The following is a 228,346-nucleotide window of genomic DNA, read 5'->3' on the forward strand; positions in this document are numbered from 1 at the left end:
AGGCCATGTTCTGAGCACTAGTGACACAAATGACTCAGATCTCATGCCTATCACCCAGGAGCTCATCTAGTGGGGGAGACTCAGGAACAGCAGACTTGAGCCAGTTGTCTTCCAGGACAGGAAGGTGACCAAAGGGCTGTAGGAGCCCAAAACTATGGTTTCTGCCTATTAGGTCTCAGGATCATAAGGTCTGGGATTGGGCAGTTCAGGCAGAGGAGGAGGTATTCACACCAGCAGAAGAGTACCAGGGAGGAGCTGGGTAACCTTTGGTGAGGCCCAGAGCCATGGGGCAGGAAGGCAGAGATGAGAAATTCCGTGCCCTGGAAGACACTGACTTGCCCAAGGGCTCCCAGGAAGACAACTAGGAGCAGAACCTAGAACAACCTCCAGGAGACCAGGCCAGCCCCTCTGCAGAACCTGAATCGTTTCCAGAAAAGAGGGAATCAGAGGCCTGGCTTCTTAACTGGAACCCAGATTCTCTGATATATTTTTTTAAGTATAATAGTCACAATCCAGCTGTGCCAACTGTGAGACCTCACATTACTTAAGTTCTCTGAGCCTCAACTTTCTTACCTATGAAAGAAATACCTACATCACAAGGTGGTTGGGAGGAACAAATCAGATACTACAGGAAAAGTGCAGAGCACAGGGCCTGACACATGAGACTGGGTAATGGTGGCTCCTGGAAGTGCTGGTCTTTCCAGCCATGAATCCCAGGAGACGGGCCTCAGCAGATACTAGGCAGCTGGTGACTCCTGGTGGCCACCAGGAGCCAGGGCATGAGGGCTGGGCTTTTGTGAATTTTAGATTGGACTCAGTGTCTTCAACTGTTAGACTTGCAGAGTCCTTGAGTAGAGAATTTAGCCACTTAAACATTTCCTGAGGCTTTCTCTGTGTCTGGCCTGATTCCAGGGAATACTTCCCATCCTGGTCTCCTCCAAGAGTTTCCTGCTAAAGGTGGAGGGAGGCAGGCACAGACCGGAGCGCAGGCTGGAGGAGCCCCCTGCCAGCCTGGCAAGTGGGGATTCTGAAGGACAAATGTGAATTGGGGGCTGGGAGGGAAAAGCATTCTAAGTAGAGAGAAATCACACATAGGACACATTCATAGTAGTAGGGAAATGAAGATGCAGCTGAGGCCAGCAGGGTAGATCCAAGGGCTTTGAAATTCATGTGCTTCTCTGCAGGCAGCAGGGGAACTCCAAATGGTTGAACATGTGACAGTGACACCTTAGAAAGTCACAATGGCGAGGGGGCTGGGTGGGGTGGCAGCAGGTATAGAAGGTGGCCTGCAGTGGCAGCAAGAAAGGAGAGACACAGTGGCCCCAGGCCTTGGTGTGCGGATGTGCAGTGTGAGGAGAAGAGGAACTTACATCTGGGAGATGAGGCCCAGAAGGCAGCTGGGTATGTCACCTAGAGCTCAGGGGGCAGTTGGGGGCCAAGAGCAGTGAGTGATCTGGGAATCAGCAGATTTGGGTATTTAACCGACACCCAGCCTTTGACACATGCCAGGAGCTTTACAAATACTAGCACATTGGGGCCTTAAAACAGTAGTTGAGGTGTGTGCTATCATCCCGTTCTAGAGAAGGAAAGGAGGCACAAAGACATTAAGTAACTTGCTCACAGTCATTCCGCTACTAAACAGAAGAGCTGAGATTCACACCCAGACAGTCTGGCTGCAGAGCCAGGCCCTTAGCTCTCTGCTGCCCATTTTGGACATGGCTTCCAAAGCCCTGGGACTGGCAAAGATCCCCAAGGGAGCCTTTGTAAGATGATAAAGGAGGAGGCTGAGTTCAGAGTGGAGCCTTTGACTCGGCTGAGCAGATCCCCACGGGTCAGCCCCTATCACCCCAGACAATGGCCGTCCTACCGAACTCCTCTGCCATGCCCCAGGTTGATGAAGTGGGGTGCCCAGGCTCCACCCTGCTGGGTCTGCCTTGCACTTCAGAGGCTTGTTGTGAAGATTAAATCTGATGCCCATGTAAGCGAATTCCCAGGCCCAAGCTCAGTCTACTGCTGCCCTCCCAGACTCATAGACATGGAAGCTGTTCCTCACCCACTCCAGGCTCTGCCTCTGGAGCAAGAACTTGGCTGGTCTAAAGGCTGGCCCAGTGGAACAAGTCCTTGACATCACTCTCCAATTTGTTAGGACCCTTTCCACCAGAGCCTTTTTGGGCTACCTCCCCTACTCCCTCCTCGGACTCCCACAGCCCCTCCTCAGCCTCAGTCTACCCTGGGTGCTTGAAGGATGGCCCACAGTGCTGGCTTGATCTTAGGACCATGAATTCCCATGGCTCCAAGAACCACTGCCCTTTGCTGCCTCTGGCCCTTCTTGCTGTCTCCTGTTAGACTTGAATAGCACGGAGGCCGGGCCGGCCCTGCCCAGCTCTGTGTGGGAGGACGAAAGGGGGCCAAGCCTGGATTTCCTCGAGCTACCAGCCCAAAGGAAGGCCTCTCTGTTCCCTGAATGCTGCAAAGAGGCAAGGGGACACCAGTTTAGATGCAGTTTTTTCCACTTTTGGCAGAGAAAGTGAGGAGACAGAGATAAACAAAAAGTGCTGTAATTCCCCCAACCCACACTTTGTTTTTAAACTAACAGGCCAGGTCCTGCCAGGCCTTCTTCCTTACTAAATGCCCTGAGCCACCCCACCCACACCTCACTGGGCCCACTGGCCCTGGAGCCCAGTGGAGCAGTGGGAAGACAATGTTCTCTGGCTTCAGGCTTCTGACTAGAGCTCCAGCTCAGGCAGGCGAAGTCACGACACTAGTGCCAGAGCACGACCTTCCTGGCCTGGTCCACGCTCACCATGTGGCTGCCGGAGTAGCACCAGGCCACGGCGTTGACGGCAGCGCTGAGGAAAAGGAGGGCCAGGCTTCAGGGGGCATCAGGAGCTGGGCCTGCTGCTGCCCATTACTGGACCTGGGCAGTTTGAGGCTCTCTCTAAGCCCATTTCCTCACCTATAAAAATGGGCTTACAGGGCTACGGTGAGGAAGGACCCCCAAGTGCACCTTGTGAACTGTGATGAAGGGCTCTGGGAGGTGGAAGATGTGGAAACAAGGGCTGGGGACTCCAGGGTCCAAGCATGTCAGAGCCTGGAATTGGCTCAGCAGGACTGGGGCTGGAGTGGCAGTGCCCCTGAGGCTCTGGTAGGCAGGTGGGTGGTGCCATGCTCACCAGTGGGGTCCCTGTAGGATGCTCTCCAATTTCCCAGTGTCTACATTCCAGATATACAGGGCTCCGTCCCAGGAACCTGCCACTGCATAGCTTCTGTCTGGGCTGCAGTGGCCACAGCAGAGCAAGAGAGAGAAGGTCAGAGGTGAGGACACAGACACTGACATACACTGTCAGATGGGGCACACTTGAACAAAGGCATATGTTCTCATGTACATACCTGAACACGGCCTTGGTCCAGTCAGAGCCACACTTGAAGCCATCAGCGCTGAGAACAGACAGAGTCAGGTCAGAATGGAGGTTGGCACCAGTCCCTGCCCTCAGCCAGGAACTTCCAAAGATTCCTCTCTGTGTCTAGGGGTAGGGCACCTCAGCAGGCCCTGGTCCAAAAGGGCCTCCAGGGAGGGCCCCCCAGTTGGCAGGCCATGGAGAGCCTTGCACAGGGTACAAGAGGCCCAGCTGCCCCAGCCAAAGCCACAGGGTCAGACGCTATGAGGCAGGTACCTGAACACCTGGCGGATATTGCTGACACGCAGGTCGATGACCTTGAGTGTGTTGTCACGGGAACAGCTGAGCAGATGTAGCTGATCGTGGCTGAGGCTAAGGGAGGTGACCCGGCCCTGCACAGGGATGACCTGTGTGCAGTGGGGCCCCCTGAGGAGCAAGGACAGAGATGGGGTGAGGAGCAGCCCATGCTGACAGGGCCACCCCTGGTCCAGAGGCACCCCTGCTCTCAGAGCACTGGGGACCAAGGCTGATGGTGACTAATCTCCCACTGGAGCAGCCCCTGAAACCCTTGGGTCACTAAAATAAGTGCCAGAGGGAAAGCAATGGAAGTCTGTCTTTACACATGTAAAAGAGCAAGGGTGTCAAACAGCAATCACTATAGACCAGTAAGGAGGAGCCAGAGGCAGGCCTGGCACTGGCTCTGGCACTGGCTTTTATTTACCATCCAAGCCCAATGTTGGGCTCTTAGGTTTAAAACACAACTAAACATTTGGTCCTTTTGATCAAAAAGTGGTAACTAAATGGTTACCACTTAGGTGCTGGTTGTCGAGGCCAGGCAGAGTCCAATGATTGGAAGGAGAACCACTGAGGTGGCACAGGTCCACTGGCTAAGCCTTCAAGGGGCCCAGCCCAGCACTGCCTCACTTCCCTGAGGTACCCTCCAGAGCTCCATGCCAGAGAACGGAAAGAGAACAGGGGAGCCCCGTCCCTATGCCTCTGCCATGCATAGCCCACACCTGTCACCTGCTGTCCCAGAACCGGATTTTCTGGTCATTGTGGCCACTAATGATGACATGGTCCCCACACACCACGTCATTACAGTAGGAATATACATTGATGGTCCTCGAGCCTAGGGAACAAGGAGCAGAGAAGGGTCATCAGGAGCCAGCCCACTAGACATGAGAAGCTGAGGCCCAGAAGCCCCAGAGGGGCAGTGTCCTCCCAAAACTAGAACCCTGGTCCCCTGCTTCCCAGCCCAAAGCCTGAGGTTATCAAGAAACTGACAGAAAGCACCAATGGGGGATAGAGAAAGGGGCCTTTGGAGGTTTCACCCCAAATGCCTATGAATCTTGGAATCATTTGCAGAGAGCAGGTCAAGGTCCTTCATAGCCCAGCCTGGGGGGAGGGGAGGGTACAGGCTGCGGGGGAGGGGGGCAGAGCTGGGCCTCACAGTAGGCACGGCCGAGGTCCCACTCCTTCACTGTCCGGTCTCTGCTCCCAGTCACCGCCTGATGCCTCGTTAGCTTGAACTTGGCAGCCGTCACCTTGTCTGTGTGTCCAGACAGTGTCTCCTGCGGCCCCCATCCCAAATATGGATCAAAGGCATGGCCAAGACTCCATAACACCCCTTTCTAGGCCCAAAGCATGACCCCTGACCCCCAGGCTGCCTCCCTAGTCAAAACTCACCTTGGACCATGCCTCTCCCACCTTCCAGAGCTGAGCTGCCTGACTATAAGTAGCTGCCAAGACCTGGGAGCCCTGGAGAGATGAGAGTAGGAGAGGTCTTAGACCTGGGCCTGGCCAGAGGTGGCATCCCACAGGCCAGAGAGCTGGGGCAGAGCTGCCTGGGAGCTTCCCACAGCCCGGGTCCCCCAGGCAGGAAGAGGAGCTTCTGGGTCCAGGGAGGAGGATTTGAGGGCCCAGTTCTAGGATACCCATGTGTTTCCTCAGGTCCCAGAGCCCCCACCTGCCTGGGGTGGAGACTGGGGGAGGGGAGCATCCCATGCTACTGGGGCAAAGTCCCCTCACCGAGGGGTCGAAGTTCACACTGGTGATGCTGCCGCCAGCTCCTTCAAGGGTTTGGTTGGCCTCCAGGCGACCTGGGGGGACCAGAGGAAGGGACAGGTGCAATGAGATCACTAACCTCATGAAAACAAGGAGCTGGGGCTGGGAATGGGAAAATCAGTCTCCCAATTTAGAGGACAGAATTGCTGGGTCTGTTCTGGGGGCCTGAGCTGCACTTTCCCAAACTGCCAGCAGGGGACGCCAGGGGATAGCTGGTCATTTCATAGCACTAAGGAGGACCAGAGAAAAGGAACTGTGCCTAGGTCACAAAGTAAGCCAGGGCCAGGTTAGCTGGAGATTTGACTCCTCTGAGAAGCCTCCAGGAGCTGGCTGACCTCCCATGCCCCACCCCCGGACACACACACACACAGCCCAAGGTAGCTAATATTGGTCTCCTGAGTTCTGAGAGTTCAAGTGAAAACAAAAGAAGTGGCCTAGGGAACCCCTACCTCTCCAAACAGGGGCCATCTGAGCTAAACCCTCCTCATCCTCCTGCAGTCCTGGACCCCAGGAGCTGGAAGGCTCTACCCTTCTTCAGAAAAGTGAGCCCCGTACTCTTGCCGAGGGATTGGCCACTGCCCACAACAGTGTTCCACGTGAGGAAACATAAAGAGGCCCAAGACCTTTGACCATCAAGGAACAAGCTGAGGGTGGGGTCTGGAGACAAAGCATTGGGTTTGCCTGCAGGGGAGGGACCCTCACCTCCCACGACATTCCAGAGGTGGATGAGGCGGTCAGCCCCTCCAGTGGCCAGGAGGCTGCTATTGGGAGCAAAACAAACTGCATTGACCTCAGAAAGGTGGGCATCCTGTGGGGAAAAGGGGAGGTTGGTGCCCCTGATCCTTGCCATACAGGCCTCTTTGTGCACGCTCATAGGCCCTCATGTGCACCTGTGTACACGATGGGGTCTCACCATCTGTGCCTAGGCCCTTGCAACACCCTCCCCCAACAATACCGCATACTCCGCTGAATGGTCTCCTGGTCTCCCAGCCTCCTGTCTCTCCCTCTCCAGTCCATGCCCCCATCAGAAAGGCTGAGGGGCTCCCACAGCAAGTTGTAGCAGAAAAACTTCTGCTCCTGCTGAGGAACCCAGCCCTGCTTCCCTGGACTCCTTGGACCACTCCTTGGGCCCACACTCCCCATATCAGCACCTCATGCATGTGGCCCAGCTCCTCCATACCAGCACATCCTGAGCCCAGGTGGGAAGTCGGGCAGCCACGCACACAGGGATGCTCTGATATTGCTGCTCAGAGACTCCCCCAATTGAGTGTCCTCTCCTTTTCTTGAAACTGTGGGGAGAGGGGGGTCAGGAGGGCATTCAGCAAGTCCTTCTGACATGGGAGCCTCAAGTTCCCCTGAGGCAACAACAAGAAGCAGACAGAAGGCGACAGAAGGTGGCCAGGAGGTGCAGGGAGCACAGTCCCCAATCTGGCCTCTGTGAGGAAATGACAGGGGCACAGAGAAATGCACAGAGACAGGGCAGAGTCAGTGGATGCAGAGAAACCTCAGGACTGGAGTTTCAGCCCTGGCCTTGCCACTGCTTGGCTCTGTGACCCTGAACGAGTCCCTGATGTTTCTGAACCTCAGTTTCCCAACTGAGTGGTAGCTCCTGTCCAGCCTCAGGCTGGAACTCTTGGTCCTCTGTGAGGAAATTGGATGAGGGACAGAGCCTGGAGGATAGCCAAGCAAGGGGTGAAAATGAGCCGATGCACCCAGCTCCTGCCTCCGGGGCTCAGCAGAGACTCACGCAGACTGCTAGGCAACACACAGCTGGACACACCGAGGCACTTACACAGACAAAGTCTGGGCTCTAGAAGCTGTGTACAGAGCTCCAAGATACCCTATCCCTCACGCACATGTCAGTGTGCTCACACACATGTTGGTGGACACACACACTTACTCCAGAAGCCCCTTCACCACATCCACACAGCGGGACAGCATCAGGGAGGTGGCGGAGGCAGACCTGGGGCAGAATTGAGAGAGAAGTGCTAAGGGACTGGCAGGTGGGTGTGCAGACAGCAGCCATTCAACCCTACTCTGCCAGGCACCCTGGGGCTCATAGCCTCTGGAGCCCAGGATGAGAACTTGGCTCCTCCAAGACCAAGAGAATGGCATGACCCAGAGCCTTCCCATGAAGATGGAGGCAGGCAGGGAGTTGGCAATGAAGTCTCCCAAAGTTTTCAGCATGATGGTAAGAACTGCCTCACCACCCAGGTGCCTCCAACCAAGGTTCCTGGTAGGCTGAGCAGGGGCCTATGGAGGAGGGGTGGTGAAGGTGCCCCTAGGTTGGGACAGCATAAGGCTGGGGGCAGGGGGATGTGAGAACCTAGACCTGATGAGACCTCAAAAATGCCCAGGAGAGGGTGTGTCCTGGGATGAGTTGGCCCACCAGGGCTGCCAAGGGCTTTGGGGACCAGCATCTTATGCCCCTCCCCAAGGTTCCTTCACTACCCTGAGGCCCGGACACCAGTGACATGCAAGAAAGAGCTGGAGAGCTTTCAGCTTGGGGAATGGGACAGGGAAAGGCAGCCTCAATGCCAGGCAAATGCTAGTCCCAAGGACTGAAGCCCCAATCAGGTCCCACTGTGTGAGCTCACATCTATCTACACATGCTCAGATGTTCACACGCATTCAAGTATGCTCATCCAGGCTTGCGCACTTGTGTGCTCTCATATCCCTGTGTATGCACACATGCCTACCACAGCTGAGCCCTGGGCCTTGCCCACAGGTTCCCTCCTGGTGACACCCTTTTACCAGCCTGACACCCCACCCCCAGAGTTCTGGTCCTGGAAAGGAAAGAGGTAAGGACAGGGGTTGGGATCCCTGAGGTGGCACTGGAGGTCAGACTTGTCCTAGGAGGTCTGAGCTGTACCCAGTGCCTCTCAAGGCCCCTCCCAACCCAAAAGCAGGCTCAAGATTCTACTGGAAGACTCTGGGGTGGGGCTCAGCTCAGAGCTCTGGGACAGTCCTCACCTGAAGGGCCTCTTCCACTTCTCACCAGCCTCACTCTCTAGAAACACTGGCTCAGCAGGCACGGTCAGAGTCATCTCAGCCTTCTCCCTGATCTCATTGCCTAAGGTTTCTGGGCTCCTGGGAGAGTGAATGGAACTCAGGAAGGCTAAAGGACCAGCCAGGCCCTCCCTGCCCCAGGGCCCCACGTGGTGAAGATGTGCAGACTCCATGATGAGGGGTCTGTGCGGGCACACATGTGACGGCCCACGCTGGCTCCTATGACCACACGTGTCTGCACATACCTTGTGGCCTCAGTCTACGTGCCCCCTCCCCACCATGGTTGTGCACACATGCGGACAGGTGCATGGGTAGCTGCGGGCAGGTGTGGGGCAAGGTAGAAGTGGAGGTAACGGCCCCCAAGAGCAGGGAACTCCAGAGCATGCGGGCCATCGTCACTCTTACTCGCTGATGCTCACTGTCTGCTTGGCAGCCTTCTTCAGCTCTTGGGACACCAGCGTCTGCTTGGCCCTGGGGGTATAAAAACTTCCAGGGACCCAGGCACAGGACACCGAACCTTCCCGAGAGGGCAGGCAAGGGTCCCCTCTCCCGGGGAAGGGGGAGGGGTTCCCATCCGGAGGAAGGGGCGGGACGCTCCCCCACAGCTGGCGCGATCGCCCGCCCACCTGAGGGGCTGGACCCAGCGCGCTCACCTCTCGCGGCGCTCGTTGCGCAGGTTGCGTTCGGCGGCCGCGCGCGCCTTGCGCTGCACCAGCCGCTCCAGCAGGTTGCGCGCCTCCTCCTGGAGGCTGCGCAGTGCGGCCTCCTGGAGCCGGGCCTGCGAGCGCAGCGCCTCGTACGCTGCCTGCTGCGCCACGTTCCGCGCCCGCCGCGCGTCCACCAGCGACACTTGCTGCGCCCGCTTCTCCCGCAGCTGCGCCACCTGAGCTTCCAGAGCCGCCAGCCTGGAGAGGGGCGAGCCAGCATCACAGCGCGGTGGGGACGGGTCTCACAGTTGGGACAGACTTGCCCATGGCCACGAGCCGGCCGAGCCGCTAAGGCAAGTCTCCTCCCACCTAGCCTTGCAGCCTCCGAGTCCTGCGGTTCCGGGCCTTTGGGGACCGGGGAAAAGCTGTCGGGCCCTGCTGGAGACACGCGGGGTCACCCCGTCCCCCTCCCCAGCAGAGGTGGCGCGGAGCCGCCCAGAGGCGGGCGCGGTCCCTCGAGGGCCCACCCGCGCCTTACCTGCGCTGCCGCTCCTCTAGCTCGGACTCCAGGGCGCCCAGGGCCGCGCTCTTTTCCACCACCTGGTAGGCCATCTGGGGGGGGTTAGGGTCGGACAGGTGGGCCTCTTTGTAGGGCTTCAGCCAGGGTCTGCTACTCCACCCACCCACCACCTTACTGAAAAGCTGGGACGCAGGTGGACTTAGGGTCTGGCACGGGATGCACTGCTGTTTTCGTGGGACAGTGGTAGGGCCTTAGGCCCTGCAGTCTAACACCTGAGTTTCAGTCCTGGCATGGCCACTTATTTTCTCTGTGACCCTGAGGTAGTCACTTCAACCTTCCAACCTTCTGTTTCTTCACTTGTAAAACGGGAATGACAGAGTGTACCTAATAGGGTAACACGGGATTATTATGAGGAATCGTTTTTCAAATAATGGCAAATTTTTAATTTGTTAATATAGCACTTATGTGTTCCATGCCTTGTTCTGAGCATTCTACACATATTAACTCTTAGTCCCCATAACATCACTGTGAGGTAGGTAATGCCATTCTCCCCATTTTACAGAGAAGGAACATCGACACAGAGAGGTTAAGTGTCTTGCCCAAAGTCATACAGCTAAGTGGCAGAGCTGATATTGGAACCCAGGCCGCCTAGCATTATGTTCCAAGTAAAGGGCTGGTCTACAGGACGGGTTCAAGGGATGTGGGTTCTGTTCCTCTGGCCTACCCAAGAACAGATCCCGGAGAGCAAGGAGTCCTAGCAGGTGCACATAAGCTAAGAATAGGAATGGACTGCAAGAGCAGGGAGCCCAGACTGAATACTGGAGCTGCCCCATAGCCCAAGAGTGGAGGTGAGAGTCATCTCATTTATATCCCCACCTCACTAAACAGTCCTTCAGCCAAGAGCTGGGGAAGCCACAGAGATAAAAGCTCCCACTTTTTGGAGCTGAGGGATGAGTGGGAGAGACAGACCCCAGGCAAAGCAGTTCCCACCACTGTGGCAAGAGGAACCTGAGGAAATAACCAAGGCTGGGAGCTCGATTGCTAATCTGTTCCTGTGTTCTTTTTCACGTGGGTGGGCCTGGGGAGGGGCCCTGGACACACAAGGCAGGGAGGCCTACTTTCATAGCTGGCCCAGTTTATAACATTTATAATTCTTTTCACCACTAAGGAACCTGACCACCACTTCTGCATCCTCACCTGTCATTTACTTTCATTGATGTTTTGGTATTCAATATTTTTTTATGCTTTTCAAAATTCACATAGTAGAGATAAAAACAGATTAGTGGTTACCAGGAGTTAGGAATGATTGGGGGAAAGAGGGATAAGTTGTGACTAAAATAGGATAGAGAGAGATGTCTGCTGATGAAATAGTGCCATATCTTAATGCTCACACAAATCTATACATGACAAAATCACAAAGAACTATATATAGTTCATACCAATATCAATTCCTTGGTTGTGTGTGCTGTAGTTACAGAAGATGTAACCAATGGGGGAAACTGGGTAAAGGGTATACAAGACCTCTTTGTACTATCTTTGCAGCTTCCTGTGAATCTGTAATTATTTCAAAATAAAAAGTTAAAAAATAATAATACATGCTTGCTGTGATATGTGAAATACTACTAACAGTTAAAAAGCCCCTCCTTGCCCAGCCGGCCGTGGCTCAGCGGTTGAGCGTCGACCTAGGATCCAGATGATCAGGGTTCGATTCCCGGTCAGGGCACATGCCTGGGTTGTGGGCTGCAGCTGATCAATGACTCTGTCATCATTGATGTGTCTATCTTTCTCTCCCTCTCCCTTCCTCTCTCTGAAATCAATAAAGATATATTTTTTAAATAAATAAATAAAAAGCCTCTCCTCATCCTCTGGCATATCCAGTGGGAGCTGACTGGTGTGTATCTGAGGAAGTGAAGGAGAGGACGTACTGAGGGTGAGGAATGTGTAGAAGTGTCCCATACAAAGGGAACCATGAGCTCAGAGACAAGAAAGTGATAGGATATATATACCAAACTGATAATGGGGAGAGGTGGTGAAAAAGGCTTTTACTTTTTCTACTCTATTTTTCTGTTCTCTTGAAATTTTCACAAGCATGTATTGTATATTACTTGTCTTTTATTAATGGAAATTGTTTTTATTATTAAAATAGATCACTCTGAGTGCTGTATGAAGAATGGACAGGGGTACCAAGGGAGAAGTCATCCAAGGTGGAATGAGGGTAATTTGGACCAGGCCAGATATGGCATAGGAAACAGAAGTTGATGGGTTTTGAGGCAGGATCCATGACCTGGTGACTAGCTCAGAACAGAGACCTGGGAGGGGTCCAGGTGCCCCCAGGTTTCCTGCCCAGTGACTGACTACCAATGGAGGGGTGTATGATCTACGTCATTCATCACTTTGTCTACAAATATTCATTAGCATGGAGTGTGGCGACAGGCCCCAGGGACACAATAGAGGCAAACCAAAAGCATTCCAGGCCTTGGGGTGCTCACAGACCAGAAGAGGGCTCAGATGTTTGAGAACCACTTCTCATATTTCAAGTTGTAACTACAACAGGACTCTGAGGGAGAGGCTCTCACTGGGTTCGAATCCCCATTCCCACACTTGTTAGGCAACTGACTTGGCATGTTATAACTGGGTATGAGTTTACTGGCCTGTCTGTCTCCTCCAGTAGACTTGAAGCTTCATAAGGCCAGGACCTGTTTATGCTGCATTCCCTGTGCCTTGCATGTAGCAAGTGTCAATAAATATGTATTGAAAAAATGGAGAGCACAGAAGGTGGATTCATGTGGGACAGAGCTCAAGTCCTGGCTCCACCTCTCTAAGCCTCAGTTTCCTCTGCAACCATAAAGTTATGGAGGATTAGCTGAAATAATAGGCCAGTGCCTGCAGGGAGTCGCGTCAGTGTGGTGTTGGCCATATTACAGGGACAATGGTGAGTCTGACTTTAGATGTGAAGTCCAAAAAGCAGCTGAGCAAGAGTCTTGGTTACAGATGGGTCTGGGAGTCAGCAAGCAGAAAATCTCTGAGGCTGTGGGAGTGAGTGAACCCCCCTGAGCTCTCAGGAACACCCACATGTAAAGGGAGGCAGATAGGGAGGAGGGGAAGGAGCCAGAGAAGGAAGTTCAGAAGCAACAGGGACAGAAATGAAACACCAGGAGAGTGTGTTGAAACAAGCCGAGACACACCACGGAGTGGGGGGAGGGGGGCTTGTGAGGGTGGCAGCACTGTCAGGTGGAGGTGATGCACCCTGCCGGGGAAATGGACCACCTTACTCATTTAGTCTGTAAATGTGTATTGAACATCAACTGGTGGTAGGCCCTGGGGTTGGCAGGGCAAGTGGCGAACAGGGCAGGCTGGACCATCAGGAAGGGTAACAGAAGCCACCTGGCCCGTGTATACCTCACATTCCTACAGAGCTCTCACCTCACTTGTCTAGCTGCTGTTGGAGCTCACTTCATCCTGGGCTGCCAGAGCCAAGCTAGAGAGCACTCTGACCGTCTAGCCTCAAGGATTGGACTTGGGGAATATCCCTTGTGCTGGCTCCCTCGGACTACATCTTCCAGCCCCCAAAGTCCTGGATCCTGGCCCTCCCCATTCTCGCTCAGACCCCTGCCAGCCTACCTCACCACAGACCAGCCGGAGTCCCTCCTTCTCCTCTTGCCATTTCTCTCTCCGAGTGGCTGGTGATGGGACTTGGTCTGAGTTAGACCATGACTCCTCCTCCCTGCCAACCAACCAAGAGAGTGGTGCTCATTGTCCCTGCGTTCACCCAGGCAATGTGCATGAAAAGCCTGAAACCAGAATCGTGAACTTTCTCCTGGGGAAGGCAGATCCAGAAAGCCAGTAGAGGAAAGAGCACACCTCCAGAAACGGAAGCTGTCCATGACTTCTCAGCTCTGGGAGTCCCCCAAGCCTTGGTTTCCATGGCCAGGACCCCCCTTTAGAAGTACCTCCCAACCCGGAGCCCCACCCCATTCCTGCTGCCCATCTTCACTCCCTCCGGAATAGGTAGCAGGACCCTTTCTGTAGGCATCAGGTAAAGAATAGGGAGGCAGGCAGAGACAGAGAAGGGGAAAAGAGTGTGGGGGTGAGGGGAAGGGGATGGGACAAATGCAGAAATGGGTAGAAGAGAAGGACATTCTAAGCAGCTGGCCTTGGGGAAGGCTGAAGAGCTAGCATCCCCCTCTCCCCATTCCGGGTAACAGCCAGGGGCCAATGAGGTGCCAGGGAGAGAATGAACCCAGCATAGGCCGTGGGGGCAGGGCCTAGACACAGGCAGCCCATTGTGACCACAAACACACATACACTCACCAAGGGCCCTGGTGGGTAGAGGGAGTGACATCATTTGGCTCTGGCTGCAGCTTCTCTGAGAACCGGGCCAGCAGCTCAGCCTTCTCTAGGAGACGGTTATCTAGGGGTGCAAGAGGGTGAACCTGGGGCAAAGAGAGACCAGCAGACTCCAGGCATAAAGGTTACCTCTCTGGCTAGGAGGGCTGCAGGAGCCCAGGGGTGCGGAATGCAAGAGCTACTGGCAGACTGGGTTCTACCCAGTGGGTTAAATGGTGTTTGTGCAGCTCTACCAGGACCTTCAGCCTTGGTACAGCCTCCTCACAGCACTAGCCCCCAGGCCCTCCCAGGAGAAGACCTGCTCTCCCAGGGACAAAGAAGGATGACCACTACTGGGGAAGGAGATGGCTGGGCAATGCCCACCATGGGTCCTGAGAAAGGAAGGGGACAGGGATTGATCCCCCAGCCCCAGGGCAGGGCCTGGCCCCAGAGAGTGATGAAACAAACTGAGCTCCGCCGGCCTATGGCCTTACTTCCCCTCCAGGGCCTCTAACTTTCTGGACTAAAAAAACAATTCTGACTTCCCCTGGTTGGTGGAAGGTTCCTCTCTCCCCACTCCCACCATCCCACATAGTTTCTGCTACAGACCCTGAAACACACCTCTTCCATCCCCACCATGGTCACTTCCTCTTTTTTCACCAATTCCAGGTAAGGTGAGGGTGATAAGCCCAAGCCCAGCAACTTTCCCTCACCCAATCCCCTGACTGTCACCTCCACCCAGGTAGCAGGCCTAGTTCTCACACAAAACCCCAGCCCAACCCCCAGGGCACTGCACTGGCCCTTCAACAAGTCTAAAGATGCCATTTTGCCCAGTTTATGGGTGAGAAATCTGAGGCTTAGGAATGACCTGCCCAAGACCACTGAGAAGGCTAGACTTTAAGTGTGTTGGATTTCAGCCCTCTAGAGTCTCTCCAGTCCCACACATTTGCAGCTGGCAGGGAGTATTGGTGGGGGACACTTGGTTAAGCTACAGCCAAGATTAGGCCCAGTGAAGGAGCTAGCGGGATTGTGATTAGACTTTCAACCCCAGACAGGTAACCAGAAGCCCTACACACAGATGCACACCTGTGTATCCCGCTCGATCTATATACCCCCTCCTGACCAGCTACCCAGACACAACTCTGTGAGAATGTCCTCCAGGGCTCAGCTCACTCCCTCCTGCAGCCTGGGGCTCCGTTTCTCCCTCAGGCCAGGGTTGGCTAGGCACAGAGGCACTCCAAAAACCTGAGCCTGGATCACCTACCTGTGGCAAAGCCTGAAATTCTGAGCTTCCTCCCTAGAGATTCAGTTTCACTCCTTTCCTCGATTGGCCAAAAAGTAGTTGCTCTGGACTGTCCCACGTTCTTTTACTGGGCTATGGGGACCAAATGGGCTGACCAGGCTCTACCTTGGGGACCGCCCGGCAGAGAGAAGCACAAGAGACCCTACAAAACCAACCCTGGCTGAGGAACCGGTGCCTAGGAAGCACAGCTCATGGGAGGCAGAGCCCAGCCCTGAGGGGCGAGGAGGGCAGCAGCGCCAGGAGCTCCGACCTGGACGGGGCGCTAAGCAGAGCCTGGACTGGCAAGGACAGGGATGTGGCAAGCCGGAGATGGGGCGCAACAGATAGGGGTGCAGCAGGCCCGAGGCTTCGGAGGCGAGGAGGCGTTGGTGAACTTGCGAAGCCAGACACACTCTCCCGGAGCCCCGTGCCCTCCACAGCCATCCTCTAAGCCTCCGGGGGCGCACTCACAGGCCGGCACCAGCTCCAGGAAGAGTGCCTTTTGCATGCGGTCCCGCCTCCGCAGCTGCCGCACGATGTGGCTCTTCCAGCCGGCGGCAGGGGCTCCGGTGCTGCAAGGCCCCGCCATGGCCGCGCTCTCTCGCCAGCCCCGCGGGCACCCGCGGCCTTAGAAGGCGCGGTGGGCTGGGGCGGGGCCTCCCGGGGACTCCGTGACGTCAGGGGGAGGGCCGCCGCGGGGAATCCCCGGGTTGTACCAAGAGCGTACGTGGGGGGAGGACGAAACGCAACCGTAGGGGGAAGCTCCAGAGTTCATACCACGCGGACCCTTCCCCAAAAATTGTCACCTAAGTTGGAGCTCCTATTGCTTCCAAAGGTAATGAGCGGGGCTCGAGGTGGGAACCCCTGGGGCGGCTTCCCCCGCCCGGTTGGCGCGCTCCGCAGGCGGGGCCTCCGAGGCCAGCGCCCCTTAACCCCGCGGCGCCCGGAGCACACTCCCCGCCCCAGAGGTCTGCACGCGCCCCCTCCGGACGGGGCAGCGCTTCGGGGTCGCACCCGGAGACCTCCTCACACCCAGGCCCCGCCGTCCTCGGGGCACTCAAGATCTGTGAGGAAGGCGACACGGACAGAAGGCAAAAACGATAGGACGGCGAGATAAGAAGGCACAGAGGAGGAAGGAGCTGAAGGGAAGGGGCCCTCTCCTCTTCCCCCGGATGATGGCATTTGAGTTGGGTTGGGAGGGATAAAATAGGAGTTGGCCAGGAGGAAAGAGAAGAGGATTCTAGGCAGCAGGAAGAACAAGCACAAAAAAGTTCGGTGACATAAAAACTCTCAGAGGATTCTGGCCTGGAAGGACAGGGGGCAGGAGTGCCCTTGTGGGGAGCAAAGTTTAAGGGTCCAATTTGTTGCAGAAAATTTAGGTCCCTGAGAGTTAAAAGGATGCAGCTGATTTCATCCAGCAAACCCCTGGCCCAGAGGGGTGGGTGTCTGAGCTGGTCAGCAGCCCAGGTTCCTGACTCAGGGCTCAACTAATGGTTCACTTTATTTGGTTGGCCTCTGGAGGAGCAGCAACATCTCTTCCAGGCACACTTAACAGTAAATCATGGGTTGCAGGGAACTATAATAAAATTATCTCCAGCAAGACTCCTGTCCAGAGCTCTGCAGACACAGGCTGGTGTGAAGAATAGGAGGAGGAATTCACTGGGCCCAGGCTCATCCCAGGGTACACTGTGTAAGGCCCCAGCAGGCCCTGCTCTCTGTGAGTGAATGCAGACCTGTCCATCCTGGGGAAATGAGAGAAACTCCGAGACGCTGGGGAGCCAAACAGGCCCTGGAGGTGACAGGTTTGTTGAGATGCAGATGGTGGGTCAGGGGACTTGGATAGCAGTAAATGCCGGTAATATCCCAGGAGAGTATACCCTGTTCTGCTTTGAAGTCACAATGAACTGAGCTCAGTCCCCCACATGTCATTATCTTTGACTCATTTCCTTTGCACATATTCCTTTGAAACACCTTCCCCTTTAGTTGGCCTGGCTCCTTCCTGTTCATGGGTCATTCCTCCAGTAAAACTTTCCTGCCCCTGCACTGAGTTAAGGTTTCTCTGTCTGTCCTCAGCTTCAGCCCAAGCCTAACCCGTCTGTTGGAGGAGTGGGTGGTGGGTGGTAACTTTCACTAGAAGACATGCCCAGGAGAAGGGCACAGTACCCATGGAGGCCGATAGCCAATTGGCAACAGTAATGAATTCCCTTTAGGACTAGCTGAGTCGAGGTGCCTGGGAACACCAGCAGAGGTGCTGGGGCTGTGGGCATCGAAGGGTATGTTAACAGGGCTCTGCCTGGTTGTGAGGTGCAAAGGTGCTGTTTCTCTCAGGTGAGGAGTCACATTGGGATCAGGCGTTCCTAACCCTTTTTTGACTCACAAAACATTCCTAAGAAATTTTAAATAACTTTGTTAGTTTTGAATAGTATGCAATAAAGATTTTGATTAAAAATATCTTCTATCTGCCCAGCCGGGCGTGGCTCAGCAGTTGAGCATCGACCTGGGATCCAGGAGATCGGGGTTTGATTCCCGGTCAGGGCACATGCCCAGTTGCAGGCTAGGCAGCCGATCAGTGACTCTCTCATCATTGATGTTTCTATCTCTCTCTCTCCCCCCCTCCTTTCCTCTCTCTGAAATTAATAAAGATATGTTTAAAAAAAAATCTATCTTTAGACTATGAAAGATCATATTATGAAGTTCACTTAAAATAAAATTTTAGATAATCATAATACGTGAAGACAAATTTCTATTTTTCACATTTAGCATGATGTTTAATTTATCTTTAATTATGTTAGAAAAAGCATGATTCTATGACTAATAAATATAAAAAGTGATTATATCATGATTTAGCCACCTCATGTACTTTTTTGTTGTTGTTAATCCTCACTGGAGGATATTTTTGAGAGAGTGGAAGGGGAGCAGGAAGGGGAGAGAAAGAGAAACATTGATATAAGAGACACATATCAATTGGTTGCCTCCAGCACACACCCAGTTGAACCTGCAACCCAGGTATATGCCCTTGACCGGGAATCAAACCCATGACCCTTTAGTGTGCAGGCCAGTGCTCTAACCACTGAGCAATACCAGCCAGGGCATGGCCAATTGAGTTTTGACAAGGATTCCCAGTCCATTCAACGGGAATATAATTGTTTCTTCAACAAATAGTGCTGGGACAACTGCTTTTCTACACGCAAAAGAATAAATTTGGACCCTTATCTCACACCACATATAAAAATTAACTCAAAGTGGATCAAAGGCCTAAACTTGATAGCTAAAACTATAAAACAGAATAAGCATTGGGGAAAATCTCCATGACTATGATTTCATGGATAAGATACCAAAAGCACAGGCAACAAAGGAAAACATAGATTCAACTTCATCAAAATTAACTTTTGTGCATCAAAGGAGACTATCAAGAAAGTGAGAAGAAAACCTACAGAATAGGAGAAATATTTGCAAATACATATCTGATAAGGGCCTAGTAACCAGAATATACAAAGAATTCCTAAAACTCAACAACAAAAACAACACAATTTAAAAAATGAGCAAAGAATTTGAATAGATATTTCCCCAGAGAAGATATACAAAAAGCCAGTTAGCACATGGCATGAAAAGGTGCTCAATATCATTATTCATTAGGGAAATGCAAATTAAAACCACAATGGTTACTTGATCTTGAAAACTGACTGAAATTAAAATTTAAACCCAGAGCCTAAAAGAACCAAACACAAAAAACAAAACAAAAAAAGCCACAATGATACCACTTTATACCTACTAGGATGGCTATAATTTTTTAAAAGTGCCTTTTAATGGAAAATAATCAGTGTTATTTGGTAGATGTGGAAAAATTGGAATCTTTGTGCAGTTAGTGGGAATGTGAGATGGTGCGGCTGCTGTGTAGAACAGTTTGATGGTTTCTCAAAAAGCTAAATGTAGGACTACCATAAGACCCAGCATCTCCACCCCTAGGTATATACCTGCAAGAGATGAAAGAAGGGCCCGGCCAGAGTAGCTCAGTTGGTTGAGTGTCACCCTGTGTACCAAAAGGTTGCCGGTTCAGTATCTGCTCAGGTCACGTACCTGGGTCGCTGGGTCCCCCAGTTAACATTATTCACAACAGTCAAAAGGTGGAAACAACTCAAATGTCCATCAGCAGATGAATGGATAAACAAAATGTGGCATAGACACACAATGGGATGTTATTCAGCTACAAAAAGGAATGAAATTTTGATACATGCTACGTGAAATAAGTGAGACAATAAGACAAATGTTGCATGGTTCCATTTTGTGAAATATATAGAATAGGCAAATTCATGGAAGCAGAAAGTAGATTGAGGTTACCAGGAGCTGGGAAGAGAGAGAAATGAGAAGTAATTGCTTAATGTTTACAGAATTTCTGTTTGGGCTGGTGAAAGAGTTTTGGAAATAGTGGCAATGGTTACATAACATTGTGAATGTAATTAACACCACTGAATTGTACACTTAAAAATGGTTAAAATGGCAATTTTTATGCTATATATATCTTATCACCACCACAACAAAAACTCACTCAAAAAAAGAAAAACACACCACATACAAAGTAAAAGAAGAGGCAATAGATCAGGAGAAAATACTTGCAACATACACAGTAGTCCCCCCATCCACAGTTTTCTTTCCTGTGGCTTCAGTTACCAGAAAATATTAAATGGAAAGTTCCAGAAATAAACAATTCATAAGTTTTAAATTACACACCCTCTGGGTAGCAAGAGTAAATCCCCACCTTCTTGCTCTTTCCTGCCAGGACGTGAATCACCCTTGGTCAGGGTGTCCATGCTGTACATGCTCCCTGCCCATTGGTCATTAAGTAGCTGCCTTTGGTTATCAGGTCAGCTGTCAAGCTATCACAGTGATTGTGTTCAAAAAACCTTTATTTTACTTAATAGTGCCCCAAAGTACAAGAGTATAATGGTGGCAACTTGGATATGCCAAAGAGAAGCCATAAACTTTATCAAAGGTGTGTATGTATAGAAAAAACATAGTGTATTTTGAATTTGGTACTATCCACAGTTTCAGGCAGTCACTGGGGCGCTTAGGTTGTATCCCCTCAGATAAGGGGGGACTACTGTATAGCCAGTTAGTAAAATCCAGAAGAAAAAAAGAACTTCTACAAGTCAACTAAAGAACATAAAACCCAGTATAAAATTGGGAAATGACTTTTATCACAAGGAGAAAAACAAATGATACACACACACACACACACAAAAAACCCACATCTATGCACTACTAGTGAAGTGTAAATTAAAGTACAAATGAAAGGTCATTTTTTCACTCATCTTACTGGCAAAAATTAAGAAATTGAATAATATTCTCAGTTGGTTAGGGTGTGGGGAAATGAAGTCCATCATTCCTGCTGAGGGGAGTATATAGGCCTAACTTTTTGGGAGGGCACTTTGGTTCTCTTTCTCTCTATCTCTCCCTCTCCCCACCCCTCTCCTCCCCTAGCCTCCCCCCCCCCATCCTTGGACCCAAAAGTGGCACTCCAGTGTGTGGCGGGACAAATGGTTACTTATATCATGGTATCTCCACAAGATGGAATTCAATGAAACACAAAGGAGTTAGATCTGTGTGTCCTAACACTGGAAATATATGTCTGAAATACTTTCTAATACTTCTCAAAATCCAAGAAGTTTATTTTTTGTTTCTAATTTATGATCTAAAAGGTTCAGACTGCTGTTTGCAAACAGTTTTCCCAAATGACACCTATGGGAGTGGGCTAGGTTTTGTTTTAAATCCTCACCTGAGGATATTTTTTCCATTGCTTTTCAAAGGCAGTGGAAGAGAGAGATGGAGAGAGAGAAACATCACTGTGACACAGACATACCAATTGGTTGCCTCCTGCACACACTCAGACCAGGGCCGGGGATCGAGCCTGCACCCGAGGTCCGTGCCTTGGCTGGAATCAAACCCGGGACCCTTTAGTCCAAAGGCTGATGCTCTAACCACTGAGTAGAACTGGCCAGGGCTACCGGTTTATTATGCTTTGTTTAATTAGTTGTTTGTGTCTATAACCGATGGTCCACCAAAGATTATAAGTTAAATGATACAGAACTAAAAATTAGATGGCTTAAAAGTGTAAAATGATCAAAACGCTTAGGGTTTGAGGGAAGTGAGTTCATCTGTCATTAGGGGGTCTGGGCCCCCTGATCTTCCGTACATGCCGCACACTTACTATTGACTGTTGCTTTAAAGGGAGAAAGAGCTTTGGGACGGGCTGAACTGAAACTACAGCCCCCGAGGGGAGGAACCTGTGTTTTGGGCATCATTCAACACGGGCTAATGTGAAAAACGCTTTGCCACGGCAGAGAGCTGACCCCTTCTGGAGTCAGGCCAAAGCTGTGTGATTAAGAGGAATGCAAACTTCTTTGGTGGATGAGACGCAGCAGAGTGGAGTGGGATGAAGCTGCAAGAGGTCTCTTCACAAGGAAATTAAATCCTCAGGATGCAGGAGTGTGTTTGGTTTCAGGGAGAAAACCAGGTAGAGCCCAAGAGGAAGCACCCACAACACTCACCTTCCCTCCCAACAGCACTGGGCCACACATCCCCACCCCGCAGCCAGCAGAGCTCTGCGCGGCTGGCCCAGGGGAAAGCCACCAGGATCTGTGAATGCAGGGGGCTGTAAAAGTCCTAAGGCACGGGAGGGGCCTGGGGACTGCATGGGAAGAGGGTACCAACTGGAAGGGCTTCAAGGGAGGAGACCATGAGAGATAAGAAGGAGAAGACAGGTGGAATCTCCTCTGCAGCCTCCTCCTTGAGGCTCTACCTTTTGGTTGAAGGACCAAGGACAAGGGGCAGGAAAATTCAGGCCCAGTTGCTACCTGCCATTGCCCCCCCCCCCAACTCTTCTCAACTTTCTAAGGTTGTAGGACACTGACCTATGTGTAAAAGTTGATTCAGTATGATCCAGCTGATCCAGCTTGAGGACAGTGGGTGAAGAGGTACCTGGCCAGGTGAGGAGTGTCCCCACCCATCTCATCCATGGTCAGGGGTGGTCAGTGCCTAGTTCTTACTTGGAGCACAACAGTGCAGAGTGTTTACCCCACTCTCACCCCCTAAAAAAACTTCAGTTTTATTTTTAATCCTCACACGAGGATATTTTTTTCATTGATTTTTGGAGAGAATGAAAGAGAAAGAAAGAAACATCAATGTGAGAGAGATTGGTTTCCTCCCACACGTGGGAATCGAGCCTACAACTGAGGCACACGCCCTTGACCACAATCGAACCCAAGATCCTTCAGTTGTCGGGCCGATGCTCTAACCACTGAACCAAACTGGCTAGGGCAAAAGTTCAGCTTTGAACACACCGAGTTTTAAGGAACCTGTGAGTCAACCAAAAGGTGTCCCAGAGGTGACAGAAAGACTGAGCTGCAAGTTGGGGAGTCATCAGCATATGGATGAAAGTGAATTAAGTCATCCAAAGAGAGTAAATGGAGCGAAGAGAGGGCCTGTGACTGAACCTGGAGGGCACCAGTATTCCAGGGTGCCCTAGCCCAATCAGTGAAAGATCACAAGGACAAATCAATAGTCCAACAAAGTCAGGTGTATTGACCCACTGCAATGAGGGAAGCAACACACCAGGGGAACCATGTGATGTCCCACTGAACACAAAGGAAAAGAGAGTTACCATAGGATTTAAAAGAGAGGTGGAGATTAGGTGACTTATTTATTTATTTATTTGTTTAATTTTTATCCTCAAGATTTTATTGTAACATAATAAAACAAAATCTGAAGCTTAGAACCGGATCACTTGGCCCTTTCTCTTCTTATCTCCTCCCAGTTCAAAATGCTTGCATCTCTTAATAGCCAGCATTCTCTCAGATCTGCACTTGGACTCACGGCATTCAAGCTTCAGCACAATCTTTGTAGTTTCAGCCTTTTCGTGGAAAATTGGCTTAGTCTGCCCACCATAGCCACTCTGCTTCCTGTCATAACACCGCTTTCCCTGGGCATACAGAGAATCCTTGCCCAACTGTGTTGTTTTGTGGGGTTGATCCTTGCCACACTTCTTACAGAAAGTCCGGAGGGTTTTAGGAATGTTTACCCTAACATGTTCGTGAGAGCGCTATTGGCACAGAAAAGCTAGGTGACATTTAAATAAAGCAACACTTTGATGGCTCAAAGCAAACAGTTGTGTGTAAGGAAGCCAACATCAGGTCTGGACTGCTAAGTGAATCCAGAGTCCTATTTGCTTGGAAAGAATAAAGTTAAGGTAAATGTGGAATATTATGTTCAGAAATCTTATCTGAATCTCTGCTCCTGGGTTCTAAGTCCTGTCCACTTAGTGACGGAGATCCTCCAGGTAGGAGTTTCAGTCTTACATAATTTCAAACAGCAAAGTTTCTCATAGCCTATGATTTTAGAAAACAAAGTTGCTCAGTGAGTAAAAGTGTAGTAGTCCCTGACCAGCCGGTGTGGCTCAGCGGTTGAGCATCCACCGATGATCCAGGCTATAGAGGTCTGATCCTGTCAGGTCACATGCTGTGGACTCGATCCCCAGTAGGGGGCCTGCAGGAGGCAGCTGATCAATGACTCATCATTTATGTTTCTCTCTCTCTCTCTCTCTCTCTCTCCCTCCTCCCCCCTTCCTTCCTCTCTCGTTAATCAATAAAGACATATATATTTTTTAAAAGAAAAAAATCAATTAAATAAAACTTTTTTATTCCTCCATGGCACTTGGCCACATGTCAAGTGTTCGGTAGCCACAGACTAGTCGCTACTGTGTTAGTGCAGACAGATAACATTTTGCTCACTCCCCAAAAGTTATATTCAACAGCAGTAAGAGAACTGAGATGTTGATGCCTGTTGAGTCTCCAAGGAGTTACGGGGATGAAAGCCCCGTGGGAGGTGCATACAGGTAGTGAGTAGTATTCTTTCTAAACGCAGCCCTAACAACGCCACTCTCCTCCTATGACAGCTACTGGGTAACTCGTGCGTACCTCGAACACACAAGCCCAAGACCAGAGCACGTTGTTCAACTGCTTTAACTGGTTTCCCTGCCAGCATCAACCCACTACGGCCTCCAAACTCCATCTCCCACCATGCCCCGGGCCCTTCTTCTGCCTCTCTTGTCTCTTGGGCTTCTGGGAAATGTAGTTTTTACAGCGTTCCAACTCCAGAAAGGTTCTACCCCCGAACTAAGGCTCCCATGAGGCAGTGCGCGGGCCATTCTGGTCTGATTCGCAGCGGCCGCCCTGTCGGCCGTGAGGGGGCGCCAGAATCGGCCCCCGAGGTTCAGGGAAGCGGCGGCGGAGATACTGGAGTCCCGGGAGAGGAGGCGAATAGAGACGCCGCTGTGCCTCTTCCTGCCGCTCCTCAGGTCGCCGCCGCTCCGGGCCAGTGAAGACGCCTCAACCAAAGCGGAGCTGGCAGGGGCCCCGGGAGCTCACTAACATACTCGGGACAGCGTCCCACGGCGCAGGCTGGGGACCGTTGGGCAGCCCCGGGCTGGAAGCGCAGGCGCAAATGCGGGACCTCGCGGCCTCTGTAAACACCAAAGAGCGCCTGCGCCGGCTGAGCGACCCGCGACGGACACCTGGGGGCGCCTTGGCCAAGATAACAGGATTAGTAGCGTAACGGTCGGTTTTTTTCTTTTGTCGTTTATTCAAGGTTTGCAAAGCACAGCCCCCTTCATTGCCTTTCTTAATTCGATCCTCACAGCAGCCCTGTTACAAATTGGGCAACGGGTCAGAGACGGTCACACAGCTGGAGCCCTAGTGTAACAGAGTGTGAGGGACCAGAGATGGTTCAGGATTCACAGACTAGCCCCGGCTCGGCCTCTGACTTACTGTGTGACCTTGGTTAATGCTGGTCCCTGGGGACCTAAGCCTTCTCATTTGTAAATGGAAATAGGTTGCTGAGAGGATCAAATCAGATGCAGGAGAGAGACTAAATTCCCAAGCAGTCTATAAGGGCAAAATATTACAGTCAGGTGACTGCAGATCGAGGGACCCATTTCCTCATTCTACAAATTGCAAAACTGAGGGCCCCAAAAGGGGCAGGAGCTTGCCCCACAAGTCCCAGCAGTCTGTGAGCAAGGGCTCCTGCCTTTGGTCCTGGAGGCTTTCCCTGCACCCCAAGGGTCAGTGTCTTTGTTGGATACAGTCTTAGAAACGCAGACTACTCCGAGGGCCTGGAGGAGGCCCTAGCCCCAGTCCTACCCATCCTGGGCCTAATGGAGGAGGGCCCTGCTCTGCTGAGATGGCTACAAGAGGCAGGAAGCTAAGAAAGATCTGGAGAATCCTGGAGAAAGAGAACAGTGTAGCTGGAGCTGTACAGACCTTGCCTCTCAGGACCTGGACCCAGGTAAGGGAAGGAGCCCAGTTGGGACAGATGTGAGGATAATTCTAAGGGGACAGATCTGAGTAGACAGGAATAGGGGGTGCACTGGGCTCTGTTTCTGAATGTGGGAGGAATTGGGCACTCAGGTGACTCCAGTTGGGGCCAGCAGTGTTAAGGAGAGGAAGTAATACACATTGGACTGAGGCTGCAGGAGCCACTCTCCCAGTCAAGTGGAATAGTCACGTGGCACCACGGGCACACCATACCACCCCCAAGATCAGGCAGCTGCCCACCAGGGAAGTGAACTTTTCTCTGTCCCTGAAGTGGTGGAGCTGGGCTGTACCCAGGTGTTTGTCTCTGGAATGTACTTAGAGATTCTGGGGATAGGTGGGGGAGGGGCTGGGAGACCCTGAGGTCTGGTTGCAGATGGGGCCTTCTCATGAAAGGCAGGTGCTTGTAAATATGGAAATCCAAGATCCTCCCACATCCAAGTATCTAATTCTCTGGGTCTTCATTTATCATCTCTGTTTCCAGTGGAGGGAACTGAGGCTAAAGAAGAAATGGACTCTCTTAAGGACACACAGCAGTTGGGGTAGAACTGAACTAGGATAAGGATCTTTCCATTACATGGCAGTGATCAAACATCTTCATCAAACATTTATTGAGTCTCTAATGTATACTCGGGGAAGAGCTACCTTGGGGTAGCAAGCAAAAGAGGATTGTAGTCAAACCTGGCTTTTAACCAGCCTTCCCAGTGATGTAATGCTGTGACCTTGTGTCAGTCACTACCCTTCTCTGAGCATTGAACTGTCTGTAAAGTGTGTGTGTTGGGGGGGAGGTGGGTAGGGAACCTTCTCCCGGGCTGTCTCGAGGTATAACTATGAATTAAAGATGTTAAGACTTGTTAAGTGCATAGAACAGCACCAGGCACATGGTACAAGCTCAGTAAACATTATCCACCATTGTTACTGGTGAGTACAGGGTTGAGGCTAACTGCAGACAGAGTTCTTCTAGAGCCAAGCAGGGGCAGAGATGCTGCAGCCCCAGGTCTGCTCATCTCTCAGATACCTACACTCTGTGCCCTTAGAGCCTATGTTTCTGGAAGTCAAGGGAGAAACCCACACCCCCATTTCTTCCTCTGGCACTGGGAACCTGTCAGGGAACAGGAACCTCAAGTGTTTACACTGTTTACACCTCCTCATGCAACATGATTCCCTTCCCTACAACCTGAGGTCTAGAGTTAAGCTGCACATTACAGCCCTGGACAGTCAGACCGGGACCAGACTCTATATTCTTTCCAGCCCCTTCATGGTGTGGAGTCATGCACAACACTTCATCCTGGCAGAAGTAAAAAAAGGCTGCCTGCAGTGGCTTGGCCTGTGTCCCCTGAATAGAGCAAAAGGGGGGGGGGGGGTGTCTAGGGAGGAGCCTGGGGGGGGGGGACAGAACCTAACCTCAGATATCATGCTCCACCCTGTTTGAAGGTAGAGATCTCACTCAGTGCTAATTTCAACTATGGTTCAAGCCTCCGTAATGGAGGTCTGATGCAAACCCCTTATTTATAGAAGCACAGAAAGGCCAAGAACTCACCAAGAGCTCCTCAGTAAGGTGGGAGTGAGGCTGTACCTGGCAACTGATTTGGAGGGGGCAAAGCTTGGCTCCATCTCTCCTTCCCCACTGCCACCACAGTCCTGCTTGGAACCAGCCCCCAATATGGTCATCTGAGTGGGTTCTGGTTGGGGGGTGGCAGGGTGGAGGTGAGTGTTTGGAAAGGTAAGGGGAGGCAAACAGACCTAATCAAAGAGAAGCCCAAAGCTGATGGGGGTGGGATGGGGTGTGGACTGGTGTGGTGGCTGCTGCAGGATTCTAGGGCCTTATTAATCAGTCTGAGACAGCAGAGGATGAAAATACCGTAGGAGCTCAGTCCTGGAGGAGGGGAGCAAAGCAGTTTCAAGAATGAGTCACAGAGCCCAAGCCCTAATTTTAGAAGGTGCTGAAGGAGACAGCCTCCCCCGGGGAGCCCTGTGGAGATGCTGCTGACCCAGAGCCTCAGGGCAGGGGGCAGTGGTTGGCAGGCGTTGCTTGCACATCAGTGCCTTGCGATGAGAAAACAGTCGTTTTGTGTTGCTGCTTAGGCATTTACAGTATGTCAACCCTGCTCACACCCAGAGTCTGGACATTTAACTAAGGGCCTGAGCTTAGGATCCTGCCATAAGTTCCTGCTTTGCTTTTCCTGGGCACATGTTTAAATGACCAGAGTTGAGCCTGTGAAAAAATTAGTGCCTCTGCTCCAACCACCTTATAAGTAATGGGTGCTTCTTGCTATCAGACTATCTCCTGCTCCCTCGGGACCTGGGACAGAGAACTGCCCTTCCTCCCACCCCCTCATTGTGCGCCCTCACTTCCGGGATCTGTAAGTAATAAATCTTGTGACTACTTCCTTTGTGTTAATGTATTGAAACTGTGCCTTCAATCAAAAGGGCCCCAGAGTTTTCACTTCTCCAAAGTGGGAGCTCTAATGTTGAGGGAGCTATCTGCCAACCCAGTGTGGGTGGCTTGTGTTCCCTCATTCAACAGGTCATAATCTGCATATTATTAATACACTAGCTCTGAGTTTTCCAACATATGTCCCATGGAAGTGGAGCCTGTCCTAGGCCCATTGCAGGTGTGGATTTTGCCACAGAATGAACCCTGACCCAGGGCAGAGCTTTCAGCCCAGTTCTCAGAGCCCCTATCAAGCCTTCCCCACACCAGCTGTTTGCATGGTCCTGGGAACCATCTCCCTGGAGTATGGACATCTCAGTGCTATCTTGCCCACTGCCTGGGCATGGCCAAGCCCCCTTTGTCCTACTCCTTTCCTAGCATCTAGTTGTCAGACACTGAGGAGGGAGCTCTGGGGATGCAAGGAGCCACTGAGTGAAGACTTCTCAAAGGGGACCCATCCAGGCCTTTGATAGCTGTTTGGAATTGGGGGTAAGCGATGGGGACAAGATGTCATAGTGCCGTTTTCTGCTTTATGCTCAACCTCCAGGCTCCAGGTGAACCCAGGCTGTTTTTGTTTTAAGATTTTTAGTTGATTTTGAGAGATGAAGGGGGAGGGAGAGAAACATGTGAGAGTGAAACATCAATCTGCTGCCTCCTGCACTCCTTCTACCAGGGATCAAGCCCAAAACCTGGGCATGTGCCCTTACCAATCAAACAGACAACCTTTTGGTGCGGGAGACTACACCCAACAACTGAGCCACACTGGCCAGGGCGAACCCAGGCTGTTTTGGTTCCTCCCGTTCAGGAGAAGAGGGAGGTACTGCCTTTGGGTCAAGGATCAAAGTCATAGGAAAGGGGCCATGCCTTGGGTACAGATGTTGTCACCAACCCCTGTGGGTCAGGGACTTGAAATCATGGTCATTCTGCCCATTGTTGCTCGTGTCAATAGAACAAAACCATGTTCAGTAAAGCAGATCAGAAAATTTATTATTTGGCCAAAGAGTGGAGAAGGATGATCTTGTGCTCTAAAGATCCCTTCTTCCTGATCCTGGGGAGTTAGGAAATTCTTACAGGGTTTGGGAGGGAGGTAGAAGGTCTCAGGGACAGACATTTCTGAGAAAATGGAGAGTTCTCAGATTTCCAAGGAAGTATGCACTGTCCCCAAACATGCTTAGAACATGTCTAGCCATACAATGCATGTCTCATATTTTAATGTTTAATCTCCACCCCTGGGTGTGACTTTTAGTATGCTAATGAAGGAAAGTTCCTCAAAAGGTGGCTTGGGAAGGGGTTTCAGAGTCCGTCTTGGATCTTTCCAGAGTAACGGTTTCTTAGTTATGGTCCTTGGGTTTCTTATTTGGTTCCTGGCCGCAGGCTTGGCTAGCCTCCTTGAAATTTCTCTTCTGAGTTTGACCTGCTTATGTCCGAGGATATGTTGGGGAGAATGCAAGAAAATGAATGAAAGTTTAAAGATTACTAACATGGCACGGGCCAGTTTGGCTCAATGGTTAGAGCGTTGGCCCAAAGATTGAAGGGTCTTGGGTTCAATTCCAGTCAAGGGCACATACCCCGGTTGCAGGCTCGATCGCTGGCCCGGTCTGTGTGAATGCTGGAGGCAACTAATTGATGTGTCTCTCTCACATCAATGTTTCTCTCTCTCTGTCTCTCCCCCTCCCTTCCATTCTCTCTAAAAAAACAATCAGTGGAAAAAAATATCCCTGGGTGAGGATTAACAACAACAACAAAGAAATAAAATTAAAAAAAACTTGTGTCTCCATTCATTTGTTAAACAAACAAACAAACAAACAAAAGTTTACTAATATGGTGGCACAACCCAGTGACAATGCCAGACAGGGGTAAGGGGGTTCAGGAGATAAGCTGAGAGCAGGCCCTAGCTGGGTAGCTCAGTTGGTTAGAGCCTTGTTCCGATATGCAAAGGTTGTGGGTTTGATAGCTGGGTAAGGGTACATACAGGAATCAACCAATTAATGCATAAATAAGTGGAACAACAAATCAGTGTTTCTCTTCTCTGCCCCTCTCTAAAATCAATAGTTTTTTTTAAAAGAAAACACACTTTTCAAAAAAGCTGATAGCAGCTGTGGCATTTACTGAGCACTCACTGGTGTACCAGTCACAGTGCTGAGCACTCTGTGTGTATGAACTCACTTCATCCCCATTGCAATGATGTCAAACCACACTAGTCTACCTATTTTAGACATGGGAAAACCGAGACACAGAGATTCAGTAAATTGTCCTAGATCACACAGTAAGAGGTTCCCACCCATTCAGCTTGTCTCCCTGGCCAAGCTCTTAGCCATTATGCTAGGCTGCGGAGAAGGGATTTCACCATATCTGTCCCATCCTTCCCCCACCCCCGTCCCCCAGTCCCTGCACGCTAGAGCCCTGGGATCTGCCTTCTGGGCCTGCAGGCCCTACTGCTCAGGTCAACCTGGGCTTGAGGGGAGGGAGGAATCTAATACCACCACCACCACCATGCAGGACTTGACAATTTACGGAGACCTCCCACCTGCCTCAGGCCAGTGGGGAGGCATCTTGAGCATCACCATATGACAGAAAAACAGGCTTACCTTGGGCAAGGCCCAGAACAGAACCATGGAGACTCCCCCTTTGAGAGGGCCTCAGGCCCAGATGGACACCCACACCGCTTTCCTTGAGGCTGGGTTTCCTGCTCATGATTTCTATTGGGCACTGCTGCCTGCAGGAACCCAGTTTGATCACTGGGTCACTGCAGCCTTCCGAAAGCCATGGAGTATCCTGTCAGGTGTTCCTGATCCATTTGCCTGACTCCAGGCCCTCCTCTCAGAAGGACGAGGTTGTCTGGCCCTTCTACCAGGGCAAGGACTCCAGCCCTGGGACAGACAAGGCACCTTTTTTGGCAGCCCATATTTTTTAGTCTCAAGGCTGGGCCCTCAGCACCCTGACTCAGAACAGTTTCCACCCTTTGGCTCTAGAGGAGTCTTGGGGAACATTTAGAATCACCCTTTGGATGGTAGGAGGTGTGGCAGGGTGCACCTCCAAAGCACCGAGGCTGGGGGGAGAAACTCCTCTGAGAGCCCTGCTTAAGGAGCTCAGACCTTCCCAGGTGTCAATGTAAGAAATGTCCAGCCCTGGCTGGTTTGCTCAATGGTTAGAGCGTTGGCCTGTGGGCCAAAGGATCTCGGGTTCAATTCCCAGTCAAGGGCACGTATCTGTCTCTGCCACGTGGATATTTCTCTCTCTTTCTCTCCTTCCCTTTCCCCTCACCCTTCCACTCTCTCTGGAAAGCAATGAAAAAAATTTCTCAGGTGAGGATTAAAAAACGAAAGAAAGGAAACGTCCAAACCTGTGGAGAATTTTCATAAGAGTTTATTTGAGCCAAAACTGATGACAATTACTGGAAAGCAAGATCTCAGATGCTCTAGAGAATGACAGTTTTGCAGTTTCTTTTGTGCATTTGAAATTAAGGAGGGAAGTAAGGAAGATTACATGAAGGTGGGAGAAAGCTAGGTGGGGATGGGATTATAAGAGAGTTAATTACGTGCTCTCTTGAGGGTTAATACCCCTTTCTGGCATTTCAAGGATGTGTTAGCCTAGATGCACAAGAACAATGGACAGGGCTTGCTTAAAACCTTTCACTAGCTGGCCAGGTGTGGCTCAGCATCGACCTAGGATCTAGGAGATCAGGGTTTGATTCCCAGTCAGGGCACATGCCCAGGTTGTGGGCTCGATCCCCAGTCGGGGGCGTGCAGGAGGCAGCCAATCAATGACTCTCTCATCATTGATGTTTCTATCTTTCTCCCTCTCTCTTCCTCTCTCTGAAATTAATAGAGAAATCGTTTTAAAAACAACAACAAAAAAAACACCTTTCACTAAAGAAGTTATAGGCCTGGGCATGACTTACTACCCACCATGACCTGCCCAGTTGGGAATTTATGATCAGATCACCCTGTGAGGTTACTTTCCATAGCACCCTTTTTTTCCTATCTACAAGAGACTGAGGTCTATGAGGGGACTGGTGAGCAACTGTGCAGCACTTCAAAGCTTTGAGATGTGGGTGTGGTGGTGCCTCAGGCATCAGGTTGCCAGATTTAGCAAATATTTGGGACATACTTATACTAAAAGTAATTCTTTGCTTATCTGAAAATCAGATTTCACTAGGTGTCCAATGCTTTATCTGATGACTCTACTTCAGTACTCTGGGTGACCCAGCATGCTGAAGCATGCCTACCTTTGCCTGAGGGGCCAAGAAAGAGACTGAGATGGTGTGTGGCTGTGCGGGAGTGTGACAGGACATCAGTATGATGGTATGTGGCTGTGAGAGAGTCACCAGGAGGAGTGAGGATGTGGGTAACTGACTGTGCCTCCGTGTGACTCTCAGGCTCTAGCAGCTCCCTCCCAGCAGGGTTTGGGCTATTTACTGAGGGAGGCCCAGCAGGGGCGGTAGGCCCGCCCTGGGCAAATGCTTAGATCCGGTTCCTGGTTCCCCAATGGAACTGAGATGCAGAGCCTGTTGCCATCAGATTGTAAAGGACATGTCCTCCTCAAGGCCAAGCCAGCCCTGTGGGCCTCAGAGTGCTCTGCCCTGGGCCTTTCGGAGGGGCCTCTGGAACCACCTCTCTACTCTGCTACTTCCTGGTGACATCACACAGGTCACTGCCCAATCTTCTAGAACAGTGCCCCCAGAATACTGCCTCATTGCCCTTGACAACCTGGAAACTTTCTCCACCTAAACTGGCAGGCCCAGTTACCCCTGAGAGGAGGGGGTGGGGGTGGGGAGAAGGAGTCCTTCTCCTCATCTCCCAGAGGGGAGATCCAGGCAGCCATTCATGTCTGACTAGATGGTGAGTAGGAAGGGGTACCCAGGAGCATGTCAAGACTTGGGACACTGGGCAGGGTGGGGGCCCTGGGTGGGGACTGAATCTTGAGGCAGGGAGAGGGTGGTGACTGTGCCACGGTCACCCCCAGGGTAGTGAAAGGGGTGTCATGTAATGGGGAACAGGAACTGAGCCTTTGGTTAAGAGCTGGGAGACCGAGATTCTTATCTCTGCTTTGTCCCTGCTGGTTGGGCTGATCCTTCATTTCTCTATATGTGCAGCGAGGGGGCTCGGGCCAAATGACAGTAGTCTGAAGGTTTTAGTTCTGATGGGGGAATTGAAGGGAATGTCAGGGACCAGGTCATGGGTGGCTCCAGGCAGGTGACCTGCCACTGCTCCACTGGCTTTGAGGGAGCAGTGAGTAAAGTCTGGTTTGAATCTTTCCAAATGACCCCTATGACCCATTCACAGACCTGAGGTCCCCATATGGGCTCTGACTTGCTGTGTGATTCAGGATCGCCCCTGTGCCTCTAGGGGCCTCAGTTGCTCTCTCTGTGAGGGGCACATGTAAGACCCAGTGCTTGCTCAGCACTCTGGGTAATGATTCCTCACATTCCCCTGCTACCTCTCAGTTTGCTAAACACCTTTTCCTTCTCGAACACACACGCACTCTCACCTTCCACACCTACTCTGACTCCTGCTCGGTGATGCCCATTCGAGGCTGGGACCCAGACAAGAGCTAGACCTGGGCCCTGCCCTGGGGGACCAGACAAACACCTCCATCTACTTGCTGTGGAGAGGCCCAGATGCTGGGATAGGGGGCTGCAGGGGCAGAGCAGGGTCACACTTTGCCAGTCTTTTCCACAGTTTATTTAATCTTTCATGAGAATCTTAACATCATATCAAGATGTTTTTACCTTAACATTTCCTGTTGAAAACATGCCATTTTGGAATAGTGTGTCCTCCCAATCCCCCCCACCCCCCACCCTGCAGGCCAAGGTATATTTTTGGTTGGTTTTTTAGGGATGAAACCAACACACTACAACTCTTTTCATTGCAATAACTCTCAGAGAAGTAGGAATTATTATTCCAGAAGCTCAGAGAGGACATGACACCTGCCCTTGGTCACATAGCTAGGAAATGATATAGTTGAGATTTGAACCTAGGTCCACAGGCCTTTTGCACTGCCAGACTGTGGGAAGCAGGGGTGGCTGAGCCCTATTTTTTCAGATTCTTCCCTCAGGTATCCCCTTCCAGCCTTTCTGGGCTCATTCTCCTGCCCTTGAGCAGGCAGGGTGTTTTTCTCTGCTGTTTTGGGGTGTTTGAGACAGCATATGAATCTGCTTTGATCCCGGCATATTTGGGAAGCTGTGATGAAACCCTAAGCCAGAGACACCTAAATTCCTCGGGGGGGGGGGGGGGCTTGCAAGGGCAAATTAATGATGAGTAGGATAGGGAGTGATACCCCTCTGCCCACCCACTGGCCAGTTAGCCTGGCCTGAACCCATGACCCAGGGTTGAGCCCAGGGTATGGCCATCTGAGCCCAGGGGCAGCAGGTCACCCACCATTTCTGACCCAAGCCCCAAAGATTCATTCTTGGTTAATCTATGTTAGGATTTGAGTGATGGTTGGGTTTCTGCCATCTGTACCTCCCTGAGTGTCTCCCTGAGACTGGCAGCTCTCTGGGGGTGGGGAAATCCTTCTGTCAGTCTGCCCTCATTGCTACCTCTTGTTGTCACCCCGGCCTTATCTCTTTTACCATAGACTAGGTGATAGTCATGACAGGTTTACTGCCCTGATGCCTGCTGTCAGCTAAATGTGTGTTATTGAGGCCCTAAGAAGGCAGGACCCACCAGGCCAGTGCTCCCCTCTCTTTTCTTCATGGCAGATCCCAGAGGCTACTATATGGTTCACAAAGCAGACTCTGTGTACCTCTCTTTGTGTCTCCCACCAGCCTGGTGTGAGGGGCAGTACTCTGCCTAGAGTTGGGGTGGAGGCAAAGGAGTATACAGTGAGCCTCCTGAGCCCAGAGCCATCCCACCTGCCACCCACTTCCATGTACTTAAAGAATGTGGTTTAGCCCAGTCAGGTGTGGCTCAGTGGTTGAGCATCCACCTAGGACCCAGGAGATTATGGTTTGATTCCCAGTCAGGGCACATGCCTGAGTTGTGGCTCAATCCCCAGTCAGGGGTGTGCAGGAGGCAGCCAATCAATGACAACTCTCTCATCATTGATGTTTCTATCTCTCTTTCCCTCTCCCTTCCTCTCTCTGAGATCAATAAAGATATATTTTTAAAAAGTGGTTTAGGAGAGGAGGGGTGATGATCTGACTCTGCCCTCCACACTGCAGATCTAAGGTCTCAGTAGGGACCTGAAATTCATTTTACAGGACTTACTTTGCAGAATGACCCTTGGAGTCACTTGCCATCATGTCCCTGCTCACTACCACCACTTTTATAATTTTTAAAAAATCCTCACCCGAGGATATGTTTTTATTGATGTTAGAGGAAGGGAAAGAGAGAAAAACATCAATCTGTTACCTCTGGTTTGCACCCTGACTGGGGACTGGGGATCCAACATGCAACCTAGGTGTCTGCCCTGACTGGGAATCGACCCCGCAACCTTTATGGTGTACGGGATGACACGATGCTCCAACCAACTGAGTCCCCCAGCCAGGGCATCACCACCACTTTTAAAATATCTCAAACTCCTAAGCACTTGAGGAAGAAACACATATTTGTGAACCCACCATGACAATTCCTCATCGTTCTCTCTCAACTTTAGGAGAAGCTGTTCCATCCCAGAGCTCTGGTATGGTGAGACTAGAGGGTTATACATTCTGATTCCCTCATCTTACAGAGAGGAAACTAAGGCCCAGAAAGGATAAGACAGCCGGAGCAGAGACAGGAGCCCTGGGATGGGAAGAGGCTGAGACCTGGGTATTGAACAGGATGCTCATGTACTACTCACTGTGTGACACTGGGCAAGTGGTGGGCACTTGTTGGGCTCTGTTAGCTGCCCATCCAGGGGAACTCATCCTCTCTCCCACTCTGTGGTCAAGGGTCAGTCCCTGGGGTCAGTGAATGTTCAGTCCTGGGCCCTCTGCCACACTCATACTGGCCTGGCCTCAGAGAAGTTGAACTATTGGCCTCAGTTCACACAGAGCAGCTGGAGGCAGAGCTGGCACTAGGACCCAGAGGGCAGGTGGCAGCCTCAGGGGCTGGAAGGGGTGGCTGGAGCGCTGGTGGACACATCCCCCTTGGCTATGGAGCATGGCCAGCTCTGCCTAGGAAAGGACAGGGAGCCCCAGTGCTATGGAGCCAGATGCTTTTAAGCCTAGTCTAGTCCATGGGAGGTGTGTGGACACGCACATGGGTGCTTAAGAGGGGTGGTGGAGGACAGGAGTCAGAGTCCAGGGCTGGAGGGGAGCCTTGTTAAAGCTCCCAGCTGGGAGTGGAGATTTTGCCCAAATCCGGCCAGCCTGTGAAACTTGCGGCTAGTGGTCGGTCAGGGATGCACGCTGTGGGCATCTCTGAGTTGCTCTTGATTGTGGTGGGGGGTGTGTGCCCATCTTTGGGTCTCTGGGGTGTCGTTTGGGGGTGACTTTGGGTTCTGGGGTCAGCGTGAGTAAGTAAGTAGTTGCAGAGGTGTGTACCTGTGAGTATGGGAGCGGGGTGGTGAGAAGGGGTTCACTATTAACTTCCAGAATTCCTATTCTAGAACTTCCTCGCCCCTCCTCTCAGAGCCCACTCTACCTTGGCCTCTCCCCGCTCGGTCCCCAAACTCTGCCTGAGGACAAGTCCCTCCCAGGCCAGGTCCCCTCCCGGGCGCGCGGGCGGGGCGGGCGCTAGGACCCTGCGGGGCGGGGCGGGGCGGGGCTCGGAGCTCCGTCCGCCGAACCTCCGCAGCTCGGAAAATCCTGAGCCCAGGCGAGCAGTGCCCCCGAGCCCCGAGCCTAGCCCGGAGGGAGGGAGGGGGCGCGCGGGGCTGGGGGGCGCGGGGCGGGCCAAGCGGCGGGACCCCCTGCCCTTCCCCTCAGAGCCCCCGCTCGGCCCCGGTCGCCAGGGCAGCGGCAGCGCGGCGGCGGCGGCGGCGGCGCCCGCACCCCGGCCCCGGTGGCCCGGGCGGAGCAGTGGGCACAGGTGAGCGGCCGGCCCGGCGGGCATCCACCCCGCCGGCACCCCGCCCCGCGCGCTTCCCGCGCCGGCGCCGCTGCCGGAGTGAGTTGAGCCGGTCCGGCCAGCGCTGCGCGGACACCGCCCGACTGTCCGTCACTTCGGGTCCCGGCCTCCCCCGGGACCCGACGGGATCTCGCAGCCCCCTTCCCCCCACTAGACACGCAGCCCCCACTCCAGCGCCAGGGAGGTCTGGGGTCGTTCCTCGGGTATGCCCCCCGTGACTGCCCTGCGCCGACTGCCCTCCCCAGGGGCCAGCCCCTGCTTATCTCGAACTCTCCACCCGCCCTGGACCCCGGGCAGCCCCACCCGCACCCCCAGCGCACTGACTTTGGTCCCCAAACCGGTCTTGCAGGTCCCAGGAAGGTGGCGTCAGCATCTGCAGCAGCGTCGACGTTGTCGGAGCCTCCGCGGAGGACCCAGGAGAGCCAGACTGGGACCAGGGCCCCGGGCCTCTCCATGGAGAAGTCTGCGGCCTCAACAGAGCCCCAAGGGCCTCGGCCAGTCCTGGGCCGCGATAGCGTCCAGGTGCCCGACGACCAGGACTTCCGCAGCTTCCGGTCAGAGTGTGAGGCCGAGGCAGGCTGGAACCTGACCTACAGCAAGGCCGGCGTGTCTGTGTGGGTGCAGGCTGTGGAGATGGATCGGACCCTGCACAAGATCAAGGTAGGGCTGGGCTGCCGCAGGCGCAGCCTCACAGCCTCGGACCGGGCTGTCTCCTGGTCCTCTGGCAGAGTCACAGACACCTGGTTGTGCATTTCAGAGTTTCTTGCCAGAAACCAGGAGGAGGCACAGTCTGTCCTGCAAGCCCCCATCACACAGATGGGCAAACTGAGGCCTGGAGAGGGGGTGTGACTCTGGCTCACCCAGCCAGAGCCTAGGCTTTTGCATGCCCCTGCCTGCCCCAGGGAGGTGGGTTCCTCCCAGGCTCATCTAGGAGAGTGGTCTTCCTCAGGAACCCCTCAGCCCCCACAAGCCTTCACCTGGTACCTGATTTGAGTCTTTAAAGTGGGAGACTGAGCCCTTCTTTTCCTAATTCCTGGTTCTCTTAGCCAAGTTGGGTCTCTTTCCCCACTCTCTGCACACTTGGCTGCCAGGGACCTGATTCCTTCCTGCCTGGTGCCCTGCTCTTCCTCCTTCCCTCCCTGGCTCTCCCTGAGTCTACTGCAGGGACTCAGGACTGTGACCACCAGATCTTAACAGGGCTTGGATGTCTCCACCTTACTCAGGGCCAGGCTGCGAATGGGCTCGGGGAGGAGGGATCCAAGGGAGGCAAGAAGAGGCAGGGCACATCAGCCCCTTCACAGCCATTAACCCCATTCCTCATAGCCTCGTGATTTTTTCTCTTTTTGCCTCATCAGGGCAGGCTTAGGGTGTGGGACCCCATGAACCCATCTCCCTTGGGGGCCTAGATGGGGCAGAGGCTGGTGTAGAGGCATCAGTAGCTGCCCGTAGCACATCTGGCATTGTGTGAGTGCCACATTTCAAGGGGGGTAGGTCTCCCTTCAGTGGGCTCCTGGCAGTAGGCTGTGCCCTTTTCCTCCCTTCCCTTTCCCTTTCCCTTGCCTTCTCCTTTCTGCTGTCCTTCCAGAATTGGAAGGTGTGTATTCCTATTGCAAGCAGTGTGGGTGAGGGCACTGGACTCTGAGGGCCTCCTGCCCTCTCTCCCCACTCCAGCCCCTCCAGCCTGGGCCCATCTCTCAGACTTAGCTCAGGCATCTTGGCCTCACATCAGGGCTTGAGATGTCTGACCTTCTGTCTCTGACCCTGTGTCTTTCTGCTTCCCTTTGTCTTAGTCATTTACGGCTTTGTCCATCTGTCCCCCTGTGGCCTTCTGACTCGCCCTTTTTGCCTTTCCTTCTCCCCTCAGTGACTCTCTCTCTGCACCCTGCCTATCTGACTGTCTTTTTCTCTCAAGGTTTCCATGTATGTCTCTCCCGCTGGGACTTTCTGTCCAGACCTGAGGATGATGGGCTAGGAGGCGTCCCTGGGGGCCTGACCTGTGTCTGAGCCTGACGTGCACGGAAGGGGAGGGCAACTGTATGGCCCAGCTTGGTGCTTACTGAAGACAGGGGATAGGTCTCATCCCAGTTTGTGTCTCCCGCACCCAACATGGACAGAGCAAGGATGTTTGTTGAATGAAGGAAGGAAGAAAGAAAGGGAGGAACAAAGAAAGGGAGGAACAAATTGAATGAAAGGTGAACAAGGTTGTTGTGAGAACAAGCTTGTTTTCCTGTGACCTGGGAAAGGCTTAAGAATGGCTGCACAGTGGGGTGGGGAAGTGTAGTTTCCCCACTGAGCTGGCTCTCCAGAAGGGAGGAAAGGGGAGATCTGAACTGAGGTTAGTACTCCCACCCTGTGTCAACAGGGTGGAACTGCCTTCTCCATCTGGCTTGGTTAATGAATAAACCAGCCCAGTCCGGGACTGGGGTTGGTGGGTCTGGGGGCCAGACTGCCACAACAGACCTCTTGTGGCCACATCAGACATGTCCAGTAGCGTTCCTTGGAAGTAGAGGAGACTTAGAAAAACTAGGGTGTTGTGGGCTTGTGGTTAGGGCATACACCCTCCCCGCAGCCAGGACCCTGACCCTCTTTCCTTCTCAGACTGAGCAGAGGTTGGAGATGCCAAGGAGCCCTTTGCAATCCCTGTTTCATATTCCCCCTCTCACTGGGGTGCAAGTGAGGATACTGAGGCCCAGAGATGGACAGGGGCCAGCCCAGGGTCACACAGCCAAGTGCCAACAGAGCTGAGCTTGGAACCCACATCTGCAGCTTTCCAGCCTAGCCCTCTCTTATTTTTCTCCCTATTGCTGCCCTCCAGGTCTGCTCCCCGCCTGTGGAGTGAGGGTTAGGAATAGTAAGTGAGCAGAGCTGGGGCCCAGGGAGAAGTCTGGGGCCTTGATTATGGGCATCCTGTACCCCATTCCTGATCCCCTCAGCACAGTTGGATGGAGCTCTGGGAGATGGGCAGAGGCGTCTGAGCTGCCCATCCCCCAAGTTTTAGGAATACCATTTCTAAGAGCCCCTGCCTTGAGCCAAGTATTTTTCTCCATCATCTAATTTACCCTCAGTCTAGTCCTGGGCAGTAGTAGGCTTGTCTCCATGCTGCAAACAGAGAAACTGAGGCTGAGAGTGGTGATATCACTTGCCTAAGGTCACAGGGCAGCTGAGTGGAACCCAGGCAAGCCTGGGTCCAGAGTCTCTGCCCTTCTCTGCTTGGGCACATGTCTTAGTCAATGTTATGGCATTTGACCCCATCAATAACTCTTTGATGCCCTGGACAGGTGGCTCAGTTGGTTGGAGCATCACCCCGTACACCAAAAGATTGCAGGTTCGATCCCTGGTCAGGGTGAGAATGGGAGGCAACTGATCAATGTTTCTCTCTCACGTCTATGTTTCTCTCTCTTCCTCTCTTTATAAATCAATGAAAACATATCCTCAGGTGAGGATTAAAAAAACCCCACTCTTTGAAGGACACCATGTTCTCGTCATCCCATTCTCCTTTGATAAATGAGAAAGCTGAGGTCCAGATGGGGGTGGCTTGCCAAGGTCACACAGCAGGTCTGAAGCCAGAGTACTAGAGATGATTGGGTCACTCCTGGAGGCTGGAACTCAATCACAGGTGTTTGTTGAACTCCTCCCTCCCCCACTCCTACCCCAGACTTTTGGGCCTGCCCCCTGAGTTGGGAAAGCCAGCTGCACCTTGGACATGCCCTGTGCCTGTGATCACGGGGGTGGGGGTGTGGATCCAGATCCTCCTCTCTGTCTACCTGATTGATTTTTTCCGCCTCATCTCTCTTCCCCCAGACTTATCTTCTCCTGCCCTTGTGTCCAGAGGTCCCTGGTAGCCACTGTGGCACTGGGCCTAGCATTTGGCGCCAGAACAAAGGGAAGGGGCTGCTGGAAGCCACCTCCACTCTTTCCCTCCCTCCTGGCCTCCAGCCCAGCCTGGCCTCAGGCCTGCATTATGCTCTGGGCACTGGAGAAGAGGCAGACACCACCTCCTGAGAGGCCAGGCCCTGTCCCAGAGGCAGATGCTGAACATGCATCCTGGTCCAAGGCAGGGGGCAGCTTGGAACCTGAACCCAGGTCTCTCTGTGTCCAGGCTAGGCTTCCCTGTGACTCCTGTAGTGATGTGAGAAGTGGGAACCCAGAAGGTCTGTCAGTTATTCAAGCAGGGCCAGCTGGGCAAGAGGCTGGGGTCTTCCTGGCTATGGTGTCCTCTTCTGTGTGTGTGACAGTGAGCACATCCCTGCTCCTCTCTGAGCTGTTTCTCTATCTGTGTGATGGAGCGTTCTTGGCTCCAAGAACCTCTGAACTCATTGCTTGTTTGTGCTGGGGCCCATGGGAACAGGATGAGGAACAGGGGACAGAAAGCAGAAGATGACATGGCCTGCCCACCCTGCCCTGGATGCTCGTGTGCTTAGGTTCTTCGATGCTGCTGTGTGCCTGGCCTGGTGCTTGGCTAACCATGTGAGAGGCAGAGGAAGAGACCTGGCTTGTGTCGTCAGAGGTTTCCAGACCTAGGTGGAGAAAGGATTGACAATTCCAGGTGACCTCTGTCTACTCATGGGGCAGATGTTCACAGGCAAACCACAGAAGCAGGAGTGGGCCCATGCAAAGTGGCCTTGAGGGGCTTGGTGGCTGGAGTAGGGGTGGGAGACCTCTTGGGGGAGAGTTGCTGAGAACCTGAGCTTCCTGTTACCACAGGAAGCTGGGCAGTGGCCGTGAGGAACTGTCTTCTCTGACTTCCTGTCCTATGGCTTCTCCCCTTCCCCTTTGGGGAAAGCTCCAGTGGCCCCTCACTGCCCTATCTCACTGTCTCCTCCTTCCACACCACAGTCCCCAACCCCCCACCCCGCCCTGGGTTCCAAGCTCTCAAGCCAGTGCTCAGGCCTGTCCCCTCTCAGCACCTCATTCTCTCCCCCTTTAAAACGAGGGATCAAGGAATCATCCCAGGGATCTCCAAGGGCCCTTTTCACTCTTAACAGTCTGAGGGACTCAGAAGGCCATGGGGAAGGTGGGGACAAGGGCAGGGGCAGGTGTTTTGTCTTTCTACCGTGTCTTCACAACTGTCCTGTGGCATGAGTCCTATTAAGCCCATGGAACAGATGTAGAAACTGAGACTCAGAGCAGTGATTTACTTGTTTAAGGCCAAACAGAAAGTGGCTGAAACAGGATCAGAACACAGGTCCTTGGGTTCAAGGCTAAGACCTCTAAGGCTGAGATCTCTCTGCTCCCTTGGGCCCTTCTGTCTCCAGGACCCCATGGCTCATAACTTTCCTCTCTCTGCTGACTTGGGTCTTGCTGTGCTGTTTCACTGTGGAAGGGCACCCTGGAGGGGACCCAGCTGGGCAAAAGCCCAGTCCTTGCTGTGTGACCTCGGGGGTCACTTCACCTTTTTGAGTTGGTTTTCTTATCTGTGCTGGCAGGGGCAGAAATTAATCTGGTTTTAGGGCTTTGGACTGGGTGAGTTCAGGTGCAGGGTGGGCCTTTGTCCCCTCTGGGGCTCAGTTTCCCCATTTCTACAGGAAATTGCTGAGCAGGTGGTTTGTAGAGGCTTTCCTGGTCTTAGGCCATGGTAGAGGGGTCTGGACACAGAGTAAGGGCAGATAGCCCCCTTGCCAATGGGGGAGCTCAGAGAAGCAAAAGGTCAGAAGTGGCTGGAGGTTTTAGGGAATGCTTCCTGGAGGAGGTGCCTGGGTTGGCCTGAGGCTATAGGTGAGAGAGAACAGGATCCAGAGTCCTGGCCACATGGCCATAGGCAGGTTGCTGCTCCTGCCTGGGCTTTAGCTTCCTCATCTGTCAAATGTGGGTGGTAATGCTGCCCTGCCTCTTTCAGGCACTTAATTCATTCGCTTATACATTTAGTGGATGTTCATTGATAGCTTCTCTGCCTGGCCCTGTGCTGGAGGTTGGGGACTGACGGGAATTAAACTTGAGCCCTGTACTCAAGGAACTCCCAGTTTGGGTGCTAAGACAGACACTTGTTACAGGAGCTATGGAGACCCAGAGCGGGGCTCTGAACCTGCCTTGGAGGCCAGGGAAGGCTTCATAGAGGAGGAATGCTCAGGTGATCCCTCTTGAACTGGGTGGAGAATGAGGCGTACAAGTTTGATAGTGTTGGGAGCTGTCCATGCAGAGGAACAGCTGTGGAAAGGCCGGGAGGCAGGAAAGAGGGCAGTGCATTAGGAGAACTGCAGGTGTTCAGTGTGGGGCTTGGGACTCGGGGGCTGAAAGTGTTTAGAGAGCTAGACTAAGGCCCTAGGACTTGGGCCCTGGAGGTCTTGAGGTGCCAGGAGGGTTTTAGATAATGCGGGTGGTAGGAGGAAACTTTTACTATATTGTCTGAACAGAAGTACTGAAGCCTGCAGTAAAGGAGGAGCTGTGAGGAATGGAGCAAGGGATTGTACCCAGAGAGAGAGTTAGGAGGGGTAGTGGATGGGACATGGTGATTATAGGATAACACTTTGCAATATACAAATTATTCAGGTTGAAATATGGATGTGCAGCTCCCTTGGTGCCTGCCCTGAGGACAAGGAACCTGTGAGTGGGAGTGGGGTGGGAGTGGGGTGGGTGCCTCCAGTTAGCGTCCCCCTGGAGCTAGAAGAGCCCCCAGCCCCTAGGCTTGGCTCTGTGCCCTCCACGCCCAGCTCCCCAGGCTTGGCTTTTAAACTTTAACGAGCCCCAGCTCAGTTTCCAGTCAAGAGTCTTTAAAGTTTCAGGAGATGAGAGAAAGGAGGGAGTCCTGGAGACAGATGGGTTTTATTTCTTTCCCTGCGTCCCCACGCCTGGCTGGGCCACCTGGAACCAGGGCCCAGGCGCCAAGACCCCACACACCTGGCATTCTTCAGGGATCTGGGGCCTCCCTAGGCCATGCTAGCCTGTTCCTGAGGGACCAGTGGCCGCAGGCCTTGGTGCCAGGTTGCCACCGAGACAGACAGGGATAGAAACCCTATTCCAGCCATGACCCCGGACCTAGGCAGATGAGCATGCTCCAGCAACAAGTGGGAGGAAAATGCTCAGACCAGGTGTCAGGCCTGAAGTGTGTTCCCTTATCTCTGGCGTGCTTGGGCAGGCCCCTGGGACTTCAGAAACACAGGCAGTGGAAGAAAGTCGTAGGCCTAGAATTTAGTGGTGGGTCCCACGCCAAATGCAGGCTCCTCTTACCTGTCGTTAAAGATGGCCTGGGGCAGGTACCACAGGGCAGCTGGAGAAGTTCCCTGGGGCTCTAGCCTAACTTGCTTCCCTGCCTCTCAGCCTGGGCTCCCTGGAGGCAGGTACTTGCTACCTCCTTTGTTTCTAGAATCTCTATGTCCTGGGGCAGGTGAACAATGCCCGCACATCTACACCCCAACCTCCCCACCCAGGGGAAGTGGGGGAGTGAGTACCCATGCAGTGCCCAGGCCATTTAATCTCATTCTTTCATGGCACGACCTGCATCTTCTCCTGGCTCCCTGAGATTCCCCTCTACCATCTCCCAGAGCCCCTTTCTGTCTTTGGACCCTTTCAGATTGCCTGGGATCTGGTACTGGACCAGGGAGGTGATGACTCCTGAGGCACAGGCCTGACAGCCAGAGGGGATGGTGTTCCCTTGTGTGTCTCCAACATTCAGTCATTCAACACATATTTAGTGAGCACATACGATATGCCAAGTATTGTGTTATATCCAGGAATTTAGTGGCAAACCAGATAGATTAGGCCCTGTTGTCATGGGTTTACATCCTGAGGGGGAGGTAAGCAAAATAGAAGCAAGCAAATAAGTAAATAAGATACCAGATGGTTGTGTGTTATGAGGACAGGATAATGTGATGGGGGTTGTCTGGCCTCCTATGTATGGGCCTTCTGCATGGAGCTGGATTGTGGGTGACTGCGTGTCCTTGTTGAATGCATGCGGGTGCACCTCTAGGGTGGTGTGTGTGTGCCTCTGAGTGTGAAACTGTGTGCGTGTTTGTGTGTTTGGTGTTATTCTGTGTGTGTGAGTCACACCCCCTCACTGCAGCAGAGTTGTCTCTGATCCATTTATGTCGCCTCAGCTGTCTCCTGGTGGTTCCTGCCCCCTGCTCAGCTCAGCTCTGGCTCTGCCATGGTCTTCCCTCCCTGCCTCCATCCAGCCTGCTGGCCTGGCCTCTGGGCTTATCTGTGGAGCTCAGAGTCTTCCCTTAGGGTGTGTTTCCTATTCCTGTCTCTGATGATTACTGCCTCTGCCTTAATGTCGCTACTTGTCTCTTTTCCTCCATTTTTTTTCTGTCCCAGTTGTTTGTTCATTCAACAAACTTCTCGTGCCTCCCACTTACTCTGTCAGCTACTGTGCTGCTGCTGGGAACTGGAGATGGATCAGACCCAGGCCCTGCTCTCAAGTCCTAGTGGGAGACTGATGGAGACAGTGACAGCCCTTTGTGAGAACTCAGGCTGAGGGAGGCCAGCGGCTGACAGCATGGTGGGGAGGGGCAGTGTCTGGGGAGGGAGTTGGGGGGCAAGAAGGAGTCAGGCACCAAGCTGAGAAGGTCCCTCAGGGAGGAAGAGGGATGGGCTGAAGGTGAGGAGGGAGTGGAGGCAGAACCAGAGTGAGGAGGACGTTTGGAGTTAGCATTTGCTGAAGGCAGAGAAAGGCAGCACAGTCTCATCATTAGCTCTGGGTTTCAGAAAGCTCCCTGGCTGCAGGGGACAGATTGTCCTGGAAGCCGGGAGATGAGGATGTGGCTGCAGTACTCCAAGCAAGGATGGTGAGGCCTGCCTAGGATTGGTGAAGAGGAGCTGTTGGGAAGGTCCTGGCTGAGTGGAGTCCCAGGGATGGCAGTGAGCTAGAGTCAGAGCCTTGCCTGGGTTCCAGGCACAGGGGGGGAACAGAGGGAAGTGGGCATTGGGGTAGAAAAACAACAGTGGTGGACATGGTGCGTATGAGAGGCCTGTGGGCTGCCCAGGGAGTGATGCCCAGGAGGCTGTTGAAGATGCAGTCTGGAGTTTATTAGAGAGCTTTGGGGGCATTAGGCCACTGGTGGTCCCTGAAGCCCGGGGGTGGGGTGGGGGGGTGGTTATCCAATTTGTCTTTGTTTTGATGTCTGTGTGTCAGGCCTGGCTCTGTCTGGTCACACTGGTCTCCTGCCACCCCCTCCCTTTTCTTCCAGGCCCACCCACTCTCTGCTTCTGCTTCTCAGCTCTCCCTCTTCTGTCCCCCCCCCCCCCCCCACCCAAGAGCTGGAGCAGAGTGGCAGGAGCTCCAGACCAGGAGGTCAGCTTCTGAGATGTCAGTAGGATGTTTCTCACTGCTGCAGAACTGGCGCGCGGGGGGGGGGGGGGGGGGGGGGGGGGAGTGGTGTGTCCAGGGAGGCTGCTGGAGACTGGGGGGAGGGAGGAAGAAGGAGGTGAGCAGCCATGAGCCATGAGTCATTTAGCCCTGGCTGGAGAGCAGCAGAGGGCCTAGCTTGGTCTGCCTGAGCAGACTCAGGGAGCTCTGTCTAGTGGAGGTGAACAGCACCTCCACTTTCCTCCACAGTCTCAGAGGGGCCCCACTTTTGGGGAAAAGATGGGTTGGGAGTATCTGGTTTTGGATCCCCTTCCCTTCAGAAGAGAGGGCCACAGGACTCCTCTAGTCATTTTGCAGGTGGGAATACTGAGCCTGGAGGTGGGGGAAGGAGACCCTGCATTGGGCGTACCACATCACAGGTGCTCTCTGTGTCCTTCCTGTGCCCCTCACTGCAGGCACAGCCAGCTGCAACAGCCACAGCCCCTGGTGTGGATCCCCCAGGGACAGTCTTCCCCTGGCCAGGTGCTGGCCCACCTGGGATCCCTTGGGTTCTCCACAGAGCAGAGCCTGGTTTTGGGGGAACAGCCTTGGGGAGCTGGACTTTGGGTCACAGTGGGTTCCAGGTTAGTTCCTCCTCTTCACCTTTCTGAGTCACCATTTACAAATGGGCATGATCTTCCCCCTAGGTAAGTGAGAGGATAGGATTAGGTGAATCTGCAAAGCCCCTAGCACAGAACATGGCACAGAGCTGGCAGACCATGCACATTTGCTGGATGGATGAATGGATGAACAGTCTGAGGTACCCAAGGGACAGCTCCATTTCCTCTGCCTCCATCCTTGTTCACTCGGGTTACCTCATGGAACTGCATGAGCCCTCTCCTTTCCCCAGCCCTCCTGGTCCATTTCCAGTCCCCAGGCTCATGCCAGCACCTCTGCCAGGAACCTCTTCCCTCTCCTTACATCTGGGTGCCATCTACTTTCTGTTCATCCCTTAGGATTCCGCTTAGGTGCCCCTCCTTGTACCTTCCTCCTCAGCTTCCCTCTGTCCCTGCCCTGACTGCCCAGGGTTGTCATGCCTATGCCCCAACCTGAGGGTGGAAGGGCCCTGAGTCTGATCTGGCTCCGCTCCCAGCACGGCCATATGACGTGGGGCATTTCCAAGGTAACTCAGCATCAGCATACGCAGCCTCAGGCCCCATCTCAGCTGAGTCCCTGCTTCCATGTCCAGGGAACAAGGACCTTGGGATTCTGGACAACGCTCTTAACTTAGAAAAAATATATGTAGTTTCTATATCTTTTTTTTTTAATCCTCACCCAAGGATATTTTTTCCATTGCTTTTCAGAGAGAGTGGAAGGGCGAGAGAGAGAGAGAGAAACATCGATGTGAGAGAGAGACATCCATTGGTTGCCTCCCGCATGTGCCCTGGGTCGGGGATCAAGCCTGCAACCGAGGTACGTGCCCTTGGTCTGAATTTAACCCAGGACCCTTCAGTCTGCAGGCCGACCCTCTAACCACTGAGCAAACTGGCTAGGGCATAGTTTCTATATCTTGTATAAACTATATCAACAGTAACAAGAATCCAACAATGAAAAATAAGTTACCTACAGCCTCAATTCCTGCAAAAAACTTCTTGGTTCCTTCAAGCTCTCATTCAAGGGTTTAGATAATTTATGCATAGTTTAGACCAGCGATTTTCAACTGCTGTGCCGCAAGAATTTTTAAAACATGCACTACCTGACTATTTAGTCAGGGGCACTGACCTCTTTTCCCTTAGCTTGTCAAATAAAAAAATGACAACAGCCAACACAACAATAGCCCTCTGGGGTGAATGAATCAAAATTATACCTATTTTTTGTCACGTTGGCAAAATACATTTTTTTGGTGTGCCACAGAATTTTTTAGTAGTTAGTTTATGTGGCCATGAGATGAAAAAGGTTGAAAACTGCTGGTTTGGTGTACGGCACAGGTAGAAGTTTATGTCCTTCTCTGTTCACTTAACATTGCCTCTGTGGGAGCATCTCACATTGCTACAGGACTGTTAATCATGAACATTTCCAGCAGCTGCTCCCTGCCAGGCCTGTTCTGGGTTTTGAGTGTTCAGAGCCGGCTCTGCCCCTGCCCCTGCCCCTGCCCCTGCCCCTGCCCCTGCCCCTGCCCCTGCCCCTGCCCCTGCCCCTGCCCCTGCCCTGGGGGAACCCATAGTCCTCTGTAGCTGGCAGTAATTATCAAGGTGATATGTCATTCTTAACCCAACTGGGTCATGCTGTCGGTGGTAGTCCAGGTTGTTCTCCAATATATTTTGCTAATTACAAATGCAATAATATAGTCAGGAATATTGTAACAGAACTTTTTTCTTATTTTGTATTTTTCCCCCTGAGTGTAAATTTCTGGTCCTGAGTCTCAGGAACTAAACTGAAAGATACATTTTTATGATTTTAAAAATATTTGCCAGCCCTGGCCAATGTGGCTCAGTTGGTTAGGGCATTGTCCTGTACACCGAAGGGTCATGGGTTTGATCCCAGGTCAGGGGACATACCCAGGTTGTGGGTTCAGTCCCCAGTCGGGACATGTATAGGAGGCAACAGATCGAGGTTTCTCTCTCACAGATGTCTCTCTCTCTCCCCCCTTCCCTTCCTTCCTCTCTCTCTAGAATAAATGAAAAGCATATCCTCAAGTGAGGATTAAAAACTGGAAAAATATTTGTCAGATTGCTTTTCAGAACAGTGAAACCCATGTTTGCTGCCACTCACCATACCAGTTTTACCATATCCTCACAAGCAGTGGGTATTTTATATATTTTTGCTAATTTACTTAGTATAAACTGTTACCTCAGTACGATTTTAATTTACTTTTCTATAACTATCAGAACTATTAAAGACCTTGCAGTGAAGTCCCAGAATCTCTGCCGTCCCCATCTCTGACATGCTTTACCCCTCCTCTCCATTTTAGGAAGACGATGGCAGAAGTATAATCAGCTTCAAGTGCCATAGAGATTTTTATAGGCATCCAAGAGTCATGATGACTCTTCCTTCTGAATTCCACAGAAGCGCTGAGGGCCACCCAGCCACGGCCCCCAAAATTTAGTCGAGAGAAGCTCCCACAGGCACAGCCTCTTTGTTGGCTCACCTGTCCATGCTGCTGTTCAGGCAACAGGCCTTTACTAAGCTGTGCCAGGCCCAAGGGACGCCAGGGTGAGCAAGGGGCCACGGCATTGCAGACAGATCAGTGCATTGCAGTGCATGCTGTTGGAGGGAGGCACTGGGGGCTTGAGGGGTAGGCCCCAGCCCAACTTGAAGAATTTAGGGACAGGGGTCAGCCAGGCTGAAGTTTGAAGACAAAATAGGAAAGGAGCCAGCCAAGGGAGGTCCTGGGAGGACCAATCAGACCTCTCTCCTCCTGCCCCACCCACTCTGCTTCCCCTGACCCCTTGTGTCAGTGTCCTTGTGCTGCTTTTGAGATTTGGGGGGGCATGGAGGAAGGTCTTAGGAGTCTCACTTCTAGGGGCAAGGGGAGGGGCTCTAGCTTGTCTCAGTGCAGGCCCTGTGGGCTTTGGGAGGGGCAGAGTGGAGGGCCCCGAAGCCAGCAAACCGGGGTAATTGGTGAGTGGGGTCCCAGGAGGAGAGCCCCAAGCAGTCAGGGAGGAGGGATCACATCTCTCAGCGCCTGGTCTGACATGAGGAGGGCAATATCTGGCTGTGGTTTGTGAGAGTGGTGTGTGTGTCTGGGGGCATTTGTGCAGGGTCCTGGTGTAAGAGGGCCACCCGCCCCCTCCCTGTCCATTTACCCTGTGGAGCGATGTAGGGCATTTTTGTTGTTCTAAATGTTGTTCCTTGTCCCTGTATATCTTGCTTGCCCTTTGGGGACTAGCAGGAAGGTGCTCCCCTGGGCAGGGCCTGAGAAGTCAGGGAAAGCTGCTGAGCCTTTATGTACAAGTCTCATTTAATCCTCACAGCTCCACACTGAGGGGAGGGTTATCCTTGTTTGACAGATGAAGATACTGGGACTCAGAGCTGAAGTCCTTTGCCCAAGCCAAAGCCACACAAGTAGGATGTGGCAGGACAGAGGCCTGTCCGACCCAGACAGCCCCTGGAACTGCTGAGTAAACTGTAAGGCTGTGGGGCCTGGCTGGGTCTGGTGGGACAATGCCATGACCCAAAGGTTCTCCCAGGGGACTTCCAGGTACAGAGCCCCAGTGCTGGATTTTGGGAAAGTGTGGCCCTGCCTTTGAGTCCAGTGAGATCTGAGGATTGAGTCAGTGACTTTGTTCAGAGGAAAAAACCTCTGAACTTTGCCTCCCTGGTCAGCAAGTCCTCTGAATACAATGAGTGCTGCATACTAACCATCGATTAACCAAGACAGTTTCCAGTTGCCAGCATGTTTGTTTTAGCTGGGCCAGTTTGCCTCCTTGATAAAAGTAGCGGAGTGTCCTGACACTTTGGGGTCAGGCACACCAGGCTCTGGTTCTCTGCTTCACCACTGTTTAGCCATGTGGCCTTGGTCAATCATTATAACTCTCTAGGCCTCACTTTCTGTATCTATAAATGGGAATGATGATACCAGTCAGGGTGTTGGGAGGGTAAGAGACAATTTCTGCACAGGATGCAGTTGGGTGTCCTTGACTATTGGCAGAGGTGGTTTGACCTAAATTTTAGCCCCTGTGGGGTCCACCGTCCAGGTGCTGCTATCTCCTTTGTGGGATAATAAATTAGTGATTTTAGCACATGGTAATGGTTATGGAGGTTGTGGCTATTGTTTGGGGTTATTATCAGTTTGATACTTAGTGCCTAGGAGTACTTTCTCTGATTTAATATGGTTCTATTGGGAAAGGGCGATTTGCTTAACAGTTACTCCTTTTACAGAACTTCTAAAATGCAACATGGTGAGAAGTCAGCACAGCCTGAGGGATAGAACCCAAATGGGTCCCTTATCCTTCTCTGGGCCTCAGTTTCCCCAGTGGTAACCTGAAGAGTAGTGGTGGAAGAGATCATCTCCTGGGCCCCTGGGACTTTGGGATAATTGGTATGCCCCACATATCCCGTGGGCAAGGATATCGAAGACCTGCTGTGTGAGGTTTTGGGGTGAGGGCCAACTTGGGTTCACCTGTCTGTGTCTCAGTTTGCTTGTTACTGCCCTGGCCTTTGGCCCTCAAGACCATACCACAGCCCCATGGAGGTGACCTGACTTCTTTTCCCCTATCTCAGGTCAGCTATCTTCCTGGGTCCTGGGAGATACTGCTGCTCCTCCCCCTACCACTTCCCTCCCCCCACTACTTCCCTCCCCCCATGGAGATTCCTTCTCTAATGCTGAGCAATGGGAAGCCTCCCAAAGAAGCACAGGCAAGGGATGGGAGAGAGGAAAAAGGGGAGAGTGAGACAGTTTGGACACTCTGTACAAATTTAGTTAAGCCTCCAAGCCTCTTTGAACCCACCAGTTTCTCTGCCTGAAGTGCCTGATCTCTGCTTGTGGCAGTTCAGTTCCTTCTCCTTTTAGGCTCCATCACCTTCTGCTCCCACAGTTTCCTTACCTTCGCTCCCCATCCCCCAACACTGCTTATTCTCTACTGGGCTTTTGTGTCCCTGTCTTTTCTGCCATCCACTTGACGGGGCTCCTTTGTGGCAGGGCCCAGGTCTGGTTCGCTTGTGGGTCCCAGTTGCCCAGTTGCAGGCCTGGAACACAGCAGACTCCAGAAAGTGGTGAATGGATGGACAGAAGGGCAGGGCCAGAGTGAGGTAAGAGAGGTACCTAGGGCACAAAATATAAGGAAGCACTTGCAAATGTTATCTAGTCCTGGCCTGTAAAAGGGTGAATGGTGGCTGGAGGAAGCCTGCTGGAGTAATAACAGCTACTGTTTTTTGAATATTTGCTATATGCCAGGCATATTACATACATTACCTCATTTAATGTAATCATAACATCCCCATGCCATAGGTACTATTAGTATCCCGTTTTTCTTTCTTTTTTCAATTTATTGATTTGAGAGAGAGGGAGAGAGAGAAATATCAATTTGTTGTTCCACTTATTTATGCATTCATTGGTGGATTCTTGTATGTGCTCTGACCAAGAATCAAACCCGCAACCTTAGCATATCAGGATAATGCTCTAAATGAACTACCTTGCCAGGGTAGTATCCCCATTTTTCATATGCGGAAACTGAGACTTAGAAGAGTTAAATCTTGTGCCCAAGGAGAGGATTGGAACCTGGGATTGCCAGATGCAAAGATTGCAGGAGTCTCCCCTGATGGCCTTCCTTGATTGTCCAGTCCTTTCTGACCATGGCTCTGTGGGACTCAGGGTGCTAGGAGGTGGTGCTGGGCCCAGGAGTTTTGGTCAATCCCATTTCTCCCCCTCATGAGATCTGGAGAGAGGGGAGTGCAGGGGTCCCAGTCTGTATTTACCCTGGACCTCAGTTTTCTCAGCTGCGAAATGGCTGCATGTCAGGCTCCCTGCTGTAACCAGGCTTTAAGGGCTTTGCAGTCCAGTATGGCTCCTTCCCTTCAGTTCTGGATTCCATGGGGAGCTCCCAGGTATTCACCCGAAGTGACTGACTTGCCCAGGGCCCAGTGGATGTGAGTTCCAGTTACAGGCCCGTCCACCAGATGCTCTCCAATGACTCACCCCTACCCCCACCTGTGCCTCCCAAAACCTCTTAGAATTACATCTTGCTGATGTGGCCACCGGCCCTGCAGGCAAGAACATAGCTAGATGTAATTTACCAGTCTTGGCGCAGCCACACTGCCTCCTGGGGGCTGTGGAAAGAGCTGGGCCGGAAGCCAGGCCAGTCACTGTTGGCCAGGCAGCCCATGGACGCCCTCTGTTCTCCAGATCACCACCCAGACCTCAGTTTCCTCACCTGGAGGGCCGCCACAGCCAGGGTTCTTACCTTCTCAGTGCTCTCCTCCCAACCAGGCAGTGCTGCTGGCCTTCCTCCCCAAGAGTCTGCCAGGAGCTGGGAAGCCTTTGAAGTTTCCATCTGTATCTTGAAGATAAAATGTTATGCAGAGTTTACACTCAGTAGGTGCCCAGTCTGTGTAGGAGTTCTGCATGCTCTGCCCACTGCCTGCTGCCTGGAGGGAGGCCTTTGCTTCTGAAGCCACAATCACCCTGGTCCAGGAGGCCCTAGGGAGAATGGGCAATGTCTGGGTAGTGTGGGCCCCTCCTCAGTGTGCACCTAGTGGTGGGGGCATCTGGGCCCTGGGACACTGAGGTTGGCCCAAGGGAAGAGGCATTCCCAGGTTGGACTTAACTTACAGAGCATCATCCTGTTATCACAACCCCTCCGTACACCCAACCCAGGCATGTATCCCTACTGGGAATTGAACCAGTAACCTTCTGGTGGACAGGATGACACCCAACCGAGCCACACCGGCCAGGGCATGCCTGTATTATTTTCATTTCATCCAATCAGGCAGCACCCAGTTGTAATTTGTACCATTACTAATTATGTTCACTTTGATCACTTGATTAAGGTGGGACCTGCCAGGGTTCTCTACTATGACGTTACTCATTTTCCCTTTGTAATAAGTATTTGATGGGAAGGTACTTTGAAACTACATAAATACCCTTATTAAACATTCAATTTATTTATTTATTCATACCTATATATACTTTGGTTTCCTATTTTATTCAGTGGAGTATAATTTGTTACTATCATTATTCATTTTAATACACAGGTTTTCCCAGCTTTAGCCAGTGGTAGGTGACCAGCTCTCCTAGTTTTCCCAGGTCTGGGGGGTTTCCTGGGATGTGGACTTTCAGTGCTAAAAGTGGGAAAGCTTCAGGCAAACACTGATGAGTTGGTAAACCATCAGTGGAAGCTCCTGTGTTCTCTGGGCAAGGTCCCTAGCATTCTGTGGGTAGGTCCTTACTTTTTTGCAAGGTAAGATGTTCCAGGCTCATCTTATACTTACTCTGACCCAGTCCCAGAATCACATATTTCTCCAAGGAGACCTTTTGAGTATTAGACTATATCACACCATGGGAACTGTAGCAAATGGAACTCATTCAACTTCCTACAGGCCACACTCTCATCTGCCTCTGTGCCGGTTCCCTGGCTGTTCTTTCTGCCAAGGCCACTTGGCAGACACCTACCTTCCAGACTGAGCTTCTCCATGAAGCCTGACTCCTCACCCACCTCAGAGCTGACCTCCTCTCTGCCCCCACTGGGCAGTTTAGGGTACCTCCTCATTTGCAAGTAGGTCTCCTTTCTCAGTTGGAAGCCTTTCAAGGACAGGCTCTAGATTCATCTCTGACTCTTCTGTGTTCCACACGGGGCTGGAACTGGGGGTTGTTAAGTGACTGGATCTAGTCACCCCCTCATGGAGCAGGAAAGTAAACAGAGGGAGAGTGGCTTGTTCACACAAGTCTTTGCAGGCTGGAGGCTGTCCTTGAACTTCAGTTTTCTTAATTCTAAAATTACCTCAGAGTGTTGCTGTTAGAATAAAATGCTGTAATGTGTATAAAGCCCTTAGGATACTACTCAGTATCTCTGGGGGGAACTTTTTATTTAAAAAATTATTTTATTGCAGAAGCAGTACGATGCATTTTAGAAAATTAGAAGTACAGCCCTGGCCAGTAGGGCTCAGTTGGTTGGGTGTTGTCTTGTGCACCAAAAGGTTGCTGGTTTGATACTTCATCAGGGCAAATGCCCTGGCTGTGGCTCAATCCCCAGTAGGGGGTGTGCAGGAGGCAGCTGATCAATGTTTCTCTGTAACTCTCTCCCTTGCCCTTCCTCTCTCTAAAATAAATAAATAAATAAATAAATAAATAAATAAATAAAAATATTTGGAGGAAAAAAAAGAAATACAAAGAGCAAAAGAAAGCAAGCCATCATATGGAGGTCACCAGTGTTAACACCTTAGTGATTGTGCTTCCTAAGCATTTTCTGTGCATATATTCCCCCCCCCCCACCCCAAATGAGATTATACCATGCATTCTATTTTGTAATCTGCTTTTTTTTTTTTCCAGGCAGCAATCTCCACCATTTTGATTCAGCAAATTTTCGGTACATCTAATACTTAGATCATATTCATATTTTTCCAGTTGACCCAAATATGTGTTTATAGCTGTTGTGTCCAAGCCAGTATGCAATCCAGGACCACAGTTTCCATCTGGTTTTTGTGTCCTATAAGTCTCTCAGTCTAGCCTAATTCCTTATGACATCTGTAGAAGAGACTGGACCAGTAACCCTGCAGAATATCTCATCCTCTGGCTGTGTCTGGTTGTATTCTCATGGTAACACTTAGCTTCTCATGGTAACATTAGCTTGTTCCTCTGTCCTTTCTATTTTCTGTAAAATGAAGTATATCTAGGGCTTGATGAGTTCACTGGTGCTTAAAATACTCAATAGGTAATGATATGCCCTTCCTGTGGCCTCTCATGTGGTTAGTGTCTCAAGGCCTAACCCAAGATTAGGGGGAAGGTAATGTGATGCCACCCTCATATGGTTGCATGTATCCCCTTTTTAATAGAAAGCAATGTGTGCGCTTCCCTTGGCATGTCTGAACCCCAAGTTCTGGGAGATCTTTTTAAACGATGCAAGAAAACATGTTCATTTGCTGAGGGAACTTGATCCTGGGGTTTGGGCTTTTGGGTGAAAAAAATCACAGAACAAGGCTATGGACTGAGTTTCATCTTGCTGAGTGCAAATCTTACAAAAACTGGTTCTGTTTTTACTTGATTTCCAGACGCAATCTGGGTTAAATTCCATATCTCTGCTACTTTCCAGCTGGGTGACCTTGGGCAATTTACTTTACTTAATCTCTCTGAGCCTCAATTTCCTCCTTGGATTTCTTGTCTGGCAGAGTTGTTGTGAGGGTTAAATTTTTTAAAAGGTATCCTTGGGCCTGGGCAGGGTGTGGCAGGGTAGAGGGGATCATCTGTAATACTTTCATCAGTAAAGATAAATTAAAACATTTTTTTAAAAAAAGGTATCCTTAGCTCATTTGTCCCCTAGATGGAAATCTCTTTGAAGACAAGGCTAATAAATAAAAAGAAATCCAAAGGTGTTTGTTGGATTTAAAAAAAAAAAAAAGGAGGGCAAATGATAAAGTACTATGGAGGAAAGAAATCATTCATTTAGGCATTTGTTTGTTCATTCATTCATTTCATTTAACATGTATCCATACCAGACTCTGTGTTGGATCAACTGTGAGCCTCTGACCATGAAGTTCAAGGGTCGGAGAAGGCACAGATATTGAGACTCAGCATATGGGAGTCCAGAATATCTGGCAGGATAATTAAGGAAGACATGCTGGAGGAGGAAACTGGGATGAATGGGGAGATTTGGTGGGAGCTAAGATGGGGCGGATAGTCTCTGGATACAGGGGCTGTTGTCTCCCGGCACAGGTGGCTTCTGGGAGGGCTGGACAGGACTCGTGGCAGGTGGTGAGCCCATGTTGGCTTCAGGGGTCACGGTTCCCTCCTGTCCTCCTCCTCCTCCCTTTGCCAGTCTGCCCTCTGGCCCCTAGTACAAAGGATTTGAGCCCTGTGTGACCCTGACAATCCATTTGTCTGTCTACAGTGCCGGATGGAGTGCCGCGATGTGCCAGCTGAGACACTCTACGATGTCCTACACGACATTGAATACCGAAAGAAATGGGACAGCAACGTCATTGAGACTTTTGACATCGCTCGCTTGACAGTCAATGCTGACGTGGGCTATTATTCTTGTGAGCAGGCCCAAGCACACTACCCCAGCCTCCTACAGGCCTCCACCAGGCCTCCAGCTGAGCCTCGTCCTCCCATCTTCCTTCCCTGTGGTGGCACCTGAGTGCTGAGATATAGGGCCACTCTTCCTGACACCCCTGCCCACTCCCAGACAGTTGGACACACACACACATGTACGCGCAAACATATATGCACTCCCATGTTCATGTATACACATTCCACACAAATACATTTGTACACATGTATACAACTGATGGCCATATGCCACATATTCATGGTCATACGTTTTCATGTACACACATCACTATAATACCGTTGTTTTCCCATATACTCACATATACAAACAGGCCAGGGCAGCAAGGTAAGGGCTGTGTGAGATTGTGTGGAGCAGGGATGGCTGGAGACAGGAGGGGAGAGGGCTGTGGTCTGTCTCTTTCCTAGTTCCAGTTCTAGGACTGTGGTCTGGTGTGGAGGGTACCTGTTTGGTTCAGGGGGAGCTGGCAATTAACTAGGCACCCCTGTGTCTCTGGCCTCTGCCATGCCCTTCCTTGCAGTTGGCAGGCAGGCCAGTGGTCTGGCTGAACTGTCCCTTGCCCTCCTCCACAGGGAGGTGTCCAAAGCCCCTGAAGAATCGTGATGTCATCACCCTTCGCTCCTGGCTCCCCATGGGCACTGATTACATCATTATGAACTACTCAGTCAAACATCCCGTGAGTTGACCTGCCTTCCCTGCTGGGTGGGCAGGGGAAGGTGCGAGGTAGGGCTGGGCCCGCAGGCCGAGCCCAGGGAGAAGACCCTGGCTGCTACCATGACTTCAGGCCAGGCATGGAATCATTTAGTCCTCAGTTTCCTTCTTATATAGTGAGAATAATGGCTCCTGTCTCCCTGCTGGGGCTCTCAGCAGATGAGGAGAGAGCAATGTGGGCCATGACTGTGGGCGAGTGGGTGGGACGGGCTGAACTCTGTTGGTTAGGCTCTGGCATGGTCTGGCTGTGAAAGGGGGAAGCAAGAGGTGAGGGCAGGGTTCCCTGGCCCTCCTTGAGTCTGGGCTGCCTTGATCGCCGTGACAGGCAGGATAGACAGGTACAGCTGGCCTGGGCACGGATGAATGTGTGTGTGTGTAGGTGTGCGTGTGCATGCCCATGTGGGTGTTCATGAGCCCTGATCCTAGACTGAGGTGTTTCCGGAGGGCCACAGGGAAAGCTTAAGAGCTTAAGAAGGGTAAGGATGGCCTAGTCTGACTCCTCCCTTTCTCCTTACCCCAGCAACAGGCCTGGCCTGGAGTGGACACTAGGGGATGTGAACTAACTAACGTGTGTGTGTGTGTGTGTACTCACAAAGACACCTCCTTTGCCCCCACCCTGAGTCTTACCTCGCTGTGCCTTCTATCCTCAGAAATACCCGCCTCGGAAAGACTTGGTTCGAGCTGTGTCCATCCAGACAGGCTACCTCATCCAGAGCACGGGGCCCAAGAGCTGCGTCATCACCTACCTGGCCCAGGTGGACCCCAAAGGTGAGGGCTTGGCCCTGGTAGCCTACCATGGGATCCTCCCCTATATCCCAGGGGATGGGACTTGATCTACTTGGGATCCAGAAGCGCTTCTTTTAGGAGCCCTTTTGCATTTGGGCCATAGTCATCCAAAACGTCATTTGACCGAGGTTTAAGACTTTACAGTGGTTTGAAAAGCAAGGGCCAAGGTGGTAGCCAGTGTCCCAGGACGAAGCTTAGAGCTCTCTTCCTGGGTGCTCATACCCCTGTACTCTGACTTGCTTCCTGGTCACTGGTTGCTCTCTGTCTTGCTGGCTCCCATCCTCTGCTCATTCTGGAGGCCTGGACCTTCCAGGCTTCAGTTCTCTTTCCCTTGGGAAGGCTCAGCTACTCCCAAGGCTTCTGTGGCCAGCTGACCACATGGCTCTCTCTGCTGAGATCCAGATCCCTATGGCCACTGGCCGCCTAGACATGTCCCTCAGGATGTCTTCTAGGACCTGAGACTCACTGTGTCCAATGCTGAATTCACCATCTCCCCTCCTAACTTGTCCCTTCTCCTGAGTCTTCCCTCTAGTCACCTGGGCCAAGAAACTGGAGTCAAGCGAGCTCCCCCTTCTCAGCTCCCAAACCTAGTCACCAATTCTTTATTGATTCTACCTCTTAAATAGCTTCTGAATCTGTCATTTTTCTCCATACTAACCCACCTTGTCTGTCCAAATAACTACCAGAGGGGTTTTTCCAAAACACTTATTTCCTTATGACTCTCTTCTGCTTAAAATCCTTCTGTGACTTTCCATTGCCCTCAGGAATCTAAGCCCCCTGCCCAGGTTTCCTGGTCCCTCCTCGAATTTTTATACATCCCCGCCTCCTTGTCTAGGCAGCCCTGTCCCTCAGCCTAGAAACACCTCTCCTCCCTTACTCATTCCTCCAGGGCTGCTTCAGATGCCACCTCCTCTATCCCTGATACCCAGAGGAATCACTGGCTCCCTGCTCTCTGGGCCCATTGCCCTCTAGCAGAGCACTTGGCACACTGTTGGGTCCCCTCTCTGGGTCCCTAGGGCTGGCCCAGGGTGGGTATCACTGAGTGAATGTTGAGTGAGTGAGTGAATGGATGGATGACTGGAGGATGGCTAAGCCCTGAGCTCCTTTGCCAGGGTATGCCCCGAGCTCCACTGAGGGCTCAGTGCCCAAGGCCCTGGGTTTCCTGGCATCTCATTAAGTGAGTGTGGTGGTTGTCAAAGGAAGATCAGACACTTGGGAATGAGACAGAGTAGAGAGCTGGGCTATGGCTTCCAAATCAGGCCAGGCTGGGGTGCTCAACCAAGAGGCCTATGTAGCAGCTAGGCTTTCTGGGACAGGAGACTTGGAAGTACAGGCAGAGGAGGGGCTAAGCATCAGGACTATTCACCATAGAGGGGTTGGATATGAGAAGGAATGTCAGTGTGAGTGGAGGGGAGGCAGCAGGAATGGGTCAGGAATTCAATCCATGTGTAGCCTGTGGTCACCTAGGACCCTGTGGTTTTCTTCCCTGTAGCCCTCTGGGGCTCAGTGGAAGGGGTTCAGAGATACAGAGCTGAGCATGAGGATCTTGGTCTGAGGTGGGAAGAGGGAGTGAGGATGATGAAGTCTTGTGGGGTTTATCTCATCCTCCACCCCCATGGGGAAGAAGGTGGCCTCCCTGGAAACCTCAAGCTGGAGGCAGGGGGCTGGGTCCCTGAGGCTGCTGCTTCCTTTCTCTCCTTACTACCCTTCCCTTCTCTCATAGGCTCCTTACCCAAGTGGGTGGTGAATAAATCTTCTCAGTTCCTGGCTCCCAAGGTGAGTGGCCTTGGGACTTTGGGGGTATGGAGGCTGGTGGAGAGGGTTCCAGGCTGAAGGGATGGAGTCAGGGATAGGGACTGAGAGTCAGGGGGTAGAATTAGGGTGGAGGGGCAGAGTTATGAAACTGGGACAAGAACTCAGGATGCTAGGAGCTTGGGGCTGAATGGCCAGAGGGCACAAGAGGGAATGTGGCGAGAACCTAGTCCTGCGCCCGTTCACCCCTGACTTTGGGGTGCTGCGGGTCCACAGGCCATGAAGAAGATGTACAAGGCGTGCGTCAAGTACCCTGAGTGGAAGCAGAAGCATCAGCCGCACTTCAAGCCATGGCTACACCCGGAGCAGAGCCCGTTGCCCAGCCTGGCACTGTCGGAGCTGTCGGTGCAGCATGCGGACTCGCTGGAGAACATAGATGAGAGCGCGGTGGCAGAGAGTCGTGAGGAGCGCACGGGTGGGGCCGGCGGCGAGGGCAGCGACGACGATACCTCGCTTACCTGAGTGCGGAACCACAACAGGGACTGAGACAAGACGAGGCGGAGCCTGGGGGTGGCTTTCTCCCCTCCCACACCCCCTGCGCTTCCTGAGGACGTTGGGCTCAGGCCCAGGTTTGCGCTGTGGCCTGGCTGGATACAGCCCTAATAAACCATCCCACAGCCTCAGCTGTCTCTTCGCTGTACCTGCTTCCCACCTGCCTGGGGCACTACTGCTGCTCTGGGTCCCCTTGTTCTACAGTTAATTTTGTCATTGACCGGCTGACCTTTTCTCCTTTAGGCATCCCCTAATCTCCCCATGTGTAGCTAGGGGATGGGTTATCAGCTCCTCCGTTTAAGGTGTGTTCCATTCCCTTTGTGCCTGTTCATTAGTTCACTCTTCATTCATCCGCCTGTCCTCGTTGCGTGTTCATTCTGCCATTCTCTCCAGGCTATTTGACTACCTTTCTCTGCTCTAAGAGGAGGAGTAGGTCTGGCTAGAGGCCCTGGGTCAGGGGTCAGAGGGTGGGGTTTTTCTATGTGACCTTCCACTCCATGGGGAGGGGGGTTTCTACTTTGTGACCTTTAGCCCCGTAGCATCCAACCTATGGATTGGGGGACTGATACTCTCTAGTTATTAGGGAAGGGAGGTGGAGAAGTCCCTAATCTCAGAGCTGAGGTTGGGGCAGCATGTTCTAGAGGAGGGAGGTTGAGGTTGAGGTGAGGGTCATCAGACTCCAGTGCATTAGAGGGACTAGGCCCTATGATTTGAGCCCTCCCTAGGTCATTTTGAAGACCTCCAGCCTGTGTTAACAGAAAGGATGGCGCCCCTAGCCCCTTGCCAGTGGTCAGATGCCAGCCCCTTGTTCCTGTGTTTTACCTCAGTGCTTTGAGGTCTAGAAGAATGCCTGGGCCTCTCTTGTTCTCTGTGGCCCCAACACTGCTATCAGGTTGGGAATAGGGCTCTGTGCTCTGTCCTCTTCAGTATTTTTGCACTGGATACGAATATGGGGCCAGGAAGTTCTCCCCAAGGTCTGGCCCTGTCCTCCCCTCCCAGGAAATGACTTACCTTAGCATTGTCAGGAAGACACAGTAGTAGATTTTCCCAGAGGGGCAGAGTAAAAGTCCAGTGGGAGTAGGCAGGAGATTCTATAACTCACCAAGACTTGGGTTCCAATCCCAGGTTTGCCCAATACTAGCTTTGTAATTTTGGGCAAGTCATGGAAATTTTTGGAGCCTCCTTTCCTAGTCTGTAACCTGCAGTGATGATTTTCACCTTCAAGCAGAGGTATGAGGATTGAAACAAAAGGAGTTGTTCAGTACTGGGCCTGGCATGTAGTAGGTCAGGAACCTTTTTTCTGCCAAGGGCCATTTGGATATTTATAGCATCATTCTCAGGCCATATAAAATTATCAACTTAAAAATTAGCTATGAAAAAAGCTCCTAGATTTATTGAATTTTGAGTCCTGCCTGCGATTGCCTTGGCAGGGCCAGACCAAATGATTTCTCAGGTGTATACAGCCCACAGATGTTCCCGACCCCTGTAATCGTTGCTCAAATTAATAACTCCCAATCTCAGAGTAAACTCCCATGTCCCACCCTGGTGAGAGCTGTTCTTCCAAATGACTCCACAGGGTATTTGGAGAAAAAGAAGCAAAGAGAAGTTAAGGTCTCTGTCTTGGTTGGCCCCAAAGGTGCCCTGGACACAGGAACCAGGAATGCCTGCCAAACCCTGGGCCCTCATCTGTGTGTGTGCTTGCAGGACGGTAGAGAATCTCCTGTTCTTTAGGCCATCCAAGGTGCCTGGGTGCCAGGACCTTAGGCTGTAGCCTTCAAGCCAAGGGATCTTTAGGCACCCTCCCAGGGCAGGACTCTTCCCCACCACCCTGCCTCTGGGGGACGTGGCCCAGGGAGAGAAGCGGGATATCCTCAGAGAATGGGGTGGGGAAGGACTTCCTAGAAGAGGTCGTCAGAGACCTTGGTCGCCCTATCTTTCATACCCTCTTAATAGCCCTCGGGGTCTGGGCTCCTGGGGATGTGTGGCTCATCCCTCTGGGTGCAGTCACCAGAAGAGTAGCAAGAGGCAGGGAGACTCAGGAAGAGATGGAGACTCAGCGGGTGGGGGTGGGAATAGAACCTGAACCTCAGGAGACAGAAGCGGACCCTGGAGCTGGGAGAGCAACGGGAGACACTCAGACCCACCGGGGCAATGCCATCGAGGACCCTGACTGGGCGGGGTCAGACAGGGGGCGTGGCCATGTCCCTGCCCCGCCCGCCCCGCCCGGAGCGTCACGTGGGCGGGCGGAAGCGCCCGGCGGGGTGGGCGCGCCCGGCCTGTGGCCGCGATTTCGCTGCTTCTCCGTGAGTCTATGGCGGCGCCTGAACCCCGGGTCTCCGCGTGGAGTCTTTGCTCGGAACAGGTCAGTGAGGCTGCGGGGGGCTACCGGTTCCGCGCGCCTTCCCCAAATGTGGGCCGGAGTTTTCCCATTCCGCAGAAGGGAACGCCGAGGCTCCGCGCGATTCTGCGCCTGACACCTACTTCCGCGGGTGTTTCTCCTGGGTTGTGGTGTCTGTTCTCTTGTCCCCTGGGGGTCGCCTCTTGAAGGTGCGCTGTCGGGCCAGAGGCCGTAGGGAGGAGGGCGAATCGACGGGACAGGGGGCTTCCAGCGCTTACTTAGCCCTTTGGCATGAAGGCTGTCGGGATCCGGAGCGAGCCCTTCTTCTCCCGACGCCTTGCTTTTCTTATCTGTGAAGTGAAGGCTCCCACCTCGCTGACCGCGGAGACCCTACAGCTTTGCACATTGCTGCGACCCTATGCCCAGGACCTGGGCAGTGACCTTGGGAAGACTGCTTCCGGTCTCTGTGCCCCAATTCCCCACCGGTAAATGGTGGCTTGGCCTCCCAAGAGCCCCTACCTGGCCCAGTTGTTCGAAAAAGGAGTGTTCACGTTGAATGGGGTCAAGCCTGGAGTGGGTTTTTAGGACTGGAGAGAGCCGACTTGGAGGGCAGCCGGGGGAACATGGGGTCGGCGTTTGGTCCCAGATCGCCCCTCGGTGTTTTTGTTGCTGGGGAACTTAGGTCAAAAGCCATGACAATATGGCTTCTGCCGTATGCACACCCCCTCCCCCAAAGCTCCCGTCCTGGGAGCCTTCCCTGATCCCCAGGCTTTGCGGCAGGAGGGCTGCAGGGTCAGACAGATATGTAGAGGTACTCAGGGAAGGGTCTGACTGAGCACCAAGGTCCAGACAGGCACCTAGGATGCCTGTCGGCAGAGCAGAGAGTGCTGGGGCTAGGGGAGACCTCCCAGTGAGCTCATTATAGGGTAGAAGGATACAGCAGAGTCACAAAGACAGGTGTAGACAGGCACTGAGATGGAATGAGGGACTGGAACTCTTGGACGCCCAGGGAGATGACTGGAATCAGGCCTCAGCAGTTTAGTGGCAATTCACAGGGATAACGACCCTCCAGGGGAGGGCATAGCTTGCATGGCATATTTGAGGAATGGCGAGGAGATGGATATGGCACGGAGTAGCAGGGGCAGGGTATAGAGACAACTCGTCCCCCTGTCCCATAGCTGGTTTGGGATTGTCCAGGCCCTGGCCTGGTGACTCTACCTCCCCATTCGCCACTTGCTCACTGGAATAGGGCAAGAGGAGGCTGTTCCAGGCAGAGTCCTGACAATTAGGGAGGTGGGAATTGGCAGAGGCCACCAGGGACCCAGATTGTACCCAAGCTTCATTGGGGCATTCCCCACTTGGCCCCAGCCTCACCCCCACAACCTGTTGGGCTCCATTCATGTTTTTCCATACATCAAGCCTCAGCCCTTTGTGCAGGTTGCTTGTCTCCCCGCACCCCCAAAGTTTTTGCCCCTCCAAATCTACTAGATCCTTTGGAACTTCAAAGGTGGGCTGCTTATTACTGCCTAGCATTTTAGGCCTGTTTAGTGGCTCAGCTTAGCAAGGGCCTCCTAGGAGCCCTGTGGGGAAGCGCCTGCAAAGCTATGGGGACATCTGGGAACTGGGGCAGTCCCTGTGTCGCCACCAAACCCTGTGTTAATAAAGTTACAAATCCCCAGACTTCTTAGTTCCTGGCTTAGTTCCTCAGAGACTCCATTTCCCCATCTGCATGATGGGGTGATAAGCCCTGGTTCCATGTCCCAAAAAGAGCCTGTTCTGGGGCGAGAGCTGGGCCAGAGCCTAAATCCTGCCCCCAGCAATGAGTGTTTGAATGAAGAAAAGGCAGAACCTGGGGGAAGGGGTCTCTTGAGAGTCCTAGGGGCTAGTGGTAGACTAACCCATTGGCTGGAAGAAGGGAGTCCCCTCTCCTCTTCAGGGCCCTCTCCCCTCCCCACCGCATTTTCCCTTTGGCCAAGCTCAAAGCCTGCAGGCTGATGCTCAAACAAGTAGCTTCTGTTCCCAGGGGAGGGGGAGGGGAGGCAGGCCCTGGGCTTCTGGCCTGACCCTGCTTCTCCCCTCCACCCCCCTTCACTTTGGATCTTAACCCTTGGAGGCCTGGGATGAGCCCTGGGCTGCTTGAGGACTGGTACTCCTTGCCCACCAGCTGTCCCTTTATTGTTCCAAGGGTTCTGTTGCAGTAGTAGTGGATGTAGTAAGACGTGAGTTGGAAATGGAGAGGGAAAGAGGGAATGGAGGTGGGAAGAAGGCTGGAGCAGATATGACCATGGATAGTCAGAGACCACTTGACCCAGAAGCTTTTTTCACAGATGGGGAGACTGAGCCCAAGGGCCAGAGATTGGACCAGGATCAAACAGAGAACCCTCGTGGGGGTCAGGACTGACCCAGACTCATGGTCTGGCCCCTCTCCGGGAAAGGAGAGAGAAAGGAGAGAGAAAGAAAGGGCGCTGTCCTTGATTTGAGTACCTACAGTGTGTCTGACACTACCCATTTGCTACTTTTTAATTTTACATCATTCCACAAGACAAGGCTCAACCTCCAATAAAAGGGGAAGAAACTCAGCGAGAGCTGAGTAATGCATCAGCCAGGATTACTGCGTCAGCAAACACGCACACAGCACTGTTGCAGGCACTTTTGTCTATGTTAACCAGTTTCGTCCTCCAGCCAACCTTAGAGGTTATGTTCCAATCTACAGATAAGGAAACTGAGGCACAGAGAGGCGAAGTCACTTGCCCAAGGTTACAGCAAATAAGTGGTAGAGGCAGGATCAGGATCCAGGCTTTTTTTTTTTTTTTTTGGCTCTTTGGCCTGATTTCTCTTCCTCTAGCCTGACCTCGCCCCTTGAGCTCAGTCCAGGGTCCCACTCAATAACGGGCTCTCCTCTGGGTGGTGGCCAAGGCAGCAGAGTGTGACCTCAGCCACAGACCCAGCCCCCCTCCCTCAGGAGCAGAGTCCAGTCCCTTGGGTGGCCACTCTCACCCCTTCCTCTGGTCTCAGGCAGGCTGGGCTCGTCCCTTTCACAGCCCTGCACAGAGGGGTGTTTGATGTTTCAGGAAGGGGTTCTGCGCTAAAGGATGGCTGCTCCAAGGGTCTGAACAAGCAGGAGGATATGGGAACCCTCAGGAGATCCCCTACAAGTGCACTCCCCATAAAGCTCAGGGCTTGCTGCTGACTCCCGAGTGCCCCCGGCCCTGATCTGAGAGGACATCTTGTCCACTTAACCCCAACCCTGTTGGGCCCCCCAGACCTGTGCATTCCAATCAGGGCTCTGGGGAGGACAGTCCTAGCCAAAGAGGCAGATGACCTCAGGTTTCAGGGACAGCCTGGGGGTGGGGGGCAGTCCATGGTTGGTCTTCTGCATGACCTTCCTGTGGAATTTCTCTCTGGCTCATCCTTTGGAACATAGTTCAGAAGGAAGAAGTCTGTTCTATAATCAGGACATCTGTCCTAAACCATTGGGACAATCAGAGTAGCTTGGAGTTAAGTGACCAATTTAATAACCAAATTATTATTTAATAATAGTAACGATAGCTGCTGTTTCTTGAACGCTTACTATGTGCTACCACTGTGCTAAGCATTTTATATAATTATTTCATTTAATCCTCAACAATAGTCTTGTGGGGTAGGCACCATTCTCATTTTACAGATGAAGAAACTGAGGCCCAGAGAGGTTAAATGATTTGCCCAAGATTGTCCATTCCATAGTAGAGCCATGAGTCTGAATTTCTGTTGTTTCCCAGTGATAACCCTGAGCACTGGGAGACACTGCCGCCAGAGAAGATCCAAACCCTGTCCTACCCCAGGAACTCCCAGTCAAGGTGGCAGGCAGGGACTAGAAGGCCACCTGATCAGGTGACATTGCTGGTGACCAACTGTGGGGATGGGATGCCTGCAAGGGCATCCTGCCTGCAGACTGGACTGGCTGCTGTCAAGTGCTGAACCCCCATGGGCCCAGCCCTATGATGAGCACCTCCTGAGGTCTGCTTCCTGCTCGCGTCCTGTCCACTTGGCTTTGCTAAGTGCAACGGTTCTTTCAGACCCCATTTTGCTGATAAGGAAACTGACATCAGTAGAAGTTAATTGACTTGCCTATGGTCTTTCAGCCAAGGAAAGGGAGAGCTGGGACTGGCATCCGGGTAGGGAGCTCTGAGGCCTGCGTTCCACCTCCCTGCCTGAGGTCTGGTCAGGGCCTCTAACACCCTGAGGTTCCTTCACGCACTGCCCACCTGCCTTTTCAGAGGGCCCAAGTCTTTCTCCCTGACCAAACCAGGAACCTGATTCCTCCGAAGGTGACTGAGATCAGGTACAGCTGGGTGTCAGTGACTAATTGAACAAACCTGGAAAAAATGGTTCCGGAGCCAAGAGGGCAAGAAGCATAGACCAGCTGCGATCAAGAGTGTGGTACTCAGGCCCAGCTGGGCGTGGCTCGGCAGCTGAGCATCGACCTGGGATCCAGGGGGTCATGGTTCAATTCCCAGTCAGGGCACATGTCTGGGTTGCAGGCTCAGTCCCCCGGTTGGGGGTGTGCGGGAGGCGGCCGATCGATGACAACTCTCTCATCATTGATGTTTCAACTCTCTCTCTCCCTCTCCCTTCTCTCTGAGGTCCATGAGGATATATTTAAAATAAAAAAAGTGTGGTGCTCAGGGTTAGAGGGGTCCAGAGGAGGATTCAGGGGTCAGAGAGCCTACTCCAGGAGGGAAGGATGTGGCAAGCCTTCCACCTTATCTTCATTGTTGTGAGGGTAAAGATTGTGAACCAAAGCGGGCAAGAGATGGAGGATTGGGACCTTTCACAGCCACCTCCTTGTCAGGTCAAGGAGCCAGAGGACACACCTGGAATCTCAGTTGCCCAAGCCCCTGGGGGAGCCTGGCCTCCTTCTGGCCATGCAATACTGGGGTAGGTCAGCCCCCAGGACAGGGAACAGTAGCAGGGCAGAGCTACCACTGCATATTCCTCCCCAGGTGCCAGGGTCTCCTCTGGCACCTTCCCTGCCATTCCAGAGGTCATTGCTGTGCCCCTGGGAATCCCCTTTCCCCACTCCTTCCTATCATAATGCAGGCCAGGGCTCAGTCAGGCCTGGAGTCAGGAGCCCATGGTATATATCTCTCACCTCCAGCTCAGTGAGGGGCTTTGGGCTGCACATAGCTGCAATGGACGCAGCTTTCCTGGAGCTTCAGGGAGGGAGCAGGAAGCAGCAGCTCCTGGAAACTCCCAGGTCCACCAGCCCCAGGTGTGCACAGCAACCATCCAAATGGCAGTGAGAAGTGAGGCAGGTTGAAGTGGGGTGCTTCTCCATCCCTCTCCACTCCTGCCCTCCCTCTCCCCACATTGAGCAGCTGCAATTTTAGGATTCTGACTCTGAAGTCCTAGGCATTAGGGATTCAAGCAATTCCCAGCTTCCAAATTTCCAAAATTGGGTAGGGTGGACCCTGAGCTGAGAGCTCTGTAGACTCTGTGCCACACCTTGGCCTGCTGGCGCCAGACAGATGAGGATTGGAGAGTTTCTCAGGGCTGCTTGGAGGGTGAGTGGCTCAGTTGGCTGCCAGGCTCTGTGTACTCTCTGTACCTACCACCCTAGCATACCTACCCAACTGCCCCCTTTCAAGAAGTCTGAGAACCAGGCCCTACAAGGGACTAGGAGGTAGCAGAAGAGACAGACATCTTAGTGGGGAATGGGGAGGGGACAGACAGGGGCCAGGCCTACTTTTCATTTGATGGTGTTGGAGCTGGATACCAGGACAGGATTGACAGGAGGCCCCAGGAGGGCTGGTGGTTCGTTGGGTCACAGGACAAGTTCTGGGCCACACTGCTGGGCAAAACAGGTACTCCTGGGACAGAATGTGGTTCAGCAGGTCCGGGGCTAGCCTTGGAGGGTTAGTGTAGCTAACAGACTTGACCCAGGGAGCCTGAGGGGGAGATACTGCCCCTCCTCAGGGGGCTGGGAAGCTGGGCCTTGGCTGAAACCTTTGAGCGTTTCACAATGCTTCCCCTACCTCCTTCTGGTCCCCATCTGGGCCTGTGGGCACAGCAACTGCTCTAAAAGGACCCTGGGCTTAGAGTAGGACCTGCCCCCCAGGGAGGATTCCTGTTATCTCCCCATGAAGGAAATGCACCCCTTCTTGGAAGATTTCCTGGCTGAGTGAGCCCCTTCCTGCTCCACATCCCTTTGGGGACTTTGAGTGTGCTTGTGTGTGCACCTGTGTATGCTTGGATCCAGATGTGTCCTTGAAGGTCCTGTGCTTTTGCCTGTGTGTAGCTGTGATCAGCATTTGATGTCTCACTGAGTTGGGGTAGGAGGTACTTGGCTCTGCACTCCTTGGTATGTGAGCTGGGTGAGTCTTTCACCCACTTGAGTGGTGTCCTTTGTCCAGATGGGCCACTTTGTGGGTCTGCAGCTAAAATGTCACAATTTATTCCCAAAGGTCTCCCTAGCCTGGTGGGGAGAAAGGGGCCTCCCTGAGAGCAGGGTTGGGATCTGAGCTTTGCCAGATAACTACAGGACAGCTCTGGGATGGGGTCCCTCCTGCTTGGTGAAGGGGTTCCAGAGCCTGAGCTAAAGGTCTACCTCTCCCCTCAGACTGGGGCTGTTCCTGTTCCTCCTGTCTTCTTCTCAGCTTTAAAGATGGACCTGCTGAGCCTAGGTAGGCTGGAGATCTAGGGAGTGTTTAGTGGTTCTGTTCCGGAACATGAACCAGGACACTCGTCTGCCTCTACTGCATGTGGCCTGAAAACCCATATTTCTCAGTGCAAGGCCAACCTAGCCAGCTCACTTGGAGGAGGGGAGTTGCTCCAGTATCTCTGAGGTCACCTGAAAGGAACTCCCCCTCCCAGTTCTTTCACGAAACAGGCAAGTGGAAGGGGGGGGGGACTGGGCCCTAGTCTTGACTTGCTGTGTGGCCCTGCTAAGGTTCTTGCCTCTCTCTGGGGCTCACTTTCCCCTTCTGGAAGTGGGAATGGTTGGATGAGGCGGTTCCTAAATGCCTAAGGGAGCAAGTGATTGCTGGTGGTGGTAGGGTTCCAGGTGAGGGAACAGTATAAGCAAAGTCCTGGAGGTAAAGTGTCAGGTAGTGGGGTTGGGGGAAATAAGACTGGAGAGGAAGAGTGAGCTGCAGGAACCAGAAGATGGAGGCCTTTGAACCCCACTGGATAATGGGGAGCCATGGAAAGGGTAGGCAGGCAGGGGAGAGGCACCTGCCTTGAGTGGGGGGTGGGGGTGGTTGGTCTCAGAGACTCCTGGAAGTCTGAGTGGTTCTGACCTTTTCTGGGGAACAGTTGAGGGGTGAGCAACTTGAGGGGTCTGAGAGTCAGCACTTTTCCGTGTAGGTAAGCTCCCCCACTGCAACCCAGCAGTGTTTATCGGCCAGCACAGCAGGAAGTGGCTGGGCGCCTAAGTCACTGGGCAGCCGCAGAGGTGGAAAGAACTGTCAAGCCCAGCCATGGAGGGTGCCAAGGAGCCTCAGAGTTGAATCTTTGACTCCTGGACCCCTGGTCTGAACCTTTACAGCTGCTTCAGCCAACCATTTCTCTCCCTACCCTTGTCACAGGCCCCTGTCCCAAGCTCCTGACCTGGGTGTGTCAGGCCTTTGTAGATTTTCATTCATCCGTCCTCCCAGTGGCCAGACACTTCTAGCTGCTGGGGATAGAGCTGTGAATGAGACAAAGTCCTGGTCCTCCAGTTGAGATTGACAATGAACACTGTCTAATAGTGATTAGTGGGATGCTGAAAAATGACAGATGGTCAGGAGATGGGGACTTATGGGAGCACTTTTTTAGGTAGAATGGTCATAGAAGTAAGGCCTCGTGTTTGAGCAGGTGCTGGGAAAGTATGGGAGTGAGTCCTGTAGGTGTCCGGAAGAACCTTCCAGGCAGACAGAGCTCTAGTACCCAGTCCTGAGGTGAAGCACATGGAGAGGGTTGGAGAAACAGCAGGGAGGTCGGAGGTAGCATGCCTGTGCTATCTTTGGCTTTCTCTCTGAGGGAGGTGGGAAATCACTGGGGAGTGAGAACTGGTCAGACTTGGAATCTGTTTCGAAGGCATACATTTATTCCTCACAAGCCTGTCAGGTGGAGCTGCCATAATCCCCATTGTGCAGATGATAAAACTGAGACTCAGAAAAGTTATGTGAATTTCCAAGTCTCACAGCAGTAGGAACTCCTGCCTGCCTGCCTGCCTGCCTGTCTGTTGCCCTGTGCTTGGTTCCCAGAGCACCCTGCTGCCCTTCATGGCTTCCTGTTTGGACAGTAAGGGTGAGTGTCTTAGCATAACCTTCAAGGCCCTTCTCAGCCTGCACTCATCTTCCCTCTCCTGCATGGCCTCCCTGCTTCCTGCCTGTTTCTAAACTGTTCCCTTTGAGGAGATGGAGTGGAAGGAGGGGCCCAGGCAGCCCTTGGTTCAGATTCTGGCTCCTGTGTCATTTTGGGCAAGTTACTTAACCTCTCTGAGGCTCAATTTCTTCCTCATCTGTAAAGTGGGCTAAAGCCATCCACTTTCTAGATTGTCCAGAGAATTATATGAAATAATCCATGCAACATGTTTAGCACAGTGTCTGGTAGATGGTAAGCACTCCATAACCATGACCTTTAAGCAGGGGTGGCTGGATCAGATAAGTGGGTTAGAATGTTCTCTGTGAGTTAGAGAGGAAAGGCCTAGTCAGGAATCTTTCCTGTCTGTTATCTGATTATATAGTGGAGGAGGCTGAGGCCACACATCAAACTGCAGGCTTGAACCTGTGAGGCTGATCCCCTATCTCCCTTTCCCTTCTGGCCCCTGCTCCGCCCATCTGGTCACCTCCACCCACCAACACAGGCAGCTTCCCCTTTCAGGTGCCAGCAGCACGGGGCCGCTAGTCTTCTGACTTCTCCATTTCAGGGGCCACTAGTGAGAGGGCAGGTTCGGGTCCCTGTACTCCTAGGCTGCTAGTTCTGGGGCACAGAGAAACCCACCAAGCCTCTCCTGGGTGGACACACATCAGGTCAACTCAGAGAGGATGGAGTCCAGCAGACTTCTCTTCCCCTCCTTTGTCAGGTCTCAGGGCCAGGGATAGCCCTCATCTCCTCTGGTGTGTGGTGAGGGTCCCAGCATGTGACTCTGGTTCTGTCCACTCCTGCTGCCTGGGAGTCTGTGTTCAGCCCTGTGCACTCCTACCTTCCTTGTGGTTAGCCTGTTTCTTCCTGTTTCTGCCTCACTTACAGTGTTAAGAGCCCCCCACCCACCTTCCCAAGGCGGCCAGTGGTCACAGAGGAGGATCTTCCTGCAGTTACCTGTAGCACCTAAGGCCTCCCCTTGCCAGCACTTTTGGTAGGTGGAGGTGCTCCCTGCTTTGCCCGGGAAATCCCCAGCCAACTAGAGTATGTCTGTGACTGAGGGGCAGTGGGCCAGTCCAGAGGCCTGTAGGGAGTGCCCCAGGTCTCCACAGGTGCTGTGGGGCTGGCTGGGTCACTCTTTAAGGTGGGAAGGGCCTGAGTGAGGCCTGAAGAGTGAATGGTTGGGGGAGGTGGATGTGGGTCAGGGCTGTGGGTTTAGGGTTCCGGTTAGAAACTCTGCTTTGTGGCAGGTTAGAGGTGTAGGCTAGAGGGTGTCCTGGCCGCAGGTGGGGGAGGGGCATGAGGCAGGGAGGAAAGCCCAGGGGTCCAGGCAGGCTGGGGAGGCCTGGGGTGGATGGGGGCAATGGCGATGGAGAGGAGGGTGATGTGTAACAACATGGTGGTGAGGAGGCAGTTAGGGGGAAGGGGAGGGAGTGGTCCAGAGTAATCCATTTGGAAGTGGAGGTACGTGGTAGAGCCAAGGGGAATTCATATGTCATAGACTTTTTGACAAGGCCTAGAAGTCAAACCATTTGAGTTTCAGCTTCATTTATTTGCAAGTGACGTACTTTAGACATTCACCCTGCATGCTCATACCTTACCCCCATCACACCCTCTCCAGGATGGGGCTTGGGCATGAGGAGCCCCTGAGTGAGTTTTGGGGGAATGTGGAGTGAGGGTCAGGGCTAGGGTGAGGTCAGGTACTATTAGAGGACAAACCACAGGTCCTGGAGTCTCTCCTGTTTACTAATGGATCTCAGTCTATTTCCAATTTGCAAGCCCATGGGCTCCACTCTGCTGCTGCACCCTGCTGGGTTCCTGGTGAGCGGACCTTATTTGATAATAGACCTTTGGGAGGATAAGCTGGTGGCGGGGGAGGGAGGGAGCTTTGGGTCTCAGTTTCTTATTCTCTAGTCCAGATGGCCCAGGAAATGAGCAGTTTTGTTTATAGTGGTTCTCTTAGTAGTCTATCCATGTTATATTTAAAATCGTAACACTACTTTATAATGACAGTTTGAGGAACAAACTGAAACAAACTCAATTCTAATAGACACATACTTTTATTATTTTTTCTTTTAATTATAAAAGTGATACATAACTGTAAAAACTTTAAACAGTACAGACATGAAGGTTGTAGAAAGTAATAGTCTTTCAAGACTGGGGTGGAAGTTAAGGCTAGGCCTGAAATTTAGGTCAGGGATGTCTATGGTCACTTAGTCTTTAATGACCCTTGGTCATTAATAAAACTGGATTTACTACCCCAAGGAGGTTGTTAAAATATCCTGCCTGTCACCAGTTCTTTCATGTGTGGATGGGTGTGTTGTGCACTCCCTAAGGGTAGCTGGTAGGTGGGAGCAAGCGGAGAGCTGGGAGAGGGAGCACTGAAACCCAGCCTGTCCTCTTTGCTGAGCTGCAAGCCTGATGTGGGGCTCCTGAGGGAAGAGGCATTTAAAATTTTATTTATTTATTTATTTATTTTAGAGAGAGAGGAAGGGAGAGGGAGAGAGAAAAACCAGTGTGAGAGTGGAACATTAATCGCTGCCTCCTGCATGCCCCCTATCAGGGAGCCCACAACCTGGGCATGTGCCCTGACCAGGAATTAAACCAGCAACCTTTTGGTGCATGGGATGGTGCCCAGCTAACTGAGCCACACCAGCCAGGGCAGGAAGAGGCATTCTTGTTTTATTTTTTTAAATCCTCACTGAGGATGTTTTTTCCATTGCTTCAGAGAGTGGAAGGGAGGGAGGGAGAGAGAAACATCGATGTGAGAGAGACTCATTGATTGGTTGCGTGCCCTTGGCTGGAATTGAACTTGAGACCCTTCGGTCTACAGGCCGACACTCTAACAACTGAGCCAAACCTGCCAGGGTGGGAGACGCATTCTTGATTTGATCAAAGGCCCCGTGTAGGTTGGAGGCAGCCTTGCTTTATCTGGAGAGGGGAGCTGGTGAATTCAGTGTGGCATGGGGAATGTGTGGTGCCCGGAGTCATCCAGGAAGAGGTCCAGGGGGTAGTGGGGTGTCTAGTGTAGAGCCCTGCAGGGGGACATGGTATCTGGGGTAACTGAGAACTCCAGGGTGCTGAGGGGGTCCAGACTAGAGTCTGGCTACAAGACCAACACCAAAGGCTCCTCTTGTCAGGAGCAGCCAAGGCCTTGGTGCTAGCGACCGAAAGTATATTAGCAATCCAGAAGTGAGTAGATGACCAGCGTAGCCTCTAGTATACACATGGTGACATGTCAGAGTCATCTAAATGACAGTTGTGCTTTGTGGAGGGGGAAACAGGCTCAGAGTGTGACATGACTTGTTCAGGGCTTCAAGCAAGACGTAGTGGACCTGCACTTGCCTTGTGTCCTGCAGGGGAGGTGCTCTAGCCTGTGTCCCCAGCTTCCCACCAGGTGGCTGAAGTGGTTCTTTATGCATTTAGGCCCCTGGACTGAGGGCTGCTCCTTGACAGCCTCCACCACTCCTGGGACACCAGCGTACAGGCCACGCCATAGATGGGATGGGAAAGAAAATGGGTGCTAGGGTGAGTGACAGGGCAGAGATTCAGGGCTGGGGTAGGGCAGGAGACTCTAGTGTGCCTCCTTGGGACCAGTGTGCAGTGGCCACTAGTCTGAGAGACAGAATATAGACTTCTTGGTCCAGGGGTCAGTCAGCAGCGCACCTGCTGCTTTGTCCAGAGCCGGAGGGAGCTGGCTTCTGCAGGGGAGTGGGGGCCACTTCTGCACCCTCTGAGCCAGGAACCCAACCCCCGCCTAGTTCCTCATATGTAAGGGAAGTGTCTCCAAGGCCTCTTGCCTCCATTAGTGGAGTCCTGAGAACGTCCTGCAGACCGAGGGTGGCCCTGCCCATAGGTATCCCCTGGTGACTGGGCTATGGGGTAGGGGTGGGCTGGGAGGGTGAAGGGTATTGGGCATTGGGGGCTCTGAGGCAGTTGTACACAGTTGAGTTATTGGTGGGGAGTGTGGGGACTGAAGGCTGTGTGTGTGGTGGTGCAGATCTGCTGTGTGGCTGTGGGTCCGGTTGGTGGTATGTGTCCCTGGAGGTGGTGGGAGTGTGCATTCGTGGTATGGGTGGGGTGGTTTGTAGACTGGGCCTGGCCAAAGCTAGATGAGTGGGGTCTTTGTTCCTGTGTGGAGAGCTCTGGGGGGTTTCTTGAATTTAGACACTAGGGTCCCTGTCCAGCCTGCCTGGGGTGGGGGGCTGTGCAGGGAAGGAGGAGGAGGGAGGTGGGTAAGCTCAGGCCTCAGGTCTGGACCCCTGGGCCACCCTTTTCCCCCTTCCTCTCCCCACACCTCTGGGTCTTCCCTTGAACCCAGAGCACAGCTCTGTGTAGAGTGGGATCCGAAGATGTAATCGAGGGCCTTGGCTGAGGGGATGCTAGCACTGAGTGCTAAAGGAGCAAGACCTTCAAGGCTGCCCTGCCCCAGGCCTGACTCACTCATGCAAATCAGAATGCAGTGGATGCTCACATGCACATGGTGAGCAGGCTCTGTGGGCACCCAAGGGAGGGTTCCCAAACCTCTCTGGATATCACTACTGTCTTTTCACATTTCCTGTTCCTGCTCCACTGAAATCTCCCATTTCTGCATCTGTCAGGTCCTATCCCATCCCTGGGCCTTGCACATTCAGTTTCCTTTGCTTGGAAGGGCCCAGTTCAGGAGTGCCCTCAGGAAGCCTTGCCAACTCCATCAGACAGAAGTGGTCACATCTTCTGAACGCCCTTTTGGCCCTAACAAGCGGGACCTGGGCCAGTTTCCACCTCACATAGCCTCCATGAAATGAGGTAAAAGCACCAGGCCTTGGGATTGTTATGAAGATGACTGAGATGAAGGTGGAAATCTGGCAGGGGCTGGGCACAAGGTGGGCACTTAGAAAATGAAGAAAACAGGAGTGTACCTGTCCTTGAGGAAGGCTCTGGGCCACCTTCCTGCTAGACTGTCAGAATTGGTGTCCCTAGTCAGTAGTGGGCAGGGATGGCACCAGGGTGATGCTGGGCTGGGTCAGAGAAAGGGAATGAGATTTAAATTCTGCCCTTGGGGGTGGAAATGGTAGTTAGAGGACAGAAGGGTGACAGCTTTTGCTCCAGCAAGAGGGACTCAGGCCAGACCTGAAAAAGGACTGACTAGCAAGGATTAGAGATTCCAGATGACCCTTACTTACCTATGGACTGAGTGCCCTGTGAGCCCAGTCAGGTCCTACTGTGGAGGGCAGGGGGCACAAGAAGGGGTGCAGACTCACAGGGTACTCCAGACCAGGTTGAAGGTTGGGTGGAGATGGACCCCCATGAATGGAACAACCAAAGATAGAGCAGAAGCAGTTCTGAGCTGCATGGCTGTTTCCTAGGCCTAAGAGCCTGAGGGCGGTCAAGGAGATCTTTCTGAAGGATGTAGTCTGGAATCAGTACCCGAAGGTAGGGAAAATTTGGGGACCTCCCAAGTACCAAGCTGGTGCCTGATGCAAAAAAGTGAAATGGAGGGAGTTGTGGGCAAGCCCCGGGGCTTGGGGTATGTCACGGGCAACTTGGGCAAGTCACTTCCTCCCTGTGGGTGTTTGTTTCTTCATCTGTAAACTTCGGCTGCAGCAGGTCGAATGACAGGCTGAGCAGCTGGACTTGAGAGCACTAGGAACCACAGAAGGGCTTTGAGCAAGGGTGGAACCAGGGTTGGCACAGCAGAGATGTTCTAGAGGGAGCAGGGATAAGGTGGAATGGTGAGGTGTTGAAACCTGAGTTGGGTCTTTCGGGTAGGGAAGGAGGGGAACCCCACCAACTTTTGGCCATGCTGTCACAACAGGCTGATGCTCCCCTCTGCCTGGGTTCCTGCTTCCCTAGGGGTGGAAACTCAATGATGTGTCATAGCAGCTTGAAGGGCTTAAACGTGGGGTGGGGTGTGTTTCAGGATTAGAGCGGAGCAAGCGAGGCTCTTGCCTTGGGGGCAAAATAAAGGGGGTGTGCATAAAAAACTCAATAATTAAGATAAATAATAATTTTTAAAAATCAATATTGATGAAAAAAGTCCAAGGTAAACAAAATATCCAAATTTATTTAATTAATTTATTTTTAAATATATTTTTATTAATTTCAGAGAGAGGGAGGGAGAGAGAAGTAGAGAGAGATAGAAACATCAATGATGATCGGCTGCCTCCTGCACACTTCCCACTGGGGATCAAGCCGGGCATGTGCCCTGACCTGGAATCGAACCACAGTCTCCCCGATCATAGGTTGATGCTCAACCTCTGAGCCATGCCGGCCGAGCAAAATATCCAAATTTTAAATAAAGAGGTTTAGTATTACCAATTCTTTCTTTGCCTCTGGCTCTGGCATGGTTCAGCTCCAAACTTTTTTTTTTAAGGAGCTGCTTCTTCCAGGAAGCCTTCCCTGACCCCTGGCCTGGTGAGGGCCATGTAAGCTCTTTTTGCTGGCTGGGTGGTGGGTGACCCCCTCCAGCCTGAGGTCTGACTCATGCTTCCAGTGCCTTGAATGGAGCTGTCCTAGAAGGTTGTGAGTGTGGAGTCCCTGAGCCTGACCTCGATCTGAAGCCTTTAGTGCAAGAATAGGAACTTGAGAGAGGCCCAGGATGGGGCTGGGTCCATTGCAGCGACTATCACTTTTGAGAGGCAGTGAGCAGAGAGGTTGAGAGTCTAGGGCTGTACTGTCCAACAGAAATATAATTTGAGCTATAAGTGCAATTTAAAATTTTCCAGTACACATGAAAAAGAAGCATGAAGTTAATATTTATAATATACTTTATTCATATAGCCAAAATATTATGATTCCATTATGTAATTAGTAGAAAAAGTTATTGAGATATTTATATTCTTGTTTTTTTGTACTAAGTCTTCAAAATCCAATTTGTATTTGATACAGCATACTTCATTATGCAGCCACATCCTGAGTGTTCAGAAGCCATATGTGGCTACTACTGGTTACTGTATTAGACAAAGCAGGTCTCGAATACTATATTCTAGCTGCCCCCTTTCTAGCTGTGTGACTTTGGGCAGTTATTTAATCTCTCTGTGCCTCAGTTTCTTCATCTTAAAGTATGAGGTATGTACTTCATGGGGGTTGCTGTAAGGATTAAATAAGCTAATTAAAAGTGATTAGGGCCTTGGCCGGTGTGGCTCAGTGATTAGAGTGGTGGCCCTAGGACTGAAAGATCTCAGGTTCGATTCCCAGTCAAGAGCATGTACCTGGGTTGCAGGTTCAGTGGGACTGGGGCCCGTGCGGGAGGCAACCAATCGATGTTTCTTTCTTTCCCTGTCCCTTTCTCCCTTCCATTTTCTCTAAAAAAATCAATGGGAAAAATATCCTCAAATGAGTATTAACAACAAAAAAAGTGCTTGGCATACAGTGAGGACTATTTATGTCGTCTATTATTCTTTGTTTGAATCGTCATTTGAGTAGCATTGCCATTTTTTGCCAACTCTTTTTGAAGTACCAATTACTTAAAACTTATTTTTAAAATACTCACTTTTAAAACATATCCCTATTTTAGCTTCGGCCTAAGAAATAATTATGGAGTCTACTTGAGATAAATACCTGACTAGTAAGTTAAAAAGCCATCATGTAGAGCCCAGCAGTGCCATTGACTCTGCCCTAATGGCAGGAAAGGTGGCTTTGCCCAGGACCTGCCCATTCCACCTCCTCCTGAATAGAGCCCCTTCCATCTGAGCTTGCTGGTGGCCTGCCCTCAGGGAAGGCTGGGTCATCTGAGCTTGCTGGTAGCCTGCTCTCAGGGAAGGCTGAGCCATCTGAGCTTGCTGGTGGCCTGCCCTCAGGGATGGCTGGGCCATCTGAGCTTGCTGGTGGCCTGCTCTCAGGGAAGGCTGAGCCATCTGAGCTTGCTGGTGGCCTGCCCTCAGGGATGACTGGGCCATCTGAGCTTGCTGGTGGCATGCCTACAGGGATGGCTTGTTCTTTCTTCTTGGCTGGAAACACCTCTTTTGGCCCCCACACATAGGAACAGGCCTATTGCATCTCATGCCCCCACCTTATTTGCAGCCCCTCTGTTCTCACTGACCCCATGGCTCCCAGGCTTAGTGGAGAGGGTCCTGTCTCCCTGGGTCTCCCCAGGGTCCCCACCTCTCTCTGACAGGCTCTGTGTTGTTGGGGAAAACTGTCTCAGTCATGGAGCTGCATGTATCCCCTCCCTGTGTCTTCCCTGGGGGAGGGCTAGAGAATGAGGCATCTAGACGCTCCTTTACCACCTGTGTGGCCTCGACCTCTGAGCAGGCCTGTCTGTGAAGGCCCCAGCTTCCATTAAGCTCCCTAAACCCTGCCCTCCTCTCCCTTCTCTTCCTGTACCCTATTCTATGTCTTTTCCATTTGTCCAGGTCTTCTTTTGGCTTCTCATTAACACACCAAATTTTCCTCCTACAGATTGTGCACATTTCTCATTAAGTTTATTGGCTTTTTATATTTTGTGATGCTATTGTAAATGGGGTCTTTTATCCTGGGTTTTACCTGGTTGTTGCTTATAAGTATCAATTTCTGTTATAATACTTTTGAACCCACCTCACTTTCTTCCCTCTTTCCTTTCCCCATCCCTCTTCCCCTTCCTCCTTAGCCTTCTTCCTTCCATTCTCCTTTCCCTTCTTCCTCCCTCCTCCTCCTGACATGCCTCTGCTCCAAGTAGCCTTGCCTCATGGGTTTTCTCTTCTATTCCTGTCCTTGCAGCTTCCACCGCAGGCCAGGATGAGCTGCTGTTCAGAGTAGCTGCTGCCTTCGTGAGGACCAGTGTCCTGGGCAGCCCAGCAGGTGAGTCGGGAGATGGGGAGGGGGAGGGGCTGGGTGTGGCAGGCCAAGCACCAACACTGAGGTTGGGGAGGAGGCTTCATGGTCCTGTTTTCTATTTTGAAAACTGAGGTTGAGAGGCAGAGAGAGGGTGAGGCCCAGAGACCTTGAGAAGAGCCTCCCAAGAGGGCTTGGAAGGGTGAGAGGGGCAGGGACCACAGGGTTAGGGGGTGAGGTGTGTGTGTGAGTGTGTGTATGTGTATGTATGTATACCTGTCTATTTGATTCCCTTCTGTGCCTGGTGAGTTACCATCTCTTTCTCATTCCCAGATGATCATGTTATCTTTTAAACTGTATTTATATTTTTGAAAAATGATACAAAATTAAAAAGGTACAGCTGCCAATACTCCTCCACAAAGACAGTTTCTTATAAACCCATCCAGAGGTAATTTGTGTATATGTGTGCTATATGTATGTGGGTTTTTATTTTAAAATTAAATTTATTGAGGTACCATTGATTAACTATATGATTAATTTATAATAATATAAATTTCAGGTGTACAACATTATATTTTGATATCTATATACTCTATTGCATGCTTACCACCCAAAGTCTAGTTTCTTTTTGTTACCATATATTTGGCCCCCTTTACCCAATTCACTCTCACCCCACCCCCTTTTTCCTCTGGTAACCACCACTCTGTTTTCTGTTATTTATGAGATTGATTTTGTTTATTTTATTAGTTCATTTGTTATGTTTTTTATATTTCACATGTGAGTGAAATTGTAGTTTTTGTTCTTTTTTGTCTGACTTTTTGCACTTAGCACAATACTTTCAAGATTCATCCATGTTATCACAAATGGCAATGCTTCCTGTTTTTTATGGCTGAGTCATATTCCATTGTTCATATATGCCATATTCTTATTCACTCATCCATGATAGACATACAGGTTGTTTCCATGTCTTGGCTTTTGTAAATGATGCTGCAGTGAATATTGGGGTACATATGTCTTCACAGATAACTGTTTCCATGTTTTTGGGTAAATACCCAGAAGAGGAATTGCTGGGTCATATGGTAGTCTTATTTTTAATTTTTTGAGGAACCTCCGTCTTTTTTTCATAGTGGCTGCACCAGTTTACATTCTTACCAGCTGTGTATGAGGTTTCCCTTTTCTCCAACACTTGTTATTTCTTGTTTTTTTGTTAATAGCCACTCTAACTGGTGCGAGGTCATTATCTCATTACAGTTTTGATTTGCATTTCCCTGATAAGTAGTGATGTTGAGCATTTTTTCATAAACGTTTTCTTTTTCTTTACCCAGATATTTACATTATAAGACACTTTTCTGCACCTTGCTTTTTCACTTAACAATAAATCTTTAGTATCATTTTATATTAACTGTAGACTCTGCCAGTAGGTAATTTTAGTTGAGAGTGTGCTAGTTATAGCTTAATTAATTCTGGAAGAACTGATGTTTTTATAATGTTGAGAGCTGGATTATCTAAGACATCAAATGTATTTCTGTTTGTGTCTTCCTTTGGGTCCCTCGGTAACCTTTTAAAAAATATTTACATAGTTCAAAATTTAGGTGAGAGGAAAAGATGTGGAGTGGAAAGGCTCCCCACCAGCCAGAGGTGGGTAAAGCTTGATCTTCAGGCTCCTTCCAGGGCCCAGGTATGGGCCCGAGCAGTGTGCACCCATGGTCATGTGTTGTACATTTTTACAAAAGTAAGATATTCTTTTTTTAAAAAATTAAAATAAAATTTTAAGTGGAGATCTAATTGACACACAACATTATATTAGATTCTGGCATATAACAGTGATTCGACATTTATATATATTGTGAAATGCTAAGTAAGATATTTTGCATTCTCTTTCTTAAACAGGACATTCAAATTGTATAAGCTTCAGACCCAGGGAAGTCTGGCTTTGCATCTGCTCCCTCCTGTCCTCTTGGCCCTCATTTTTCTTTCTCCCAGGCTTAATGGAGAGGGTCCAAGAAACCTTGTCTCCTATGTACCTTTTCAGAGATATTTTATGCATTTACTAGTAGATGCATACTGATCTATTCCTTTGTTTGTTTGTTTTCACATAAAAGGCAAAATGTTATGTATACTGTTTTGTACCTTTTTCTTTTTAAAAAAATATATCTTTATTGATTTCAGAGAGAGGAAGGGAAAGGGAAAGAGAGAGAGAAACATCAATGATGAGAGAGTAGTAATTGATCGGCTGCCTCCTGCACGCCTCCGACTGGGGATCGAGCCCGCCACTCGGGCATGTGCCCTGACTGGGAATTGAACCTCGATCTCCTGGATCCTAGGTCGAAGCTCAACCACTGAGCCACGCCTGGCCAGGCTGTACCTTTCTTTAGTCACTTAACAACATATCTTGGAAGTTTCATATCAATATGAAGGAGTTTCCTCATTTTGTACAGTCTCTCAGTATTCTACTGTGTGACTACACCATAATTTAGTTAACCATTCTCTGGTTTATGGATGTTTTGGTTATTTCCAACCTTTTGTTATTTTACACAATGTTTTAGTCATAACCGTTTATGTATGTCATTTTGGATATGCACCAATAAGACTGCAAGATAAGTGTCTAAGGATGGCTGGATCAAGGGCAGAAGCACCTGGGGTTTTCACACCTACTGTGTGGCCTTGCCCTTCCCAGAGGCATTCCAGCCTGCCAGGGAGAGGAATGACTCACCTATCACCACTTAGTAGGGGGAGGTATAGTTCTTTTCATCTATTTAAGAACCACTTTTATTTTCCTTTCTGTGAATTTCTCTGTTCATATCCTTTGCCCATTTTTTTTTAGGTTATTGATCTGTTTCTTATTTTTAGGTGCTTTTCAGTTTTTAGGAAAGTCAGTCCTGTGTTTGGGATATGAATGGCAGATATCCCCTAGTTTGTCATTTATCTTTGCTTATGGTGTTTTTTATCATGTAGGAATGTTTAATTTTTATATATTTGAATATTTCACTTCTTTTTTATCCTTCTAGGTCTGTATCATTTCCAAAAGGGTTTTGCTCTCAGATGATTTTTAAAATCCTTTTATGGTTCTATTTTTTATAATCAAATCTTTGATCCTTCTATGATTGATCCTGTTGTAAGTTGTGAGGTAGGGGTCCAACTTAGTTTGTTTCTGGATTGCTCCACAGGTATCCCAACAACTTAATAATATATGTAGTTTTAATTTCTTTTATTATATACTAAATTCTTATATGTATTTCAGTCTATTTTTCAATTTTCTGTTGTTTAATTGATCTGTCCAGGTGCTGGTAACATGTACAGTCATCCCTAGGTATCTATGAGGAATGGGTCCTTGGATACCAAAATCCACAGGTGCTCAAGTCTCTTATTTAAAATGGTGTAGATCAGTGCATGCAGTCAGCTCACTGCATCAGCAGACTCCCAACTGTGGACTGAAAATATGGAGGGCCGACTGTACTGTTTTAATTACCGTGGCTTTATGTGTTTTAATATGTGGTGAGGCTGATTCTCATTCTTTACCCTTCCTTTCTCTCACCCCCCCCCCACTTCCAGAATTTTCCTGGGTCTTCCTGCTTGTTTATTTTTCCACATTGACTTTCAAGTCAGCTTGTCTAGCTCAAAAAAAGAGAAACATTCTGTGTGTGCTTAGTAGGATTGTGCATGTTTATAAGTGAGAGCGAGTTGGTCTCTATGTTGTCTTCTGTCCTGGAGCATACTGTGGTTTCCCATTTTGTCCAAGTCTTCTTCTCGGTTCTTAGTAACATTCCAAATTTCCCCTCCTACAGATTGTGCCCATTTCTCATGAAATTTATTGGTGTTTTATATTTTGTGGTGCTATTGTAAATGGGGTCTTTCATCCTGGTTTTTACCTGGTTATTGTTTATAAGTATTGATTTCTGCTGTATTAATTTTGAATCCAACTACTTTACTAAATTCTTTTATTGTTTATAAAAGTTTCTCAGTTGAGCTTCTTGGATTTTTCAACTCAAAATTCATATTATTGGTAACTAATAGATTGTTTATCTTTTCCCAAATTTTATTTATTTATTTATTTATTTACATTTTTATTCCTTGATATTAGAGAGAGGAAGGGAGAGAGATGAGAGAGAGAGAGAGAGAGAGAGAGAGAGAGAGAGAGAGAGAGAGAGAGCGCTGATGTGTTGCTCCACCCATTTATGCATTCATTGGTTGCTTCTTGTATGTGCCCTGACCAGAGATCTAACCTGCAACCTTGGTGTATCAGGACAGCACCAAACCAACTGAGCTACCTGGGCAGGGCCTTCTTCCCAATTTGTATACCTTTTATTTATTTTTGGTCTCTAGAACTTTCAGAGCAATGTGAATAACTAATAATAGTAGTAGTGAAATGGATATCATTGTCTCATTCCTGACTTTAATGGAAGTTTTTCTGTTGTTTTTCCATTAAGCAAGATGCTGGTTTTTGACTTAAGGAAGTATCAATATATTTTAATTTTAGTAAGATTTTTATTTAAGTACCCTGTGTATTGAGTTTTATCATAGGCCTCTTTTGTGTCTGTAGAGATGATCAGATGACTTTTCCCTTTTGATCTGTTAATAACCATCTTCTCTTTGCATCATCTATTTCTTGGCTCTTGCCAAGCCAGGAGCTCTTAAGTGCGAGCATGGGACCTGAGTTCCATTGCCCAGTGCAAGGCTATTTTGAATGAACAAATGAATGAATGGCCTTTCTTATATATTACTCCTTTTCCCCCTTGGTAGTGGGAGGGTTTACTCACTCATAGGGCCAGGACCCAACAGACTTTGTGGCGCTGAGTTGACTCACCTCCTGTGGCATTTTATTTCCTCCAGGGGCATGCAGATGGGGTGAGGCTCAACCCCTAGACTGGGCCTGTTGGGGGACCAGCATTGGTAATCATCAGTCTCATCCATACTAAGTTCCTTGGCCTGGCCCTTAGCTGGGAACTGGTGCCTCAGAAGGAATTGGGCCCTTGCCTGGGTCTTGCAGAGGGCAGAAGTGTGTGTGTGTGTGTGTGTGTGTGTGCGCACGTGTGTGTGTGTGTGTGTGTGCGCGCACCAGACACAGCCATTGGCCAGCCTCACAGCAGTGACTGGGGCTCTGGATAGGGGTAAAGGGTGGTACCAACTCAAGCTCCTGGAAGGCGTCCTAGAGGAGACATGAACTGGGTGCTAGGCAGCCACAGGGGTAGGGTGGGGGTGGCTGGTTTCAGGCAGAGAGAAAAGCCTATCTGTTCAGAGACCTGGAAGTACCTGGCCTTGCCTGGCACGTGGGGCATAGGGGAGAAAGCTCAGGGATAGAGCTTGACCCCATGGAATGAGAGAGCCACAGAAGGAGGCTGGTTGGCGAATTACACTTGGGCAACCATGCTGCTGCTTCTGACCTGTGCCCATATATCTATTCCAGGTCTGGACAGAGCCCTGCTGGCAGGAACCATGACAGAGGCCGGGGATGCAGCACTGTTGGTGGCCGAGTGGCTGCAGGCACTGCACCTGGAGCAGTACACCGGGCTCTTTGAGCACCACGGACTGGTGCGGGCCACAGATTGCCAAGGCCTCAGCGATGCCCGCCTGGTGGACATGGGCGTGTTACTCCCTGGCCACCGCCGCCGCATCCTGGCTGGCCTGCTCCGTGCCCATGCGCCCCCAACCCCGGCACCCCGCCTTGCCCCACGGCCCGTGCCCATGAAACGTAATGTTTTCCGTCCACTACCTGCACCCACCACTCCACCTGAGCCACTGCCCATGGCTAGAGAGGATGGAGGACTACCCACTGCCCCACCCATCCCACCGCGGAGGAGCTGCCTTCCTCCTGCCTGCTTCTCTACCCCGTCCACAGCTGTCCCAGACCCTGTGCTGCCCCCACTGCCTGCCAAGCGGCATTTGGCAGAGCTGAGCATTCCACCTGTGCCCCCTCGCACTGGGCACCCCCTTTCATCTGTGAGGTGAGTGGATGCCGCCCAGGTTGGGAAGTACATGGACAGAGGATTCTAGAGGGTTGAGGGGGAGTTTGTGGCTTTTGGCACTGTAGTAAGAAAGACACTTTAGTGAAGGGAACAGCATGTGGAAAGCTCAGAGGTTGGAAGTGTCTTCTGGATTACTCTGGGCAGACTGTGTGGCTGGACTGTTGGGTGAAGGTGGGATATGCTGTGAAGGCCAGATGGGCAGCCAGGAAGGTTTTAAGCAGAATGACCTGATGAAAGCTGAGTGCTGAAAGTATGACTCTGGCTACTGATAAGGTTGATGGGGTAGGAGGCTAGGAGACCACTGAGGCACAGGGCCAAGTGAGGGGTCCCTGCTCAGGCTGTGTGAGAGAAGTAGGCAGATTGGAGTGAGTTGTTTCTAGAATGGACAAGACTTGAGGACAGCCAGAGTGTGGGTGGAGAGGACCTAGGGAGCTATAACAGTATCCAGGTTTCCATCTTGGATGGACAATTGTGCCATCACTGATTTGGGGACCTAGGGACAGAAGTTAGTATGGGAGGAAGCCTAGAGTTCAGGGTGGGGCCTAGTAACTAAGATACTGGGGGAGGGGTGTCAGGCTATGTTCTACAGTCAGGAGGTAGCATGTCCAGGAAGCAGGGAGCCTCAGGTGATGAGCTTGTGGGGGAGTAGGAACTGTCCAGGGTCTGGTGCTTGTGCTCTGTCTCTCCTCTTTACACAGAGAGACCCTTCTCAGGCCTTATCCTACTTCCCCTTCCTCCTCCTCAGGACTGTTTTCTCCCCTCCTGGCTCTTGGTACTCCTTGTTTTCTTGCGTTTCCTCCTATTTCTGTCGCCGTCCCATTTAAATTTCTTCACATGTGCCCTCCCTTCCTGCCTTCACTCGGGTGCCTAGCCAAAAGGGAGCATTCCCAGCTGAGGCTGGATGTGTGTTCAGGGGTGTAATGGAGATTTATTTCAGGACTCAAATCTAGTCAGCCTAATCCAGGAAGGCTTCTTGGAGGAGGAAGTGATATGGTTGGGCTCTGAGCTGTGTGTTTTGCTTATATGATCTCATTTGATCCCTGCAGCAAGCCTGCTGGGGAATTTGTGTCCCATTTTCAAGCACAGAAACTGAGACTCAGAGAAAGGAGGGGAACACTGGCTGGATACATGCCAAGTACATGCTCAAGGAGCCCCTGTGAGGAGGGCCTGGGAGATTTTTCCTACTGAGAGAGAGGCATTGAATAAGGTGCCTTGAAGGCACCCCAGGGCTGTGGTGTTTTGAAGTCTGATTGGTAGAAGCACAAAAATGGGTCGTACCTTTCCTGGGTCCATACAACTGGGGACAGGACTAGGGCTCCCCAGGAGCCTGGCTTGCAGCCTAGATTGGAGTTTCCTGGTGCCATTGTGCCCTCTAGTGGCCATTGTCCTGCATACAGGAGTAATTTCTATTTCCTTTAACTCCATCGTTAGGATGGGAATATGTGTGTGTCTGTCTGTGGTGCAGTGGATAGCATTGGGTAAACAAGGGCAGGAGGTAGGGCCCTGTTCACAGGGAGCTCACAAGGCTGAGGAGGCAAAACCCCTAGTGGGGGAGTGGAGGTCTGGATACCTGCTTAGGAGGTAGGATACCTGGAGCAGGCCCAGCTAGCTTTGTGACTCCCATTAGGAGCTGCTCTCTGAGCTTATTTCCCCTTCAGGTACCCTCCTTGGCCTTTCATGGTCCTTCTGGTGCTAATAGTTGAGTTCAGGAGACTTGCTGGGTAAAGCAAAAGCCTGTGTACTCCCCAGGGTACCGGCCTCCACTCTCAGAGCCTGTTTTAATTTAACTACTTAGCCAACCTCTGGGGGAGGCCAGGCTTCCATGGTTAGGAATCTGGCTCCTTGTAGTGAGAGGACCTGAAATTCATTCCATACTGAGAAATTTTGTAGACAGTTGCTCACAATTCCTTAAGGCAGAGTGTGGTGGGGCTGCCAAGCTTGGCTTCCTGTGTCCTGGGGCCTTTGACATTTGGAATTGCGGACATCTGTAGTCCCAGTGCTCTCAGGGTGTACAAAGTCCTTAAAGCTCATTGATAGAAAAATTCACAGCAGCCAGAGCCTCATGTATGTGTACTGGGCGAAAGTTGGGCAGGGTAGGAGCCAGGATGGAGCCTGATTGGCTACCCCATCCCTTCACAGCTCCTGTGGGAGACTGTTCAACCCGGCCTGGTCTGCACCCTTGCAAGATATGGCCTTCCTGTTCTTGTTTGCACCCTTCAGTGATGGGGATCTCACTCTCTCAATCTTAGGATCTCTTACATCAGATCATGTGGGGGCTGAGTGAACATTTCTGCCTCGCTCCAGCCCATCACAGGCTCCCCAGTGGAATTTGGGATTATCTGCTGGGTGTGTATGTGTGTATTCTTGAGATAGTGACTCCATGTGAGGGCATGCCTGGCCAGTTTGTGTGTGCATGCACTCCCATAGGTGTGTATATTTGTGCGAGTGTCAGGGTAGTAGTATGTCTCTATTTATACATCTACACAGTTTCTAAAGGAGGTGATGTGTGATCCTAAAATGCCGTTTCAGTGGTGACTTGTGAGTTCACCAGGAACCTGTGTACATACATGTGCCCATGTGTGCTGTGGGGTGGGGACTTCAACAGCATGAGTCCATTTTTTGAGTGCTCATTGCTATGGGTGGTGACTTGGTAAATGTAATATTAATGAACTGTTAGGTATGAGCCAGTGTGTACAGGTGATGTCAAGGAGTCTGAATGTCAGCTCCATTAGGGCCGAGAGCCTTATTGGTTTTCTTTGTCGCTGAATCCCTACCATCTGGAACAGTGCGGGTGCCTAATAGGCCCTGAGAAAGTGTCTGTTGTGTGAGTGAATAGACAAAGCTGACATGAGCTTCTGTACTGCTGCCCTTAGTGCCCACTGGACACTGAACAACAGGGTTAAAGGGCCCTGAGCTCACCACCCCAGATCCCTTCCCCCACCCAACCCATGTCACCCAAGATGTCTTAGAAAGGGAGAGCCCTTCAGAGGAGACAGGCAGAAAACCAGCAGCAATGGGGTCCCTTCTGCCTTGCCCTAGCTGGGTCAGGACTCTTAGAACCTGGCTCACCATTCTGGCTGGCCTGGGAGGACCCCACTTTACCCCCAAAAGGTCTGCACTCCCAACCTTATTTAAGACTATAATAGGGAACTTGCTGACAAGCCCAGAGATGCTGAGAAATTTGCTCAGTTATGTAGCCCAGCAGATGGAAGCAGATGTTCAGACTCTGCTCCTGGCCTGGGGCCCAGACTACGCAGCTCCAAGTCTCATAGATGTGAACCCTCTGAGCCTGCTTACCTGAGAGTGGCAGAGGGGTCAGTTCTGATCCAGGGTTCCAGGGTCACTCCACAGAGTCTCTCCTGGACTGACCTGAAGCTGGAGTCACAGTGCAAGGTCCCCTACCTGTGCCCTTGACTGCCCTGTAGCCTGGCCAATCCCTGGTCTTCTTGAAGGCTGATCACTGTTGCCGCGGCAGAACTTGCTCCCTTCAAAGAGCCTCTTTCCCAGCCTCTCTGGGCTTCTTTGTGGGGGTGGGGAGGGGCCAGCGAGGGCCAGGGCGGGCCGGGGCTTCCTGGGTGTCCACTCAGTAAGTCCCTGCTAGATGGCACTGGGGCATTTCGTCTCATTGCAGCTTGGGGTGGGGATGGGGGGGCGCCTGGGGGCGGGGAGGAAGTGCCTGCCCCGGGGGATTCTGGGTGACTTTTCTTTTTCTCAGTCAGTGTTTTCAGGAAGTATGTGTTGGCCAGGGCTGCAGGGGTGGGGGAAGCGGAGAGCAGGAAGCCAGGGGAGACCAGGGCTGGAAGCAGACACACAAACACACACACGCACGCGCACACGCACTCCATAGTTATACACAGAAACACACACTCAGACAAGTGATCAGAGACACTCAGAGATACAAATCACAGGCTCACAGAGCCACACCTGGGCCCAGATTTAGCTTCAGACATATCCAGGGAAGAGGTGCCAAGAAGCCTGCGAGACCAGCCCAGGTTGGACGTGGACTGGCCGGGCAGGCACACAGCACACTTGAGCACACGCTGGTCCCGCGGGGCCAGAGCTGTGGGAGTTCTCAGGCTCAGGACCCGGCAAGCATCTGAGGGTGAGCAAGGGGCAGCCTTGGGCTGGGCTGTCTGCAGAGGGGGAGGGAGGCTCCTGAGGGCCAGGCAAGGGAAGAATCCTACTTTGTCTTCCTGTCTCCTCTGGGCTGTGTTTCTATGGTGTTCTCCCCATTCCTTTTTTTACTCTCAGCATTTTCTCTCTTCTTTCACTTTTCCCATATTTTCTGTTTTTTCGCCTGCCCTTTCCTTTTCTCCTTTTTCCTCTTCCCTCCCTCTGCATTGGGATTTCCAGTTTTCCATCTCCCTGTGGGCCTCTCTCCTGGGTCCACTGGGAGCCCATGGTACCTGTTTACTAGATCACACAGAGTATTCCTCTGTGGGGTCTCTGCCCTTTAGGGACCCAGTGCTGATCTCAGTTCTAGCTCCCCAAACCCCACTGAGGATTCTCTCAAGAGGCTTAGTTGGGCATCTCTCAAGTTCAAGTTCAAGAGTGCTGTGGCTCTGGGCAGCTCCTACCTGAACACCCTTGCTCTCCCCGCTGAGTCCAGGGTAATAGACCTGCCAAGGGCTGGCATTTAATTGGCCTGGTTCTACCCCTTCCCTCCAGGGCTGGTGTGTGGTGGGTGCCTATGTTGTTGGGCCTCCCCTCCCCTCAATTGCTGTGGTTTTCTAATGAACTCAACAACCCTGTGTTTGGATCACTGGTGATGTAGAGATGTTTCTAACCAGGTCCTATCCATGCACCCAGCCCTGCCCTGCATCCTCAGCTCATCTTCCATAGAGCTCAGCAGACATCTGCACCTTCTCCTGCAGGCCAGCCCTGGGTTGGGCAGTTGAGATGGGGGAAGGGGTTCAGTACAGTGTGAGCTCCCTGAGGACTGAACTTCCTCACCCTGCTACCCTCTAGAGCCAGCACAGAGTCAGGCCCAGGAAGCACATAGAGCTGCCATGGGAGACCCAGGCCTCTGTCTCCTCCTGCCCACACAACAGGGCTGGCCTTTGAGGAAGCTCAGTATAGACCTGGTGGTAGATGAACCATGAAGGGCACGATAGACTGTGTGAGCTTAGAGAGGGGAGCAATTGGGTAGACTTCCTGGAGGAGGAGGCGTGTCCTGAGCACAGTGGAGTTGATTATCTGGATCACTGTGGGGATTAAATGAAAAAAGGCCCCCAGCAGAATGCCTGGCACATAGTGGGTACTTAGCAAGTGGTAGCTCTTGTTCCAGGAAGAAGTGTTAAGGGCTGGGTGAAGCTGTAGTTGTGAGGGTAGATGTCAGGTTAATTGGGCACCGCTCTGTGTAGGAGTAGGGGAGCTGCGTACCCTCTCCTATGATCTGAACATGAGGGGGTGGTGATTATTCAGTCATTCAGCGCACTCGCTGAAACCCTCCTCTGTGTTGAGTGATGCCGTAGCATGAAGAGGGAGTGGCCCAAGGGGGTTCACAGCATGTGCCGAAGTTACAGACATCACATCTAAGCATGTAAAACACCAGGAAGGGCTTTCTGTGCCATGACCTGGGCAGAAGTCAACAGAATAAAACCATGCTAGAGGAGGTGACCTTTGGGCTTCATAATGGAGAAGGAAGGGCAAGAGCTATTGTGGAGGAAGCAAGAAGCATAGGACTGAGGCCTGGGCCTTGTGTAGCCAGCGAATGAGGAAGCAGGCAGCTGGGAAGTCCTTATGGGAAGGGGGGGTCAGGGTAGGAGACAGATGTGTTTAGATCGCTGAGCCTGACCCCACCTCTTGGCCCTGGTGGTGAGAGTCCAGGAGCTGGGATTGACCTGGATCCCTCCAAGGCCTGTATAGCCCAGGGGGAAGGTCCTAACTCTAGGACAGGATGTAGGCCTGGGTCCTTGGGTCCTGTCAGTTCAGTGAAGCAAACATTGACAGACAGCTATACTGAATGATCAGAAGTGTGGAGGCTGGAGGAGCCCCAAGGGGGCGCCATCCTAGCTTGGGGCATTAGAAGAGCCCCAGAGTGGAGAAGGGTGTATGATTTGGATTTCTTGAAGGAGGAGTAGGAGGTGGCTGGACAGGAAAGGGTATTCCAGGTGGAAGGAACAGCATATGCAAAGACCTAAAAGTATGCATTTATGGAATGCAGCTCAGTCAAGGACAGCTGGAATGTGAGTGGGGGATAAATTCAAGGCCAGCCTGAGATATTCAGACTGCCCCACTCTGTGCCCCACCTGCCCTTATGGGGAGACTTATTTCTTTTTGTCAGAGATTGATGTAGACAGAAAGATATGAAGGGAGAGCCAAGGGCCACCCTGGAGGAGGAGGTTCCTGGCCCAACCTGTAGGGCCTGAGACTCCTTCAGCCACAGCCAGGGTGAGAAAGTTGTGCTGATGACATATGGGAGTGGCTCTCCTTACTGAATGATCAATAACCTTGGAAGCAGATCAGAGAGGAAACTGAAGCTCAGAGATGAAGTCCCCTGCTTTGTCAGGTCACAAACTGATGGATGGTCAAGATGGGATGCAAGCCCAGGTCTGTCTGGCTCCAAAGCTCTATTAGCTAGAGTGACCACACACACATCTCATTTTACCTGGGACAGGCCCTGTCTACACCTGTTACCCTAACATAATTATTAATAGTGCCTCTTTTAACTCTCAGAAATGTTCTGGTTTATACAATTAATTATATGGTCCCCCTACTCATACCCATTCTGGCTTGAGACCCCTACGTGTAAGTTCGGCTGTGTGTATTTTCCCTAATCCAGTAAGACAAACCTTAGACTGAGGGCCCAGGGTGGGGTGAATCAGCCCCTGCCCATGAGTACCCAGTCTTGCTGCGGTCATAGTGGGGAGATTAGAGGGGTCTACATGTCACTTGGATAGAGGAGAAATGGGGCAAAGGAGCAGGGGAGCCAGGGGTGAGGCAGGGGGAAAGCAGCTCTGCATCTATCTGTATCTCAGAGGCTGCCTAGAGGCCAGGTCCATTGAGCTGTGTTTTAAAGTACAGATGGGCTTTCCATGGACCGAGATGGTAGGTACAGGGCAGTGAGGAAGAGGAAGCCATTTGAGCCTTGGTGGTAGGGCCACTGAGGACATGCTTAGGGTTGGGGCCGATCTTCTGGTCTAATGGGTCAGAGGTCAGTGGGAAACATCCCAGCTGCAGATTGGAGCTGGCGCTGCTCTTAGGGGTGCAGCCACTGAGTGTCCAGGACTCCAGCTGGGGCTGGAGCACTCTGCCCCTTCCCCTGGGGTTTTCCCACATGCTGTGCCTTCCTGACACCACTTCTCCTTTTCTGGACTTGACCCTGACTCAGCACAGCCTGGTTCCTAATGGTAGGCAGGCAGGGGTGAGCCAGGAGGCTTCCTGGAGGTGGCTAGGATGAAGTTTGGAGATTCATGAGGGTCCCCCTTGCTCCCACCTTCTTGGCACATAGTCCTTGTCCTGTGAAGGCTGTGCTGGGAGAAGAACCCTTTGCATTTGTTACTCTCTCCCGTTTTGCCATGTTCACAGCAGTTATCAGAGCTGTAATCACATTCCCTCTTGGACAAAACATCAGCTTTAGAGCTGCCTAGATCCTGAGTCTGGGTGGGATGTGAGCAAGTCGGCCTCAGAGAAGCCCTCACATCCTGGCTGTGGCCTTATTTGCCACTGGTGGTTGAACTTGCAGGCTGTGGTGCTAGACTACCTGGGTGCAAATCCCAGCTGTTGAATGAAGGGCAAATTGCTTTGTGTCTCTGTGCCTCAGTTTCCTCAGCTGTAAAGTAGGGAGAATAGTAAGCCGTATCTTACAGAGCCCTTGTGATGAGTAACTGAATTTAATTCATGTAAAATACTAGAAGACTGACTGCTGGGAATACACACACACACACATACACACACACACAATTAATAAGAATTAATTAATCCAGGTCTTCACTTATTTACTAATCCCTGCTGAGTGCTGGGCCCACCATAGTGAGTAAGGTAATATGGCATTTGCCTCAGGGAGCCCACATGCTGGGGAGGCCTCAGGATGGGCAGATCCCTCCCAAATGATCGGGACAGTGATGAAGGAGGACTGGGGGCCAGAGGTGGGAGGACCGATGCTATTTGGGCTCTGAGGATGCTCTGTTGCCACCACTTTCTCCTCAGTTCTGGGCCTCAGTCCTGGGGGAGGTCGGGGAGCCAGCCCACACAGCCCTGCTTGGCTAGAAGGGGTAGAACCGGTTTCCATCTCCTCTGGGCCAGTCTGACTGGTCCTGGCCTGACAGCTTGGAGTTCTGCGCTCAGGTGATCAGGCCAGGCCCTTAAAGGCCCCTTCTTGGAGGCTGGGAGGCTGTGTGTGATGGTTGCTTTGCCTGTTAAGAGGTCTCCAAGGGCACTGCACCTGACTAGCTGGGTGCCAACACCCCCAGGTGATGCCCTTAGGCCTGCAGGGACTCACTCATTCTCTTGGTCATCATTTGCTTTCCTCCCAGCCCTCATAGACATCCTGTCCATCTACCTATCCGCCCATCCACCTATTCACCCACTCTTGCCGTCCGGCCATTTGTCTGTCCACCCACCCATTCATTCAGCACGCTCTTGTTGCTGACTCAGCCAGGCCCTGCACTGGGCTGTGGGAATAAAGAATCAAGTCCAATGCTGTGCCTGCCCTAACGAGACCTAGGGTCAAGTGCCAGGGACAGCTTGGTGCAGTGCCTACCAGGGGATCTTCTTAGGTCCAGCTAAGCGTTCATGCCCTTGAGACTAATATAAGCCCGCTTGGCATCAGATTCCCTGAGAAGCATATAGAGGGAACAGCTGGCCACCAGGGCAGTGGCAGGTTTCCCTTGGCTGTGGGGCCCTCATAGCTGTCAGTGCCACTGTCCACAGAGCTGTCTAGGAGCCATTCTCTATAGCCTTCTAGGGGAGAGCTCAGGGGTGAGGGACTGAGACTCACAGTGCTCAGGTGTGGGAGCCACCCTGGCTTAGAAATTCTTGCCCCAAGGGGCCGGTATGTCTTCCAAAAACTCCACTGGTACAGTTTTAGGTTTCTGCATGGATGTGCCCGGATACAAGCCACCACATTCAGAGAAGCCCAGAGCTCCTGCTTCGTCACCAGGTGGTGACCCCTTATAGTTTCCCCCAGTCCAGGTACAGGTCCTCACTCAGGCTACTTTGCCAAACACAGTGTTGCCTGGGAACATGGCTGACATGCCACCTTTAGCAGGTTTCTAGGAGAACAGAGTGAGGAAGCTAGCTGAAGATCAGATTCTTACACAGAAAGGCAGTTTCATTCATTCTTTGCTCAGACATGGAGAAGAGACAAAATACAGGATGATACCGAAGGAGACATGTGTCCTAAGAAGTACGAAGACTGTAGATTAAGCGTTCAATTCCTGGCTCAGATACCAGCACAGTTGTCTAAAGCTCATAACAAAAGGGAACATGGGCAGGGATTGGGGGAGCATGCAGGAGGCATCAGGAAAGACTTTCAGTGAAGGGGACCTGAGTTTGGAGTTAAAGGATAAGTAGATGTTCCCTAGTCAGAGACCAGGAAGCAGTGTATTCCTGGAAGAGGCAACAGCAGGAACAAAGGCTGACATCATGGTCACACCCCAGCCCTTGCTTTTGTAGTCAGTTGCGCACTGTCAGTCACTGCCAGGAACATGGGGCAATAGGCCAGGCTGAAAATAACCCATGGGGAAAGTTGCCCACACACTCTGGTGCTCCTCCTTGGCCCCTGCTGGACACTTGCAGAGACAATGGGTGGGGCCAGGGCTGTAAGGCTCGGACACCTTCCAGCTTGTGGTCCCTGTACATCCCGTGTGTTGGCATACAACACTCCTTGTCTTAGTTAATCCTCCAACCCCCCTGCCACGTTGGAGATATAGTCCCCACTCTATAGAAGAGGAAACTGAGATTTATTGAGGCTAGTTGCTCACCCTAGGACACACAGGAACTAAGACTGAGACAAGGTTCTAACCCACATCTCTGATGCCAAAGCCCTTTGGGAGACTTTCAGCCTTCAGGGAGCAGTGTGATCTGTGCTGAGACAGACAGACAGGAGCACTGTGGCTGTGGGAGCCCTGGAGTCCCTGAAGGAGAGTTGGGGAAGGGTTCCTGGGGGAGTGATAGCAGAGGTGGAAAACTGGTGTGCAAGAGGAGTGTGGTGGGATCAGGCGAATTTGAGAGGTCTGAGGGCATCTGGGGAATGGTGAATATCTGTTTCTGGGATAAGAGAGAAGGTGGTCTTGAGCCAGAGACCCATGACTCAGGGCCTTAGAACTTGGTTTCTGGGGCTCTGATCTGCTCCCTTGGCCTCAACACCCATTTCATTTCTGCCCCTGCCATTTGCCAACATACAACTTCTTATCCTTAAAAGTTCAGCACAAGGCTCACCTCTTCCAGCCTTCCCTGACTCCCCAGGCTAGGATGTAAACCACCTACACTCCATTCTGATCTCCATTCCTCTTCTAGAGTGGTGCATATGGCTAAAAGCTAGTTCTGGTGACATGTGACCATGTCACAGTGATGCAGCTGAAGAAGGTGTCTACTTCCTGTAGGCTTTGAGGAGCTTGCAGGGTTTGGGGCAGGGGAGTGAGGTGAGGAGAGCTCCTATCTGAGTTTTTGGAATGAATGAGTTTTGCTGAGGTCAGGTGAGCTGGGGCCCAGTGGGTTTGAGTCCTCGCTCTGCCGCATAGTGATGCTGGTCCAGTGACTCAACAGCGCTGATCTAACCCTTATTGCCCAACTTTTTGTCTGTTTCCAGCCTTCCCTACAAGGAGGAAGAGTTACTGTCATCACCACCGTCATCCTCTCCCCCACCAGAACCTGAGGAGCCCCCAGACACCTTCCCCCAGGGGCCTTACCAGCCCCCATCTCCCAGCCTCCCAGAGGTTCCCCCAAAGCCTCGTCACCTGTTCCCAGAGTTCGGTGAGTGCCATAGCCAGGCCTGAGGCTCTGGGTGAGTGGCCTGGCTCTGGGCCTTGAGGAGTCTATGAGGATGCAAAGTTTGCATCCCCCTTTCTGTTGGGCCCTGCCACCCACCCCCTGTGTGGCCCTGGTTGGGACAGCATCATTCTCTCCATTCTCAAAATAGAAACAGCACCCACTTATCCAACCAACTGACTGTTAGGTGCAGGCACATGGCAGACTTTCTGAGTTGCCCATGGTTTAAAGTTGGGGGTTATTTTCCATGATCATTGTTGATTTGCTGCCCCCTCAAATTGCCCACTTCTCTTGATTCTCGATTCATGTTGCCTTTTTTAGACAGTCCCCCACCCCTGACCCCCAAGCTTGCCACCTCTTCAGACCTCCATGTGGTGGCCAGGCACCCCCTAGTGCTGTCCTGTGAGGCCCTGAGAGTATAAATAGCACTTCCTGTCCCCTGTGCTTTTTTTGAAAGCCAGGTCAGGCTGGGGGTGGGCGTCTTTCTTGGGCTGAGAGTGGCCTTTGTGAAGCCAGGCCCAAGTGCCCAGGAGGGGAGGCCAGGCTTCTTGCTTCTGAGTCTCTCCCCACCCCTTTCTCTCCCCAGATGACTCTGACTATGATGAGACCCCAGAGGAGGGGCCAGGAGCCCCAGTTGCTGTGATGACCAACAAGGTGGGGCAGGTGGTGGTTAGTGTTTGGGCTGTCTGCTGTCAGTGTGGAGGGAAGGCTGCTCAGCTGCCTGCAGGCCCTGGGGACCACCAGATAGAAAATGAGCAACCATTCCAGGAGAGTTCCCTTCCCCCTTCATTGTCTTGCCATGCAAGGGTCGGGTCAGGCATAGTATCCCAAGTCCCAACGCTGGGCCAGAAATCTGGGGGGTCTGGTTTGTGGCTCCAGCTTGTCTACAGCTGCATGTGGATGGCTGTGTGTGGCCTCTTCTCTCCCTCGGTGTTGTGAGCATAGCTGTTGTAGGGTATCTGTTCCTCTGTCTTTGTTTCACTTTCTGTGTTCTCCTGCTCTCATGTCACCTTCTCTGAGTGTCTTAACTCTCCACCTCTGAGTCTTTCTGTTTTAGTTTTTGTTTGTTTGTTTGTTTTGTCTTTGATCTGGGCTGGTGTGGCCCTGTCACCCTGGGCCCCTGTGCAGTCTGCTGGTGGGAAAAGGGGAGCGTGAGGAAATAAGTAAATGTGCTAACTTGTGTGGGTCTGAAATAAAGTGGGCAGAAGGGAGCGTGGCAGCCCCTGAGTGGGTGTTATCTGGGTCTTGAAGGGAAGCATGACACTGAGTGGGTCTGGGGGGCCAGGAGGAGCCTCCAGTGAGCCGAGTCCCACGTGCCGTGCGTGTTGCCAGTCTGCTGAGCGAGGGGGAGGAACTGTCGGGGGACGATCAAGGGGATGAAGAAGAGGATAACCATGCCTACGAGGGCGTCCCCAAGTGAGTGCCCACCTCTCTTGGGTGGCTCTCCCTTCCAGCCCTGCCATCTCCTCAGCCCCTACCCTCTTGAGCTCCCACCTTGACCCCCCTAATTCCCTTCCTTCTTTCTCCAGTGGTGGATGGCACACCAGCAACCTGAGCTCAACCTTGCCCAGCAGCCTCCAGATCCCCCAGCTCCCACCCCACCCCATGGATCTGCTGCCCGGGGGTCCTACCCCCATTGCACAGGTCATCAAGGCTGGCTGGCTGGACAAGAACCCACCGCAGGGGTGAGTGAGGCCGGTTGGGTCCTGCTGGTGCCCTGCATGGGGTGCATATTGCTCTAGTACACTGGTGTCATGGATCTGAAAACCAGAGAGGTTGAGGTTATTTGAGCAGGGCTCCCCCCATGGAGACTATAACCACTGATGATTGCCACAGGACCTATGTTTTATTACCCTTAATATTGGGAAGTCCTACTTTGAGTCCAACTTTAGTCACTCTTGCTGTAGGTAAAGTCCATCTTCTCAGTGACCATTTGGGATCCTTTCTCTCTTGGACCTGGCTGTTCCTAACTTTGTATGTGGCTGCCAGCGGGGGCTGGGGTGATCCTAGAGCTTCTCTCATAATCCCCAATCCTTTGCTCTGTTGTCCCTTTGCCTCTGCCTCTCCAGATCTTATATATATCAGAAGCGATGGGTGAGACTGGATGTAGATTACCTGCGATACTTTGATAGTAACAAGGTAAGGCCTGTGTTGGTCCCTGATATGACCCCCCTGTTCCAGCCTGGCTTGACATTGGACCCAGGCAGAGTCCCTCCCCAGATGAGTTCTCACCAGAGCTCCAATCTGACTCCTTAAACCATGTTTTTCTGGCCCATCGGCCAGTTGTAGGCTGTGGTCAGAGTCAAGGTAGGGGTTATCCCTGACCACCTGTGGGAAATGGGGCTGTAGCCTTCATTTCAACTGAGGTTGAGGAGGGGGGGCGTGCTGGGCCTCTGAGGACCCTCCACAGTACAGCTCCTCTCTCTTCCCCAGGACTCCTACTCTAAGCGCTTTATCTCTGTGGCCTGCATCTCCCGTGTGGCTGCTATTGGGGACCAGAAGTTTGAAGTGATCACGAACAACCGGACCTTTGCCTTCCGGGCAGAGAGTGATGGTGGGGAGCGGGGCAGGAAGAAGACTAGCAGTTTGGCTTGATAAGGGCGGGAAGAGCCAGGGCACAACTGATTCTCCCACATAAAACCCAGGGAGGAGTCAGCCCTCTGTGAGGTGGGGAATGAAAGCAAGTACCCTCTGACTGGGTCTGCGCTTGAGACACCCACTAAGTCCTCAGAACCACATTCCATTTGCAGGGGGCAATGGGCTCAAATAGGCAAACGCGCTTGCCCAGTTTAAGTGTCGCAGCTGGGATTGGAGCCTGAGGTTGTCCAAGTCAGACAACTCAGATAAAGTCAGAGATAGGTGGGCCAGTCTGGGCAGGCTTTCTTGTTCTTAGGTGGCCCCCTGCCAAGCTGAGCTCTGGCTTTCTCGTTTCCCTTACCCACAGTGGAGCGGAAAGAGTGGATGCAGGCCCTGCAGCAGGCAGTGGCCGAGCAGCGTGCCAGGTCCCGGCTGTCTAGCGCTTCTCTGTTGGGTATTCAAAGCTCAGAGCTGCCTGACCGTGCTGGCAGTCTGGAACTACGTGGCTTCAAGAATAAGCTGTATGTGGCTGTGGTTGGGGACAAAGTGCAGCTTTACAAGAATCTAGAGGTATGAAGGGGTGAGCCAGGTTGCTAAACCTCTCCCCCGCCCCATGCCCACCCGGTCCCTCAGCCTCTCCTTTGCCCATGTGGTCTTTTAGGCCTGACCTTTTCCTTTTATTGTTCCCTGTTCAAGCCCAGCCCTTTGCCTGTCTTTCTTTCTGCCCTTAGTCCCGATTCCATCCCTTGCCTAGTCCCTGAGCATTACCCTCCTATCCTATTGCTACATGGCCTCTGAGCCTGGGTCCATTTACCTATGCCCAGATCCCTGAACCCTCCCTTATCTCCTTCCTAGCCACTTTCTAGTCCCTAAGGAACCACCTCCCCCTCCTCTCTACCTCTCCCTGGGCCTTGAGCTCCACCCTCTAGGCTTGCCCTCACTCCTTCCCACCTGCCTGCCAGGAATACCACCTGGGCATCGGCATCACCTTCATCGACATGAACGTGGGCAATGTGAAGGAAGTGGACCGGCGTAGCTTCGATCTCACTACCCCCTACCGCATCTTCAGGTGAGCCTCCATCGCTCACCTGTGTCCTTCCTCCTTCCCACTGTTCTTGCATTTGTGGGAAGATGCCCCTTCTTCTAGGGTGGATTTCTCCTCCCTTCCCAGCCCTGCCTACCCCTGCTGGTCCTTTACCTTCACTTGCTAACCTGCTCTGACCCCTCCCTTTTAAGAAATCTCACTCTTGCCCCGCCCCCCTCTGGCGATCACCGTCCCCCCTTCCCTGCCACAGTGCTCCGAGAGTTGCCAGAGTTACCCATAATGGCTTTCTGCACCACCCACTCACCCTTCTGTACCCTCTAGTCTGCCCCGCTCCCTCCAGAGTGTTCGTCTGTCCTCAATACTTGCTTGAGATCAATGGCTGCTCTTCCCTCCTGTCTCCTGGGACCTCTTCTTGGTACTACCTCCTGAACCTCTAAGACTCTGCCAACATGGTTTCCTCTGACCTCAGCTGTCTCTCTGTGTTCTGTCTTCCTCTGTCCTCTCCCTGTGCAGGCTCGCCTACTCCCAGGCCTTCAGTCGCCACCTCTAAGGCACTGTGTCATATCTGGTTCAGATCCCATGTATTAGCTCTGCTGCCATGACAGAATACCATAGATTGGGAGCTTAAACAGCAGAAGTTTAAGTTCTCAGTCTGGAGGCTGGAAGTCCAAGGTCAAGGTGCTGTCAGTGTTGATCTCTCTTCCTAGTTTGTAGAAGGCTGCCTCCTCACTGTGCGCATGTGGAGACAGAAAGCTGTCTGGCTTCCCTTTCGGTCTTGTTGGATTAGAGTCCCACTCTTATGACATTATTTAACCTTAATTACCTCCCTAAAGGCCCCTTGTCCAGATGCAGTCACATTGGGGTTAGGGCTTCAGCGTATGGCTTTTAGGAGTACACAATTCTGTCTGTAACATCTAGGGTGATTTATACCACTATACCACTGTATGATCTGGGCAGATCACTTAGCCTCTCTGTGCCTCAGTTGTTTCCTCTGTGTGTAGGATCCTGGCAATCTTTGTAAAGCTGTTATCTGACATGATGTGCGGTAACTGCTCAGTCAACACCCCTACCCCTGTCATCATTGCCTTTGCTCTTAGCTCAAATCTCTGTCTGTAGCAGGGCTTTTCTCCTGAGGTCTAGACCTGAATATCTAATAGTTCTATGGACATCTTCCCCCTTTAACTTCCTTTTCAACTCACTGTTCTTCTTGGGTCCCCTCTCTCACCGACGGGGACCCTTGTCTGTCCTACTCACCCCTGTGTGTACCCATCATCAAACCTGTCCTGCCTCTGTTGCCCTCACCTCCTGGTCCCTCCCCTCTGCCCCTTACCATCTTGCCCTAGGCCTGTGAGCCTCCTGGCCCCACACCTGCCTCTTCGTCCTTGGCTGCCAGTCTCTGACCACCAGCGTGGTCTTTTTTCCTTTTTCTTAAGGTTTTTATTTGTCCATTTCTTGCATTTGAGGTAATCTTTGATGACATCCTTGGCCTAATATTCTTTGCCATCATCCTTAAGTACCACACAACTGCAACTAACCACTGTACAGAGTTTTCCTTCTCTGTCAGTTTTACAGGGGCCTGCCCAGTCACCGAGTTTCTGGTTGTCAACCTTAATTAGGTTGATTTGGTGTTCAGCACCAAAGGCTCCCACCAACCTGACGAACGCAGGCTCGCACAGTTGGGTACAAGCACACAAAGATGGGCTTAGCACCTCGCTAAGGCCTTGGCAGCTTCACAGATTCCACTGCTAGGCCTTCGTCGATGAGGGGCCTTCAGCACCTCTCATAAAGCACTGTTAACAATCCGTTACACCTGCAGCAGCAGTGTCTTCTTTGGCCATGGTGGTGGGTTATGGGTGGACCCAAATCTTGAATGCACACATCCAACTCCAGGATGACAGGGACAGAAAGAGCCAGAGGGGAAGACATCTCTGTCCCCCCTCCTCCTTCCCACTGAAACCCTCCACTGCTTCTTCATTGTCCTCTGGGTACATTTTGACTTACTCTCCCTGGCACAGGCTTGTCCTGTACGTCTCCCAGCCTCCTCTCTGCCAGTCTGCCCATCCTGCCCACAGGTCCTAGAATCTCCATGTGCCATCCTGCCCCTTTGCACATGCTGTTCCCCCTGTCTAGAATGTCTTTCCATCTCTTTACCCGGCTAAGCCCTGTCATCTGTCAAGTCTTAGCCCAGGTATCATTTCTTCCCAGCAGCCTTTTCTACTACCTGGGTGGGCCAGAGCCCCTCAGGACTCCCCCAGCCCTCACATATCTCTCAGGTTCATGGTGTCCTTGCCTTTATCACACCCACTTTCCTCACAGACCCAGGATGCCTCCCTTTTCTGACTGAGCTCCCAACACCTTGTGTCCCCCCCCACTTCATGCTGTGCCCCTTTTATGCTGCCCCCAAATCCCTCTGAGCCCTTTTCCACCAGCCTCCCGCCATTCCTGTGTCCCCAGTTTCTCAGCCGAATCAGAACTTGAGAAGGAGCAGTGGCTGGAGGCCATGCAAGGAGCCATTGCTGAGGCCCTGTCTACTTCGGATGTTGCTGAGCGCATCTGGGCCGTGGCCCCCAACAGGTTCTGTGCTGACTGCGGGGCTCCTCAGCCTGACTGGGCCTCCATCAACCTCTGTGTCGTCATCTGCAAGCGCTGTGCAGGTGTGTGAGGGGGTGGAGCACTGGGCTAAGGCAAGACTGGTCTGGTGTGTTGGGTGGCTGATGGTCTGGTTGGCTGGAGGGGCTAGAGTGAAGATAGTAGTCAGAGATTATTTATGAAGTTGCACCTGTGTGCCAAGCCACTCCCACCAGGATTTAAGCTGCATCCTTACATTACAAGGCTGGGATTTAACTTCGCACATCATGGGTTGGGCACAGGCACAGACAGGGAAAATGGCTCGTTCAAGGTCACCTGGCAAGTAAGTGAGTCTGAATTTTGGCCCAGGCCTCTTGGGGCCCAATGCCCCCTGTCCCATCAGAAGAGTGGAAGGGGGCCAGGCTGGAGCTGCTGGCGGGCCAGGTGGGGGAGGAGATGGTTTTTCATCCAGAGGGGGATGGGAGGCACTGGTGGGGGGGATTTGTGCATCAGACTCTGGCAGGTTGGAAGCTGAGTTGCTGGAGACTAGTAAGGAGGTGGCTGCTGGAGCTGAGAGAGGAGGAGGTCTGGTCTGGTGAAGTGACAGAGAACATTCAAGGGATGTTTAGGGTCTATGGTGTAAAATTCCCAGAGACAGATTGGATGAGGAGGATGAGAAAGAAAGAGGGTGGAGCTCAACATTCATTCATCTATTCAATCAGCATTTATTGAGGGTATATGATGTGCCAGACACTGTGTCGGGTGCTGGGGATTTGGCCCTCTTTGGAGCTGACAATGCCCAGGTGGCAGCTTTGGGCTGCTGGAGCTGGGATCCAGGAGGAACAGTTTTGGGAAGTTTCTGAGCTCAGTGAAAAACCCTGAAGCCTGTGGGACGCCTAGGCAGACATCCAGGAGGCCTTGGACTATGAGATCTGGGTGCAGAAAAGCGATGACTGGATCAGAGACCAGCTTAGGAAAGCATCAGCTCATGGAGGGTGAGGGCAGCTGTGATGCAGAAGCAGGTGAGGCTGAAGCCAGAGCCAGGCAGTACCAGGCACTCCTAGTGCCCCCAGCCCCCCTCCTTTCTCCAGGGGCCCTTTGTGGGTCCTGTAGCTGAGCAAGGTTGCATTCTGTTCAGCCCCTACTCCCCATTCCCCTTCCACTTCACAGAGACTTACTAAGTGCTTACTATGTGCCAGGCTTTGTCCTGGGCTCTGAGATTAGACCCTAAAACAGACAATGGAGGTTCCTGCTCTCAGGCAGTTTACATTCTAGAGGGAAGGTGGCCATGTCAGTGGAGATTTGAATGTCAGGAAGGGGCCCTGGGGAGATGGGGGAAGAGAATCCAGGAAGAAAGAACAGTGAGTACAAAGGCCCTGAGGCAGGAATGAGCATGGAAGATTAGAAGAGGAAGGAAAGTGTGATTGAATGGGATAGGGGGAAGGGTGAGATAAAGTTGAGGGAGAAGCAGATAAGGAATTTAGATCTAATTCTCAGGAAGCATTGGAGGGGTGTGAAGGGATTTGAAGCAAGGGAATTTAAATATTAAAGAGATCACTCTGGCTGATCTGTGTAACAAGTGGCCTGCTGGGAGCCAAGACTGGCTATAGGAAGCCAGCTGGGGGGCTGCTGCAGGAGCCTAGATGATGACTGCTGGACTCATTCCTGTGGTGCAGGGAGCAGTGGTGTGTAGCTGGATTCTGGAGATGTGTGTGGGTGGAGCTGCAGGCCTAGCCCCTGGGTCCTGCCTATGGCCTCTCCCTGTATGCCTCTGGGTGAGCACTCGAGGTTGGGATGGGGAGGAGGTGAATGCTCTATGAAGGAAACGGCCCAGAGGACCCAAATCTGGCCCTCTGTCTACAGGGGAGCACCGTGGCATGGGTGCTGGTGTCTCCAAGGTGCGGAGCCTGAAGATGGACAGGAAGGTGTGGACAGAAACACTCATCGAGGTGGGGAGACCCCCTACTTGTCACCTGTATTTGGGGTTCTAGCTGCTACCTGGGTGTCCTAACCCCATCTCCTCCATGTCACAGACCCCAGCACCATAGAGCTAGAAGAGACCTTTGGGATCACCTAATGGGTGTGGATTTTGGAAAAGCTGATTTTTTGGCCAAGTCAGCAAACTGGCCAGTGAGCTAAGAGTGTTTTTACAGTTTTAAAGGGTTGTAAAAAAAAAAAAAAAAAAAAGACTATACAACAGAAACTTTGTGTCCTGCAAAACCTAAAACATTTACTTCATTTCATCTCAATTTACATGTGCCAGTGGGTATGAATATACATGTTTAGGAGCACACACTCATGTACACTTGTGCCTGTGTTCTTGGGGACCCCAGATACTGATATTTGTGGTAGTTACAGGGGAGAACCTACAACAGCCACTTCCTGACAGCCCCAGACCAGCTGCAGACTCTGGAGCAATTTGGGTGTCACATCCCTTGTGAGTTAGGGTTAGAGTCCCCAGTTTATAGATGCAGACATTGAAGCCCAGGGAGAGAAAATGACTTGCCCAAAGTCACAGAGTGAGTCAGCAGTGGCAGGGACTGTTTCCACTTTGTTCTCTGTTGTGACCCGAGTACCCCACACAAGGCCTGACAAAGAGGCAAGGCGGGGGGTGGGGGTGGGGGCAGGAAATGGCAGTGGAACCAATAATCAGCAGAGTGAAATAATGAATAAACTAGTATCCTGAATGCTAGACCCCTGCACTGCAGAATCTGCTCCTGCCCCTTTCCCCATGCTGGAGCCCAGGTGATGATTGGAGGGCTCAGTCCTGTGGTGCCAGGAACAGGGGTGTGTGCCTGGATTCTGGAGTGATGTGTGGGTGGAGCTGCAGACCCAGCCCCTGGGAAATGTCCTAGAGGAATATCAGGGGCAGGATATGGTTCCAAAATCCCTGCCCACCCCATTGGCTGACAGCTTAAACTCCCAGCCCCCAGCTGTGATAGCCTCAGGAATGCAGAGTTCCAGATGTGAGACTGAGTGGGGAAATAGCAAGGCCCCAAACAGGAGCCAGGCCTGGGGTTTTCACCTGTCAGATTGATCGCCTCTTGTCCTGTCACTGAGTTGAGGAGCTGGGCTCAGGCCCAGGGTTGGTGATGGAGCATCCAAGTCCACCAACAGGCAGGCTGCACCTCAGCTTCCCTGATGGGAAACTGATGGGTGGCCTGGCTCTCCAGTCATAAACCTGACAACCTCAATACCAAGATTTTGCAGGGCATGTGCCCCTGGTCATAGGCTGCCTCTAACCTCTTGCCCACACCTGTAGCTCTTCTTGCAGCTGGGCAATGGCGCTGGGAACCGCTTCTGGGCAGCCAGTGTGCCCCCCAGTGAGGCCCTGCAGCCCAACAGCAGCCCCAGTGCTCGGCGGCAACACCTGGAGGCCAAATACCTCGAGGGCAAGTACCGCTGCTACCACCCACTCTTTGGCAACCAGGAGGAGCTGGACAAGGTCAGGTCATTTGGCCTCGGGCCCCTTAAGAGCACCTCCTTTTCCTACTCTGTCAGCGCCCCTTGAGACCACCCCCTTTCTTCCTGTCCCCGCATTCCTCACCATTGCAGCCCATCTTTTCCACCAGCTCCCAGGGATAAGCTGGCCTAAGGGGAAACTGAGGCCCAGAGGGCAGAAGGGCCCTACTTAAGCCACAGGGAGAGTTGAGGCAAAGCAAGGAGGAGCCAGGCCTGACCCTTGGACCAAGACCACGTCCCTCACATCTGTCTGTTTCCCTCCCCAGCCGATTCCTCTGTCTCCCGCACCCTGTCCTGCTCCTTCTGTATCCTGCCAAAAGGAGTGAACTTGATGGGGATGCTATTTCCTGTCAGGCTCATGAAAAACAGCTGGTCGCTCTGACCCACTCCCATCCACACCCCACTCAAGAGAGGCCCTGAAAGGGCCCCAGGCCCTGACAGGCTGGGAGCCAAGCCCCGGGTTCTGGCTGGCTCCGCCTGAGTGGGAGGTAGCCTGCTCCGAGGCAGGGGGATGCCACTTGTGACCTCTGGTCGGCCTTTAGCCCCTCCCCCAAGCATCCCCACCCAGGCAGGCTCAGTCCAGCTAGAAGCCCAGTGAGAGCCAGGCCTCCACCTCCCGGGAACCCAGGCGTCCAGCCCCCGGTCCAGCCCAGTCTGGCTTGCCAGCTAGGAGGGGCAGCAACTCCCATTGGTCAGGAGGGCTGGGCAGGCAGTGAGGAATTCAAATGTGGGAGGAATTAGCTACAAAGCAACCCCCTCTGCCCTTCCACAAGGCAGAGGGAGCTTGAGATCCTTCTGAGAGCAGGCTTGGCAGCTGACAGGGCCCTGGGGGCTGCCAGCAGGGGTGAGACCTGGGCTGCTGGGACCCTGGCCTCTGCTGGGCAGCCCCTGCCCGTCCTCCTTTCTCTTGGCTTTTCTCCTTCTCTTCTCTGTTTTTCTTCCTCTGTCTTCTCTCTCTCAGCGTGAGGATGGGCCCCCCAGACCTGGGTTCCTCTTTCTTCTTCCTGTCTCTCCCCTCCCATACTCTTTTGCCCACTGGCCCCACACTCCTGCTGGGACTGACCCTTCCCTCCCTCCTCTCCCCTCCCAGGCCCTGTGTGCCGCAGTCACTACCACAGACCTGGCTGAGACCCAGGCACTCCTGGGCTGTGGTGCTGGGGTCAACTGCTTCTCAGGGGACCCTGAGGCCCCCACACCCCTGGCTCTTGCCGAGCAGGCGGGGCAGACACTGCAGATGGAATTTCTTCGGAACAACCGGACCACGGGTGAGCAGCTGGTGGGACAGTCCTCCTTGAGGGATGGGGCCTTCCTGCTGCTGGGGTCTGGCCCTTTGGAGGGGATGCCAGTGGGGGCCTGGGGGCTATATATCACCATGTGAGGTTTGATTACATACCACTCAAGCTGTAATTGCAGCTCTTTGAGGATCCTCATGCAACAGTGTGTGTGATTTGAGGTGTGTTTGGGTTTGCATGTCAGTGTTTGTGCATCTGGCATTCCCTTCATATATATGTCCCTTTGTGTCTCTGTATCTGCATCTTTGTGTATTTGTGGGTCCCTCCTTGACCTGTAATGTTGGTCTTCAGTGCTGCATCTGTGTGCTAGTGTCTGTGCGTCTCTGAGTTGCTATGGATCTGTTTCTTTGCACCTGGGGGTGCTGAGGGCTTTGGTGTTTGTGTGTGTGCAGAGTATGTTGCTGTGTGTGTGTGGGGGGGGTATTGCATTTCTCCATGTGCAGCTGACCCACCATAGCAGCCCTGTCCACTGCTCTATCTGGGTGGGGCTCTGTCACAGACTGGGGTTTGGTCCCATTTGGCTCCCACTCTTGGGGTGGGTGGGGAGGGGACAGTGGGAGTGAATACTGCTGGTCATGGCCCAGGGCTAGCCTCTGGGGCCACATCCTAGGACTGAGGGTGGAGCTCCTCCGTCAGGGTTCTGGGCTCAGGGCCACGGGTGGGTGGGGTGAGCTGGGCTGGAGAGAGCCCAGGTGTCCAGGCAGGCACAGGAGACCACCCAGCTGGCTTAGGCTTTGGGACCACTGGGAGCAGGGCTGCAGCCAGGCTGCTTCCTTAGGCTTTGCATCATCTGAGATAGACCTCCCTTTGAGGATTGTTATTGAGTTTACCCAAGGCCCCCCTCATTCTTTTGTGCTGGCCCTCTGTCTCAACAGGCAACAGGGAGGGTGGGTTGGGCTGGGCTGGGAAGTCAGGGAAACTTCCTGGTACTGGAGCTGGGCCTTGGGAGCAGGGTAAAATTTGCACACGTGGGGAAAGGTGGAGAATGGCTGGGGCAGAATCCTTGGTGTGGCAGTGAGAGCCCAAGGGTGCTAGTCAGGAAAACCAGGGCTGGTGACTTAAATGTAAGCTTGCATGCTCAACCCAGGTAGGGGTGAGGGGGGGCCCCCTTGGATGGCAAGCATGACCAGCCATTCTACCCCCCTTCCCAAAAGAGGTACCTCGGCTGGATTTGATGAAGCCCCTAGAAAAGCACTACTCAATTGTCCTGCCAACTGTGAGCCACAGCGGCTTCCTCTACAAGACCGCTTCTGCTGGCAAGCCACTGCAGGACCGCCGCTCCCGGGAAGGTGGGTGCTGGGAAGGTGGCATTCTAGCCAGGTTGGTGGGCCCATGAGGGTGCCACGTGCACTCTGGCAGAGTCACCCTGGAGGGCTTCCCGAATGTGGTCTCTGGTACACAGTAGGTGCTTAATAAATGGAATGATCAGTATATAAGTGGGGCATGGCACTGCAGAGCACATCACTACCCGTTTCCTTTAGACTAAAGAAGTCTTTACTGAGCACCTACTGGTGTGGGCCCTGTGCTGGGCATCTGGCATTTGGAGCCGATGGATATTAGGAAGTTTGAGGACTAAGCTTAAAGCACTGTCCCTCTCTCATCTCAGCCTTCTATTTGCTTGCCAACTCTGAGTAAATCCACAGGCCACAAGGATCTCCATGTCACGCTTCATTACCTCTCTGACCCTGCTCCCCTCACTCACTCTACTCCAGCCTTACTGGCCTCCTTGCTGTGTCTCAAACATGCATATTCACTCCCCCAGGGCCTTAGCACTCACCATGCCCTCTGCCCAAAATGCTTTTCCCTAAATATCTGCATGGTCAGTTCCTCACTTCAATCAGGTCTCGGTTTAAATGTCACTCCTTAGAGACTTCATCCCCGACCGTTTCATCCAAAATAGCACTCCCTGTTTATCCTACTTTCATACCATTTATCTGACATTAATCTGTTTATAGGTCTGTTTATTGAATCTCTGTGCCCCACTGAAACATGAGCTCCTCTTAGTCACCACTGTAGCCCCCAGAGCATAGAACAGCACACAGTGGGCACTTGGCAAATGTCTGCAGGATAAAGAGTGACTGAGGCAAGGCTGGTTGTCCTAGAGGGAGCCCAGCCTGGGGGGCAGGTTCTGGGACACACCAGCCTCAGAGGGCAATGTCACATTCTCGTAGATAGGATAAGACACAGTGTCTGCTGTGGGAACATTGTTGAGACCATTGCTCACTGCATCCCTCAGCATCTCCCGATGAACCCTTCCAACTCCCAGAGAGATTTCTTTAGAACTCTGTGCTGTGCATCACCTCACTGCCCCCGAGACGCTGTCCCACTCTACCTCTCTCTGCCTGATGATGTCATTTACGTAGCTGCCTGAATCATCCTTTTTGTCCTGGGTACCAGGAAGCCCTGAGCCAATGTGAAGCTCAGTGCTATGAACTACAGGAGTCTGAATGGCCTTGACATTCTGTTTTTTCTCCTACCTTTCCTGGCACAGATTCCTATTTCTGTTCCTTTATGGAATCTTGTCAGACTCCTTAGAGCCATTATAAGAGGAGGCAGAGTATAGAGTAATGGGTGCTGCTGGCAAAGGAGGGTGAGGTACAGGAGGGGGAGGGGTGCGTGGAAGGCTTCCTGTGGCATTTGGACTGACCTTGAAGGATGAAGGGTGTGGGGAGAGAACAGAAGAGCAGGGTTGAGTGGTCAGATGGGGCTGGAGAGGTGTAGTATCAGGCTGAGGGACATAGACTTTGTTCTGAGGACAAGGGGAGTGGGTAATGGGAGAGTTTTGAGCCGAGGAAGGACAAAATCTGGTTTTACCAGATCACTTTTGACTCTTGGAATAAGCAAGGCTGGGAGAGCAATGAAGAGGCTGCTGCAGTGGTCCAGGGGAAGGGTGTGTGCTGAACTGCGTCTGCAGGGCTGCAGGGAGGAAGGTGGAATTGGGGGAAGCTTGTGAATTAGAATGAAGACATGGGCCAGGTGGGTGTGAGAGCCCAGGGAGCATGCAGAGGTGGTTTTCAGGTGAGGGTGGGTGGCTCCCTAATGGTTCCCCTGACCAACTTCTCCCCAGAGTTCAGCCGACGCTGGTGTGTCCTTAGTGACGGGGTCCTGAGCTACTATGAGAATGAGCGGGCAGTGACCCCCAACGGAGAGATTCGAGCCAGCGAGATTGTGTGCCTGGCAGTGCCCCCTCCTGACACCCATGGGTGAGCACTCCTGGGCAGAATCGCAGATTGTTATTGCTATAAAGCCCGCCCCATTCCCAGTTGAGAAGACCGGGAAAGAGGCCCAGAGAGGGGCAGGACCTCCCTAGGGTCACACAGAAAACTGGGGCTGTACAGGGGTTAAGCCAGTCTCCTGAGGGCTTTCCCACCAACTCTTAGGGAACCAGGTGAAGGGCAGTCACAAGGACAGTCATGGAGTGGGGCAGAGAATAGCAGTGATGGGAAGGGCAGGGCTGGATCGGGGAGGGCCTGAATCCTGGCCTGTGTATCTACAGCTTTGAGCACACCTTTGAGGTGTACACGGAAGGAGAGCGACTATACCTGTTTGGACTGGACAGTGCGGAGCTGGCTCATGAGTGGGTCAAGTGCATTGCCAAGGTGGGCCTGGGTTAGTAGGAGGGTGTGGAGGGAGTCCTACCGGGCATATGGTGAGACCTCCTGGTGGATCCCATATATCCCAGCTCCCCCAGGATGGAGGGCAGCTGACACTGGACAGGCTCTCATACCAAGGGCCTAATATAATCTGCAACACTCTGAGGGTAGGTCAGGAGACCTGTCTCAACTATATGGGCCTTGTACTCCATCGATGCTCAATACATGTTTAATAATGACAGGCAGAGCCATCTTAGGATGGACAGTGCTGCCTCCAGGGGGAGTGGTCTCCTTGTCCTAGAGAAAGGAGGCAGGGAGCCTACAGAGGAGAACTCTACCCTTGGGACTAGAGCCAGGTGTCCTCTGTGGTCCCCTGTGCTATGAGGGCCTGTAACTCTTTTATCATTCCCTTGTTCATTGACCAGACATCTGTGGCTCCTGATGGTCATTCCTCAGAGTCCTGGGGACTCAGATGAATTAGTCTTGGTCCTGGCTCTTCAATAGCTCTGATGGGGAAGACAGATGGGGTCCAGGTGGCAATGACAGTATAATCAGTGCTACAAAGGAGGGCAAGGATGCTTTGGCACCTTGGAGGCGCAGAGAAGGGACATCCTTTTCTGGTGTCTGGGAAGATTTTCCAGAGAAGGGCACATCTGAGTGGGTATGATGTGGGGCATGATATACCCAAGTTCATTCACTCTGCTGGGTTCTGCCCTGGGGAAGAGAGAGGAGGCAGCTGGGTGGACAGCAGGCACACACCCACAAGCCAAGGACTGAGGTGTCTGGGCAGGTAGTACTGATGGCTGATGTAGTCCCTGGCCTCCCCCACCAGGCGTTCGTGCCTCCCCTGGCTGAGGATCTGCTGGCCCGGGATTTTGAGCGGCTTGGACGCCTACCCTACAAAGCTGGCCTGAGCCTACAGCGGACCCAGGAGGGCTGGTTCTCTCTCACCGGCTCCGAGCTCCATGCCATCTTCCCAGAGGGGCCCTGCGAGGAGCCACTGCAACTGCGGAAACTGCAGGAGCTTTGTGCGTGGACCCAGACCTGGGGCTCCAGCCTCCAGGGCACCATATCCTGGGCTCCCAGGCCCCCAATCCCTCCCTGGAAGTCTGAATGCTACATTGGCTTGGCTAGAAGTAGCCAACCTGCCCTCCCTCGTTCTGTCCTGCCCTTGGGGTGCATCTCAGTGACCCCATGTGTTGGTGGGTGGGTCCCAGGGGGGCGGTGTTCAGAGAGCCTCAGGGGGACCATGTACAAGGCCTGGGCCTCACTTCTACTGGCTTCTCCACAGCCGTCCAAGGGGACAGCGAGAACCAAGTGCTAGTGCTGGTGGAGCGGAGAAGGTGAGCCCTGGCCTCCCTGAGGGGCTCTGAGAAGCCTTTGGCAGTCTGACAAGCCTGGGAGGGGTGGAATAGGTGTAGATCCCAAGTGACTGACTGTCCCCTGGCCCAGGACACTGTATATCCAGGGAGAACGGCGACTGGACTTTGCTGGCTGGCTGGGTTCCATCCAGAAAGCAGCGGCTAGCTCGGGGGATACACTGTCGGAGCAGCAGCTGGGAGACTCGGACATCCCAGTGATTGTGTACCGCTGTGTGGACTACATCACGCAGTGCGGTGAGCCCTGCCCCACTGTACAGGCTGTGGCCGCCCAGAACGACTTTCACCTGCCCTAGAGGCCAAGCCCCCACCTTCCCAGGGTCCCCTTGAAAGTAGTTGCGATGCCTCGCCCCATGACCAATGCCTTAGGCACCTCATTTTTGCCCTGCCCCCAGCTCAGCCCCACCCTTAGCTCAGCCCCACCTCCCTCCAGGCCTGACTTCCGAGGGTATCTACCGCAAGTGTGGACAGACTTCCAAGACACATAGGCTGCTGGAGAGCCTGCGGCAGGATGCTCGCTCCGTGCGCCTCAAGGAGGGAGAGCAACATGTGGATGACGTCTCCTCTGCGCTCAAACGCTTCCTGCGAGACCTGCCTGATGGGCTCTTCACTCGAGCCCAACGCCTGTCCTGGCTGGAGGCCTCAGGTGTGTGCCGCCGACTTGTCCATTCCTGTCTTAGGACTCCAGCCCTTTCCCAGTATGCACTTGGGCTAAACATGCCCCAGCGGACAGGCTCCAGCCCCCCTCCCTCCTATTTCCCATGCCTGTTGTCACTCTATACGTGGCTGGCAGCTCCTGAGTGCCTGGTAGAATCTGAGCTGGACAGGGGCAGGCAGTACTGTTCCCAAGGATGAGAAGCAGGACAGCCAGAGGGTTGGGACAGGGAGGTGGTTACAGATGAGGGGTGGGGTGGAGGGTCCTGACCTGATCTGTCTCCCCTAACCCAGAGATTGAGGATGAGGAGGAGAAGGTCTCCAAGTACCGAGAGCTCCTGGCACGTCTGCCCCCAGTCAACCGGGCCACGGTGAAGGCCCTTATCAGCCACCTGTACTGGTGAGGAGCGATACTATTGCGAGGCTCTGGGGGGATGAGGTAGAGAAGATTCTTCTACTCCCAACCCTGCTGGCTGCCCTCCCCTGGGAACCAGGTAGGCCTGGGGACTGAGTGTTGACTTATGAGGTGCCCTAATCCTGGACACTTTGTCCCCCAATTTACTTCCTGCAGTTGGGAGAGTAGAGGAGCTTTCAGCTAGGGAGCCGAAACCTTGGGGACCCTGGCCAGGGCTCCCAGCTTCCCAGCCCTACTCTTCCCAAGGACCCAAGACATGGCCACAAAGACTGTCCCCACTTCCCCTCAATTAGTGGTCTGCTCTGACCAGGACCTTTCTTGGGCTCACTCCAGTCGTGACCCTGTTAGGAATTGGGAAGATGAGGTGGGGAAGTTCTGTGCCGGACTCCTCACTCAGCCTCCATCCCTCCCTGTCCAGCGTCCAGTGCTTCTCAGACACGAACCAGATGAACACACACAACTTGGCTATTGTGTTTGGGCCAACACTCTTCCAGACAGATGGGCAGGACTACAAGGCTGGCCATGTGGTGGAGGACCTCATCAACCACTATGTGGTGGTGTTCAGTGTGCGTCCCTAGCTAGTGGGTGGTGGAGGGCAGGGCTGAGCCTCCCAGCAGCACTGACCATCTGTCTCTGCCCCTCCCCGCTTCCCAGGTGGACGAGGAGGAGCTGAGGAAGCAGCGGGAGGAGATCACTGCCATTGTAAAGATGCGCGTGGCTGGCACTGCCAGTGGGACCCAGGTAAAGGACAGGACCTGGGGTGGGGGGCTCAGGCCATCCACCTGTACCCACTGGATAGACTTCCAGCCCTGTCTCCTTACAGCATGCTGGTGACTTCATCTGTACAGTGTACCTGGAAGAGAAGAAGGCAGAGACTGAGCAGCATATCAAGGTGGGGCTGGTGACCTAGGACCCAAATGGCCAGAAGAGTCAGGCTGGGTCAGGCACAGGCTCAGATGGCTGGGGGAGCAGGGCTTCCACTCCAAAGGGAGCCCCTGTATCTGGGTAGTGCTTGGCCTGTCTTTTCCCTGCCTCTCCATTCAGCTCATCAGGACCACTCAGAGACACCCCTCTCCATCCCAGGACTCCAGAGGGCCCTGAGAGGGGTGGGCTCAGCCCCTGATCACCCAGCAGGGATGTGGCAGGGCAGGGGATAGGGTAGGTTGATCTCCTCTTCTTGGTCATCACAGATCCCAGCATCCATGACAGCTGAGGAGCTCACCCTGGAAATCCTGGATCGCAGGAATGTGAGCATCAGGGAGAAGGACTATTGGACCTGCTTTGAGGTCAATGAGAGGGAGGAGACAGGTGGGTGACCACCAGGTTCGGTGCAGGATATGGTGCCAACCTGTCTTTGTCTGGGCTGCAGCCCCAGTTTGTCTTCCCCTATCCTGAAGTGTGGGGACAGTGGTGGCGAAGGGGGTTTTGGATGACAGATTTTGCTGTCGCACTGTGATCTCAGTAATGGTGGTAACAGTGTGCTGGTGGAGTTTGAGGTCACAGTTGTAGTGCTGCTGATGGGAGGGACAGTGAAGGGGGTAGATGGTGTCAGCTATGACGATGTTTCCTCAGCTGTCAATGAGAATGGCATTGCTTGCAAGGGTAATGATGCTGAATTTGATCATGGGGTTGCAGGTGACCCTGTTGGTGGTGAAGGGGGCAGTGGGTGATAATGACCATGCAAGAGTAGTGGGTGGGGTGGTGGTGTAGGTAAGGATGGTTGTGATGGTGTGGTGAAGGGGCTATGGTAGTGAAGGGGGGTAATAAAGGCATTTTAGGGTGAAGGACAGTCTTGATGGCAGTGGAGGGTGAGGGTATCTCTGTTCATTTTTTCTGTTATTTGTGGAGTGCCAGGCACTGGGCTGGGGAGAAAGACACACAGTCCTGACCCTCCTGGGGGTTAGTCTCGTATGGAATAGAGACATTAATCCTGTGATCACATCAGTAAATGTACAACTACAGCTGTGTCAACTGCTGTGCAGGAAAGGGCCACCACACCACCAGACTTATAGCAGGGTCTCTGGCTTTGAGGTCCCTGAGCTAGGATGTGAAGGAAGAAAAGGGGTTATTTGGTGAAGGGGGGTGGGAGGAGTGCTTCCAGGTAGTGGGACAGCATGGGCAAAGGCCCTGTCATGGCTAGAGACAGCATCCTTTCAGTGAGCTTGAGATAAGGGCAGTGAAGGGATTGTGGCACCTGGTAGGGCTGTGATACAGGGAGGCAGAGGCAGCCATTAGGGGTCTAGAGCCTGACACAGTGCAAGGCCAGGGAAGGGTTAGTGACTGGGAGTTAGAAAAGATGTCTTCTCGCTGCCGGGTGGAGAGAGCTGGGAGAGAGGGGAGTGAGAGCACACACAGGGGCCCACTTCAAAGGCTGCAGTATTAGTCTGAGTAGAAGATGGTAACACAGCCAGGGAGACAGCAATGGAGATGGGCAAAAGCAGAGAGATTCGACCTGTGAAGGGAGGCTGAGAGGGAGGAGGGGTGGTTTTTGGCTGGGGTGGCCTGGTGGGTGGGGCTGTGTTCCCTCATGAGGACAGCAGGAAAGCTCACCGCTTGAGTTTGAACATGTCGGGTTGGAGCAGCTGTGGTTCAGCAGGCTGTGTCATGCCTGAAGCTTGGGCGTGGGAGGTGGTTATTGTGTGATGTGTGGTGGCGCTAGGCCATGCTGAGAGTGGACGGTGATGAGAGTGGACGGAGCTGGTGGACATATAAGTGGTATGTGTCCATGCGCCAGCCATCAGTTCTGTCAGGCCACGTAGCCCTGGTGACAGTGGGTGTGACCTCTCCCCAGAGCGCCCCCTGCACTTTTCGGAGAAGGTGCTGCCCATCCTGCACGTGCTGGGCATAGACAGCTATCTGGTGGTGAAGAAGCACCAGTCCATGGAGGCCATGCTGCTGTACCTGGGTAGGTGGTGGATCCCTCCATCCAGAGCTGGGGAAGGACCTGGCGGTGCCAGGGAGGAGCAGCTCAGGCAGTGGGTACCAGACAGGCAGGTCTCTTCAGAGGCTGGGGCAGGACGTGACACTTTCCTTCATCTTGGGACCCTACCCAGGGTATCTGGGTTCATGGGGGGGCGGGGGTTCGTGCATTCTATGCCCACTCCACTCATCCCACAGCCAGCCACGTGGGCGACACCAAGCACGGCATGATGAAGTTCCGTGAGGACCGCAGCCTCCTGGGCCTGGGCCTGCCCTCAGGTGGCTTCCACGATCGCTACTTTATCCTCAACAGCAGCTGCCTGCGGCTCTACAAGGAGATCCGGGTAAGTGGCCCTGCTTGGTCCTGCCTTGCGATGGGCACCTGCACCTGAGTATGCACAGACACCCATGCACAAATGCTCCCTTGGGCTTGCCAGTGGCAGCATCCCTATTGAGGAGTCTTGGGCCAACACAGTAGTGGGGAGAGTTGGAAACTCTCAGGGATGCGGCTGCTGTGGCCCTGGGTGGCTACTCTGCTCTGTTCTGTAGTCTCACTAGACCCTGGTACCTGGATGCCATCACATCAGGCATGAGCTTTCTCACCTGTGCCTGTGTCATGTTAGGGCACACACAAGAACATGCTGCATGGTGACAGCCCAAGTTGTGGCCCATGCATGTCTTATTGCTTCATATCTCCTCTTGGCCCACTTTCTCCACATGCTGGGTATCTTCCCAGAGCAGACTCCATCCTGGCAACCTTTCCCCCAACATCTATTGCACATACATGCCCCATGCCACCACACACCACAGCGCACACTATCCTGACTCTGGACCTGGGCCTCCTTCTTCCGTAACCCTGATCCTCTATCAAACAGAACCAGAGGCCATGGAGCGGGGTCCCTGAGACCGTGAGTAGCTGTGGGCCAACTGCCAGCTGCCTTACACCACCTGGGGGCCAAGTGAGCCTGGTGGGAACATAGGGACACAGCCAGAGCTCCTGGCCATCTCCAGGCATGGTTCCCTGCACCCTTGCCTATCAGCACTGGCCCTACCCTGGGGCCTGGCGCCTAGGCTCCTGTCTTTCATCCCCAAGCCTGTCCCAGAGTCCTTTCCCCAAGGTAGGAGTCCCCCATCAATGTGATACTCTAGATTTTCCAAAGGACTCAGTGTGGCAGCCGTGGAACCAGTAACGGATGCCCCTGTCACCTCTGGAGACACCCTCTTTTTAACCCTGGAGGGAGTTCCAGGGCTATCAGAATGTCCTTGCTACTGTCCTGTGGGTCCCAGCTGTGCCCCAGGGGCCACAGAACATAGATGTCCTGCAGAGACAGGCAGCAGAAATGTGTTCCCAAGCCCAGGGGACTGGCCTGAGCTCCCATAGCCACCCCTACCAATGTCTCCAGCCCTTCCTGCCCCTTCATCTCCTGAGAACATCTGGACAGGCCTGGCTGCCATGGAGGAAGCAGAGCCAATAGAGCAGGACCTTCACCTTCCTTTCTTTGTACATTATACCTCTGTTAATGCTGTCTGGGCTCCTACTGACCCTTATGGGGAATGCCTCCTCTTCTTTCTTTTGCCTCCTCCTATGATCACATCCTTACTTCTGGGCCTGTCCACCCCTCCAGTCAGTCCCCCTTGGTTCTGGGATATTATTTTCCTGGCCCCCTCCCTCTAGAGGCACTAGCCCCTTAGAACAGACCAAGCCCATCCATGTAGACAGAGAAGAGGGAGGATGGCTGAGGCACCTGGAAAAGCAACGGCTGATCCCTTGGCATGGAGGGGAGAAAGCAGGAGAGCTAGGGAAAGGAAACAGATATAATGTTTGTTAAGCCAGGCTTGGTGAACCACCCCTCACATATTGGGACATGTAATCTCACTACTGTCCCATTTCACAGGTGAGAAAGCAGGCTTTGAGTGACTTGCCTCAGGCCATCTCTAGGTGCTAGACTGGGATTCAAACCCAGGTTTGTCAGCATCAAAGCCGAGCTTTTTATTCCTTGAAGTATAGGAATCAAGGACTCCACAGCAAGGGACTGATAAGTGCAAGGGTGGGTGGTGTGCTCCCCAGTGGCAGCCAGCACCTCAGGCCTGACAGAAGCCCCAGGAAGGTATGTTTTGGCTACCAAGGTGCTAGCAATTTTGGTATTTGCTGGTTTGTAGAGCAACAGGACAGAATATTTGGGACAATCCCTGGCACTCAGGATATGTGAACCCTTGCCTTGTCCTGGGGGAGTCTCCCATTGTTACAGACACCGAGGCACCTGGGAAAGGCACATTCTAGAAAGATCTTGGTTCCAGCAGAGGTCTTTGAGCATCGAGGGGTAAACTTCCTTCTCTGCTAGTGACCTCAGAACTCAGAGATGCTGGAAACATGAGCTGGTTGATTAGAAATTAACTCCTTGGGAAACCAAAGATTACATTGACAGGCTCCCCTTGCCACCCCCTCCCAGCCCCCCTCAACCTTCCTGTCTCAGCCATGCACATGCCACTCATGTACCATGCACACCAGAGCTTGAGGAAGCAGAGGCCTGAGGGTTGTTTTTCAGATCCTCAAGGAGCCACAGCTTGGGTTGAATTCCTCAACTCCCGTAATTCTCTCCACGCCCTGACTGGAATTGTCATTCCTTTCACCCACGGGCCTGTTCGTTTCCCTCTTGATTGACTTTACTCCTTGCTTCCACTTTACTTCCCCTCGTAGCCACAGCCTGATTTCTGAGCCTGAAGCCTGCTTTCCATTCCCTCAGCCAGATGCCTTCCATGCCTGCAGCCCAGTTTCCCTCATGTCCTTTCTCCTCTCAGCCCAAAGTCTGTGGCTGCAGCCCAGTTTCCTTTACAGCCTGTCTGTTTCTCTATTCTTGCTACCTGCTTTCTTTCAACCTACAGCCTGATGTTTTCCATGCTCTCAGCCTTACTTCCCTGCATGCATGTAGGTTTCTTCCTTGTATTCTTCCCATATCCGCAGCCTAATTTCCCTTTCTACCACCCAGTTTCCTTTCTTCCTGCAGCTCAGGTCATCCTGTGCCTTTTGGGCACATGACCATTGTCAGGTCAGGTACTGTGTGTAGGAGACACAGGGCTTTTCCATCAGGCTTGGGCATTAGGGGAATTGGGCTGAAAGCAGGGTGAAGGGTCCCTAGTGAGCCCCTCTTAAGCCATGACTTATGGCAGCACTGAAGTCTCCACAAATCCCTAGGCAACCCATCCTTTTGTGACCTCACAAGGAGTCCACCAATTCCCCAGATTCTCTACCTCCCCTGCCATCCCCTAGTTTCCTCTTTTTGTTCTTGCTGAGGAGCCATGCCTGGAGGTGCCTAGGAGCAATGGTCGGAAGCATGGTGGGGGTGGCTCAATCTTTGATCCCCCAGTTTTGGTTGTAAGTGAGTCCCCCCACCCCAGCCATTTACCCTGGTGCCACTGCTGGCTCCAGGGTGCCTGGTTGGGGCAGGGCTTCGAGCAAGTAGCTCTCAGAGCAGGAGGAAGGCTCATTAGCTTGACCTCCAACTAACTTCTTCCTTGGGAAGTCATTGCTCCCATCCCCCTGCCTCTGAGCCAGCTTGCTCCTTCTAAGACAGACCCATATGCAGAGGTGGGGGCCAGAGGTGAGCATGTCAATGATCTGGTGCCCCTCCCCAGTACATTGGTCTCTCGCTTCCTGACCTAGGCCATTGGAAAGTTCTTCCTTTGGTCTACCAAACAGCTGTCCTGCTTCAGCTTGAGTCATTAGCCTTCCCCTCGGGGAGCCAAAAAGCTAGTAGCTGCTGGCCCCACAGCCTTCTGTTCATACCGTCAACCCTGGAGCCTCCGTGGGGCAGGGAGGGGTGAGGGATAAATAACCTGAGACAGACGCGAGCAACCAGCCGAAGCTCCCAGATCACACAGGCTTATTTAGTTTGGTACCAGAGGGTGATGTGCAGACCTCTCCCTCTGGGACTGGGGCTCACTGCTCTGGATCCCACTGGAATGGCTGCCTCGGGGACTGAGGGTTGACTGTCTGATGCTGCTGCAGGGAGAGAGGCCTGGGGGGCTTCATTGGGCTGGATCGTGAATGGGGAGGGCTTTGTCAGGAAGGCTTCCTGGTGCTGGGATCCAAAGGGGGCTGGGTGAGGGAGGAGGGAGGTACCTAGTTGGGAGAAGTGCCCCAACGTCCACCCCAACTGACAGAAGTATCCTCTCCCTCCACCCTCCCCCATCCCCAGAGTCACCGACCTGAGAAGGAATGGCCTGTGAAGAGCCTCAAAGTCTACTTGGGAGTGAAGAAGAAACTCCGGCCGCCCACCTGGTGAGCTGGACCTGGGGAGATAGGTGTGCAGCTGGGGCCTACCGGGGCTCAGAACGGATCGGGAGAAAGGCACATCTGGGGGCTTTGAACTTGACTGGTTGGTTCAGTGGTTCTGAAGGTGTGGTTTCCCAGACCAGCAGCATCAGCATCACCTGGAAACACATTAGAAACTCAACTTCTGGGGTACCACCCAGACCTGCTGACTTGTGGGTCTGTGAGGTGGGGCCAGCGGTCTGTGCTGTAACAGCCATTCAGGGAACTCTGATCCTTGCTCATGTTTGAGAAATGAAGCCTGGGTTGAAACTCTGTCACTGACTATCTCTGGGACCTTTCTGTGCCTCACTTCCCACATCTTTAGAATGGTGAAAATAATGGCAGTTGTTTCAAAGGGTGGTTGTATGTTTTCAAAAACTGAAAAGTGACACATAGCCATTATTATTGTTACTAATTTAAGGAGCCACCAGGCTTGGTGTTCTGACTCTCTGCTAGCCGTGCCTGGTTTTATCTGGGGTCGAGTGGGGTTGAGGATGGGGGAGCCAAGGGCCTGGGAGGCTGTGAGGAAGGTAGGGGCTGTGAGAGGAGAGGCAGTAGTTAGTATATGCTACCCTTTTGAGAAGGTCCTGAACTCTGCTCCCAGCTCTGACCCATGCTTCTGGGCTCTGTCCTGGGAACCTGGGCTGTGAGGCTTCTGGGGGCTGTCAAGTGATTCCACTCACTCCTCCTCTGCAGCTGGGGCTTCACTGTGGTGCACGAGACAGAGAAACACGAGAAACAGCAGTGGTGAGCAAAGGCTCTGTCTTGAGACCCCAGGCCAAGAGATGGTAGCCTGTCCCCCTTGAGTGGGTCCCCCCCACTGTCCAGATCTGTGCCCTGCCCTGAGACCCTGGGCTGGGGGGATGGGTAGGGTGTTTCCTGCTGAGCCTGGTTCTTGGCAGCATCCAGACCTGTGTCCCATCCTGCAGGTACCTCTGCTGTGAGACACAGATGGAGCTCCGGGAGTGGTTCGCTACCTTTCTCTTTGTGCAGGTACAAAGTGTAGAGCATGGCGGGCGGGTGTGGAGTAGGGGCCGGAGGAGGCATTCATTGTGGCGAATGGGACTTTGCTTCTTCACTGTTCAGGCCACCAATTCCTTCAAGGAAGTTTTGAGTTGCTTTTAATTCATTTTGTTTGTTCCTTTACTCATTAAACCCTTCCCAGTGCCCACTCTGGTCCATCCCAGAACCGGGTGTACTAGAGACAAAGGGTGCAGACCGCTCTCCTTGGGTGGGTGTATGGGGAAGGCCGCAGGGAGAGGGTATCATGGGAGCTGGATCTTTGGGGATGAGGGAACGTTCAAGCAAAGGCAAGGGGTGGGGTGGCTTCTAGACAAAGGGAGCAGTTTACTCAGAGGCATGGCAAGAGAACTAGATTGCCCAGTGGGGTATAAAGGGAGAAGCCATGAGTGCCAGGCACTGGCACTGGGAAGGGAGTCAGGAGCAAAATCTCAAGACCCTTGAAGGCCATGCCAAGGAAGCTGAACTTGACCCAGTCGGCAGTTTTAAGGGAGAGTGTTAAGCAAGAAAGTGGTGTAGAGGTTTGAGTTTGAGAGGGCGCATTCTGGGTGCCACATACAGGAGAGGATGGACTACAGGGCCGAGCCCCGAGGTGAGGTGGCCAGGGAGGTGGCTGCTGCAGTGGTCCAGGTGGGAACAGGCTGAGGACTTCAAGCAGGACCAGAGGGGCTGGACTTAAACAGAGGTTTTATCTGAGAGCTCAGAATTGTTTAGGGAGAAGGAAGACAAAACTGTACCAGGGCCTGGCTGAGTTCTTTTAGTAGTCAAGGTCCAAAGGGAAATGGTGGATTCTGTAGTTTTCTTGGTTCCTGGTGAGAGGAGGCAAACTGTTTTATTGGTGCTGCATTCCTGGAGCAGTTTGTTTGTGGACTGGGAGATGAGTGTTGTTGGGTAACATAATTGGCTGGGTTTTGCCAGGAATACAGTCATGTTCTCCTAACAGCTGCTTCTCATATCGGCTGGGTTCAAAGCTGAGGGTGTCACCTCGGATCATAGCTGGAGTCATTTCTGGGAAGGATGGGTGGACCTGGAGCTAAGTGTCTGGGCCAAGCTGAGCCGAGATCCTAGCACCCCTCTTCTTTCCTGCTCCCCAGCACGATGGCCTGGTGTGGCCCTCAGAGCCCTCACGCGTGTCCCGGGCAGTGCCTGAGTTCCGGCTGGGCAGCGTATCACTGATCCCCCTGCGTGGCAGTGAGAACGAAATGCGCCGGAGCGTGGCTGCCTTTGCTGCGGACCCTGTTTCTGTGAGTGACTCTCCATCCCTAAGGGCAGGTGCCCAGGGTCTTGGCTGGAGCCTCCCTTCCACCTGACTCATCTCTTTGCTGCTCCTGTCTGAGTGCCCTTGGACCCTGTTCCTCTGTCCTCAGTAGGAGTCCTCACTGTCCCCTTTGGTTCACATGGTTCATGGGAGCCCCCTCTCCACCTGACCCCTCGCCCCTATTAGCCTTCATGAAGTGCTTATGAAATCTGGGCTTCTGTGTCTTCCCACAGCTCCTCAGAAACATGTGAGTGCAGGAGCCAGCAGCCCCTGACTCTGATTCTGTGCCTGGAAGCCTTCCTGTTCAGACACTCTCATGCCCTGCGTGCCTGCTGTGAGCCAGCAGAGGGCGCATGAGGAAGCCGCACCCCCACATTCCACATCCAGACTGCAGCATGGGGCTCCTTGGCGGGGGTTAGGTGCAGCAGGGTCTGCCTGAGGAGGAACCCCTCACCTGCTCTATCCAGGTGCTCAGCCCTCCTGGCCTGGTCTGCTCCCCCCAGGGTCACCCACCCTGAGTTTGAGAGGTTGGAGAGATGGGCATCAATCAGGAACTCCGGAGGAACACCATCTTTGAAGAGGCTCAAGGCTCTGGGGCCCCCGCTGGAAGGGAGCCTGCCCCCTTGCACAAACTCCAGAACAGCAAAAAGCTGATACTCTAAGGAACACTCATCTGGGGTGGGGAGGGAGCTCTTGAGTAAGTTTCTACAGGGCCGAGAGGTGGACTTGAGGGACGTCAGCTCCCCTTCTGGTCTGGGCTGACTGGGAGGGCCCAGGTTGCCTGGTGCCCCTTCCCCACTTTGGAGACCTTTTGATACTATAAATATATCTGTATATTTTATCCTATGGTGCTGAGGCCTGTGATTGGTTGGGGGTTTCTGGTGTTCCAGTATAGGAGGAGATAGGAGATCAGGAGGCCCTGAGGTGAGTGCTGGTGTCCTGAAGCCCAGGGACCTGCAGCCATTCTCCCTTTCCCAGACAGAGCCATGGCCTGGCTCCACGCCATCACCATTCTATTTCTGTGCAGCCAGGGTGGGGAATGCTGGTCCCGATCCTGCCAGGACAGACCCCATCCGAATTGAGCCCCTATTCCAGAGCAGGATCCTGGGTGTGGCATGTGAGTGACTCAGGGCAGCCTCCCACCAGCTCCTCTGAGACACAAGATCACAGGGTCACAGGAGCTTTATTAAATTAGGAAGAAGGGCCTCAGGGTACTCTGGCCCCTGTGCCTACCCCTCCAGAGGTGGTCCCTGCCTTGCACTGGGAAGCTGCCCTCACTGGGCACTGCCTGATCATATCCTCCAAGAAGACAAGGCCCTGGCAAGTGGAGGAGATAATGAGCTGTTCAGAGATGGAGTTGGGACTCCCTAGGAAGATGCCAGACACCACATTCCCTCCTCTGCCTAGTCTCATTACTGGCCTCTCTCCAGGGGCCCAGCGGGCAGACAGGCTGACCTCCCAGCCTCAGTCTCAGCCAGTGGGGCTAGGCAAAGAGATGGAAGGTGGGTCACATGACCTCTGACTCATGTGATTCGGCTCAGTGGGGTGGCCTGTGGGTAGGGATCTTGGGAACCTGGACTCCAGGGTCCTTGTTCCTTGAGAAGGGGAGGTGGATGCTAGGAGACTGGAATGGGTCCCTGGCCAGTTTCACAGGCTGGGGCTAAGTCCCTTGAGTCTTTGACTCTTGTTCTGCTCTAGGTGAGCTTCTCCAGGCCAGGCTGACCATTCCACTTACAACCAAGACAGACAACCAAGGTGCTCAGGTGCTGGAATCTTCCCTGGATCTGACCTTGGACATAGGCTCAGAGAGAGGGTGGATGAGACTGGAGTCCCCCCCTCTGCTAAGTTGCCAATGTCACTGCCCTGGCTGAGGGTCTAGCTGCAGTGACTGCATTGGGCCACCAGGGAGCAGCCACAGCTCAACATTGGACCTCAGGACAGGTTCTGTAGATCTCCAGTGTGGCCATCCTGGCCCAGGCCTTCCTCTTTTGGAGTGTGGGGTGGGACCTGCCTCTGTCTTTGACCCCAAGGCTGGTGATATTCCGGGAGACAGCACAGTACAGGGATGTTCTTTGGACTTGGGATCTGGAAGCCAGGAGAGAGGGAACAGCCACTGTGGGTCAGTGCCTGTGCTCTATGCACTATCTCCTCCTAGCAGAGGAAGAAATTAAGGCCCAGAGAAGGGAGGCAACTTGCCCCAAATCACACAGGTTTCCTGAACCTTGGCTGAGGTCCATTTCCATTGCCCTACTTTGGGGTGATTTCCCTCCTGCACTCCTCTCCTTATTCCAACTCTGCTCTCTTATAAGTGGCCCTTTATTCTCTGGGGAAGGAGATTTGAACTCTCAGGAGTTTAAAGTGCTTTTGCTTGGAATTGGGAGGCGTTAGGTTCTCAAAGGGCAGGGGGCTCTGCTGTTCTTTGTCACGAGGATTCCTAGAAGTGGGACCTCTTGAGAGGTTTGTTCACTTATTTGAGGTTGGGTTGCAGTGGAGATGGCTGAGAAGCCCAAAGCTAGACCTGCTGAGGGGTGGGGAGCAGCTCTTGAGAGGGAAGGGTTTCCTATAAGAGAAGGTGCCCCTGAACTGGCCTTAAAGACTGGTGCAACATAGGGTAGATGGGACTTGGAATGGGGATGGGTTGAAATGTTGGGGGAGGAGGACAGGCTTTCATGGTTCAACCCAAGTCTGGGCCTAATGGCAAGAGACAACAGGGAGCCTTGGGAGAGAAAGCTTGGCAAGTCAGAGGGCATTGTGGATGGAAAGGAGGCTGAGAGGGGAGATGGGGGAAGGACTGGGAGTGAGGGCTGGGTGGTGGGGTGGAATGTCTTTGTCTCTCTTCCATCTCCTTGTTGAACCTACCCACTCTAAAAAAGCATTCAGCAGCTGTCAAGGGTCCCTGGGCTTCCCAGGAAATCAGAGGGGCAGGGGAGGGGAAGATGGGCCCTAACTCTTCCCCTCTTCCCCCTGAGCTGTATTGGAAGGAGGACCTAAAGCTGAGGTCTGTCCTGGCCCCATGCTCTGGCGGCTCCCAAGCCCCCTGTCCACAGCTGGTGGTTTTGGAAAAGCAAGGGTGTGGATGGCAACTGGGTGGATGCTGACACTCCCATCTACAAGCTTTGGCTGAGCTCCCAAGGTTTTTGATCCCCGGTGTTCTCACCTGTACTTTGGAGATATTAATAGTACAGACATACCTCACTTTATTGCACTTCACTTTATTGTGCTTCACAGATATTGTGTTTCTTACAAATTGAAAAACACCAGCAAAAAGATTACAACTCGCTTTATTGCACTGGTCTGTAACCAAATTAACAATATCTCTGAGGTATGCCTGTGCCTGCTAATGGGAGGATAAGTGAGCCAATAAGTGGAAGTATCTAGCACTGTCTCTCAATAACCTTCCCAAATATGTCTGGGGTGACATCTTGGCATCCAGAATCCTCTCCAAGCCCCATATATTTTCATTTTTTGAGCATTTTTTGAACACCTACTGTGTGTAGAGCTTTACTGAACACTGAGTGGGAGCAGATGAGGAAGTGGCGTGGGAGAAGGAGGGAGCCCTTCTCTTGGAGGGTATTGATCAGGAAAGACTCCATGGATGAGGTGAGGCTAGAAAACTAGTGTATTACTGCAGGTGGAGTTGGGAGGGAAAGATGTGTCCAGGAGAGGGAATGGCAGTGAGCAGCCTGTTGCAGTTGGAGCTTAGTGCCCTGGGAGCCCTCCAGGACCTATCCCCCATGCCTCTGTTGTTGGGATTTTTGCCTGTATCACCTGCCTCTTACATAGGGCCAGAACCCAGTCAAATGGGTTCCTTGGAGTCTTCCCCACCAGAAAAATGAATAGTTTCTATTCCTTTAGCCAACTCTGTGACCTAAGTGGCCCAGACCCTGATCTGGGAAATGTCTGTCTGTGTCTCATACATGTAAGCACAGCTCGCATGAACCTCCCAATCTCTCTTCCAATATGACACCTCCTTCAGGGAGCTCTTCTGGATTGCTCTTTATTCCTACTGTACTGAGTGCACTTAGGCTGTGTGTGTGTGTGTGTGTGTGTGTGTGTGTGTGTGTGTGTGTGTGTGTGTGTGTGTGCCCAGCTCACTTGCACCCAGCTAGGAACTGGCCCAGGGAAGAGCTGTCAGGGACAAGGTTTCCTGGTTAGCCCAAGCTGATCCAGCCCTAGTGTGTCCCCTCTCTCATGCCACTTTCAGCCGTGGAAATTTCCACACTTTCTCTGCCTTGGTTACAGCTCCTATTGCTGTATTTATTACCCTGGAGACACAGTGACACAGGCACACACATGCCACACACACTCGCCCTGCACACACGTGCCTGCACACCTCGGCCTGCACTTACACACACACACACACACACATTCTGCACGTGTATGAACTCCCCCACACAAAGCTCTCTAGGAAAATTGCCCCCCTCCCTCCTGCTGCTGCTGCTCCACTCTGTCCTCCCACCACCACCCACCTCAAACACTGAGACCAAAGAGAGGGGCTGGACAGCGCCTCCCACCACCTGTCAGCCTGGGAGGCGCTTCCCCCTCGGTGACTACAGTGTGTTCTTCCCACCTCCCACCTTCCCCCCTCCAGTCTGTCTCCCAGCTCTTTCTACCCTTCCCCTCTCTGCCACTTCTCTGCACTCCTGTATATCTCCCCCTCCACTTCCGTCACTCTGAGTCCTCTCTTTGCCACTCTTGTGACCCTCTGAGGTGGAGACTGTCCTTCCTCCTGAGAGGCTCAGGATGGGAACCTCACAGGGGCTGATGGAGACAGAGGGACAGGCTGAGGGGTCCGGTGGCCTGAGCCTCCTCAGCTCCTGTCACTTTCCATCCTTCTGAGTGAGAGAAGGGCTTTGTGCCTGGCATCATGGAGACCAGTGTCATGGCAACATAGCCCGGGTGGGCACAGCCTGCCTTCTCCTGGGAGGGGCCCCATAGTCCCCTAGGAGGAGCTGCCACGAAGTCCTGAGGAGGTGGGCCTTGTGCTGCTGCCAGGCACTGGCTTCCACGCATGCCTCCAGTTCCTGTAACCCCAGGACACCCCCACTCTGGCCAGCTCTACTTGCACTGCAGCTCCTAATGCCTTAGGTCGCTAATGGGAGAGAGAGGGCGAATCCTCAGGCACCTGAGGGCTCACTTACAGACTGGCGACCAGAGAGAGCAGAGGCTTGTCTAGGGGGAAACACATAGCTCCCAGGTCAGCAGTCACCTGATCAAAGAGGGCAGTCTGACCTGGGGGGTCTCTAGCCAGTCCTTTGTGTTGTAATAATGATACAGTGATAATGCTGATAAGCCATTAGAAAGCACCCACCCGTACCAGGCTAAGGCTTTGCATGTGTCATCTTGTGTCATCCGTATAACCAACCTTATGAGGAAGATACTCCTTTTGTTCCCATTTTATAGGTGAAGGAAACTGAGGCGTGGCCTTGCCAATGTCAGGTGACTAATAAGTGGTGTAGCTGGGACAGGAACACAGATCCTTCCCAGATGCAACAGGTGAGCGAAGGCTTCATGTCTACTGCCCTCCTAGGAGGCATCTTTTTCTATATTAGGGGCAAACTGTTTTCAGTTCTGTCCTTCCAGAGAGAGTTCACAGGGAAGGTCTGGGGCTCAGTCTAGGTCTGGTCTTAGGGTTTCTGGAAGCCAGGAGATTATTTTTCTGAGAAGATGGAGGGAGAACAGAGCCTTCCTAGTGTGGTTAGTCCTAAGGAATACCTCCCCCTTGCAGTCTGGCGATGCAGAAACTAGCTCACAATCTCCAGGACCTTTTGGAGTCATGTCTAAGCCCAGGCTGGAGCCTGGGGATGGAGCAAGGAGACCCTGCCCTCCGGGCGCAGCCTCTCCTTGCCTCCTGACCTTGATGGAGTCACAGATCAGCTGCCTCCCCTCCTGGCTTATGTAATTATTCAAATATAGCAGCTGCCTTTATTTCACTGAGTCACCCCCTCCCCCCCAAATCAGGTGCGCATAGCTAAGGGGGAGGAGGTAATTGGGGATGAGTGGGTGGCTCAGGGTCTCTAGGCAAGGAAGATCCTGGTGTTCTGGATTGGAGGGTGGTGGTAGTGGAGGAGCTGGGGCCTGGCTGAGGGAGAGTAAAGCCTTCCCCGGAACATGCAGCTGCAGGGGCCACTTCTGCTCTAACCTACCCCTTCTGAAGTCCCATATTCCTGGAGATTCCCTCCCCAGATCAGAAGCTGTGCCCACAGCCTTTTCTCCCGGGTCTTTGCCCAGCTGGAGGAGGCGAGGAGGAGGGAAAGGTGGAAGATTACCAAGAGGAGAAGGCAGTCTGGTGGGGCAGTGGCTAAAAGTCCCTGGTCCTAAGCCCAGCCCTGCCCTTTACTCTGCCCTCTCTCACCTCAGTTTCCCCATCTGGAGGATGAGGGGTTGAAGTCTGCTGCATTCTATGCTGCCTGATTCGTACCCCTGGAGAAGACCTTGACCTTATGCAGACAGCATTTCCAAGTGTCTGGTTGACTTCCCTCCCCTCTTCCTGTTCTCTGCCCACCCCAAGTCTGCCTGTCCTCCCTGGGTCAGTTCAGCCTCCCCACCGCACCGACAGGGCAGTGTAGGCAGGAAGGGTCCTGGTTTCTGGGCCGAGCTGAGCTTCAGCTGCCTCTCCCCTCCCTAAACTCGCCATCTGTTCTACCACTTCATCCCCCTGCCCAGTAGGAACAGGGAGCTCACTACCCTAACCTGGGGTCATCCCTTCCCTCATAGGGCAGCTCTGGTCTGGAACCTCAAGCAGGCCCACAATGCCTGGACCCGGGTTCCTGGGTCCCCAAAGCCACCTTCCTGCAATATTGAAGAAGCTGTTCCACCTCAGAGCTGTTCTGGAGGCTGTGGCAGCCTTTTGTTTCTTTTTCAGCAAGGCCTTTGTTACCTATGGTGTGATCGTGTGTGTGCTTAGTGTGGGAATGCAGGGAACTATGCCAGGCTCTTGCCAAGGACATGGTACTCCTCCAGCCATTGTCCTTGGAGCTACAGGTGGCAGCTTCCTAGCTAAGGAGGAAATGGAGAAGCACTGTGAGATGGCTCCCTGAACTACCCAGCCCCCCCCCCACACACACCCTGTTGCCAAGACCCAGATGTGAGCCCATCCTGGCCCCCAGCCAGAGGGAGTCACCCAGGGGTTTTCAGGCCAACCCTCCATGAAATTCATGTTCTGCCAATTACCAGCCTTCCTCTGGAGAGCTGAGAGCTATTTTACACTTTATGGCTTCAGTCTGCCCCAGGTGTGTGTGTGTGTGTGTGTGTGTGTGTGTGTGTGTGTGAATCCCCACAAAGCAGGTCAGTGAGGCCTCCCTCCACAACACCTGTGTCCCCACATCCCCCTGCAGCCGCTTAGGGCCTGCTCTGATGTGACCCTGTATTGAGCTCTGAAGTATGCCATCTCATTTCTGCACTCAACTGTGTCTCCTTCCTACTTCCCTCCGTCGATATTTCTCACTTGTACCTGGTGAGGCTGCTCAAAGGCTGGGGATGGGCTGAGATGAAGAGAACCTTGGCCTGCCCTTGAGGAAAATGTGATCCAGTAGAAGAGATGGACCTAAGCAGGGGGGTGAGGTGGTGGGACAGATGGCAAGTTAGGGAAGGGAGAGGAAGCCAAAGGCTGCTCAGTACAGAATCCATTGACCTCTCCTGCCTACCCTGTCCCCTGTGGGTGGGGACAGGGTGTGTGCTGAACTGGCCAGGAAGAATGGGCTGGCATTTGGGATGGGCAGAGGAGAGGGAAGTCAGCCTGGGAGGGGAAACAGACTGTACCAAGTGAAGGAGGAAAACGCTGGCCTTGCTTAGGGACCGGGGGCTGCTCCATGTGGAGCTGAGGATGGGAGGGTCACTCAGGGTTGATTACGAGAGACCTCAAATGCCAGGCTGAGGAGCTTGGGCTTTATCCTGAGGGACCTGGGTAGCCCTGCCAGGGTTTTGAGGAGGAGTTACATGACCAGCTAGATGCCTTAGAAAGGTGACAATAGGCCGCAGGGTGGAGGTAGAAGAGAGGTTGAACTGGGATAGGGGGCTGGAGAATGACCAGGGGAGGGGAAGAAAGCTGGTGCTCGGGGAACGAAGGGAGTGGGTAGATGTGAGAATTACAGAGGGAGAATTGACAGGCAGGCCTTGGTGACAGATTTGGTACAAGAAGTGGAGAGGGAAGAGGCAAAGCGACTTTGAAGTTTCCAGATGGGATTAGAAGTTTGCTGATGCCTTTAATAGAGAAAAAGCTGCATTGGATGTTGAATATTTAAGTGTGAAGGACCTGTCATATGTCCCCAGAAGAAATGTCCAGGAGGCAGCATATACCAGACATCTGGTGCTGCAGAGAGGGCTGGACCGAAGGGGCGCTCACAATAGGTGGTACGTTGGTGGAAAGCTGGGTGCCCTGTGGGGGGTGAATGAGAGACAGGGCCCGGCGCTTCTGGGAGGAGCACCCATCCATATTGAGCGGGTGAAGATAGGATGAGCAGTGAGCAAGACGGAGTAGGTGCCGTCTGGAAGGTGGGAGGGAAACAGCCTCGGGGGAGGGAGCGGGGGAGGGCGCCGAGAAGCCGCCTTTGGTCAGGAGGAAGTAGCTGGAGCCCGTGGAGCATGGGCGGAGGCTGGATCCTCCCGTCGCTTTGGGCAGCTGCCCGCCTCCAAGAGCATCCTGTGCCTCCCACCTCCCTCCAGTTCCCCAACTAGCAAACAACGGCATCTGCTCACCAGCTGCGGGGCGGCGCCAACCGAGGCCTGTGAACGAGCCCTGCGCGGGTCAGCACCGCGGAGAGCGCCCGGGGGCCGAGCCGGGGCGGGGCTTTGCCGGTTCGCTCGGGCCGTCGGTTCCCGCACCGCCCGACGTGCGGGCCAGCTCCAGGTGGAGGAGGAACCCTGGGCCTGGGTAGTCTCAGGCTCTCTCCCCTTATGCACCTTCCCCCTCCCAGCGCTACCCTACAGGAGCCCCTACCCAACCTCGGGGGGCTGTTACTCCCTCAGCCCCATCAGTTCCACCTCTTCACGGGAGGGGAAGGGAAGAGAGGAACCCGCTACTTAGTGGGAACCTTGTAAACATTCTCCAAACCTCTTTGAGCCAAGAAGTTGTGACCCCATCTTTCAGGTGAGAAAACTAAATTAAAGAGAGGTTAAATGACTTGCCCAGGACACATGGCAGAGCTGGGACTTGAACTTCCACCTGCTGGCTCTACGTTCTGGAGTACCAAGAAGTCCTGGATCTGGCACCTCGTTCCTGCAGACACCTTACTTCTGGAGCAGCTGTGGAGTTTGGTGTGACAGTGGGGTGGGGAGGAGATCCTCCCACCTGAATTGCTTGAGCATATTCCCAGGACATTTCCAAGGACAAGGCCTCCACCATCATTTCCTGAGTGGGGGTAGGGCAGAAAGGGGCCGAGGGCCAGGTGAGGCCTCGAAGCTCCCCCTCACTCATGCTCAGGAGGAGCCCTCCTTTGAACTCCTCTGACTCAGCTTCTTACCGCCGGGCTCCTCAGGGCGTGAAGGGGAGCTGTGAGGGCCAAGACTGGACGTGGTCCAGGGCTCTGGCTTTCTGAGACCGCAGAATGCCTTCCCAGCCAGCAGACATGGAGCAATGAGGTCCCAGGGATGGGTCAGGCTGAGAAAACAGTTTGCCCAGAGCTCTCAGAAATAGAAAAGTCTACTTTCTGGGGCCGCGGTGGGAAGTAAATCTCCCTCACATTTTCTTTCTAGACACTTCATAAGTCAACTGCTCTCCTGCACGAGCTTGGCCATTTCTGCCTGCCCCCCCACCAGAACTGTGCACCCCCATACCCTTCAGCAGGGGTCAGGTTTCCACTGTCTCATGGGCTTCTCTGTCTGGAGCCTGCTGTGTGCAGCAGGGGTTATTCCCCCCACAGCCCAGTGAGGCAGGGTTACTGGTAAGGGTTACATGTAGTTCCCCAAGCCTGGAATACACCCCCTCCTCCTGGGGTTCCCTACTTGCCTTTAAAGTATCCTCTCTTCCAGAAATGCTCACCAACCTCTGACTGGGTCAGGGGCCCCCTCTGAGCACAACAGACCTCATGCTTCCCTCTATCACACTGCAAGTTCCCCCTCCCCTTGCCTGGGGGCTTCTTCAAAGCAAGAAACAGTTTGAGTCATATTAGATGAGGTTGGCCAGTCATAGGTGTTGTGAATGAATGAATGAATGAATGAATGAATGAATGAATGAATGGTGTTAGTGATGGAGCCAGGACTCAAATCCCAACCTCCTGCCTCAAGGTGTGGAGCTTTTCCTCCTATGTCCAACAGGAGCTCTGCTGAGACAACTTTCTACCTGCTCCATTGTCTAAATTGCCCACATTCCATTGGGCTAAGTTATCCTCCTGAGGAGTCCCCTCTGGGGGAAGGGCAGAGGTGTGGCAGGCCTTCCCCCATGGCTGTAGCCTATTGATGGCAAAGGCACGTAGGGGTGCTGTGGTTTGGATTCTCACAGCACTTAGTAGGAGTCCATACTCCAGCATCAGCTCCCAGATGAGCAGAGCTACCAAGAGGTGGACTCTGACAAGGCTCTGAATCCAAAGACCATCAGCAAAATCCCCCTGAGCCTCCTTTGTACCTAACTCCACGCTGGGGATACACATAGGATGTGATGCAGACCCAGTAAGGGAGCCCACAGAAGTTCTGCCTGGAGGCCTGGCCCACCCATACTTGGGGGAGCAGGAGTATTGTCCTGCCCAAGGGCCTCTGTGAGGGGGTAGCAGAGGGTCTGTGTCCCATCCACTTGCCCCTCACCCCCGATCCCATCCTAGCCTCTCTCTGGGTTCCTGTATCAGCCCCCCCTCCCCCTCTCTCTCCATTTTCATTTCTATTCCCCCCCCTTTTCTGTCTTTGTTCTGTGTGTGTGTGTTTTCCTGTGCTTCTCTGATCTCTTTGTACTTCATCTTGATCTCTGCGGGGCTCTGATCCCTCTCTCCAGGCGTTTCTCTCCCCTTCTTCTCTGTTTCCCTCTCAGTCTCTCGCTCTGTGTGTGAGTATTTCTCGCCCTCTTCCAGCCAGAGTCTCTCCCCCTCCCTCTCTCCCTCTCTCCCTCTCTCCCTCTCTCCCTCTCTGTCTGGGCCTCTCTGTGCCTCCTCCCTCTCCCCTCCCCCCCCTGCATTATCAGAACTCCAACCTCCTCCCGAGCCAGCCAGCCTAGCGGCAGAGGCAGTGGCGGCAGGAGCAGGAGCAGGAGAGGCGAGAGCAGCCGGGAGCAGCCAGGGCAGCAGAACTGGATCGGGGTGTTGAGTCCAGGCTGAGTCGGGGGCAGGCTGCTGCTCTTGGTCCCCGTGCCTGCTGGGCCAGGTGCCCTGCCTGGAACTCCGGGCAGGGTGGGCAGGGCGAGGTGCCACCTTAGTCTGGCTGGGGAGGCAGACGATGAGGAGTGATGGGGCAGGCATGCGGCCACTCCATCCTCTGCAGGAGTCAGCAGTACCCGGCGGCACGACCGGCTGAGCCGTGAGTACAGTGGAGGGGTTGGGGTCTGTGTGAGTGGCTACAGGAGGTGCTGTGGACAGAGTCCTGAGTCCCTCCAAGGAGCTGGGTTTGGCATGGAGCTGAGCCACGTGCTCAGGAGGATGGATCCGGCTCCCAGGCACCTGGTCGCTGGATTGGAGAATGGGGGTGGGGGGTGGGGCTCTGTACCGGGTGGGGATGCCTGGTGTCAACCTAGGGGGTGATGTGGCTGGGGTCCCACAGAAGGGGCTGGTGGTTAGGGTGGGTTGGTAATAAACTGGAATCATTCCTTCAGGGGCTTGGGGGAGGTCTGCGGTGGGTGGAGAGTGGGATGGGGGGTTCCAAGGAGCTCTGGGGCTGATAGAGATTAATTCAGAACCTTGGAGAGGGACAATGTCTGGCCTGCTAGTGCTCCTGTGTGTGCACGTGGGGGGGGGGGAGGGGTGACACAAAAATGAATGAGTGGCCCTGGAGCAGGACAGGGTCTGGGACAACTGCACTCCATGGGACTGGGATTGGGATTCAGAGCCGCCAGTTTAGACAAATTTACCTCAAATCGCCTGTCCCAGGCAGAGCTACAGCATTCCTTGGAATGAGGCCCCTGTGCACCAGCCTCGTGTTTGTCCACGTGCAGAGGATGCACGTGCAGGTGAATGGAGGAGGGCTCCTTGGAGGTGCCCCTCCACCGCCTGAGGGCTGTTGAGGTGGCAGGCAAGTGATAAGTCTGTCTTCAGTCAGTGGAGGTGCAGGTCTATGCCAGGCTACCTGAGGGTATGTGTATGTGTGCACGTGGAGGTGCAAGGGGACAAGTGGATGTAAATGGGCCCATAGAGTTCTGGGGTCTTTGGTGGTTGGATGTGCAGCAGGGCGTGTGAGCATCCCACTGTGACGGTGAGAGTTTATCTGCATATGTCTGAATGCAGGCAGTGTGTGTGTGTGTGTGTGTGTGTGTGTTTGAATTTGTAAGTTGGCATGCATGTTAATATGTACTGTGTCTACAAAATAGAGCCGCTCAATACTGAGCATGTTGTTTGATTCCATGTGCATTTGTGTATATGGGCATATTTGTTAGTGTGTGAATATTAGTATTACTGTGTGTGTGTGTGTCTGTGTTAGCATGTGTTCTGATGTGGGTCTGTGATCAGGGTGCTAGTGTGCATGAGTATGTATGTTGGTGTTTGTGTGGCTGCTGTGCATGTGTGTGTCTATATGTGTGTGTTCATCTGAGTGTGCGTGGATGGCTGTTTTCTTTCTTGGGTGGTTGAGGACGTGCTAGGGCACTGTGGGCCACCAAGGCGGGGTGGGAGTGGTTGAATATGTGACCACCTCCATGAGTGCAAGACAGTTCATTCTATACCCTGTGGGGAGATGCAGAAAAGAAATAGACAAGAATGGGTCTCCCCCCGGGGCCTTCTAAGCTCCCTAGATGTAAAATAGCTTGAGAATAGTTAAGCAATGAAGACCAGGATCAAGCTAACAGGTGGGGGTGAAGTGGGCACAGCATAAGCAAAGGCCCTGGGCTGGGATCGGGCACTTGTGGCAAGAGGCTGGAGGGTAGGCAAGAACCACATCCTGCAGAACTTTCAACTCCAGGCCTCTTGGGCTTTATCCTGAGGGACCTGAGGAGTCCAAGAAGGTATTGTGCAGTGGAGGGGCATCATCAAATTTGGGTTTTAGAAAGCTGCCTCAGGGCTGAACTGGGAGAGGGAGATGGGGGCCAGGAGGCCAGTGTGGAGGCCAAGCCAGTGCAGGCATCAGCGAGGTCTGGTCTGAGTGGCTAAGGTGCAGAGGAGACCAGGGGCTTTCTGAAGGGAGAGACTGGGGCTTGGGAAAGGAGCATGAGGTAGCTCAGGCTTGGACTGGGATGAGGGGGTACAGAGGCAGGACCACAGAGGTCAGGGTGTTGGGAAGGGAAAACTCCTGGAAGTCTGGAGCCTCAGGCAGGTAAGGTAGTAGAGACCCCTACAGGGTTTCTAACCAGGGTGCAGAGGGTCAGAGATTACAGAGCCATCTTTTCCAAGACAGGGAAACTGAGGCTGTGGCTTTGTTATCCTTGTCTGGCTGCAAGGCTGGGGCTAAAGCTCTTCATCAGACCTGAGCCTCAGTTTCTTCCTTCAGGCCCCGCACATGACCTTTTGGTGGCCTGAGTTGGGTTGGCTCGGTGAGGGTTAATTGCCATTAGGCTCCCCGCCCCCCAGCTCCCCCTGCCCACCAAGAAACTCCTGCCACTCTTCCTGCTTCCCACTCCAGCCTCCTGTCCCCAGGGGCTACTGATGGCTTGGCTGGGATCTGGCCAAATGGGGGAGGCAGAACTCCTGGCAGTACCCCCTTCAGTCTTAATGGACTGGGAGTCTCATCCTCAGCTGGGCTGCTGTCAGGGCGGCCTGCACGCCTCAGGTTGCTCGCCTCTACCGCCCTCTCAGCAGGCGTCCATTCCTGCCTGCGTCGGTTCATTCAGTCAGTCATTTATCCAACAGTACTCCCCAGTGCCTGTTTGGTGCCGACTGTGCTGGTCACTAGGGACACAGAGAGGACACCAACCCAGACCTCCTCTGAGGGAGTGCCAGTCTGACGAGGGAGGCAGAAGTGGAAACTTGGAATCCTGCTGTGTGAACAGTGCTTGCAGATGGAAGCCCTGGAACTATGGGGGCCACATTAAGTCAGAGTTTCAAAGCAAGAGACATTTGAGCTGGATCTTGAAGGACAGATAGGAAGTGCCCAGCAGGGAAGAGCAGAGGGAACAGCATGTAAATGTGGGTGGATGTGAGAAAGCGCGGCATGTTCAAGAGGCAGAAAGAGTTCGGGTTGGCAGGAACATGAAGGGTGTTGAGGAGAGGGCAGAAGGGTCCAGATTCTGTAGGGTCTCAAGGGCCAGGTTAAGGGGCTTGGACTTTTCCTTGTAGGATTAGGGAGCTGGGGAAAGGGTTTTGAATAGGAAAAGCCTCTCCTAGGAAGCCCTCCTTGGTTCTCTCACCCTCTGACTCAGTGACCTACCCTGAAGTCTCTTTCTCTGATGCTGCATGATCAAAAATGCGGCCTAGATTGAGCCTTCCCCTGTGACATCCCCCGTGTGTGAGCTCCATACACAGCCAGCCAAGGAGTTCCTCAAAGACAGGAGCCGCCTCCTTGTGCTTCTCTGCTCACAGCACAGGTCTGGGCACCCAGGCTCAGTGCAACCTCTGAGTAGGAGAGAACATGAAGAGCCTCTGGGCCACCTTCTAGAAGTTGCTTCACTCCTCTCTGCAACTCGCTCACAGATCTATCCAGCCCAACTTACATACCCTTAGGGGCAGGATACTCATCCCTTCCCTCTTGGGCAGCCCTTCCCTTGCAGTGGTTACATCCACCCTATGCTCACCTACAGGGCCTGGCTGCTCCAGGGTTTTGGCCTGGCTTGGTGTCATTGCTTTATCCTGGTCATTCTCCTTCCTTCCAAGCAGGGCCAGGCCAAAGCATAATGGCTCAGGAGTGGTATGAATACATCCTGGGCCGAGAGATGAACAGACGGTAAAACTGAGATGAGGCAGTCCCTGACCCCTCTCCAAAAATAAGGACAAAGAAGCAGACATGGCCAGAAAAGGGAGTGAGGAGTGAGCATAGACAACAGGAAGAACTTCCTACCAGCACAGAGAGGCTGTGGGATCTCCTGACTTCAGTGGGGGGAGTCTCCCAGGACAGGAGGAGGAGTTAAAGGAGGAGGCATCCTCCATCCCTGCCCCTCCTGCAGGGAGAGGGGGATCGAGGGGTTCAGAGAGGCAGGGGGATGGGGATTCATTCATTCCCTGGTTCATTCAGCAGCTATTCACTGGGTTGCTGCTCAACCAAACATGGCAGCCCCAGGGGAAAATGGACAGAGCCAATGACCAGCCGAGGGGAGCCATGGCCTTTCCCACCTCTGCCTGAGTCAGGGGCAGGCATTTAAGAGGAGGGGCTTTGGAACTGGCCTTGGAAGGAAGAGTCACTTCTCCAGGCAGGACTGAGGGTCAACTCCAGGAAGAAGGGTTGCCATGTGCAAAGGTCAAGGGGAGCACAAGCATGGCTTTGCTTCTGTGTGAACTGTGGGAATTCAAAGTGACCTAAGCATGAAGTACAGGGTGAAGGAAGGACTGGGCAGCAATGAGCAGAAGAGTGAGAGAATGGAGGTTAGACCACAGGAAGCACTTTCTGTCGCCAAGGTATCTCCCAACAGCCTTAAATTTACAACTTCTCCGTCTCTCCTAGTGACCCCAGCAGTTCTGAGGGGCTCCTCCTTACTTGAGAATGGGGTGTTCAGTGAAAAAAAGAGACCCTGGAAATGGGGGAGAGGCAGTGGCTGAAGAATGTGGCCCCCTTCCAGAAAGTGGCATGCAAATGAATGCAAAGTTAAATGCAAATCAGCCGACTAGGGCTTGGCAACTTTGGCTTCACGCCTTTAGTGCCGGCCTCCCACCCCTTCTGCCCCAGATGCCAGGACAGTGGGAGCAGCCTTTGCTGCTCTGAGCACCCCAGCTTGTCTGAGCCACAAGATTGTGGCATACAGGGCTCCCTTTCAGCACCCCCATCCTCTCGGGAAGTTGATATATTTAGTAACAGAGATGTTTTCAACACATTTATCTCCCATTGTTCAGCTGCCCACTCCCTGGTAAAGGCCAGGTCCCCAGTGACGTGACCTAATTTTTGAAGTCCCTGAAGTCACCCTTCTCACTGCCCTCCTGGAAAAACAAGAGGCAACTGGGGCTTGGTGCAGCAGAAGAGATTTAAGTTGGACATCTGGGAGGACTTCCCAACAGTGTTGGTGCTGAGCTATGTGGACCCTGGGGCTTCTGGGCTCTCACTCTTTGGATGGCTACCCTGGGTTCAGAGGAGGCTTTGAAAATAGGAAAGTGGCAGACAGGCAAGGGTTCAAATTTCAGCACCATTACTTTGTAGCTGTGTCGCCCTGGGCAACTTACTGAACTTCTCTAAACCCCATGTGAGCAGTGGAGTGGGAATAACAATACTTTCCTGGCAGGAAGACTGAAGAATCTGGACATGGAGAGCATAGCGCCAGGCATGTAGCAGGTGCCTATAAAGGTTAGCTGCTGCCATTATGAACCACCCACACGCACCTACACTTTTAGAAAGATTCAGTGGGTGGGGCCCAGAGGGGGAGAGGCAAGAGCTGGGAGCCCAGAAGCTGTCACTGTGTGGGAGACAAGGAGGTCTAGAATGGAGCTGTGGTGGGAATGGTGAGAAGCGTGGATGCTCTGTAGGAGGGGCTGAGGGGCCTCGGAGACATGTGACCACCTCTCTTGACTGCCCTGTCCCTTCCATCGAGTCTAATCCCCAGAGAGTGCAATGGAGGACAGGGCTTGGTGAGAAAAGGTTTAGGCCTGTGGCCACGCCCATGAGTCTGTGAGTCATTCTGGGAGTTGTAGTCTGGTTGAATTTGCAGTAAGTATTCCTAGTACTGCCCTTCCTTGGATTCAACTCCGCACCCTGCTGCTGAGGCTGGCTGGGGACAGGCCCTGGTGGGTGCTGGGGGATGTGAGGCCCAAAGGTGAAGCAGCCTCAATCCCTTCTCTTAGGAATCCCTCAGTCTTCTATGTGTTGGGGGTGCTGGTGGGGGCAGGGATAAAAGGATTAAGGCACAATTATGACTCTTCACAACTCACACACAAGTTTACAGCTTCCAGAGCACTGTTTTCATGTCCATGATCTCATTTAATCCTCACCAGAAACACCAGACACAGCTATTTTCTGGATGAAGAAACAGAGGATCTGAGAGGGAAAATGACTTGCCCAGAGGCATTCAGCCAGTGACTGAGGGAGCCAGGCCTGGAGCATAGGTCTGTCTGTCCCCAAAGCTCCTGCTCTTTCCACGGATTGTCATTTCAGGTGGCAAAGGCTGGGCCTTGAAGGACAGGCAAGACATAAATAATTAGACATGTCCACAGAGGAGCAGCTTGGCTAAGACCCAGCTCAAGGGACAAAAGGCGAGGCTGGGCTCCTCGGGATATGAGGCTAAGAGGTGGAGTAGCCAGCTCAGGGGCCTGCTTCTGGGCTCAGAGTTTGGACTTCTCGCTGTGGTCCACTAGGATCTACCCAAGGATTTTGAGCAGGAGCAGGACCTGATTAGAGCTGGGCTTTGGGAGGATTGATCTTGCAGCCTGGGCTGAACGGACTAGAGTGGAGAAACCCAAGACAACCGGAAGCTTCTGAACTCCACCCTCGGTGCTCCCGCCTGTTGCTCCTTCCTCCTCGGTGCTTCTCAGCGGCTTTCTCCCCTCCCTCTTTCCCTCGCCCTAGAGCTGTGCTGTAAGGCCACATGTCTCCAGCAGGAGTCGCTGTCACACACCATCCATTCCAGCCTGGATATTCCTTGCGCGTGAGAGGCCAGAGAGAGGGAGGGAAGAAGCTGGACGCAGAACAGAGATGAAGGGTGGAGAGAGAACAGCCTGTTGTTCTTCACTCCCCTGTGCCAGGGGTGGGAGGGCCCTGCTGAAATGGTACAGGGAGGAAGGAAGGCTGAGGAAAGGCTGGACCCCAACCCGGCAGGCATGGACACACTGGGGGGTTAAGCCTCACAGGCTTAGATTTGGACATGGATTTAGAATGACATTGCAGCTGGGGTCTGAGTTTCCATTAGATTGTGAATTGCTTGATACTGAGATAGGGGTGAGATTAGTTGGTTTCTTTGTGTTTCTTTGTATCTGAGTGTGTGTGTGTGTGTGCTTGAATGTGAGCTTCCAGTTGTTCCAGTAGGTCTAAGAGGGTGAGAGCATGTGGATCAGTGTTTGTATAAAAGTGTGGATATATTCATATGTGTGAACATGTGAGTGTCTATTTTTATGCCTGGTTTATTGGTAAATGGTTATGTACATGGAATGTGGCTTGTGTGTATACCTGTCTGTAGAGCGTTATGTACATTTGTTCTAGTAACTGTGGGTGGGTGGGGAGCTCTGTGTATGGGCATCCATGTTTGAGTGTGGGGGTGTGGGTGAGTGAACGTGTGTGAGGGCACATGCACCTGCTCTGCTGACCCAGCAAGGCCAGGCTCAAGGTCTGGCGACTCAACACTTTCTCTCCTGGCTCTTACCTGCCTGAAGGTAGAGATAAGATGTGTGGGCACTTGTCCCGCTGGCATGGCTCAGTGGTTGAGCATCGACCTATATGATCCAGGAGATCGCGGTTCAATTCCTGGTCAGGGCACATGCCCGGGTTGCAAGGTTGATCCCCAGTAGGGGATGTGCAGGAGGCAGCTGATCAATGGCTCTCTCATCATTGGTGTTTCTATCTCTCTCTCTCCCTCTCCCTTCCTCTCTCCGAAAGCAATATATATATATATATATATATATATATATATATATATATATATATATATATATATATATAAAAGATATGTGTGGACTTGAGCTGAAGGGTTATCATGTGTAGGGCTAGCATTTCCTCAGGGAACTCTGGGAACCCTCCTGGTCAGTGAGGACCCAGGAGGATCAGGTGGTCTTTGTGTTCAGGCTCAGATTGAGTTGGCTGGGATCTGGAGCTATTAGGTTGAGATGCTAGGCATGGCTGTGAGGTCTAGGTTCCATTCTCCTGGGAACTCTTAATGGTCACACTTGCACCTCACTAGAGAGTTTCAAGGACTCCCGGCCTAGTCGTTTTGTTATATAGGTGCAAATATTGAAACCCAGAGAGTGGTAGTGATTAACCTAACATCACACAGCAGGATCCAGGGCCAGATGGCATGGCTTGGAGCAGAGAGAGGGGTGTGTCTGGCCTTCCCCTCTCCCTCCCTTTCCCTCCCTCCCTCTCTCCCTCCAGGCTCTAGAGCAAGTGGGGAGCTCAAAGTAGAGATCCAAGTCTTTGGCATGAAGCCACCTCCTGTACCTGGGCATTTCCACTCCTCCCAGGCCTCAGATGCTGCCTTTGAAGTTCAGACCAGAGCTTCTGCCTGCTGTGAGACTCCTCCTGGGAACTTGTGAAGTCTGTCATTCTGTGGAGCATGGAGACTCCATGGAGAGGAACTAGTGGTAGGGTGCAACCAGGCGAGGGGTCTCCTCTAGAAGCCTCAATTTCCTCATCTTTGAATCAGATGCTTTTTTAGGTCTCTACTGTCCTGACATTTGAGGCTTTCCCTATAATCTCTCCTTGGGCTCTTAGTACTGAGACAGCGCAGGGTGGTGAGAGAGGCCTGGAGGCCTAGCTTGGCTCAGTGCAAAGGTGGCAGGGCAGTCCCATAGGGAAGGGGTTGCCTTGAGAAGGAGGGATGAACTTCTGGTCTATGGGGTGGGAGGTGTGAGTGGGAGCTGAGCAGCCTGGTGAGGGAAGCTGCAGCTGAGACTCCCGCCCTAGCAGGAAAGCTGGTTGCAAGCTCTCTGAGATCCATTCAAGCTGTAGCTGCCACAGAGGGGCCAGAGAAGGGGATGCCTCAGCCCACTCAGCATGGCGAGGTTTGAGCCCAGAATGCTCCCCTGGAAGGGGAGTGGGAATGTGTGGTATTAGACTGTGCAGCTGGAGGTAAGGAGACCCCTTCCATGGGAAACTGGAGAGAAATGAGTCTTCCTCAAGGCTTGGAACTGGAGGCAGGGGCTGGTTGTGAGGACATTGGTGGAGACTGGGGGTGGTGATGGACTGGGCAACTAACTCTGCAGCCGCCTTGCTGGTGCAGCAGGGACAGACAGACAGCTTCCTTTTGCAGAATTGTGGGGGCTTAGGGTGGGAGGCCCATGGCTGGGGGTGCAGACATTGGCTCTGGGTGGAGCAGGGGTGGAAGCTTCCTGGTGCTGGCACTGGGCAGGAGTTGGGTGGGAGAAGAGAGAAGCAGGTGGCTTGGTAGTGCATCCTTCCCACGCCAGAGAATTCAGTTATCTTACAGCTTCATGCAGGGTGGTATCTGGGGGCTGGATGGAGAGAACCAAGGCTTACAGAGTGTCCTTTATATTTTAAAACCACCTTGTTTAATCAGCTCAACTATCCTTCAAGGAGCTAGCCCTACTTTGTAGAGGGGAAACGGATGACACATCACATGGTTTAATTGAAGGAAGTTTGATGACACAATTACTACGGAGGTGGGGAAAGAGAAAGGAACCAACTGAGCATGTTGAGGTACTTAGGACTAGCATCTGAGAGGCCAGAGAGTCAAGAAGAGTGCGCCAGATCAGAGGGGGGCTGTCAGAGGAGGTAGGAGGGGTGAGGGTGTGAATACCCCAGGTGTGAGTGCTCTCTGCTCTCCTGCCCCCATTGGCAGAACCCGGCTGGAGGCCAGAGGGCAAGTGGGGATGGAGGGAATATGAAGCATCACTGGAAGTCAGCCTCCGCAGCACAGAGCACAGCGACAAGGGTGCATACCTGGACAATCTGGAGGGACAAATGGTTGATGGGAAACTGAAGCCCAGAGAGGGTGCCAAGTTGCCCAAGGTCACACAGCTGGGTGGGTCTCAGAGCAGAAGCCAGAAGCCAGGCCCTGCCTCTAAACACCCACTTTGGCACCTTCACTGGGTCCTGGTGGTGCCCGGGCACCAGGGCTTCCTGAGGGTACCACATACCCTTAGTTGTCTGCTGCTGCCCTGGGCTCCTTCCTGCCATCCTGCCCTGCTCCCTGTCTGGACAACACTGGGGCTGCTGGAGAATGTCATTTGAGCCATGGTGATCTTGGGTTTAGGAAACTGCAAGTGAAGGGTTAGTGGAGCCAGTGGGAAGGCTGGTGGACATGCGGGTTGTACAGACAGGTGAGAGACACAGTGACAGGCCCCACCCCCAACTCACTCACCTGAGCTGTGGCCCTCATTCCCCAGTGTCCACCCACCAGTGCAGGGATGTGTGGCAGCTCGCTCCCCTCCTCCAGGAGCATCCCTCCCTGCCTCACTGGGCCTGTGGCATCCGTACTCCAGGGGATCATTCATGGTACCAGAAGTCACCTCCTCAGACGATGGCCTCCAAGACCAGAGCTGTGTCACTCTCGCCTCATCTCTTGATAACACTTATGACCTGTCCACTGCCAAGTCTAATAAAAGTCCTCCTTTTAAAGATCTTCATCCTGGAGTCTGAGCTCAATCTTTCCTGCTATCTAAAGCCTGGGCCTTGGGCCTCCCTGGGAGACAGTCTGTGAGAAGGTCCCCTCCTCGTGCTGGGTGGTTAGAGGCCTCTGCCCAGCCAGGTCATCAAGTGCTGTGTGTCAGTGGGGATCCACTTTCAGCCTCTGCCAGGCCCCAGGCCGCTGACTCAGTATCAGTGTTAATTAGCATCTCCAGTGCAGCCTTCCCCCCACTAAGTACTGACAGTCATTAGATGCTATTGTGTGCAACTGGATCCCAGCTCTAGCACCCTCCTGCCCCCAGGCTTCTCCTCTCCACACCCTCACCTGAACTCAGGGATCAAGTGTCCTGGCCACAAACACTGCTCCAGGCATGGGGAAACAAACACGCATAAACAGAAAACCTCAACAAACAGAAATGCACACACAAAGAAGCAGACAACAGCACACACAGATATCAGTACACACGGAGAAACAGGCAAGGATGAGTCTAAAAACTGACGTAGAAACAGCAGAAGCAGAATGAAATGCAGTGCCTGTGCTCACAACCCAGGTGTACACACCCAGATGTGCAATACAGGCACGATTTAGCACACGGTTTGTGCACACCTGCAGTACACTTACACTCAGCATAGAGACTGACCATCAGGTAGCCAGGCCCAGCTACCTTTGGTTCCCCACCTGTGCAGCATCTCTCACCTCTGGGCTGTTGTATATGCTGTTCCCTTTGCCTGGAACACCCTTCCTTGATGCCCCTTCCCTTCACCTGGCTAATATCTATCATTCTTCAGGTCTTGGTTTCCCTTCCATACTTCTCAACCTTGGAGCACTCCGCTGTGACGTGGCACCAGTCTTTGACAAGTTTTGGGATGAAGGCCTTTGCCTGTGCTTGGTGAAGTGGTGACTGTGGTTGTGAGTAGGGAATTAGGGCCAAGAAACTGGGAAGAGACACATGGGGGGAGGGGAGTAGTGAGTCAGGAATAGCAGTGAGAAGCCCTGGCTGCTCAGGCTGCTGTAGCTGGATGCCCCTCTGCCTCATTTTTTCAGACTCTGCCTAATTTCTTTTGTGTTTCTTCCAGTCTTGCTGCCTGACCCAATTCCCTCCTTCCCAAAGCTGGCCCTGCCTCTTGCCACCTCTGAGCTCCCACATGCTCACCTCCTTCTTTGCTCGGGTGTACCTTGCCCGAAGCCTAGTGCAAACCTCACTGTTCAAGGCCTGGGCTCAGGCACATGGTCCATGCGCAGCTTCCTGAGCCGGACCATTTAGTAGCAGAGGTGAGTGATTATGAACACAAGCCTTGGGGAATGCCTCCCGGTTCACACCTTAGCTCCTCCACTTCCTCGCCGTGGGACCTTTGTTCCCTCATCTGTAAAAGGGGCATGGTGACGGAGTCGGCCTTGGGGCTGCTGAGAGGATCAAATGCGTTTGTAACGCACCTGCTGCACGGTTTGGCTAGCTCTCCGGGCTGCACTAGAGCGGGGGAGAGCTAACGAGGTCAAGGATGTGTAAGCAGCCCCAGGAGGTGCCTAGTGAGCTCTTGCTAATTGGAACTGAGTGAAGCAAACATCTGCATGGCACCTACTATGTGCCCTCCACAGCTGGTTCTTTGCGCCGCCCCTCCTCAGTTTCTGCGCGGCCACCGATTCTGCACAGCTGTTATGCTGTCGGAGCCCAGAAGGTGGGGGTGTGACTTCTTTTTTTAAATTTGTTTTTTGCATCCATTTTATTAAGGTATAATTTACATACAATAAAATCATCAATTTAAAGTATATGATTCAATAAGTTTTGGTAAATACAGGGTATCCTCCAAAAATGTATACAGCTGATAGCTCAATTGATGTTTTTCAGATTTAACCCATTGGAATTAATAATTTGGGGGGGACACCCTGTATATACAGTCATATAACCACCATTTCAATCAAGAAAGGAATATTTTATCACCACCCCCCGCCCCACCAACTTCCCCTATGCCCTTTGCAGTCAATCCCCGTAGGGGCTGACTTCTCACAGGCTGTGAGAGGTGCTGGGTTTTCCTTGAGCTGACAAACTAAGCACATAGAGTGGGGCTGCCTTGGATAAGCTGAGAGATGCCAGGGAGCTACTCCCCTTTCCAGGACTGGTTCCTGTGGGCGGGCAGAGGTAGGGAGGGGAGGGATGCTCAGGCCTGAGGGCTCGGCCAGCTGGGAGTGGCGACCTAATGAATCCAGAGTGGGTGACAAAAAGTTGGGACACCCACAGCCTGCCCCCTAAGATCAAGCACACCCTGTGGCCCTGGTGGACATGGCCATATGTTGGTCCAGACTGGAGCAGCAGTCCAAGATGACTCCACTTCCCTCCCTATCTCCCCCACTAAGGGCCATAAACTCCTCTGTGGATTAGCAGTTCCCTGAAAAAAAGGGGGGCACTTTTGTTCCCCAGTTCTAGAACCAAATATTAAAGCATTTATGTAACTAGCAATAAATTACTTAAGGTAGTGACTCACTCAGCTTAATGAGAGCACAAGCAGGGAGGGCTTGAGGTATTTTTAGAACACACACCTCACACCCTCCTGTGGGGGAGGCTCTGTGTGAGGTGGGTAGAGAAAGGTCTGGGAGCTCATGGAAGCACCCCAGGTGTCTGCAAGGAGAGGAAAGCTGATCCTCTGCCCCACCGAGGTCCCAACAAAGAGAGACCAAGTTAAGCGCAGCAGGAGCGACTCAGATCAGACTCAAGGAGCACATTCCAGTGGCGCTGATTGGAGAACTGGGTGGGTAAACTAGGTTAGGAACACTTTGATGGCAGGCACTAGGTCTGTGACCCCCTGCCCCAACCAGGAACCAAACAAGGATGAGACCTGGGTCAGAAGCATCTGGGCTTGAATCCAGCCTTTACTGGTGACTAGTCTTGAGGCCTTGGGCAGGTTCCTTTCACTCTCATCTTCAGTTTTCTTCACTGTAAAGTGGACATAATATCCACCTTCATAATATCATAAGAATCAAGTAGGTTATTGTGCGTAAAGCAAACCCTGGGGCTGACTTTACAGGGCCAAAGTCTCCAAAAGGGCAGGAATGTTTCATTTTGTTCACTGTTGTATCTCAAGCTCCATTCACAAGCCACTCATCTTAAAGTGTTTAGTAAATGCTTGTTGAGTGAGTGCCTGTTAGTTTCATCCCCAGTCTCCTGCTCCAGATGGGTACCTTGCTTCAAGGTTCTGGGGATGAAGGGAGGCAGGGCAGGGCAGGGCAGGGGTGCTCCGCGTGTGGAGTCTGGCCTCTCCACCAGGCTGAGGAACAGGTGACTTCCAATAGGAAAAAGCTGAACTTCCTGGGAAAGGGCTGGGAGGGTTCAGAACCAAGGAGAGCTTTAGCCTGTGTCCCAGGGCCGGGAGGGTCCACTTCGTGTGCCCTTTACAACCTTGGGTGGGAGAAGGAGGAGCCAGCAGTCCAGCCTGACCCGGAGACCAGCACCCTCACCCACCATCACTGGGAGTTCAGAGGAGGGGGAATGGGTGTGGGGTGGGGCATCCTGAAAGTCTCCCCGGAGGAGATGGGATTGGCTGGGAAGATTTAGGCAGAGAACATCCAGGCATCTGTAAAATGGAGTAATAATTCCAAACCTGTAGGTTTTCTGGGAGGATTAAACAAGTTACTTTTTAAGAATGTCTAACACATGCCTGCCTGGAGAGGGCACCATACAGGCTTACTTCCTCCACCTTCCCTCCACCTTTTCTCAGCTCCTGTGACATTAGAGGGACATTCCCATGCCCTACTGGGGACAGCAGCAGGGTTTGGACACATGCTCACAGACATTGGGGTGGGGGGCTTTCACTGACCCCCACCTCTGTGACTGGACTGAGCTGGACACACAGTAGGTGCACAGGACAGATTGGGGAGAGGTCTCTGCTCCTTCCTCCCAGGAAATTGGGAGACTGAGGGGAGGACACAGCTGGATGGAGAAATGGAATCTAATCCCTGACCCTCCCCCAGGCCTACAGCCCCAGACTCCTGCTCCCAGTGGCTGCTCTCATCAGCTCTGACCAGCTCTCCTCACACCTCGCTGGCCTCCCAGGGCTGGGTGATGAATTAGTGATGACAGCATCGCAGCATCGCTATGACGACCAGGCATGTTCTTAGCCTCCAGTCAGGGTGCAGACAGAGGCCAGGGACCCCTTTGGCTCTGGGCCTTTGTACTGATGTGTGTGTGACAGGAGCTGAGGCCCAAAGGGGAGTAGGGGTGAGGTGAGCCGGGGACGGGGCACCAGCCAGAACATGGGGGCTCTGTCTGGAGTGAACTAGAGTTCATTCAGATCGTTAGAGCCAAATGGACCTCCGGGACAATTGTCCCTCTCCCTCCCTCCTTTCTTATCTTGTTCTTTTCATTCCTCCCTCCTTTCCTTCCTTTCATTTTCTCTCAGCGCCATCCCCCTTGGAGGCCCTGAGCTGCCCACCTCTCCCCCTGACCCTGGGAATCAGGTCCAGCCTGGCACTCACCCTTGAGAGCTCAGTGAGATGGGGACACAGACACTCCAGGGAAGGCGTGTGGGGCCACTGGTGGCTCTGCAAGGGCGTCTGGCTTAGCTCTGTCAGGAGCCACGCAAATGGCTCTGCAGAGGGGGTGATCCTTTTGGCTCTGTTGAGTGAGGAGGAGACTTTCCAGTGGAGAGGCAGAGTCCAGAGCTGGGCCCATGAACCATGAGGCGTGAGTCCAGAGGTGAAACATAAAGAAGGATGGGGGGTTGACAAAATCCATAGCAGCCTAAGTAGAGGATATAAGCGGGGCTTCTGGAGAGGGACTGGGAGGGAGAGGGTGCAGTGAGCTTGCAGTTCGTCTCACAGGGGAAGAAGAGCCCACGAAGGTTTTTGTTGTTTTGCTGGTCTGATTTTAGGGATGGGGAGACTGAGGCCCAGAGAGGTAAGTGACTTGACCAAGCTCACTGAGGTCATTGAGACAGACTGAGACTATGGGTCCTGCATGGTCCTGCAACACCCAGACAGGACCTCCTGCCCCAGATGTGCTGGTCAGGATTTCCCCAAGGAACTGCCACCTCCAAAAGGTGGGGAGGGCCCATGGGTGACTTTGCCCTCAGTTTGAATGAAATTTGGATAGGCAAGGGCTATGCTTATGGCCCTCCTCTGTCTGACAGACTGGGCATGTGTGTGGTAATGGTAGTGCTGGAGGACATTCAAGGAAGTCAGGGGCTTGGCTAAGGTCAGCAAGCAATTAGGGTCATAAATTGATTCAAACTTGGGTCTTCAGGCTCCCAGCCCAGATACTGTGCCATGTGCCCTTACTCCATCCATACCCTCAGAGATCTTTGGCTGAGTTGGGCACCAGTGGGAGGTAAGAACATCTCTGAACCTCTCGCACCCTCCCCAGGGCTCTTCTTGTCTCTGCCTGATATTGGGTCTGCTATGGCTGGAACTTATCTGGGCAGAATGAGACATTTGACCCCATAGTCCTGATGAAGAAACAGGTCCCAAGGTTACAGTGACTCACTCAGGGTTACCAAAGAGGCCAGTGCTGGGCTGAGCCTGGCTGCTTGGCCCTTAACTTGTCTACACGTCCCCCACTTCACAGCTGTCCCCTTGCCTCTCTTCCATCTTGCTGTATAGCATTTCAAGGCCTGCCAGCTTTGATGGATGGCCCCACAGTTCAGCCTTCCTCCCATTCCTTTCAGGATGCTGGGCTGTTAGACTCCTAATCATCAGTCCCGCCTGGTGGCCACCAAGCCATCCATCTCCCTCACACAGCCTCACCCAGCACAGGTGGATTTTTTTGTTGTTTTTTAATCCTCACCTGAGGATATTTTTTTCCATTGCTTTTCAGAGAGAGTGGAAGGGAGAGGGAGAGAAACATCGATGTGAGAGAGACACATCAATTGGTTGCCTCCCGCACAAGCCCTGACCAGGGCCAGGAACGGAGCCTGCAACCGAGGTATGTGCCCTTGACTGGAATCAAACCCTGGACCCTTCAGTCTGCGGGCCGACACTCTAACCACTGAGCCAAACCAGCCAGGGCACAAGTGGGTTTTTGGGAGGTGCCATAGGTCTCCTGAAGAGTAGGGAGAGTGTTAGACTGAGGAAGAGATGAGGGATCACCGCTCATTGTCCCCAGGCTGCTCCCAGACTCGCACCCTGGCAGTGACACCAATCAGCTAGGGGGCTGCATGGAGGAGGCAGCCTCTAGGCAGCAGGAAGAGGAGGCTGGGAGGCAGATCAATAGTCCCTGCAATGCTGCCTTCCAGGAACTGAGACTCAGGGGAGTCTGGCACTGTGGGTCGATCTTCTGGGCTGTGGCCCAGGCCCAGCATGCAGAGTGTGTGTGTGTGTGTGTGTGTGTGGAGTGAGGTTGATGTGAGCAGCCTGCTGTCCCCTGCCCCCTCCCCCCTGCTCTCCCTTCCCCTCTTCCTCTCACCTTCCACCTGCCTACCCTATACTTTCCCCCTGCTCCCCCACTGCCTCCCACCATGGGCACTGTAGCTGCGAATCAAACTATCAGTTTCCAGGCACCTATGTGCACCTACCAGCTTTGAGGTGGGGGGAGGGTGGGCAGGGAGGCCAGGGGTGAACCCTCAGAGCCCTCAAGGGACAATTTAATGAGATAATGAATGTCAAGTGCTTCATACCACCAGGGGCACATAGTAGGTGCTTAATTATTCTTTGTCTTGTTCCTCCCTCAGGAGTATGGGGAGAGCAAGGCTCTGGGGGCAGGTGGGGAGCCTCTGAGGACATATGAGCTCCCAGAGTGGCTGTCAGGTGCTGCTGACAGTGTTAACAATAAGGGGAGAGAGAGAGAAGAGAGAAGAGAGATATTAATACCTGACACCTGACAGAGTCTAGCCAAGCCCTGTCACCCATTCTGACACAGGGTAGATGTTTGGTGTTGGGAGGAATGGTGTCCAGAACAAGTCTTGGAACCAAGCCCCACTCTCCCTCTGGGAAGGGTCCCCGAGCAGACTGGGATTGCCCCCCTTCCTGGAGCAGCTGTCTCCACCTTGGCAGGGGGGCCTCCACAGGGCCCACCTACTTGCACTAGCCCCAAGAGACTCGGATTCAAGTTCTGTCTCAGGTACTTTAAGCAAGTCACTTTCCTCTTGGGGGCCTCAGTCTTCTCATCTGTAACTGGTTGCTGTAAGGATTCATTGAGATGTCACCTATCAAGTGCCTGCCACTTCCCTGCCCCTGAGGGGTTAGGCTGCTCCGGGTTCCCCAGAGCCTGCCTTCCCTAGACACAGCCCTGAGAGGGACCATCTCTTCACTGGGTGCTGTCTGCTCCGTCCTTGGGTTTGGGCTTGTTGTCCAAGAAGAAGGGAGTAAAGGGGGTTGCGTCTTAGGTTCATTCACTCTGGTAGGGGGCCAAGTATGTTCTCTGTACTGAAGGTGCCTCCATGGGTAGCCAAGGAGCGGTCAGACTCTGGTGAGGGTGAGGGGGAAGCTCTGGGCTGGGATCCCCGAGCCCTGCTGTTGCACATGCTGTCTCACTATGACCTTGGGCAAGACCTCAGGGGAGTAAGAGAGATGCGGGACCTCTGACCAGTCTCTTTTCTGAGGGTCACTGCCTAGATGAGTCTGTGTTCGGGGGCAGAGGCCTGGTGGCGGGATGGTTGCACAAGGCTGGCGACCCCCCTGCCACAGATGGGCAGACCACTGCGTAGGGGCCCGGGACTGGGGCCAGCTCAGGACTCCTGTGACCTCGGTGCCCTTGTCCTCATACTGTGTCCATCTTGCCCTGCTACTGTTTGCTCGGCCTCTTGGTCTGCATTGCCCCGCCTGCCCCCCTTTCCTAGTCCTCTCTTTATTATCTGCCTCTATAGTGCCTCCTGCCTCAGGCTTATCTCCTCCTGTCACGAGTCTATCCATCTTTGTCATTCCCCTGTGGCTTCCTCTGCTCTTGGGCACACTCTCTCCCTCCCCGGGAGTCAGCCTGTCTGGAAGTCCATCCCTCCCTGCCAATTGTCTGTCTCAGTGGTCTCTGCCACTCTGACCAGCTCTCATCTTCTACCTTCCTGCGTCTCCCTCTTGCTGATGGTGTCTCTGCCTTTCGCTGTCTCTGGGCTCCCTTCGTCCATCTCTGCAAGTCTCTCTCTGCTCTTACTTTTGGGTCTCAGTCTCCCAGGAGTTGCCTGGCTCTGGCCCCTCCGCCTCCTTCCTCCCCTTTGCAAGCCCAGCCAGGGCCGCAGGTCCAGCCCCTCCAGCCTGGAGCAGGGAGTAGTCACCCCACCTCTCCTGCTGGCTGCCTCCGAGGCCCCTGACAATGCCCTCCGCCCCCAGCCGCGCCACCCGCCTTGTTGCTAGGCTTGGGCTGGCAGCACCTGGCTTCCATAGCGACGGGTGCTTAGAAACTGAACGCCACAGCTCCCAGTCCCACCACTGAGCGAATCGAGCGCCTCTGGATCAATCAGGACAGGAAATGGGCCTCTAAACTGCCTCTAGCTTGGGGAAGCGAGAGAAGAGGGGACCAGGGCCTCTGCATTCTGGAGCTGGGGGACCTCTGGGGTGAGAGGCACAGCTTCAGTGTGGCCCTTAAGTGGAGGAGGGTCCGAGAGGGAGGCCCCCAGGCTGTTTGGGGGAGCTAGTCTGCTGCTGGGAGACACGAGGTTGCCAGGGGGCCAGGTTTGGGCTGCTGCTCTACTATTTCCAGCTGTGTGACTTTAGACAAATGGCCTCCTGTCCTGGGACCTCAGTTTTATCAACTGTAAAGTCAGGCTAATATGAGGATTAAATGAGAAAGTCAACCGAGAGGCCTGGCACTCAGGAGGTAGCCAATGATGGCAACACCCTCGCTTCCCCGTTCAAGTTAAGCTTCAGTTAGCAGAGAGGAGGGTGGCGGAGCCCTAGGCATGGACAAGGATGTGAGCGAACCGGTGGGGGCTGGAGCGCGCCGCACATGCGCAGGGGTTCGCTGGGGCCTGCTCTTACCTGGCACCTGCAGAGGCTCAGCCCACAGACCACCAGGCTCTGGAGGGCGCAAGCCTTGGTGTTGGAGTCCTGGCATCTCAGGCAGTTAGAATAATCGGATGTCAGGATCTTGGCGCCTACATCCTCAGGACCCCAGGCTCTCACTTGCATAGAATGTAAGAAGCACAGACTCTTCAAATAATGAGACTTTTATAGAGGCTCTGATTTTCTTAGAACACAAAGCTCTGTGAGTTCTTGGAACCGCGAAGCCACACACTGGGGCATCCTTGTGTGAGCTGGCAGGGAGTTTTCAGAGTATGAGGCCTTGGGTCCCTGTTGCTTAGGCCTTGCTTTTCTTTCTTTCTTTCTTTCTTTCTTTCTTTCTTTCTTTCTTTCTTTCTTTCTTTCTTTCTTTCTCTCTCTCTCTCTCTCTCTCTCTCTCTCTCTCTCTCTCTCTCTCTCTCTTTCTTTCTTTCTTTCTCTTTCTTCCTTTCTTCCTTTCTTCCTTTCTTCCTTTCTTTCTCTTTCTTCCTTTCTTCCTTTCTTCCTTCCTTTCTTCCTTTCTTCCTTTCTTCCTTTCTTCCTTTCTTCCTTTCTTCCTTTCTTCCTTTCTTTCTCTTTCTTCCTTTCTTCCTTTCTTCCTTCCTTTCTTTCTTTCTTTCTTTCTTTCTTTCTTTCTTTCTTTCTTTCTTTCTTTCTTTTCTCTCTCTCTCTCTCTCTCTCTCTCTCTCTCTCTCTCTCTCTCTCTCTCTCTCTCTCTCTCTCTCTCTCCCCCCTTCCTCCCTTCCTTCTTTCCTTCCTTACTGAGGGGGTTTAGTGAGGGGGTGGGGCTCAGTGGATGTTGCTAAAGAGTTTCTCACACTGCAGTCTTTCTGCACTGCCCAGGCTCCTGCAGATGGTGGTTGGGGTTGAGGGAGCCTGAGCACATAGAACCCCCTGCCTGTCCCTGGGTTAGGCTGAGAGCCAAGAGCTCCTTTTCCTACCTCTGCCCCAAGCTGGGGAGGTGTTAGAGCTACTGAGAAAGCTGGAATCTGTCTTTCCTTTCGCTCATCTTCCTTCCTGGTTTCCATGGGAATTGTGGCTCAGAATGATCAGAGTTTCACAGGATGGTGCTGGGGGAGGAGTCAGCATCGGGGTGAGGGGTGGGGGGGGAAGGTGAGGGTTAAGGACCATGAAGGCCAGGACCAGGGCTGTCACTTTATCCTCATGGCCAATGGGGAGCCATGAGGGTGTGGATGAGGCAGGCTGAGGCTTGGGTGAAGAAAAGATGATGCCAGCATGTATGGGCATCAGGAGAAGGCACAGTCATCGCTGAAGGAGACACTGGGGTAGATATGCCCACCTGCACCTCTCTGTGTGGAAGCCGTGTGATCATGTGTATCGGGGTGTATCTGTGTGTAGGAGTGTGTGTGTCTGTGTGTAGGAGTGGGGGGGGTGTCTTTGTGGAAAGACAGTGGGTGTGTATATGATTGTGTGTGGCCTGGGGGAGCCTTGTGTAGTGGAAGGATCTCAGGGTTTGTGGATGGTAAGAAGCAGATACCAAGGCTTAAGGTGAGCTAAGGCCCAAGTCTCCTGGACCTCAGCTTCGATGTAAGCCAGCTTCGGTCCTGGAATAGTCTTTGACAAGAACCCTACAGGTTCCCTTCCCCTTCTAGGGTCATGAAGAAATATTTCTGCTACAGACAGGACAAATGTATATGCAGATAACATGGAAATGATGTGGAGATGAATGAGACCTATGGCTGACCTACCCCAGACCCCCGCATCACATGGACTTGAGTTCATTCAGCCTGTGCTCTTTCCAATTCTAGCTGCTGCAGGAGCTCTGGAAGCAGGCCCTGCCCACCCAGAGCCCAAATCCATATTGTCCCCAGCATCTGCCTGCGGCCAGATTCTTTCTCTGTGAGGGCCACGCCCACATCCAGGGCCACAGCCAGCAGACACACAGGGCTGAACTGGGCTACTGGCAGCACCTTTGTTTGGTGTGAATTTGGGTACACACATACTCACACATGTGCACACACATTCATACATGAATGCCCATATGTGCCATACTTGGACACTTGGGCACACATACAATTGTACACACACATCTGCATGTGCGCGTACATAGACCTGCACACAGACACACACCTGTCTGCACACACACACCTGCATATTCTGTATACACACACATTTGTGTACACACACACAAGTTCAGCTATACCATGGAAATATCACACGTCCTCACAAAGACAAATTTACAAATCTGTACTCATTCTCTCCCATTCTCACCCACATCATTCTCACAGACCTGGGTGCAGAGCCCCCCCCCCCCCACGCATACACGTAAATAGCTACCTAAGGGTGCTTCACACCCATGGCCTCTTCAGGGCTGAAGTGTTGAGGACAAGATCTGGATGGATGCAGGACCTGCAGAGATGTCATCTTCCTCAGATGCTTCTTGGATTGAACCCTTGCAGGGCCCCTCAGGGGGTGGAGCCCTATTTTAGTCCATGAGTTCCACTCCAAGTCATGGAGAGACTGAGTCACACATTCTCTCCCTAAGGAGCTTCCTGTACTGGGATCTGGTCCATGTTTAGTGCTTGGGCTTGGCGTTCCTGCCTGCCCAGGAGAGCTATCTTCAGCCCAGTGAATCCTACCTGGATCCTGCTTCCTTCCACCTCTGCTGCCTGAGCCCTCAAAGAGAACCAGGTCAACCTTCACAGCTGTTGAGAAGTCTGAGGCCAGAGAGGGCCAGAGCTTTGCCTGAGATCACCCAGCATGTCAGGGCAGGGCTCAGGTTTGAACCAGGGGTTCCAGGAGTCTGACCATGCTTAGCAGCAACAGGATAGATGCATGTCAGGCACCAGACAGGCTCAGAGAAGCAGGACACATGGTCATGGGGATGGGAGCAGATTGTGGCCTGTTGAGGGTCTGCTGGTACAACGCTCTCAGATGGAGAGACGGCAAGAGGGAAAGTCTGCCCACCAGTCCTGGGCAAGGAAGTGCTTTGTAAGCACAGTGGCCCACAGAGGTGTCATGATTAGGAACAAGGGAGGGTCGGTTCCTGGACAGGACCTTACCCAGACTCTTGGCTGAGTCACCTCCGAAAATACCTACTCTGATTTTTCTGGGTGACTGGGTACCTTAGAGTGGCTCATAAAATGGGGAGATGAAAAGAGGTGGCCATTGGGGCTGGGCCAGCTACTTCCGTGGCAGAGATGGGCAGAGGGTTCAGGGACGGGGAGTAGAAGACCCTCAGTCACTGCACTGTTGGGAACAAAAGGAGAGGTGGAAAATCTGTTTTTCTCACATGCCTTCCCTTAAGAGGTGAAGCATGAATCTAAGGCACAGATTAGAGCCAGACAACATGGATTTGATTTTTGGCTCCACTACTACCAGCTGTGTGACTGTGGGCAAGTTACTTAGTCTCTCTGTGCCTCAGTTCCCCTTATCTGTAAAATGTGGCTAATAATAGATTCTACCTTATACTGTTGTTGAGATGAAATGTGAGGCACATAGTAAGTACTTAATAAATGTTAAAGCTCCTCACACACAGAGCTCTAAGCCCCAGATAGGACAGCCCTGACCCTTAATTCCATGGTACTGAGGTCAGCCACGATGCATCTGTTCCAGGGTTTGTAAACCTGGCAGCAAGTTTGAATCATCTGGGAACATTAAAAAATATCTGGTACTGGTGGTGGTAGTGGGGTGTCCCAGGCATGAGCCAGGGTGAGAACCCAGCCCAGAATCACAGAATGGAGACTTGGGAGAGTGGAAGAATCCTGGCCTTGGAGCAAGGGTCACTTTCTATCCGTGAGAGCTGGGGCAAAGCCTTTCACCTTGGCACCTTGAGGAGCCTTGGCTGCCTCTTCTGGGAGGGGCTCGTTGGAGAATTTCAAGGATTATATGAGGGGATGTTTGTGAAAGGACCCTGTATCCTGCCAGGCATCAAAAGAAAGCAGTTTACTGAATCCAGTGTGTTGCCATTTCACAGATGAGGAAATGAGGCCCACAGAGCTGCAGTGGTCTGCCCCATGTTCCTACAAGTCTCTAGTAGAGTTAGGACTCAAACCCTCTGAGGAATGCGTGAATCTGAAGGACTGACAAAATACAAATCTCTATGAGTTGAGAGAGACACAGAGTGTGTTCCTGGGGCCCTAGCCATTGAGTTGCAGTATAAGAGACTAAGTAAGATTTCAGAAATAACTCCTCAAAAGGTGAGTGCCGTGGAGGTCCTGCCTAGGACTGAAAGCCCAAGAGATGGCAGCTGTGCCAGGCCAGGGTTGGCTTTTGATGTGGGGCCTGAGATGGCTGGCTTCCCCTGAAGAACAAATAGCTCTGGCCAGTGGCCATATCAGATACCTTCTGGGTACCTGTGTCCCACCCAGGCCATCCAGAGCCTAACAATGACCTGGTGACAAGTGCTCAGGATTTATCAAGAGGTTTGCACACTGGGCTCAGGCTCACTTCTTACAATAAGCCTTACATCAGTCACTCTCTTTACAGAGCAGGAAACTAAGGCCAAAAAAGGGAAGGGAGGGCCTTTTCTGGGCCAGAAGCTGTACACATCTTAGCCCATGTAATGTTTTTTACAGTAATAATAAGTAGGACAAATTGCCCTTAGTTTGAAGATGCAGTAAAATACACTGACTTGGCCTGGATCACTGTGATATAGATACTCCCCATCCCTCCCCATGCGCCCAGACATGACTCCCAGGAAAGACTAGAAGGGGAACCCAGAGGACTAAGCAGCCTCCTGGAGATGGGCCTCTGAATGGCCTGTGCATGATAAGCAGATTAACAAGATCTGGAGGGCACTGGGGGTGGGGTGGCACGGGCAAAGGCTTGAAAGTGATAATGAGTCATTCATCCATCTGAGAAGAACAGGAAGTATAAACTTAAGGAATTGTGACAAAAAGGTCAAGGCTGGAAGAACAAGCCAAGGCTGTCACAGAGGGTCTGCTCCATCAGGCTGAGGGGTTGCGCTTTATTGTACTGGTGGTAGGGAGTCACTCAAGGTGTTTGAGCAGGGGAAGAAGCATGTCCGGAGCTGAGCCTCAGAAAGAGAGGTGGGAGATATCCTGGCATGGAGGGCCTTCCCCTGGGCTAGTGGCACAGCCTGTGTGCCAGGTGCCTGGACTGAAGCCAGGACTGGGCTCAGTGACTCAACATTAAGAAAATCACTCTCCCCTGGGAGAAAGGGCCCAGATGAATCAGCCAAGTGAAGTGGGGAGGCTGGGAGGCTGGGGGCGCACTGAGTCACCCACCTTCCAAGGGGAGAGTGGAGAGTTGCATAGAGGGGCCCGCAGTGCAGCGGGAAAGATTCAGGTCAGACCACAGCAAGGGCGGTCAGAACTCTGGCTGTCTTCCCACCATAATCAGCCTTGATTCTTCTGGCAGTCCTGTGAAAGAGATGAGAAAACTGAGGCCCAGAAATCCGGGAGGGGGAACCTCACCAAGGTCATGCAGCAAGTTGTTGGAAAAGGCTAGGCGAGACCCAAGCGCACCCTTTAGTCCAGACAAGTCCCACCGCTGCAGCTGATCTTATGCCAAGCGAAGGCTAGGAACTGGGTGGGTTCAGGCAGGGAGCTAGCCCCGGTGAACCCCCTACCCCATCCCCTCAGCCAGGCTGACCACAAACGGGGCCCGGCTGCGCCGCCCCGATGGGACAGCAGGGGGCGCAGGAGCGCCAGGGCTGTCGCAGGCGCCTGAGCGCAGAGGCTCTGCGGAGAACTGCGCTCGGGGCGCGCGGGTCCCACTGCGGAACTGTAGACTGTGTGGCCCGGGGCCTGCACCCTCTCCGGCTTCCAAGGGCGCCAACGCAGACCTGCCCGCCCATTGCTGGGGCTCCAGTGAACTTACCCTCCACTCAAGAGCGGTGCTCCTGTTCTTGTTTGCGTCGGTGTCTGTGCGCACGTGTCTCTTTCCATAGATTTGCTCCTGCTCCCGGGGCCTGTCCGTATTGGAGCAGCCTCTAAAATTCTCCCTGACTTGCCCATTTTTTCCTGGGAGAGGAGCAAACCCAGGGCTCCTTGTAATTTGTCTGCGGCCCCTTCCCCGTTCCACCCTCTGCACTACCCTTCACTGCTCCCTGCCTTGGGGCTCTTGGCTCTAGGACTTCCTAAGTGGTGGGGCAAGAGGATGTGAGCAGACAGGAGAGGGGCTCTGCGAGGTAGAGAGAGGAGTGGCAAAGGGGCAAGAGGAGGGAGCGAGGCTGGGAGCCGGCTGCCTGGCGGGAGCCTGATACCGGACGAGCTGGGAGACTTGAGAGTGGAGAGGTGAGGGAGGTGAGAGCTGGTGGGAAGGTCTGGTTGGGGTCGGAAGATCCGAGGTGCCGAGAGGTGCTGTCCAGGGTGGCGGGGCTGATGGGCGGGGCTGGGGCGGCCGGGGGGCGGGGAGTGGGCGGTCCGGGGCGGGGCCCGGGGGACAGCGGCGCGGACGCGAGAAGCTGCCGCGGAGGCGCGGACCGAGCGCAGCGGCCGGGCCGGCGGGCGGGCGGGCGGCCGCGAGCATGGTCCTGGTGCTGCACCACATCCTCATCGCTGTTGTCCAATTCCTCAGGCGGGGCCAGCAGGTCTTCCTCAAGCCGGACGAGCCGCCGCCGCCGCCGCCATGCGCCGACAGCCTGCAGGTAGGGGGGCCCTGAGCCCTGGGCGCGAGGGGGAGCGGGGCCGGTCCGCGCCCGGCGCGGGTCCTCCGCCGCGCGTGCAGTCGCCGGCCCCGCGGTGCCCCCGTCCCTGAGCCCTCCTCAGGGTCGCGACCCTTCCTCTCGCGCTGATTTCCACTCCCGCGCTGACTGCAGCCCATCCCCGGAGCCCTTGAAGCCCCAGCTCGCAGTCCGAACCTCACCCCAGACTCTGAACCCCTTTCGGGTCGGGACTCCAGCCAAAGCCCTGAACTCCCAGCACACAGCGGACCCCAGTCCGCACCGAAAGCTCTGTTCAGGTCTGGAGCCGCCTGCCTCTCAGATTAGGGGAGCCCCTAAGCCCAAGCCCCTAAACCGCCACTACGCATACTCGACTCGGGGCGCCCCCGGAACGCCTGAGCCCGCGGCCCTCCGTCGGGACCCCACCTCAGAACGGGGGCCTCAGTCTGAGCCCCCGCCCCCGCCCCACAGCCTCATTTGTGCCCCACTCCCATTCCCACTGGAACGTCCGGACTTCAGTCCTCACCTGGCCCAAATGCCTCCTTCCATCGCGCTTCTTTCTCCTCTGAAGGACCCCCTCCTACCCGCTCCTGCCGCGCCTCCCGCCCGGGCATGAGGGCCTTTCCCCACTGTCTCGCCCTCTCCTCCTGTTTCTTTCTGGGTGTAGTGGTCCCACTTCATTCTCTGGTTTTTCCTCTGGCTTCTCCCAGTCCTTCTGGGCATCCTCTCTCTCCGCTTCTCTGTTTCTGTCTTGTTTGGTCTCTTTTGCCCATGTGCCCACCTGTCTTGGTCTTTCCATCACCCAACCTCCCCCAATTTCTCCAGGTATCTATCTTTGTTCTAGGGTCCCTCCCTGTGGTCACCCCTCCCCCTTCTACGTGCCTCTGCTTTGGGGTGAGGAGGGGCAGGCTCAGAGTGCTGGGCTGGTTTCCCCAGGACCCCCATCTCTCCCACGTTGTCAGCCATGGCATGGTGTGGGCACTGGTGGAAGAGACGACACACAGAACGCAGAGTCCTGAGGTGGTGCCCAGAGATCTAAGGCGGGCGGGAGTGGTGCGGTGGGGCACTGGGGTTTATAACTTATAAACCCACTCGTCCCTGCTGTCCTGGTCTTGACTGGGGGCAGCTGGGGGTGTGGGATGGGGGGGAGGAATAGACTGCCATGTGGTGTCAGTCACCTGTGGTGGGAGGTGTCCAGGGCTGGCTGAGTCTTGGGGTGTGTGTGTGTGTGTGTGTAGGACAGGCTGAGTTGCATGTGCTGGGTGTGCCTTGTGTGTGATCGTGTGTGTTGTATCATGTGGTACTGTGTGTGGGATTATTCGGAGGGGCTCTCAGGGGCTTATGGTGAGTGTGAGGATTGTGAGTGTATGGTGTTGTGTGCTGTGTGTGGCTAAGGAGGTTGTTTTGGGCGTATGCAGTGGCAGGAAGCTGTATATATGACTACTGTGGGTGTAAGGAACTTCTATGTATGTGGCTGGGTGGCTGTCATCGTGGTGTGCACTTGTAGGGCAGCTTGCATGGGGCATTGTGTGTGTGATTGTGTATGTTAGAGGCTGTTGTGTGTAGCCAGGAAGAGCCGCTGTAGGGGCCTGAGGAAAGGTTTCATTGATGTCTTGGCAGAGGGGGTGCGGGTGTGGGGAGCTGTGTGTGTCAGAGTGTGTTCTCAGCCTAGGTGACTGGCTTAGAGTCACTATGTACAACCTACGCTTGCTTGGGAAATAGATCAGGACCCGCGTGTTAGTGTGTGAGGATCATGTGTCTGTGTGGTGGCTGTTTGAGCAACTCTGTGTGGGAAGAGTACATACAGCATCTAAGGCTGAGGGGTGCAAGGCAAGGCGCCGGCTGTGTGTGTGTGTGCACGTGAACGCACACGAGCACAAATAGTACGAAAGCAGTGTGCAGGCAGGATTGTCTGTGCTGAGGGTCTGTGTGTGGCCACGGACGTGACATCTCGGTGTGACGTAAGGTGTGCGCATTATCTATGCAGGGTGTGTCTCTGTCTGGGTGGTGTGTGTGTTGAATGTAATTGGATGTGTCTCTGTGGTTTGGGAGGTGAATGTGGGTGTGTGAGGTGTGTGGTGGGAGGCTGAGTGTGAATGTGGTGTGAGGTGTGGGTGTGTGAGCTCTGTGACTTTTCAGTGTGCCGCGTGGATTGTGTGATCTGTTCTCCCTGTGAGCTGTTTGTGTGCGTGGTGAGGTGTATGGGAGGGGTGTCCAGGAAGATAAGGGGGGGTGTTGCGGGCTGTGGGATGTCCTGCAGGGGGTAGGGGAGTGTGCGCAGGAGGTGTGTGAGGTGAGGAACGACGTATGTAATGTTTGGGGTGCGTGGAATCCAGCAGGCGTCCCATAAATGTTTGTGGAGTGATGTGTGTGTGCAGGGAGGGCTTGGCTGCCATCCTGTCCTTGCTTTCCTCCCCGTGAGGTCCCCAGAGCTGCCCAGTGACGTCCTCTCCTGCCCCCCTCAGGCCAGGCTGCGCCTACCCTCTGCCCCTCATCCTCTGCTGTGACCGAGGCCTTTGTCTTGGGTTTCCGGCGGAGCAGGCGCTGGACAGGCAGGCGGCGGGCGATGTCGCGGTCCGGGAACCTTTGTTCTTTTCCTCCTCGCCTGTCTCATGTTTTGGGCCGGGGTTTGGAGTGGGGGTGGGGAGAGGATGCACGTGTTGCAGGGTCACCGTGTTTACTGCTACCTCACAGTGCTCCACAGGGAAGAGGTGTCCGAGCCAGGCAGTGACGCCTGAGTGGTAGCCCGGATGACACACTCTTGGGCCAGGCTTGGATTGGGCAAGTTTGCCAACCATGAGGTCTTAGTCCCCCTGGGGGGCCCAGTGCCCTTCCTGGCTCCCATCACCTCTAGGGTGCTGAGCAGCCAAGTGCCCCCTTCTGTATGCTGGCCTGTCTTTTTCCCTTCTCGGTGTGGCCCCCAGGGAGGGTTCCAGACCAGGAGGACCTTAATCTGTCTCCATTTTTGTTGACCCCACATTCAATGAGAGGAATAGTCCCTGTCCTCTGAAAAAGGAGGCCTGGTCGTACCTTTGAGGACCCTCTAGTCTGATCGGGGAGATCCTGTCAGTGGGAAGACCCAGGTCGTACTCTCCAGAGAAAACTATGAGGAAATATGATTGGGCAGCCTACCAACAGGTATTGGAGGGCATGGAAGGATAGTACTCCTTATAGTTGGAAGGCACAGAGAGGATCAGAGTTAGTCAGGGGAAGGGGCTGGGAGCCAGTGCCTCGGGATCACATTCCAGAAGTTTTTCTGAAGTGAGTGGGCTTGAGCTGGGCCATGAACAGGGTGTAGGGTGAACAGAGAATTGTGGTCTGGGGCTGAGGAAGATTCTGGCCCAGCTGGAAAAAGGGATCTTGAAGGCAACTGATCCTTCCCAAGCAATACTCTATGGCTTTGGATGGCCATCCCTGGGCCTCCATCCTTCTTAGGCTTTCACATCCAAGCTTTTTGCCCATCCCATTGTCATTGGCGGGAATCCTCCTCCTCATCATCATTATCATTTGGGTAGCTCTTTCCAAATTCCAAGCTCCTTTCACAAACATCTCATTTAACAGATTTACTCATTCAGTTGTCTAAAAGCATTTATCAAGCACCTGCTATGCACCAGGCAGGCACAGTTTCCCAGAATCATAGTAGTGACCAAATGGGCCTCACTGGGCTCCCACCTTCTGTGTCTGAGATAGCCTGTCTTTCTGGCCACCAACATGGTCAGCCCTAGGCCCTGGGCAGATGGCCCTCCCGTCTATGTTTCTCCCAGCCTGATGTGCACCTGGTTCCATGAGGATCCCTCTTCAGATGCTGCGTCAGGACTGCCCATCCATGTGTCCTGAGCTGGGCTTGCCATAGTCCAGATGTTCATATCAATCATCAGATATGGGCTTGACAGCCCAACTGCCATCTAGGGAAACTGAGGCCCAGAGTAGAGGGCAGGGGACTTTAGGCAGCCTCCTCTTTAGACCCTCCTTTTACCAGCAATACCAGAGACCAAGAGAAGTCAGGTGACTTGTCCAGGTTTCACAGCAAGGTGGCAGGGCCGGTCCCAGAATACAGCTCTGCTGGCCACCGGGCTGGGCTCTGGCCCCAGCACCATGCTGCTCCCTGGCTGGCCTCCATGCTGCCTGTGGCGGGTAAATGATTATTAATGACCCCTCTGGCTAGGAGACAGGAAATGTTTCCCAGCCACAGCTGGGGACCTGCTCCCTGCCAGCCCTAGCCATCCATAGCTGGCCTGGCCGTGGTGTTGGTATTGATGTTATCTCCATTCGCCTTAGCCTTCTTTGCTCCTCCTGCTCATCTGCCTCCACCTCCCTCTTCTCTCAGGTGTAAAGGACAAAACGGGACAGAGCTTTCTCTTTCACACTGTCTCTCTCCACTTTCTCCAACCTGATTCATCTCCACTGTCTTCCCTGTCCCAAAACAGCCAGAAGTGGCTCCTCCTCCAGGAAGCCTTCCCTGAATGCATTGCCAGCCCCTTCAGTGGCACTATCCTGGGCCCTGGACACTGAATCTCCTGGTGCCTCTCTGGTGGTTTGCTCTGATGCCCCTAGGGCTGGGCTGGGGACTTCCTGTGTCCTATCCTCAATTTCTGCCATAGAACTGAGACATGGAGGATTCTCCCAGATGCTTTCTCCAGGAAGTCCCCAGCCTAGCCGAGGGACTCTCTTTTCCTCTGAACACCCCAGCCCTGCCTGTCCATGCTACACACTGTGTACTTCCAGGCCTTCATATGTGGACATTAAGTGAGCACCTACTATGTGCCCAACAGAGAGGGTAGGTATAGATGAACGCAGTATGGGCCTTAAAGTTCTGCCACATATTACCCCAAGTCTGAGTAACAATGCATCTGCGCCATAGCAAGTAGACAGATCTAGGTACCAGGCTGTCAGTGGGCAGGTGATGGGATGTGGGAGGGGGCACAGACAAAGATTGATGCTGGTAAAATGTGTGGTGAGGGCAATGCAGGAGAGAAACTAAGGGGCCATGGTGGGACAGAATCAGTGACCCTAGTTCAGTCCAGAGTGAGAGGGAGAGGCAAGTTGGGAATTTTTCAGGAGGAAGCATATCTAAACTGAGAGCTAAGGGAAGAGCTAGGAGAAAGTTCTGGACAGAGAGAATGAGAGAATGGCATATGTGAAGGCTTGCTGGTGACAGGCAGAGAAAGGAAAGTGTGGTTCCACAGTTCTGTGGAGCAGTATCCTGGACTACCAGGGAGGCTGAGTAGGTGGAATTGGCTGTAGGGGTTAGTGAAGCATCAAGAAAGAAGGAGGCTGGTGAGGTGGCAGGGGCCAAATTGTGCAGGGCTTATAAGCCATGTCAAGGAATTTGGACTTTTTTCCAGAAGGATCTGAGCACTGGGGGAAGAGTCGAAAGCAGGGCAAGGATGGCTCAGGCCTGTGTGTTAGGGAGCCCCTTGGGCCATAGGTGGAGACCGCATAGAAGGAGTGGTGGGGGAGGCTGGGCTGCCTATGTGGAGACTGGTGCAGTGTGGTCCAGACAGGGGTTGATGAGGCTGAGACAGGGAAATGTCAAGGATAGAGGGGAGGGGTGGGGAGGAGGGGTGGAAGAAGGAGCTGGTCAGCTGTAGAGGTGAAGGGAGAGAGAGAATGCTGCCCCTGGTATCTGGGTGGGGAAGGACAGGGATTGAGGCCAGATGTCCTCTAAGGACCAAAAGGTCTCAGGCAGGCCTCCCATGTCAGGAGCTTTGAGGCTAAATGGAGACCCAGAGTCCTGGACCATGCTTGGGGCTGCTGTGTCTTCCTCTGTACGGTGGGGACTTGGGTCTGCCCTGGGCAGAGAGTGTTCAGAATTCAAAAATTAATACAATCTGTGAAATGTAATATTTAACAAAATTCAAATCCAAAACTGTATGCATACATTCCAAAATGAGTTAAAATGTAAATTTATAAAAACGGTAAATATACATGATAGTTCTAATATCATTTGTAAGCCTCAACTGCTTCCCTCCACTTTGGATCTGGCCTCCAAGAAGCTGTTGCCTCTGGTGTGGCTGGACCCTGAGGAGTCCAGGATCTTCTGGTCTTGTGCTCAGGATACCTCCTCTGGGGAGCCTGCCCTCTGGCTGGTGACTTTTCCTGTCCCCTACCCTTAGGGAGTTGGCCCTTTTAGCTCCCCCCATCTGTGATTGCCTTTATTTGGAGGGCTTAGGTACAGAGTTAGGGGGAGAGGAAGGGCGAAGGAGTTGCAGGAGCCGAGGGTAACTTTCTGACAAGCTTTGCAGTTTCCGGAAAACCAAAATCTTGAGATCCCATCTTGCAGTCTCGGGGTTGGGCCCTGCTTGGCTCCCACTCCGATAATCTTGCACAAGGCTGTTTTCTGAGCTGTATTTTCTCATCTGGAACAGGAGGAAGTTGGGGTCAATATCTCCAGGGAGTTTTGAGCTCTAGGGATGAATAACAGAATCTAACATTGTCAGTCTGCAGGGTTCTAGCCATCCACGACTCTCAGCTCCCAGCCAGGGCTGCGTGATGGTGTGGCTGCATGGTTCCAACATTCTGTAACTTTAAGACGCTGAGACTCCAGGACCTGAAGATGCAGACGTTCTGTGAATCCAGGATTCTAGGATTCGATGATTTGATGATTCAATGATTCTAAATGGGGCTGCTGGGAAGAGCTGCAACCACCTGCCTTGTTAATGTCGATGTTCAGTTATTAGAACAAGAAGCAATGGAGACAGATAGCTTGGGGTGGCAGGTGGCCCCCGCCTCCAGGGAGGGCTGAGCTTGAGGTAGGTGAGGAATGAGACCCTCCCATTCGGGGTCACACAGGCTTTCTCTTGCCACAACAGAAGTGGTGCTTGTGCACATGTGAGACCTGCCACTCCCTAGGCCTGCAGAGTAAGAGGTCATTTCCTTCACCCCCCTGCCTCCATCCCTCAACCATTTCAGATTATGGCAGAGAGAGGAGTGCCCTTGCCTCCCAGCCCCTAAAGTCTCTGGGCAGAAATGTCAACAGTGGAGGAAGGAGAGGCCTGCTTGCCGCCCCCTCCCTGGCAGCCTGGCCTGAGGGGGAAAACAGGACATGAACGCTTCCTGGACACAGACACGGAAACGCACAAACCCCTGCCTGTGAGGGCGCTAAGTACAAGGGCCTCCAACTAGGGCAGAGGCCAGGGCAGCCAGAAGGGCAGTGCGGGCATTGGCCAGTGACCCATCAGCACCCTTGGAGCGCAGGCCAAGGAGGGAGAACCCTGCTTGTGCCCTGGCGGTGGCTGAGAGAGGGCCTAAGGAAGGGGGGTCCCAGGACAGGATGCCTGGAGAGCTGATGACTGATGGGTACTCCCCTGTGGCGTGGGCCCGCCTGGCACAAGGCTGGCCCATCTGTCAGCGGCTTGCTGCCTCTTGGGTTGTGCGTATGTCTCAGTACCCGCACCAGAGTCAGGAGGGAACATCCAGACTGGAGAGAAGGGCTTCAGCCCTCTAGAGAGCTTGCCCCAGCGGGGTTCCTCAGAAGCCCAGTAACCACTGCCTGGTTTGCAGATCAGGTGACAGAGGCCAGGAGCAGCCCCAAGTCACACAGCACAGCAGGGCCTGCAGCCTGGCTTCCTGATTCCCTGGGTGCTCCCCCCTTCCCCTTAGAACACTTGGAGAGCAGAAGTGGAGGCAGGACTCAGGTTAGGGGGGCAGAGCCCTTGTCTGTCACCCTCCATCTTTCTCCGCCCACAGGCCAGATGGGTTGGTGACAGCTGCTCCTTGTCACCCACAAGGCTCCATTGTCTACCACCTCCTGTCCTGGCCCTGAGGATAGGGTCCCCAGCAGGGAGCCCCTCCCCAGCTGCCCAACCCACAGTGGACCCTCCCTGGGGTTCTCCTCTCTTCCCTCAGCCACTCTCCTCCTCCTGCTGGCCCATTCTTCACTCTTCTCTGCTTCCCTCGGGCCCTGGCCCCATCCTTGTAGTCTCCATCTCAGGCTCTTTGTGTGTCAGCCTTTTTCAAAAGACAGACTTGGAAGGGCCCTAGGAGATCATCAAGTCCAACCCCTTCAGTCCTCAGATAAGGAAGGCAGCTCAGACAGCGGAAGGTCCTCAGAGGGGAAGTTGCTCAGTAGGTTGTGGCAGGGCCTAGGTCACGGCAGGACACTGCCCTTGGCGTCAGGCGTCGGGGTTTGAGGGCTGTGTTATGACCAACTTGACAGACTTCTCTCCTCAGCCTTTCCTCTTCCTTGCCCAGATTACTCTCTTCTCTGTCACTGTGCCTGCTGCCTGATTGACCCCTACCTTGGGAAGACCCAGCCCTTGGGACACACACCAGAGCTCAGGACTCTATGACTGGGATGTGTACCCATGTACACATGGACACATGCAAGTACATACATGAGTACATACAAGTCTTGGGTGAAAAATCTATACCTTGTAGTTAGGAGGGTGTCCTAGAACCTAGTGTTCTCTTCCTCTGAAGCACCACACACCTCCTCCAGGAAGTCCCTTAGAACTCTGCAGACCATCTTCATCCTATTAGACCCTTTGTGACAACTGAGTTCTGAGTCTAGGTTCTGCCTCTGTGGCCCCAAGGGCATGGCTGAGTTTCCCCCTAGTCCTGGAGCCCCTCCTTCAGTGTTCCCTCCTTCTGTCTCCAGGAGGGGCTCAACTTCCTGTGGCTGGGTGGGGAGAGCCCTGAGGTCCCCAGAGAATAGTGGGACAATGGGGAGGCGGTGACAGATGAGGCATTGCGTCTTCCCCAAAACAGACTCCACCCTACCCTGACCTCCTGGCTGGTGTCTCCGGCACAGCCCTAGCCTGTGGCCCCCTTGGGACTAGGGTCTGATTCCACACCCTTGACCTCTCAGTGCTGAGGTCAGAGAATGAGAACCACAGACCCCACTGTAGCAGTCCTCTAACTGGGGGCTCCGGAGCCAGGTCCCCAGGGTGCTGGCAGCATATTAACAGGGTGGTGTAGGTGCCTGGGGCCTCTGGGAGGGGTGAGCTCTTACTGCGGGGGTGGGCAGGGAGGTAAGCTATGGAGGGACTGTGGATGCCTAGCTGAGGCTCCTCTCATCCTGTCTACCTTCCCCATGCTTGAAGGAAGGAACCAGAGAGCAAGGAGCAGTTGGGGAATCAAGTGAAATTAGCTACGCCTCTCAGGGAAGGGGAGGGGGCTTCCCAGGCAGCGCAGTGGGTGAACCACCAGAGGCCGCGTGGAAAAGAGGGCTCAGACTTGTGGACAAAAGGGATGGGCCCTGGGGTCAGGCACTTATCTTGGCCCTTGTCATTTCCTCTGCCGGACATGGCTGGGTTAGCAGGGTCATCGCACAGAGGGAAGGAACAGGCCAGAACCAATGCACACCAGGCCCTACAGTGGACTCGGGCACATGGGTGACCTTGTCACATCCTGGCCTGCAGTTAGTCCCCCACAGAGGCCCAGCCATGTGGGAGATGGCCCCGTCTAGACCATTGTCCTACACACAGACCTCCGCCATCCTGGGCCACGATCAGGCCCAGCTGTAGGCATGGCTGAGCAGGGAGACCCCATAAGACACAGGGACATGTGGGACAACCAGACACCCTGCCACAGCCACACCACAAGCATCCACACGCCAGGTGCAGCTACTGTCACCCCTGTGACCCAAGGAGAGCTGTGGATTCCAGCAGTCATGGGCAGGCATCCAGGGCCTGGGTGAGAAGAGGGGGGCACCAGGCAGGGAGCCCAGACCGCCCCCAGACCAGACTGTGCCCTCCCCCCAGCTCACTGAGTGCCTGAGGCTGTTTATTTCCTAGCAGGGATGGGTGTCTCATCCTCCCTCCCCCGCCCTGTCCCCACCACACGCTTCCGAAGCTGCCAAATCAAATCAGCCCCTGCGCCCGCGCCAGGCTGGCATGGCGGCCAGCAGCTGACAGGAACGAAGCCAGGCTCAGAATATCCCAACGCCTGGGCCTGTCCCGTGCTTGGGTGTGCTTGTCGGGTGGGGGTGGGGAAGGGCAGCCGGCCCCTGGGCAGGGCCTCCCAGAGAGGCTGGGGTTTCTGGATGCCACCTGGCTGGTGGGGTCCTAGAGATCAAGTGAGCAGGCCCTGGTGTGTCCACCAGCATTCGAGGAGCTGTGGGAATGGTGCTGATGGGATGCAGTTCGCGGGGGTCCATTTGGAGCCTAGACAACTGGGCGCCAAGCTGGAGTTGGGGGCTCGCACACATGGTCGTGTACATTTAGGATTCACAGCAGCCTTAGCTGGGAGCCCAGCTCAGCAACTATGTGAGCTGGACACTACAAATCCCATTTAATAGATGAGGAAACTGAGGTTTAGAGAGGGCTAGTGAAATTCCCTGGAGAGAAGCAGAAGTGGAGGGGGCCTGGGAAGGGGTAAAAATGTGATAGATTCCACTTCTGAGGGGGCCCTGGCTGAAAGAAAGAGCTGGGCCCTGTTCTCAGAGTCGAGGGACAGAGAATATGCCAGAGCTAGAGGTGCCCAGAGAAGCAAGGAGTAGGAAGAGAGTGAGGAGATAGCAGGGTGCAATCTGGCTAGTATCCCTGGACAAGGCTACCTGTGGACAAGAAGCCCGATGTCTGCTGGAGACTGGGTGGGGGAGCAGGCTGGGGAGAAGGGGAGAGGGACTGGCAGGCCTGAGCCCCTGGCCTTCTTGTCTCTGCAGCCAACCCGGACCTCCTTGCACAGGAGCCAGTGCCCCCAAGAAGTAGAGACGCCAGACTGGAGGTGAGAGCTCAGCAGAGGGAGGAATGGGTGGGCTTGAAGGGTGGGGGCACAGGCTGGGGGTCAGTCTGAGCATTGCCCTCACCCCTGGGAGAACTGGGAGGCTGGAGCCGAATCCAAGCCCCACCCCCTCCAGCCTAGGGTCACCCCACACCAAAACCACCAACCCCACCCTATTCCTCCCTGGGGTTCCCTCCCACTGAGGATTGGCCCTCCTCCTAGGTCACCTGGGAGATTTCAGACTCTTCCCTCCCCCTCCCCCCCTCATCCGACAATCCCCCTTGGATTCTCTGCCCTGGGTATTTCATGAGTTTTCCTCCCCATCCCCGCTGCCTGCCCCAGTCCTAATCTTCCCCCTGGACAGCTCACTGCTGTCTGCTTTTGGTTGCCCCCATCCTCCATGTTGCTGCCAGAAGGATCTTTCTTATACGCAAACCTGAGCTTGTCACTTTTCTGCTAAAAAATTCTCCATGTTACCCATCCCCCTGCTTCCTCTGCAGCCCCATGCAGGCCACAGTCCCCCTTTCATCTATTCCAGCCTCCCTAGAACCACTCCTGCTGGCTTCTTTCCACCTTAGCTTCCCAAATCCTTCTGGGCTCAGCTCTAGCCTCCCCTCCTCCAGGAAGCCCTCCCTGACCCACACTCCCTCCTCTGAGCTCTCCTGCCCAGGCAGTCAGATGCTGGGGCGTTCTGCTGTCTGTGCCATTAGCGCCCTGTTTTCTCCATTCTGTGACTCTGTGTGTCTTCCCCTCTTAACTATGAGCTCCTTGAGCCCTGGGACTGTGCTCTTTTAATTTTTGAGTCTCAGCGAGTGCATTTCCTTTGAAATGAGGGCTGCCATCCGCAGCCCTGACCATGCCTTTGGAGTGTCTCTTAGGAATCTTCAGGGCTCAGGGGGGGCCTCGAGCAGCAGAAATGGGGTGGGCTATGGACAGTGAAGTATGGAGGAGAGGTGGTGTAAAGTGGCCCAGGCAGCAAGACCAGCACAAGCTCACTCTTGTGCCTAGGCCTGGCTGAGAGGAAGGGGAGGCTGCTGTTGAATCAGCCCCTCCTCTGTGCCAGGAGCTTTAGACACACTTCCCTGTTTAATCCTCACACCCTCCCTATGAGGCAGGGGCTCACTCACATTTGGGGGAGCTGAGACCTGCTGGGGTCATATGGTGAGTGAGTAGGGGCAGAACTGAGAATGGAGCCCAGGTGTGTCTCATGCCCAGCCCTAGCTCTTTCCCTGCCCTCCAGTAAGACTGGGAAAGAAGAGGCCTACACAGGGCCTGGGCACAAAGGGGTCAGCCTGGACTCACTGCTGGGACATGGGTCGAAGCCCTGAGAATGTCCCTACAGCTGGGAGGTGGGGGGTGAGAAGGAGGCTGGAAAGTCATTATTAATTTATTTATGGCCATGCCATTCCCTATGGGGGGGCTCCCCCAAGAGCTGGGACAGATGGCGTTCCTGAGAGCCAGCAGTGTCTCAGCAGCCGTTGCCACCCGCCAGGAAAGACTGTATTTGTCATCCTCCCAGGAAGCCATGAAGGGAGAGGGATTTGGAAAAGCTGAGACCCTCCTGGGCAATGGGAGCTCAGCTCTGAGAAAAGGAACCAGGCTCAGGCCCCTTGTTTATACCTCTGTGCACAGCCCCCTTTCCTAGGCCCTTGACCCTGCTGCCTGCAAGTTCAAGTTCTGACCCTCCTTCCCAGCCCTTACCATGGGGCCTTTCTGGGTCACCCCCATTTGATCCCTTTGTCTCTATTGTCTCTCCACCTTTCCTGTGTCTGGGTCCTGCTGCCCCTCCTTCAGACCAAGGATCTTAGGCTGTGAGGCCCTCAGCTCTCAGCTCTGTCCTTCCCCCCCCAACTCTTACCCCACACCCACCCAAAAGATAGCAGGTGTCTGCCTGGCCTCTTAGCAGAACCTACTCTATTTCTGGGTTTAGCACCCCATCCTGAGGGTCCAGGTCCACGCTCAGCCCTGCTGGGAAAGATAGGTTGCCACCGTTGGGGACTCCCCAACATAGAAAGGACAGAACTGGAGAGAGTAGGGTCCCTAGAGTGTTGCTCAGACTATAAGGACAGCGGAGGGAAAGAGGGAAGAGGGATGGGGAGATGATGAGGAGCCCTCTTGTCAGGGTGGAGGCTGGAGAGACAAGACGGCCTTATCTAGAGAACAGACATGGGGTCCAATGGGCATGAGTTCAAGTTCCAGTTTCACCACTTCCTAGGCGTGTGAGCTTGGGCCAGTCCCTTAACCAGCCTGAGCATCAGTTTCCTCACCTGTCAAGGGGATAAGAAGTTCTATCATTATCGGACATAATCACTCATTAGACATAATCACAGAAGAGCAGCTGGGAGAAGTCACAAAGACAGTATTGTGAGGTGCCTGGCCCACAGCAGGTCCTTGGAGGGAGCTGGCACCCTCCCTGTTTCCCTCAAGGGTGAGCTCCTTAGAACCCGGACTAGGCTGTGCCCTGTGAAACGGGGTGCACTACAGGGCTGAGCTGGGGTTTGTGAAGGTTCTGTGGGCACCACACATTTTCCCGGCACTAGCAGCATGACAGCCAGGAGAGCAGGGCTGCCGGCACAATCTCCACCTACTGGGTGTCTGTTCAGCACACCCTCTGGGATGGCTCCCTGGCCCCTGTGCCAGCTGGCCGGCGTGGGGGAGGGGCTCTTCTGCTTCAGCCTGGAATCCTCCTTTGGAGCCACGGTCATTACTCCCTCTGATGTCAGGGCTGAGGCAGTACACATAGTGAACTGAGCACACTGGGTCCATGCCTTCTGCGCTGGCTCTCAGGGCCCAGACGGGGGTTTGGGAGCCCTAGCTGGGGTGAAGGCTGGGGGAGAAGCAGACACAGATGAAGGCACAAGTCTCTATACTAAGCACCTGAATGCTCTGCTCAACACTGGCTCCTCTATTGCTGCCCATGGGATAAGTAAAGACCATACTTCTTTGAGTGGCATTGCCAGCCTTGCCCGCTGGGCTCCCTCATGTCCACCCCTTACCCCTAGACATGGCAGTGCTCACTTTTCAAGACACCAGCTCTTCTTGGCCTCCCTGCCTTTGCTCGCACTGACCCCTCTCTCTGAAGTGCTCTCCACTTTTTTTCCAACTAGTACTCCCTTTTTCAGCCCCAGATTAGATGTCACCTCTGTGAAGTCCTCTCAGATTGCTTTCTCCACCTCAGGTCAAGTCAGTCTCCCTTCTTTCCTGGGCACTCACAGCCCCCCAAGCTTCCCTGAGCTTAGATCAGGTAACTTGTTACCCCTTGTGGTTATATATCCTCTCCCACGCAGCTATAAACGCCTGGGTGGTAGGAACCAAGGCTGTCTCCTTTGTCTCTCCTGGACCCATGTGGGGCCTGGCATAAGCCTGGGATATAATAGGTGCTCAATAAATGTTTCTTGATTGAATGAGAATGACTGTGAGGGGGTTGGAGTAGTTCCAAGAAAGGGTCAGTTGCTGGATTGGTGACAGTCTTGGAGACTTGCTGGTGGAGAAAGCCTTGGACCTTTGAAGGATAGGGAGGGTCAAGGCTGCTGACTGATGAAGCCAGAGATTAGCTGGATAGTCAGAGAGGTCCATGTGGTCAGCTTTTGACAGAGCCACCTGAGGACAACAAGGACCAGCACAGGACTGGGAACACCAGAGAGAGGAGCCTGGAACAAGGACTCAGACCTAGAAGGGGCTGTAGGAGGCTGGCTCGGTGTTGAGAACCCAGCTCCAAAAACCTCTCTGCTCTGGGTCCTGGGCTAAGGACCACTTGGTCTCAGAGTCTGGGCTGAGGCTGAGGTTACCAATGGTGAATAAGTGGTTCCAGCATGGTGACATGGTGATGGGTAGGGCCAGGAGCCAGGAGTCATGTAAGGTAGGATTGCCATGGGGTTGAGAAAGGCTTCAAAGCTGAAAGGAGTAGCTTGTGCAAGGACATGTGGGCTGCCTGCCGCTGGGTCTCTGGGAGAAGATCAGCAAGTCAGTGGGGCCCAGGTGACTGGGCAGGGAGCACTGGGGTGAGGCTGGGAGGGCTGCTGTAGGCAGGACTTTTTTGGTCCATATTTAAGTCTTGAGTGAGTGCTTCTAACCGGCAGATGTGCCAGATCCTCCTGGATTCTGCACATCAAAAGCAAGTGTCCTCAATGATGCCCCATGGCCCTGAGGGAGCTGCTGCCAACAACTTAGCATAGCATCTGGCATCCATAGGGGCCCTGAGGCCCTGCCATCTGTCCATGCCCACCTGTTGGGCTGCACAGGCCTGGGGTATGCAGGGACTTGGGGCCAGGGAGGTGGTCTCAGCTGCCACTCCATCCTGTCTCTCTGTCTCTCTGCCCAGTCATCTGTTCATACCCCTGACTAACTGAGGACAAGGAAGAGGTGGGCAGACACAGGTCCCGCCATCAGAGAAGTCTCGCCTGAGGAGGAGGCATCAAGCACCAGGGACTGACAACCAGAGAAGCCACAAGCTGAAACTGGGCGAGGCTGTGGGCAGGCCAAGGCCCAGGGAGGTCCAGCCTGTTGAGGGCTTGGAATGGAGGCTCGGAGAGAGCTGGGGACTGGCTCAGAGGCACACAACAGGTCTGAGGCAATGCTGGGCTAGGATGAGATTTGGGCCCAGGATGAGGTTTCTCTGGCTGGCCCTTCCCCCATCACCCTGCCTGGCCCTTGGCTGTAAACACAGAGAGAACAAGTTCCGTTCCTCGGGAAATATTTATCTCAGGCCGTGTGGGGAGCGTGTGCTGGCCTCCGCACGGCCTTCCTGCGGGCTGACCTGGGGCAGGAGGTGAGGGGCTTGGCAGCTGCGGGGGGCAATCTGTGGGGCCCTGAAGGCAGGGCAGGAAGGGTGTGCCCCGTTCGGAGGAGAGGAGCGAGCTGATGGGAGAGAAGCTGGTTTCTCTCCAAATCCCACAACAGACCCCCTTTCTCAGGCTCCTATCTTCATCCTTGTCAGCTCTGCTTCCTTGGGTTCCTGCCTGCAAGCCTTTGCTCCCATCTGGTGCCCCCAGCTGGGATGTCTTCTCTTCTTCTTCGTGTTCCCAGCTCTCAGCTGGCTTCCTCTGGGAAACCTTCCCTAACTCTCTAACCCCCTAACCCTTTGTCCTTCCCTGTCCACTGTCTGTCCCCTTCCTCTGGCTCCCACCAGCTTCAGACTGAGCCCTTACACCAGCTAAGGTCTGTCCCAAGGTAGTCAGACAACATAGTCAGCTTCTTCCAGGCTGCCCAAGGGTGCCCCTCCTGGGAAGCACAGGCCTGGGCCCTCTGGGAGTGGGACAGTGGAGCCAGCACAAGCTCAGGAACTCGGGAGCACAAGCTGAGACTGGGCCAGGTTGACTGAATCAGGGGAAATCCCATGGGTTCGGCCAGAATGAGGGGGCAGACGGGCCCAGGGCTCCTGCTGGCCGGCGCTTAGGCTGTGGGCTGTGTGTCCCAGGCTGCGCCAGGCTTGACGGGGCCCTGACAACAGGAAATCCTTGGAGGAACAAGCAGTGGCTGAGGACTTCGAGCACAACAACAGGAAACAACCTTGACATGGGGCAGCAGCTCTGGCAACTGCCCTGTGAGGTTGGGGAGAGGGGAGCTTGTGGGGCCCAGAGTGATGTTGAGGTGACACTGAGACACTGACTGTGGGGCAGTGGGTATTCTTCTGAGTGTATGACACTGAGCTTGTGATGTGCGATATCAAATACGTGACCCCAACCATGGGATGCTGAGTGCAGAGTGGGTGAGTCATTGAGTGTGACACTGGGTGTGACACCGAGTGAATACCAAGTATGTAACAGCACTTGTCGAGGATGGTGTGAGACCCTGGATGTACCACCGAATGTATGACATTGTGATACTGTGTGACTCTATGTGATGCTGAGTGTACCAAGCGTGTGACCCCTGAGGGTGTGACATCATATGTAAACATGGATGAATGACACTACGCATAGCAGGTGTGGCCCTGAGTTTGTGGTTCACATGTCTGACACTGAATTGTGACACTGAAGTGTGTGCCCCAAGCATATGGTAGAGTGAGGCTGCTTGTGCCACTGAGGGTGTGACATGGAGTGACATCGAAAGTGTGTCAAAACCAGTGTGTGACGCTGTGTGTAATGGTTGTGACAATGTGAAATGTGAGCATATGATACTGTGTGTGGCCCTGTCATGGGAAGACCCCAACAGTTTCAGGCAGGGAAGTGACACTGTTCAGTTTGCTTTTGAAGGATTGCTCTGGCTGCAGAGTGTATGTGGGGACGAGCTGGAAGGGCTAAGACGAGGCAGGCAGACAAGTTGGAGGCTACTGCAGCCGGGGCGTGGTACCTGGGCTAAGGGGATGGCAGAGGAGCTGGAGAGAGATGGATGAACTTTGAAGATGTTTGGAAGGTAGAAATGATAGAGCTTGCTGATAAGTGAGAGGATGAGCCAGAGGGAAAACGGAGGATGACCCCCAGGTTTCTCACTTGAAGAACCAAGCGGTGGATGGTGGAGATGTTACTGAGATGGGTGAAGACTGAGGGAAGGTCAGGGTTAGGGGGGTAGGAGAGAGCAAGGAGGCAGAAACAAAGAGGCCTGTTTTGGACACAAGTCAAACACCCAGGTGAAGATGTCCAGGGGACAGCGAAGGCCAGGCTGGGGACATATTTGGGAGTTGGCAGGCATAGCTGATTTATTAAACCGTGGATCTGGCTGGGATGACCCAGGGAGAGGTGAGGACTGAACCCCACGCCTGAGCCCAGCCTACTCCATCAGCTAGAGGCTGGGAAGGTATAAAGGAGCAGCAAAGAGACAGAGGAGGAGCCACCAGGGAGGTGGAGGAGACCAGGAGTGTGGGAGGGGAGAGGTTCAAGGTGGGAGGGATGCTGCTGCACCATGCGGTATGGTGGGGTGGGGTGGGGAGGTTGTGCCCGACTGGGCCATGTGCACGAGTCGGCCTGACGAGAACTGTGTCAGTGACAAGGTGGGGCCAGAAGCCAGATGGCCTGGGCAGACTGAGAGGGAGGTGAAGACACAGTGTAGTCAGCTCTTGGAAGCACTGGGTTGTGAAGGGATGCAAAAAAGGGGCGTGGACGCTGGAAAGAGGTGTGAGGTCAAGGGAGAGTGAAATTTTTTTTATTATGGCCTATTTTAAACACACAATAATAGAGAGAATAATACAATAAACTTGCCATGTGCCCATCACCCAAATCTAACAGTTTTTGAGATTTGAGTACATGTAGTCATCTACCCCTCCTTCCTTCTTTTTTTCACTTTTCTTTCTTGAAGTACTTTATTTAAAACTTTTAAATTGTGGTAAAATATACATAACAGTAATTACCGTCTTAATCATTTAAAAAAATTTAAATATATATATTTTTATTGATTTCAGGAGAGGAAGGGAAAGAGAGAGAGAGGGAAACATCAATGATGAGAGTCACTGATTGGCTGCCTCCTACACACCCCGACTGGGGATCGAGCCCGCAACCGGGGCATGTGCCCTGACCGGGAATCGAACCGCAATCTCTTGGATCCTAGGTCGATGCTCAACCGCTGAGCCACGCCCAGCCGGGCACATCTTAACCATTTTTAAGCAAATGGCTCAGTAGTGTTAAGGGCCTTCACATTGATATGCAACCAATCTCCAGAACCTTTTCATTCTGCAAAACAAAACTTATACCCATTAACTCCCCTCCCCCACCTCCGGCCACCACTATTCTTCTTCTTGTCTATGAATTTGCTGCTCTAGGTACCTCATGTAGGTAGAATCATACAGTATTTGTCCTTTTGTGACTGGCTTATTTCACTTTGCATAATGTCCTCAAGTTTCATCTATGTTGTTGCCCGGGTCAGAATTTCCTTCATTTTTTGAGGCTTAATAATATTCTATTGTATATACACACATTTTGTTTACCCGTTCATCCATTGATGAACACGTGGGTTGCTCCCACCTTTTAGCGATTGCATATAATGCTGCTATGAACATGGGTGTACAAATATCTCTTCAAGATTATTCTTTCAATGCTTTTAGATATATACCCAGCAGTGGAATTGCCAGATCACATGGTAATTTTATTTAAAATTTTTGAGGAACACCATACTGTTTCCCACAGCAGCTACACCATTTTACATTCCCATCCATAGTGTACCAGTAGGGTTCCAGTTTCTCCATATCCTTGGCAACATCTGTTATTTTCTGTTTTTTTTTTGTTGTGTTTTATTTTTGATAGTAGCCATTCTTAATGGGTGTGGGGTGGTATCTCATTGTGGTTTTGATTTGCATTTCCCTAATGATTAGAGATGTTAAGCATCTTTTTCATGTGCTTCTTGGTCATTTGTATATATCTTTTTTGGAGAAATGTCTAGTCAAGTCCTTTGCCCATTTTTAAATCAGTTTGTTTGCTTTATGGTTGAATTGTAGGACCTTTTAAACATATAGAGTGTCCCCAAAATGTACACACACACACTTTGAATAATTATGAAGGCAGTGTTTATTAAAATGCATTTTATTTTCAAAATTGAGCTAGCAGCTGTTGAAGTGTGTATACATTTTTTGGGACACCCTATATATTCTGAATATTAACCCCTTTTCATATATAAGATTCACAAATATTTTCTCCCATTTTGTAGGTTGCTTTGCTGAAGTATTTTAAAGTAAATCCCAGACAGACATCATGTCATTTCATCAAAGGTGGATTTTATTAGGGTCAGAGGGTCTTGAATGACACTGAAATGTGACCGTGCAACACAGAGCCAGCTCGGAACTGTGTGTATGATGCTGTGTGAGGGTCGCACTGTGGGCATTGGGAACATGGTGTGTGACACTGAGTATGTGGGACATGCCACGTGAAGGCAACAGTGACCGCATCCCTGTGCCCCGTTGTGGGATGATGAGTGGGACACAGAGTGGGACACTGTATAGGAGTGAGAGGGGTCACAGGTGTGCTGTAAGTGGCGGGGAAGGGGGTGACCCATGTTGGACTAGCCCGGCCTCAGCTGCTGACCGTCAAAGGGAGGACAGACAGCGTGGGGTGCGCAATGAGAAATGCCTGCTGGGGACAGAAATGGTGTCTGGGTCCAAGCTGGAATGAAGCCTCCTCCTTCCTATGAACTCCCCGGGAAGGCTTCCTGGAGGCGGGATGGGAACATGCCAGTGGGAGGCCGTGGGTAGCTGGTAAGAGCAAGGGCTGCCGTGTCAGACAGCCCTGTCTGGCTCTGACATTTAGCAATCATTTTATCTCTGAGCCTCAATTCCCTCAAGTGGAAAATGGGCTGTTGGGAGGATTACATGAAATAGTGCTTTTGAATGAACAGTCCCCAGCACTAAGCACTGCTCAGTGGTCTCTTGGGGAGCACCATTCCTCTCATCCCCTGGCCCAGGCACCTAGAGTGATGGGAGCGCTGGTGGGTGTGCAGAGAGGGTGTTCTGAATGAGGGATGTTATATTCTCCTATGCCCACCACCCTTGTGTCCCCTGCTTAGCATTGTCAGTGCGCCCCCTCCCCACTTGCTCCCACGCCCTCCTCTCCCAGGCTCCTGCTGTCTTCACCCATTGTCAGCCTCCAGCCCAGGCTCCTGCAGCCTCATTCAATTAGGCCAATGCAATTTACTGAAGAAAAAACCCATAATTTGGTTAATCACACCAGTAGGGGATCTGGCCTGGGTGGAGAGGGTGAGGATGGGTACCAACAGCCGAGAGCACAAGTCTTGAAGTGCCTGTCTCTCAGGACCCCCACCACTCCCTTGGGTTCCGTTTAGGAACGAACAGAGTCCAAAGCTTGGATCTCCCCAACTCCAACTATAGAGAGAGGTCTTGAAACAGAGCTTGGATTGACCAGGTCCACTTGTGCCCCCGGGAGGGTCTCTGGTCTTTCCATGTCTCATCTTCCCGCCTGACAGTGAGAGTTGGACTGGGGGAGGAGAGGGTCTCTGAGCCTCCTGCCAGCCTAGCTGGTCTTTGCATCCCAGGTCTGCTCAGTCCCCCTCATGGCTTCAGGAGGGCCTTCTCTTGGGCTTCGGGGACAGAGGGGTGGAGAATGGGCAGAGGACACAGAGCCCCAGGGGAAGTTCTGAGGGGGTGGGTGTCCTCAGAGCCTCATCTGGAACATGTCCACCCCAGCCCTAGTGCCAGAGTCCTATTAAACCCAGGCTACACACCTGGAGTGGGAGCAGGAAGAAAGGGAGCTGCTGTTTCTTGGTCACCCGAGGGCCACTGCTTCTAACCTCACAGGTTGTACCATGCACAGGGGCTCCAACAGAGGTGGGGCAGCACTGACACCCTTCCCGTTCTGCCACCACCAGTCCTTGTCCCTCAGGGCTGCATTTGCCCAGGGTGTTGGGGTCACCTCTTTCTAACTTGCACAGAGGTGGCCTAGTCCCCTGCTGGGAGCCAGCTGAGGCAGGAGTTATATGGTTCCAGCAGTGCTGGGAGAGGGCATCATTTTATAGATGAGTAGACTAAGCCCAGGAAGGTTAAAAGACTTGTCCAATGCCACACAGGTGACTTGTGGACCGGCAAGGATGTGAGCCCAGATCTGGCAGAGGTGATGGGGTACCTGTGGGAGGAGAATCAGACCCCCTACATGCATAGATGCCGAACACTCTCAGCCATATACTCACTCATTTGGAGTCAAAACCAGCCACGGTGCACTCACAGTTCCTCAGACAGCTGCATACTCACTGTACACACCTAGGCTCACATAGACACGGACACAGGCTGTGATGGTCACTGCACATTCAGATGACTCATGCACAGATGTGGACACAAGGGTGTCACACATTTACACTCTCACACACATTCTCCTACAGAGTCACAGCCCCACGCACTTTCACAGACATTCTTCTAGTGACTCAAGGGTTATATTCTGCTGTGGTCACATGATGGCCCATAGGGACATGCTTTATAGACGACTAATGGGCAGGCCGCACATGTGCTTAAGTCACCAACAAAGCGGGAGCTCCCATGGAGTGAGAGAAAAGGTCAGTTTCGATGAGAGCATCCAGGATTTTGCCATCAAAAGAAGTCATACAAAAGCGATTTTAATTTTCATTTCCAAGACAAAACTTAGACAGGGTCTGTGGGGGGCATCATTGTGTTTTAGGCCATCTTTTGGGTTTCTGAAGGATTTGCACAGACTCACAGGTGCAACAATCTCCTGGGCTCACTTGTTTACCCAGCCCTGAGCGTGTGTGTGTGTGTGTGTGTGTGTGTGTGTGTGCGCGCGCACGCGTGCATCTGCCTGCTCAAGTAGCTCCCTGCCGGATCCTTGGATGTGAGGAGAGAGTAGGGAGAAGTTCCAGAGACTCCGGATGTTTGTTCTCTGGCTTCCTGGGCCCTCCAAAGGCAAATAACTTTGGATGCCAGGCTGCTTCCCCAGGCGGGTGGGTGGGGTGGTGGGTGTGTGAGAAGCCTGCCCCTGCCTCTGGAGCCTGGCTGATGGGGGCCCTGCAGAATGATGCAGCATGACTGGGGCCCATGGCCAGCTCTGGTGGCCTCACGGGCCCATCACCTCCCCTCCCCGTGGCTCAGTTCCCTCATCTAGAAAATGGAGGCACTGAGGAGGTGAGACCGGATGGACTCTCTGGAGACTGAAATTGAAAGTCATTCCAAGCCTAAGGTGCAGAAGAGAAAACCAAAGCTGGGGTGGGCAGGGGAAGAGGTCAATAGGGTGCAGATTTCAGGGCACAGTGCAGGACCCAGAGCATGCAGTGTCTTTCCACCAATGTCCCCTTCCCTAGAGAAGGGCTGTGCCTCAGTGCCACCCTCTGCTCAGGGCCCCTGTGGCTCAGACCCTTGCTGATTTGCCCAGGAACAGTGCAGGGAGGCGAAAACTGGAGGACAGCACCAGGGGAGCAGAACAGCACAGCAGGGACAGGGCGCTAGAGCAGGTGGACTAGGGCCAGGCCTGGAAGGGCAGGAAGGGAGAAGAGAGGAGATCCCAGTGCAGGAGATGGAAATGGAGGAGCCAAGGCCTGGAGTTGGGAGGAACAAAGAGGTGGGAGGAGTAAGGCTGGAGAGTTGGGAAGGGGCTAGAGCACGGGAACCTGGATCATGGGAGTCACAGGAACAGCAGTAGCGCTGTCAAGGTGCTTAGAGCTTTACACACAGCTCCAACAAGGCCTGGGTGCTGAGAGCCTGTCCCCGGGCCCAGGAGCCATGGCAATTGTATGCGAGGGAGGGATACAGCCAGATTGATGTTTTTTGACAGTGGAGAGTGGGGGGCAGCTCATAGAGTTTTCCACTCTGGGGCACAGAGTGGATGGGAGCCCAGAGGCAGGGGCACGCCTGCGATGAACCCTGCCCAGAAGAGCCTCACTCCAACCCCCAGTACAGAGGGCTATTCTTAGGAACAGTAAAAGTGCTCACACATTCCTGCAGGGGCAGGGAGAAGGGGGTGGCCAGGAGTCAGTGTGGAGGGAAAGGGCGGACCCCACTTCTTCCAGCTCTGGCTTTGTCTTCAGGGTCTTCCCCTCAGGGTGGGGGAGGCCACATGACCTTCGCCATGTGACCCTCCCCAGCCCCTGTCCCCAGGGTCCCCTCTTCACTCTTGTCTGTCCCTCTGCCTCTGAATTGGTCCTTGTCTGTCGGAGTCTCTTTCTCATACTTCCCCTCCTTCCTGCTCCCCCCCGGGATTTGGGGAACAGCTGAGATGGGCCAGGCCCTGAAGATAGAGCCAAATACAGTCATGGGACCAAGCACTGAGGCAGTGGGAGAGACACATACCACAGAACAGACAGCAAGAGGGACAGACATGGAGAACCCAAGGAGATAGAAACAGAAACAGAGAACTCAGAACAGAGTCAGGGACAGCCAAGCTCGCCAAGGCCTTTCTCCAGGGCACAGACTACCTGGCAGCCCCACCCTCTACCCCTGCCTTCTTCCTTGCACACCTTTGGGGACAGGGAGCTCACCCCTCCTTATGGCTTAGGCTTGTCTTTGTGGTATGACTGACTCACAGCATGCTTACAGCTGCCTCCTTATGACTGCCCACTGTGCCTAACTCTGCCCACATGGACCCCTGGCCAGGAGTCTAGAACAGTAGAGGCATCAGGTGACCAAGATGATTGGGACAGCAGTGATGAAGGGGATGCTAGTGATGGCATGGAAGGGAATGTGGGCAATTGGGATGGAGGCATTATTGGCTGTGCCGCTGCCTTGTGGAGGCATCTGAAGGTGGGGAGGGTTCAGGAGGAGCCCTGAACCTGTCTTGGTCCCTTGGCTTGAGGTCTGCCTCCCGGGCCATTTCCCCTATCCCCATACCCAGCTCTTGCCTCCCTCCCTCTGTTCCCTTAACCCCTCCTTTCCTGACCCCAGCCTATGCTAGGGACCGAGGATACCAGTGAGTCAGCTTTCAGAGACCTGAGTGTTCACACAATTCCTTCCTTCTCTCCCCAGCTCCTTTCCCCTTCTCATCTCTCACCCCCCTCCAAACCTAGCCTTTGGGGATCCAGGGGGCCTGGGACAATCAGGAGGCTATTTTGGAGGAGGCAGAAGCTAAAGTAGAAGCTGAGACTGGCTTAGAAAGGGTGAGGGACCTGGGAAGAGCTCCTTGTGACTACTGGAGGGGACACTGGGGGGGCGGCATCAGGACTGGGCTCAGGTGTATTCTACAGTGCACGTGTCTCCAGTGTGGCTCAGAGGCTGGAGACGCGGCCCTGTTGGAGTAACAACTGAAGCTGGAGTCTGCGAAGGGTGGGAGGAGGGAGAAGGACAGGGCCAGGGGAGGGGAAATAGAGGAGGCAGGGGAGGAAGAGAGGGACAGGGGAGGAGAGGGAGGGCAGGCCCTTCCATTAGGGCTGGCTCCTCAGGTCTAAGTGGCCCCTTCCATATGCCCAGGTCCCGAGTGGGGCCTCACTGTCCCACCAAATGGCCCCAGTGTCTTGTCTCACTCTCTCCTGTCAGCACCCTCCTCTGGGACCTTCCCTGAGAGGGCTCCCTCATGGACTTGCTGCCAGAGAATGGGCATTCGCACCTCGCTCACCCTTAACCTCCCCACCTATAGTGGGGTGGTCAAACAGACCCCTGCCAGGGTTTGTAGGAGGATTAGAGACAGCTCCTGTTCCTGGGCCTTAAACTGTGGTCTCCAGGCCAGCAGCATCAGCAGCATTTAAGAATGTTTTGGAAATGGAAATTCTTGGCCTCATCCCAGACCCACTGTATTGGAGACTCTGGAGGTGGGCCTGGCAATCTGCATGTTAACAAACCCTTCAGAGGATTCACATTCAAGTTTGAGAACCACTGGTGGACACTTCTAGCACACAGTGGGCACTTGAGAAAGGTGCCTTCCCTTTCCCGAAGCCATGTAAGCAGGGCACTGACATTTGAGCTTGTCCAGCTGTGGCCTGGATCTATCCCCTTGTGGTTCCTTCAGGTCCAGTCTCTGAGGCTCACCAAGCCTCTCTCCTCTATTATCTTGCTGCTGGCCCAGCTCAGCCTTGCTCCCGGGCAGCTCTTCTCTGAGTATTTAAGGCACTGTGTCTGTTAGCAAGCTCCTTGGGCAGGTGGCAGACGTGGGTGGCAGGAGGGGAGGGGCTGCCTCTCCTACTTCCTTGTAGAGCCTCCAAGTCTACAGAGCTAGCTAGGCATGCTGCGATGGCTGTGAAAGCCACAGAATAAGCTTGGGGTGCTTAGGCTCAGGCTGGGGTCCAAAGCTCAACCAAAGGGGGCTGCTCAGCCTGGGTCCCCAGAAGGCCTCCTCTGGGGGAGTTCTGCCAGTCACCCAGATGGAGCTGCTGGGCACAGAGACAGCTTTGCTCCTTTGTCTTTGGAGACTCTGTTCTCTGGGAAGGTAAGAGACTGTATATTGCCCATCAGAACGGGAGGCAGGAAGCCAAAGAGTGTGGATGGCATTTGCCTTGGCACCCCTGATTTCTCCTAACAGGGCTACCTTCCTGGAGCTCCCCCATTCTATGGATGCTCATCTTGGGTCAGGTAGTTTTTCCCCAAGTTCTCAAGGTGTCTACTTCGAAGTTTGAGGAAGGAGTGGGCAGGACAGACAGGAGTGGGGAGGGGCAGGAGTGTGCAGGATGGAGATGACAGGAGAAACCATGAGAGAAGAGAGGATTTGGAGGTGGAAAAAGACATCAAGACTCTTGGAGCTGAGACAGGAGAGCAGCCTGGGAAAGAGACGGAAGTCACCTGAGGGAGACAGAGAGAGGAGAGAGATCCACTCAGAGATTGGAGAGACAAAGTCTGAGCAAGACACACACAGCCCCAGAGAGAAGGAAAGAGAATTAGAGAGGGAGAGGGGCTCCAAGGTCCTAGAGGATCTTGAAGGAGCCCCCCTCCTTTAGAGAAGAGGACACCAAAGCCTGGAGAAGAAGGGTCCCCACCCTCAGGCCACACAGGGGACCTAGCATAAGCAGAGTTGGAAGAATCAGTATGTATGACCTGTCTCAGTAACACAACTTGCATCTTGAGAGGTGCATAACTATTGGGTTAGATGTTATTTTGATGTTTGATTTTCTTCTAGGCCACCATCAGGGGCATTGTGAGGCTTCCTTCAAGAGAGGGAGGGGTGGTTCTAGGCTGCAGGGAGAGCAATAGGTAGTTTATGGAGGTAGGAAAGACATAGAAACTCATGGAAACAAGACAGGGGAGCAGGTTGTGACAGTGACACTCACCCTCAGGAAGGGTATTAGTCCCTGTGCTGGTGGCATCAGAAGGCATAAGGCCAAGGTCTTTGGCTTCATATAATCTTAGGCATTAAGGAGTTAGAAGTAATTTAGTCCAGACCCTCTCCCCTGCCCACGCAAGTGCAGAAATGCTGATCCAGCCTCAATGCTGGCTCCAGAGAAACTCTGACTCCTCTGGAACAGAACAGGCTCCCTTTCTTAGCACCTGGGGTGAAAGACTAGTGAGGGGGAGTGCCACTGTCTATGGTGCTGAGTGGCCCTACCTCCAACCACAGAGCTACAGGTAGGGAGCTGGGGAAAGCAGGAAGTCTCCATCCATCCATCCCTCCATTTGCATTGAATTAAAACAAAAAACCATAGGACTATATGTTGCAAAGCTGGAAGGACTCCTTTTTACTAATGAGGAACCCAAGGCTCAGAAGAGGAAAGGGGCCTTCTGAGGCCACACAGAGCTTCTGTATTCCATCTGGGACAGGACTGGAAATTACTGCTTTTTTTCTCCACACCACAAATTCTCCCCTGTGGTCTGGGAAATTGCCTGGTTGTTATGCTGACATTTATACTGATGTTTGTTCAAAAAAGCTTGGAAGGCAGGAAATGTGACCTCCTTCACCCCACCCTGAGCCTGGGCTGTGTGTGTTTGCGCGTGCTCACGAGTGTGTGCACATGCCTAAGTGCCTATTTGTGTGTGCATTGTATATAAGGTTGCATTTCTATTCATGTGTGCATGTTTGTGTGAGGGTGTGTGATATATGTTGGGCAGTCGTGTGCGCATGGCCATATGTATATGTGTGATGCGTGTTGACGTTCATGGCTCTATCTGAACTTTCCCTGTCTTCTTTTGCTGAAGCTCTAGCCCTTCACTTGAGCCTTGTTAGTTTCCCACCTGTGCCCCCCATTGGAGAATTTCCCCACGTCCTATGCTCAACTGCTGCAGCCACTCTGCTCTCTGAACCCCAACCTCATAGGCTTTGGAATCTGAGCTATTTCCTCCTTGAGATGATGCAGTGCAGGTGCTGTTGCTTTAAGATCTGTGGAAGGTTCAAAGAGGAGGTGGCACTTGGGCAAGTCTTGAAGAACTCTTTGAGGGCAAGGGTGAAGTGGTCCTTCCCAGCTGCAGTTCCTGCAACCAACACCCCCCCACACACACACTCCTGGGGTGGGCAGGGCCAGGAAGTGTATGGACAGAAGGATGCCAGGCAGAGGGCCCCAGACTTCACCCGCCTGTCTCCCTCCAGCCCACTCTAGCTGGATATCACGCCCCCTACCAGCTGCTGCCCCAACTCTCCCCAAGTTTCCTATCCTATTCCCCCATCCTTGCCATTAATCCTGCCCTTAGCCTGAAGTCACAGAAAACTGACCAATCAGAACAAAGGCCAGACAAGCACCCACCAATTCCAGTAAAGGACAGGGCAGGCATCCCCCAATCCAAATAAAGGGCAGGTCCAGGAGCCCACCAATCAGAACAAAGGACAGTCTATTCTCTCTAAGCCCCTCAGGTGCAGAGCAGGAGCCAAACAGGGCCTGGAGATCTAGAGACTTGGGTTCTGGACTCGGCTCTGCTTTGACTGACTGGCTGACCACAGATGGGGCATTGCTTCTCTTTGAGCCTCAGTTTCTTCACCTGTCAAAAGGGAACATTTAGCTGTCCCAAGCCTATGGCTTTGAAAAATTTCTCCCCCTACATCAGGGCCTATATTCCATCACCTTGGCCCCTCTCCTCCAACTTCCACAGCACACACATATCAAACTGCAGGGAAGGGCCCCTCAGCACTCAGCTTGTCCACCCCCTGTCTCCAGCTAGGAGCAGACCTAAACCAGTACCACCTTCTAGGACTCTCCCTTAGGAGCCCCAATCTGAGGACCATGGGTTGGCAGATGTTATTTCAAGATTATATCAGCTCCTCCTCCCCTGTTTAGTCTGCAGAATTGACCTCTAAAGGCCACAATAGCCTACATGTATATGATGCGAGCACGTGTTTCTGAGCCCTCGCCCTGTGACTCGGTGAGGAAAAAGCTGCATCCTCATGAGCCTGTGTGTGTACAGGGAGGCTGTCTGAAGGCACGCTGGGGGATTTCTGCGAAGGTGTGAAGGCCTGTGGCTGTGCCACCAGGTATGCTGGTGCTGAGGGTGTGTGCCTTGTGATGAGGAGCGCCTAGGGAAAATCCATCCAATTTGGGAGATGTATTGTTTGGAAGCAGCAGCTTTTGTTGTCCAAGGGCAGAGGCATATCTCGATGATCAAAATGTATCTTCATCCTTGAACAGTGGGAGGGATCAAAGGGAGCTGGGGGTTGGGGAAAGCAATGCCAAGTGAGCATGGGTGGGGGGGCACTGCTCCCCCCTCCTGGGAACACAGCACTGAGAGGGAGTAGGGTAGGGAGGAAACTGAAGTCAAGAAGATGCAAGGATGAAATCTGGAGCTGAAGTCTCGACCCCAATGCAGGATTGCTCTCTGTAGCCTCTGAAAAATGAGCATTTAGCCCACTGTTGCACACCCTCAGGGATGGGGAGCTCACTTCCTCCTTCTCTCCTGGTAGCCTCTCCCTATGTAGTATGGCTTTGCCTGGAAGAAGGTCCTTCATCCCACTGGGCCAAGAACAGCCTTCTGTGAAATCTTATGGGTCTCAAGGCTGTCCCTGGGGAACAGAGAGTCCAGCCCTCCCCCCACCCTGCCCAAGAGAGCCTGAGAGATTAGAGTTGAAGACTGAGACTCCCTGGGTCTGCTCTGAGTTAGGCTAGGTACCCCCAGGTTCTTCAGTTTTAGCACATAAAGGACTTGGTTTTCAGTTCCCTCCTTACTGAGTCTCATCTTGTCCTTACCTGAGACACAATGCACTGGGGATGGTCTAATCAGACTTTAGGAGTAGGGTAACTGTCATCTTCTCTATTCAGGTTAACAGATCTTTATCAATATGGACCGCAGTTGCAGCATTTTAATTTATTACCAGCCATACTCACACTATGGGCTCATGCTGAGATTGTGGTCCACTAAGACCCTCAACCACATATCATTTTCACATGAATGGAGGCCAAGCAGTCTTCTTCATTCTATGGATAATCACTTTGTTTTTTGAACACAGGGACCAGCCATCCACAGGGAAGACATCAGATAAAACTTCCAAGGGCTTGTGAGGAGGGCATGGCTGAGTGAAACGTATGAGTCATAATCCTGCCTTGGCCCTGGATCCCCTGTTCTATTACCTTTCTCTTTGATCGCCTTGGCTCTGGCCAAGTTAATAGAGCGAGAAGCAGGGACCTTTCTCGTTTCTGTTCCGGCTCTCCAAGGACGATGCCTATTCCTGGGACTGGAACGCTGTGAGGCAGTCAAGGCTGACTTCTCCTTCCCCTCCGATCTTGCGAGGGGCTGGCCCAACTATTTCTTCTACCTTGTGGGCTCATGCATCCCTTGGACTCTTGTTGCTCCCAGCCCCTCACTAGGCTAAAAAATGAGACTGGATGAAACCACTTCACTTTTGGGGAAAGTGCGTAGGACCCAGATTCTGCAGATATTTAGCTGAGCACCTACTCTGTGTGGATAATCGGGGAGGCACCTTTTAGGACTCAGTTTCATTTTATCTTCATATCAACCAGTAGGGGGAGACAGCCATAGTTGCCCCCAGTTTATAAATAGAAGACTGAGGCTCAGTGAGTTGACCTAATCACGCACTGCTAATAAATAGTGGATCTGGGATTCAAATTTGGGGTCTTTTTTGCCTGCTTGTTTTGCTTTGTTCTAATGTGGAAACTTGTGCTTTCACTACTATGTCAGAGTTGTCCTCGGCTAAAGGGCAAGAGACCTGAGGTCTAGTCTAGACTTGACCTCTTGCCTCACTGTGAGTTCTTTCCTAGGTCCATGGTCCTTCTCTGAGCCCCAGTTTTCCCCTCTGTAAGATGAGTGGACTTGGACATTCAAGGACCTTAATAGTTGTTAGATTCTGAGATTCTAAGATCCTGGAATTCCAGTTCTGAGAGCCTTGGGCTCTGGTTTAAGCTGGGAGTTTCTAAAGCTCAGATGGGACCACTCTGACCTGCCCTTTCCTCTCTTCCAGGATGCTTTGCTGAGCCTGGGCTCTGTCATCGACATTGCAGGCTTGCGCCAGGCTGTCAAGGAGGCCATTTCAGCCGTGCTCCCCAGAGTGGTAGGTACCTGGTTCCACATTTCCCCTGCCCCCCGAACCTTTGCCCAGCACCTTGCTGTACCTCACACAGGGTCAAGAAGAAAGAGGAATCTTATGGGGAAGTGAAGAGTTTGGTTGAGTGTTTAGAGAGGGCTTCCTGGAGGAGGAGGGCTGAAACTAAGCCCTAAAGAATGAATTTATATAGGAATCCTGGAATGCCTGAGACAGAAGTGGCCTTTGAGCTTAACTGAAAAGTTCATGTCTCAGATAATGGAAGGGGCTCATCTAGGATAACAGCTAGGACATAGCAGCATCAGATGGGCTTTGGAATACGTACAGCAGGAGGAGTTGAGGGCAGACATGGAGGGAACTTCCTTGATGCTAGGTCTGGGAGGTGCTGGAAAGGGGCTCAGCCTGGACGAATGGATCTATGCTGAGTTAAAGTGTCCTGCCTGGAGACTGGATGCTGGACAACATGACCTCTAGAAAGAAAGGTGGTTGCCTGGGCTCATGGTCACCTGATCATCATGGTTGCCTGAGCCCAGAATGTCTTGGTGAGGAAACTTTGACCCTCTTCAGCTGCCCCAGGCCACTCCTCAACCTGGCTTGAACAGTCACTGTTTCATCCTTTAGGCCAGGGGTAGGCAACCTTTTTTCTGCCAAGGGCCATTTGGATATTTATAACATCATTCAAGGGCCATACAAAATTACCAGCTTAAAAATTAGCTATGAAAAAAAGCTCCTAGATTTATTGAATTTTGAATCCCACCTGTGGTTGCTTTGGCAGGGCCAGACCAAACTGGCCCATAGGACCCAAAGCAGCAGAGTCTCAGTTGTGCCAGATAGAGGGAAGCAGAGGACTATCAATCTGGAGAGGGAGGTCTGATCCAACCTAAGGGGCAAGGAAGACTTCTCCTGGAGGAGATGCCTAAACTGAGTCCCCATAGCCTGGAATGGGGACTGTACTCTAGATACCAGCCAATGGCAATCTCTGCTCCAGGAAATAAGGGTAATTCAGAAGGTGACCCCTCCACCCCTGGGGCCAGTTGCATCTGAATCTGCTTGATGGATAAACCACCTAAGGCCCAAAGAGGGCAGATGCTTCCCCCAAGATCACACAGCATGACAGGGACACATGGGGCTTGGCACCTAAGCATCCCCATTTCCTCAGCTCTGCCTTCTCAAAACCTCCTAGAAGTTCAGAGCCCAGGAGGGGGGTTAATGAGTGAGCTTCACTGAGTGTGAAATTGGCAGGAAGTGGGTGGTGTGTTGGCACCCAAAAATAAATCTTCCCTGAGAAGGATGGGACTGAGGCAACATCTGGCCTGGGTTGGAGACACATCTGGAAAGGAGGGGGTGGGGAGGTTGGCAGGTCAGCGTCCACAAGGCTGCCTGGGCCCCTCTGTGGCCACTGATTCTGTCCTGGGAGGGGGGAGAAGAGGTGACTGGCCAGAGCGTCACCGGCAAGGTGCCTAGTTGTACCCACATAGATTCCCTGCACCGGATTAATTGTATTCCCAAAGTTCGGTGCTGGAAAGACAGCAGTGGTCCAGGTGACTAGGTTCCTGGAACAGTAGGTAATGTCTGCCTTGGCTGGTTCGAGAGGCCTGCTTGAGCTAGGGAAGCCCTGACTTTGGCAGGATTGCATGGAGGGGCTCAGCCTTCAAAGAGGCAGAAGGAGATGAGAGGTCTGCTTTGTCTCCAGACAGGGGGAGAGGGGGGAGGGGTCTCCCCCTCCCAGTGAGGACAGCCGCTAGCACCTGGCTCCCTCATCAGCACCCATTGTGACAGGCAGCCCCGAATGCAGATGGTGCTGATGTGTCTGAAACAGTTCCCTCTTCTCTCCAATAAACTCAGCTAATTTTAACCCAGAGGCTGAGCATGAGGGGGTGGGAGGCAGACGGACATCCGGAAATGAAGTGAGAAGCTGTCCTCTCTGCCTCCCCACCCCCGGACCATCCACCCCTCTCTCTGCCAGGGAAGGACTCTCTGTGTGACCCTGAGTGCTGTAGGGTCTCTTAAATCTCTTAGGGACAAATCCCACAGGCTCCTCCTAGGCTGCTAAAAAGGGCTAGATGACTAGAAGGAGGCTGGATATAGATGCAGAGTGGGTGGCCTCCTTCCTACTGATTTCTTCATCTCTGAACTCCTCACCTGGACCCTCACCCAGGAGGACAAGGGGGCTCCAGACTTCGCCTGTGTCGTCCCCCCATACTCCCCTCAGGCCCTGTCATCCCCAGCCCACACTATACTTTGTCTGGCTTGGGCTCTCTGGAAGGAGGACTGGGCCATCTCCTGGGGGTTGGGAGAAGGTGGGGGCTGGCTGGAGACAGCCAAAGGCAACAAGAGTGGCTGGCAGGATTATGGACTCACAGTCATGAAAGGCAACTGCTTTTGCTGAGGATTCCATACTTACAAAGTCACTTCCTCCAGAAGCCCTCCCTGATACCAAGAGCAGAGAAGAGAGCCTTCCATTCTCCCACTGAGAAACAACCCCCCCTCAGGGTACTTAGTTGAGCACTTGGATGCTCTGTCACTGGGGCATGGGTTCTGCTACAGCACTGGCATCTGGGTCTCCTTCGTCACACAGTGTGGGCAGCAGAGATGCTCTGCAAGGCTGTGCTGAACAGGAGTTGGTTGTGGATCCCTAAGAGTAGCCAGTCCAGTCTGGAGGGGATGTGGATTTTTGTGTGTGGGTCAATGAAGGCAACTGATTTTTCCAACACCTGGTACGGAGGCTGAGACTGCTCTGGGCCCTTGGAGACAGTGGATTGACACGCCAAAGATGACAATCTTTGAGCAGAGCTTGGATCTCACTCTGGGAGTGATCATTCCAAAATACAAATCTGCTCCTGTCTCTCAGGGCTCACCCCACAGCACCTCCACCTGGTAGCAGCCCCTGGCATCCTTACCCAGCTTGGTTTACAGGCTCTTCCTGCTCAGTCCCTGCTGACCCCAAGCCCACCTCCTGTGCCCCTACCCTCACTGTCAGTTCCATAAATGCTCAGTACTCTCACATCTACATACCTGCTACTCAGCCCAGAAGCTATTCTTCTGGGCCTCACCCACTCCCTGAATGAGTCTAATTTTCACTCCAGTTAGAGCTTTAAGGTCACTTCCTCCAGGAAGCCCTCCCAGCTTGGGTCACAGCATGTGGTTTCTTGTAGGGTTGTTTGTGTCTCTGAGGTAGGAGGGAAGCTTCCGGGGCATTCTGAGCCCCTCCTGAAGTAAGGCCTTGAGTGGACACTGAGTTATTGTTTGCTGAGGCTGGACTCACAGCAAGGAAATATCCTGGATAGGGGTGGGGGATTTGTCTGCACCTTCAGCCCTTCAGACCCCCTCCTAGTGCCTTGGATTTAGGGTGATAAGTAAGGAAAAACTGGCAGGGTCATGGATCACTGCCTGCCCAGAACCCCTTCCAAGAGGGGACAGTGAAGTGGTAAGTTCATAAGGGAGTTTTCCCACCCTGACTGCACGTTATAATTACCTGGGGAATAAAAACAATCAGATGCCTGGGCCCACCCCCTGAGGGCCCATGACCTTGTCACCTGGAACTGTGTATAGGCTGGAACTGGGCAGCTGGCAGGGCCTCTCTGCGGGGTCTCACGAGTGCCCTCTGTTTTAGGAGACTGTCTACACCTACCTGTTGGACAGGGAGTCGCGGCTGGTGTGTGAGGACCCTCCCCACGAGCTGCCCCAGGAAGGAAAAGTGCGGTGAGCCATCCTCCATCCTATTGCCCTCTCTTATGGTCAAGGACCTCAGGCCTGGGCACCTTTCAAGGTCATCTGGTCTGACCCTCCCCATCTGAACTTGACCTCAGCTTCCCTGCCAGGTGGGGTTCCTTGGCTGGGTCACTGACTCCAGCATAGAGGGGAGAAGCAGTGTCTTCTTTTGTGTTGGGCTGGGGAAGTGGACGGCACAGGGAAAGTGCCAGCTGGTCGGTTTTCTCCCAGAAAGTTCTAAATTGCTGCCGCCTCCTCAGAGCCGAGTCTCAGAATGCCAGGGCTACAGTTTATCATTTAGAACCCCAGCAGGCTAGGGAAACTGCCTGGAAGGTTCTCACAGAGTCACAGAATCACAGAGTTTGGGATCACTGAACGCTGCACTTGTAGGAGTACACGGGCATTGGAGAGCAGAGCTCAGAGGTGCTGTGTTGCTGTGGGTTCTGGAGCCCAGTTACCTGGGTTTAAATCCCAGCTCCCCATTTAGTAGCTGAAAAACCTAGGGCAAGATATTCATCTTGCTGTGCCTGGGTTTTCTTGTTTGCAAAATGGTGATAATAATAGTACTTATCTCATAGGGTTGTTGGGAGGGTTAAATGAGTTTAACACATGTAAAGCACTTAAAACTATGAATGCTAAATGTCTGGCTTTGTTTTCATTGTGACAGAATGTTGGAATCACTGACTTTAGAAATGTGGGCTCACTGCCCCATGGTCCCCTGACACCTCTGAGCCTATTGAATCCAGCTTCCTTATTTTCCAGATGGGCAAAGCTCATGAGATGTGTCCTGTGCCACATACCTAGTATGAGGCAGAGCCAGGCCTGGGACATGGTCTCTTGGCTATTGGCCATTCAGGGAACAATGAGGGGAAGTGGAACTTGTCAGATGAGAAAGTGTTGACAGGCAGGAGTGCTGGCCCAGAGGAGGGCAGGGCATGGAGGATGTGCTCACTGACTTCCAAGCACCACAGGGCCATCAAGGGCTAGGGAGCACTAGGTTGGGATCTGGGGACTAAGTGGGCACAGGGGTGGGGAGGTGTGTGTGTGTGTGTGTGTGTGTGTGTGTGTGTGTGTGTGTGTGTGTGTTAATGGAAGGCAGCACTTTACTCCCTGGGGGGAGCTTTTCCAACAGGCCAGGACATCCAGGGCTGTGGCTTTTTCAGGTAGTAGCTGAGGCTGGCAAGATACTCACCTTTACGGAGGCCATGGAAAGGATTGCTCTTTGGGGATGCTGCAGGTCCCCATGCAGGGCATGCTGGTGGTCCTGGATTCCTGGATGCTGGTCTTTTCCCCAACCCTTCCCTGTGGAAGGTGCTGGCATCTCTCCAATACTCCAGGGCCTTCCCACCTCCTGTTCTCCCATTCCATTTCCCCACAGGGTGGGGGGTGAGTGTCACTCTCCCCTTCAGCATTTCCTGACCACTCCTCCCCTCAAGGATTGTGAAAACCAAGCCAGCCATGCCCCTCTCTGCCTCTGCTGTCCCATCTGTAAGATGGCAGCATACAGCAGAAAGATCTTTGGAATCTTAAAAAAAAAAAGCTATAATGTCCTCCTTTCTCCTCTGAGCCAGCACCCCCACCCCTAATTCTCAAGAACTTTGCTTAATCTGAGCTTGCCCTATCCAGGAAGATTTTTCAAAGCAGCTAGAAAGGCCTTCTTAGGAGAGGGGCACAAGATCCTGGGCTCAGCATCCTGCCAGGTTCACTCTGCCCTTTCTGAGACCATAAACACTCCCTTCAGGGATGGGGGTCTGCAGTCTAGGCATCTTGGAGAGGGCTCAGATTCCTTCAGTATCCCCCAACCCCCAACCATTTCAGACTTAGTGAAGCCTTTGGAAAAGGTACAAAAAAGAAAAAAGAAAATTAAGAATGAATGTCTCAATACAATTAGCCTAGAGTTCAGTGGAGATAGAGAGAAGAGTGCCTGCTGAGAGACAGGGCTAGAAATCCCAGGAGGCCCAGGAGTAAGGTGGGGGAGGGGTGATGGGGAAGGGGTGTCTCTTGGGACATGGAGATCAAAGTTCATTCAGGCTGGCAACAATTGGGATGAAATCTGCACTCCACCTTCATGTCTGGTGGTCAGCCCACCTCCTCCACTAGGGCTGAGACATAGGGATGTGGAGAATGGGAAGAGCACTGGAATGAGAGTCAGGCAGGCCTGTGCTGGTCACATGCCTAGCACACAGTAGGAGCTCAGAGATTGCTGGTGGCCCTCTAACCCCAAGTCCTAGTACATTTACTCAGCGAGTGACCTTGAGAAAATTACTTCCCAGTCTCTTTTTCTAGAAAATGGGCGGGGTTAGTTACAGGGTATTTCCAGGGACGATCTCTGTGGCACTGTCCCCAACAGGAGGCCGAGGTGGAGCCCAAGGCTCTGGCAGTGCCCGGTGCAGGGGGTGCTCCTCCAGGAAACCCTGGAGGACTGGCAAACAGCAGCAGGTGTGAAGTGGAGGCGGGTCATAAAGACAGATAAGGCCAAGAGGAAGGGCAAAGAATGGGCAAAGGGTGGTGTGGGGCGGCAGGGTGGGGATGGACCGCGGGGCAGTGCGGCGGTCACCAGCTGCCCAGCCCCTCCTGCCAGTGCCCCTGCCGCTCCTCGGGCCCGCAGACTCCCAGCTGCACCTTCCCGGGGGGTTTTGGGCTTCCTGCCTCCCGGTGCTGGATGTGCTCTCTGCTTCTCGGCCAAGTCCTGCCCTGGTCTCCATCCCGACCAGCCCACGTTCCACTTCTCTTCCAGGGCCCAGATGGAGGCCCTCTAGGGCCTGCTCCGTAGTTCCCTGTCACTAAGGAAGGTCCAGTTTTCAGAAAAGGTGCCTTGGGCCGTAGTGGCTCCGTCCATAAGCAGAACCCTGGGCCGAGAGTTGGGAGATCTGGGATGCAGAACAACATGGCTGCAGTACAATCTCATGCAGCCTCTCTGGGCCTCAGTCTGTGCTTCTGTAATATGACAGAATCGGACACTGACATGTGAGGGCTGGTCCAGCTCTGGATTCCAAGTTGCTGCAAGGGGCCTCAGGGCTGGAGGGGAGAGAATCCTGGAGGTTGCCTGGGCAAAAGGCTTCTTGGAAGGTTTCACCCCCTCTCTTCTTGGTGCCCGCTCTATCTCCCAGACTGTTTCGGTCCCCAGTCCTGCCACTTTCCTCTTCTTATTGTGTTTCCTGCCATCTTAAAGCCTCTGATTACCCACTGCTGAGTGCAGCAAAATCTGGGGCCTTTCAGCTGCAAGGGAGACACCTCCCGCACCAGCCCCAGCTGTTTGTCTACCTCCACTACCACTGAGGGGTCCCAGGGCCCAACCTTGAGAAATGTCTTCCTCAGAGCTTGTTCCCTCTCACTGCAGAATCTGCCTCTCCCCCTGATTTGTCCTGAGGGCACAGGGAATAGTCTATTTCCCATCTCTGGAGTCTCACTCTCTGGGATAGGGAAAGGAAGAAGGGGATCCAGGTCCTGGCCTGGTCTCCGAGAGAGAGGAAAGGTCAGACTGCGGTCGAGGCTGGGAGTGGGGGTGTCAGTAAAAGGCTTGAGGTCACACTAAAGAAGGGTCTCAGATGAGTGGAAGGGGGCCTGGACATCCAGGTTTTTCCAGGCCATTGAACCCACCAACAGAAAGCCTTTCCGTCTACTCTTTCCACTAAACAAATAGTTGTTAAAGGGACGGAACTGTCATAAAATCCACACCCCTTCCTCTCTCCACTCTGTGCCCATCTGTCTTTATCTTCAGTGGGGCAGATCATGACCACCCAGGCGCCCTGGGGCTGAGTCATTCATTAGCCTTCAACCTGGACAGCTGGCCAAGGGTGTGGAGTCCCCTCGCCCCTCAACATCAGCTCGGAGAGGGAACAGGAGAGTGGGAGAGTCAGGAGGGGAAAGGAGACAAGCAGACCTGGGGCTCTGAGTTGAGGAAAGAGCCATCTGGGGTGTGAGCAGTAGACAAAGCCCCCTCCCCCATCTGGGTGGGGACAGCAGTTTTGGGAAAGATACAACAGAAGAAAAACAGCTCGAATGGGGATGGGTTGAGGTGAGCATGGCTTGTCTGGGGCCACCTATGGCCGGGCCGGGGAGGGCAGGTCACAGAGCAAGGTACCAAGGTGTGGGACTCTTGAGGGCTGAGGATCCTTGGAGGCCTCATCACTCAGAGGGAGATCTGGGCCCAGAAAACATTGACCTGCCCCAGCCCAGACTCTCCTCTGCTGTCCAGGGACCACTGAGACTACGGGGTGCTCACTGAGACTGGGTTTCTGGTCTCTCAGATTCTCCCCGTCTAGTGAGAGTTATTCCCAGCAGCCAGCAATCAAACCTGACTTTTACGTTCCTCTGCTGAAGTCCTGCTCAGGCCTCCCACTGCCCTCAGGTTCAAGCCCAGCTCCTCAGGGCCCTGGTTCCCTTCCTGCTGTCCAGCCAAACCAACTCCTTACAGGTGGACTGTCCAGCAGACACACATTCTTTCTCTCCTTTAAACCTTTGCAAGGGCAGTTCCCCCTGCTTGCACATTCCTTCCTGTCTGCCTTGTTAACCTCTGAATGTCCTTTAGGACTCAACTCCGGCATCTCCTCCTCCAGGAAGCCTTCTATGACCCCACTTCCGTTCTGTACCTGCGTAGGCTGGGCCCACTCTTCCTCCCTTTGTCAGAGCCCTCACTCTTGCACTCAAACATTTGTCTGCATGTCAGTCCCTGCATGACATGGAGACTCTTGGAGTGAGGTGTATATCTGCCTCCTTCTCATCTCAGTCCTCAGTATCAAACCTGACTCAGAAGGACGCTGGAACAAACACTCCATGGAATGAAATGTTTCAAGTAGAATGTTCCCATAAGTAGTATTTCATTGAGAAAACTTGTTCTGGCTCTAGTACAGGGGATGGATTTAAGGGACCTGACAGGAGGCAGGAGACTAGGTGAGAGGTTCCTACAGGGTCAAGGGAGAGGTGGCTCTGTGTGAGCTGGGAAGTGACTTGGGAATGGAAAGCAGGGGACAGCTGTGAGAGCTGCATGGGAGGTGACTCACCCATTGGCTAGGGGAGGTGAGGAAGAGGGGGGCAGCTAGGACAGTTTGTGAACTAGCTTCAAGGGACCCGGTGGATGACTGTGCCACTTTGGAGGTAGTGGTGGTACGGGTAGGTTTAGATTGAGACTGGGTGCCTTTGGCAATCTAAGGGGTATTCAGGACAAGCCTCCTGGAGGCCTTTGGATGTCTGGAGCTTGTGAGGCGGGGAGCTGGAGAGTCTCGAGGCCATAAGCACAGAGTGTTGTGCAGAACAGAAGAAAAACTGAAGGCAGATTCCTTCATCAGGGTCCCTTGGTGGGAAGGAGGGAGGCCAAGGCAGCCCTGGATCCTGGGGTGCCGTCTGGGGTCAGTGGAATAAAGCTGCAGAGTCCACTAACCAGCTAAGCAGGGACCAGCGCCACCTCGTGGCTGCCCAATAACCAGATTGTCCCACGCCATGTGGCTTGGATGGGGTCCATAAGGGTGGTTTGCCTGAGGGTCACCAAGGTCAGCCCCTGCCTCCATGAAGTCCCAGCCTTTATCAATTCAGTCATCAGAAAACGTGGCTTCCTTTGCCCTCTTGCCACCCTAGATTTATTTTCCTTCCTGGGGTGATTGGCACAGTCACAGCCCAGAACTGGATCCCAGTACACCAGGAGCCTTAAAGGTCCAGAGTGTTAGGGCTAGAAGATGGGAGACACGGCTGGTTCTTGATAGATTCTGAACCAGGGCCCAGGAGCAAACAGGTCTGGTCCAGAAGGCTACGTTGTGACCTGCTGAGATGCTCAGCCTCTTTGTCCTCGATTTCTCTAGCTGCTGTGATCTCCTGATTGGGAGACTTTCAGAGTGCCTGCACTCTTCCTCATCTGACCTTTGCTGGTCTCCCCTTAGTGACCCCCCCAAACACACACACACACACACACACACACACACACACACACACACACACACACACGGGAGTCCCAGCTCCCCAAGCTGCTCTTCTAGCTACTAGGCCAGGCAGTTCCTACAAACACAATTAAGTGGAGGCAGCATGAGAGATGAGGAACCCAGGACAATTAATCATCAGGGAGTGACATTTGGTGAAAAATCAGGCACTTAATTAAGCAGGAAGAGCCAGAGGCTGAGGGAAAGGGGGAGGGAGAGGACGGCATGTGTGGTGAGGGCAGAGAGAAATTCATTCTTCCACATCCATCTCCTCTTCCCTCCATCACACCTACACCCTTTGCCTCCTCAACATTCATGCCTGCTCCCTACTGGAGGCTCACACGCCCATAGGTCTTTGGGAAGGTTCAAGCATCCTGCTAGGAGTATGGGTTCTGGCGCCAGCTGGTTGGGTTCAAATCCTGGCTCTACCACTTCATAACCATGCAACCTTGGACAAGTTATTTAATCTCTTGGTACCTTAGTTCCTCCACCTGAAAATGGAGATGATTATATTTAATTCAGAGGATTGTCAGGAATTCTGAGCTCATCTATGTAAGTTGCTTGGACTGTGCACGGCATAAAGGGAATGTCTGGTCAACTTTAGTTGTGATGATTATCTGGGAGGCTCAGAGAGGTTAGGTCACTTGCCCAAGGTCAAGTAGTAGCCACAGTAAGATTTAGCTCAGGCAGCCTAGCTCCAAGCCCTGGCTTTCCTTGCTCTGGGGATTTGGGCTGGCCCCTGAAGTACCTTTCACATAGCCAGCCAAAGGCACCAGAGGCTATCCTATAGCTGACAAGGATCCCCAACTCTTTTATTTTTGCCCTCCTCGCGTCCGCCCTACAGCAGGTCAACTCGTCCAGATCCTTGCACATGTGCAGGGACCAGCCTGCTGTGTGTCCCTGGGCCAGGGCTTGTTCTCTGTGATCCAGGGACTAAGAAGTGGGTCCATGTCCTTTTTTCAGAGAGGCTGTGATCTCCCGGAAGCGGCTGGGTTGTAATGGACTGGGGCTCTCGGACCTGCCTGGGAAGCCTTTGGCCAAGCTGGTGGCCCCACTGGCTCCTGACACCCAAGGTAAGGGCTGGGAGCTGGGCAGGGGCAAGGAGGGACTGTTGCTCCTGCTCCCCAGATCACATCTGTCTCCTGTTTTCATCTCTCTGTCTCCTTTCTTTTGCTCTGTGTCTGTAGCAATCCCTCCATCTAATTCTCTCTCTATTGTGCTACTAACCTCTCTGAGCCTCAATTTCCTGATCTGTAAAATGGGGACAACAGAACCTACCTTGAGGGGGTGTTGCAAGGAGGAGCAAATAAGATAACGCATGTTAAGGGCCTGCCACATGCTAGGGCTCGGTGGCCGGTGGCCGCAGTGATGATGAGTTTGTGCCTGTTGCTAGATGGGCTGTAGCTGTTGTCATGCTCTCTCTGTCACTATCTCTGTTTTTCTTTCTCTTCCTCTCCATGCCTCCTGTCCGCCATGTCTCTCTGCCTCGTGTCTCAGTCTCTCTAGGTCTCTGTCCTCTGTCTCGATGTGGAAAGTGCACAAGACTGGGAGTCAGGAGACCTGACTTGCTGTGTGATCTTGGGCAAGTCACTTCCCCTTCTGGACTTCAGTTTCCCAATCTGTAAAATAGGGGTGCTCAGCCTTACCTGCCTCCCTCCCTCTCAGGGTTGCTGGGAGGATCATAAGAAGGTTGTCAAGTGAGGGGGCTTCCTTCCATGCAGGGGTCTTCACTGTGGTTGTTTTTGTCACCACCTCAGGACTCCCCTCTGTCTCTCTGGGTCTCTGGGTCTCTCTGTGTCTCTGTCCCAGGCTCTCTCTCTCTGTGTCTTTGTCTCCCTCCCTGGGTCCTGGCTCAGTATCTCTGAGCCTCACTGGCCCCGCAGGACCACCTCATTGCCCTCTCCCCCTCAGTGCTGGTCATACCGCTGGCGGACAAGGAGACTGGGGCTGTGGCAGCTGTCATCTTGGTAAGAGCCCTCCTGGGGCGGGATGGGGGAGAGGAGAGCAGGGAAGGGAGAGGTGGGTGGCATTGTGTGTGTGTGTGTGTGTGTGTGTGTGTGTGTGTGTGTGTGTGTGTTGAGAGCAGCAGGCTGGGCTGAAGTTGTAGAAAATGGGGATCTGGGAGAAGTCTGGGGCTTCTCACACCACCCCTCTAGCCCACCTTGAATGGGCAGATGAAGTTGCTGGCCGAGCCTGTGGGCTCGGTTCTGCCGCCTTCTGGACTTTTCTCCCATGTGGAGGGGGCAAGCAGTCTTTTTCTTATCCTAGGAACAGAAGGGTTAGCACCCCCACATCACCATTACCTCAATAAGGAGCAGAATTGGGGTGCAGACAGATAAATGAGCTGGCTTTGGTGCACCCAGGGACTCCTCCGAGCTCATTAAGACAGAATTAAAGGTTTCAGAGGCGCCTGACCTTTCCGGAGCTGCTGGAGGGGGAGGGTGGGGGGAGTGGGGAGAGCCATGGGGAGAGCAGGGAGAGGAGAGGAAGGAAGGGGTATTTGGCTTGGTCTCCTCAGCGTCCCATCTGCCTGACTGGGGGAGACACGGCCCCCTTGGTTTCTCCCGCCCCCAGCTTCTGCTCCTGCAGGAGCAGATCCGATGGGCTGTTGGCAGAGTTCTGAGCACTGCTTGCCTCCCTCCTTTAGTCCCAATCTGTGCCCGAGCTTGCCTCTTCCAAGGGAACCAGGGCTGGGGACAGTGTGCAGAAGTGGAGGTGGGAGGAGTGGCCTGGGTAGCCCACCTTTGTCGAGGAAAAAAGTGGGGCTGTCAGGCTCCTGAGAAGGACTTCCTGTGTTGCGGCCCTGAGGCCTGAGTTAGGGAGGAGCAACTGCCCCAAGGGGAAGACATCCGCAAGGTTGTTCCTCTTGTGGGCAAGGGGATGGTTGCCGTGATGGCTGCTCCCCTTGGCTCAGGTTGGGCCAGGAGTCCAGGTTTCAGCCCTCTCCTAGGGGAGAAAGGCCTGTGTGTATGTGTGTGCTGTGTATTGGGGAGGGAGGGGTTGGAGTCAGATCACTTGAATTTAATTCTCTCTAGCAAAACCCTGCTCTGGGCCCTGCTCCAGGCTGCACACTAGGGCAGAGAGAGGAGTCAGACTCTCCAGGCTTCCCGAAGCTCTCAGTCTGGAGGAAGGCAGGGACACCCTCAGACCACTATTGGCCAAAGGAAATAAATGCAGGTACTCTGGTGGCAGAAGCTGGAGCACAGGGAGTGCCTCACAGTGGAGATAGCATTTGAGTGGGCTATAGGCATGGGTGGAGGTCAACAGGCAGAGAAGAAGGGAAAGGATATTCTAGACAGAAGGCGGAGCGTGAGCAAAGGCAGGGGGGGAGAAGGGTGGTGGAGCGTTGGGGGAAGAGTGTGATCCTGGTGCGGCTGGGGTGTGGGGGTGCATGCTGTTGAGCAAGATGCTACCTGGGACTTTGGCTACCAGGAGAAGTTACCAACAACTGTCCCCTCACCTTCTAGAACACCCCTGGCAATAAAGAGCTCTTGAAAGGTGTTCAGATTATTCATGGTCTGCCTCTTCTCCAAGCCTGTGCCTTCCTGTTCTAGTAGGGAAGCACCCCTCCAGGACGCCCCTCTCCCTGGTGCACACGCATCTGACAGGCCCTGCCCTGCTGCTCCACCCCTGTGCTCCCGAGTAACAGGACCTCACATCTGGGAGAGGCAGCACAGGCAGACTCGAACCTCCCAGCTGCTACCAGATCCCAAGGGCAGAGGGTACAGGGGGTGCCACAGGGCAGATGTTTTGGGAGGGCTGACTCACCAGCTCCTTCCTCAACAAGCCCCATTGCCCTCTCTGAGTCTCTGCTCTTGGAATTCATCCATTCATCCATCTATCAATAGAAGGCATGTTTCCTGAACACTGCCAGGCACTGTGTGGTAGGCGCTGCAAACAGCACTGATGGAGATATACCAGACAGGTGCTGCTTCCACAGACCATAGTCTGGAGGGATCGGGGAGACAGAAAAACCAGGGGGCAAAATAAGGGTAGGATTGCAAATGATAGCAAGTGCAAGCAAGGAAACCAGGAAGCCCTGCAAGGGATGTTGGGGCCTGATGGAAATGTGGTCAATGGAAGGCTCTCCGAGAAATAAGCCGTCCAGGTGCAGGGCAGCCTGGATGAGTTCTGGGCCCCTGCAGCTTGCAGCTCCAGGCACCTTGATTACAGATTCTTTGTGTGGAAAGAATCTTTGGCTCTGTTCTTCAGTTCTGGGATAATAAATCCCTTTGAGGAGTGGGCGGCGCTTGGTCTCTGGCATTTGACGTGTGATGTGTGCCCACGCTTCTCCCCAGCTGTGCCAGCCACCCAGCTCCTTACATGGGGATTAGCCATGTTGAAGCTGGTGAGGATGAGTGGTGTGGCAGCTTTGCTGGGTTCTCAACCCCCTCTGCAGCCCCAGTGCCCACCACTGAGTGCTGCTACTGGACCCCAGACAAGCTCTCTGATTAGCAAGAGTAGGTGCAAGTGTGTGTTTCTTTTGGTGAGCAAAAAGCCTTGTGTGAGTGTTGGTGAAGGTGTGTTTGCATATGGGGGTGGAGCAGAAGCGTATGCATGGCTCTTGGGTATTTGAACTCAAGTATCCTATGTACAGTTATGAATGTAGACACTGTGGGTGTGGGTGTGTGGATGTCTTTGAGTTGGTGACTGCACTGTGGGTGTGGGTGTGGGTATGGGCACATGCCTGAGTATCTGCTTGGGAGATTGTGAGTATGGATGTGTGTGATGGGGGTGCTGAGGGTCTTCATGAGAGTGTATTGTGTTTGTGCACATGCTGGGTGGGGAAGGGGTGAGGCAGCCCAAGAGTGTATGCTGGGGTGGGGGATGTCCAGGGGGTGGATCTGGCCTTCGGAAGTTCTCATTCAGCCTCCCAGCTCTGTACTGGGACCAAACTGTTTTGACAGCCCAGGAACTGATTGCCCCCATAGCAACCTTTGGGGCAACTTAGATGGGTCCCAACCTTCCCTTTTCCTGGGAGATGGGTCCAGGTGAAAGGAACAAGTAGATGTCCTCCCCATCTACTAACAATGAAATGCCAATCTGTTTATGTCAACCACATCCCAGCCTCTTTCAACTCCCTGTCCCATGGGAGTCATAGATGGGGCCTCAGCCAGAGCTTAACCTTCAGTCCCACCCAGGCCCTGTCCTGGTCTTCCTGTCTCCAGTGTTGCTTTCTCCGATTCACCCTACACGCCAAAGTCCAGTTCCTTAGCCTGGCGCTCAAGCCCCCCCCCCCCCCAGGGCAATGGACATCACTCCTGCCTAGATCCTCGTCTCCCCATACCACCTCTCACCCAGCACTGCCAGCACAGCTCCTACCTGCAGTGTCCCCTCTCTTCAGGCTCTACTTGTCCCCCCCTCCCATGCTTCATTGCCAGTCTGGGAGCCTCCCAGATGCCCCCCCCCCCCGAGTTCCTACCCACCCAGTCTGCCCTCTCCTTCTTCCTTAGGTGTGAGGTTCTGTGCCCCCTAATCGCATCCCCCACCCCATCCTGCCCCAGCCAGATGTGAGCTTCCTGGGAACCTACTGGTCTCTTCATCTGCTCCTGGCAGGGGACCTAGAGCAGAGGCAGGCAGGCAGCTGCTGAGTGAGAAGGGAGGATGTGGGAGGGGACCTCAGTGCAGTCACCATGGGGTGCCCCGCAGGTGGTGAGCAGTTCTGAGTAGGCACCGCCAGAAGCTGGTGACGCAGGTGGAGATCTTTGCTAGCAGGGCCTGCAGTGGGTCCCCGGACTGCCACCCCTCCCTCTTCCCCTCTGATTTTCTGTGTCAAGCACTCAAGCAAGGGTTGGGGAAGGGACTTCATGAAGTATGAAAGCTGGGCTGAGTGGATTTCTGGTAACTGACACAGGGAAGTTAGGGAGGGACAGTTTAATGTGGGTGGTGACGAGAGTGGGTCTGGAGAGTGGAAGGTGCGGGCAGAGAAGGTAAGGGTTGGTACTGTCCCAACTCTCCCACTTTCTTCTGTGTGACCTTGGGCATGTCACTCAACCTTTCTGGGCCTGGATGGTGAGAATCACATGTAAGGCAAAGCACTTGATCACGTCATTCATTCATTCATTCACTCATCCATCCTCCCAAGTTCTTAAGGCATAGCAGATGCATCATAAATGTTGGACTTTTCCCCTTACCCAGACTTAGAAGCAGCTCAAACTCCAACTCAGAAAAGTTGGAGATGGGAGGCTTAGGCTAATGGCACTGATTCCATAATCAGGTCATAAAGGGCTCCATAGGCTGGGAGATGGAGAGGAGTTCCAGGTCACCCCCTTCCCTCACTATACACCTGAATTGTGCTGTTGATGAAACTGACCGAAAAGGCAGAGATGAGCCAAATTCATTTTTATTTGGATTAGCCCTGGAAGGCTTCCTGGAGGAGGGGGTTTTCCTGGAGCCATGTGGTTGGCTTATCATTGAAACCCACAAACTAGAGTGTTTATGTGTTGGTGGGGACAGGTGTGTGCCAGGCATCGGGGAGGGCCCTCTGACAGAGACAGGAGGCTAAGGAGGTCACTGCTAGTCCCGCTCCCACATCCCTCCAGGTGCACTGTGGCCAGCTGAGTGACAGTGAAGAGTGGAGCCTTCAAGCAGTGGAGAAGCATGTGAGTGGGGGTAGGGGTGGGGTAGGATGGGGACTGCTGAAGACACTCATCACAATGGGCAAGAAGATGATCTTGCCAGGGAGCTGGGTTCCAGTCCACCACCTTTGGGCTGTGTGACCTTGAGGAAGTCACTTAACTTCTCTGAGCATCAGTTTCACATTTGAAAATGAGATAAGGAAAGCACTGACCTACTTAGGGTACTGGTGACACAAGGCGAATCAAATATCTTGTCAGTACCTAGGAAGGACTATCTACATAATGATATTGAGGCTCTTTCCTGAGATTTTATGTTGTAACTTTAACAAGGGATTGGAATTCCCTGCAGGTGCTAGAGACACAGGGAAATCTGAGCTTGTGCTGTCTAGGAAGTCGGGCTGGAAGTGGAGACTGGAGGGAGGGACACTCCAGAGGCAGAGGGAGCCCACGGGCGGGTGGAGCGCGGAGGAATGAGTGGTTTGGGACGGGGGTGAGGGCGATGGCGCCGCGGGCGTTGGGAATGGCTTGAGCAAAGGCGGAGAGTCCGGAGGCGGGAGCGCGGCAAAGGCGGGGCGAGCGGCCAGCTGACCGCTTGGCCCGCCCCAGACCCTGGTGGCCCTGCGGAGGGTGCAGGCCCTGCAGCAGCGCCGGCCCGGCGTGGCCCCCGAAGCTGTCCAGACGCCCCCGGCGGGGACGGCGGGAGACGAGAAGGGCCGGGCGGCGTACACCTACCGGGACGGGAAGATCCTGCAACTGTGCGGTGAGGGCTCCGCAAAGTTGAACCCGGAGGGGTGGGGCCTTAGGGGTGGGGCGCGGCCCCGGGCGGGAGGGTGGATCGGGGGCGGTGCAGCCTTGGGGAGTCTAAGGCTGTCTCTGATCCGCGCCCCGCCGGTGCAGGGGAGCTCTACGACCTGGACGCCTCTTCCCTGCAGCTGAAAGTCCTCCAATACGTGAGTCCCTATGTCCCTCCTCCCCCTGTGCTCCTCCAGGACCAACTTAGTCTTGAACGCTCCATCTCGGGTCAGATTCCGACGTCCCGCCCCTTCTCTCTCTTCCACCCACCTGAGGACCCTCAGAAGGCGAGAGGGTGGGAGTGGGGGTGGTCCAGATCCCCTGTCAGCGCCCCTCCCCCTGTCCCTCCCTTTCAGCTGCAGCAGGAGACTCATGCATCCCGCTGCTGCCTCCTGCTGGTGTCCGAGGACAATCTACAGCTCTCCTGTAAGGTGAGGGCCCAGGTCCCCGGTGGGACAGGGAGAGGGACCTCGGTGTCCGAGGAGAAAAACCTTGTTTATCCTTTAACGGGTCTCCTCCTCTCTGTCCCTCAGGTCATCGGAGATAAAGTGCTGGAGGAAGATGTCAGCTTTCCGGTGAGTCTGCATTGTCCCCTGTGTTGGAGTCTGCAGGAGCAGTTAAGGCAAACTAGGTGTACCTGGGATCTACACAGAGCAACTGGGATCTGCTAGAATCATTTGGAATCTGATGGAATTATTTGGATTTTGGGATCTACTTAGAAATGTTATGAGAGCTCACAACATCCCTTGATCAGGATCCACTAGGAGAAATCACATACATTCTACAGAAAGGTTTACTTGGGACCAGTTCACTTCTGTTGGGATGTGTCTGGGTTTGGTTCTCTTAGAATCTATTGAGATCAATGAGAATCTTGGAGTCTGCTTTTCTCTCTCCTAGTTAGGGGAGACCCTAAAGTCTTCCATAGAGCATTCTGGTCAGGAGCAGAACACTGTTCCCTCCTTTCTCAGTGTTGACTCAATCTGCCATTTGAAAAAGTTCTTGAAACTTCCAGACTTTGGGAGGAGGGTTGGGGTCTGAGATTGCATGACCCCAGGCCAACCTGGACCCTGACTCAGCCTCTCCCCAATCCGCAGTTGACGATGGGACGCCTGGGCCAGGTGATGGAAGACAAGGAGTCTATCCAGCTGAAAGATCTCACCTCAGTAAGCTATGGTCTGGCCGGGCCAGGGGAGGAGGCAAAGGGAGAACGCGGCATCCAATCCCCAGAGCCAGGGTCTCTGGGACCGGGCAGCCTAGGAATGCTGGAGACAAGACGCAGGGACTTTCTTCCAATCCACCCCATGCCATAGCACTTCCCACCCTGCAGGAGTTTCTGAGAGCCACGTGTTACAGATGGCAGCAGGCTGGGGGAGGGAAGCTTACTCTCTCCCTCCTTTCCTGCCCTGACTCACCTCCCCTTTGCAGGAGGATGTTCGACAGCTGCAAAACATGTTGGGCTGTGAGCTGCAGACCATGCTCTGTGTCCCTGTCATCAGCCGGGCCACGGACCAGGTGGTGGCCTTGGCCTGTGCCTTCAACAAGCTCGGAGGAGACTCGTGAGTCTGGGTGGGGTGCTGTGGATCAGGAGGTGAGCCTGAACAGGGTTCTAGTAGGGTAACAGTGCTGGAGGGGTACTAAACAGGGGGGACTATTCCAGCAGTGGTGGACTGAATGGCTTCACAGTGCAAGAGACCATGGGTTTATGAGGGCCCTAGGCTCTTGCATCTGCTGTGGCCGAGGCACAGGTAATTGTTGACCCTCCATCACCCATTTTAGCTTATTTAAAATCATGTTGAGGTCCAAGTGAGCTTCCCTCTCTTTGCCCACTTCCTGTAGTTGGGATTATCCACTATTAGGGTATTGGCCTTCCCCCCACTTGCCATCCCCAGTTTGGCATTTCTGCTGGAAACTTCCTGGTGGAGGGGCAGCGAGCTCTGGGATGGTGAACTCTCTGGGACCTGCAGAATATCACTGACACAGTGGACAATGGCTGAAGGGAATACGGGCTCGGGGGCCAGGCTAAGCTGAGGGTCTTTGTAGGCACTGAAAGGGCAGCTGTAAAAATTATACAAAACAGAGTGGTGGGCAGGACTCAGAGTCAGGTAAGCAGGCTTAGTTAAGAAAAATGTCTCAGGATCTGAGATCAGATTTAGGGTCTAAGAGTGGTACCATAAATAGGTTTTATGTCCTATCCCAACTCATTAAGTGGCAGTAGCTGCCTGAAGTATTGTGTTGAGACTGGATCTAATTGATTAGCTATGTCCTTCCTGGGAGTAGGTTCAGGATGTGAATGCTGCCATACTTGGTCCAGCAGGTCTAGCAGTTTGGGATGAGTCATACAGATAGGGAGGAGCAGGCAAGTGAAGGGTTGAGTCCTGATTCCAGGATGCAGAGAGATGCTGACAAGATGCTTGGCCCCTGAAGCTCAAGCAGACAGTCTGGGTTTGAGGACCTAGAGCTCCTGCAGGAAGTGGAGACTGGGGATGTTAGGACTAGAGAGGTGTCAGAAGCCCAGGGATGGGGTCTGCAGGGGTGGGCAGAGATCTGGGAGTCATAGGTCTGTGTAGCAATAACTTCCAACATGGAACTCTGTAGGCAGTTGGGTGGACCTGGGGAAATGACAACAGGAAGATGTGGGATCTGTGTCATTTGGTGCAGGTAGGCATCCTACTGGTGGGAGAATTTATGCCATTCAATAAACACACATTGAGCACGTACTGTGTCCAGCTGTGTGCTGACCAGATGGCCTTGGAAAGGCCTTTGGGGAGAGGAGTGCAGAGTAAGTGGGGGTCCAGCAGGGGCTGTGACCTCTGGCTGCTGGTTGTGGGACTGGGTTCTGAGATGGCCCTAGACCTAGAGGAGAGGTGGTATCAGAAGGTAAATGAGATGGGGCCTTGGTGGCAGTCCTGAGGCCCAGGGAAGGGGCAGGTCCATCTCTGGGTTCCACATATTTCAGAGAGTGAGTGCAGAATGATTGCATGAGCCAAGGTGGGATTCAGCTCATAGCACTGACTGCAGTGCTGCCTGAAACTCAGAGAGCAGGGACTCCAGAATTCCTTCAGCTGGGAGTGTAGTGGGGCTGGTGGCCAGGGCAGGAGCAGAGTACAGTTAAGATATTTAGCAAACACTTCCCAATATTTCCCCTGTGCCAGGCTCTGCAGCAGGCATGGTGTGATACAGTTATGGTCCCTGCCTTCAAGACTTAAAGGTTATTTTCAGGGCATAGAGGGAGGTGGGTGGAAAAAGTATTCTAGGCAGAGGGAACAGTTTAAGGAAAAGCACAAAGGTGTGAAGGAACTGGAGAGATGCCCAAAGATGAGGGGAGAGTCTAGGGAGAGTAGAACAGTGACAGAAGCTGGACAAAACAGGGCAATGCCACCCCCATCCCTGAGCCTGGGGGAGCCTCTGGGGAGGAGCAGGAAAACACCCAGCTCTGTCCTGGGCAAGTCTCCAGTCTGAGGGAGGAGACCCAGCCTTAGTCTTGGTAAGTATGAGGTCAGAGGAGGGAGACATGGCTGGGCTTCAAGAAGAAATAGTCTGAGGAGGAAAACACATTTTGGTCTAAGAAGAATTAGAGCCCTCCCCTCAGGGAGCCTCCAGTCTGAGGAAGAAGCTGCCCCAAGCCACCTGTGCAGTGAGCAGCCCCAGTAGAGGAGAGTGATGGTTAGCCGGTGGATCTCTGAGTGGGCTTCCTGGAGGAATGGAAGTGAAAAGAAATGGGGGGAAAATCTGTTGGCAGCTCCCTCTCTCATGACCTCACCTCTCTCCCCAGATTCACCGACCAGGACAAACATGTGATCCAGCATTGCTTTCACTACACCAGCACGGTGCTCACCAGCACCCTGGCATTCCAGAAGGAGCAGAAGCTCAAGTGTGAGTGCCAGGTGAGTGGCCTGCCTTGCACCTTTCTCAGGGACAAAGTCACCTGGCTCTCAGCCCCAGCGATTCATCCACAAGGGAAAAGCCCATGTCTGTCTGGACCATGGCAGGGGGATTGCCTAGCGCTCTGGAGGCCTCTTAAAGGTCACTAGTTGCTCAGAACAGCGGCTGGCTGCAGGCACTGTATGCGATCACCCTCTAGTGTTCAACTCCGGTACTACAGCAACATCTGGGTGGCTGGAGGCACAGGTGAATGCACATCTGAGACACTAGATTTCTATACACATTCACTGGGGCAATTCCTCCTCACTCCTTCACTTAGTAGTCAAATGACATAATTAGACTCTTCCAGTCTCCAGCATGTGTGGAGAGCTCTAGGAGAGGAATGAAAAGCTCCCAGGGATGTTGGAGGCAGGGACTTGGAGAGGGTCACCTTTCTGTAACCTGAACCCCTATGATCTCTGTTTTCTCCATTCCAGGCTCTTCTTCAAGTGGCAAAGAACCTCTTCACTCACCTGGGTGAGTGCACTGTCCTTCTTCATGCCTGACTGTGGGGTGGGAGTGGGGGCTGAAGTTTTGGGGAGGAGAGGTGTGAGGGCTTGGCCTTGGCATTCCAGCCCAGGCTCACCACTGCCCCCCACGCTTCTCCCTCTCACAGATGACGTCTCTGTGCTGCTCCAGGAGATCATCACAGAGGCCAGAAACCTCAGCAATGCTGAGATGTGAGTGAACTTACCCCTGAGAGGGGAGAGAGAGAGGTCCCAGGCTCAGGCCTCATCCTCTCCTTTCCTTCCTTTCCCGAACCACCACTGCCTTCTTGTGGGACCCCATCATGTCTTGTGTGACCCTTTACTTCATGCCTGTGATCATCGCTAGAATGTAGCGTCCAGTGACAGTAGAAGAGGGGCTTGCATTGCTGGCCATGGGTCCCCAACTCCTAATTACAAGGTGTGGAACAGAGTAGGTGCTACAAAAAATAAAAATAATCATTGGGCTGAACTAATGTCTGGAGTCAGCCAACCCTGAGAAGAGTCTTTCACCGCAGATCACTCCTTCCGGGCCTTGGAAATCCGGGCTTTGCCTCAGGTTGTGAGAAGTGGGGGTGGTTAGAGAGGGGTGTCAGGGCCCTGTGGACCAAGGCCATCTCCCCACAGCTGCTCCGTGTTCCTGCTGGATCAAAATGAGCTGGTGGCCAAGGTGTTCGACGGGGGCGTCGTGGAGGACGAGGTGAGGCAGGGCCCTGCGGAGAGTTTGCCGTGGTCCCGGGGAGGGGAGGGGAGGGGAGGGGAGGGGAGGGGAGGGGAGGGGAGGGGAGGGGAGGGGAGGGGAGGGGAGGGGAGGGGAGGGGAGGGGAGGGGAGGGGAGGGGAGGGTGTCCGCAGGGGTCCTGATGGCCCGCTCCGTGGACAGTCACTAACTTTTTCTTCCCACCCCGTGCCTGCCGGGGCAGAGCTATGAGATACGCATCCCGGCCGATCAGGGCATAGCGGGCCACGTGGCGACTACAGGCCAGATCCTGAACATCCCGGACGCATACGCGCACCCGCTTTTCTACCGCGGTGTGGACGACAGCACGGGTTTCCGCACGCGCAACATCCTCTGCTTCCCCATCAAAAACGAGAACAAGGGTGCGGGATCCCCGCGGGGGGGCGGAACCGGGCCAGGCCGGGGCGGGGCGGGGCAGGATGGGGCGGAACCGAGCTGAGGGGTTGGCAACCCCCCCCACCCCACCCCCACCCCCGCTTTAGCGCTCTAGCGTCCCCTAGCGGAAGGCACAGGTTTCCCAGGCATAGGACGTCCCTTGAGGACAAAGAGGGGAAAGGCAGATCCCCGCCCCGTCCCCCCCACACACATCCACCGGCCGGTCCTAGCCCCTCTCCCGCCCCCAGAGGTCATCGGTGTGGCCGAGCTGGTGAACAAGATCAATGGACCATGGTTCAGCAAGTTCGATGAGGACCTGGCCACGGCCTTCTCCATCTACTGCGGCATCAGCATCGCCCATGTGAGTGGCGACAGGGGCGGGGCCAGGGCAGGACCCTCCACCTTCTCTCCACGTTGGCTCTCCTTGCTCTGTCCCGCCTGGGACTCAGAGCCCCGCTGCTGGGCTGCTCTGCAACCTTCTGCACCGCTGGTCACTTCTGGCCTCAGCTTCCCATCTGAAGATGTACTGTTTCTTGTCCTATCCCGTTAGCTTCTCAGACCACGGGGAACCCCTGTTGTTATTCACCCGCCCCGCACCCCTCCCCCCCCCTTCCTCTGGAAGCAACCTCAAACCAAGTCCCTGATCAACTTCTTTTTGGGAAATGTTGGGTCTCATTGTCCACAGCTGGCAGCTCTGCCATGGGACTCCAACCCACTGGTCCCTGACACTATCCCCCCTCCTTGCTTTTCCTCTGCGGTGGCCTGGGGCTCCATCACTGGGGACAAGGGCAGCCTGGGGAGGAGAGGTGAAGTGCCAGATCAAATGCTGAGAGATCCTAGGAGGCAGAGCAAGGGGAGACCTAGATGAAGGCTGGATGGGGCTTCTCGCTCTGGGCTGCAGCTCGGGCTGGGACCAGCACAGGAGGCTCTACCTGACCCCTCTGTCCAGTCTCGGTATTCTGAGATGCCGCAGCCACCATGCTTGAGCTCCCTTCTTCCCTTTTCTTCCCCCAGTCCCTCCTTTACAAGAAAGTGAATGAGGCCCAGTATCGCAGCCACCTCGCCAATGAGATGATGATGTACCACATGAAGGTGAGGCTTGCACGGAGCTTCTGCCCTTCTTCCCAGGGTCCCAAGGTCCCCAGCCCCCCCAAAATCCTCACGGGCCCAGGACCAGGCTGGACTTTCTGATCACCCTTTCTTGATAATAAGAAGACAGACCCAGTACAATGCCTGGACTCTGGCTCCAGTCACATTCTGGTTCAGCCCCGAGGCTGGCAGCTGGACCCACCCTGGGGAAGAAGCTGGTTCGGCCTGGTGTTCCCCATGTCCAGGGATAATTCCCATCTTGGGAATGACTGGAGGCCTTGATACAGCTCCCCTGGGTACAATAGTCCTGAAGTCATGGGAAGTCCTAATTATGATATTCCATACCACTCCCAGACCCTGTGTCAGCGAAGCTGTCCCAGGCTTTAGTTCACAGTGTGTGGTGGTCACTGTTTAAACATTTCTTCTCACCTGTGTCTAAACCAAAGGGTCCCAGACTTTGTAGATAGAGTCAAAGCTGTAGTAAGAATGATTGAAGTTAGACTCTGAGATGGTCCCCTTCCCAAATAAGGAATCTTCAAGTTAGTGCCTGTGAAAGGCTGCTGTGGTTTGGGGATGTCACGAAAGGGTGTCCTCTGTCTTTGCCGAGATTAGGCTGTTGCAGATGAGGGTGGTCACAGACAAAGAGGCACCATACGTGGGCTGCAGGGCTGCGAGGGGAAGGTGGTGATCTCCTGTCCAGTAACAATCCATGGACAGCATGGCTCAACTGGGTACACTCTAGGTGAGGGATCACCTCACTCGGAATTTGAGGGTGAGGACACCAGATGATTGGAGGTCATCTTATAATGCCCTGGCTGGTCCCCTGTAGGTCTCTGATGATGAATATACCAAACTTCTCCATGATGGGATCCAGCCCGTGGCTTCCATTGACTCCAACTTCGCCAGTTTCACCTACACCCCTCGCTCTCTTCCCGAGGATGACACTTCCATGGTGAGCCAGGGGCTGGCTGCAAGATTGCCGAGGATTGCTGCGGCGTGTGGCCTCAGGCCTGGCACCTCATTCCCTGTGTTTCTAAGATTTTATGTGAGCTTGGTTCCAAGAGTTCTTAGATCCCATATTTCTAAATGTCCTTGGCTCTGAGAATTCTTGGTGCTGCCATTTTATGGTTCTCTAGTATAGATCTAAAGATCTAAGACTCCAAAATTTTGTATGCTTCAAGAAGGGCCAAAGCAGATGTCCTGTCTTGACAACGCTTCATCCCCTCCCTTCTGCCCTCTGCAGGCCATCCTCAGCATGCTGCAGGACATGAATTTCATCAACAACTATAAAATTGACTGCCCGACACTGGCCCGGTGTGTGCCCCCAGCCCTCCCCTCTGCATGCAGGCAACCCCATCTCTGTCTCTTTTTGCCCTCAACTCTCACATCCATTGCTCCCAGCCTACTAGGGAGGGGTCTTTCTGGGACAACTAGGGAAGACAGTGGGAGTGGGAAGGATCCATGAAGGAGAGGCAATTCCTAGACACTGGGACCATGAGGAAAGGAAAGGAATAGGGAAGGGTAGAACCTGAAGGGCTACCTGGAAGAGGAGAGCCTGAGGCCCATCTGCTGCCCTCTCCCCTCCTCCAGGTTCTGTTTGATGGTAAAGAAGGGCTACCGGGACCCACCCTACCACAACTGGATGCACGCCTTCTCTGTCTCTCACTTCTGCTACCTGCTCTACAAGAACCTGGAGCTCACCAACTACCTCGAGTGAGTGGTTGCACTTCCCTCCATCTGTCAGCCGCTGGGGTCCCCTTCCTTGGGACAGGGAAACATCTCCTATGTGTCAGGCACTTTACATGTACCACCTAAGGGGACCCTCTTAACAGCCCACTGAGGAAGGTTGTGTAGCCCCATTTTCTGGACCAGACTTGCTCATAATCACAGCCCCAGGAGTGTTGGGCCTGCCAAACTCTAAACCAGGACTTCTTTCCAGAAAGGGGACCCAGGTGTCCTGAGCTTTTATCCTTGTGTCTCCTGGACATCTCATCCAGCTGTCCCTCCTCTGGGGGTCTGGGGAGGAAACTGGCTGGACCTCTCTCCTCTCTGTCTCCCAACCAGGGACATCGAGATCTTTGCCTTGTTTGTTTCCTGCATGTGTCATGACCTGGACCACAGAGGCACAAACAACTCCTTCCAGGTGGCCTCGGTGAGATCCTGCCCTCCTCACAGTGGGCACCCTCCCTGGGGTGGCTGAGAGTGTCACTTCTCTAGCCTGAGGACAGGTGGGAGCTGGTGAGACCAGGAGCCTGAGGCTCTCCCAGGCCTTGTGCTGGGCTCTGAGATGGGGGAGGGAAGACGGCAGAAGGAGTAGTGGGGGGGGGGCTGCTTAGCATAATATGGCCAGCACATGGATCTGGATGTGAGGAGTGATGGAGTTTTCCGGGCTTTTCCAGAAATCTGTGCTGGCTGCGCTCTACAGCTCTGAGGGCTCTGTCATGGAGGTACCGCCATTTCCCCCCAGCACCCTCTCTCCCATCCCCCCACCTCATTCCTTCATAAGGCCGGTGATATGCAAAGTTGGACTGTGACCCAGCTACTCCTGTTCCCAAACCCTGCTTTTCAGGCAGGCCGTGAGAGCTGCAGCTCCCCCCCCCCCCCAGGGCATGTCTGCTTCATTTTCCTGGATGGGTTTAGCCCTCTAAGTAAGTGTGGATGGGGGTGCAAGTCAGGCTGCAGGTTTTCAAAGAGAGGATTTTTATTTAGCACCATTGTCTTTGCATGTTGGGAACACCCCATGCAAACCCTCCCCACCAAACCTGAGAAGGACTCCACTCTTATAACACTCAGCTTTGCCTTAGATTATTTGGTTTGGGTCTACCCACCCCCAGATGAACGCTCCTTGGGGCAGAAACAAAATCCAAGACTTCTCTGAGTTCCCTGCATTTGGCACAGGGCTTGGCACAGCATGGGAGCCAAACTTCCACTGTTACCTTGCCTTGCACTACACCCTCCAGAGACCGCCCCTGCTTGCACACCCCCAGAGACGAGGGACTCCCTCCCTCCTGGGAGCTGGGAGCAGCACTGCTTCTGCCCTCTGCACCCTGGTTGAGCCTCCTCCTGTGACTGACAGCCCTTCAGTGTCAGAAGACAGAGGCCTTGCCCTTGTCTCATCGCTGCCTTTTCTTGTCAGCAAACATGTTAGCTGCATGAATTAGTGTCTGGGACTCCAAGGGATCACTTCAGAACTATTCCAGTTTGAGAGGCCCTCACAGGTTACTTCATTGTGTCCCTCCATGTGACAGCTGGAGAATCTGGGGCTCAGAGCCAGCCAGGGCCTTGCCGGGCTCACACCAAGGGTGGAAACAGAGCTCAGAAAGGGAACTAAGACCCTGACTCCCAGTGCTCTGCTCACCTCGGGGGCTAGGGCTGGGCCGGGCCTACTCCCTCTCTTGGGGTCAGTGGTGAGGGGACCCCCCCGCTCCATCTGGGCCCCATCACTCCTCTCCCTCCCAGAGGCACCACTTCGCTCAGGCCATCGCCATCCTCAACACCCATGGTTGCAACATCTTCGACCACTTCTCCCGGAAGGTAATGGGGCCAGGGTGGGGGTGAGGGGGTAGGCTCAGAACAGGAGAAGGGGACTACAGGTGGAGGCTCCTCAGGGCCGGGAAGTGGGTGGGGGTGTCTAGCAGGAAGCCATGACATCTCCCTGCCCGCACCCAGGACTATCAGCGTATGCTGGACCTGATGAGAGACATCATCCTGGCCACAGACCTGGCCCACCACCTGCGCATCTTTAAGGACCTCCAGAAGATGGCTGAAGGTGCCTGCCTCTAGCCCTGGGTCTTGGGGTTTGGGAGGGACCCCAAGAGGGAGATATGCCTGGAGAGCATACCCAAGAATTTAGACCCACCCCCTCCAGCATCAACCCACCAGGCAGACCCAGCCCCAGTCCCTTGACTCCCATCCAGGGTGCCACATTCCCTGGGCCACTTTGGGGTGGGCTCTGGGGGCCTTGTCCTCGGGGGAGAGGGCCAGGAGACTGGATCCCTCTCCTTGACCCCATCCTTTCCCCAACAGTGGGCTATGATCGAACCAATAAGCAGCACCACAGCCTCCTCCTCTGCCTCCTTATGACCTCCTGTGACCTCTCTGACCAGACCAAGGGCTGGAAGACCACAAGGAAGATTGCAGTAAGGGTCGCCCCTCCCTGGGAAGGTGCAGGCTGCAAACCCTGCCTGGCTCTGTGTGGCTCCTGCATCATGAACACCCTTTTCTTTTTTTAAAAATATATCTTTATTGATTTCAGAGAGAGGAAGGGAGAGGGAGAGAGAGACAGAAACATCAATGATGAGAGAGTTGTCATTGATCGGCTGCCTCCTGCACACCCCCGACTGGGGATTGAACCCGCAACCCGAGCATGTGCCCTGTCCAGGAATTGAACCTCCATCTCCTGGATCCTAAGTCGATGCTCAACCGCTGAGCCACGCCCGGCCGGGCTGAACACCTTTTCTGTACTGAGCTTAGCCTGGCTATATTTTGAGGAGACAGAAACCTAGACCACCTTAAGGTGACAGATGGAGAGATTCAAAGAGGGGAATGGACTCACCCGGGGTCACACAGCAAGTCAGTGGCTGGTGGAAGGTGGGCCAGAACCCAGCCATTCCTCCTCATCTGGAGCCATCCTCCTCACAAACTGGGGATGGTAAAGACAGGCCCTGAGGTGGAGCTGAGGGAGGTCTCAGTTTGCCTCCTTGGGAATGGGCTGTGGAGGAGCTTGAGTGGATAGATCCCACTCACAGGATGTAATGAGAGTGTTGACCTTTCAGGAGCTGATCTACAAAGAGTTCTTCTCCCAGGGAGATTTGGTATGTAGGGAATGACCTCAGGGTGTCCAGGTTGGGGGTGGGTTCCTGGCCTGGGGCAGGAAGGGGCTGGGTAAGCCCGATCCTGGTGCCTAATGGAGGAAGAAGAGGCCTGATGACTTGATGCCTGCAGGAGAAGGCCATGGGCAACAGGCCAATGGAGATGATGGACCGTGAGAAGGCTTACATCCCTGAGCTGCAGATCAGCTTCATGGAGCACATCGCAATGCCCATCTACAAGTAAGGGAGCTCATGGGGACTGCTGAGGACTCTACACAGAGAGGGTGGGGTGCGCCTGGGCTGTCCATGGCCATCACAGCAGACACAGGTACTGGGCTTGGCTTGGCCCAACTCCACTGATCCACTCCCCCCTGCCTCTAGGCACAGCTGTCTCCTGCTTTACCCCTAAATGAACCTTTGTCCCCTATGAAAAGAGACCATCATGCTGTCCTTGAGTGTCCAGTCCTATGCCTCACACTTTTATGAAAGTTCTACCTGTGGTATAGCCCTAATCTTTCTTCCTGTCACTGTCTGACTTCTGACCTCTAACCTCTAACCCTGCCCTGTGCACCCATAGGCTGCTGCAGGACCTGTTCCCCAAAGCAGCAGAGCTGTATGAACGCGTGGCCTCTAACCGTGAGCACTGGACCAAGGTGTCGCACAAGTTCACCATCCGAGGCCTCCCAAGCAACAACTCACTGGACTTCCTGGATGAGGAATATGAGGTGCCTGAGCTAGATGGCACTAGGGGCCCTGTCAATGGCTGTTGCAGCCTTGACACTGAGTGAGCCACTCCCAGGACCCTTCCCAGCCCAGGTCTGCTCCTACAACCCTCCACTGGCCTGTCCAAATGCCCTGGGACCAAAGCCATGGGTCCTAGGTTTATGACCAGAACTTCCCGTGTGACCTGGGCAAGTGTTGACCTTCCAGGCCTCAGTGTTCTTGTCTGTATAATGGAAGCAAGACTTCAAGCCTCACCAAGACTTTGTCATTTGTCCTCTGAGAGCACAGGGATGACCCATGAGTAGTGGGCCCTGCTCTGCACCTCTGATCACACCTTGGCAAGTCCTCCCCAAGCCACTCCTTCTCTGAGGCAGCCTGAATGGCTTCTCTTAGACCCCAGTCCTGCCCCACCAGATCTGTGCCCTTTTCCCCTCTCCAGGATCCTCATACAAGGAGAAGGTGGGGCATCTCAGTGAGCAGAGGGTGGGTCTTGGAATCAGTCATTACCTCTGCTGGAGGACTAGAAATAGCCATAGGGCCACAGGTGCCTCTGAGGACCACCATTATACTTATGGTGAGGATGGGGTACTGGGGGTGATTGATGCAGAGACCCCATGAGGAAGCTGCCAGAGAGGCATTTAGTGCTCTGGGAGAAGGGCCTCAGGAAGAAAGCAGGATGGAAACAATGGGCAGGAAGGATCCCTGGGCTGGGAGACCGGCCCCTGTTGAGTCAGCAATGCTTCCTCCTGGCTGTGTGACCCTGGGCAAGTCCCTTCCCCTATCTGTGTGAAACAGGAGGGTGAGACAATCTGTTCTCTGAGACCCCTTTTAGATCGAAGTCCTTGGAGAAGCCATGGAATGCCCCTGAAACCGTAGGGCAAAGAGCCGACCCTGAGTCCCTCAGTGGCCCCCTGAGTGTACCCCCTTAGCCCGAGCCCTTCCCCCATTCCTGTAGCTAGAGAGGGACCTGGCCTCAGCCCTGGCAGGGTGTCTCTCTTCTTCAAGGCCATATCCACCCATGCCCCGGGCTTGGGAGACCCCACAGGGCCAGGCCTCTTGGGTCAGCCCGGCAGCTTCTCCCTTCTCTTGTTCTGTATGTGTTGTGGGGTGGGGGGAGGGGGGCCACCTGCCTTACCTATTCGGAGTTGCCTTTAGAGAGATGCGTTTTTTTAGGACTCTGTGCAACTGTTGTATATGGTCTCGTGGGCTGACCGCTTTGTACATGAGAATAAATCTATTTCTTTCTACCACAGAGCCTGCCTACTTCTCTTGCCCTACAACTTGTTATTGTTTGGAATCTGCTCCTCTGGACTGAATGGCTTTCCCTGGGGGGGCTTGGGCTCCAGGCCCCTCCCTGCCTAGCCTCTGCTTTGGGTTCCCCTAGTCTGTCTCTCTCCTCTTACAAATCAGAACCCAGTCTGACCAGTGGGCCCCAGGTGGGGGTGAGGGTGGGGGTCATTTCCTGGCCCAAGGCTGACGGGATGGCTATTTTAATGTTGCCCAGCTAGCAACAACTTCAGTGTGGACTGACATAAGTACTCCTCTGACTGTGACCCCCAACCCTTAATGTGTCGGCTTGTCCTCCTTCCACCAACCTTTGGGCAAAGGGGAAGCATAACCTGGGTACACATTCTGGGGTCTTAATCTCTCTCCCCTGAATCTAATGTGTCCTCAGCCCAACCTTCCCTTGAGGCCATTTAATCCCATTCCAGGCCCATGCTGTGACACATCCTTCCTTGCCACCAAATTGAGTGAACAACTCACAAATATTTCCTCCCACATGCAGGACCCTGGGCTGAGGCCTAGAGCTAACTTTGTCTTTGTCCCTGAACTGGAGAGTCTAGCAGCCCTGGAAGGGAGATAGATCTAAACTCAGATTCAGGCTCTGACAACCCTATGGGATGCCTGACCATGGGCTCCAGGCAGGATCATAACCCTGAGCAGAACCAGAATATGAGCAGGTGTTGTTTTCCTATGGACAAAAGGGCCGGGCATTCCTGGCAGCAGAAACTGCTCATACAAAGGCTCAGAGAAGGGGAGCGACCGGTGCTCAGGGAATGGAGAGATGGAGGGGGGGATAAGGCCAGATCAGGGAGGCCTTGAATGACAGGCTGTGGAGTTTGGCTTTATTTTGGGGACAGTGGGAAGCCAGAGAAAGGTTTTCAGTAGTGGAGTGGCTCAGACATATATCTCTAGCAGAAAGATCCTGCTGGAGAGCAGAGAGAGGACTGCAAGGGGACAGCTTGGGCCAGGGTCATTCTAGAGCTGTTCCCTGTGCCTCGGGCTGGGCGAGATGGGGAGGAATTCAAGACACGTTGGAATGGTAGAACTTGGTGACCAGTTGCATGGGGGTAGGGAGCAGAGGTAGGACTGGGAGGTGTCCAAGAAGGTGGGGGGTCTCCGTGGCCTCAGTCTTACTGGCAACCAGGTGCTGGGTGGAGCTGCTGGTAGGAGGGAGCTCTCCGGGGAAGACGGGCGGGAGGCGGAGCCTCTGCACAGGGCCTGTGGGCAGCCTTCACAGGTCAGAGAACACAAAGTTTGGTACCAAGTCCTCTTGTAGCTTCCCTGCCTTCCTAACTTAGTGGTTTCATTTTACATAAAAACTCACAATGATTCTGTGGAGGGGGTACTATCACCTCATTCTGTAGCCAAGTAGCTTGAGGTTCAGAGAGATTAAGCCATCGTCTGAAGTTGGAATGTGCACCCTCCTGCATGACTCCCATCCAAGCAAGGGCTTCCTCTTGGACAGAAGAAGGAGATTAAGGTGAGGGTCTCTGTCTCAGTCTCTGCAGGACTGTCATGGGGTGAAGGGGTGGTGAGCAAGTGGGTTGGGGCCCCAGAGAAGAATCTGGGATCGGCTCGGTGTGCAGGTCTTGAAGGGGAAGGCAACGAGATAATGGAAGATGGGGTTTGTAGTGCAGCCCTTAACCATCAGGTGGCGCCCAACTCCTGCCCTCACCTCCCCAGAGGTGGAGAAGGCTGTGTAGGATGTGTGTTGTGGGGCTCAACTCACTCCTCTCATACTCAAACACAGAGACATTCTCACATGGACACGTATGCACATTCTTTTTTACACACAGACACACTTCATGCAGACTCTATGTACAGTGTATTCAAGGTACACTGTATACAGTTTCCACAGGGAAAATGGGGAATGTTTCTCAGGGGCTTCCAGCCCCTTTAGCTGCTCTCTGAACAGGACTGAGGTCCATCAGTTCTACCTGAGTGAGATCCCACGTCCCACGGGTTTGTCTGCCTGCTGAGTGGCCTCTCTGTGCAGCAAGATCCCTGGAAAGGCAGCACCAGCTTTGGGATTGGGTGTGGGGAGCCCTCCTTTGGGCATGAAATAACTAGGAGAGGGCACTGTAAGGCTTGATCCTGTGCATATGAAGTTGCAGGAGATCAGAGCAGGAGCAAGCTGTGTGTGAAGGGGCATCAGGAGGAGGCTGGGCTCAGAGGGTCTTGAAGTTTGGAAAGGGAGGACTGGCACAGGAGGTGAGGGTGTTGCTGATAGACCAGGAAAACAGGTGGGAAGGTGAGGGGGTGGGGAGAGGTGTGCCCGGGTTGTGCCCACTGTCTTACTGTCCTGGCTCAGGACAATGTCAATCTCCCAGGGCTCAGTCTCATTGAGATGGGTGGGTTGAGCCTGGGGGTGGGGTGGGTGGGGTCTAGAAGTGGGTAGGGGAAAGCTGCTAAGGATCATTGCCTGATATCCAATGCCTTGAAAACATTTATCTTATACATTTTGTCATTTTGTTGTTATTATTTCAGGCGGGAGGGTAAATCTAGTCTTTATTCTCCTCCTTGGGTGCAAGTGTTAAGACTATTTTATTAACTTTTATTGCAGTATAGTACTCCATGTATGAATATTGGTAGACATTTGGATATTATTATTTTGTTATTAAGAAGAATGATCTTATGAACATTCACATATATATATTGAGTACTCCATTATATGAATATCATTATCTATTTCTATTGATGTATATCTTCAAGCTTCCATCTGGAACCATTTCTTTTTACCTGAAAATACCCTCTCACTATTTCCTTTAGTGTGGGTCTGCTGCTGATGAATTCTCCTGGTTTTTAACAGTTTGAAAACATCTTTGTTTCTCCTTTATTCTTGAAGAATGTTTTGGGAGAGACTGAATTCTAGATTAGAAAGTATTTTCTTTTTGTACTTTGAAGATAAAAGTCTGTCCTCTTTTGACTTCCATGGTTTCTGATGAGAAGTCAGCTGTCGGTCTTGTTATTGCTCCTTTGAAAGTAATGTAGCTCCTTCTCTGACTGCTGTTAAGATTTTATCTTTGTTTTTGGTTTTCAGCAGTTTTATCTCAGTGTATTTAGGTATGGTTTTCTTAGTATTTATCCTGCTTGTGATTCATAATGTGTCTTGAATCTGTGATGATTTTCCCTTTCCTCAATTCAATCTTCATTAAATGTAGATAAGCACACTTCCCATATTCCCACAGCATGCTAAGAAACTTCTACTAAATTTTACTGAAATTCTGTGATAGCAAGAGAGAAATAGTGATGCAGAGATGGGGGAAATATTTTAAATCAATCACTAGATTCTCATCCTGGAGGTTCAAACTCACCCTTCCTCAGGAGAGGAGAAGGATCACCAGTGGTGGTCTCTCTCCTTAGCTCCTTATCTGTAGTCAAGGATATGCCCCTGATCAGAGGTTCCTACCTGGAATCAAGACTTTTCATCCTCTGTCTGCTGGCTGGTAAGGAGGAAAAACTACTTTCTCTGTCTCTGTAGTTTGTTTTGTCTCTCAGTAAACACATATTTTAATGCATAGCAGTTTAGTATTTTATTGTTTAGAACCTCTCCATATCAGAATAAGATTTTAGATTGACTATTGAAGGAATTCCCTTCATGACTCTAAGTAGATCCCTGAGTGCTGAATTTTAATCCAACAGGTTAAAGAATAGCCAGTGGGCAGCCAGGGTCCCCTGTCCTGGTGGATTTCTTACTCTTTGCTTTGACTGTTAGGCTTCAAGTGCATCTGTATGAGGTGTTAGGGAGGCATCAGGGAACAACCTTCACACTTGTATCTCTACCAGAGCATTTGCTATTTCAGTGGTGAACCAAAATGGAAGCACTTTTGTTCCTGGCCTGGGTCACCATTCTCACTAATCTTTGCACCTGGGTAAACCCTCTGTGATCTGACCCAGCTCACTGATTATGTATATTTTTTTGAATTCTCGATATAAACATCCAATTGCCCAATCCCTTTTAGATTGCCAACCTGCATCATAGAGGCTGGAAACTAAATTAACATTTCCCACACTCTACTACAGCTTGGGTTTCATGTGTAACCTGGGTTCCATATAGAAGGTGTCCCTGAGAAGACACAGAGGTGGAAGTATGCAATGGGCATGATGACTGCAGGCAAGTAGATAATATCACCTAGAAAGCAGCTATGATGGAGGTGTCTAGGTGCGCTAGGGGCACTCAAGATGGAGTTTTTAATAGCCAGCCCCTCACATAGGTGCCGAGCAACAGATGGCAGAATGGTGATGTTTCCATTAGAAAATTCCCCTGGTTTGCTTGGGCATTTTGGCAGGCTGCATTGTCCCTGACCTTCAACTGTGTAGCACTGAGCCTGATTCTTTTCTCCTTCTGTTTAAACCTTTGGAGATTATGGTTTGTATAGCTAAGGACCTCAACTAATAGTTCTCTTGAGGCACTGATCCCTTTGGTAGTAATTGCCCAACTCCCCCAATAAAATGTGAGCTCCCTGAGGGGACAGACTAAGTCTGGCTTATTTCTGTACCCTTAGTGCTTAGCACAGAGCCTAAGACAGAGAAGGCACGCAGCAAAAATGTATTGACTGCTAAATGAAATGTTAGTCATTACAGTGTAAATCTAATCCAAGTGACTGCATCTTCTGAGGGGTGGCCTGCATATCTGGAGGAGTATCTCAGTAGTGATCATGGACGTGCAAGAGTTGCCTCATTCAACTAAAGAAAATAATTTGCTCAGTAAAACCAGGCCTGCATGACGAACAGTCAGACCTCCCATCAGAGGAAATCATGTTCACAGTGGAATCATGCTTGCATGACCAGTGCGGAACATCATTCAAAACCAGCTGGCTTCCAGAATACTGACTGGCAGGCTCCAGGATGCAAAAGGATATTCATCATGAGTGCGGCATATAAAAGTAGGACAGAGAAAAATAACCGAATTTATATTATATCATCATAACAATAATTTTAAAATATCACCAATAGGAAATTTCTCTCTAAAGCAATGTCACCCCAAACTGCCCCTAAGTACTTGTTTTCATCTCTTCATGTAATCTGGGACTGCTTATTCCTGGGTCCTCCTAGTGACCAAAGACAGGCACCCAATTTTGTGTTTTCTCTTATTATCCTAGCAGTTTATTCATGACACTCTTCTAAGTTGCTGGATGGGTTTACATGGACCCTCTGGACAGCTGGCACATATCCCACCAGGGGAAGCAGGTGGGCAGTGGAGTGCAGTGATTACGGCTGTGGTGTCTGGCGTCAGGCACCTGGGTGAAGTCTCTGCTGTGCCATTTCCTGCTGTGTGACTTTGTGTAAGGCACTTACCTTTCCTGAGTCTCAATTTACTCATCTGTAAAATGGGAATGATAATATACTTTCTTGAGGTGGTTATGAGGATTCAATGAGAAGAAGCATGAGAACCACTGAGAAAGTCGCCAGCTGTCTGAATTGCAGGGCCTCATTAGGGTGCATTTCTGGGAACAAGGAAGCATGACTTCATCTGGTGGGTCAGAGGAGCGAGTGGTCCCAGGAGGAAGGCTCAGACACAGAAAGGGCAGGTTCAAAAGCATTGGAAAGAGGCAACTGTGACATTCTGAGTTAGTGTACCCCAAAAGTGTATTTTCAAGTCCTAACCCCTGATATCTGTGAATTGACCTTATTTGGAAATGGGATCTTTGTAGATGTGATTAAGTTAAGATGAGTTCCTTATAAAAAGGGAAATTTGGACATAGAGACACACAGGAGGAAGCCATGTGAAGACAGAGGCAGACATTGGAGTGATGCTACCACAAGCTAAGCAATGCCAAGGATTGCCAACAGCCAGCAGAAGCCAGGAGAGAGCCAAGAACAGATCCTGCTCTAAAGCCTTCAAGGAGAGCACAGAAGATGTCAACACTGGGATTTCAGACTTCTGGCCTCCAGCACTGTGAGACGAGATACATTTCTCTTGTTTGAAGTCACCCAGTTTGTGATGCTTTGTTACAGCAGCCCAAGGAAACTAACACTGTGGGCGAGGCCAGAGAGAGATCCCTCAGGTCACATGGGACAGATGGACTGGAGGGAGGAGAGGACACAGCTGACCATCACTTTCCAGCTTTGGTGTCTTGGGTCCAGTTGGCAGGACAGCCCAATCACTGAAGACCATCCAGGACATACACACAAAAGCCTGCCCCCCTTGCTTCAAGGTGGGGTGACTCCTCCATGCAATCTATGATCTGTGTTTTAAACGTGCCTTCCTCATCAGGCCAAGGCTAGAGTTACCTTAGCCCACATTCATCCTCAGCTCTTTCCTCTCTCCTGTCCTGCTTGCCTCACCCTTACTGGTTGTTTCTCACAAGCACTCTAATCCCTGTCAACCACGTGTGGTCACTATCATTCAGGGCGTTCATTACATGCTTCCCCAGGCCCAGCTGTGCTGGCTGCTAGGGGTGGTGGTGGTATAGAGCCATTAAGGCAGGACCCCACCCTGAGGGAGCTCACAGTAACCTGGGTGAAATGCTAATTGATTAATCAACTAGTTAATTAATTAAACACATATTTATTGAAAACATACTATGTACTCTTCCTGGCTGGGCACTGGAAGGGTTGCAGAGAGATCAACAAAACCAGACACCAAGCTAGCTTACAGACTAGTTGAGGGACAGACACCAATCAAACAAACTCACAAGTGACTGTAAAACTGCAATCGTGCCAACTGAGTGGTTAAGGAAAAGCAGATGGTGCTGCAAGAACCTCTAAGGGGGATTTGACCTGGTCATGGTGGTCAGGGGCGTCTTACCAGAAGAGCTGCCTGGGCTTAGACCTGAGGTGATAAGAATTAACCAGGCAAAGAGGGGGGTGGGGACAGCATGTATGAAGATCCCATGGCAGGAAGGAGCACAACAAGGAGGAGGGACTTCAGGAAGATCAGTTGGGGGTGGGGAGGGGAGGGGAGGGTGGCTGGGACAGCATGAGCGAGAGAGAGAGGATCGTGTATGGTGATGCAAGGGAGGCAGGCAGAGGCCTGGCAGTGGTAAGGATTTTGGGTTTTATCTCAGAAGGAATGAACATGAAGGGTTTTCCATAGGCAGGTGACCTGGTC

At 53.1% G+C, this 228,346-nt stretch overlaps 4 protein-coding genes across 15 annotated transcripts; 3 read left to right on the forward strand and 1 right to left on the reverse strand.

Moving 5' to 3' along the window:
• Positions 1 to 2,620: 2,620 nt before the first annotated feature.
• Positions 2,621 to 15,919, reverse strand: ATG16L2 (autophagy related 16 like 2). 3 transcript variants are annotated; one of them, XM_081152979.1, is made up of 18 exons: positions 15,718 to 15,919; positions 13,950 to 14,049; positions 13,260 to 13,362; positions 9,657 to 9,730; positions 9,125 to 9,376; positions 8,877 to 8,942; positions 8,436 to 8,552; positions 7,363 to 7,425; positions 6,643 to 6,751; positions 6,165 to 6,270; positions 5,427 to 5,497; positions 5,085 to 5,156; positions 4,849 to 4,969; positions 4,422 to 4,527; positions 3,675 to 3,824; positions 3,391 to 3,438; positions 3,174 to 3,275; positions 2,621 to 2,849 (listed from the first exon to the last, which is right to left on the reverse strand). In XM_081152979.1, exons 1-18 carry the CDS (start codon positions 15,833 to 15,835, stop codon positions 2,762 to 2,764), a joined length of 1,866 nt encoding a protein of 621 aa, XP_081009105.1. In that variant the 5' UTR covers positions 15,836 to 15,919; the 3' UTR covers positions 2,621 to 2,761. The 3 variants fall into 3 exon arrangements, with proteins under 3 accessions (XP_081009105.1, XP_081009106.1, XP_081009107.1); XM_081152980.1 differs by lacking the exon at positions 7,363 to 7,425 and having other exon boundaries at positions 15,718 to 15,893; XM_081152981.1 differs by lacking the exons at positions 13,260 to 13,362; positions 15,718 to 15,919 and having other exon boundaries at positions 13,950 to 14,032.
• An 8,879-nt stretch (positions 15,920 to 24,798) lies between these two features.
• Positions 24,799 to 60,910, forward strand: STARD10 (StAR related lipid transfer domain containing 10). Of its 4 annotated transcripts, none has more exons than XM_081152752.1 (7): positions 24,799 to 25,581; positions 37,387 to 37,697; positions 56,799 to 56,946; positions 57,551 to 57,654; positions 58,340 to 58,457; positions 60,199 to 60,251; positions 60,504 to 60,910. In XM_081152752.1, exons 2-7 carry the CDS (start codon positions 37,491 to 37,493, stop codon positions 60,747 to 60,749), a joined length of 876 nt encoding a protein of 291 aa, XP_081008878.1. In that variant the 5' UTR covers positions 24,799 to 25,581; positions 37,387 to 37,490; the 3' UTR covers positions 60,750 to 60,910. The 4 variants fall into 4 exon arrangements, with proteins under 4 accessions (XP_081008878.1, XP_081008875.1, XP_081008877.1 ...); XM_081152749.1 differs by lacking the exon at positions 24,799 to 25,581 and adding an exon at positions 36,103 to 36,211; XM_081152751.1 differs by lacking the exon at positions 24,799 to 25,581 and adding an exon at positions 36,727 to 36,785.
• Positions 60,911 to 63,030: 2,120 nt separating this feature from the next.
• ARAP1 (ArfGAP with RhoGAP domain, ankyrin repeat and PH domain 1) lies at positions 63,031 to 124,410 on the forward strand. Of its 5 annotated transcripts, XM_081152649.1 has the most exons (35): positions 63,031 to 63,141; positions 80,122 to 80,202; positions 85,580 to 86,117; positions 96,892 to 97,055; positions 97,657 to 97,724; positions 98,356 to 98,486; positions 98,600 to 98,755; positions 99,140 to 99,209; positions 99,504 to 99,624; positions 100,015 to 100,217; positions 100,610 to 100,716; positions 103,147 to 103,346; positions 105,124 to 105,209; positions 106,523 to 106,705; positions 107,813 to 107,987; positions 109,169 to 109,303; positions 111,082 to 111,217; positions 111,511 to 111,613; positions 112,440 to 112,635; positions 112,899 to 112,950; positions 113,060 to 113,223; positions 113,420 to 113,632; positions 113,935 to 114,040; positions 114,474 to 114,621; positions 114,710 to 114,796; positions 114,879 to 114,947; positions 115,246 to 115,363; positions 116,847 to 116,960; positions 117,173 to 117,318; positions 117,850 to 117,882; positions 121,171 to 121,253; positions 121,983 to 122,033; positions 122,216 to 122,279; positions 123,401 to 123,550; positions 123,798 to 124,410. In XM_081152649.1, the coding sequence occupies exons 3-35, from the start codon at positions 85,609 to 85,611 to the stop codon at positions 123,813 to 123,815; spliced, it is 4,359 nt and encodes a 1,452-aa protein (XP_081008775.1). In that variant the 5' UTR covers positions 63,031 to 63,141; positions 80,122 to 80,202; positions 85,580 to 85,608; the 3' UTR covers positions 123,816 to 124,410. The 5 variants fall into 5 exon arrangements, with proteins under 5 accessions (XP_081008775.1, XP_081008776.1, XP_081008777.1 ...); XM_081152650.1 differs by lacking the exon at positions 117,850 to 117,882; XM_081152651.1 differs by lacking the exons at positions 63,031 to 63,141; positions 80,122 to 80,202; positions 85,580 to 86,117 and adding an exon at positions 89,856 to 90,240.
• Positions 124,411 to 134,696: 10,286 nt separating this feature from the next.
• On the forward strand, positions 134,697 to 221,270 carry PDE2A (phosphodiesterase 2A). Of its 3 annotated transcripts, XM_081152656.1 has the most exons (32): positions 134,706 to 135,003; positions 160,418 to 160,487; positions 171,109 to 171,170; positions 190,796 to 190,885; positions 194,490 to 194,578; positions 201,460 to 201,569; positions 202,408 to 202,463; positions 207,039 to 207,098; positions 207,681 to 207,834; positions 207,972 to 208,024; positions 208,223 to 208,297; positions 208,400 to 208,441; positions 208,961 to 209,029; positions 209,292 to 209,422; positions 211,639 to 211,750; positions 212,225 to 212,264; positions 212,404 to 212,467; positions 212,900 to 212,972; positions 213,195 to 213,372; positions 213,634 to 213,746; positions 214,400 to 214,477; positions 215,304 to 215,426; positions 215,718 to 215,788; positions 216,065 to 216,187; positions 216,539 to 216,626; positions 216,874 to 216,921; positions 217,934 to 218,008; positions 218,144 to 218,243; positions 218,501 to 218,613; positions 219,250 to 219,288; positions 219,419 to 219,525; positions 219,863 to 221,261. In XM_081152656.1, exons 2-32 carry the CDS (start codon positions 160,469 to 160,471, stop codon positions 220,071 to 220,073), a joined length of 2,766 nt encoding a protein of 921 aa, XP_081008782.1. In that variant the 5' UTR covers positions 134,706 to 135,003; positions 160,418 to 160,468; the 3' UTR covers positions 220,074 to 221,261. The 3 variants fall into 3 exon arrangements, with proteins under 3 accessions (XP_081008780.1, XP_081008782.1, XP_081008781.1); XM_081152654.1 differs by lacking the exon at positions 171,109 to 171,170 and having other exon boundaries at positions 134,697 to 135,003; positions 219,863 to 221,270; XM_081152655.1 differs by lacking the exon at positions 134,706 to 135,003 and having other exon boundaries at positions 160,287 to 160,487.
• Positions 221,271 to 228,346: the final 7,076 nt, after the last annotated feature.

The sequence above is a fragment of the Miniopterus schreibersii genome (assembly GCF_964146895.1).
Source record: "Miniopterus schreibersii genome assembly, chromosome: 12".
NCBI classification, from domain to species: Eukaryota; Metazoa; Chordata; class Mammalia; order Chiroptera; family Miniopteridae; genus Miniopterus; species Miniopterus schreibersii.

Coding starts and splice junctions, on each gene's coding strand:
- ATG16L2 (XM_081152979.1), bottom strand. CDS start 15,835: ATGGCGGGGCCTTGCAGCACCGGAGCCCCTGCCGCCGGCTGGAAGAGC. Junction 4,970..5,084: donor TGGGAGAGGCATGGTCCAAG/GTGAGTTTTGAC, acceptor TGGGGGCCGCAG/GAGACACTGTCTGGACACAC. Junction 3,825..4,421: donor ATCCGGTTCTGGGACAGCAG/GTGACAGGTGTG, acceptor CTTGCTCCTCAG/GGGGCCCCACTGCACACAGG.
- STARD10 (XM_081152749.1), top strand. Junction 57,655..58,339: donor ACTACTCAGTCAAACATCCC/GTGAGTTGACCT, acceptor TTCTATCCTCAG/AAATACCCGCCTCGGAAAGA. Junction 58,458..60,198: donor GGCCCAGGTGGACCCCAAAG/GTGAGGGCTTGG, acceptor CTTCTCTCATAG/GCTCCTTACCCAAGTGGGTG.
- ARAP1 (XM_081152649.1), top strand. CDS start 85,609: ATGACAGAGGCCGGGGATGCAGCACTGTTGGTGGCCGAGTGGCTGCAG. Junction 100,717..103,146: donor ACCCCCTACCGCATCTTCAG/GTGAGCCTCCAT, acceptor CTGTGTCCCCAG/TTTCTCAGCCGAATCAGAAC. Junction 121,254..121,982: donor AAACTCCGGCCGCCCACCTG/GTGAGCTGGACC, acceptor CCTCCTCTGCAG/CTGGGGCTTCACTGTGGTGC.
- PDE2A (XM_081152654.1), top strand. CDS start 134,933: ATGGGGCAGGCATGCGGCCACTCCATCCTCTGCAGGAGTCAGCAGTAC. Junction 209,423..211,638: donor AACAAGCTCGGAGGAGACTC/GTGAGTCTGGGT, acceptor CTCTCTCCCCAG/ATTCACCGACCAGGACAAAC. Junction 215,427..215,717: donor CCGAGGATGACACTTCCATG/GTGAGCCAGGGG, acceptor TGCCCTCTGCAG/GCCATCCTCAGCATGCTGCA.